The following is a 288,358-nucleotide window of genomic DNA, read 5'->3' as shown; positions in this document are numbered from 1 at the left end:
TCTCTTCCTCTGTCACTGAAGTTCCCTGTTATTACCTCAATTCTGCTGCTCCACAGAGGGGTCTTATTGCAATTTCTACTTGATTTGGGTGGTGTCATGGGACAGGAAATAATTCTTAAGTGACTACTATTCCTGCAATACTAGGGACAGCAAAGCAGACTCTCTGAAGCAGTTTCTGACTACTAGATCACAGCCTGCTTTTGTACAATATCATGTGTAGAATGGAAGTCCTTTTATAAAGCACCACTAATTTGGTTGGGATTGCATAAGCCTATGGCACCACCTAGCTGCAAACACTTGGGTTTTTTTCATTTTTTCACTTCAAAAAACACCTTTTTAATTCAACACTCAGCTTTAATTCAGCTAGCACTGAATTAAGAAGTGGGCTAAGTATTTACTACAAATCTACTTATCGTCTGATCTGTGGTTCCCCAGACCGGTTCCAAGTCTTCTGCATGTGCTGACTTATCTCACTGATCTGTTATAGGATGGCATGTTAGTGCTTAGTTATGTGCACTGACTTGGTGGAAAGAACTCAGCTGCCTAGGGCTCACTTCTAAGTACAAAACTGCTCGTCTGAGCAGAGGTCCTAACTTATATTTCTTCCTTCTCAACCAGAACACATGCTGAAGTTATTTGTCTGGTAAATCACAAAATTGTGTTATCACCCCAAACAGAAAAAAGAATTAGGAATCTAAAACGAACCACAAAAAAGATACTTATTTTGCAGTAGGAATTACAGCTGCACTTTAAAAAAAAAGTTGACAAATAAGTGTAACAAACTGTGCTGTTTTGTGGAAACGAGAAGTATTTCTATCTTTGGATCAGTTTCAACTTGGCAGTTTCAACTTCCCAGTAAGGGGTAAGAAATCATAGAATCATAGAATCATAGAATCATTGAGGTTGGAAAAGACCTCTAAGATCATCGAGTCCAACCGTCAACCCAACACCACCATGCCCACTAAACCATGTCCCTAAGCACCGCATCTACTCGTCTTTTAAATACCTCCAGGGATGGGGACTCCACCACTTCCCTGGGCAGCCTGTTCCAATGTTTCACCACTCTTTCAGTAAAGAAATTTTTCCTTACATCCAATCTAAACCTCCCCTGCCGCAACTTGAGGCCATTTCCTCTCGTCCTATCGCTTGTTACTTCGGAGAAAAGACCAACACCCACCTCGCTACAACCTCCTTTCAGGTAGTTGTAGAGAGCGATGAGGTCTCCCCTCAGCCTCCTTTTCTCCAGGCTGAACAGTCCCAGTTCCCTCAGCCGCTCCTCATAAGACTTGTTCTCCAGACCCCTCACCAGCCTCGTTGCCCTTCTCTGGACATGCTCCAGCACCTCAACGTCCTTCTTGTAGTGAGGGGCCCAAAACTGAACACAGTATTCGAGGTGCGGCCTCACCAGGGCCGAGTACAGGGGCACGATCACTTCCCTACTCCTACTGGCCACACTATTTCTGATACAGGCCAGGATGCCATTGGCCTTCTTGGCCGCCTGGGCACACTGCCGGCTCATGTTCAGCCGGCTGTCGACCAACACCCCCAGGTCCTTCTCTGCTGGGCAGCTTTCCAGCCACTCTTCCCCAAGCCTGTAGCGCTGCATGGGGTTGTTGTGGCCGAAGTGCAGGACCCGGCACTTGTCCTTGTTGAACCTCATACAGTTGGCCTGGGCCCATTGATCCAGCCTGTCCAGGTCCCTCTGCAGAGCCTTCCTACCCTCGAGCAGATCAACACTCCCGCCCAACTTGGTGTCATCTGCAAACTTACTGAGGGTGCACTCAATCCCCTCGTCCAGATCATCAATAAAGATATTAAACAAGACCGGCCCCAGTACTGAGCCCTGGGGAACACCGCTCGTGACCGGCCGCCAACTGGAGGTAACTCCATTCACCACAACTCTCTGGGCCCGGCCATCCAGCCAGTTTTTGACCCAGCGCAGAGTCCACCTGTCTAAGCCGTGAGCCGCCAGCTTCTCTAGGAGAATGCTGTGGGAGACAGTGTCAAAGGCCTTGCTGAAGTCCAGGTAGACCACATCCACAGCCTTTCCCTCATCCACTAGGCGGGTCACCTGGTCATAGAAGGAGATCAGGTTGGTCAAGCAGGACCTGCCTCTCATGAACCCGTGCTGGCTAGGCCGGATCCCCTGGTTGTCCCGCTCATGCCTTGTGAGCGCCCTCAAGATGAGCCGCTCCATAATCTTCCCCGGCACCGAGGTCAGGCTGACAGGCCTGTAGTTCCCCGGATCCTCCTTCCGGCCCTTCTTGTGGATGGACGTCACATTGGCAAGCCTCCAGTCTTCCGGGACCTCCCCCGTTAACCAGGACTGCTGATAAATGATGGAGAGCGGCTTGGCGAGCACCTCCGCCAGCTCCCTCAGCACTCTCGGGTGGATCCCATCCGGCCCCATAGACTTGTGAGTGTCCAGGTGGCATAGCAGGTCATTGACTGCTTCCTCCTGGATTACGGGGGGTTCATCCTGCTCGCCGTCCCCGTCTTCCAGCTCGGGGGGCCGAGTACCCTGAGGATAACTGGTCTGCCTGTTAAAGACTGAGGCAAAGAAGGCATTGAGTACCTCAGCCTTTTCCTCATCCTCAGTGACAATGTTCCCCCTTGCATCCAATAAAGGATGGAGATTCTCCCTGGCTCTCTTCTTGTCATTAATATATTTGTAAAAACTTTTTTTGTTGTCTTTAACGACAGCGGCCAGATTGCGTTCTAGCTGGGCTTTTGCCTTTCTCATTTCTTCTCTGCACGACCTAACAAGATCCCTGTACTCTTCTTGAGTCGCCTGCCCCTTCTTCCACAAGCGGTAAACTCTCCTTTTTTTCCTGAGTCCCAGCAAGAGCTCCCTGTTCAGCCAGGCCGGTCGTCTTCCCCGCCCATTCTTCTTACGGCGTGTTCCCAAATGGTCTCTTCTTTTCTGCAACTTCTCAAAAACATGGCAAATGTGTTTTTGTTGAAAAAGATGGGTGGTTTTTGGTTTTTAAAGCGTAAATGAAAAAGTAAACATGGAAATGAAACAGTTGCCTTAACAGGGGGGGTCAAAAGAAACGTTCTTCCTCTATAAAAAATGGTATTTTGTCTATTTTCTTTAAATGGATATTCATTTCTATGCTAACCTAAACCGATGTGCCTTCCTTTTCTTTTCTGGGACATTGCTTACAGCCATTGAATAAAATCAAATGCCCTGTTATTTAGCCAACTCCACAGAGCAGGCTGGAGACACATCAAGATGTATTAGTATCTTCATTGCTCTTGATATGTTTCCCAGAAATCTTGGCATAAAAGAAGTAGAATTTGACATTTACAAAATGGGTCTTCTATGAACTTGGTGGCCTTGGATACACTTACAGTCAGAAAAGATACTTGATTTGTAATGGAAAGGTCTTCATGACTGAGTGATCAGTATACCATTAATAGTTATATATTTGGTGGAAGAACAGAAAGCTGATGTTTTTCTTTGTCAATGTTCATCTCAGGCAGAGTTCAGAAAAATGCCTTCGAGGAAGATGCAGTACATGCTTTAGAGAACAGAGAATAGTTTGGGGTCTTCTTTTTCTTAGAAATGGCATTTTAGACATATCAGCTTCCTTGTCTCTTTGCAATATGGATGCAAGATTCGCTTATGCTGTTGCACAAAATTACTTGGAGAGACTTATAAACTGTACAGACTTTTCTTTCTGTATCGTTATCAAAGGTCCTGCAGAAAAGTCAAAATGACAGCTTTAGCACAGTTGGACCTGTGCTTTCTCAGCATGCAGCTAGCTCCTTCACATGTGTCTTCTGGTTGGTGCTTCAGAAGTTTTATTTCGGAAGCTGAAGGAAGAAAAATCAGGTGAAAAAGAAATCATAGTACCAGCACCTTAAATCTCATGATCCAGGCCTCGAAGAATGCTACCAGAGACATGAGGAAAGGTGCAAACTTTCTCCCCAAGCAAGTTTTCTATTAGCAATTAACCAGAGAGTTATAAGATTTTTATTAAGCACACTGAAAGGCTGTTTTTGGCAAGGTGAGCTGTTTGAACCAGAGAGGTAACACTACTCTGCATTTTATCATTTCCACTGACTTGGAAACTTAGATGCTGATTTCTGAGTTCCCTTAACAGCACTATGCACAAAGGGTTTTCCAAAGCTTAGTGAAGTTATTGCATCCTTCTCAACGCAAGATTGCATCCTGACAGCTCTGGTGCCCCAAGCCCTGCTGTTGAAGTTTCCCAGAAATGAAGATAAAATATTCAAATAAGTTATGAATTCTTCCTGATCTTCAGGAAGGTTTTGGATGAATTTCAGGACAAAGGCTTGGGACCAAATTCACTGTTCGTAATGGCTCATGCTTCCAGACTAAACAAGTGAGGGTAACTGCTAATAAGCAAACAAGCTATTGAAAAACATTCACAATTATAGAGAAACAGGAAATTATTCCCTGGGTTGTTATTCATCATTTGTAGATTTTTCTGCCCTACCTTCCTTTCTGATGCATATCAAAGAATCTGCATATAGTGCTTTTGCTGCCCTTTACTACCCATTACTCGGTGCAACTGAGCAGGGCACAGACACTTAGAAAGCAACAGGAAATTTTCTTGTTAGCGTTGCGTTCATTCATTCCTTCTGAAATGAGTCTCCTGGTTGTGCCAGCAGGGTTGTTTGTGGACAACATGGTAAGATGAATTGGAAAACAGATCTATGTTAAAAACAACCTTGCACAAAAGTAAGAAAAGTCGATGGAACTCTGGGTTTAATGGACCTTAGTGATATTTCTCATATAAGTCTGAGTAAAATTTTGGATGCATGAACAAAGAACTACAGCCAAGCAAAACTGAAAGGGGAAAGCAAACACTTAAACATTTAGTGAAGGTACCTGAAAAGGTATTTAGGTGTTTCTGGCATTCAGACCTCCCTTTCCACAGACACTCCTTCCCACTATCCAGAACATACACGGCTGCTTCTGCTGTATGGCTGGAGGTCGCTGCATGATTCTGATATGTTTTGTCACCTCACACCAGAGATACAGAATTCACAAAATAGTAATTTTACTTCCAGGGTCTGATTCAGTAAGCCTAATACAATGATGCCTATCTTTTCCCAAATGAAAACTGGGGGACAGGGAAAAATCTGGTAAATGTACACAGCTTACATCCAACCCCATCCAGTGGACAGGTCTTAATATAATTCTATGTTGTGGTTTAACCCGGCAGGCAGCTAAACGCCACACAGCCATTCACTTGCTCCCCTCCCCCGCTGCAGTGGGATGGGGGAGAGAATCAGGGGAAAAAAGTAAACTTCATGGGCTGAGATAAAGACAGTTTAATAGGACAGAAAAGGAAGGGAAAATAATAATAATAATAATGATAAAAGAATATACAAAATAAGTGATGCACAGTGCAATTGCTCACCACTCGTCGACCGATGCCCAGCCAGTTCCCGAGCAGTGGTCGCCGCCCCCCAGCCAGCTCCCCCCAGTTTATGTACTGAGCATGACGTCACATGGTATGGAATGTCCCTTTGGCCAGTTTGGGTCAGCTGTCCTGGCTGTGCCCCCTCCCAGCTTCTCGCTGGCAGGGCGTGAGAAGCTGAGAAGTCCTTGACTAGTGTAAGCACTGCTTAGCAACAACTAAAACATCGGTGTGTTATCAACATTATTCTCATCCTAAATCCAAAACACAGCACTGTACCAGCTACTAGGAAGAAAATTAACTCTATCCCAGCCGAAACCAGGACATTCTACATAAAATAAAACTTCGTTATGTGTGAGTTTCATGCACTGGGCATCTGCTTGGGACTCAGGTGTCATTGGCTACTGAACATAATAATTATATTTATTAAATGTTCATTAGAGTGGTAAATGGCAGTCATATTTCTCTTGTCACACAAGGGGATGACTTAGCTGTAAGACTGAAGAGTCTTTTTTTCCTCTGGCTCAAAAGCTAATTCTTCCATGCAAAGCACAGCATCTTCAACAGATATGGACTGACGGTGCTCCACTCAGGAGTATTCTGAATAGGGCATGGCTGGAGAGGTGGACTCCTGCCTCCTCAGGCAGGAGAAGCAATGTGCCAAAGCACCCTAAAAACCAGTACACCGTTGAAGAAAAGGGTGAGGGGAAATGTGTCATATCCCTCCTTTTCCTTGCAATCTGTGTTGTTAGAAAGTACTTGGCATTTCATTCCTTCCATACTGCTTTACCAGTGTCTGCATTAAATAAATAAATACATAAATAAATAAACAAAAAACACAAAAGAGATACTTGGCCATGAGAGTCCGGAAGAGGTTCTGTGATTTTGAATCCTGGTTAGAGGCAGACACCACCCAGAATGTCAGAGTAAACTCCCCAAGGAAAAGAGTAACAGGACTTAAATATTAGTTTCTTTTAGACATTTCTTGATCCGATGAACAAGAGATTTTTTTTTTTTCTTTTCACAAGTCCCTAAACAAATAACGATTGCTGCTGTTTAGAGTAGGTTTTGGTATGACAGTGGTTATTAGAAAAGAATCCAATAACTGCATATACTGATCCTTAGGGGATTGATTTAAAATCAAAGTCCTTAGTTATTTAGTTTAATAGAACAAACTTTGAGAGATAAAAGAAATTTGCTGCAGCACAGGCATATAAAATACTGAAAAGGAATAGAATTTCTTCCTATTCTAAAAAAGGAGGAAGGAATTTACTCAGGGAATTAAGGTAGCTTTTATCTCCCTTTTGTACCTACTCCTGCAGTACCTCGCATGACACAATCACTTGTTATGAGTTTGGATAGCCCTTATCCAGACCACAGTTGCATCTGGGCTGATAAAACCTATCTGTTATTTACACCCCAGTCAAGGGGAAAAATCTGTAAGGATGAGCTTCGAAGACAAGAATCACTTCCACAAGAATTTTGGGAATGAGAACAGGGTGAGGAAGGAAAGCCTTGACCAGAAAACAAAGTTATGCTTTAGAGATCCAAAAGTTGAAGTAGAAAACTAGTTGGAAAACATCAATGTGTGTCAGAGTTTGCAGAGTTTACAAAAGTAAATGTCAAAATGTTGCTTAGTTGTAGAAATAAAAACTAATAAATGAAAGAAATGGTGGTGCTATGTATTGAGATGGTATGGACTAGAGATACCTGTTATGTGAGCGAACAGTAAATAATATTTTGATCTCTGTTCTACATACACATTCTTATTGAAAGTGCAGTAAGGGCAAGACTATTAATATGAATGAGTGCATAGATATGGAAAGTACACAGTCAACAAGGAAATAACTGGCCCAAGTCTGGTGGCAAGGTTCTTTAAAAAGCTATCCCTTCTAGTCTTAAATGGTTCCATCAGATTTAAGGATAGGATGTTATATTTTCTATTTAAGAAAGGAGTAGCGGTGTGATTCAGACAACAACTGGTCTACTACTTCGACCTCAGCTGGTTAAGTGCTATCTAAAAATGGCAAAGAACATTCTGCTGAAAGAGAAGGCCTAGAAAGAGATGGCTAGTGGAGCTCTTCAGGATCTGTCTTCAGACTTCTCTTGCCAAATATTTTCACTAATGACGTTGGCTCAGAAATCTGGTGCTCTGATGAAATTTGTTGCATACACTTTGCAGCCATTAGAAAACCAGGGGAGGTATTGAATATCAGGCAGGAAAAACTGGATTACCATGGGGCCCTGACTAATAGAAATGAGATGAAATTAAATCACACAAAAACAGAAGGTCATGCATTTACATCATACATTATTGCTCATTCCTTAGTGATGAAATGACAGAAGATCCTATGTTTACTAGTTAGTCATAGCTTGTCTATTGCCACCAACGTGATATGGTCTACAAAAAGACAAATACATCCTGGGATCATATTAGGAAAGAGATTTCCAGTAGCCAATGTATTGAGAAAGGACTAATTTTAATATACAAGGCAGAGTTCGGACTTAAGCTGCTGGAAGGATGTATCTTAGAATGTATCTCTAGCCAGCCACCCAGATGAAGAAAAGGATTTTCTTCTTTTTTAATACCAGAAAGGTGCAAGGAGAATGTTGGGTCATATAGAAAGATGATCAACATATATACCATGTCTAATGGCACTGGGAGTTTATAGCACTGTTCTGTAGCTGAGGGCCTCCAGGAATGACTTTGCCAAAAAGTAACAACATTTATCTGACTCACAGCACCTAAAGAATAGTAAGAACAGATTTAATTGCCCAAGAGCAAAATGAATTACAGCAGAACAAGTGCAGAGAAAGGCTTTCCATGTCCCTGCTCACCCTAACAACACATCTAATAAGAGAAATCTAAAAGAGATGTGCTTCATCTGCTCTGAGAAGGGGTACACATAAATGGAAAGCCGGGGAAAGAGGTATATAATACCGAGGCCAACTTGTGCATAAACTACTGACAATTTTTTTTAGGTCAAAACTTACTCTAAGTTTCATAGCCATCAGAACTCCTTGGCTCTAAACTGGCTTCTCAGCAACAGTAAAGGTGCAAGTTTGTGACATGGCCATCTGCAACAGCAATGGATTCATCTTGATGATCCTCCAAGTCCCTTCCTGTCCTACTAAATTTCTTAGGGAAAATTTCCAGACAGCTTTCCCCCTCCCCTCTTTGTTTTTTCCCTCTGACAAGTACCCCTGTGATTGTTGGAGGACATAGCAATCTGAAAAAGAGACAAAGAGGTGCTAGCAGGCACTGAAACACAATTATAAAACTCCAGTAATCACAATGAGTTGGAGTCACTTGGGAAGATAAGCAGTGAGAGTCTGAAATGCTGGTGGCTCTTGTTTTGGTCTTACCTCTGTGGCAATATATCTGTTCTTAGAATTAACTTCTGCACATCCTCATTCTTCAAACTCTCAGTCTGCATGTGAATTGAATAAAGTCTTTGTAAACTTCCTCAAGACTGAGTTAATATCCTAATCATAAATAAATTAAGAGGAATAGGGCCATATCCTTCCTATTAATCCAAGGACAAACTTCTTTCTTCATTTGAGCTGGAGCAAAATTGGATCAAAGGGCGCAGTACTCTGCAGCCTTGTTCACTCATGCAGTCATTTACCCATGCAAGATGATTGCAAATTATTGTACAAGGCAGAAGTCAATGATGAAACAACTGCTTGGATTATTATTGAGCTCCTAGGGGTGGTGAAGATGTTGAAGAGAAACTGCCACAGCACTGTCACAGAGCCAAGGTGTATCCTAACGCCTTGCTGCTCCAACAGCTAGATGTGCATGAGTCCAGGGTAGGGAACAGAACAGAAATTTAAGGTAAACACTAAAATCAAATATCTCAGTCCCACTTCTCTGCTATGTCCTTGTTTCGTCCTTCTTTTTCTCTCCATTTTCTGCTATGCTGTGTTTAACCAAAGTCTCAGCCTTCCTCATGGGTATCACATGAGTGCTGCGTGTGGAGATGAAGGACTTGCACAACAGCAAGGCTCAGAGTGACAGGCCAGTACTGCCAAATGTTGTTGGATGCCTTTTGGAACAGAAAAATGTCATCAAGATAAAGTTATTTTGTTCTGTCAGAGGAAGAAACAAACTTGTAAACAGCAATGACACAAAACCTCTTGATTCTAATTGCCAAGCTTTAAAAAAAAAAACAAAAACAAACAAGAAAAAAGAAAAAAAGTAAAGGCATTCCACTGGCTAAGATGGAAGGACTTTCCAGCAAACAAAAGCCCATTCAGGTCAGCATCAAATCAGCCTGTTCCACTTTTGTGTTTTATTTTATAATTAATTTTCTTTACACCCACAGCATTTGAAGTTGAAATAACTGGGTCAGGAGACCAGAATTCCAAAGCTGGGATCCTAATGATTACATCACTACCCGTGAGGAAATACAAGACCAATAGAGTGTCCTACAAGCCTTTTTCCCATGAAATAAATAACCCATTCTCATTTCCCTGTAACAGAGTATTTCAGAGGCCCAGTGGTTAGCCAGTCACAAGGTCTGAGCAATTACCACTGCAGTGAGTGAAAAGCTTTAGAAAAGCAGCTAGTACAGAAAATAAAGCCTCTGATCTCTCAAATGTAGTGAGCATAGTTGTCACCAACCTCTGACCTGATGGCTTCTCTGAGGTTAGATTGTGCCACTGTTCAGATAGCTGCCTCTCAAGGGCTTGATTTTCTGTTACCTTACAGGCTATTTGTAATCATTGATGTGAAGGTGAGCGGCAGGAACTAGGAGAGTGGAATTCTCTTCTCCTCTAAAGGTAGCACCTCAGGTCCACTTTTCCATCACCTAAGTGACTAAACGATGCACAACAAAGTAATGATTCTCTGTCCGAAAACTCAAAGAAAGTTTTTCCAAGGCATTGTCACATTTTCACCTTTTTTGGAAACACAGCTTAGAAATTGGCAATATGGAAAACATTGGGAAGAGGAGATGAGAGAAAAGAGTGAATCTGCAAATGGCTACTTTCTGTCTTTCTTTTACAAGATGATAGCCAAAGATGTGAAAGAGGGAAGTATTCAGTGAGATTCGGTTTGCTTAATCACAGTTCTTTATTGTGATTTGCAAGAACTGAACAGAACTATATTGCCTAGGGGATCTGAAATGACAGAGAGAAATATCTGTGGGATGCTAAATCTGGAACTTAACAGTATCTGAAAAAATATAGTCTTTGCTATAAGCATCTACAAAACAAAAATGCCAACAGCCCATAAAGATGCCCTGATGTTTTTATTATTTTGTTTTATTTTGTTTTGTTCCATTTTCTGCCTTGGACTTTCTAACTTGTTAAAGCTCTTTGGATACAAATTAACTTTCTCAGAGTGCTGTTTGTTACAGTTTCACTTACCTTGAGGGGATGCCTAACAGACTGGAAGTTGGCTTGTTTCAGCGAAATAAGCCAAGAAATAAGCAGAAAATAAATCTTATCCTAGGTAGACTAAGAACCCGGCTATAAACACAACCACCTAGTTTTGAAAGGGACAAGACAGGTATACTTTAGAGCCTTGACAGAACTTAATCAATTTCCAAGTCACATCAAACTCTTCCAGCACAAAAAAAGTCTTGAAGGTCTGTGCTCTTCCTTATTGTTTGTTGGGATGTGGAGAAGGTTTTTTGCTGTTATTGATGAAATTTCTTGCTTCAAAGCAAATTAAATGGGAAATACTCACCATGTTTCATAAGATCATATGTCCAGCTGTTTAACTAAATTAATTGCTGTTCCAAATACAGGGACTAACTTCAAGAGAGCAAGACAGCACCTGTATTGGAAAAGAGGCGCCTTTTTTTTTTTTTTTTTTTTTGGTAATGCATAAGGACAAAGCCAATATAAGGCCATTTGGAGTTTATTTCTCTTCCTCCCTTTTGAAGTCCAATACATTTCTCTTGGAGCAGGGAAGGCATAATTCCTTCTCTTAGAGTAGATGAAGACCAAGGACTGGATCTGCACTTTGAGGAAAAAGGGAGATCATGATCTATTTTGTCCAAAATACAGCTGAATTCTCAGGTCATCCCTGAATCATCCCACTGACCTAGTGCCTTACGCCTGGAGTGTCGGTGGTGCTGATACGTAAGGTACCATCACATACCACCAATACAATTAATTTCACTCCATAAAATTAAGCAGGATTTCTTTAACATGGAAAGGAGGAATGGGAGTTACTCATGGGAGGAGAAGGGAAGGCATCGGGAGTCAAGGTCATCTGTGGAAAAGGAAAAACAAGTCTCCTGGTGTTTTCTAACACTTAGGTACCTCCTTTTACCATGTCCTTGAATTCAGTCAAATATGAAAAAATGTAGGCATGCTAACAGATTAACCCCAAACTTACAACTGGAGCTGCCTGGGGCAGAATAAGCCCACAGTTAAGCTGAGACAATGTGCAACTTTATCTAAACTTTCCTTTGGTTATGTCCATGTCAACCTTATTAGATGGGGTTGTTCTGTGTCACTATATTAATTCTTCTCACAGTTCTCAGGAATTAAACATGATAAGCACCCAGTTAGACCAGCAAAGTTGTGGTGGTCAGCCCATAAACAGCCTGTTTACTGGCAACGTTGCATAAGGAGTGGAACTGTGCAATCCTGCTCCAGATAAACAAAAGCGCAGCAGCTGTCCTGCACAGAACTTCTAGATAAAAAAACAGGAGGGCACAAAGTACTACTGTTCCTCAATTGTGTAATGCTGAAAGCGTGATGATGATCATACAAAGGAAGGAAGCCAAGAGAGAAGGGTATAGTCGAACATAAATGATAAGGTCAAGCTCACAGCAAAACTCTTTCCCCTTCTCTCCTCTCCTCTCCTCTCCTCTCCTCTCCTCTCCTCTCCTCTCCTCTCCTCTCCTCTCCTCTCCTCTCCTCTCCTCTCCTCTCCTCTCCTCTCCTCTCCTCTCCTCTCCTCTCCTCTCCTTCCTTCCCTTCTTTTCCTCCTTCCTTTTTTCCCCTTTTCTACTTATATCAACCTCTGTTTTTTATGCATTTCTTAATTCCCTTTCTGTAGTGCGGGTGTGCAAAAGTATGGAAAAGTAAACGTAGACTTAGCTTTAATGTGTTAGATCAGTTGGATTCCTTGGTATTCTACAGCCCATTACTCTAGACACTGCTAGATACTGCTCAAACAGAGAATGCCAAAAACTTAATCACTATGAGTTTAGTAGCATTAAACAAACATTTTTTTCTTTTCTCATTGTTGTGAGCAGAAAAATTGGACAACATCAAAGAAAATACAGCTAAGGAGGAGGGTAATAAGATGAGGGAGGAGAGGGTTTCTCCAGCACACAGAAGGTAAGGAGGGATAGGAGAAGATAGCATCGACACCTATTTTCTAACCAGCCTGGCTGGTTCCATGCCAATGATTTTCAGATCAATTTGATTAGAATGGCTGGTCTTGTTCTGATTTCTTCTGCATCTGTGAGAGACTGTTGTTTTTGTGGCAGCCTTGGCATGGGTGTTTACAAAATCCCTATTTGTAACTCTGTGTGTTTTTTGACATATGCTTTTTACTTCCATGGGAGCAGTATGTCCTAGAGAACTGTGGATGTTATTTTGTGTCAGCTACCAGGAAGAAACACCAGGAAGGCTCTCATGCCTCTTTCTAATGAGGAAAGCAAACTATAAGAGAAGCCTCTGCTGTATCAGCTCCCTAGGATTTCTCAAGTGTAGATAAGAATAATTATGCAGCGGTGTGCTTTGAACTGAAAAATGCTGTGATGCTCATGAGCAACTGTGAGATGTCCTAAGCTAGTCATTCATACCTCACATATGCCCTGAAGTTTAACAGTGAATCTCTATCCTCACGGTAGTTTCTTTAAAGGAGTGCCTATGTTGCTCACTAGTAACAAATGCAGAGAGGGACAATGTTCTGCTTTTGCAAGAAATAGACAAAACAATTACCTTGTCTTTGCAAAGTCTAACAGTTATTTCATGCTCAATTTTCAGGAAGCTGGACATGGAGGCCTTCCCTTGCTTGCCCTAGACTAGGCACTCCCGCAGTCTTTCCTAACTGCAGTCCCAACACAAGCCCTGGCTGTGTTCCAGCCCACGTGAGGACAGGATCAGGTCTTCCACTTTGCCCTGGTTTTTGTTCAGGCATGTAGCCCAAAGTTTCAGAAAGATGTTGAGAAACTCCTAACGGATATCTAGTTTGAACAATGGGGCAATTGTGACTCGGTGTGGCAGATCCATCCAGCTCACATGCTGTGCTCTCTCCTGAGACTTTTAAATTATTATTATTATTTCATTATTAACATATCTTTAAAACTTTGTTCAGTGCTTATTTGAAGCATGAACAGCACTGGAAGTAGTCCAGCACTTTGTATTTTCGTATTGTTCTGAGATAGGCTCACAGAGGATGCTGGTACATGGACTGGACTTGCCCTTCAATTGCCCGTGTGGGTGTAATGCTCTGTGGTCAGCACACAGATTTTTATGAATGGCCCAGTGCAGCGTCTCTTGAGGAAAGCTAGTTAATCTCTGAATGTGCAAGAGTGCTGAATGAGACCTGTAAGGTGTTAAGTGTGAATTCAGCAAAATCTTGAAACAAATAAACAGCTAAATAAGACGTGGCTAATCTAGGCTCCCTGTAAGTCAGAAAGGAAGGCAGCAGCAGGAAGGGCAGGAAACTTCTTTGGAATTTGGACTACAGAATTTGTGCCACACAAGTGAATGTTTGCACAATGTCTGGGACACCACTGAAAGACCAGTGGCAAGAGCTTCTGTGGATCCTAAGATTGCCTTGAGTAACTGTCTTGAGCTTCACTAGAGTGACAGTGGTCTCTGCAGCTAGATGTAGGTAAGTATTATTTTGCCATGGTAGAATGTCACACACAACTTCAATTACAGTGCAAGGGCATGACACTGCACAGCATCTTGGCCTAAATATACAAACCTCAAACCTTTAATTCTTTACTGAGTACTAGTTTTTCAGACAGCTGCTGAGAAAAGCAGCAAAATCAAACTTCCAGCTGCTGTCTCAGATGTGCAAAACCCCTTACTCTTCACGACCTATGACATGACATGACGTGACATGACATGACATGACATGACGTGACGGTATCCCAGTAAAGTTAAAATGGAATCATCTCTTATGCAGATGCTCTTATTCCTTTACATCTATTTTACGGTTTTGTTTAATTCTGGGCAAGTGTTCCTGTCAACCAGCAGCAGCTACTTCTGAGAGTAAGAGATTGCCTTTGGAAGTGTAAAAGCTGATTTTATGCCGGTTTAATGAGATATGCCTGTATTTGTACAGTCTGATAAAACTGGAAAAATATAAGGCTTCAAGTATGCAAAGACATTTCATTTCTTAACTTTCCTGATATGCTCAGTCCTGCCATATTCAATTGGATTACAGATGTAAGTCAAGCTTAACACAGTCTTTAAGTAAAATAAAATAACTGCAGAACCATAGAAACAGACCCTTCACTGTAGCTAAGAACACTTACTGGAGAAAGATATTAGAGATCCTGCAGATTTTTTTAATGCTGATTAAGCAAATGATAATTTTTGTCTCTTTCTGAGGTTGTAACAAATTTTGATCTTTATTCACTTTACATCTAATTAAACTTTTTTTGCAGTTGAAAGGTTCACTTAGTTGAACAATTACTACATTTAATATGGAGCTAAACTGTTTTCTGTATTTCAGCCTTCATTATCACTTGCTGTTCAATTAAATTCAGGAAATCCTTTAATTACAGTTATTCCAGTTCTACAGGGAGAAGTGATGCTTCATAAAGCTATCATAAATATAAACATCAGGGTTGCTTTTGCATCCTTTGAAAACTAATTAAAAAGAGTATTTTGCCTTGTTAACTTCTCTGGTTTTTTGATCTGTGTATATATTACCTTGACATCATACTGATAAGAATGGTTTCAGAATAGATTTGGCCACATCACAGGTCATTCAAATCTGTATTTCTTTTCAAATGTCTTCAGTTTTGGGGAAAAAAAAGAAAAAAAAAAAAAAGCAATGTTGCATTAAGTTTTCCTGTTAGTTTCTATCCAGCCTAAAGACTGAATAAAGTCTAATATCTAAATGCTTAAGACTGAATTTGACAGAAGAAGATGTTTTGCTACAGAAAAAAGGTGAATCTGTACTAGCACCTATAACTGCATATATATATATATGCAGTTATATATATATTATATATATATATTATATAACCTATAATCTATAACTAGCACCTAACCTATGTCTTGAAATAACAGCTGACACAAGCAGTTCTAAGGCCCAATTACTCACACATCAACAAGTACTGCACAGGTCAAACACTAAAGGATTAAGACTGTGCAGAGAATTGTTAATGTTTTTGCAACCATTAGTTGCACAACACTAATTTGGTAATGGAAAATAAAATTATTTAAACTGGAAGAGTTATCACAGAAGCAGCATGGTGTATAAAGGTGTGAGTTTTACTCTTAACAGCTACAGCAATACAACAGCTGCATAGTTCTAAAGTTAAGAGCAATAAAAGTCATTTAGGGAAACACATGTCTCTTGGAAGACTAGCTGACATGATTCGGGGAAGGGGATCCAGGGAAATTTTGGGCACCTGATCCCTCCTTTCATGTGTGAAACCGGTTCAGAACAAGTGCCTCAAGTTCAGCTCAGCAATGGGCGACCACACTCTGCAGACCCACCACCCAGTGGAGGTGGAGAGTGGGCCACCGGATGTTTCACCATAAGGTCCCTTGTCTGACAGTGTCGGGGAAAATATAATAGGCTGGAAAACTGAAATATTGTTTTCTTATGCCCTGTAAGACTAGAATATTTAGTTCCTGTGTCTGTCTTCTGAAAATGTTTTACAGATTTTACTTGAGACTTGGACAGGACTGAGGTTTGTGCTGGTTTTGGCTGGGGTAGAGTTAATTTTCTTCACAGTAGCTAGTATGGGGCTGTGTTTTGGATTTGTGCTGAAAACAGTGTTGATAACACAGGGATGTTTTCGTTACTGCTGAGCAGCGCTTACACAGAGTCAAGGCCTTTTCTGCTTCTCACCACACCCCACCAGCGAGCAGGCTGGGGGTGCACGAGAAGTTGGGAGGGGACACAGCTGGGACAGCTGACCCCAACTGACCAAAGGGATATTCCACACCATATGACGTCATGCTCAGCATATACAGCTGGGGGAAGAAGAAGGAAGGGGGGGACGTTCAGAGTGATGGTGTTTGTCTTCCCAAGTAACCGTTACGCGTGACGGAGCCCTGCTTTCCTGGAGATGGCTGCACACCTGCCTGCCGATGGGAAGTGGTGAATGAATTCCTTGTTTTGCTTTGCTTGCATGCGCGGCTTTTGCTTTCCCTATTAACCTGTCTTTATCTCAGCCCACGAGTTTTCTCACTTTTACCCTTCCGATTCCCTCCCCCATCCCACAGGGGGGGAGTGAGCGAGCGGCTGTGTGGTGCTTAGGTGCTGGCTGGGATTAAACCACAACAGGTTTAAGTCATCGTTTCCACCAAAAAATTTTCCCCAGCTGAGGATAACCGTGTTTCCTGGTCCTCTGCCTGTCCCTGCTGGGACAGGTACCCCGTGTCCGACGTGTTTCCCACGAAGGCAGCCGGCAGGCAGGACCGGCCGGCACACCTCCGGCTCTGCACCTGACTTTTGGAGGGCCGAGGCGAGGGCAGGGGAAGGCGGACAATAAAGGCTGTCAGTGCACGTTTTGCCCTTGCTGCTGAGGGACGCGGGGCTCGCAGGAGCTGTCCGGGGCCCCTGCCCCACGAGGGCGCGGCGGGGGCGAGGGACCTGCGGGCCGCCGGTGGCAGCGGCTCCCCCCGCCCGCGCTCCCTCCCGGCTGAGGGGAGCGGACTACAACTACCGGCGTGCAGCGCCGCACCTGCGGTCGCTCTGATTGGCTGCCTCTCCCCCGCGTGACGGTGCGAGGCTGGCGGCGGCGCCAGAGCCCCCCGCGGTTGGGGGCCGGCGAGCCGCATGGCGGTGGCGGCGTGGGGGCGGCGCAGCGGCGCCGCGCTCCTGCGGGGGACCCTCGGGGCAGCCCCGGGCCGCGCCTGCAGCTCCGGGGCGCCCGTGAGGGCTCCCTCCGCCGCGGCTCAGGTGAGGCGGGGCGCGGAGGGGTCCGGCGGGGGAGGGCTGTGAGGCGAGGCCGGTGCGGCGCCGCGGGGTGAACGGAGGGTTTGGGGCCGAAGGTGGTCGCCGGGGCTGGCGGCCGGTAACGGGCGGGTGCCGCTGCCGGGGGCGCGCCTGGGAGGCGTGCGGCCGCCGGAGGTCGCGTTTGGGATTTTGAGTCCTGGGCTGGTGCCTTGCACTTAAATTAAGACAACGTAGTTTGTGGAGGGGTACTTGTGATAACCCAGGCTTCGCCTGGCGGGGTTCCCGAGGGGAGCCTGGGTTTGAGAGTTCCCCTACCGTAATCGTCTGCAGTGTGGGGGCACCGCAGCTGGAATCTGCTGGGGTGGACGGCGCTGAAACTCTGCCTCGTGCTTTCTAATAGAAATACTTAATTTTGTAACCTGTCCCAGACCGCTAGGTAATTTGTATTATAATGTTATAATATTATATATTTACCCCCGGGGGGGGCAGCCATATGGAATATATAATTGCATGTCCTTACTTTGTTGAAATGTCGCCCTTACTTTGAAAGTAAGTAGGATATTCAGTCTCTTGGGCTGAACAGTTCTGTGTTCCTTCCCAGTCAAAGAAGAGATTACACAACGGCATTTGATCTGCCTAGGTCAAAATCAAGTGGTTTGGCAGCTTTCGGTGGTCACGCGAGCTTTGCAATGAAGCTGTTTGTTCCCTCGCTGGAGTGAAATCAACACAGGTGTTGTCCAGGTCTAGCTCCTCCTAGTTTAACTTTTGGTTCTCCAGATGGATTCGATCTCTTGGTGTCCAAATGCAGGAGAAAAAGCTGCGCAGAAGGGCAAAGGTTCTGTAACTGTCTAGCAGAAATAGGGCATGGCGTGCAGGGTAATCCCAGCTGGGACATGATTTATTGATTTATTTGCAATTGCATGACTGGCTTTAACAAGCAGAAAATAAGCTAAAGCTACTAGTGACAGTCTTCGTGTTGCCAGAATTGAATGCATTCACTACCACTTACGTATTTACAGAAAGTCAAATAGATTTGTGCATTGCTTTATTGAATGCTTACTTGGCTCAGGAATCTAGAAAGGTTATTGAGTTTCTTTTTGTTTTTTCTAAACTACGTACTTTTTTATAAATTCTGATTGGAATTACTTTTAACTACTTTCTATAAATCGAGTAGTTTTAACGTACATTCAGGAATACTTTTGAGAGAGCTTGATTACAACATCCATCTCTGAAAGTCCTACTCCCTTAAGAGACAAAAGCCACAGTGGCTGGAAGAATGGGATGGGTGATTTGTGTGTGTGGCATAGTAACTCTGACAGGTGTTCTGGGGCACTGGCTGATACCCTGCAGGGCTTGAGAAGCAAGCTAATTCAAAAGCAAGGACAGTGTAAACTTAGCAACTATACAGTGATAATATACTCATTGCTCCTTTCTGTTCCCGGTTGCTCCTGGGATTCGTCTGTAGAGAGGAGCAATTAGCGTTACAGCTACAGGGGACAGTGGAATGTGCTTTCAGATGACAGGATGTTCAGACATTGAAAACTATTGTGAATACTGCCTGACTATCTTCTGGGTTTTACTTCTGAAAATGTTCATGGGTTCTGTTTAGTTTCATGAGATTTCAGTTGGGTGCAGGGGGTGCAAAGGGGAGAAGAGAGCACTAGACTCTCTGTATTTCATCCCCTTTTAAAATGGTCCTTCCAGCTGTGGAAGGAAGAATTCTGTAACTCAGCTTCAGGAGACAACTGAAAGGCTGTGTCCAAGGCCATCCGTTTTAAGTATTTAGGTTAGGTTACAAACAGTGGAATCGGTACAGCTGCTGTATTGGTATTGTGTGGTGACCGTATGTTCAACTTATGGCCTTTTTAGCCTGTTCCTACATGCTGTTTTTTGAGACAGAGGGAGAATGTGTGCATGCTATGCACTCTGTATCCTGCATTTGCTATCTGTAATAACACTTTCTATGACTGCTTGGTAAGCGACTCCCTCCAGCAGAAACACTTAATAGCTTTTATTTGTGTTTTGGATGTCCATTAAGTCCTCGTAATGTTCTCTATATGGAATATGTGGTGAAAATACATGAATTTATAGAAGTGAAATGATACTGACCAGATAACCTGACCAGGCAAATCTGAGGCTGTGAAAATTTATGTCAATTTTGAAAGTGAAATCAGATATACCTGGGAAGCTGAACCTAAACTGCTTACAAATAAACCCCAGAACTTGATCAGCTTATTATTGGACTGGTTAGTCCACATGTTTGAGCCAGTTTGTATCTTAGTTTTTAAGATACAGTTGTCAGTCTTGGAGATGTACACAGGATGGAGTCCCTTTTTCTAAGACTAGATAAGGGCAGGTAGCAACAGGCACTCTGAAAGCAGTGTTTTCATGGTGGTTTGGTTGTGTACAAGCATTTCTTGACTAATTCACAGTTAACAAAGGAAAGTCTGATGCCATCCTGTCATCTTATGCATATGACGATACATGTCCAAATTATATTCTTGAATTAAAAAAAAAAAAGTAGGATTACATATTTCTACTACAAAACTGTGTATTTTCCAGTACAATAGAAAAAGTAATTTGTACTTTTTTTTTTTTAATTGTAAGCTGGAAGCTTACATGCAAAAACCTCAGCTGTTTGAAACAAAGGAGGAAGATGAGAGGGCTCTTAAGATAGTGAGGCTTGAGAGCAATAACATTAAGGAAATTAGCAGGTTTTTTTTTTTTTTTTAATCCTGCTCTAGATGTATCATTTCCAGTAAAGGTCTTTGGCATCCTGATAGGAAGTTTCATTTCAGCTTCCTCTATCTGTTTATGTAGATCCTGTAACTCAAACATAACCACCTGAAATTTTCCGTGGCCTCAATGAAGCCTTCACTACTGGGATAAAGGGGAGAGCCCAGCTTGTCTAGAAAGACCTCATATGGCCTTTATTCTTGGCCAGTCATGTCTGAAACTCTCTGTGTCCTGGAGCTCCATTTTGTGGGTAGCTGGTCAAAGTCCCTGAGCAGTACTCTCTCTGCCAGTAACTAGAACTGTAGCATGCTGTTTGGGGTCAACTGTTGGGCAGCAGCTGCTGTGCCCTCAGAAAAATATTTGTCTTGGACTTCTCAGCTCAGACCTCATTCTGGCGCTTGGCCTACTTAGACCCATTTCAGCCTCTGTGGTTGTCCAATTTCCAGGTTGATCAAGGACACGATGTCACCGCTTCCCTACAGACTAAGATATTAAAAGTGAGGCACGAAACAGAAGAGCTTTTGCTGAGCTCTGTCTATGATGCTGGTGCAGCAGCGTTAGAGGCGGCAGCACTGATGCATAGACCCAACAGGATTGCAGGAGCTGAAAGAGCCAGTGGGTGCAGGAGCAGCGCTAACAGTGCCATAAGTACACAGGTTGTGGTGGTCCCCAGGGCCTGTCCAGAAGAAGTGTTTGCAAGCATTGCTGTTTCATAGTGCACAAATATCACTGGGGATAAGGCAAAGGTGGAAGGCTAGAGCAAATATAGTACTCGATCTTCAGCTTGATAAATAGGTAAGAGCTCTGTTCTCTTCCCCCTTGTGTTTAACTGAGCCTTTCCGGTATCTGTTGGTTTGTGGTGTTCCTGGTGGTTATTGATACCTCTGACAGCTTCCAATTGTGCTGCATTGTTAGAAGTGTTCTGGAAATCACAGGTGAATTGGCAGGTCTGGAGGGTTGACAGCTTGTCAAAATATAGCTTCTAGGTGCAGTCATCTAAGCTTTCATTCTCTCAAAACTAGTATAGAACATAGCATTGACAGCCCGGAGACCGAAACTGTTTTTTGATGGGTCAGGTAAAGCACACTGTGTGACAGGGCATACTCCTCTAATGTGCAGAAGTGTCTCCTGTCAACTATGGAGAGAGGGGAGTGGGGACTTTGGGATTATAGCCATCCCTTTTGAGTGAAAAAGGTACGTGGTTGGGCATCGATACGTTAAAATACCGAGAATCGCCCATCTTTACCAACTGCAGGGAACTGAATAACCCTTTCCCTGTAGACTGGGAACTGCAGCAGGCAGCTTTTGCTTTCTCCCTGCTCTGACAGCTCTCACGCAGGCTGCAAGTGACTAGGTCCAACCTCATCCTATTCTTCCCCTTCAGAAAATCCTACTTACACGACTACCTGAGAGAGTGCTTCATCCTTGCCCTGATTTACCAGGAAGGCAGCTGAGTTTCCATCTCTGATATTTGGCCTTCCCTGTGGAATTGATAAAAATATGAGTCAGTGCTGGGTGCAGTGGCAGTTTTGGTAATACAGGATCCACTCCCAGTGGAGCTCAAGCTAATGCTACTGAACTCCTCATGGGTGCCTCCTAATTCCTCCTTGCTGACATCAAACTGGACAGACACTGAACTAACAGCTTAAAAATTCCATCTCCAGTCACTCTTTCCTCCTAGACAAACCCACCTCTGTACTTGACAAGAAGTTGATGGAACGAAGCTCTAGTAGCTCTGGAAAACTTTTTTCTTTTCCTCATCCCAACACCCACTATTGTTCAGCAAGACAGAAAAAGTTAGTTATTTCCAACAGGAACTTTAAAGTATATTGACACCAACTGCCTGCTGAGTGCCTGTTCTTTAAATGCTGCTTCTTAACAGTTCACTTCAGAGTAATTAATGAAGGGTAATACTATTCCTCCAGTAAACCTCTTTAGTTTCCTTGCCTGTAACAGCCATGCAGGTGGATGGCAGACCAGGAACAGAACCGCTGTCTCCTGCATCCCACTCCAGGCTCCTTCCTGAAAATAGGAAATTACTTTAAGCTTATTATTGTATTTGAAAAGAAAGTATACAGTTTTAGCATCCATTAGATACAATCATTAAAGTCTCCCTCTCTTGCCTCCCTTCCGTCAGGGAGGATAACTTTTCACTTCTTTTTCTCCCTGTAATGCACACTCTAAAACAGGGAGACAGGAGGTTCATACTATTCTTTCTGCAAGTGGAGTGGGTAAGGAAGCCTGGTCCTGAAAAAGGTGCAAAAATGAGTTACTGAGAGAGAAACACTAGAGGAGTGCTCCTACAGGAAGGGCTAAAAGAATTTTAATAAGCATGGGAGTGCTTTCCCTCTCAAATGTGAACACCTTTCCAAAATAATAGGAAGGAGAACGTCAGAAATCCAACCAGTCCAGAAAGCAGTGCAGTTTTCAAGAGAAAATACTTGTGGTTTTTTTGTAAGTTGGCAGTATTTAAAATATCTTCAGATTTACTCTGTCTAAGGGTGAGTTTTCTAACTGGGGAAGAAGCAGAAATGAAGTCTGAATATTTAGCTGGGCTCTTTGACTCAACCCTGCTTGTATTCTGAGAAACTCTCACAGTAAGTGCAACAGAGCCAGCATTTCCAACAAAGCAAGCTCCCAACTTGGGACTTTCTGGGGAAAGTAAAGCTGTGTGGAGCTCTCAAACGACCCGCAGGTGCCCAGGCTGGAGCGTTTCCCCTGGGGGATTAAAAACCAGATTACTTGTTCTGCCTGTGCGCACTGGAGAAGAGGGAGATGTAAGAATGTGTGTAAGTGTGAGCAGCGCATGTGGCTGCGGAGGGGTCAGTGACGCCTTTGATGCTGCAGGGAGGGAAGGCCAGGCCTGGGGAGGGCTGGCCTTGTGCCCCTTATTCCTCTGCTGTTGTGGCCATTTCAAAACAGAAACTGAAAGAGATTTCTTTCTTCTGGCTGAAAAGCAAATACGTGGAAACTAGTACAGCTGTTTTATCATGGGTAAACAGATGCTTTCTGCACTTTGAAATCAGCCACTTTGTGTCTCCTTTATCTTCTCTACCCACCCCCCCACCCCCGCCCCCCGCCAGGGACGTTCTTAGAGATCTTCTTATCTAACCACAAAGCTGTTTGGATCAAGAAGTGTAGTGGATCGTTTAAAGACTGGTGGAAAGATTGTGCTGCCAAGAAGGGCTTGCTCCTGCTTATAAGTTTAGCAGCAGCCGTGGTGTTAGCGCAGCTGGAATCAAAATTGCTGCAGCTGCTGACAGCTGAAGTTGGGCCTCTCCCCAGGTAACCTTTGCTGTCTGGCTGATCTGGTCACTGAGGGTGTCGTCTCCACCCACCCCCAGATCTTTCTTACAAATGCTTTCAGAATAAAATGTTTTGAGGAAGCATACCTGGGTGGTTCAACATTTTAGCTGACCATTTCCAGACTTCTTGCTAGGGCTGTTTGGAAATACTGTGCAGGATTAACTCCTGTGGTTACTACTAGTGATGACCAGAGCCAGGGAGATGGTGGCCGCAGCTGTGTGTGTTTCTGCCGAGTCCTTTGGCATCATCCCATATGTACCGATTTTAGTATGTCTGGAGATTTCACAGGTCTGTTTTTCACTAGATGGAAATCATAACTTTTGCTCAGTTAAGCAGCTTGAATACTAGCTAATGTGTCATTTTGTCTGGTTCCTTATTCTACATCTTAAATTTATGTCAAAACTTTATCTAATCCTTTGCCTGCTGCAGCCTATCAAGACTAGCCAGCATGATTTTGACTTGAGGCACAATTCTGCAGCTGATTATTTCCCCCCTCACTTTTTTAACTTTGTGAACACCATGTATCCAGAAACGGTTTTGTATGTGCTCTTTCACTGGAGATGAAGTTCACTGTACATCCAGGAGTCCTTTAGGTTTCTTCCAGTTTTCTCAGCTGGATATTAAGTGTCTGTATGTGGTTAACTAACAAGATCACAGTGAAGGTAGTTCCTTTAATTATTTTGATCCTGTTTTCTCTGTTTTGTTTTGTGATGCTATGCAGCTGGCCTCTGTCAGAGTTATTAAATTGGCCTCCTATAAAATGTTAATTTAACTGTGATATAGTAGATGAAAAGACACCAGACTTGGCAGGGTTTGGATGATGTTGTTTGTGGACGTTTGTATGTAGTGCCTGAACCAAGTATCCACCAGCTGATTGAAGCACGTTGGTAAACTCTTGCTTTTCTGCAGTACTGTGATAAGAGTTGGTTCAGTTACTGTATGTTTCACTTAAGGTATTGAAATATTTTCTAAAAGTAGCAGAGTGGTTTCAGCTCTGCTTTACAGGTGTAGAAAAATATAGATATAACATGGTAATTTGAAAGTCATGGGCTAAAGGCAGTGGGACTCCCTGCAGTTAGACCTTGCTATAACCAACAGTGTTCTGGTGTTGATGGTAGTGATGTTCTAAAGATGCTTGGTATAAGCTTGAACTGTATTTGTTTCCAGTAGCAGCTACTAATTTGGGATATTTCATTTGATACCTAAAGTGATCAGCCCTCATTCTGGAGGGCAAACACTCAGTACTTTCTGAAAACTGTGTTGCTCTAGAATATGTTACGCTGTGCTTTAAAAAAAACCCAAAACTGTAAATAGAAATCACTTTTAATATTCACTTCATGACAGTTAATAAAGACATTTTTAAAAATCTGAATCTTTTTATGCAGGCTTGAACAGGTGGAGTGTTCAGGATCATACATTTCTTTTCCAGTCCTACTGTGTCCTGTATTATTTATCATCTTTTAATGGAGACAAGCTTTTTGGAAGTATTCTGTTGTATGGATTTGGGCAAGAAGACCTTGTTGGAAATGTTCTTGAAACAGACATCATGAAACATAATTGTACACAGCAATAATATGGTTTTGCTATTAACAAGATGTTATGTCTGGCACATGAAAGTTGGTAGGGACACAAGCAGAGATGCAGTGTTTCATCAACTTTTGGTTCTCTTGTGCTGAAGTGCAGGGAGGGACCCTTCCATATGATCTAATTTATCTGAGGGCTGTAGTGACATTGGGTTGTCCTGGATCATTGATTTTGGAAAGAGAAGAAACACACAATTGAAAAAAGTTGCCTCCTATTCTACACAAAAAGCCCGAAGCACCTGTGGCAAAGAGCCTGTGTCTTAAAATGCACAGGGAAAATTTTAGTACAGTTCCATGGAATTAAGTAGGGTGTGAAACGTAATCAATAAATGGCCAGTTTTGAGCATAAAGACAAGTCATGGGTTTTCTTGTGCAGCTGTTCCTGTGGGGAAAAATGGAATAGTAATTATCAGTTGAGTTCAAAGTTAATATTTATACAGCAAGTTGATAGGATAACTATTCAAATATTTGGCACTTGCTTGTTTTCATTACAGGAATTGCAAAGCTCAGGGAGAGGACGCTTTCTACTGGAACATGCTGCTCCCTTCTCTGCTTTTTTGACAGACAGCTTTGGGCGTCAGCACAACTACTTGCGAATTTCTTTGACTGAGAAATGCAACCTCAGGTGTAAGTGTCTGCTTGCTTTCTTGCACAAAGCTCTTATGCACCATATCGTGCAAAGGTCAAGAATTGAGTTAGGGTTCTTATTGCTGTGTTGGCCCTGTGCTGTTTCTTGTCTTCACAAAATAATATGGTGAAGGATAGATAGAGACTGATTTGGGGCTGCACTGCTGGAGGAATGGAGAAGCAGGAGTAAGCCTAGGGATCTGCCAGAGATAGATGGGAGTGACAGGTCTTTCATCAGACTTGGTGTGGTTTGGATGATGGTGCTTGTGGATGTTTGTATGCCGTACCCAAAGTGTGTGAGGAGCATGCCCTAGGCATTCCCACAATTACGTCTGCAAAGTTTGTGGCAATGTCCCAGTGCTTGCCAGTTCAGTTTGGTGTCTCTGTTTGAATGCAGGTTAGATAGAAATAAGATCAGCTTTTCCTTCAAAGTGGATCCATTGTAATTTTGAGACCTATCAAGTGAGTCTTGGGTTTTCTTCTGAAGGAAAACAAGAAATTGTAGGAGATTGTAAGATTTGGTGTATGATCTTATCTGTATTTCAGAAAAGCAGAGTTGTTTGACATCCATTAAAGATGGTTGCACTTGGTGCATTTTGCCCATCAATATTAGATTAACTGCTGCTGGTTATTTTTTTCCCATGTATTTCTGTATTCTTTGTTTCAGGTCAGTATTGTATGCCAGAGGAAGGTGTTCAGCTGACCCCTAAATCGGAGCTACTTACTGCTCAGGAGATAATCACCCTAGCCAGACTGTTTGTGAAAGAAGGTGTAGAGAAGATCCGACTGACAGGAGGAGAGCCACTTATCCGTCCCGATGTGGTTGATATTGTGGGTGAGTTCCCAATAAATACAGTGTGTTTCAAAGTTACTTGCTATATATTGATCCAAGAACTACGTTTATAACTATCTACTAATACAGTCCAGCAACCTGAAGAATAATTATACATTAAACAACGGTGCTTTTTCCCAACATTGTGAAATGCAAGATAGTTCCTTTCAGAAAACTTCCAGTTCTGCTCTCCTGCTTGGATGGAACTTACCTCTCTTGATATTATAACAGCTGAACTTAGCGTTGTCTTCATGTTCAACAACTACTAGAATAGCTTGCAATAATGCAGCCTTGGGGTGAAAAATCAAGAATTGATGTGACCAGGTCCTCACTAGGGAGGAACAGTTGATAACCTGTTTTCTTTGTAAGCACTTTTCTTCTGGATTTTTGGGGGGTTTTGTTTTGTGGTTTTGTTTTGTTGCCTTGATAAACACAGACAAGCAAGTGACATCTGTTAATAAGGAGTGGTGGAAATGCCTGTTTTTACAGTTATTGATGAAGACTATTACTTCAATGGAAGATAAATTACTGGGTAATTTTAGAAGCCTATCTCCTTCAATTGGTGTTGTGTTGACTGACTGCACCTGTTTTTTTTGTTGAGCCCGGTGCTTTTTTCCCTGTCCAAAGTCTTGTATGTTATGGACATTACAATAGCTTTGTGTAGTGGCAATGTAGTGGCAATGTATTAGATTAAGGTTATGTAGGTGGGTGCACTTTGGTGTATTGTAGGCAACTGAACTTGTCTGTTTCTGCACGTATACTTGTTATAAGTACTGTAGATAACAAAAGATTAATATGGAAGATGAAGGTCTTGAAAGTAGAGTAACTGCCTACTGATACACTGAGCTTTAGTGCAGAAAACAGTTGGTTTCGGCTCCTGCTCTGTTTTCATTATTCTGCCTGTGTTCTTGTTCACAGCTGAACTTTGACAGATTCATAGTGATCATTTTAATGGATGACGAGAGTAGTGATCTTAGGGTAAAGGAAATGGATGTTAAGATGATTGTCCTGTTGCATTAGTTCATTCTGTCATGAATTTGTATTAGCCTGGCTGGTTTTTTTCTAAGGTATATTGAAAATTGGCAAATTAAGTCTATAAACACTTTTAGTCTTCTCAGACTTTGGCGTTACTCTATGGTGCACAAGTTTGGGATCAAGATAAAAGTCTCAAAACTAAAGAGATCATGTGTGACAACTATGGGAAAACTCATTGAAGGGAAAACAAGTCTAAAAATGTCTTCTGCAGAATTTGAGTTATAGAATCATAGAATCATTAAGGTTGGAAGAGGCCTCTGAGATCATCGAGTCCAACCACCTACCCAACACCACCATGCCCACTTAAACCATGTCCCTAAGCGCCTCATCTACACGTCTTTTAAATACCTCCAGGGATGGGGACTCAACCACTTCCCTGGGCAGCCTGTTCCAATGTTTAACCACTCTTTCAGTAAAGAAATTTTTCCTCATGTCCAATCTAAACCTCCCCTGGTGCAACTTGAGGCCGTTTCCTCTCGTCCTATCGCTAGTTACTTGGGAGAAGAGACTGACACCCACCTCATTACAACCTCCTTTCAGGTAGTTGTAGAGAGCGATGAGGTCTCCCCTCAGCCTCCTTTTCTCCAGGCTAAACAGCCCCAGTTCCCTCAGCCGCTCCTCATAAGACTTGTTCTCCAGACCCTTCACCAGCCTCGTTGCCCTTCTCTGGACACGCTCCAGCACCTCAACATCCTTCTTGTAGTGAGGGGCCCAAAACTGAACACAGTATTCGAGGTGCGGCCTCACCAGTGCCGAGTACAGGGGCACGATCTCTTCCCTAGTCCTGCTGGCCACACTATTTCTGATACAGGCCAGGGTGCCATTGGCCTTCTTGGCCGCCTGGGCACACTGCTGGCTCATGTTCAGCCGGCTGTCAACCAGCACCCCCAGGTCCTTCTCTGCCAGGCAACTTTCCAGCCACTCTTCCCCAAGCCTGTAGCGCTGCATGGGGTTGTTGTGGCCGAAGTGCAGGACCCAGCACTTGGCCTTATTGAATCTCATACAGTTGGCCTGGGCCCATCGATCCAGCCTGTCCAGGTCCCTCTGCAGAGCCTTCCTACCCTCGAGCAGATCAACACTCCCGCCCAGCTTGGTGTCGTCTGCAAACTTACTGAGGGTGCACTCAATGCCCTCATCCAGATCATCGATAAAGATATTGAACAAGACCGGCCCCAGTACTGAGCCCTGGGGAACACCGCTCGTGACCGGCCGCCAACTGGATTTGACTCCATTCACCACAACTCTCTGGGCCCGGCCGTTCAGCCAGTTTTTGACCCAGCAAAGAGTACACCTGTCTAAGCCGTGAGCTGCCAGTTTCTCTAGGAGAATGCTGTGGGAGACAGTGTCAAAGGCCTTACTGAAGTCCAGGTAGACCACATCCACAGCCATTCCCTCATCCACTAGGCGGGTCACCTGGTCATAGAAGGAGATCAGGTTGGTCAGGCAGGACCTGCCTCTCATGAACCCATGCTGGCTGGGCCTGATCCCCTGGTTGTCCCGCTCATGCCTTGTGAGCGCCCTCAAGATGAACCGCTCCATAATCTTCCCCGGCACCGAGGTCAGGCTGACAGGCCTGTGGTTCCCCGGATCCTCCTTCTGGCCCTTCTTGTAGATGGGCATCACATTGGCAAGCCTCCAGTCGTCCGGGACCTCCCCCGTTAACCAGGACTGCTGATAAATGATGGAGAGCGGCTTGGCGAGCACCTCCGCCAGCTCCCTCAGCACTCTCGGATGGATCCCATCCGGCCCCATAGACTTGTGAGCATCCAGGTGGCGTAGCAGGTCATTGACTGCTTCCTCTTGGATTATGGGAGGTTCATCCTGCTCGCCGTCCCTGTCTTCCAGCTCGGGGGGCCGAGTACCCTGAGGATAACTGGTCTGCCTGTTAAAGACTGAGGCAAAGAAGGCATTGAGTACCTCAGCCTTTTCCTCATCCTCGGTGACAATGTTCCCCCCTGCATCCAATAAAGGATGGAGATTCTCCTTGGCTTTCTTCTTGTCATTAATATATCTGTAAAAACTTTTTTTGTTGTCTTTAACGACAGTGGCCAGATTGCGTTCTAGCTGGGCTTTTGCCTTTCTCATTTCTTCTCTGCACAACCTAACGAGATCCCTGTACTCTTCTTGAGTCGCCTGCCCCTTCTTCCACAAGCGGTAAACTCTCCTTTTTTTCCTGAGTCCCAGCAAAAGCTCCCCGTTCAGCCAGGCCGGTTGTCTTCCCCACCCGTTCTTCTTATGGCGTACAGGGACAGCCTGCTCCTGCGCCTTTAAGACTTCCTTCTTGAAGATCATCCAGCCTTCCTGGACCCCTTTGCCCTTCAGGACTGTCTCCCAAGGGACTCTCTCAACCAGCGTCCTGAACAGGCCAAAGTCTGCCCTCCGGAAGTCCATGGTTGTGGTTTTGCTGCCCCCGCTCCTTACATCACCAAGAAGCGAGAATTCTACCATTTCATGGTTGCTAAGCCCAAGACGGCCTCCGACCACCACATCTCCCACCAGTCCTTCTCTGTTAGTAAGCAGCAGGTCGAGCGAGGCACCTCCCCTGGTAGGCTCACTTACCAGCTGTGTCAGGAAGTTGTCTTCCACACACTCCAGGAACCTCCTAGACTGCTTCCTCTCTGCCGTGTTGTATTTCCAGCAGACGTCCGGGAAGTTGAAGTCCCCCACGAGAACAAGGGCTAGCGATTGAGAGACTTCTGCCAGCCGCTTGTAGAATGCTTCATCCGCCCCTTCATCCTGGTTGGGTGGTCTATAACAGACTCCCAGCAGGATATCTGCCTCGTTGGCCTTCCCCCTCATCCTTACCCATGAACACTCAACCATATCATCATCACAATCGTTGAGCTCTAGACAATCGAAACACTCCCTAACATACAGAGACCTGCTACAGTTCTTTAGATTGTTTCAAATCTTCTTTTAACGCGTGCACATACATAAACTGTACTAAGCAACTAACACTTGCTGAAAGCTAAATCATGTCCTGGGGACTGCTGAAAATGTATGTTTGAGACTTTTCTGAAGCAGCTGATAGTGGAATATAGAATCCATCTCCTTTGGGATACTCAAAGTTTAAATTAGCACCGGATATAAACTGTGTGATAACTGTTTATTATCAATAGTCTGAGAAGTACACATCTCCACTGACAAAATCATTTTCCGTGGGGTGGGGGACAGATGGTTGGATGACTTTTTATAGCAACATACACATTTCAAGAGTGAAGTGGTGCAGGGTAGACTTGTTCATTCATGTATTAGGAGATACACATACCTTTTCTGGACTCAATCAGTAGAAGTGCAATTGAGGAAACGATTGGAGGAGAATATGTAAGAAACTTGTCTATTTAAGAAGATGCTCCTGATCCTAAAGGAAAAAGTAAATGTAAAAGGGTTTACTTGATGGCTTGAGCCTGACATATAAGCTTTTAGCTTCATGCTATTGAATTATAGCATCTGTTCTGTTTCCATTTCTACTTGATAGTTTTATCAGTTGCCTTTGCTTGTGCTGGTTGTTGCTAAAGCAGTGATCAAAGGTCAGCAAACAAACTTAATACAGGTACAAGGTGAGTTACAAAGTTATGAAATCTCTTTAATCCCTTTTGAATTTAGAGGTCAACAAGCCAAGAAACCAGCAACTGCAAATGTTCCACCTCTTAGCTTGCACAAATAAGGCAGAGTGTACTAACTGCATCTTTTTAACTTGTTGGTCTTAGTGTTAAGTCTCCATCTCTAATTTCTCACAGTTGGCTTCTATTTGTTACTCCAATTTGTTATTACAGGTGGTTCCACATATTAGGGTATTTCCAGTGCCTCATCCTGCATCTCATCCTGTCTGATGAGGAAGAAGATGCATTGATAGCAGCTGCTGCCTGTGCTAACTGACCTAATCAGCTGGTGCTACTTTTTTAATTTTTCCATTTAGGCTGCAGCATGGCTTTGGTTTTATTCAATGCCTTTATGCATTTTACATTTCTAGCAATGAAGCCTGTATGGCAGCTAGTCTTTTTTCCTCTGTTGTTAGGAGGTTGCGCATTTTGTGTGTTCTGAGGCTGTAAATAAAAGTAGTGGTGTTCCTATGCTATCCTCTGGGTGCAGTGTGTATCCTATGCTCTCACAAAACCTAGGCTGCTAGCGGTAGCTAGAGTTAAGTAATTTTTGGCAAACTTGGGCGAATGGAACTCATCCTCTAGGAAAAGGTTATTCCTGGTCAGGAATTTTGAGAGGTGAATGCCAGAAAAATCTAGTTTTTAGTAAAGATTGCTCTTTCGTTACAGCCTCAGGTTCCAAATGTCTTTACAGGGCTCCTAATCATGTTGCAAAATGCTGCTGCTGTAAGCTTCGGCATCTTTGGTGTGACTCAGCTTGTCCCATTCCAGAGTTTTGGGCCCAGCTTAGGGTGAATATTTTGAGAATAGCTGGCAAATGAGATAAAGCGGAAGTAAAGCCCTTATCAACATGAACAAACAGAGGTAAATAGGGAGGGAAGAAGGGACTATGAAATATTTGTGCTGTCATCAAAGCTGCCTCAAGAGTAAGGGTTCTTCAAATATTTCTCAACTAATTAGGGTGGAGGCTATGTGAGAAGGGAGGAGGAGGGAAAATAAGAAAAGAAAATTACTTTGCTGTGGCTCTGCTTCTGCAAGTGGTTTATGAGGGTTTTTTCCTATTTGTAACTGGAGGTTTGAAAGCCTGCTCACTGGAGATCTGGTATGCTGAGGATTTCTGCATTTGGCTTATGAGAAGGCAGCTATTTTCTAAATCTTAGTCTCATGATATTAACTGTTTCTTATGTGGTTTTCTTCTGTTAGCCATTTTTTAATGTCTTGTGTAAGTCCTCTTCAGTTGGCTGGGCTACCACTGTGGGTAATGGAAATATTTCAGTTGTCAAGTGCAAGTGTTTTGTCCCTTGGATGTTGTTGCCTTGGATTCTCTGTAATGGTCTAATATGTTGACCTTTTTCTGTTTAGTTAGGAGTATGTGTTATTTCTTTCAGTAGTTTAAAGTCACTACTGCTGGCAGTTACCTCTGTGTTAGAACTGGTTTTTGGTAAAGCATAGCAGGATAAATGTTGCTAGATAAATGCAGGTGTCAGGTGTGAAAGGGATGGCTTGCTGCTTATTATTATTGCAGAACACCAGAATTTAGTTTGCAAAGCTAGATTGATGAAAAGGTAAACAAAATCAGAGGCCTTCTTCCAACAATAAAGTAGCTATTTACTCTAAGAAATGGAGAACAAAATTAGTGTGCATTTTCAGTGTTCTTTATAACCAATTTTGTTTGCAATAAACTACTGTCTTTCATACCTTTTGACATGGATTTGTGCTAAAATGGGTATCTTAAACCAATACAGCTGGAAGAAGACTGAAGCATCCATATTTTCCTCACACCCTCAGTGATATTTTTTTGTTTGTTTCACATATCTTCTTTTGGGTTTTCTGTGTAACTTACAGTTGAATTACTTCTTTTAATCTGTTCTTTTTACTTTTTATTTTCCTAGGGCAACTGTACAAGCTAGAAGGGCTGAAAACCATTGCTGTCACAACCAACGGGATCAACTTAGCCAGACTGCTGCCCCGACTGAAGGAAGCAGGACTGAATGCCATTAACATTAGCCTGGATACTTTGGTCCCAGCTAAATTTGAGTTCATTGTCCGGCGGAAAGGTACAGGCTTGTCTTCTAAGGCAACTGTGTTAATACTTGCAGTTAATGTTGTGAGTTGTTTGGTATGTCTTTCACACTCAGTTATTTTGGGAGGGGGGTGAATCGCTATCCTTCTGAGGCTAGGAGAAGTAGTCTATACTAGCTTATTTGATGGTGACTCTTTTTCCTTCTTTGTACAACCCTTAGCCAGGTAGAGCCCCTTTAATTGGAGCTGGTGGAGTAGAAGATGCTCAACTCACCTCAGTCAATGGGACTGTGGCTACAGCTGCCAGTAACTGTCTGATTACTGGTTAGTCGTGGATATCAAGAGGACTCTCCAAATCTTCTGTTGGTCTCGTGTGCTGCTGTTCTTTAATGCGGTTCAAAAAACAGATGTTCCCGCTATAGCAGCCGGGGACTATGACACCACAAGAACTGAACTTCATGTCACAAATAGCAGCAGTTTCTGGAAGTTATATTTGGGGCATGCTAGCAGCGGTCTTGCTTGTGATTAGTGATGTTCCCTACCTCTACTATGTTTTAATAGGTATAACCATAAACTGTGCCTGAGGTCATTTGAGGAGGGGTGCTAGCTTTGTAACTTCTCTCCGGTTGAGCTAGTAATTCCAAACAAAGCTTCAAAAATGCTTGGATGTGCCCAGTGTTACAGATTCTTGTTTAAATGAATCCTAAAGCTCATTGTGAAGTTCAGCTTCATGACTGGGCTTCTTTCCAACCTAAAACTGATTTGATCTTGTATCATTCTATTTCTGTCCAGTCATGTAACTTTGGCAGTCTGTGAACTTGTAATTCAGACAAAACCTCCAAGTAGCCACTAGATGGTGCAACAATGTAAGATAAATGTAGGGCAAGGGGTGTAGAAATCTGGGATGCTGTGAGAAGTAATTTCAACGTTTGAATCACTCTGTTACCAAATAGAAGTTCTGCTGACAGGTGCAGAAAGGTGTCCTTGTCTACAGTCTCTCTGGGAGCACTTCTTCATGTTTCTACATCATGGTGCAGAAATCTGTTCCCTGTCATAAATCTGACTGGAGCATTATCCTTCCAGCATAGGCTATTGCATTAATCTGGTTGTGTCATGGCACAGTTGGCTCCCAGAGAAGTATCTGGGAGTATTTAATCACAAGCAGATGTTGACTGTGCTCTTTCCTTCTGCTCTCTGCATTTGAATATTACCTGGTTTGTGACATCCACTGGAATCAGGCCCTTCCTTTGCTACTGAAGGGGCAAACCTGATCCTCCAGCTTCCTGAATTATATGGCCACAGCTCTTCATATCTGATTGGAAGCTGTTAGGAATATGCTGCTTATAAAGTAAACTGAAAGTTATTGGGGAATGAGGGTAACTTTTATTTATATAAATGTTCTCTTCCCATCTTCGCCCTTTAGAGAAAAAAAGGTCTTTAACCACAAAGAGCGAAATTGCTCAGCTGAATAGCATAGAGAATGAACAGGGAAGTTTCTATGACTCAATATTTTTAAGGAGGAGTATAAAGTCTCCAAATCATAGATAACTTTTTTTAAGTGGACATCAGGTAAAAATAGTAATGCTGAGTTGTTTTTTTTCCTTTTGTTAAGGGCTGAAATTATGTAAAAATACCTTTTTATTGTTTTTGAGGGGTTTTTATTTAATAGGAGATTTCCAAGTATGGAATGAGCAGAGAATAAAGTGCCTGCCCTACTGTGCTACCCTGTCTCCTGTGTCAGTTCCAGAGGCGACAAGATATAGCTCTGTTAAGGTGAGAGGGATTCCTGGTCTTAGACTCCTTCAGGCTGGTAACTTCTGTGGAAAGTAAAGGTGGCATCTGATTATGGAGCTAACCAGGAACTCAGGAAACTTGGAATCAATTTTTCTGCTCCTCTGGAAACTCATTCTAGGGTTTTAAGAAAAGGCTGAAATTTTCTATCTTTGCTTTTTTTCCCAAATGGCTGGGATAGAGGGAATGGCTGTGAGATGATCAGAGATTTCACTGATGTATGAAAGCACATTAGAGGACCATAATATTTCTACTTCTCCCCATCTACCACATTCTAAGGGATGAACAAATGAAAAGTACTTTCTTGCAGGTAGCCAGTCTAACCTGTTTCACAGCCTGTCCCTTCTTTTTTGTTCAGTACAAGGAAAATGAGATAATATTGTACTGTAATTGAATCATTAAACATTGGCTTGAAGCCTTTGTTCTTGTAAGGATTAAATGTTGGGAGGTGTTGTCCCACATAGGATTGTTCTGGACGTGTCTAAGTTTCTCTGTGCTTTAAAGTTGGTTAAAGTTATGATTTCAGAAGAAATCCAAAAAGATGAAAATACTGAAATCTTTCATTGGATGGAAGAGGAGAAGGGCCGTCATTTTGATATGTCAAACAAAAACTTGGAGAACTTCTGTGCCTTGCCAATATTTCCTGACACAATGACATAGAATCATAGAATAGTTTGGGTTGGAAGGGACCTTTAAAGTTCATCTAGTCCAGCCCCCCTGCCGTGGGCAGGGACACCTTCAACTAGATCAGGTTGCTCAGAGCCCCCTCCAACCTGATCTGACATCTAGTATTCATTTCTGCTCTAGTATTTTGAAATGTTTTAGTTTTATTCTTTTTGTGGTTCCATTACCACACAAGGACTTTGATCTAGAAGGGATATTTCAATAAGTATGGCAATACAAATGAACTCCTAACAGCTTTCCATAAAGAAAAACCAGAAAACAGTTAACATCAAAATATGAAATGCAGTTACAGATTTTTATTTTTTTACTGTAACAAATTTTTATTTTAAATAATCACCCTGCCCCCAAAATCTTCTAGTGAAAACAAGCTCATAGTTATTGATAATCAGAATAGCTTGTTTGTTTGTTTGTTTGTAGAGATTTTTGATAGCTGTTCTAAGCCACACTCTTGTGCTAGCATGGCAGGAGGTAAGAGGCAGAACTGGGGAGGACATTGAGTTAGATGCATTGCAAGCGGTAATCCTGTTCCATACCTCTACAGCGAGCTGAGCCCATGCATGCAAAAACATGTGGAGTTTTTGATCTGCTGTTTGCTGGCAATTGCTTCCTGGCCTTTTTAGTTAAGTTCAGTTCCACCTTTCTGCAATCCTGAAGTCGCACATAAGGTTTTCTGAGCTGTTGCAGAGCTTTTGATCCCGTTCGTGGCTCTGGGATGTGCTTACAGCAGTGTATCATTATCTCTGTTGCCACATTCAGCCTGCGAACTTACTTAATTGGAATGACAGCTACCACTGGTGCTGCAAACTTCCTGGGCGCGTGCAAAACAAGTAGGTGGTGAAGGAGAAGGGTGACAAGTTACAACTTCAAACAGTTGCTTACAGGAGTTAGTTTACTGTCTTCTCCTTGCGCTTCACCTCTCTTTTTGCAGCCAGGACTAGCATTAGGACCTGCTTATAAAACGGTTATCATCTTCTGCTTTCCTGTGTTCATGCTTTATAATACGTTTACCAGCCAGAAAGCAGTTAAGTGAAAGTTTTGTGTGTCTCTTTTTTTGTTTTTCCTTTTTTTCTGATCTTGAACATATCCAATATTAAGTATGCACAGAATGTTATTGAGTTATTGCTTATTTCTGGTAAAGCACCTACACATTAATGAAGGTATGATCTCTTCACTAGAGAATCTGAGTTTCCAGTAGATAAGACTTAGGGAAAGGAGAGTGATGGACCTACACAGAAAAACATACAACTAGGAACAGCACGGGGATTGTCAGCACAAACTTCTGGAAGATATTGCCCTTTTGCTAGCGTGCATAAAGTATTTGCTGTTGAAGACTACAGCTTCGGAAGAAGGAGCTCGAGCTCATACAGTGTTTGGTCTCTCACACCTGAGTTCAGAGTGCAGAACAGGAGGGGAACTTAGTCTAGTACCTGACAGGGCGGGAGAGACGTTCACAAACACAGGGCTAGCAGCTGAGCATGCCCACTCACCAGAAATGCGTACCCAGAGCTCGGTAGCTTGCTGTCTCATTCTTGCTATCACCTTGCTTCTCTGCCAGCTGGTGAGTGTGGCAGGGAAGGAATAATATGTCAGATGTAAAATTGATGTCATGATCACAGAATCATAGAATCATAGAATCATTGAGGTTGGAAAAGACCTCTAAGATCATCGAGTCCAACCGTCGACCCAATACCACCATGCCCACTAAACCATGTCCCTAAGCGCCTCATCTACACGTCTTTTAAATACCTCCAGGGATGGGGACTCAACCACTTCCCTGGGCAGCCTGTTCCAATGTTTCACCACTCTTTAGTAAAGAAATTTTTCCTTACATCCAATCTAAACCTCCCCTGCCGCAACTTGAGGCCATTTCCTCTCGTCCTATCGCTTGTTACTTGGGAGAAGAGACCAACACCCACCTCGCTACAACCTCCTTTCAGGTAGTTGTAGAGAGCGATGAGGTCTCCCCTCAGCCTCCTTTTCTCCAGGCTAAACAGTCCCAGTTCCCTCAGCCGCTCCTCATAAGACTTGTTCTCCAGACCCCTCACCAGCCTCGTTGCCCTTCTCTGGACACGCTCCAGCACCTCGACATCCTTCTTGTAGTGAGGGGCCCAAAACTGAACACAGTATTCGAGCTGGCCACACTCTTTCTGATACAGGCCAGGATGCCATTGGCCTTCTTGGCCGCCTGGGCACACTGCCGGCTCATGTTCAGCCGGCTGTCAACCAACACCCCCAGGTCCTTCTCTGCTGGGCAGCTTTCCAGTCACTCTTCCCCAAGCCTGTAGCGCTGCATGGGGTTGTTGTGGCCGAAGTGCAGGACCCGGCACTTGTCCTTGTTGAACCTCATACAGTTGGCCTGGGCCCATCGATCCAGCCTGTCCAGGTCCCTCTGCAGAGCCTTCCTACCCTCGAGCAGATCAACACTCCCGCCCAGCTTGGTGTCATCTGCAAACTTAGTGAGGGTGCACTCAATCCCCTCATCCAGGTCATCAATAAAGATATTAAACATGATGAAAGGTCTTAACTTTGTTTAAAGTTGACAGAAGGTGTGGTTTGAATGAGATGATTAAGAGGCTTTCCTAAAGGCCTCTGGAATTCCAAAATTGCATTGTTGCTTTATTTTTCTTCCAAATTTAGGAGGTACGTGTAGGGGTGAAGATACTTACCCTAAATTAACTATGTATCTGTGTCTGGCAGCAGCTGACAAGTGTAGGCCACGCTAAATGGTAGGGTGAGGCTGGGCACTTCATTCCTTGAAGTCACTGCAGTTTCTGACATCTTTCATTTGTTTTCAAGGGTCAAAGGCCAACTGAATTGCTTTCCTAAATGCTCTAATCCCCCCCCGCGTTGTGCTCACCAATTTTACATGTTTAAAGTAGTCATAAAAATGAGGATCCTGTAGAATGCTGCCTGTGATCTTCAAACTAATGGATAGTTAGTAGCTTTGGGAAGCCAATTACATCTGTAGCCAGGGATGAACAGGGAATTGAGGGGCTTTTGTTCCTAACCCCACTCCCCTCCATACACACTTTAGAAAGATCCTTTTAAAATTCACTTAGCAATATTGCTGTCTGACTCAGTACAGTGAGATTCTGCCATTTTAGCGGACACATGTGCCATTATTATCAAACAAATGTTAATTTAGTGTTCTTCATTGCATCTGGAGGCAGTTCACAAATGCTTGCAGCTCCCTTTAAGAACATAACACAAGGCAAAGATGAAGTACGGGGAAGTGGAGAATCACATGCTAATGATACATGGATGTCCAAAGATGCAGAAAAGCATACCAGTATTTTTGACTACCCATATACCAGTTAAATTTATCTCAGTGACTTGACCACAGTAACACTGGCAGCCTTTTGGGGTGGGGGTGGGGTGGTGTAGCATTGAAGTCTCTTTACTTGCAGCTCTTCTTACTTGCAGCCGTGTCTACTGAATCAGATTGGTTTTTATTTGTCATCTTTTTGTCTTGTACTTAACCTCCTTTTGCATTCTGTTTTTAAACAAGAAAAATAATTTTTTATTCTTTTCATATCTTAGGCTTTCACAAGGTAATGGAAGGAATCTACAAAGCCGCTGAACTTGGCTACTGTCCTGTTAAGGTAAAGCCAGTGTTTATTTACTCTGGAGCTGTTGTGGTTTACCATAAATGGTGATAAAAGATATAGCTCACCTGATGAGGAATTTATTATTTTTCCCCCCTGTGAATAAATTTTGGTAAGACTGAAGAAAAATTTTAGTAGATTGAAGATCACAGCAAGAGGTCATGGGGGAAATTCACATTATCTCCTCATGCAGCTGAGGGTACTGGTTCACTCTGCCACAAAGCCTATTGATTGCCTGGCTGCAGGCTACAGGGTGGTCCTGCTCTGTACTTGTCTCTTCCTACCCCCTCTATTGATTTGCCTGACCCAGCTGTGAACTTGGCCAAGGGAGTTAACAGGCAGAAAACTACCCTGCAGAAAGACATTAATTTTCTCCTGGTTTATCTCCTTCAGCTGCTTACAGCAGACTCTGATGAGTGCCAGTGTGAGAGAGAGGGAAAGGGAGTCCTCCTTTGGGGGTGCAGCTAGACCAACTTAGCTGTAACATGAAACTTCACCCTAACTCAGCTGTTTGCAGTTCTGCAGCCGTGGTTCCCTTCAGTTTTACTAACGCTTTGGAAGATGTGTAAGTGTTTTAGGCTATAGAGCTATGAAAAACACTTGAAATTAAATAGGTTTTAGGCTTTCCTGAAAGATCTTGAGAATCATGATGCACGATGCTTGGGCATACAAGTCTGCCTTGCTAACAGGGAGTGTTTTAGCAACTGCACAGCTATCTACTGTTCTTCAGATAAAGCAGAGAGGATCTGAGGCTCCAATGTAAATATGGTTTATGAGGAATGTGTAGGAAAACTCAGTTTTAACCTCTTTTTGGAGGAAGGCAGAGCTAGTCATCCTGCAGTCTATGGTTATGGAGTGTGCTGTGAACACTTCCTGGTCTGGGGCATTTGCCTGTCATCTGCCAAAAAGAGTGCTATAGAAGGTACCCTGCCAGTACTTTTACAGAAGCCATACAACGTAGGACTGGGGAGTGGAATTGTCATTTTAGACAGTAAAAACTGCCATACCTTAGGTGGGTAATAAGATGTTGCCTTTGTTACTTAGCTTCTATTAGTTTTCCATTTAGCAAGGCAACTTTAATAACTTTAGTTAGATTGGATGCAAAAACTTTAAGGCAAGTTTGGCAGAAATGATCATCTGTACCATTTCAATCCTGCCAACTTCTCTCATTGTCTTTTCTTTCAAAAAAAAAAAAAAAAAAAAAAAAAAGTTCTTTCTATCTACCTTGCCTCCTGCAAGGTAGAAATGAAAGGTATGAAACCTTGTGTAAGAGGGAAGAAAGTCATACTCTGCTCACTAATTTCAGGTGTCTGCTTTTCCTGCAGGTAAACTGTGTGGTGATGCGAGGCTTCAATGAGGACGAACTGCTGGGCTTTGTGGATTTCACGAAGGATCTGCCCCTTGATGTGCGGTTCATAGAATATATGCCCTTTGACGGTAAGTAAAGCAATCTGCTTTGAGATTCTTCATGGAATGGAATGTGCCTTAGACATAGGTGAATCTGGTTGGTGGTTATTCACCTCGTGGACTTGTCTCTGGAAGTTTTGATGAGCTCTTTTGGAGAATTAGGAATTGCCTTAAGTTTTATGTTGTATCTTTTGCACCTTATCTGTCTTCTCTAGATAAACTGGAGAAGGATTAGTAGCAGGATTAGTTGGGGCTGGGACACCTAAGGGAAAACTGAGATTTGTGGAGAATGTAAAGGTGGTTTTCTGCTAATTAAAAAAATAAAATCCACAATCTAAAGTTATGTTGGTTTTGTTAATTCTAGGCAATAAATGGAACTTCAAGAAGATGGTGAGCTACAAAGAAATGCTTGATACAATTAAACAGCGATGGCCTGAATTGGAGAAACTGCCCTGTGAAGCTTCCAGCACAGCCAAGGTAGGGTTAGACAAAGAATATGTGAAATGTGCCCCCATTCTTTCCCTGCCCTAAATCCCCAAATTCTCCCAAGTTCAGCATTTATATTTAACAAACAAAGTAAAAAATACTCAGTGTAGTAACTCTGGGACTTTGGTCAAGCTGCCTGAATGTGGTTTGACTCTTAATAAACACTGGTCGTAGTCTTTACCTTTAGAAATACAGTGTGTTTACTAGATGCCTCAGTCAGATATAAAGAATGGCAGGCTTGTATCCTGTATTTACAGCTTTTGAAACTTTTGTCAGTCTATGTCTGTCTATGACTGCACATTAACAAGCCTGATGAAACAGTTGTTCAGTGAAATAACAGTATTGCTTTAGAGTCTGCAGTGTCACATGGGGGATTTCTAGCCTACATGAATCTACGGCTCGTGGCTGCCTGAGTAAGAACATGCCTACTGGCATCACCTGTCAGTTGATAACTGCAAGAGCAAACATTTAACAAGTTTGTGAATTTCCAGGAGCAGGGCAGAATAGACTGGAACCTCTGACAAAGCTGACTTCGCTTTTTTCTCTCGTGTGACCTTAGAACTGAAGAAAATCTGTGTTCTGTCTTCTGTCTTTGGGCAAGTCGAGCTTTAAAAATGAGGAGTCTATATTTGACTCTTCTTTTTTTCTCCTTTGCATTTCTTTAGAGTTATAAGGTGCCACATTTCCAGGGACAAATCAGCTTTATCACCTCTATGTCAGAGCATTTCTGTGGATCCTGTAATCGGCTGAGGATAACAGCAGATGGGAACCTAAAGGTTGGTAGTGAAACATGATTCTCTTTGCTTTCATGCAGCGAAAGTAGTGTTGCAATTCTTCCCTTAAAAGTAGCTGGGATGTAAAGTAGGGTAGAAAGACGCATAATTATTACCAGCTAACTCCAGTTTATCTATCCTGTATGTATTCTTGTTCAAGCTTGTTGGGCTGTTAGGGAGATGTTACATCACCTTTTTTCGGTTTCTCTGTTTTGCTAACATGGTTAACTTCAGTTGTAAAACATGGTTGCAAGGCCAGTAAATATAAACATTTATTTTAATCTTTGATTCAAAATCATCTTAAACATGTGACAAGCAGATGATTTCCCATTAAAAAAGGATCCAGGCAGCTGTGAGGACTTGGCTTTTGTGTTCCACAAGGATCCTGTCTTGTTTCACCAAACATCATCTTGCAACTCTTCTCCTTCAAGAGCAGTCTGTACATTTGCTCAACGGCTGTAGAAAAGGGAGGGATAACCGTTTCCTGCCACGTTGAAACTGGCAGTTTCTGGGGGAAAATTAAAGTTTTCAATTAAAAATTGGCACTTACACATTGTCACCTGATATTGACAACAGCTGTGCTGCTGTCTAATGTCAGATGACTGAGGCAGCCTGAAGGCCCAATGGGCTTAGGTTACATAAATGTCCCAGGCTGTCTGTGTTGTGTGTACATGAAGAGAGATAAAGAAAACAATCTCCATAAACATTCTCTCTCTTCAGTAGGATAGGCCTCTTCAAAACTCTTTACTCTGAAGTTAGTACGAAATACTTGTAAAAGCCATTTATTTTATTCTTTCTCATTTCTCCTCTTTTGTCTCCTTGGGTTCGCTGCAGGTGTGCCTTTTTGGGAATTCAGAAGTGTCCTTGAGAGATCAACTACGGTCAGGTGCCTCAGAGGAAGAGTTGGTTCAAATCATTGGAGCAGCAGTGGGCAGAAAAAAGAAACAGCATGCTGGTATGTTTGTTGTACCTGAGAAATAATAGCAGTTATTAGGGAAAACGGTGTCCTGGTACTGCTGTGGGATGCATTGACTTGCCATGAGAAAGAAGGAAGGAGAAGCTTCCTGAATGAAGCTGCATTAACTAAGGAAAGAATTTTCCCATCTGTTAAGAGTATTGTCTGGTAGAAACCTGGTAACATACCAGTCCTGCAGTTACTCCAAAATTTGGATGTCAATTTTGAGTCTTCTAACCTTCCACATGAGCTAGAATCCAGACTGTCTAAAAGTCTTTCAAGACTGACTTTTATCTTTAAAGAGATGCAAATACCACTGCTCACAATAGCAACAGCAAAGTGTAAGCTAAGCAAAAATTGATGGAGTTGTACTGGATCCCTTTTTTCTTAAAATTAATTTGCTGTAAAATAAGTACTAAAGCTGAATTGAGCTGTCGGTCCAACTACTGCATTAACACGTTTCTAGAAGTGACAAACCTCCTTCTGAGTATGCAGAAGTCTGTAGCCACTGTTCTAGTGCTCTGCATAAGGTCATGACACAAGGTCCATGATGATGCAGTCACATCCTCAGGCTGTATTAGTCTTTTCTGAATTTATATTGATATAAACTGTATTTCAGTCACATCTGAATCTAACCATATTTTCATCATCTGGCTGCAGCTGGGAATGCTGACCTCTTGTACATGAACTGGCTTCATGATCATGGAATAGTCCCCTTAACACTAAAAATACACTTTGGCCCTTTTGTTCTCTTGCAGATTCTGCCAGATTACTAACAGTTGGTTTTGCCTTTTTTCCGTGATTTGTAAAACAAATTTAAAGGAAGCTTTTAAATTTGAGTGTAGGCTAACTTGCAGAGTATATTGGTCTGACCCAGATAAAATAGTGCCTTGTAAACATAAGGGAAGGGGTGGATGGATTGGTTCCTCTTCTTTTAGACCATTCATTTCTGATTTGTAAGGGGAGGGTGGGGGAGAAGAGCGTTTTCCCCTTTAGTAAAGGCATTTTCTCATCAGCAGCATTTACCTGACATTGTCTTTCTCCTCCCAATTTGTGTTAATCCCAATATTGCCTTGTGGCCTTCTGTGATTGGACTTCTTTGAACTGGATCACTGTTAACAGCTTATCCATAGAATTAGTACAGTTAAATGCTATTGTTAGGAACAAGATAGTCCCAAACTGTTTGAATTCTGTAGTAGGTAGACAGTCATTCGGATTATGGAAAGCTTTCTGCGAAAGGGTTCTACAGTGTGACAGACCCATAGCAGCTGGATGCTTGGAGACTGTGGCAGCTATGGTTTTAAATAATACCATGCCAGATTCCCCTCTTCCTCCAGCTCCCTTGGTCTTTATTGAGCTTTGGTTTTCCTAGCATGCAGGTTGCACTGTGAAGAGCAGAAAACTAAATATATAAACCAGATGCATGACTGACTGACTTAAAACTTAAAAAGCTAGGATTTTTATGTGTTCCTTATTTTATTTCTAGGCATGTTTAACATTTCCCAGATGAAAAACCGGCCAATGATCCTGATTGGTGGGTGACAAATCAGTACGTAATAAACATACCATGATTTTGTTTGGGTTTTGTCTGTGGGGGAGGAGAGTGGATTGGGCTTTTAAGTCTAACTTGTGTTTGGTTCTGGCTTAGGTTTAAGGCAAAGAAATGGGTTTCTTAAAAGGCAGTTGTGGTTAAAACTATGCTGAAGTGGAAGAGGAGGAAAGGTTTAATGTCCCTATCAAGCCTTACCCAATCTTCTGATTGACAGCACTGTTATTGTTTTCTCTAATTTTGAAAGTTCATTACATTTTCCAATGTATAGAGCCAGTAACCTGACAGAAATGCAAGTTGTCCCACCTCACTACTACTTTACTTCAGAATCTGAAACTTGAGGTTTCATTCTTTTGAAATGTTCTCTTACTGCTGCAAAGTCTCAGAATATAACCATGAAAACTGTAGTATCTGGTATCTGGCCAGCCTTATGGGCAAGAGCCTTTCTTCTTCTTGTTTTGTCTATTGAAGCTGTTTGTGAACTCTCCCTTCTGCTTGAAGCTCTGTCCATGAGTGGTGTGGCACTACTGGGGTTCTCTTACTGATTTTTCACATCTCCTTCAGTGTGGTTTTACCCCTCTTCCATGCCTACGTTTCCCTCTTTTGTAAGAAAGATAGCTATCTTCCCAAATACCTTTTTTCTTCCATAGACTTAAGAAATGTTTGCAAGAGTTAGTATTGTGAGATTAATTGGAAGTTGTTCTGTTGTTTCTTGTCAACAACAGGGGAAAAAATGCAGCAAGGGTGGAAGAGATGAACATTATGTTTCAAATGCAAACTCTGATCCTCCCAGTGATGCTCTGGAGCAGGCTAGCTGCTGTGCAGCTTAAAACACAGCTTTTTAAAACGGGTACCCTTGAGGAGGGTAACATGCATTAATTTGCAGGTCTTTGCTACAGGTGATATAATAACTGGTCTTTTTTTAAACCAAGACACTAGTGCTTGTACTTCTGTTGCCTTTATTAGGAAATAGGATCTACAGAAGTCCTTTAACATAGGTTTTCATTGGGAATATTTTTCACTTGATGCCCCCCCTTTAAAAGGCCATCATTTTCCATGTTGACTTTTGAAGTGAATGGATTCCGTGGTGCAAGATTGTCTCTCTCAGCTTGCTTTTGCTCTTTTGTATTTGGCCACTGCTGCACTGTGTTCCAGGAAAAGGGGAAAGAGGATCCTTTGTTTAAAGTCTGTATTGACTTGCTGCATGAGGAAAAATTTTCTGTTTGTTTGGGGTTTTTTTTAAGATTAAAAATACTATATTAAACTCTTGACAGCTCACTGGGACCTACATAGTTTTTCAAGATGCCTTTGAAAGAATCTCCACACTCCAAAGTTAGCATTCATAGCAATTCATAACAATGTTACAATGTCTACAGATCAGATCCATCTAATTTCCTTTTGAAAAGTGCTTTAACATTGTCTGACATATAGTAAAAGAGGCAGCCTGTCCAGGTCCTCCCACAGCTGCTCCATGTCCCTTCCAGACTAAGTGCTGGTAGTCACTGCATCAGTGAAGAGACTGGAGATGAGTGGAGAGTATCCCACTGTGACACATGGGGAATCATTAGGAGATTTCCTAATTGTGTTTTGAATTACTTACTTACAAACTTCAAATAATGCTGGTGTGCAAGCAGTCAGTGGGGGTGGGTGTGTATGGAATTAATTTAATGAAACTTACTTAATGAATGTTGTGGAAATCACTAATAGGTTTTGCTAGTCCCAGTAAGCCAAACCTGGCTTCTTCCCTGCCCTGCTGTTGTCTGATCCTTTGCTATATGGTTTGTATTCTATTTTCCTTAATCAAAATATTCCTTTTGGCAGGTTGTTCTCCTCATGGGTTCACTTCTTCAGTTATGGGAATTTCCTCCTCCATTTAAGCATCTCCTGCCTTCTTTTCCCCCCACCCTGAGATTGTGCTAGTTGGAAGCTAGCACAATTAAATTTCAGGTGCAGTAATAGAATATAAGGAGATGCAGTTTGTCAGATGGTTTCAGTTGTGTTATATATAGTGCTGTAGAAAACCATTATCTATTTTTTTTTTGCAGGTATATGAGCAATTGGGGTGAAGATAGAGATGACTAGGTACAGCTTGAAGAAAATTTAGGTTGTTAGGAAAAGCAAAGATGCTTTGCATGCATTTACTGTCTGTTGCTGTCTTTTTACTTATCACTCTACTTGAGCAAACACTACTTCTCTTCCTTGCTCCCACCCATGTGTGTTTACCCTGTGGAAGTAAGTACTTGTCTGCCTTTGCAGTCTAGCTTCTCCTGAAGACAAGACATCTTGCCAGGGGTTTAGCTTCAGCTTTAAAGCTAATCAAGGAATCCAGAAGAAGTACTTTGAGTTCCTGAATTTTAAAAGGAATATTCAGGTTAGTCCCCACTGTATAAAGAGAGAGGGGAAAGAAAGGAGGAATAAGCACAATTTTCTGTGCTCTTCTAATGCAGAGCAATGTTGCACTCAAAACATTTATGTCCATTTAATCCCATTCCTCTGAGGGTAAACGCATTACCACTAAACTTGCAGGAATCTTAATTTTAGTGGATAGGCCATAAGCTGTAGATCAAAAAGGGCCTTTGCCTAAACTTAGATTATTGCAGTGACTAAAAAAAATAAAATCATGAAATCTATGGTTGATTTAAACTTCAGTAATGGGCACTTTCAGACCAATGTTTGGAGGGTACTCTGAATGAAAAAGGTGCTAAGTTCATCAGTCTTGTTATAGCAGAGGTTGAGACCAATGAGGAAGAGATTGGTTGGTTTGTTTTTAAAAGAAGTGGGCGGGGGGGCACAACCAATGCTTTGTCCACACTGTGTCTGTTATTGTCACGTGGACGGTCCAAGGTGATACCTGTAGGTCTGGGCAGCAGAGATAGCTCAGCAAAGTGCAGAGGGGCCAGGATGTTGCTTTGATTCACCTGTGGGCAGTCTGAAAACTCATGAGTGAGGGTGTCCCTGAATACCAGAGCTACCAAAGGAGGTTACTGAGCAAAACCCAATTCCAAGTTTCTCAAAGCAGAGCAAAGAGAACAGGAGCACCAGAAAAAGAGAAACATGCTTATCAATGAGGCTATTAAACTAGGGCTGAGCCACTTACCTCTATACTGCTTTCTCTTTAGTTACTTACAAAACAAATCACTTCTTTTACGTGAAAAAGACTCCTCCTGTCTTGACACTTGGCATTTAGCCCTGTGCAAATGCCAAAACCGAGGGATTAAATGGTGAAAAGGGGCAGGAGGGCTTACTACCTCTCTGCCAGCTGGGAGCTCTGCCAGCTGGGAGCTCTGCCAGCTCGACTTGGAACATACTTCTGAGTAGATTTAAAATCTATCTGTCAATGAGGGGAGCGTGGTTTTTCCAGTGCTTAAACTTCAGCTGTCATTAATGTGGTAAGAGCTGGCAGTAACAAGTGAGGTTCCCATCACAGAGCCACCCTCTGAGCTTGTAGGCAGTGCAGTTGCAGATGTGGTGCTTCTGGTCCCTGCTGTCCTCAAGTGCTGGCATGACCCTTCCCTGCAGAAGGAGATGAAAGCAGGAAGTGCAGCTGCCTGTGCTGGGAGGAAAGGTGTTTGGAAAGGCAGAGTTGAGAATCTGAGTGCAAGAATTTCCTATTAACCCTGCCAGGCTTTCAAAAGAAGACTGGTGCTGGGACAATCTCAAATGGATGTGGAGATGCTGCGACTTGCTTTTTGTCAGAACTGATGTTCCTATAAGCTTTCTCAGCTGCTGTTTCTCAATAAGTGTTGATACTTTTTGAAAGCAAGTTGTCTCTTCTTGTCAGGGACCTTGAAATCAGTGTTTTGAGTCTCGGGGTTTGTAGTAACAAACCAACAAATGCAGGGAACTGATGAGAGAGAAGAGAAAGAGCTTGAGGAGAAAAGTGGATGTTCACAGGCTTATTGAGGTTTTTGCAATACATAAAGTCCCAAGCAGTGCTCTGACAGGGTTTTCAGCTACTGCAGACTTAGCTTAGCTTTCCGGTTAGTAAGATGTATTCTCATGTACCTTTCTTTTTTTCCCCAGAGCCTGTATTGATGTCATTCCCACTGCGCCAAGATGCCCTACAGAATCCCCCAAATTCAAAACAGTGGGGCCACACATCTAGCTGTTGGCTGACTTTGAGAGCAAGTTTACCCAAACAAATGGGAAAAGCATTAATGAAAAATAAGCTTACAGGACTTTTCCTGCCAGGATCTCGCCCAGATCAACAGTGGCACATAACGACAGGACTTCTACAAACCCAGCTCAGAGGCTGCTGTGTCTTCCAGAAGAACCCAAGCTCCACGTTTGACACAAAGTGCCTTGAGGCTTCTCCTGTTGGCCAAGTTTCTGTGGACTGTCAGTCCAAAGAGGCAAGTCAAGGATCCGAATTCTGTACCAGGGATTCAGAATCTTGCACTGAGGTACCTCATGTGTCTGACAACTTGACTCACACGGATGAGGAAGGACGGGCCACAATGGTAGATGTTGGAGGGAAGCCAGATTCAAGAAGAAGTGCTGTTGCTGGTGCTGTGGTCCACCTGGGTGAGAAGGCATTTGGGATGGTGAAGCAGAACCAGGTGAAGAAAGGGGATGTGCTCGCAGTAGCCCAGATTGCAGGAATTCAGGGAGCCAAGCTGACCAGCCAGTTGATCCCGTTGTGTCACAACATCCCCCTCAACCATGTTGAGGTGTCTCTGAGCCTGGATGAGGCCAGAAACGCAGTGGTGATTCGCAGCTCCTGTGAGACCTGGGGGAAGACAGGTGTGGAGATGGAAGCTCTAACAGCTGCCAGCCTGGCTGCCCTGACTGTGTATGACATGTGCAAAGCAGTTACTCATGACATTGTGATCGAAGAGGTGAAGTTGCTTAGTAAGACAGGTGGCCAGAGGGGAGACTTCTCAAGGGTCTAGATCATATCCAGACACCTCCAGCCCTCTCCAGGTGACCACTGCTCATGTTCAGCCTCTTACAGAACTCCTTTTGCTCAGCTGGTAGGCTTGGATACCTCAGCAGGTGTACCATACAGCAACCCTATGACTCCAGTTTTACCTTACCCTGTCAGCTTACTGCTAGGTGAACAGTGGAGCCAGTTATCCCTGTTGATAACCACGTGTGTTTTTTAGAGGACAGACTTCTCCACTCTGCCAATACCTTCATTTCAGTGTCCTCACCAAGAGCTTGAGCAAAGATTCCTAGTTATAACACAGAGGTGGGGTTTTTGGTTTTTTTTTTTCCCCTTGCTGTGAAATATTCGCAGCTGCTGTCATCACACCATGCAACTGTGAGCTCTGGAAATTAAGCAAGTGCTGAAAGTGCTGTTATTTGGCAACTATTTTTAAGTCAAGGATTAAGATTTCAGAATTGTGTCTGTCTCCCTTAGTTGAATTTAGAAGGTGACAGTGAGAAGAACATGGCTTGGGAACCTTACCATACAGCAGAAATTATAACTGTGGAACAGCCAGTGTCAGAGGGGCAGCTCCCATCCCTTTGCGTTGCTACTGCTTCCCTTGCCTGCAAGTGGGAAATAGCCACATACCAGTTTCAAAAGAAAAAAAAAAGATGGCAGCTGCCCAGCTCTCTGCCTTGAGCGCACTGTAAAACATGATGTAGAAACAGAGGATTTCGGGGCTTGGAAGAATTATTTTGCTGATCTGAAAGATACTTTTTACAATGTCAGAAGCATGCTCCAGCATTTTGACCTTAGCACTCAATACTTTGAGGCCTTGTGTCTGCATGCTTAAGGGCTTAATTATGCCATGCATGGAAGTAGGTGTCAACTCTTCCTGACTTTAGAAGTAGATGTCACACCAAGCCTCAGAAGACTCCACGTTTTTTAATCCTACAGTGCAACTCCTAGTAAGCAGCAGCCTGCATAGTCCTGACAGATAAAACAAACTTTAAGACTAGTAGCCACTTGGAAGAGTAAGGTAGTTACTGTTGCCTCAGCCAGAGTGTTTTCCTGCGTGTTTCTCTAATTTGCTTTCATGAAGTCTTCTGGCCTCAGAGCACTGAAGTGTCCCCATAAACGTACCAGTGGCCACTGTCATGTAGCATTAAATAGCTTTGATAATGGACGATCCTAGATAAGAAATTACTCAATGTTGTTTTGTTAATACTGATGGATCCTTTTCAAATGTTAATTTAAATGCTTTAAACAGGGTATTTTCAACTTTGGTTTGCTTGTGCTCTAGTGCTTATGGCTAATGTGAAGTCACGTATGATTCAGGGTGCTCCCTCTCCACATGCACAGAGAGTTGAAGACAGTTCTAATAACATCAAAGAGGCTACTGAAAAGTGTCTTAAACTTAATAAGGTTAAATTACCGTGAGCATCAGTAAAGCACACACCACACTGTCACACACATCCTGCTCACTTAAAAGTAAGCACGGGTCTAAGATGAGGAGGCAATAGGTTTTACTACAACTGTCTTTGCTTATCCTTTACATATCTCATACACTAGTTACCACAGAAGGTACTTTTTCCATTGAAGGTGAATTAATTTGCTGCTTTATTCATTGTCACTGTGAGGTAAGGCACATACAGTGACCCACATAGCAGCTACAGCTGAAAGGGGAAGGAGTCTGGAAAGCTTGGTGCCCAAGCTCCATAAACATTTGTACACCTACATTCAGTGTTATAGTCCTGAATCTGTCTGTAAGTTAATAGTAGGGGCACTCCTGTTCCTTCCCAGGAGTGTACCTAGCACTGCCACACTAAGCACCAATCCCAGCCAACCCTGCAAATACAAGAGACCTTGTTCATGGGTGGAGCTGCTGTGCCAATAACACAAATGTTTCCCCAGCTCAGCATGGAAACAAATTGCCAGGAAAAGGAAGCACATGTGTAAACTGCTAAGATAACTGATTTACACAAGCACTTAATTCCCCCCACCATGCACAACACACCCTGCCCTCCCTGCCTTCACCCAGTCTCTAAATAGTTTTGAAAACTAAAGAGGAAACTAGACATACTCAGTAGTAATAAAATGATGCTTTGGGGCATATGATTCTTTGGCTTCTGAGAAGTTTGCTGTCATGCTGTAAAGCTCCCACAAAGGATTCAAGACCATACAAGGGACTACAGAGCACATGCATGACTGCCACGCACATCTTACTACTTACGCACATTTCACTACTTTCTTGGGTTGAAGAGTGGCTGGAAGCTTTGGGCAAACAGGCTTTGGTGCCATTTTACGCACATGTTACATTATCAAGTCTTGAAACTATGCACATTTATAGATAGATAATGAACCAAGCATGAGTCAACAGGACATTTTGCAAGAGAAATGAGCTGATGGCACTCTATGTTTCAGCAGTGCTGGGTGGGCAATGGTGTAATACATGTTGATGAACTGACTACTTTTTGGAGGCTTGCTTTTTTTGTCCACTACATTTTTAATAAATACCAGTTGTAATGGAGTATGTTTCACATTACTTTGAATACCCGTTTTATTCATTCAAAGGAATATCTATGTTTTAATCCACGAGCTTCTATGAATAGTTAACTCAGGACAAGCAACAAGACAGCCTTTATAAGTTACAATGATTAGTCAGCAATTAGCAAGGGATCAGTCACAATAAATTATAACTATAAGGAATCTGTAATTTCTTTTTTTTGTTGAGTGAAACTCACCTCTATCTGGCTGTTCTGAATCTGAGCAATCCTGTAGGTTTAGCATCATAATTTATCATCTCTCATCATTATCCCAGCTTCTCCCACATGCCTATTCTGAGTCAGTGGGTGTGTGTAACAGCGCTGCTTTGTGTTGCAGAGTAACATAAGGAACTGGTGCCTCCAGAGCTCTCCCTCTTAGTCTGAGTGACTATGCACTGAAACTGAGGTCCGGGGAAGTACCTGTATGGAAGTCCCTCCCTCCTGAATCATGAATAAGTCTAAGGGAAATTCCCCTCCTGATCCATCTGAGCTTCCAGGAAAGCTCTCACCTCTTCTGCTATCGAGAAGGCCTGTTCCTACCTGAGGAAGTTTAGTTGGTTGAGCTGTTCACTGTAATCAGCCCCACGGGAAGCCAAGGCCCCAGTGCAGGGGCAGAGCAGCAGGTGCTCTGCAAGAGGGCAGAGACAGCACCTGTGCTGCCAGAGGGTCTCTCTCTCTCTCTCCAGGTACAGCCTCCAAATGCTGCTGATCCTGGGACAATAACACAAAGCTTTACATCCTTTTTCCTGATTTGGAACTAGGTTTTTGAAGATTCAACCAAAAGAAACAGTATAAAGCACTGAGCCCACCACCTCCTTCTTCTGAAGGGTTCCGTAAGAGCACAAGCCGCACCTCTAACACTGCGTGCCAAACACAACATGAATGCAAATATTGCAGATCATGGCAGCCCTCACAACGTATGTGCAGTATAGCTTTTGCCTGCTGGAAGCTCTCACTTGTCCCAGCTAATGTCCCATTTGTGTGTTATTGTCTGTTCACTGCTAATCCAGCCTGCGTCTTTTGTGGCAGCTTGGCCTGTCCTTCCTTCATGGCCACATCCTGAGGCTAGTTACCCCACCCTCAGACTGCCCTGGAAAAAATTGGATGCAACATATAAAGGAGAAGCCAGCAGAAGCTAGTCACTAAGTATTCTTAAAGAGATTAAATCTATGTCAAAGAGAGCAGTGCTTTCAGAAAGTGCTGGGGGAAGAAGAGTGGGGAATAGAAGGAAAATGCAGCTTGAAATACCTTAGGAAGGGACCTCTTCTTCCTAATGGGAACCACTCAAAAACCAGACTCTAAAAGCAGCGACAGCTGAGTACTAAAAAGGGGAATGAATTTTTTAGCTATTCTAAGCCACTGGTGACCTGCGGTAATTCTCCTTAAGTCGCTGATGTTACTCAGCTTTACGTGGGATTTGACTGAACAGAATCTGGCCCTTCATCCCAACCCTTCCTTGGCCCTTCACTAGTTTACAGCTCCTTCTGGCTGGCTCAGCAGCAGTTATGCAGGCATGTAACAGCTTAAAAATGGCTGTAACATTGTGTGTGCTTTGGCCAGGACACAGGACTGCTAATTAGTTAAATGGAAACACAGTTCACTTCCCTCCACTTACTAGAGCCTTGCTCCAAGAGAAGCTTAGCATTTCAGGGAACCTAAAAACAGTTGGAGGAGTTGCTGGTTGCAGCGGGCTGACTAGGCTTTCACTTTTTTGAGATTTCAGGCTAAAGCCTCAACTTAGGTCTCAAAAACCGGTGGAACTGAGGAGCACTGCAAAGCTGTGATGATGGCAGGCAAACCTCTGACATGTCTGGCACGCTCCCTGGAAAGGCACAGGGTGGAGTGGCCAAATCCTTTTTCATAGGCTGGGCCTGAAGGGCTTTGGGTGAGCTCAGTGCACCCTGTCATAAAAGCAGATTCTCATTTTGGTCACAACAAGCTTATACAGTTGTAGCTGAGACACAAATCCAGCTATCTCTACTTTCCTCTGTCCCTCCACACTGCCAGTGCCATGTTTAGAAAGCTTTCAGTTTAGCATCTCTATTTTTGTACTTATCCTGTTTGCTCCTTTGGGGAGCGAAGGGTACTCAAAATAACAGTGGTGAAGTGCAGCTGAGTGCAAGTTTACCCGAAGGGCCCGATGCCCCCAGACACTGCTGAGCCTTGCTCTGAGCAGGGATGCACAACAAACGGCATTGCTCAGCTTCACATTCACAGCCGGACTGCCAATGGCATGGCCATGGCCATCAGGCAAGCTGCTTGGTGTCCATGGCTCCCCAAGGTGCCATCCACACAACACTTGCTCCATGGAGCAAAGCTTAACACTTCATTATTGCTTAAGGGTTGCTTCCAGAACCCCAAATTAGCAACAGTATTACAGAGACAATTGCTTCGTCAACAGAGAACATAGAGCTTATTCTCAAGTTCTGGAGAACTTGCTCAAAACCAGAAATTCTCAGTACTACTAAGCTGTTCCTCCAGGGGTTTAGTCTTTAAATAAATGCAACAGAAACACTCTCTTCTATACCCATGACGCTTCCAGGGTGCACAGCTGAAAGGACACAAGGCCAGCAAAAGCAAAGTTTCTAGTTCCAATGTCAAGGGCAGCTTGGCTGCAGTGTGACAGGAGTGACAGGAGGTGGGGGAGGAAGAGGAGGAGACAGAAGAAGGGTCGGGCAACTCTAAAGTTGTGTTAATATTATGCTTGGAAAATAACACATGCCATCAGATATACAGCAGCTCCATTAGTAGTGCCCTGGGCCAGTTACCAGCTGGTGCACATTGTGGCAAAGCTCCATCAACATCAGCAGAGCTGTGCAGTGTCTTACCAGGCAGAGACCTGGCAGGTAGCATTTGTTCCTGCGAGCCTGGGAGAGAGGGGTTTCAGCTGCGCAACTCTGAACTGCCATTACTGTCACTTTCCAAGGCCTTAACGAACTCCCATGTCACTAACTGGGTCATGTCGGCACTCGAGCCTCCGCATGTGCAGAGTTCCAGGAAGACTGGGATTGCTGCTGTCTCGAGGCAGCGTGTGGAGCTGCATCCTCCCTCCCATCCCACCACCTCCCCAGTTGCCACCCACAGTCTCCACATCTCAGAGAGCTGCGCTTCCCCACCCTGGGCCTGATGCTGAATGGAAATGTTTTAGCTCTGCGTGGCTCATTTGGCTTCTGCACATCAACTCCTGGGGCCATCTTCAGCCCAGATCCAAGAAATGAGCAGAGCTGAGGGAAGGGAATAATTTCTGCTGCCCCTGAAGCCTCATCCCTCCTATTGCAGCTGGCAGCTTGAAAGGCTCCATCCTGCCAAGACTGAATCTTAATTGGGATCAGTGGAAAAGACAAGCTGCTGCCAGGGCCGCCCTGATCCCGGGCTTATAGAGAACACAGGGAGAGCTTGCCCAGCCCCACAGGAGAGGGCCTTCACTAGGGTTTACAAAAAATAAAATAAAATTCCCTCCAGACCTGGAGTATCAGTGAAGCAGCAGGCTGAGGCCAAGGAGAAGAGGAGGCGGCTTATCCAGGTAGTTTGCAGAGGAGGAGCAGGCAGGACCATACCATGTGGAAAATCCTTCCGCCCTCGCAGCCCCCAGGAAGGGAAGTCACCAGCAAGGCCGAGGGGCAGCTGGCAATCCCCAGGCCCTGCAGTGAATTCAAACACTACAACCAGCCCTTGAACAAACACGCAAAACTATCACAGTCTTGCCCAGATATAGGAAAAAGGACAGGATAAGCTTATGAGAGAAAGGCTGGAACAAAACCTCCTCAAGCATCCTGTCTGCATGTGACACAAGGATGCTACGTGATGCTTTTTCCAAGCCACAGGCACCGATTTCAAGCCCACTCACTACAAAGACCATTGCCAGAGCTCACTCATACCTCCGTGATTAGGCACAGTCTAGCCACCCCTTTGGCTTTGAGGCGGCACCCAGAAACACTACTGCCAACTCCTAATGCACCCGAGATGGGTGTTCTTTAACTGATTTCCTTATAAGCACAGTGTCCTGTCATCTCAGTCACTGTCTTGTCCCAGCGGCAGCAGAAACGTGCAGCAGGAGCCGAGCTAAGCGAGTAGCCAGCAGTCTGGGTGATTTTGACACCATTTGTTCCATCTTGCAGATTGAGGTGCATCTCTGAAGTCCCTACATCAGAGGAAGGCCACCATGGTAAGGTCTTTTTCAGACTGGGAGCTTTAGAAGACCTCACCTTGCTGACTCGGGGGGACAGGGTTACCAGCAGCTTATGCAACAGATGCCATGCAGGCGTCTCAGAGCTGCTGGACCTGAGCAGCAAAAACGGGCTCTTACTCCAGTGAAATGGCTTTAACGGGATTTTCCAGCCAGCAAACATGCTTTGATGGACACACCCAAGACATTCAGCCATAAGCAGCACAACTGCGTGCAGAGGCTCTTGGCCAGCCAGACTGGGAGGGGTATTTAAACACAAGTTTCTTGCATTCATCTTTATAGCCTGCTATTTCCCTCCCGGCTCGCTGAGGATGCCTCAGAGCACATCCCTCTGGGATGTCCCAGATGCAGCAAAGACATCGCCAATAACACTTAGCCCATCGCCGGTAAACCATAGCCTTCGCAATCCTACGCCAGAGAACTCTAGCTGAACCCCAGCAGCTGGAGGGGTTTTCATTTCCACTTCTCCAAGGCTGGTATTTCAAGGTGTTTTTATTTCTTTTTAATCAATTCACATGGCCAGCTCTGGAGGGGGCTGAAGGAGGGGAGGGAGGCAGTGCAGCCACTGTATCTGTACAAAGTAGTTCCACATGCAAGAGAAACGGGGCTCGACTCGCTCAGTGCGTGTTTTGCAGTGCGGTTACGGGCCGTCATTCCACCTCCACAAAGCTGTTATTTATTTACTTAAAGACTTGCATTCCGTGGAAAAAGATGCCCTAAGATAGCACTGTTTCTAAAATTAAACCCAGCTGGCTGGAGTGGGGAGCGAGTGAGCACTCCTGTGCTCCCACCAGCAGCAGGAACAGGGCTCCCCGTGTCCCAGACTCCCCCACCGTCACCAAGCTGCAGGAGAGCCTGGAAAAATGCCTCCTGTGTCCTCAGCCAAGAGAGAGGCAGCTCTCTGGGAAGCCAGGCTCAGACCAAGCACCCTACCCAAAAACAGGAGCACCACCACTTCCTATGACATGGGATGAGGGTTTAATAGCAGTCATTGCACTTCCTTCCCCGGCAGCCCTGGGAAAGCCCTCGCCCTGCTGCAGGAGAGTAGGCATCCCACCAGGCATCTGACACAGGTTTGAGTGTGGCCAGGAGAAGTCCTTTAACATAGTTTGTGGGGACAGGCTGCATTCCTGAGCCTCATCTCCTGTCTAACCTAGCCAAGATTTTCTTCCAGTTCATGTGTCACTAGGTAGCTTCCTCCTTACAGTGAAGCTCATTTAGCCCTCGCTGTTGTAACCTAAGTTAAGAAACCTGTTTTCACAAAAACCATTTATAGAAGGGAAGGGGAAAACCCAAGTGCTCCTCCAACCTCACATGGCACCAGCAAGAATTTCCCACCCAGACGTGCTCTTGGCACCTGTTCCCCTGCCCAACACACGTGCGCAGGGGCTGCCTCTACATCAGCAAGTCACTCAGCTCAGAAATGAGTGCATCAGCTCATCAGAGCAGCTGGTGCCGGAGCTGCTGTTCAGGGGTTTTACACTGACCTAGATTTAGCATCATCCCTCAGACAAAGTGTCTCCACACACCCGTGGCTGAAGCTCTCCAAAGGACCAGTTGGACACTGGTGGATCCCCCACTGCCCATCGGGGCTGGGAGCGCCTTGAATGCACTTGGGAAGCAAAGCTCCCAGGAATGGCAGAGGTGGCACCACGAGGGCCACAGGAGGCGTGGTGGGGTTTCAGCCCCAAACCTCACTGCTCTGCACCAGGAGGCTCATGCAGGTGCGGAACAAGGAAAGACAGCAAAGAAGTGTGAACCAGACCCAGAACCAGCAGTGGAAGAAGTGGGGACAGCTGGGCAACACGAAAACAGTGAAAACGCTAGCGAGGTCGCAGGCGCCTGTGCAGCTGCTGCCCCCAAGTGCACGTGCCAGCTTCCCCACGGCCTGAAGACCATGCCCTGTCCTGAGCACAGGCAGGAGCTGCTGCTCTCCCAGCTGTGAACAAAGAGACAGTCCCTGGCATCCCATGAAGCTTGTTGCAACCAAGGCAGGAAGAAGAGGACAGTCCCACCACTACAGGCCTGGACTGTGATCCAGGAGGACCTGACCACAGGGATGTGACCAGACCAACATGTCATGCTTGGTAAGTCACTCAAATTATTGTTTGCAGATGGGGACACTAAACCAGCCTTCCCGTTGTTCTGTGCATTCGGCAGCGAGCGCTTGGAGACAGATTTGCAAGCCTGACGTGCATCTGGAGAAGGTAACATTTGCCGCCAGATTGACGAGGTTGCTTTTAGCAGATGTGGCTTTTGTCCCTCAGTTTCTCCCAACTGTTAGATGAAGATTTTACTTCCCTGCCTCCCAAGTCACCTGCGTTGGTGACATCCCAGATCCTGTTCCAACAACTGTGAGAGGTGCAGATGTTCAGGGGTGGCAAAGCTCATTGTAGAGCTGAGGGAAAGCATGGGCAGGAGCAAGAAAGGAAGAGAGCTGGCCAGCACTCCTGCAAGAAGCTCTCAGGAAAGAGCCTGTCCCTCATCAGAGCACAGCTATTTCTGTGATTATGTCCATTTGCCCATAATTATACTGGTTCTGCTCTGCACAGCACTAAGTCAGCTCTACTGATCCCTGTCCAAACTACCACTGCCTTCCTGTTTGGATTAGGGTGCCAGCATGGGTTAAAAATTAGAGAGTAAGATTGCCTCAATATCTGATTTATCCCCTTCCTCCTCCCATCCCGCTTTGGGATGTGCTGGTCAGCATCCCCCTGGGAGAGGATTAATCAGGAACAGAGAACTGGCAGCTGCCTGACAAGGACAAGATCGCGGCTATGAGACAAGCTGCAATTTGGAGTCTCTTTCTTTGACCCTGGTGCAAGTCCAAGGCATGCTTGCTGATGCATCCCAGCACTGACACCCCAGGAGTTGGCACAAGATCAGCATCCCCGAGGCCACAGCTAGCTCTGGTCCCGATGTCGTATTGCCTCAGTGCTGGAGCTGCTTCTGCAGTGAAAGGCTGCCCGTCCTCACTGGCTCCAGAAGCAGTTTCAGCTCTCCAGCTACAGAGAGAGTCTTCTCTCCGCTTAGGGACAAGCGTTGATTTCAGGGACTAGAGCAAGGGAAGATGTTACCGCCATTCTAAAAGGGCAACACTACACATTTAACATTCGCTCCCTGGATGAACAACAGCTACGCCACCAGCAGATCACACGAGGAGAACAACGGGAAGGCCATCTGATCCACCTGCTGACTCCTGCCCGGTTACAGCAGCACCTGTGTGCAAAGCCAGGCTGAGGGCAGAGCAAGAGGGTTTGTACCAGGGATGTTCCTCTGCGAGGGGCTTCACCTGGAGCCTGAGGTCCCCAAGTTCCAGCAGCTGTTACTGCCATGGAGAAAGGGCAGCAGATCATCCCAAGGCAGGCAAGCAAAGGATCATGGCAGCAGAAAGGACTTGTGAGGCCACAAGAGGGCGGTGAACAGGGCTCAGATGTTGAAGCAAACCAGGAGCAGAAGCAAGGGGTAGTTTACAGCAGAACGGGGCATGGCTCTGAAGAGTTATTTTCCTGTTTGGGGGCACAAAAGGAAGGAAAACCCTGTAGTGGACAACGCTGGGAAAAACCTACCTTTGGGGGTTAACCAGCTCTTCTACAAAGAAAGAGCGGATCCAGACTTGCCTGGGGACACAAACATAAGTCTGTGTAGCCTGAGGAAATTCTTGCCCTGTTATAACACCTTACTGTGAACCCAAGGGTGGGCAAGCACTAGGCTGATTCCTACTTCTCCCCCTGGAAGCACCTCATGACTCTGCAGGGGCTAAGAGGACAGTTCCCACCACACCCAAAGGCCGTTGCACACAAACAGCAGCCAGCAAAGCACGGCCTGCATCAGGCCTGCTCACAGTCACCAGGAACATGCAGTAGCAAAGAGATGCTTTAGAGCACCATTTCTTATCTCTTGAATCCAGTGACCACTTAACCTTCTTGGGGGGGGAGGAGGAGAGAATCCATCTTTGTTCTTTTACAGTATTGCCACCACAATGCCATAACCAAATGAAAAATAACTTAAGCTTTAAGTAGATGGACATTAATTTTCCTCCTATTTTGTTTGCTTCCTTGTGTGGGTGATGGAGTGCACAAAAGCTTTTTATCTTTTTTTGTTTCCTCAGCCACTGTCCACAGACCACCTTCTGATACCTTTACAGACCACTAGCTTTCCAGGAACCACAAATTGCAAAACGCTGGTGGAGTATGTTAATTAGAGCATGAGCTGTGGGTTCACCACAGGCAAGTACTCAGGTAGTCTTTCCTACGGCATCCAAGCCAATTCTTACAATACTTTTCATATTTTAGAGGATGATAAAACACAAGCTTTGCCCCTGCAGACTCACTGGCAAGGCAGAGCCTATACTTACAGACAAGTAGTAAGGATCCCTAATTCCCAGGTCGCTCAGGCATAAGACCCTATTATCTCAAGAAATCTGACAATCACTGTCCCTCCCCAGTCTTTTAAAACCTCCGCAAGGAACATGGAGAGAAGGGAGCCCTCCTCTCTGCAGGGACAGGCAGCAACATCACATAGTTCACAACACATTTGCCTCCCTGTCCGCACCATGAGGAGGGATGTCCAGGGCTGACGTGCACCCTGCTCTCCAGATCCCTACAGCCTCTGCATGACTTCTCGTGCTTTCCCTGGTTAGCAGCTGCCTCAGTAGTTGGTGGAACTGCTCTGAATAGCCGTTTCCATTTTATCTTCACGAAGGGAGAGGACTGTAAAGGTCTTGCTGTAACACAACAGACCGAACCACTATTGGTCATAGACATTTCAGCCAGACAAAAGCCTTTTTCCACATCTTGCACTGTGCAATAATTTATTAAGTCCTTTTCCCCATTCCCCCTTCCTTCCCCTCCCCCCGCATTTTCTGGTTGTTTTTTTTTAGCTAATATAATTAGAGACATGTTCTCCTTTCATGAGCCCTGCAAGGAATTGGCTCAACAGCACTGTTCCCCACATCTAAAACAAGGTGGGCAAAGAACACTTCCTGGGTTCCCACATTAAATTAATCACAGCATTTCAGACCCCTCTGGACCCCCAGGGTTCAATGCTGTCATGGTAGGAAAGATGCAGCAGCTCTCCAAAGGCAAGCCTCCAGCTCAGTGCAAACCCTCCAACTCACACAAAGATTCTCCAAGACCAAGTAGGAAGAAATGCTGGCTTGGAGGAAGAGAGACAGCAGCACAATTCATTGCTCATTTTAAATTCCCCCATTTAAAAAGAAAGAAAAAAGAAAAAAAAGAAGGGAGTCTACAGATACTAGTAGCTACCTGACATGGTATCTCTAGGAAGAGACTGGTATGTGGGGCATACAGATGAGGGCATATGCCAGCAAATGATTCATATTTACCCAAGCATCTTCTAAGTTCCAGCCCTGCAGAGACATACGGCAGCCCTCGTCAAGAGAGCTGGCAACAGCTCACCTGAAGGAGGAACTGCAGAGGCTGGGGATGAGACCAGACATTAAGGTGCTCCATTCCCCTGGGCAGGCCAGGTGCTAGGGGATGTCTGGCACCCCTTTCCTTGCTCCAAGTGACCACACACAGTGGGAAACCCCAGGAACCTTCCCATCCCACAAATGGTTTCCTTAGCCCATGCACTGGGAGCTGCCTGCCGCTCCCACTCCCACTCCCACCTGCGGCCCAGAGATCCCCATCTCACTCCTAGCCAGCATCCAGCCTAGCAGCAGAGGCAGTAAATGAGCTGGAACTCCTCAATACATTCATGACATTTTTCATGCTTTGATCACGGCTGGAAAGGTTTTTTTTAGCCAGATGACTCCTCCTCATTAATTAAGCATAGGAAGGAAGAAGGGAGCTCAGCTTTGGAAGAGGGTGAGTACTTGTCCCTAAAAAGCAAAAGTTAACCCTTTGGAAGAATCCTAGTTGCGTTTCCTTTCAAAGACACTTTTTAAATAAAAAAAAAAAAAAGGCAGCAGAAACATACCTTGCCAGGAAACAAACAAAAAGATTAAAACCAGGTACCCCAGACTGACATCCTACCCCAGTTTATTTCTCCTCTGCTTCATTTCCTCTCCAAGGCACATATGAGCAAGGCATTTTGCTTTCTTAATACATCTTTACATCACTATCTTATATGAAAATTCAGTCTGCCAGGCTGGTGCTTGTACAGAACAGCAGATCTCCAAAAATGGATAAAAAGCAACATTTTAGCAGAGTTACATGGCTCCACAAGCAGCATCACCCTGATCTTCCCTAAGCAATCTGTGCTGAGACTGGGTGGGGGGGGGAGGGGGGGGAGAGTTAGGGAGGTGACTGGAGGGGAAAGAAAGAAAAAAGGAAAAAAAAAAAAGGAAAAAAAGGACCTTATTTCCTGGTGAGAGTCTGACCAAACTAGGGATAAACAGCAAGAAGCCCATTAGCTACAGAAACATGAAACAAACAAACAAAACCCAGCACAACATTGAAAAACAAAGTTTTGGGCTTTTGGGCAGGGGGGGAGTCTTTAATTATTTTGTTTCCTAGTAGTAGAAATCTGTTCCCAAAGGGCCAAGCAGATTTCTCCCAGAAAGCTCCATGTTTGCTATGGCAGAGTTAGAAGTCATCTTTGTTTAAACAGAAGCCAAAAGGTTAAAGAAAGGGAAAACCAATGAATAATAGATCCTCAGCCCTTCCCAGCAAGAGCGAAGAGCTCCACTTACCCTCCCTCCTCACTCCCAGTCATTCAGGGCAGCTAAACCCCAACACCAGTTTTGCTCAGAAAAAGCCATGAGGCACTTACCTTGCTTCTGTGCAGCTATGACAAGGACAGGGAAGTCCGTGACCACGGGGAAAATGTCAAATGGGAAGACAGAAGGAGGCTTCTGTGCAGGACCCATCTTGCAGGGCAGAACATCAGCCCCTCGCTGCGTACTCCAACCCCAGTCAAAATATTAAAGAAAATCTTCTTGTTAGAATTCAGGCAGGATACCTGTCTGGTTGTTCAAAGCAGACAGAATTCAAATGCTGCTAGGTTTCACCTCTAACAAGAGGAAAAGCAATGGTTTGGCCTCCTCTACTAAAACCCAGCTGCTGGAGAAGAGAAGGCAGGGAGGTCCCTGCATTTTCATCCTGCCTCTGCCACTCGTATGCTGCATGGATTTCAGAAACATCCCTTTGCCTCTACCCTTGCATCTGTAAAGCAAGAACCTCATAGCCAGACTTTTAGCCAAGTGTGAACCAAATAGATCAAAACAGAGAAACTGAGAGCCCTTTTAACAAATATAAACCAAGAGCCTTCCAACACAGCACTCAGACTCCCATCGGCTGCCTGCTGGTCCTCAGCTTGTGCAAGCAATTATCCCCTGATTGCTTTTGCTCATTGCCATGGCCCTTCCCACCTGAGAGCCAGAACCAACACCTGGAACTTTGTTTGGGGTCCCTGGGAACCCATGTACTGCAGGAATGTGCTGCACAGCCAGCAAGGCTCCCACTCGAAGCTAGGCATGAGCTTCTCAGGATCTCACGGTTAAAACATCACCCTTTGATGGACTGAAGATAAACATGAAAAGTTGTGGCTTAAGAATGAATTTTGTCAGCAGGCTATTTCTGTTAACAGAGACAGAGAGATCCATGTGTAAGTGAAACAGCTGCACACATTGCACCTAAGATGAAAACAAGGTTCTGCTCCTGAGCTCCAAGGAATTCCTCGGCATGTCCCTTGATTCACCCACAAATTAGCCCTTGTGCGCCTCCTGCTCGCCCTGCTGTTCTGTGTCTAACTTCTCTCCCCTCTCACATCCCTGAAGGCTTCACTCCTTATGTTGGCTTTCCTGGCTTCTTTTCAGCTGGCCTTATTTAACTCCTTCCTTTGAAGCAATCCTCTCCCACCCCCTCCTCCTCCAAGTCACGCTCTTGCTGTCAGGGTGTTGCTCAGTTCAGTAAGAGAGCTTATGGCCAGCCCTGCACTCCCTTCCTCTCTTGGACTAGTTATGTCCACATGTGGATTATAAACTCTTAGATAGCAAGACTGTCTTCCTTTTTTTTTTTTTTAAGTGAACTCCTCTGTCCCCTATGTCGTTCTGAAAGAGTGCTGTATTTTAAGAGGACCCTTGGATATGGTAAACTGGTGGTTCCATGGTTAGGCTCTTTACTATTGCAATGTGTGAGGAGGACATGCTTGTGTTCCACTATGTTGCTTGTTCCCCCAGAACAACCTATGAAGTTTCTCACCAGCTCTGCAGTGACTGTGTCACCTAAAGAGCTGCATGCTCTTGACCAAAGAGAAAGACCCAGAGCTTAGCAAAAAAAGTGCAACCAGACTCCAACTCACCTTTAGGACTTTCCAGCAAAATGCACAGAAAATGCAACTACAAAGAAATGTACTGAGACGCAGTGGGGGCAATATATCTTTAATTTTTTTTGCTTTTGGTTTTTAGTATTACAGTATATTCTTATAAAAAGATACAGATAAAAAGGACACTACAGGATTTGTACATTTAATTCACTTATAGTCTTAAACTGACTAAGAAATGAGGATACGCCAAGGCATTACAGCAGCACACAACCTCCCACTTCAGTAAGCAGCACTGTACTTTCTAGCCTGGCGGGCAGGGGCACCTCCCAAAGTGACCTGTGAGTTTCAAGCTGAGCAGGCTTGCAGGGGAGGACAATGGCTGAAGATGCTTTGGAGAGGAGGTGTTGAGCACAGAGTGGCTCAGGTACCTGACATCTCCTTACAATTCTCCTAAAAATGGCAAAGGTTTTTAAAGAGCCTGTTTAAGGGCAAGTGTGAAGGGGGGAAATGGCTTGTCATAGAGGCTTTTCTAGATCACTTGGATGAGCGATCCTAGTGGTGGACAGCTGAAAGGACCAAGCCCCTTCATGAGCTCTGTGGAACATCTTGTAAACAGCCAAAACTGCCTAAAGGGGAGTTTAGGTCCAGATGCTGCTTTGAATTACACTGGTGTAAACCCAGAGCAGCTTGTACTGGTCACACTGGATCTATTCTACATTATCACCAGAAACAGAAGACTCTGGTTTGGAAGATCTGGTTGGTGACAGCCAACATGGCTTCACAAAGGGCAAATTGTGCCTGACAAATTTGATGGCCTTCTACGATGGGGTTACAGCATTGGTGGAAAAGGGAAGAGCAACTGACGTCATCTACCTGGACTTGTGCAAAGCATTTGGCACTGTCCCACATGACATCCTTGTCTCTAAATTGGAGAGACATGGATTTGATGGATGGACCACTCAGTGGATAAGGAATTGGCTGGATAGTTGCACTCAAAGAGTTGTGGTCAACAGCTCGATGTCCAAGTGGAGACCTGTGACGAGTTGTGTTCCTCAGGGGTCGGTATTGGGACTGGCACTGTTCAACATCTTTGTCCGTGATGTGGACAGTGGGATTGAGTGCACCCTCAGCAAGTTTGCCGACAACACCAAGCTGTGTGGTGCGGTCAACACGCTGGAGGGAAGGGATGCCATCCAGAGGGACCTTGACAGGCTTGAGAGGTGAGCCTGTGCGAACCTCATGAAGTTCAACAAGGCCAAGCGCAAGGTCCTGCACATGGGTTGAGGCAATCTCAAGCACAAATACAGGCTGGGCAGAGAATGGATTGAGAGCAGCCCTGCGGAGAAGGACTTGGGGGTGTTGGTTGATGAGAAGCTCAACATGACCTGGCAATGTGCGCTTGAGGCCCAGAAAGCCAACTGTATCCTGGGCTGCATCAGAAGAAGTGCGGCCAGCAGGTTGAGGGAGGTGATTCTCCCCCTCTACTCCACTCTCATGAGACCCCACCTGGAGTACTGCGTTCAGCTCTGGGGCCCCCAACATAAGAAGGACATGGACCTGTTGGAGCGAGTTCAGAGGATGCCCATGAAGATGATCAGAGGGCTGGAGCACCTCTCCGATGAAGACAGGCTGGGAGAGTCGGGGCTGTTCAGCCTGGAGAAGAGAAGGCTCCAGGAAGACCTTATAGCAGCCTTCCAGTACCTGAAGGGGGCCTACAAGAAAGCTGTAGAGGGACTTTTTACAAGGGCATGGCTTTAAACTGAAAGAGGGTAGATTTAGATTAGATGTAAGGAAGAAATTCTTCACTGTGAGGGTGGTGAGGCACTGGAACAGGTTGCCCAGAGAAGTTGTGGATGCCCCATCCCTGGAAGCATTCAAGGCCAGGTTGGATGGGGCTTTGAGAAACCTGGTCTGGTGGAAGGTGTTCGTGACCACGGCAGGGGGGTTGGAACTAGATGATCTTTAAGGTCCCTTCCAACCCAACCCATTCTAAGATTCCATGATTCTATGATCTATTAAGCATCCAGACTCTCTCATGAAACGAGGTGCCAAAACACCATGCTAGACTAATGGCATCCTTCTCAGCAGGCACAGTGAGCAAAATCTGGCCAACTTCAGGGCATTCTGGTCATCAAAACTACTGCTTAGATGTAGTAGATTGCTTTTATATAGATACATAGATAAATAAATTCTATATTTTCAGTTGGCCAAATTGTGTTACCCAGGTTGGCCTCTTCAACCTTTGATAACAGAAGCTAAGGTGGCCAATGGAGGCTACCTGTTTGGATGTTAGGCAACCAGAAATCTCCTATGTCGAGTACAGAAGCCAAGGAGCCATGGCCAAACACCTGGTGATTGCTAGAGACTCCACAGGTAGAAAACCAACCAGTAGAAAGATTTTGTTTACCCTGGATGATCTGGGGAGGTGGGATGGAGGAGGAGAGAGCGGAATTAGAGGAAATCCTTCTTCCTTGGCCTTGAAGATAGGAAGGAATACTAGCTCTGAGGAAGGAGAACTGTCCCAGTTTGTCCCACCAGCACGTTAACTCTGGTGAGAAGTTACAAGGTGTGAACCACTTTTGCCCATCTATCCCAGCTTCTCTGGCATTATAGCCAGAATTTGCGTGGAAGGGTGAAGTTTGAGAGAGCAACTGTGTAGCTTAACTCTTCTCAATCTTCCCACCGTGATTCATGATGAGAAATAAACAGGTTTCAAAGTGTTCTAAAATAATCAACCTGCATCAGTTTACCACATGCTTTAAAACGCATGCTTTCCCAGGACCAGAGTGATTATGACAAAAGCAAAAGGAAAGTTTTTTTATCCCTCCCTTCCCACACCAAGACTGCTCACACGCATCCCCTTGCCTAGCTCAGCTTGCTGCACAATAGCCAAGCCAGCTGTCTAGCCGGTGTAATGCCCTGGCACGGTCTCAATAGTCTTTGCTGTAATGCAGTGTATACATACAAACATAGCGAACTAAAATAAGGCAAAATAAATAGAGGTGTCAGATTTACAGGTTCCCCTTAGAGATTCCTAAAACCTTTTTTTTAAAAATCATTTAACCCCCAAACAAACAAACAAACAAAAAACTCAAAACAACCAACCCAGAAACAAAACTGCATATATCATGTACATCATCAACTGTACAACTGATCTCCTTTCCCCTCACGGAAACTCCTGACACAAACTTCTCCCATGCAACCCAGCTCAGTGTGAGCTTTCCTAAAGAAGAGGAAAGATTCAGCCAGTGGGGCTGACCATTACAGAAACACCTGCCCCACAGTCTCCCACCAGGGCCCCTCGCGATTCCTTTCCCTTCCTCAGACATTGTGAACACATTACAGAAATGCTTCTGAAGGATGCCCATGTTGTCTCCCTAGTGGGGAGTCTCTTACCCCTGAATGCTAGTCCTACTTCTGCTCTCATAGGGAACCGGTGCCCGGATGATAGCTGTGCTGCAGGGCATGGAAGGGCCTTGCTGCTCTGAAGTCACTTTACCTTGTAGCATTTCCAGAGACTTATGACCAGCTGAGAAGAGTGACCCAGACCAAAGGGAGTGGGAGAGGAAGGGAGTTCTTCAGTCTTTTCTGGGGTCATCCTAATGCAACCTGCTTAAGAACAATGCAGAGACACAGAAGTAAGTGAGTGAGCACTAGACCTCTAGGGACAAGGACTGGAGGGTTAGAAAGTACCTCCTCTTCTAGGTGTGAAGAACATCATCGTGAAGTTAGCAATGACTACATTTCTGCAGGAAGCAGAACAAGCCCTCGATTATACCCCTCTTTCTCACATCTCCTCCTCCTCCACTTATTTCCAAAGACAGAATGATTTCACTTAACATGCAGGTCTAGGCACAGGTGCAAGGACAACAGCAGACCCTGGCTCTTCTCCAGCTCTCAGTGCGATAAAGAGGGTATGCCACAATGTTATACACCTCATGACTGCTTGCTATACCTGGCTCAGGCTTTGCTAGCACTAGAGGACAAGGAATAAGATTTTCCTTTCTCCTTTAGCACTCAGCAACTCTACCACAACTGCTGATGAAGAACAGAGATGCGCTCACAGTACCCAAGAGATGACAAACAAGGACAAACCTGGCTTCAGCAAGAATCTGATGCCAGGCCCTAGAGCAGAGCCAACTTTTTTCCTTATCTTCTGTGTGGCCAGCCTCATCTCATACAGTAGACCTATTAATGGGCCTCTCTGCTTGTCACCACATATGAAATCACTGCTTGCCTCAGTGTGTAACTGAGCTTTTCCAAAACCTTCTTTATGAACATTCACCATGGAGTCAAGAGCCAGGGGGGACTGTCCAGCATGCTGAATGAAGCCTTCAGCCACCATCACAGATTCAAAACAGGAGTTTAGGCCACTGGAGTGCTGAGAAAGTTGAGCTGCAGTGAATCAGGGGCACGACTCGGAGCTTTCTGTCAGTCCCAGTAAGTATCCCACAGCTGATTTATAGGAGTTGCACAATCTCTTATTATTTCTGTATGAGTCAAGGAGGTGGCAAAACTACAGCAGATTTCTTTGACTCTGTCAGTGTGGCTGGAGTGCCACGTATGATCATATAGGATCTCTTTAAATCGGTGTTGAACTGTGTACACAAATGGACAGAGGGCTTATCACTTTCCCTGCTTTTGCTACATTTGTGGCCTGGCAAAGTGACTTCAGTTTCAAAAAGCACAGCACAAACCTGCTTTGACAAATATCGGGGCGGGGGGAATGCTGTATTTCTGTTCAAGGGTTTTGCCCTGAGGTGTTTCTTCTCTGACAGCACTGCCATGCTGACAGTCTGCCTTATCAAACAAGTACTTGGGGAGGAAGCAAGCAGCCGTAAATTGGACAGAGCCATGAGTCACATCATCTTGCACCAGGGCTAACCTTGGCACTACACCTGAATTTCTGGGAGAGTCCTAAACCCAGGGAGAACAAGGAGGGGAAAAAACCTGCAATGTTCTAATCCCTAAAAGCATCATCTTTGGAATTCAGGGATTATCCAAATCTAAACTCAACTGTATACCAATTTGGCACATATTACCACCTCTCATACGGCTTACATGGCATAGGTTATATGGCATGCTTTAAAACAAGACAAACAAAAAGGGCTGGGATATAGCATGTCTACTTCAGGGAGCAGCAAGGAGCTTGTTAATATAATTTACAAGAGACATTTCTAAAAATCCATTTTGTAATTTAAAATAAAAATGCTTAAAAAAGTGAGAGTTTTTCTTAAACTTTCAAAAACCTTTATGAAATACAGTCTTTGTTCTACAAGGTGCTTGTGTCCACTGCAATGGGCATTGCTGTTAATAGCTAATCCCAGAAGGGGAGTGGGATAGTAAGGGAGGAGAATGCACCCAGCTCTTGTAAGATACCAGCTCTTTACGATGAGTATTATACAGAGGCGCGGCAGTCTGGAATGTCGTAAATAGGGAAATACTGGGGTGGGAGACTCAAAATTCAGTAAACAATGAAACATTAGAGTTTAACAATTCTGACTTTTTTGCTTCTTTCCATAGTTTACATAATTATTTTACTCTCAAAGTGTTCAGAAAACCACCACAGTTTGCTTCTCCAATATTGGTAGTGTGTAATACTGATCAGGCAGCGTGCATGGCAGAGGAAGTTCTGTTCTGCAGGCTCGGTGCAGAGCCTGAGGTTAAGTGACATTCAGAGAAAAATCAAACCAAATTATTAAAGTGACAAATAGAGCTTTTTTCACTTCCCTGGGATTCCTTGACATTTTGTGCTGTTGACTATTGATGCATAGTTTGTAGATGGCGTGTCCCTCTTCTCAAATATTCTCTCTTTTCTTCCTGTCTAGGAGGAAGAATCCATCACCATTTCTTTATTTTCTTCTTCTCCAGGGAAGATAATAAAAAAGGAAGATTAAAAAAAAAAAAAAAAGCCCATGACAGCCCACATAATCCAATCCCTTTCCTAGAGCCATGAAGACACACAGAATTCAGAATTCAGGCCTCTTCTTGGGGTTCTTTGCTTTTTCGCTGTGCGCTTCATACATGTAGCTTAAACACAAGTCTGTGTTTTTTCTTATGAATTAACCCATCTCCAAAGCCTGCTCAGCTTACACAATTCTGTGTCCTGGAAAAATTCTCAGTTTTCATTATGGGACCCTCTGTTGGTTCATCCCAAGTAATCCCTTCAAAATGAAAAAGGCTGTGGGCTCCACGGCTCTCCTTCAACACCATTCATATCTTACTGAGTTACGTGATTCCCCTAGGTAGGAGTGGGGTGTGTGCAGTGAAGATCAGCCTGTTAGACAGAAAGACCAGTTCACGCCAACAGCAATCACAGCTAGCATCAAGTGGAAAAGAAATCTCATTTCTTGCAGCCAGTGACCTCATTTGTTTTTTGCTACTTGTGACCTGTGGATGATACTAGGGAGCTCCCGATTTCCATTGGGCTGCACTAAGAAATCTTGCACAAACAGGTAAGAAATGTTCTGCTGTTTCCCTCCCACCCTCCAGCAATGACAACAGGCTCCACAGTCATCTACTTGTAATCCCAACCTGGCAGTGGCTTAGTTTTCTAAAGAAAAGCCAGAGCTTCTTTCCTAGAAGATGCATTTCATAGCTTCGAGGCTCAACCATCAACAAATTCCAGAAAACTGCTTCTAGAAAAGCAGAATCCAAAAGACTTTTGCAAAGCATTTTATGTTGATCCTGATTTTTGAATTTCAATTTGTTCCAGAACCTGATGCTTCCGGCTGAGCATCACTTGATTTGGACAGTGTAGGCCACACAAAAATACTATACAGAACGTGAGATCAAAAGCATTTTTCAGGTGCTAACCAATGGCTTATAAAATCCAATTCTGGAAGGGAATTGGAAACCTCGAGAATCACATCTTGACAAGCTCCTGAAGGCCAGTCTAGATCTTGAAGAAGCAACAGGTGTTTACAGAGCTGCTCTGAAATTAGTCTTGCTTATTATCAGCAAGATGGAGATAGTGACTAGTTTTTGCTTTGGCACACAGACAATTATCTTTCTCCAGCTGTGAGGCAGTCTGCAAGGCCCAAGTACTTTCTGTTATCACCATGAGGACTTTGATGACACAATAAACTCCCAGAAGCAAATCTGTCGGCTCTGCATGGCCCAGTCACAGGCCCTGCTGGCTCCACAGAGGCACTTTTATAATGGTTCAAATTAGGAGCACTGAAGACGGATGAGAGGAAAGCTGATCATGGAAAGGTAACGTCTCTAGCCACAGACCAAAGAAATCCTTTGGGGCAGCTGTCAGCCAGGCGCCATCGCACACATTCATCTTCCTTGTTTTGCACTTTTTCATCACCTTCTTTTGGTTGATTATTTTTCTTCCTCTTGTAATTAATAATTTAGCTTTGTCACCACCCGCTCCCGGCTTGTCTCTAAGCCTTGGTTCCCCGAACGCTTGCGGTTACGCTTGAGCTTGGATAAGTCTTTGTCAAAGACTTCACCCGACCTTAATGCTGACACCAGGTCATCAAACTCCCCGCTCTCTTCAGAGATGCTTCCAGCTTTCGCTTTCTTTTGTCGCCTCTCTTTTTCCCTCTGCTCTTTTAGCTGTGGAGAAACACACAGAGCTTTAGGATTAGCTAACTGAGATGCCAGATCACTAGGTACACTGCCAAGAAGCAGCTAAGATGCATCAGTACAGTTTCAGGGAAAAAAGAGATCAGGAGCTCATCCACAAGGCCATTACCTGTGCCAAGAGCAACAGGTGACCGTGCTGGGCTTCCCTTCTTCTGCACAGGCAAGCAGAGAGCAGGAGAGATGAGGAATGAGTAGCATAGTATGTTTGCCTCACAAAGCACTACCACCCTGGAGCAAAGAGGACACATGGGATCTGTCTATGCTGCTGCTGTTTTGCACTAATTTTACAGTAGAATAGTGCCAGCAAAGTAGCTGTGCCAAATGACAGTCTACAAGTGATGCTGGCATAAGTAATTACCTAGCTTCTGGGACCAGGCTTGCAGTGACCTTACTGTGGCAGCACCTACTATGCTGACAGTACCTAACCTTGTGAGTTTAAAGTTAGTTTGGATGTGTCTATACAAACCACTGTCACTACTATTGTCACAAACAGCTTTGCGCTTGGGGCATAGCAAGCTAAATTGACAGGCAGAAAGGCTGTGGTCCTGCAGAAGGAGGAAAAGAAGAAAGGAAAAAACCCAGAAAGCCACAAGCTAAACATACTGGAGAATGAAAATTGTGAGAGATATCAAAACATCAACAGAAACTCTATCCACCAAACAGCTCATGTTTGCATGGTGCAGCGTGTTGCAGTAATGGGAAGAGGAAGGCATATTGCCTTGACTCTCGAAGGAGAAACTGGTTATAAACACAAAGAGCAATGAAACAGAACTGCTGATTTTACAAATCATTGGATAGGTCCACCTGTCAACATGATGCCCTCGCTCTCCCTAGGGTAGTTCCAGGGAGCTCAGTTATCCCCCCGCACCGCTCAGCTCCAAGATTAGTGGAAATGGCAAGGGAGGGATGCAGCTGTCAAGAAGCAGGTCGCTTGCTCTGCACGCTAGCCCCACGTTGCAGGAAGGCTCCATAAGCAAACTGCAACCTCTCTCATGGTATATTAGGCCTACGAAACCATCCTAGTCCTTTAACAGCGGGCTCCTGCACTTTCCAGGCTGGCTGAGAGGAAACTTGAGCCTAAGTCCCGACGTTTTATCCCTGTGTCCAACAGTAAAGCTGCTGGCATCCTGGCGTTTTACCTCTCTTCTCTTCTGAAAGGCACAAACCAGTGCTTTTGGCACTGCAAACATTTAAAGCAGCAACTCCCCACAGCGAGGCCTGGGGCCATGGCGGCAGCCAGGGTTAAAGTGCCGGCAGGGGGGAAGGAGGCAGGGGACTGCTGAGCCGTTCTCAGGCCTCAGGAAAGGCTGAGGTTAGAGGGGGAGGCTGGTTCACATGAACCCCTGGGGACACACATGTCTGTCTCCCAGCAGCAAAATCAACGATGCACAAAAGCTCTCTCGCCACGTCAAGGCCAGACGCGCCCCAGTAATCGAGGCATTAAGGCTGGCTAGAGAGAAATACTGCCAGTGCGGGCTGCAGCAGGTGCCAGGACATTCACTGTGTCACTGTACGCTGTCAGGCGACAGGCATGCAGCAGATGATGATGGAGTCTGAGTGGAAGCTGACCAGCTGGCAGGACTGAGGGAGATCTGGCTCCCAGAGCTTTTGCACAGAGCCTGCAGCCCAAACGCAGGATAGTCTGGCACTGGGCAGGGGCAGCACCATCCTGCAAAGTGCCAGGGCAGAACAGGCAGGGCTAGATTTGGTATCTGAATCCAAAAGATGGTAATTTAGGAGCCAAACAGTATGCCTTTGAGAGCTGACAGGACAGCCATCAGGAAAAATGTCATCCTTTGTGAAGAGAAAGATGCCAAAGAGAGGGCAGGGAGAAGGACACAAAACAGTGACAGTTCATGAGCATCAGAATAGGCACTCTCAACCTTTCTTTCTTGAGACATGAAAAGGTAATGGAAGGAAACACCGTCCTGTGCCCAGGTCCTCACCATGGCCTCCATGCGTGCCCTGCGCTCCTCTTCTTCCTTTTTCTTCCTCATATTCTCCAGATCTTGCTTGGCCTCTGCAAATGACTGTAAGAAAGTGTCGAAGATGCCAAAAAATTCATCTGGCTGCATCTTGCCCTCGCTCTCTCCAAAATGCTTCAGTGCCTTGGCATACTGTCAAGGGGGCAGAAAACACAAGAGCAATAATTAGGCAGGCAGTTTGGTGAAGACAGCAAGGAAAGCTTATGAGTAACTACACATGTAATTCAATACCCTCTGACCATTCATGTGGCAAGAGCAGAAACTACCCCCCAGCAACAGAAGTGCCTCTCCTTAAGGCAGGTGCCTCTGTCCCTGAAGAATCTGCTCTCCTGGATATGCTTTGGGCAACACAGGCCAATGGTGCTGGAGAGCACTAGCTGTCCATTTATAAAAAAAAAAAAAAAAAAATGTTCAGTGCCTAAGGGTGATGGAGTAATTTCAGAGGATGACCATCTGGCCACTTCTCAGCTGCAGCTGTGGGACAGCAGGGGCACGGAAGACAGTGAGCTAGCTGGGGAAACAAGTAGTTTTAGTCCATCCTAACTACCAAACAAGTAGTTTTAAGCCCATCCTTTCCCCTTCCAGCTTCCCCTCAAATCCACTTTTGAAATGGCTGGAGTTAGTTTTTCAAAAACGTTACAGTCTGTCCTCTCAGGAGCCTTTTGCCATGTCATCCATCACTCTGGAGTCCTCTGAGTCAGGGTGTTGCCTGGGAGAGAGGCAACTATGGACAGACATGGCATGAGAGAGGGGCAAGGAAAGCAGCCAGGGCTCCCGGGCAGACTTAAAAGAGAGTGAATACATCACAAGTAGCTTTTATTTTAAAAGGCAAATGTTGAGGCTGCAGGACACATGTGGAGGCAGCCAATTGGCAGGACTTCAGTCACAGGGCAGTCCTGATTGGGATATGGTAAATTCACAGCAACCCCTGGCTCTTGGACATCAGTCCTACAGTAGTTATACTCTCCTCTTTGCTCTCTCATACTCACAAACATGTCTCTGTACTCACCAAAATGCACTCAAATGCATTCACATATAGTCTGTCAACAGCGTGTACGCACATGTCCACTAAGCCCTATGTAAGTGTACACATCCAAAAGCTGTATCATTGTCCAACCACCTTCATGAGTGAAACCTCTGTATTGCAACAGGCAGCACCAGCAGCACATTCCTGATGGCACTAGTGCCCTGATGCACAGCTCCCCTAGCATTCCCTGCTTGCACTTTAACACGCCACCACTGAGCAGCAGAGCATCCTTACAGACCTCAACATTTAGCAAATCAAACCCAGACTCTCCCAGGCTATGGACTGCCTTCAAACTCTCTTGTGCATGTATTCAGCTCATGCGAACACAGCCCAGCTTCCCTTTCCTTAGGTGGGTGCTCTTGCAGAATGGAAAACACAGTAAGAACAGTTCAGGCTCCAATCCCAAGGACAAAATGAGTTTGGAAGCAGGTCTTATAAACCCCTCTGGCCCTGTACCAGGTAAAGCATAAACAATGTCTCCCAGTCAACTGCAGGGGGAAGAAACCTCTAAGGAAAGCAACTTCCTTCTGGCACAGCCTGAGAGATTCAGCATCTCCCCTCCTCTGCTTTCCCTGCCAGGCCCACAAAACAGTTTGAAGCAATAGCTTCTTTTTTCTTTAAAAAGGCTGTGTTCTCAGCCAGAAACAAACAAAGAAACCCAAAGTCTCTGAAAAAAAAAAAAGTGTTGGAAGAAATGCAAGTTGCTTTGAGCTACCAAACATGGCAGGAGTTGAAGGAAGCACTACAGCAGAAAGTCATGGAGGGACTTCAGAGTATGAAAACAGCAACAGATTACTTCTCTGTTTTAACTCCTTTTCTCTGAAACCTCTGAAGACACATACACACATGTACACACACCTTCTCTCTCTCCCCACCCCTCTCTGTATATATGTATTTTCTCTGTATATAAAGTATGCATAGTCTCCTTGAATATTAGGAAAGTGCAGCAGTCTCACAGCAATCCACACTGACCAGCACCAGCTCTTCAGCAGACAGAATACAGGCTGTCAATACCGCGGAGGGAGATAATGCATCTCCATGTGATACATTTTCTTGGCTTGCCTGCTCCGGCATGACAATCAGCCAGGGAAGTGGGAGCGCCAGAGAAAGACTTCAGCACAAGCATTGCCACCTCTGCTTGAACCCATAGAGCGCCTAAAGCTCACTGCTCACAGGAGATGTGCTACCTGGAATCTCTTCCCACTTAACTTGTGGTTAACTCCTGTGAAAATTGAAAATAAGGCACAAATTAAGAGCAGTGACTAGAGCTGCCAGCTAGAAGGAAGGCTTGTCCACCTCCTGTGAAGCCTGAAGCCCAAGGGCAGCCCACAGGAGATGGCTGTTGTACCTAGTGATGCACCACCTCTGTCCCCTGCGGTCCTCCTGTGCACAGCAAAGGCGAGTGAAGGGGTACACAGGAACCTAGCTGGTTTGAGCCCATGAATGCCTGTAGAGGTTTCCTAGTCTTTTAGGGAGGCTGGGGGTTGAAAAGGAGAGGGTCCTTGCCTGGGGCTCTTGGATCCTACATATATGGAAGTCTCCATTAGAGGGTGGTGTTGTCTGCAAATGTTCTGCACATGGCCTGTCATCCAACTACCAGCACCAGCTAGTTCTTGTCACACTGGCAGAGGGGCTTTTGCCACCACCTCCCCACTGCCACTCAGAGAAGGAACAGTGTTGCTGTGCTGGAAAGACCCAGCAGCCTGGGAGCCTTCCAGAGACACTCATGAGTATACGGTGTTGTGGTCTCTAAGCAGCAGCAAGGCGGACAAATCCTGAGAACAGCCCAGCTTTGGTGCCCTGTAAGATGGCTTAGCAGGTCACAATCACTTACTGTAAAACAGTGAAAGATGAAAAGCAAAAATCTGTGAGCTAGATGTACCAAAATAACTACAAAAGAGAAATCTGCAGTTCACTGAGGTAAACATTTTCCTTCTTTCTCTACCCACTCTGGAAAAAAGCTGACTGAGCAGAGGAAGGCAAGTCAGGAGATCCAGCCTCCGCTGCCAACTCTGCCCATGATGTGGCTTGGGAACTCATGCTCCCTTTCTGAGCCTTCCTTTCTCCATTCGTTACAGAACAGAAAGTGTTGCCCCACTAATCTGATATAGGAAATGGCAAAAAATCAGTTGTTCACATCTGTGGGGCACTACATCAGTTCAATGCACTATTGTAAAGAGAGCCGCGCCGTCTTTTCACTGTTTAAACTGCAACAGACCCCTCTGTTTTTATTACTTCTTCTATTTCCCCGTAGCTCTGGTTCTGCGATCACGTGTGCTTTTTCAATGCACCGGTGCTGGGACAAGGGGCAGTGAGCTGCTGGAGGCAGCCTCCCCAGCCCTGGTACAAAGCTCAGGCTCCTACCTGCCCACAGTGGCTAAAATCACACTGCCTGCCTCGCTCAGGGCGTAAGAGGCAGCATGGCGCAGACCGAGGTGCTCTGGACCCCAGCCCTCTCTTCTGCTCTCCACCGCAGGATTTGTGTCACCCTGTACAAATCACTCGACTGCTCCATGGGCAGATTCCCATGCCCTCTCATGCACAATTGTGAAATCTGTAGCTAAGTCCTCATGCACACAAAACGCTTCCCAGAATTTTGTGACGTGCTATAATATCGCGGAACGAGGGCTGAAACTTGCTTATTACTGAAGTCATTTGGGGACAGATGACATGGGCAAAAGCAAGATGGAAAACTGTTTCAGCAGGTTTTCCACTGTAATACAGGATGGTATCTCTTTTTTTTTCATTAAAAAAATCATTTCCACACCATAAGGGCCCCCAAGCTCCACGATATAACAGGTCCACAAGCTCAGTGCCAGCTCTGCTTCCTCTGCCAAACTTTCCACTGAATTCATCTTCTTGCCAAAGCAAATCATTTAGACAGTTGTTTATTTTGAAAAGCCATTTTAGCAAGGAGAGGGAAAGCGGGACAGCAGCACACACACTCTCTGCTGTGCCTGCCAACGAAATGTTAAACAGTGGCAGAAGAGCTCTGGAAACAGCAGGAACAGGGCTCTATGAGGAGGAAGAAAACCAGCCATGATAAAAATTTCCTGCTGTCTGTGCTGTCTGCTATTGCAAGGAGCCAATGCACGAATTAATTATACCATGTCGCCATGCAACATGAACTGTCTTCCCCAGAGAAGTAATCTTGAGTTTGTTGTTATGAAGACTCCAATCCTGTACCGAGGCAGTTCAAATAAATGTCTGTTCTCTTTATGGGACAGATTCAGATCAGTTAATGGAAAGAGCCCAGCCAATTTCAGGCAGGGCTGGGCCCAGCTCTCCTTGCGCCTAAACGCTCTTAAAGGATTCTCCCAGGAGTTTGACAGTGACTCTGGCAGTCCCAAAATTGAGATACAGGTGCTATAAACATTTCTGATATGTTAGTTGCCAACCTGCCCTGAAGCATCTGCAGTTCTAAGTTACTGTACAACAGCTACGTAATTTATTTACCAAACGGCTGTTTCTGACAGCAGGCTGCGGTGCCTGCTCACGCCCTTTGTAACACACCTCGTTTTGACTTCCTCAGTCTCTGTCCTGATCCATTCCTTACTCATTAGCCCCAGTGGCTGACAGAAAATACTGGTCCCCCAAAATGAATGACTGGCACTCAGACTACAGTATTTCTGTGCGCTTCATAGTATTCTGCCATTAATGACTATTTTCTTAAATAGATTTTGGCTTTCACTGCCTTGCTGTTCTTCAAAACAGTTACTATATGTGCTAAGCTTATTAAATGCACGTGCAGAGTCTGAACTCCTGTATCCATGATAGTAAGCACCCTGCTTGAGAGGAGCTGTCATGAGAAAGACTGGGGATGGACGCTTTTCCTACCTGCCTCATCAGCCTTGCCCAGGCAGTGGCCTCCATTGTGCCTCTATAGAGAGGCTTAAGTTAGGCAATACCTGACTAAGCAGACTTTGTTCTTCTCAGAAGATCCAAAATGTTTTAAAAACAGGTTTGTTATAAATCAAGCACAAAGTAGAACAGTTACGGAGCAGCGTAGCAGTCTAAGTTCATACCTGTCAACATGTAAGCATATTGTAAAGCTTCATATAGGGCAAATGTCACCTTTTTCAAGTAGGAAAATAAAATTCATACCATGGGAGGTCACTGTTCCTTTGCCTGGGCATTTTCATTGCTTCCCCACAGGAAACACAGGGAAAAAAAATCACAAGCAAAATTCAACCCCATTCTGTTCTTTCTGATGAAAAAAATCAATTTTTCATCTGTTCAAACACGTAAAAACTGGTGAACGATTCCAGGGCAGGATTTCACTTTCTTCCGCCCCCACCTTCCAGTTTATGGGAAATGGCAGAAAATATTATCCCTTGATCTAATCTATATATTCCCTTATAAAGTGGTATTGAAAGTGAGAAAAACACAAAAAGAACAAGAACCAGCTGTGCTAGGGAGCCTGTTTAAGAGTCAGTCTAAGTTTTCAATCAGTTCTTAACCAAGCCATCTGTTTACTGCATGAAGATAAGTACAGTTACAAGGCTTCCTCTGCAAACATGAATGCCTGCATCTGACAGCCTGGCCCTTTAAATTTAAAATATCACTTCCTCCCTATGGCCACTAACTGCAAACGGTCCTGTTTAAGCAAAAAGGCCAAAAAAAGTACTGCATGGGATTGTGAAAAATATCCTCCACAGAGAGGGTCAGTGCCACACCTTGGTAATGGATTGTTTCCATAACTTAAAGGAGTAAAGAAATTACTTTTGCTAATACTAAAGACATTTAAAAAAAATAAAAAAAATTCCCAGGTTTGAAAAGATAATTTGTATTGTTTCAAATCCCAGCTGAGGAAACATGGCTCTGATTAACTCACGGCAATCAATTAGCCACATCTATATTTAGAAGGATATCCAACTCCAGCTGTTAAACTAGGGCTTCATTATTATTAATAAATCTGTGAACCAGACCAATTCTTCCTGGGCTCATTAGGACATTTTTAAAAGTCCTCCCTCTCCCACTACCTTTTTTTTCAATTTGCTTTGCTTTGAGAAATCAAAAACCGAACAGGATAATCAGATGTCTTGGTCCCTCTCTTCCTTTAATTGGCTAGTTATAGTAGGTTTCCATGGTAAGAAAAAAGCTTGTGATTCAACAAACACAGAGAGCCCATTGAGGTTGGAAGATGTTATAGGCTTTGCAAAGCACATCTGGTTTGTTGAAAATTTCCAGCTTTCTTTTTCCTTTTTTTTTTTTTTCTTTTTTAAGAAAAAAGAGGAAAAAGAGGAAGAAGAGAAGGGAAAAATAATATGAGGCAAACATGAGAAATAGCTCAGCATTGGTAAGGACAGACAGTTCCCTTTTAGGAGTCCAAAAGCAGCTTTTTGCCAGTGGAAGAACCAAAGCCATAGGTTGAGCAGAAGTTGGAATGGCATGTGTTCAAACATAGTAAGGGTGTGCGAGGAGAAGGTAGGGAAACGTTTCCTAAGTGTGTTATAGTCATTAAAATAAAACATCTCTTTATGTCCAGTGCTTTATGTTGGCTATGTCTAAAAAAGCATGCAACAACTTCCAGACATATTGGTCCGTCTGTAGGGAGATTCTCTGGTTATTCTTAAAGCAAAAGAGCGGCATTTTTCCTGCAAGTGCCTGATCAAGAAAAGTTGCATTGCTGTGCTGGAAATGTACCACTTGCTGGTTTTTAACCCCTGACTGACTTTGTAAAGAATCTGCATCGGGCTTTTGTCCTAGCATGCCAAAAGAAAGTACCACCACCGTCTATAACATCAAACCAAAAGCGGGCAGTCTAAGGCAAGGAGAGAGTGAATTCGCTTCCAGAAATACGCACCTATCTATATCGAAGTTGAAAAATTTACCGAGTCATAAAACAGAAGCCCCCAAACCATAGAAAATTGAGCTTTTCTCAGTACATTTAGTGGAGGCATGGAATGTAAAATATTGTTTTTGTGATTATAAAGCCAGTATGGTGTGAACGTTTTTATGTTGGAAGCAGTTTGAATCTCCCCAAGCAACATGACAACAATGAAAAAATTAGGCATGTTATTCTCCACAAAATTTCCTTACAACATTAACAAGTGTTAGGCTGCCCAGCTTTGCCTTCAGAGTGCTGTAATAACCACTGCCCCACCGGCATTTGCCAGGGCAGCTAGCTCTAGCTGACAGCCAGTAGCTCCTGGTGTTTGCAGCTGCAAGTCAGTATTACCAACATTATCTCCACAGCATGGAAATGCTTTTGAATTACAGAATGACATTACTGCAGCGCGACTGGATGAGTGAGGATTCTTACTGTTCAGATCCTCAGTCTGTATTTTACCTGTCCTTCAAAATCTAAGGCCTACCAATCCAATGGCACAGGTTTCATTAATAATGCAATAGGTCCCTTAACGCTACAAGGACTGACACCAGTGGTGGAAACAATTTGATCCAAAAGAAATAACGCATTTGCTTCGTAAAGCCAAGCACTTTTAACATGCCAGCCAACAAGGGCAGATTTGCCATTACGTATCGTTTACTTTAGAACTTGCTCTTCTCTAAACATTTTCATATGCTTGTGATCTTTTCATATAAATTCTTCCTCGTTCAGCTGAGAGACAGAGGGATTAGTGCCAGACTCCAATCATCAGCAAAGAACAAGCACCTCCTTAGCTGTACAAATCTGGTAATGAAGATGCAGATGGTGAAAGGACAAAATGATCACAGCAGCACCTGAAAAGTAACACACACATGGTGCTGGCTGTGTAAGAAGGATCCAAGAACGTCAGACAAACCATGCATGTTTGGGATTTCTATCCTTGCAATGAAATACAAGCGGTAACAGAGAAGCGTAAGTGGAAAAGATCAGGTATTCAGGGTTACCAAACTACGCAGAGCTGCATTTTTAAAGGAAAGAAATGAAGCACAAATGTCCCTAGCTGATGAGCAGAGGGGGATGAAGTCAGAAGCAGAAGGTAAAATATATGAGGTCACTATCACTAATCACCAAAGGACCTCTTTTTGAGAGATTGCTCAAAAGGCAGTCCCTTCAACACCACAGCACGGTATGGTATCCTGGTACAGACATTGCCATCGCAATTCTACGCCACACGTGGATAATGTTAAGGAAGATTAGCAAGAAGTGGGCAAGAGCATTGAACCTTCTTTTAATTCTAAAGTATATTCTAAATGGCTACAGATCAGATTAGGAAAAAGTAAGAAACTTCAGCCTAAACCACTTTCAGTGCCTATTATATTTTTCACTACAGTCCCAGCATCTGAAATTGCTGCTTCTGTTTTGATTCAGGCTTTTGACTGAGCCAGTGAAACCCCAAACACTTCAAAAGGTATTCTCACCTTGTCTCTAGCCTCGTTGAGAAGGTCTTCTAACTCCGAGAAGCTGAAACTGGCCACAGTGATGAAGTCGCTCATGACGGGAACGAACCTGTCCCCTGATTCCCGCATGCGTCTCTTCTGATAATCCAGTTCCTGAAAGAGAAGAAGTAAGAGATATAAACAGGCAAGCACAAAAGATTCCTCGCTGACAAGGAAGGGAGCGGGGAAGCCCAACTATTTCACTCAGTGCAGAGCATGCTCTGCTCCCACTCCTCATGCATTCATCCAGAGCTGTAACTCAGAAACCACTTTCTCACTAAGTCAAAGGTTTTGCCTCTTCAGCATGAGAGGGAAGGTTAAGGTGGGATGAAGGAAGGTCTTAGTTACGGTTCCCTTTATCCTCAAACAACAACCACTCCCAAGAAAGCCATCAACATGTTGAATTTCTAAAGCAGCTTTATCATTTAAGCATCAAGTACATGAAATTTTGCATTTTTTTTCCTATGCAAAATGACAAATAATAGAGAACTTGGATTGTGTAGCAAGTGAATTTGAAATTTTTAATAGTGAGTTTCCTTCCAACTTCTCTTCCCATGGTGACTCAAAAGGCTGTATGCTTGGGGAAATGTGTACGTGTGAATAATCTATATAGTTTCTAGCTCTGGATCTCCCCTTTAGTTCTCTGAAAAGCACTAGGTGGGCAGGAAAAAGACATCAGAATTGGTTCTCCCACTGAAGAACAAGCAGAAAGATGTCAGGTGCAACATTTGCTAGCACCCTGCTAACCAATAAGCGTTAGCTTGGATGTTATAAAAGTCACAGAGTTATAAATTGGGGCTATTGCGATAAGGTTTGGGGGGGGGGGGGGGGAAGGCAACACATAAACCCATAGGAAACTAAGCTCTATTTGTCTACTACCTACAGAAAGACAAAAAAATATTGTAAGATTCTTTCTTTCTGGCTCAAGTTTTTTAGTTTTAAGCCAAGATTACACATGCTATCTCTTCCTTCCTCTATTCACCATGCTTGTGGCACAGAAAGAGCTACAGAGCTCCTCAAAATGACTAAGTTATAGTAAGACTGGCAGTCTCCCATGCCTGTGCTTGGCTTGTGTGCTGTTGACAGTCTCACGGGGACAATGAAATCGTAATCTGGACCTCATCTTTATTCTCAGCTGAATAATCAGTGGGAATGATAAAGCCTTACTTTCTCTGTAGGAAAAGCAGCATGAAACATCAGGTCAAGTTACAATCTGACCCTCCGTTCCCTTCAGAAAAAAATATTTTTGTGCTGGCTGCAACTCCAGCTACGTGCATGTTTGGTGCTCTCTGTTACTGGTCATCAAAATACCGGTTCACAGAGCCAATTGGGTAGGTTTATAAGCATCTACACTGAGAAACTCCTTGGGATTTGCTCCACAGTGCTGCTGAATGCAAAGAATGACTTTGGCCATCAACAATCTAAAATCAGATGTGATATATCTTCTGGTTTGATGTGAGTTGGAAAGAGAATGTAACCACTACAAGGAAAGACCACAAGGCAGAAAAGGGGCAGGAAAAGCAATGAGCAGGTGGCCAGAGAAAATCCACATTAAGGAAGTGCTACTTCCCTTGCTTTATATTACATCCTCTTCTCCACTGGTTTTCCTAACATCACAAGGGACGGTCCCGGGAGCACTACTCAGTTACATCGCTTTGCAATGAATTGTCTCTATGTTACAATCACTTTGAATCGGACCTTACAAGTGCAGGAAATGTCACTTCACATGCTTCTAAGAATTACGCATATTTTTTTCAGCCACTCTTTCCCATTCTAATTTTTAAGCTGATTTTAGCTGGAAGTTGCTCTACTCCCTCCTCCCTGCCCTCCCCAAGCAGGTGTGTGTAACAGTTCTGTCATCTTACTCACTGTTGAAAGCTATGGCATTCAGGACTGTTACTGGAGAGCAATGTTTTTTAAAGTAAAATTAATATTAGGTGGTCTGCCCTTCAATTTCAGATTCAGTCCTTCCCTGCAGAATAATTCTTCCAAAATAGAAAAACCCACACAAGTAACTAGCATGACTATGTAATCAGCCCAAGAGTGGTGCCAGAGAATAAGAAACTCCTCTGTCTCTTCTAGAAATGGTCTATACCAGTCATAACAGCACAATAGCAGAAGCTAGCACTGCCCCTTGTGGGCTGGGCTGCTGGTTCTCTAGAGAGATGAAATGACTCAGCCGTGACAGTGGTTTCTCAAGCGGTGGTTATTATCTTCTTGCTGTGTGAGAGAAGGGCTCTGCTGACAGAATTCACTTCCTGATTTGGAGAAGACCGAGAACTGTCCTTCTGGGAGCATCCTACACAAAGGCAACAGCTGCATGCATGTCTTGAAAATGAACGTGTCTTATCTGTACAAAGAAGCTGCAAGTCCAGGAAGGCAAAGTGTTAGTAGTACCTTTAAGAACATCTGACTGTGAAACTATTTTTAGCTTTCTATTCCTAAGGGGCCTTGAAGAAACTTCTCAGTCACTAGAGCCAAGGCTGTGGTGAGAACACACTGGAATGGAATCAAGAATCACACCTTCCCCTCCTCCCCCTTCCACCTGACAGTGATCTTCTATTGTTGCTATAGTGCTGCTTTTTACACGCCAGAAAACCACGAATTGAGCAAGCAGACTGGGAGGTGATGGCAGCCCCAGATGAAAAATACCATGGCAGGGAGAAGACTGAGGAGGGAAGCTGGTGATTGAATGAGAAGGAGAGGTTGCCCATGGAACCCATGTGTGGGAAAGAGAAGAAAAATTGGCTGTAGAGGCAAAAGGGCAAAAAACCCGATCACAGAAAGCAAAACAGAAGGAGGTACTCACATTTCAATGGGGGGAACTGTCTGTCCCAGCCAAAACTGGGCCTCTCTTCATGTCATGAACTCCATGTCAGCCTTCCCTGACAGGTGCTTTTAACTGCCAAACACTGCACTCCACGTATGCACCAGTATCTTTTCTCACTGCTGCATTCTCCCTTACCCCAACAATCCAGAAATAAGGTTTGGAAAGTTTGTTTTTTCACGGGAGGATCACTGGCTAATTACATGATGAACTGCTGGAGACAGACAGACAGACTGGGGGCCGCTGACAGGACAAAGATCCCTTCTTCTACTCCCAGAGCCAAACCAAACTCAGGCCAGGTGAAATGAAAATGAAGTCATCACTGTCTCATAGTGGATGAGAAGGACTGGAGGGTCCTGTGTGAGTTCATTGTAGATAGGTAATCCTTGCACAGAAACTACCCAAGGCAATTCCCAACAACTGGTCCCTTTGCCAGCAGTCCCAGTGCAGAATGCTCCCCATCTGGAATGCTCCGCTAGCATTAAACTGACATGAGTTGAAAAAGACAGGTGAAACATCCTGAACACAGAGGGACACTGAGAAGTGTGGCTAGTAAAACCCTGTTCGAAAGGGCAAAGAACAGCTAAACACGGAAGGGACCTTCTTGAGTTCCGAAGACCTCTGCCTTGTCTCTCAGCACTACCCTTGCCTTAGTATATCCAAGAGGCAAGAGATGCCAGCACCAACCGGAACATAGGATTTTGTTCCTCTACTTGCAGAAAGAGACAATGATGTTCTTAGGGTCAGAGTATGTTTATCTGTGCAGATGATGGGTGTCATGGTTTAACCTGGCAGGCAGCTAAACACACAACCGTTCGCTTACTCCAAAACACAGCCCCATACTAGCTACTATGAAGAAAATTAACTCTATCCCAGCCAAAACCAGCACAATGGGAGACGTTAAGGGACAGAGACAATAGAGTGAATTTAGCCTTTAATCTTTACTTTTTCAACTGCTGTGCAAACACTAAGTTGCTGTTCCTCACATCAGCCCTTGTGAGAGGTAGATATTTGTAGCTGCCATTTCACAGAGAGGAGGCAAATCCATGGGGTTGTTCAAAGCCACACACATATGTCAATGGCAAAAGCAAGAGGCAAATATGAGAGTTTCTACCTCCTGCCACCGAACACGGTGACCCAGTGTGTGCTCTCCTGCCTCAGGAAGGCTGGAGTCTTTCCCCAGGAACAAACCCAACATGTTAACTAAAGGAGGCTTCCAGGTAGGGGAAGGTGACTCCAGGTGACTCCAGAGGTGGAGTTGTGACTCCAGGGAGCGTTTAGGCCCATTCCTCATCTTTAACTCTTGTAATTCAGTACACACAACTGCATCAATGCACCATTTGTACTGTTCTCTGTGGAGATGGAAGGCTCTGTACTACCTAAGTACAAATTGAACACTGGCAACCTAAGTCCAGCTTAAAAGGCTTTCATTAATAGCAGGAAAAAACACCATTGTTGCTTTGCTTGCCAGCTCAGCTCCCTCATCTTTAACCAGTCTATCTTTTCCTTTGCCTTCCCAAGGAGTGCTTAGGATAGGTTAGGGTTGCATATAAGTGCACTACCTGTTCACTACTACTCCAAGAGCCATGTGAAACACTTGCTCAGCAGCCAGACATCCCTCAGTAAGAAAGAGAAAGAATTTTATTTCTTCTTTTCAGTCCATGCCATTTGTCAAACTGTCCTTTTACTTTCCAGGCTGAGATCAAACAAGCTTTTCATTAGGCTTAAGTCTGCTAAGATCATCAGCAGGAGCTCCACATGAGAAGATTTTATTTGTTTTTTCTTGGTTAATGCATTCTGGAATGGAACGGAAAGGAATGGAAAAAGAAAGCCCACTTTCTCTTATCATAAAATATATAGTGCCCCTGATTCTGAGTGAGATATTTTAAGTATGGCACTTTGGAAACCTTGAGATACTTACAGCTTCAACAGCTTTCAATCCGGTCTTTATGTTGTTGACTTCCTTCTCCAGCTCTACCAGGCTGCACAGGAGACAGACACAGAGCAGATAAAACAAAAAGAGCAGTGTTACACAGGAATACAGGAACTGTGTAGCAGAACAGACCATTGGCCCATCAAGTCTGGTATCCGGCCTCTGGCACCAGCCACGCCAGATGATTAGAAATGAGGGGAAGGGGGTCTGCTAATGCTCTGTGCTGCTTTTTGTATGAGATGTAAGATGAGGCAGACCCCGCTCGCCTGTGGTCACATTGAAGATTGGGATTTTCCTGTGAAGAAGAGGGGGGTTGCCCTCAGAACATCTGCCCCGTGAGCTGAGCCTGACCCTCCAGCAAGGAGCGTATGCCACATGGCCAGCTTGCAGTAATCTGCTGACACATAAGCAAGGATCTCAGCTTTAGCACACACATTACTGGGGTCTCAGATTATCTCTACATATGATTCTTGAACCACTTAACTACTAAATCCCATTAGCAGTACATTTACATGTGATTTTTGTCTTCCTCACAGTTCAAACATTGTTTTTTCCATCTGCATTTCTACCATATGGTAGTCCTTGCAAGCTTACATTGAAACTGAGCATATAACCCTACTGATAATGTTAACACATGCTTCCCTAGACACGTTATACTGGATTTCTGCTCATCATATACAAACAAGAGTTTTTTTCTAAGACTTGTATGAAAAAAAAATGACTTTTAATTTCCAGGTAACTAGTTAGGACCTATTTGTGAGTCAGCAGGCATCTCCTCCAAGTATTTGGTGAGTAGTAGTTTACATCTCAAAAACACCACTAAAGCCTTAATAAATGCCTTTAAGTGTGAACCTACATTTATTTTTCAGTTGTCTTTCATTAGCTCGAGTAGTTCCCTATACAAAGAATCATGGCTGGGCAAATAATATGCAAAGGGATTTTTGAGCAGTGCTTTGGAAAGAAAAAAATGCTGGTATTTTGGGGGGATGGCTTGTGTATTAATTTTCCACAAACACCTCCAGAAATGGAAAAAAAAATCATTGAAATTTGTGCAGAAAGCGTGATGCTTTCCACATTTCTGTGCGAGGCTGATGTGTGCAAAAGTTTGAACAATCTTCCTGAAAAGGGCTTACTATAGCCTCTGTATCTGATTGACTCTGCCTTAGAAACAAACCTTCAATTATCCAGAAAAAATAGCACGCAACTTAGATGAACAACCATAGAATATGGTGAGTGAATTACAAACAACCACCAGTCTAGTTACAATGTGTGATTCAGAAATACAGTAGATGTAGGCATATCTGAGTAAAGCTGTCAATTTAGTTATCTACAAATGTTTTTGGACCAAAATTATCTGTTGATGTACATCTGAATAACATCAAGGATGTGAGCAAAGGCATTTCAGCTGTAAGGCTGGCCATGAGTTTAGAAGACAGCAATGAAAAAACTGATGATCATTAAGTTAACAGAAATCACTGGGAACTCCAGCTCTGGGAACAAGCAATAGCACTGGACTTACTTGACTTTTGCTGCTTCTGGAAGATGCTGCAACTCAGACTGAATATCTAGGATATCTGGATAATTCTTTTCAAAGATCATAATTAAGTAGTGCAACAGTGTAATGTTCCTGGGAAAAAAAAAACAGAAAGGGAGAAATGAGAAGGAAGATGGTGGTGAGAAGGAAAAGGATGCTGGGAGGATTGTGACAAATCAGTGAAAAATATTTGGGTAGGAAATGTGCTTGAATGAACAAAACTAACAATATATCAGCAGTTAGCAGCTCTGTTATTGAAAGAAAAGTATCACAGACTGAAATGAATTAGCCTTTTATGAACCATCTTTCCTAAAACCTCAAGCAATATATTGTGCCTTGATTTATTCTGGAAGCACCAGCATGCTTCCATCCATCTGTGTAGATGGTGTAACAGAAAAGAAAATTGTGTAACACAGTATACTATTTGTCCCCAGATACTTCAGTGAATAAAAAACTAATAGTACGAAAGTGACATTAACTCGTAAGGGAGAAGTGAGTTGTTCTCAGAGGCAATGTGTAAAAAACCTAAGAGTTAACTAAGAAGAGGAAAAGGTTCTTGAAGATTGAAGAAGCTGCAAAGAAAACTGCTACAGTAATGAAACAGCTATACTTACGAGTAGTGGTCAGGCTCACTACTACAAAAGCAATGGCAGGTCAAATAGGAGTGGATAGAAATGAGATGTATCAGAGATGCAGGAGAACGTTTAAGAAAATTTGTAAAGTAAATGATGAATTTTGCATGTAGAGAGAACAGCCAGCCATAACAGCTACTTGAGGTGGGTGTTATGTCGTTAACTGACAGGCAAGAGAGCAGATGGCCACTGCTTCACACAGACTACAGCCTGGGAGCTGGGAACTGGTGAGAGAACAGAATCTGCACAGGACATTTAATATATGGAAAACCAAGCCAAGCTACATTAAGGCAAAAAAACGTTCAACATTAGCTACACAAGTGTTAGCCTTGGAATACAGAAAGGACATCATGGTAGTCAAAACAGAACTCTGTTAGTTCAAACTCTGTTAGGTAGGGATGAATTTCCTATGGCTTCTTACTGCCATTATTCATTCTGTCACAGCCTGAAGTCATTTCACCACAACTATGGTCTCAGCAGGTCTCACGAGTCAAGGAAGGTGCGAGTTAGTAAGAGCCGGTATAGGAGATCTCCAAGGAAAACCTTAGTGCTGCTGGAGCCCAGAAGTGGTATTCTCTCCCCAGTCACAGCTGATTAATTTCCAGAACCAGTATGGGGATGAGGGACAAAACATGGGATAACACTATAAAGACCTGCAGCCCATGTGCATAAATAGTAAGCTCCACCTTCCCAAAACCAGCTATTTTCCTTAGCTGCTCCAGATACAACCAGGCTCAGTCTCTCTGAGCTATGCCGTGTGGTTCCATTACTGGTGTAGGTAGAGAGCCAGTTTATGACAGCCCTGCGTCAGAAACATATGCCATGTTTCACAGGAGATACAAAACTGTGGTCAGAGTTTTTTGTTTTCTTTTTTGCAAAACCATGGCCATAAAACTTTGGTATAAAGGGCAAATTCCATAGAAATCCTCCTCCCCCCCAAACGTATTTCAGTTATTTGTGAAATACTACATTTTGTCATCTTTGCATAGTGTTGCAGAAACACAATCCAGCAACAGATGTGCATTACCCAAAGAAACAGCAGAATTTGAGTGCTGTGTTAATAGCTGGTCTTAACTGCTACAGGATCTTTTAGAGTGAAAAGCACTACTTAAAAGCCAAATAGGACATTATTTTAAATGGTCTACAGAGCTAAAAACAAACAAAAACCACTTTCATTACTGTGCTGCTGATAAGAGATGCAGCAGCACAGTAACTAATTCATTTACGGCCTTCTAGCCTACCTGTCTATGCTGGATTTGGTGTCTGCAATTTTGTTCAGGCTGGAGACTTTGAAGCCATATGCACTTCCCCTTTGGCCCTTGTTCATATAATTCCCAAAGGCCAGAACTACCTCCAGGAGCTGCCTCAAACGCTTGCTTCGGATGAGTTCTTTGGATGCCAGAAGAATGGCTTGAAAAGAGAAAAAAAATGAAGAGGTTATTGCACAGTGTGTGGTTTTAACATGCGTGGGCCCATAATTTGAAGTACCCTAAAATGCCCATCTGACTATTGCCCAGCAAATGCTGCAACACAGTCTGTGTGTGCGCTGTCCTTCCCACACCCATGCACCCAGAGCCAGGACAACTGGAAGGAAGATGCACTACATCTAGCCTGCAGGATGCTCTTCTGAACCCAGGAGCAAGGCTATTCTCCTGGACCTCACATTCTAAAAACATAGCCAGCAAGAACAGGAGGAAGGCTTGAGCTCATCTGAAAATGCAGAGTAGAATACACTCACCTCTTCTCTGCGATAAGCAGAAGCCATACACCCCCGCTCCTTGTAAGTTACACATTCCCAGAATTCCACCATCCTGAGGCATCTATTCTAACTGCCCCATGGAGAGGGAAGGTGCAAGGACTTGGGGGTGAGAAGGGAAGGCTGACCTGCACAGAAAGGCCATGAAAGGTTTTGGCAACTCAGCACAGCCTGGTAGCACACTGTCACATCTGTCAGGTCATATTTACAGTGTAACAATCATGAAACTGACTTTATTAAGTCAATGGGTGTAAGAAGAGTGTCAGACAGAATTCATTTCTTAGCACATGACATGCTTTGGACCTACTGACTCTACAACCATAGCACGCATGTAACAGAACCTCCTTTGAAGACAAGCCTCTCTTGACCTTCCCTGCCCCTCTACCCAACTCTTAGAAAAAGCTTTAACCATACCTTCCACTTTTGGTTTTGCTTCTGCCAGCCTCTCTGGAAACTTCTTCTTAAAGAATAATGCTTGCAGCCGCTGCTGATAGTGGTCAATCCTGCATGAAGGGTAGAGGAAAGCCAACACTGAACTGGAACTGTATTTTGAAGCCCAGGGCCAGTATGCTGCCTACATAACCTAATGGTTGGATATTGAGTCTCACAAGGCCTGCGCATGGGATTATGGACATAGTTCAAACATCTAACACTACATAATCAACCTTATTATGAATATGGAGGAACTCAAGGCATGTTTTGATCACAACTGAAAAGGAGCTGGAAGAATTCCCATTACTCTTAAAATAATGAGAGTCACGGGAGATGCCAGCTGCATCTCAATTAACAAAACAAAATGTTAATCCTGATTGGGGATGTAGCAAAGTTGGAACAAGAAAGAAGGTCAGAGGATGAGGAGATGGGATAGCTGAATGGAAAAAGAGATCTGTATGAAATCCCGACCCCTGGCTACACTACATCTGATAGTTGGATCTGAATTCCTTTTTGTGTGAACAAGCTTAGGCAGAGAAGGCAGATTTCTGCTTGTCATCAGGGGACTGGTCCTTAAATGACAGCACGGAGAGTGCTTATCGTCAATAAAAAGTTTGTGTAATGAACTGAAATATTTGTAACATTTGTGGGCTTCTGGCAAATGCAGGGTATAATGCTGGCCCACAATCTCTTGCACATTCCCCCTCAGTGCCAGATGATCCATTTTCAATAACAATTACAGCTGCTTCCAAGAAGCCCTCCGTGCACTTTTCCCATAATGTAGCAAACAGACCTGCTCATTTCAAAGAGGAAACGGTCCGCCCGGGCCATGCGCTCAATTTCGTGTTTATGCTCCTCCAACAGGTCGGTATCGCTCTTTTCAGGAACAAACTTCAGCAACTAGAGTGACAGACACAAACCAAACACCGAGATGAGAAATCTCGGGAAGAGGAGAGAGGGACGGAGAGGCAAAACAAACCCTGATGGAGAGAGAGAGGGCCCTCAGATTTCTCTGCTACCATGGGGAAGCATTACGTTCACCCAGCCGTGTGACCGTAACTACAAAAAAGTGCAGCTGTGACTACAAAACTGACCTTTTTTAAACCTTTGCTTGCTGTTCTGTTTTTATCCCTCACTGACCCCATTAGATTAATTTTCAATTCCAAGGGGGAACTTCCCATTTCTAAATCTAAAGGCCAAGTGCTACTGCAGCTTACTCAAGGGGAAGTACAGAGAGAACTTTGATTCCCACAGCATTACTTGGAGTTTAGATTGATTCAAATGAGCAGGATGTGTCCCACTCAGCGTGAAGTACCCATCGTGCCTATTCTAGACTACACACAAAGGCTCATCTATCTCCCTCTTGGGTCCGCCCCACTCTGCTGAAACAATAAACAATAACCAAGTGACTGGATATGTGTCTGACACTGGCTGCTATTCAGATGCTGACCTTAAAGCTCATACTTTGACAGATTTTTGACATATCTGGTGGTAGTTGTGCTTTAGTATGGTTATAAATATTGCCATGCACACAGCCTCAGCACACACCCACAAAAACTGCTCACAAGGCATATCAAGCACTTTGCTTTTTACCACTTTTTAATATTTTATCCCACTCCCCAAAAATGCGATATTCAAAGGTGTGGAGCATCCGAAGCTTACAGTGACTTCTAGAGCTGTTGTGAGCATTCAGATAACATGACAAGTAGGCTATAAATTTCCAAAATGGAAAAGCTTTTTGTACACAATTAAATACTGTGACTGCACACAAAGAAGGAATCACATTTGTCAGGCAGTTCAGAATTATAACATTTTGTGCACTCCTAAGGAACTTTATCATATGCATCTTTAGTAAAAGCATCATCTTTCACCCTCTATAAATGGGGGAAATTGGGCAATGGTGGTTTAGTTGTTTTGGGGTGGTTTTTTCCCCCCACAACCTACACAGTAAACCAACTGCAGGGGACAGAAGTCCCTGACTCCCTTTTTAACCATTTGAGTTAGAATGCAAGATCTCTTCTAGTCCCAGCTCTAACCATTGACCTACGTGGCCTGGGTCATGGTGTTTCCCAATGGAAAAGCTGCAGACAGAGAAGGGAGAGGAGAAGGAAGGGAGAGGAGAAGGAAGGGAGAGGAGAAGGAAGGGAGAGGAGAAGGAAGGGAGAGGAGAAGGAAGGGAGAGGAGAAGGAAGGGAGAGGAGAAGGAAGGGAGAGGAGAAGGAAGGGAGAGGAGAAGGAAGGGAGAGGAGAAGGAAGGGAGAGGAGAAGGAAGGGAGAGGAGAAGGGAGAGGGAGAGAACAACGAAATATAATCAGCAGTATAAAGAGGAGATGGGAAAAATTATGGGAAAGTCACAGGTGAGAAAAGACGACATGAAAGGAAACCTCATACCAACTGTAATCATGCATATTTTGCATCAAGAAGAGAAAACTGTTATGAAATCAACCTGATACAAATAGAGTTACATGAGGGAGGTATATTTGACAACATTGGGAAAAACACTTTTCTCATGCTCCCATGTGCAGCTCCACTGACATGATAGGGCCAAGTTCAGATCTGCAGACATAGCAGCAGAGCCAGTACATATATCCACCTACTTTAGGTGAAAAAAAGGCAGTGAAGGACTTCAGAATAAGATATATCTGACTGTAATCTTTCTCACCTGCTCAAGCATATCTTTTGCTAGGTCTTCTTGTTCATCCATCTTCAGGATTGCTTGTCTGATTTCTTCATTTGACAGCTTCAGCCTTTCAACAGGATCAACATTGTACCATTAGTGCAAAGCTTAAGTGACTCTGACAGTTCAGAAAGTAGGAAGCCTGAAAAGCTGCACTAAAAAGGCACAAAAGAACCATGGGAAGCTCCACTATGAAGCTGCTATTCTAGAGTATTCAGTAAGATGAATGAATCAGTTCCAAAGGCAGAGATTTTCTAGATCATATATTTTTATCCTCTTCAGCTAATCAAACACACATCAAAAATTAGATGGTGATTAAGAACAATCAGGACCTCATAGATCACAAGTGCTTCCAACTTCCCCCATATCACATACCTCACTCATCAAGTTCTTTTGCTATACTAAACTCCCTCAAATCCATGTGACTCGTGCCTGTGAGCCCACATTACACTCCTGCTTGTGCATATTAAAGGATCTCCCAGAGTAACAAGCAATAGGACTGATCTTTCCCTTACAGATCTGAGAAAAGGGTTTCTTGTAAGGCTGGTTGTGCTAGGTAAGTTCACTCTGTCAGCAGTCACAGCTGAAGAAGGAATTGACAGCATCTACATATCTATGTTTCATATCCAATACGAAACAAGCACTGAAAACAAGATCTTATTAATAGTATCTGAGGTATTAAAATTACACTCTCCTTCCCACCTACTCCTGTCCATCTGTGTGCAATGAGTAAGGGTCATCAGTCACAACAAAACACAGAATCAGTAAAAAAAACCCTCAAGGTCTCCACTTGAAATCCAGGGCAGACCAGAAGCAGTCAAAATTTGTGATTATTGAGAGGCTGTTTGATAGATTACATGAAATGAACTTGATGGTTCTCAGTGCAGATGTCAATGAACAAATGTGCAATTGACAAATTCTACCCCACCACCCCCAACCCATGACACCCTCATCAGTCATTTCAGGAGAGCAGAGGAGGACCAAATGAACCATAAAGGAAAGGCTATCCACAAGAAAAATCTCGATTTTGGGACTGAAACAGGAAAGCGTGAAAAGAAATACTTGAGGAGTGAAGTCTGCAGTCTCCATGGACCTTCTACAATCAGTATAATTAATTAACAGCAGAAAGAGAAAATGCAAATATAAATAAGAGACAGGCTGATGCATGAGGCAGAATGTTTTTGTCTTCAGTGCTAAGAAATTCCATGTTGAAATTTCACATTGCTATTGCCATTTGGATAGAATCATATTTTTGGAACTATGTAAAAGCAAAAGAAAGAGCTTTATTTTTACAGACAGGAAATATTACTAAATCTAAGAAACTTAAAACATTTTAATATTGCCCAATATAACCAACAGCTGGAAGCTAAAATACGAATCAGCAGACATTCAAAAGCTTACACCTCTTAACTAATTGCTCTCACTCTCTTCCTAGCTTGTCATTGTGTCTGCTTTTGACAAGGAGGGCAAACTGATACCAGCCAAGTAAGATAAGGCTACTGAATTTCCAGAAAAGCTACATAATTGGGCCATGCTCAGATGAGATAGAAGGATTAGAAGTTTTACAATGAAAAGGCTGGAAACTTTTTACTTTAGGTCATCAGTTTGACTTGGGATCAAAAGAACAAACCTCAGTACACGGGTTTCTGCATAAAGCTCTACAGTCTCAGTCAGAAAACTGAAGGGTTTCTTTTGGCTTTAATAATCATGAATTGAAAAGTCCATGGTTGTGTGACTCTGAACTGATCAAACCCGGTGACCACAGGAGGGCTGAGCAGCATATTGGTGGGTGTGGGCCTGGCTCCTAGCAGACACATATACACTTGCCCAGAGAATTTGGTGCCTGCAGTTTTTGAAGTGCTACATTTTGTTGGTTATTTTTCCTTTAGAGAGCACCTTTACATTTTCCAGAATCTGGAGTCCACAGATTAGCTGTGTCTTGTGACACAGGTACACAGTCTGTCAGAGGGGATGCAATAAGCCAACCCATGAACACCAGGGTGTGGGGTTTCTTGTTGCTACTTTCACTGAAGATAAAAAGAATGAGGGCAAGTTCATGTTTTTTCCATGCAAATAACTTGAATAATTACTACAGTGACCACCAACAATTACACAGTGCAAGTCCCTCTGTGTGTGTTAGGGGATGCAGTAAACAGGATGGAATTGACAGGTTTGAGGTACATCAACACAACAGAAGGTGTAGCGCATATTATTGCTGATCTTGCTGTTCTGTCCAGGAGCCCGAGGACTTCAGACTCCAAGCTCCTCTGTTTGCTGCCATTCATCAGCACTAAATACACTTGAAAACATCTTCTGTTCAAAAATAATTGAGAGCCCCAAGGACAGACAGTTATACAAACACTTTGATTTCTTGGATGATTCTGTGCCCTGCCATCAGCAGAAAAACATCTGGTTTGAATGGTTTAGCCCACAGTAGAGAGAAGCAGAACGCTTGCCAGCCCCCTGCTGAGAAGCAGTTTAACTTAGTCACTTAGAGGCCTGTAAGGAGGTCACAGTGCCTGCAGGTGTGCATCCTAGATTATTACCAATCCAATTACAAGTACAGAAGGATTTACAGCAAAACAATCTTACTCTTCCAAAGTGGGCTTGTTCCTCTTCTGGGGCAGGATGTATTTCAAGAGCTGTAAGCATCAACAGCACAAACCAGGGATCTTCCCAATTAAAAACTGGCTGCATAACTGGCCAAAGAATTGTTAATCAAGCGATTCTTGTATTTTCAAAACTCATGCCCAGCCATGCAGTAGATCTTAAAGATGGCCAGCAGTAACGTGAAACAGATGTGCTGCTTTTAAACAGAAACAGGTGAACTGATTAAAGAGGAACCTAAAGCAGATGCGTAAAATCTTTCCATTTAGAGCTGAATAGAGGCATACCTCAGAGCCTAAAACTCATATGGGACAGACAGCAAATTAAAGTGGAATTATGGCCCAAAAATTTACACTACAGAAATTACATTTCAGTATCTATTGGACAGTCTGCAATGACTTTCTTACAAGCTTTGCAGATCCAGGCACTTTTCCTCCAGCTGCTGGAGACAACCCAATTTGGAACAGCATACAATTCAAGCTGTATTCTCTCTGCCTGATGCTTCACCAAATCACAGATCCTGGCATCAGAACTCAGGAAGTGAATGTGACCAGAAGAAAACACAGTGCCCCTTTCCTCAGCTGCAGCACATTCATTCATAGCGCAGATATTGACTGTTTTTGTTCAACAGCAGCCTGACACTCGTCTGATGAGGAAGGAAAAGGATCTTTACCGAGAATACTCCCTCCTTCTTCCCTCACCCGTGCATCTGGTGGCAGCATATGGAAGTCCAACTGCTTGAGTCATCTTCAAGCAATGTTAAAGCTCAACAAGTACCAAATAACTTCTGATATGGTACTTAGCCTGCCTCCCTCTATCCCCTCCGGCTTCATAAATAATCTCTATTGACTCTGTAGAGTAATTCATCACTAATCTCCCCAGGACACCTCGGCTGATTTAACACCAGCTTCACTTGCAGACATCAAGTGGTTTATTGTTTCGTCCTCTTGGAGAAAGCCGGCAGCCTGACTCTGAACATGCCTGGGAGACATGTTGCAGTTTTACATCAACTTCCCTTACAGACATCCAGCACTCGCTCATTTTTCCTCCTTAAATATACCCATTGATTTAACTCACAGTAACCTCCCCCCTTCATTCCTCCCTCCCATGGATCAAAGCAGAATACTTGTCGCTCATTAACTATCTCCCCCTCAGAGGAAAAAGTGAGTTACTTCATGGCTTGTCCTTGGATCTTGCTTAGCTTTGGAGGAAGAAGCATGCATGCCTACTACCAGAGAACCCGGAGTTTCATTGCAGCTACATTAAACTCCTGTACCACAGGGATCACATTCCCACTCTTCCTTTTACCTTGGAGAAGGGGACTGATTATCATGTATTGAGGCCATTTTCTACCTCAAACTGAACTGAACCACAGTGCTTCCCAAAGATGCTACTACAGCAGTAGTAGCTGTGACAGTGAGAGGAACTGACTGATACTCAGCTGCATCCTAAGGCCAGTTTGTATAGCTCACCCAAATCTTAGCTTTTACTGACTGCGGACTTCTCCATCTCCACAACTCGTTTCACGCAGGCTACTAGTCAATTCGCTCCCAAACGTTGTGACTGGGACATAAGCCTTCTCTAACATGCTGAGCTCTCCTAAGGCTCTGTACAACTGCCAAGCTGCAGGCTGTTAAATAGCTACATTTTGGGAATACTCGTTGTCACTACCCCATAACGGCAGGAAAAGAAGATGTCTCCCTGCTTTCAGAAGCAGCGTTCAGGAGTCAGGCTGGTCTAACTGTACATTCACCCAGAAGACAGAAGGATGCAGCCACTCTTTTCACATCCTCTTATCTCAGCTGCCAACTCATCTTGTCAGTGAAAAAGACAGTGCCTTAACCTTTTGGGGACAACAGTTGGGACATTTTATGACATCTTACACCATTATATCAACATGTTGGGAAAAAAGACACCAGTGCCTTTTCAGCACTTCACTGCGAAAGCATTCAGCCAAGTGCATAAAGAAACAGGCTTTTTTTTCTTTTACTCCTTCAGCAAAAGCTCATGAGTGACCAAGCTACTTTGCATCCAAATACTCTCAGTTTCCTACCAAGAAGGATCTGGGGATGGCCATCTTTCTGAGCCAAGCAGAGCAAAGCAGGGCCAAACTTGGGAATCCCCAAATTACAGTGACATATTGATGAGGCAGTGGTTCATCTTTTATCTACCTACCTATTGGTTCCTAGTTGTGATCTAAGACAGGATGGCACCAACTGACGTGTTCTGTTTAACTTTTGGGTTTATCATACTCAGAATAGCAGGCAAAGCCATTTTTTGTGGACCTTACCTTAAAAACAGAAAATCTCTCCAGGAACCCGGGAGGCACTGTTTATTGCCTAGTGTTTTTCAAGACAACACACTGAGGAACCAAACTGCTGAATCCAATGAACTGTTTCTGTATCAAGGTATGATCTGTACCCCAAAATATCATACTGCTTGGAATCTACCTTGAAATAAGGGTGAACACTGTATCGTCACATGGCAGAAAGGCACATGGGGACTGGGGGCACAGCAGAGGCAGTACACAGAGACTGACATTGGCTGAACAGCTTGTCCTCTTAATGTCTGATCTGAAAGGGTTTAGAAGCACTGAGGAGGCACAGCTATGTGAAAGAAATACTCAGTCTCTTTAGTATTCTGGTTGGAAATGCTGCAAATGTCCCTTTTCTTCTCCCTTATTGATAGAGGTTTGAATTGACAATCATGAAAGCCACAAACATTTGGTAAAGCTGCCTGCTAGTATCTACCTACTGTCATATTCACATTTAAAACTATTTTTGTGTAGTCAGATTCTGCCTTCTGCTACTACTGGTTTTATGACATTTTGCTAGCACTCCTACTGTTTCCAGCCTCTTGAGAGGGTTACTGCTGACTAGCTGGGCCACAGGAATAACAAACACATCTCAGAAGGACACTGACATAATGATTTTTCTGGAATTCATGCAAAACAACTTGCACAAAAAAGTTCCATAAGTATACATTCAGCCTTCTTCTGAGCAACGTGTCTCATAGAACTGGATCTCTGCAGAGCATTTCACAGAGCAAGACAGTAAGAGAGACATCTTAGGCATATTCTGCAAGGACCATTTAATGTTCTGCAAGAACATTTAAAGATATTGTACAACAAAAACACTACAGCAACGAAAATACTACCCATTACTTAAATAATGGAGGCAGGGAGAAGCCATATTGGTGAGAGAGGTCAGAGAAATTTCCAGCTGCGAGGTGAAAGCAGGGAAACAGGGATCTGGGATGATTCTTCCAGACCACACAAGTCTGACAGTAAATCTCCAGCCTGGTGGAAACTGAAGACATCAGGAAATTCATGAGGGATAGAAGATTTCCAGCGTGACAGAAATAACTGTATGTTGGAAACACCATTAAGAAAGCCAGAATTTAAGCTGGTGAGTGCCTGGACTCACCACAGACAGATGGTTCCGTGTCCTGGTTCAATTATGGCCTACTGGAAATACTGTGAGATAAACTGATCTTGTGCCTATTCAAACCTTTACAGTTGGCCTATGGGACAGAGCTTCGTTCTGGATCCATCAGACTGCACTAAACGAGGGCAATTACATCCTTCCACTGCAGGAAAACTGAAAGATGCTGCTATCAAATAGTTGAAATAGAGCTTTTTTTGTGAAAATAGAGATGAGAATGGGGAGGAAGGCTTACGAATCTGTTAACTGTCATCAACAATCAGCTAGCAATTCAATTTTCATCTCTTTTCAGTCCACCATTCTCCAGTCTCTCCGTGAAAGAAAGGAAGAGACATCTATTTCTCACTCTAGCTAGGTTTTGGCTTGTTGGACCATATGAAATATGAGCTCTGCCTGACCCCTTCTAACACAGTGTTAGTAAAACAAAAACATTTGAGTAGTGGAGGGAAAGAAAACCCAACCCATGCAGCTATTTTACTTTAAAGGACACGACAGTTTAGTGTAAACAAAGGGGGAATAAACTACAGGGATATATGCACAGTAAGAGTCAATTGGAAACAGCTGTTGGCAGATACTGTGGCAACCTGAAAGCTGGGGCTGCAGCTCAGGGTTGCACAAACTCTCTTTGTTTGTCACCAATTTTAAATCCCCTCTCATTGCACACGTGTGCACACCCACATGCACACGTGTAAGGTGTGCTGCAGGAGCAGCAAGGCCATGGCAGCAGCCAGGGATGATTTGGCTGGGAGTGTCTCTCCTTCAGGGTCTAACCTAAAGGAGGAAGAAGTGGGGTAATGAAAAAAACTGCAAAGGGGCTGTAAAACCCTTTCAATTATTGTCTGCAGTCAATCCTCCCAATTGCTGTCTTTAATAATAGAACCATATAAGCACAAAGAGCAGAAAAAGGCATGAATGTAGAGGTGCCATTTTAGTTCCCAAAGATATTTGCTTTTCTAGTTGCCTTTAAAAGGGAAGTTTGGGGAGGAATAGCAATCCTGGGCCAAGCTGTAAGATATTTCTGATATCCTGGGTGTAACACTACCTGTTACAAACGTTAAACGATCTAAGCCAGTGATAGCCCTGGTGACTGGCATTTCCTATAGCACAGCACAGCGAAGTTAACAGGGCACAATGCAAACTGGCAGGCTCCTTAGGGATGGTGAGCTCAGTCTTCAAATCTCTATCATCCATGTTAGGCCTGCTAACAATAAGATCAGGATATTTCCTAGTGGAGAAGTTGGCAGTCACAATACGCAGCTTTTCACCTCTGGTTTGAGTCCAGACTAGCAACTTGAGGTGGACTGGCTTCATGGCACACCTGGAGCGAACACACGCTGTGTACCCTGCAGTGTAAGGTTCATGCTTCAGTGCCACTTTGATGGAGGCAGCAGAAGGGAAGACAAGCCACAGAGACTGTCCTTTCTCCCTCTCACCATTTAGAGAGGATCCCTCTCAGGTAAGAATGGGACAGACTTGCATGGCAGAAAAGGTGAACGGTGAAAAACATATACCGCTGTCATCCACACTGCTTTTGTTTTGGGGATAGAAAGTGTTTACAAATAAACATCTAGTGTCATACCAAGTCATGGACCACCTTCCTGGATCCTCCTCAGCCCAGCCACCTGCACACATTATGTTACCACTTCTAGGAAATGCTCCCTATGCTTACATGAGTTAGTCTGAACCCCAGACACATTTTAGTAGGTCTGTCAAACAGCATGAAAATCCTGTTGCCCCTATGCCTCTCCATCCCTCTGCCCCAGCCTGCAGTCAGCTGCCAACACCAGCAAAGACATGCGCTGGCGACTGCTGCAGAGAGAGAAATGTAAGCCTTCCCTCACTGCTGGTTTGGAGGGGGGTGGGGGGGCGGTCCTGCTGACATGCAGGCTAATGCCACATAAGTAGCATAATGAGAACCTCCGTGGGTTTCACTAAGCAATGGAAAGAACTCACTCCAGTCCTGGTGGTCTGGCTGCAACTTTGCTTTTAACTGTTAGTTTGCTAGAGCAGACAAGCAATCACATGCATACAAACCCACATGTTCTGCTGATCAGTGAAACAGTTTTATTGCTCAGTGCTGTCACAGCTTTCCCAGGATCTGGCTTCAGCCCTGCTGTCCTTCCTTTGGCAGGAAAGGCAACTTTCTCAGGTGGATCAGTGTCTGCACAAATTTGATGTTCAGTGACAGACATCCAGCCCAGTACTCATGTTGGTAGAAAGGCATGAAAAGGATATAGAGGGACCTGATGTCACAGCATTTGAAGGCATTAGAGTCATTGCAGGAGCATGCAAAGGCAACTCCCAGCTTCCAAAACCTAATTTACAAATACAAGACCTAATTCTTGAATATCTCTTTTTACATTTACCACTCTTCTCACCAAGAGTCAAAAGTGACAAAGAAAAACACCACTCTCAGCTCTGCTGTATTCCAGGGAGATGCTCAGAGCAACATTTAGAAAAAAACATACAGAACAGAGACAAATGACATACACAGGGCATGGGGGACACATCACTTACAGTGAAGTGCAAGCACTGCCAATGAGCTGCTTTCATCTGCCTATGAGTACTGATAGTTTTCTGGTGATGAGTCTTCAGATACATCTTGGTGTCTATGTCTATCTATTTAATGCACAAAATGTGTGTGTGCATATGTTTATTAAGTGAGCTAACACTTCAGAGAGACATGTGCTTTTATGATACCGCAAGAGGTTTCTCTGAAGCTCTGTAGGTATTAGACAACAGGTCTAGGTGAGAAAAGAAACATGCCCGCTTGTTTAATTCCATCCCCTCTTGCCTCTACATTGACCACAGGATATCCTGTGAGCTAAGGCTTAGCACACTTACTTGGAAAGGAGAATGACACAATTCTGGGCCCTCCGGCCGTCAATCACAGAGAGCTCTTTCACCTTTCGTGTGGAGAGGTAAAGGTCTTCTGTTGAACCCATCTCTTTCTGCATATAATTCAAAAGGGGGGGGAAACAATCAGTATCATGTTTCTCACCCAAGACTGATAGACTTAGCTGAGTGTAATGAACAAAACCCATCCCAACATGGGAAAATCCACCCACATGGTGAGAAAAGGAGACAGGAAGGGCAGAAAACATGTAGGTAGATCCTGTATTACTAGACAAACAGAAGTCATTCATTACCACTTATAAGATCATCTTTGATTCTAAATACTGGACCTGATTCTGACCTATTGGACTCACTCTACCAACAGTTATGTTGTTATTATTATTATGTCATTGTGCAAAACCGGCATGACAGGGAAATTTGGCACATTATGGTAACGTCCACTGGTGTCACAGCATATCCTTCAGCAGATGCCTCCTGCAGGGGTTACACAGCATTCTTGAAAGGCTGCAGCCCAGTCAGGAAAAATCAGAGAATCATCTCTTAAGGCTGCCATTGGACCAGACCAATCCATATGATATGAGAGATGCAAACAGTAGGGCAAGATGACATTTATCTTACTAAATATATCTTACTAAACTGTCAACATCTGCATCTGAACTAGCCTCTCTTTTTAAAATTAATTAATACCTTTAATCGTACAGAAACCACCCTTTTTCAAAGTTCTCTGTATATCCCCATTGCCAAGTTCATCACCTGGAAAAAAACTGGAAAATCCCCATCCAAAATGTTTGTCACAGCACACAGAGAGAAACTATTTGCAAACCCAGTCTGACCATCCAGAAGTCTCTGTCTCCTTGTTCTGCCTACACACCAGAGCCATGGGATTTGTTTTACTTCCAGAGATTGGCTTTCTGCAGTTACTTTGAGTATCTTTTAACACCGTTCCTTACAGGGAAGTAGAGGTAATGATAAAAGGTGTTAATCCTGGATAATAGCTCTCTAGTTACCAACAGAGAAGAGGGAAAATAAAAAATAAGAACAGGACAGTTTTTATTTTCCCAGCTAACTGCTGCTGGAACCTCTTCAAAAATGCCTTTCCATGATATCCATATTGTCATGCCTTGATATTTTGGGACTTACCAGTATAATCTAGCTTTGAATGCATCCATCAAATTAGCAACATGGCTTCTTTCTTTGGACATAACAGCAAGTATGCTAAGTCAGATCAAAAGGTCCATCTACCCCAATATCCTGTCCCTGAGAGTGGTCAACAGCAGGTACCCAGGGAAAGGTGTAAGATCATGGCAAGCATATAGTGGTGCTTCCCAGAATTCACTCCCAGGACTCAAGGTTCTGCAGCTCAGGGCTTACTTATTTCAGTATGACTAATCCACTCCAAGAGATTTTGACACCCAAATATTTGAGAGTTAAATGTAAATCATAGATTCATACTGCTAGTTGTCATTTGAGTTCTTGGTACAATCAGCTACAACAAGCCTGTCTTGCTCCTGGATATACAAAGGATTCCTACAACCACGTCCAAATGTGCTGCAGTGAGCCACCACCAATACTAAGTGGCATTTATAAGCAGGTACAATGCACCAGCTGAAGACACGCACGCAATAATTCTGCTGGATGTGCCCAAAGTGTCAAGCTTGGCAGAAAAAAATTGCAATGTTACTTGATACATCAAATAGTGTTTCCAAAAAAAAGGAAAAATTGGGTATTGGGCAAGTTTATTATTTCTGAGAGAATAACAATACCAAAAAGCAGGGCACCCCCAGTATAATCTGGCATGTAGAGATGTCAAAGTTTTCCTGAGTTTCCTCAGTTTGTGGGGAGGAAGACAGGGGAATGGGGAGATAGGCAGCTGTTGAAGGTAAGAAAGGTACTTGTTGCTCTGTGCTCTTGGTATAAAAGCTTCATTGTCCCTCACTAGCTAATGCTTGCAGACAAGCACACCTGGTTAGTGTTAACCAGCACCCATCCCAAGGAAGAAAACAAATTGTTTCAGGGTTTGGCTGTGTGTGTGGGGTGGGGGTTTAGACAGCTTCCCCTAAAGCCATGCAGCAGGGATTGGTATAATAGTCTCCATTCCATTTCCAATTCCCCAACCCGCAAGGTTCAACACAGATGAGTAACTTGAACTATTCAGATGTGGCCCACTCCTTGGTCATAAGGAGTGGGCTAGTCTCATCTGAAAATACGTTCTCTTCAATTCATATTGAGGAGAGAGATATTTATAGATACTTGGAGTTGTGTATAAGCAAAAGCAGATGAAGCCTCAAGTTTTACAGAAGCCAGATTGCAAGCTTAGCTGAAGGAATCAGCTAAGGACTATCTGCATTTTCTTAGACACAGAAAAAGAGGAGCAAGGGTGCAGTAGTGACCAGCTTTTGTGAGATAGGCCAAGCACACAAAGCAAGAATAGTTGGGGCTGTTGCCAACCTAACAGACAAGATACCTAAGTTTTATCCCATCATTCTGTACCAACTTCCCATCTGGAATAACATTATGTTATATATTTCGAAGAGGATTTCAGATTTGAGATTTTAATTGCCAATTCAAAAACCAACTAAAATTTCAGTGCTGGGATGACTAGATACGTGGAATGTGTTCATCATATTGCTGCCCTGTTTCAAATACAGTTTGATTATGGTTAGCTGCAGAAATTGTGGTCTGGTACCACAGAAGCACCCTAGGTTCCAGTAATTATCAATACTTTAGGGAACTATTTCTACCATATTGACTTGTTTCATGGTGTGCGCTGCCACTGTGAAAGCCAGTAAATGGCCCAGAGCCATGTACTAGCCTCACCCAGTGGTAGAGGTCCTGACCAGACTTTCCAAATACAATTCCCTGAGCACTCAGGGTAAGGACTACTTTCTTCTGAAGCCACCAGAGATGCTTGTGATGACACCTGAACAACCCTCTTCCGAGAGCATTGCTCTTCCCAAAAGTGTTGCCAAGAATTTTGCTTAAGATGATGAATAAATTGAGAGGTAGCCAGTTTGAAGACATGTGGGCAGTCTGATATCTCTACTTCGTCTAAACACCATTTCAGTCTTTCGCTGAACTTTCTAAGGGTTTCAGCAGTCTGAAATGAAGCAGGCTTTCCTCCAGTCTAACCCTTCAGCTCCTCAGCTGGCACAAATCCTTCTGCCCAACCAAAGTGCCTTCCGGTTCTACAGAAAGAAAGATTTTCTTTATCAGAAAGTCTGTGGCTAGTGAATACATCTGGAGACTTCAGTACTGTCCAAAGCAGATGGACCACAGATGGGAACAGTGGGAGTGAAGGCTCCCTAGGAGCCCCTTTTGTTCTCCACTAGAGAGACTATTAGTTTGGTTAAGGAAGAATTCACATTCACATTCTGCTTTGTCCCTGGTCTTTTTCCTCAGGATCATCAAAAAGGGGACTACAGACACCAGCAGAAACCACAGTGAGGTTATAGCTAAGTGAAAGAACAGGAACTACTTCCTATCACAGAGCTAATACAACTAAAGGAATTTTTTGTACCACCTTCCCCACCCAGAAAGCAGAGGTGCAAGGGCATATGAAAGAGTAGCATGAGATGAGTCATGACCCCATAACGGCATGGTGGAGGACTTCACCTTCCCACACACTGCAAGAGGATCAGGAGGCAGACAATGACACTTACCTGCTTACAGGAGAAGGGGTTAGTTAGCAGGTCCTATGCAGGCAGCAGCCGCAAATAACGAAGAAGGAAACATGCCAAAAATTAGTCACAGAGAAAGATATCAGGTTTAACAAGGCAGCTGAATTTAGACACACACTGTTTTCTAAGAGAATAAAATGCTTAGCAAGTAATACTGGCCCAGACAGTTCAAAGGTATTTCAGCATTTCTTTGCATATTTTAAATCAGCAGATGTTGGGAAACTAAGAGTTCTAGGTCTTTTCTGAAAAGAATAAATTCAGTCTCCAAAGCATAAATCTCTTAGGTCTTGAAACATTAACTAGGATAATGCTTAAATACCTTTACAAGTCTAGTCTGGAGCCTTACTGAAAGAACCGCCAAGGTTAAAACTTGAGGGTCAGTTCTCCTCTCCTGATGCACAGGCACAGTTTGCCATTATTAGTAACAACTTGTTTCAATGGAACGTTATACTGTTTAATAACCTACAGCCAAGTATTTTGAAAGCACTCTGTAACCACCAAAGAAGCCTTACAGCACTACTGGGTGACAGACACCAACTATTTCACAACATATTCCATACTCCAGGAAAACACCAGATATACTGAATCAAAAGGTCAATATTACACAGTAAGATTGGAGCAAGGTCAGAAAACAAGTGTAAGAATTCTTGGTCCAGCATTCTGTACACTGGACAATTCTGCTTTCCCTCATAGCCACCAAAAATTATACATTGGTCTTGAGAGAGGAGAAGAGACCCTTTGTCATTAAAAAAATGAAGAAGAAAGAAAAGCTGTTTAATGTAAATGAAACTGGAAAAAATACGAAGATCACATTAATAACAGCAAAGAAAGAAATGTCTTTATCTGTACTCATTCAACATTTCAGATGCACAACAGCAGGGCTTTGCGTTGACATTTTTCTTTACAGGCATTTGTATGAAGTTTAAAAGTCACAAACCCAGGGTAAATACATACTTGGCCAGAGTGGAGTATTTCCAAAAATAAAAGAGGAGAAAAGACTAAGTGTGAATCAACTGGAAAAGTTCTCATAAGATTTCGATTCAAAAGCAACTTTGGTTGCCTGGTCTTTAAAAAAAAAAGAAAAAGAAAATTGAGGAGGACTTGTTGATGGGAATCCAGTTCACACTGGAGTGAGTATGGATGAAAAAGAAAGCATCACATAAAGTAATAACAATGGAATATTTAAGGAAAAAAAAAAAAAAACAACAAAACCCTCAGCAAAAGCTGGAAGGACAGCAATGCACCTTACTACACAAAAATACGAGTAGCTTACATAAGTGATACTCTAGTGTCTGGAGCCACTGTCATAAAGTGTGTTTAATGAGGATGGAAGAGAACTGTTCTGAGACCCATGGAGGTCACTCTGAGATGATGGCTCCATTCCAGTGGGCAGGGGTAAGGGTCAGGTTAATTTACGGTTGCATAGGCCAGGCTGCTTTTCAGTGATTGGTAACACAGCCATAAATATTATGATTCTAACTGAGAGTTGGCAGAACAGGACAGCTTTGGCTTTGGATTTTGGGGCTCAAAGGAACCAAGGCTTTGCAAGGTCATTTCTAGTGAGGAAGCTGCAATGTTTGCACCCGAAACATTGGAATGGCACCTTGATGCTGCAATGGCTACTCATGTGCACAGATGACAGTCTGGCTACTTGCAAGACAACTGGGAGCCCACCACCACTGGTGAGCTGTTGGCACAGGGTCTAAATCCAGTCTTGTAACAGCACTGAAGTTTCATGTGCCTTTCTTCCCCTCTATGAACTAAGTTCTTGTTTCAGGGAATGGGATTCACAGAAAGAGAGAGGGACCCACTGAAACAGCAAGAGCTATTTGCAGGAGCAGAATGAGAAATGAAATTTCATCATGCAACAGGTAACATCACATTCTTCACAGTTCAAGTTGGGATGCTTATCTAGGTGGCTGTAAGCTAGTAAATCAGAAGAGTTATTCGTTATGTTTATTGGATTAGATAGAAAAATGAGAGAGAGAGAAGGGAACAGATGGAAAAGTCCAAAGACAAGGGTTTGTTTGTTAATTTTAAGGTACTGAATAAGTTAATCATAATGACAATGAAGTAATCATCATCACTATAAGGCTTAATCATAAAGGCTGCTTATGGCAATCACATCTGTGTCTTTTCCTAAAACTCCAGAGCAATGATCCAATTCTGCAGAGTACAGAAGATTGAATTTCTCCAAACATATTCCAAAAGCAAAGGAAAGCTGGGGGAGTTCAGGGAGTGCAAGTACAATCCCTCTCTTGCTAAATCTCATTCAGCGGAGATAGACAGATTGAAGGTGATTTGCTTTCCAAGAAAAAGAGGAGGGAGAAAAAGACATTCTAATAAATGGCTGCTTTTAAAGCATGCTGTTTGTGTTATAATCTGTAATTCAGACGGTTTCTGTCACCTAGCCAGTTGGGTCAGTTGGCTGTTTAAGAAAAAATAGGCAAAGCGAAAGACAGCTAATTCAGTCACCTCGCTTTGTACTCAGGCAACTGCAGACTTTTTCTCTGTATGAATGGGAGAAATAGAAAGATGGATACTGAGCATGAATGTAAAGCTCAGGAGCTTTTGGCAGCCAGTGGCTGCTGAGATCAAATAGAGCATTACCTGTTGGGAGCTGTTGTCTCTGAGAGCTGCCCATTAGTATGAAGTATGTTGATAACAGAAGGTTATACTCTGCCTTATATGTCCTCCCCACTTCTTTTGGTCTTGTGATTTTTTGAACAGTGACAGAGCAGCAAACGATGCAGCCTGACTGCAGGTGGGCAAGGGCCCAGATCACTGTCATGTGTTCTTTTCTTCTCTAGAAGTTCAAGGAAGACAAGGTGTGGAAGAGTTCACCCCTACCTGGTGTCTCTGATACGCGGAGAACATCTTTTCAAAATCTTCTAGATCCAGCACTTTGAATGCCTTTAAATCATCAATCTCATTCCAGATTGTGCCATGGATCCTCTCCTGAAAGAAAAGGTCATATTTTAATGAGATAGCAAAAGCTTTTAGCTAAGAACATCCAATCCCATTTGGACAGATCAAATTCTCCTGCTCACTGGCCATATTCCTATGTACTACTACTGTCATTTTAGAGGGCACGCTTTGTTTCAAGAGTCAAAGGAGAAAAAAATGGTGATGTGTTTTTTGGGATTTTTTAAACATACTGAGTATTTTGTATTTTTCATCACAGCAAGCCTCTGATGAAAGGGCACATTCCAAGACTAGCAGACCACATCTCAAGCAATATCCATGATCCCACAGTACGTTTCCTTTCATGAGTGGCCATCTGCCTAACACAATGATTGTGGTCATGCTGAAAGAAGTGTTACCATCATGAGGAAAAACCTTAGGAAGGGCACTGATGCATGACAAACCCCAGACACATCTTCCCTTCTGCAGATTTTGCCAGGTTCTGTTGTAAAGCCCAAAGGGTGTGTGGTTTTCATTCTGCCTGCCTGTGAAAGTAGTTTAAGATTTTATTTTATTTTACTTTTAAGGCTCTGAGTCTTTGAAGTCTAATTGTTTCCTATTACATGATCTCCCCTGTCTACATGAGTTCTTTGTTGGCTCTGATAGACACAAACTATACCCAGATCTCTGAAAGAGCATCATCTACACTAACTGGAAATGTTCACAACCCATGTGATACATTATCCTGAATGCCAGGGAATCCTAGCTGTCTGGCAGATGATTAGCATGGAGGGAGACACTGTTGGAGGAACTCCAACTTTGCTGCCCACAAACCCTGGACCAAATAAGCTCTTGTAGTACATGAATTAGCTAATCAGCAGTCATCCTAAAGTAGGAGAAGGCCTTGGGGTCTCCTGCTGACTTTCTCAGGGCAGATGTCCTTGCTGGCAAAGAGGACACAAAGATTGAACTACCTCCTCCTTCCTACCGACTGTTAAGGTGCATGTTGTGTGGGACAAGCTTTGGGCAATTACCCATTCAGAAAAGGAAAACTTGCTCTTCACACTTGACAACACTGTCTTTCAGTTCATTTAGTTAATGAAGTGTACATTTATTGTACTTTATTAACTGGAAAAATAAGGAAGGTGTTGATTAAAAGAAAAAGGAAATAGACAGAAGGGATTGTAAAGAGACTTAAGCAAAACCCAGGAGATGGAGAGCCAGCAGAACACTGATGCAGAGAAAGCCAGGAACAGCAAGCAACAGCAGTGAAACCCTCACACAGGCTCCAGCTCTGAAGTACCCGACTTTTACCTACACAGCAAAGTGCGTTAACACTTCATTATCAGAACTAATTAGGAACAGGCTCTACTTCCCATTCACAGTCATCAAAGGAATGAGGGAAATGTGCTAAGCCACAAGGCTCAAGGAGCAAGGAAAAACACCTGATGGGAGGATGAAATGGGGGGGAAATAAAAGTGTGAAGTGTTCTGGAGGAAATTCCTGGCAGGGCAGACACTGTGGAGGAAAACCAACACCCTCCCTCCAGAGGCAGCCTGTGAGTGCCTGAGGGCAAGGAGGGGTGTCTGCAGTGCTGCAGTGCTATTTACAGTGAGAGCACATACTAGATGGAGCAGCACACATCCCTGAACAGGCTCACCAATATCACTGTATCATTCCCACACCCAATGGCATGCACAAACAGAACTTTGACCCAAGCAACCCAATTTTAGTGCTTAAAAACCAAACAGGCTAATCCAGTCAAAGAAAAAATGAGGCAGGCAGAGGTATAAACAGCCTTTGTTACACAAAACACTTGCAGTGGGGCTGTCCCTTCTATTTCTACCCTAAGCTCTGTCCTTGAAAACTTTCATGTTGCTGCCAGATAATTTCCTACACTGAGCTCTTGCTACTCCGTTATGGATTAACTGGCTGATAGTTCCTTGTCATCAGCCAGAGAGACTGAGCGTTTTAAGAGAAACAAACTTGCATAATGTGGTTGCTATGATAAATGATTCCCTCAGCACGATAAAAAATATTTATAGTCCCTAAATAACAATTTAAAAATAAAGTAAATTCTTCATTTCTTCTTTCCCTTTTTTCTCTGTCCTTAAAAAAATAGAAAAAAAAAAAGAAAAGAAAAAAAAAAAGACAGGTCATTTCATCTGTAACATGTTTTTCTCCCCATATCTATTTATTTACTTATTCATCCATTCACTCATTTATTGATTCTACAAGTCTTCCAAGATCTGTGGTTCCTCTGCTTTGCAAAGTCTTGGCCCCCTTTGAGAAGCAAATCCTATGAACTACATTTCCCAGAGTCCTCTAGCAAAATGGTAGTACATACTAGGTAAGGAAACACCTTATTATCAGAACAAGTATTGACAAGGCATTTGCTCCATGAAGCTGAGTTTTTGGTATGTTGCATTTAAGAATTTGCTCGCTGTAGCTGCTGCAGTTATGTCATTCCACCTTTGTAATGAAGCCAAATTTGCTGAGAGACCTACCAAGATTAGAGAATGAAAGTGTTTCATGGAGCTACAAATCACATCAAGCTGTCCTCTGCTACATCTAACAGATTATTTTATGTACCCTGAAGGATAAATAGTGATACTCTGCAAGCCACCAAAGTCCATCATGCCTCAATAACCTCACAGCATGAGTGAAAATTTGCAGTATTTTGGGAAAGCCTTTCATTTGTCCTGCAGGTCCAGAGAAACCATAGAAACTATGAGTGTCCTGTGAATACTGGAGCAGGCAATCCTGCTTATTAGTAGGTTAATATTTGTAAAATATTAACCATCAAAAAGCAAAGCAACTTATAATGGAATTATGAATTAAAATTTTGAGTCTGAAAAAGGGATATGAACAGAGTGCATTTTTCAGATTTCTCTCTTGATATCAGATCCTTTCCTCAGCGTAAGAAAAATCCACTTTGAGCAAAAATTGTATTTCTGGCATGTTTGTTAATTGAGACAGATGTTTTATCTCACTGTAGGACTAGGCACCACCAAAGCTATTATGAGTAGCTTCACACTGAGATTTTGTAGAAATCTTTCCATTAATTTTGAATCTCTGGCAGCAGTCCTGCATCATTGTTTGCCATGATCCTCAGGCTGCTTTTAGGAAGAAAGTTCCAGAAATGAGAATCATCAATAACATTACAGAAACATTTTTTAAAAAAATTAGTATCAAAATGAACATTTTCTGTTTATGGGATTGTTTTTTTGGTTTTTGGTGGTGTTTTTTTTTTTTTTAAATCCTATGTGGTATGTAGAACAAATACCTTTCTTCTGAGACAATTTCACCCAGGTCTATTTAGGGCTGGCTAAAGAAAGCCCTTTTCAGATCATTGACTAGAGTCATTACCAGCCTGACTCTTAATGGGAAGCTGCTTCTCCAGCCATGAGATAACAAGCAGCGCAGTTGAAGCAACCTTCAAGCAAACTTGATTTACTCCGATAACTTCAAATCAATATTTTTATATTTATTAAAGAGGTATTTATATTAATCCATACTTCCAGTGTGCTTGAAACCAGTCCATCATTTGGATTAACCATAAACGTCTGGTCCCTGTTTGACCTTGGGTGTTGTGTAAAATTCAGAGTGGGAGAGCAAACTCCATTTGCTGTCCAGAAACAAAGAAAGGAATCTTTCCAGAACATTACAGTGGTTACATTGCAATATCTTTTTCTTAAAAAAGAAGAGATCCTTGGCACCAGCACTACTGTACTGCTGTATGAATGGAATTCACAGACGATGCTACGGCGCTGTATGAAAGGACCTGCGGTGTGGAAGGGCTTAACCAGAACTCAGCCCATCCATGCATCTAAATGGCTTTGCCACCGGTCATCAGCTCACATCAAAGCTACTACAAAATCATTAATTCTCAAAGGAAATTAGTGGGGTTTTGGAGTTTCCTTGTTAGAAGCACGAATACTTTCCAGTCAAACCTTTTTTCGTGGTGCTCATGGGAACTGTGGACAATCTGTTATTGTCAACTGCTAAGAGTTTGAATATATTTGATCATTTTCCTAACACCCAACAGCTCAGTCCTTTCCTTCCAAAGACAATATCAGCATTGGGAAAAAAGGTGTCTGTCATATGAATTGCTCTAGAGAACAGCCTTGATTCCGCTACTGAGAAAGTGTATCGCAGACAAATCCCTCTTGGCCAGCCCCGTCCACACTCCCCTCGGGCTCTGTTGGCTTTCTCTCACTCCCTTGAGGCAGGCTGCATGGACAGAAAGGGGTTCGCTTTCATGTGGGCTGCCTCAGTCCTGGCATCATCTTCACACGTAAGAAAGCTTAGGAGAGAGACTGTACTAACTGCTTTGAGAAGGATGGTCTAAACAGTATGCAGAGATACCCAAGAGCTGAATAACATATTTGACCTGGCTGCAGCCCCAAGTTTGTGTACAGCTCTGTCTCCAACACTGTGTCACCTCACCTTGCTGTGTGGCATGGTGCAGACATGCCCGTGCTCTTCGCTAACTAGACTGGTCTTTTAAAAAAGAAAAACATATACATGGTGTCAGATGTATTTTTCCTCAAAATGTTTTTGTGGGGAAAACTTGTATTCATGTGAACTGGAAGTTAAACACTACCACGAACCACAATAATACTATGCACGCTTCCAGGCCTCAGTTTTCCATGCTCAAAAACTCGAGATACGCTGCTCCCAGCCAGTGTGCTTATTGTGAGTCTTCATTCATTCATGTATGGCTACTTTGACAGTTCAGAAGAACACTACAAAAGTGCCACAATGGTAACAAAAGGCAAGATGAGGCCATCCAACCTACCTGTGACTATGCATTCAGAGGATTCATATCCATGTGAACAGAGAGAAAGTGCCTGGTACTGAAGCAGGGAATCTAGGATAACTGATGAAGATGGCCAAAACGTATTGCTTCCTCCAGCAGTCAGTGGAATTAAATAATTCCATAACAAAGTGCACCCCAAATAATAAGGCAAGCCACCTGTGTCTGCACCACAATCTCTGCAGTTTTGCAGAGACCTTACTAGGTCAAAACACTAACACAGCCAAACACCCCAAAATGAACCCCCCACCCTCTTCTGCCCCTTTTCCCAACCATTCCCAACTATTCTGCCTTCCTCAAAATAGCATCTTTTACCCACCTCACCACCCAGGTCTTCAATTTTATTAGCACAGCTGCCTTCACTCCTAACCAGAGGGCAGGATAAGCCTACAGTTACTGTACACTAAGCAGAAACACCTGTGACTCTCTCTTTTTCATATACGTTCATATATATACATATATTAGTTATTATTTCTTTTCTTCAGAGCACTAAGTCCCATGTTCTGCAAAGGAAAATAAATCCCCATCCTTACATTCTCTCCCACACCCCCCACGTGGCCTTGACAGACAAGCACAGACGGTGCAGCAAATATTTCACTTCACTTTATTTTAAAGAAAAGGAGAGAGGAGGAGAGAGAATTCTTGTGGCATTCCAGAGGTCCCTGGACACTCATTCCAAATGCCGGAGTTGGGCCCTGGGTGAGTTTCAGTCTAAAAGAGAACCTGGGTTTCTAGGCAGCCATCCAAACTCAACACAGACACTTTTTTTCTTTCTAAATCAGTTAAAAAAAAATTAAGACCTAAAGAGAAGGGGGGGGGGGGAGGGGGGGGAAGGGAGAAGGAAGAGAGAGAAGTGGAGGGGAAGGAGAGGCAACCAAGGTAGCAGAAAATGAGTGCAACAGGAAGAATCCAAGTCCTCTTTATTGCCAATTTGGAGTTTTATCGCCAAGAGACAGAGTTGTAAACATGCAAGGAGAAGGGCAGCTTCCCTCATGGCCATGAACAAATGGTGAGGAGAATCAGGCCACCTTTCTCTCCTTGGTGATGGCTCCTGCCAGGGTAGAGAAGGCTGGTTTTGGAGCTGGTTCTTACCATGCTTTGCCCACATCGGCTCTGGCCATCCTTTTCCCTGACGCACAAGTGAGGGCAGCTCTGGCACACCAGTCCTGGAGATGTCCAGCTAACATCTTCAGTCCCACTACAGCTTTGCCTAACTGATAGCATGCCCAGGTCTACTGCAGCTCAATCTAATCAGCACCTTGGTCATCACAGGAGAACTGGGGAGACTCCCTCAAGACAGTTACTGACTCCTACTGACCTCAGCCCAAGGAAAGCCACAATATCACTGGCTTCTGTCACCTTGCACTTCTTGGCATTAATCAACACTGAGTTATACTTAGAAAGTAAATTAATTGTTGAGAGTACTGCAATTTCTTACCTCACTCAGCTTAGCCCAGTTGAAGGATTTCAGTGGGTGTGAAGGCTGAGGGATAGATTTCTTCTTCAGGTTGGTGCCACAGCTGCTGAAGGTGGTTGTTGAAGGGGGTGGCATCCCCATGCTGAAGAAAGGTGGTGCTCCTGGTGGGGGAGGAGGTCCTCCTGGTGGAGGTGGTGGAGCAGGAGGAGGAGGACAGCTGGAGAAAGGCAGAGGAGGTGGCAGCGGGGGCAAATTCTCAGACATGTGAGAAGAGGACAAAGCTAATGGGCCACCTGGAGGGGGTGGGGGTGGGGGCGGGAAGGAAATGCTGCCCCCTTGCTGGAAAATAAAAAACACACAGAAAAAGAAAGCAAACAGTTTAAAAGGCACAATAACTCCATATTGCCAGCTGATGTGATTTTATTATGAGTCTCAAAATATTTGATGTTTTCCTTAAAGCCTCCTGCACTCAAAGCCATGCAATAAAGGGAGGAATCTCAGCTTTCATTTAAGAGAAAGTTTCAAGCCCTTGAAGTTGTGGAGAAGAGCTTGAAAAAAGGAACCATAAATGGCTCAGAAAAACAGAAAGCTAGTAAAAGAAGCCAAAATGTATTATTTTCTCCTTATGTATGAAAAAAGAGAAAAGTTCAATCTTATGAACTTTTGAACTCCTGGGTTTTAAACCTTAGGGTTTGAAATACTGAATACCTGTCATTAGGCCCCACTAATGCAAAGTGAGAGAGGGGAGGAGGGAATGAATCTGCTTTCTGTAGTGTCTAACTTCTCAGGGCCATGTCCTGGCGAGTTGAGGCTCAGGCACACTGCCGGGACAGAAGGAGCACCAAGCAGGAGGGAGCCGCTGCAAATGTCACTTCTGCAGAACTCCAAGGCAGTACAGACGCTCTTGAAGCATGACAGGAATCCTGTTTCTTCACTAAATTTACTTTCATATCTGGGAGATTTCTCTCTATTCCACTGAAATAACAACCCCACTTCAGAAGTCAAAATTATGGCTGGAGGAAGACATGTGTGACGCAGCAGCTCCTGCAAGGAAAGTGGCTGAGGAGAAGGAATGGAGCAGCCCATGCATTACCCATTCTATACCACCAGCTCAGGGATTTCGGTCTCAACTAAAAGCTGAGAAACTTCTAAGTATTCATCTTTCTAGCTGTCTAGACAGACTCTCCCTGTTCTGACCATAGAAAGTGTTTCTCTCATAACGTGCTTTTGTTCATCATTCACTAGTTAGCAGGCTTTAAACAAGGATGGGAAGAGTCCCAGTCTCATACCGAGAACTCATTAAGTTGAGCCACCAGGTCGTTCATCTGGTCCCGGGTCTGGCGCAGCTCCAGGGATTCCTTCTGCAGCTTGTCCTTCATTTTGTTCAGTGTCTTCATCATTTCATCTTTCTCCTGGGTCTTTGTCTCACATTCCCGCTCCTTCTTCTCTAGCCTGCTCATCAGCTCAGCATGATCTAGGGGGAACAGGCAAGTGGGACTGATGAAATAAAGCTCCTGAACAGTCCCCAAAGGGACGCAGGTTATGCTGAAATAAAGCTGACAAATCTGTCAGTTCAACTGGGGACATATGAGAGTAGGAAAAAGAAAACAGAGTCTGACTGTCTTGACAGTGATCTTCAGTGATCAGGACAGCAATGCCCAAGTTTCACTTAGACTGTAAAATCACTTCATGTAAGGACTGAGGGAAGCCCCATCCTATGAAACAGATAAACTGATCACCATGAGACAAAATGTACTGGAGGGAACAAAGCAGAATATGTCCATGAAAGGAAAAGTTGTCCCCAGCTCTGCTGCCCGCTGCTCTGTGACTGAATCGGGATCAATCTTGCCCCCTCTTTTGCCTCCCCAAGCATAGAGGACGCACTCACCTTTCCGAAACTTCTCTGCCTGGTCCCTCCACTGTTTGACTTCATTTTCATTCACCAGCCTGAAAGATTAAATCAGGTCATTTAAACTTGTTCTGAGCTACCCAGGCTGAAAGGCAAGTGGTCATTATGTGTAGTGATCAGCAAAAGGCAACCTGGTGAATTTACATGTTTATACAGGATCATACCAGGGGTCAGTCTGGTTCCAGATCCTGATCCCTACTGTAGCCAACAGCTAATATAGATGTGATGGCTTCTTGCTCAAAGTTCTGAAAAGGGATAGAGGAATGGCTGGGGAAAAAATCCAGATATGTTCCTATCTTAGGTAATGCCCTCAAAGTGCCAAGCCTACTTATTTTGAAAGAGAGAATTCATCACTAAAATAATCATAGCTGCTGTGGGTTACAAATCACCCCACCCTTAATACGAGACCAGATTGCCATCTTTTTTTCTACTTTCTGTGGTTATATTTTTTCTTTCTTACAGATGATGCTTATCTATTGGGTAATATATCAGTAACAAGGCAATGCTCATATCTCATATTGGCACAGCTATTTCCTATTACTGACAGAAAATATGCAGGGCATGCTGGGGATTGATTAGATATGCAGAATGAGGAGTAGCTATGAAAGTAGAAAGGGAAGATCAGGCACGAGGTCTACAATGAAGTCTGATATCCAGACAGACAGAAAGAGATAAACACCAATGTATTCTTCCATGATGAGACATCAGTTTTGATTTTGGCTCATGCCTGCAACAGGAGGGACTGTAAGATTTTTAGTGCAGGAGAATTTGGTTTCATATGAGGCTTATGCTCTATAAAATGCTCTTTTCAGTGGATAATTCAGAAGGGTAATGGGCCATGAATTACCTGCAGAGGCAGATGGATGGGATGAAGAATCCAAAAGTTTGGCTAAAAAAGGACTGAGAACAGGGAAGTTGAGATGAGAGCCAGCTCATGTAGCTAGACTTCTCAAATGATGCGTCCTATGGGAAAAAATAATGGTAGTGCCCTCAGCCAAGTCTGTGGGTGAGAGCATGCAGACATTTTATGAAGAGGTAAAAGGTTTTGTGTGCTAGGTGGGGGCTGCTTTCCACTATTTGAAATCTTTCTAAACTATGTGCTCATTAGCGAGGAATGAGATCTAAGTAGAAATGACCACATTTTTTTTTTAATATCAGTGAAAGCTTTCATCAACATTCTGAATTAAAAAAGGCACATGAGGAGGCCTTGTTATAACATCATGGGTATTTTTTCTGCTCTTCTAACCAGCTTAATATTTAATAGAAATTAGAAGCCAAAGGCAAGGACTTTGCTAGAAAATACTATCTGGTTATGATGTCATTAGAAAAAAAACTATTTAGAAGACTGACAATGAGAAGCTGTAAGTTAAAATAAGAAACTCCTCAGATATGAGATTTTATTTCCTAAGCACCTGCATACTTATCATATACTTATACCTGCCTAACGGAAATAAACTATAATAACACAGCTTACATTTTAATGATATTTTTGACATTGAAGTTTTCCAATGGAGCTATATCTGGATCATCTCCTCGTTCATCCTGAAGAACAATTTGTTGGAGTATTCTGTCCAACAGCTGCCACTGCTGGAAGTTTCCTCCATTCCTCTTATCTGTATGGAAAAAGACCAACCCATGAGAACTTCCATTTCCATGCCAAAGTGCACAGACCTGCCAACAGACCAGCATTCCTTCCTTTCCACCTTCCATCTCAATCCTGTGTGTAGTAAATTATAGAACACAAAGCCTAACACCGAACTGTTGCTAGCAGATTATTTACAAACACCTGGCATATTGGAACAGCACATAACAGGCATGGGCAACTCTGTGCCGGATTTGCATATTCAGGCTGTGCAACCCTTTTGACAGATTAGCTCTAACTTGCACTTTAAACGCCTACAGAAGTGATTCCTTTGTGATAGCTGTTACTCAGTATCTTCTGGGGCTTGATGTTGGGGGGTTTTTTTTGGTACCTAGGTAACATCGTGACCAGGCACTGTAAAAACAATGAGATGTTCTATCTGCATGCTCAGTTATCTGCAGGTCAGTGAAACTCAACTGGCATGAAAAATTCATACAAACATGATCAAAAAGTGTGGAGAGAAAGAATAGAAATCGAACCAAAGGGACTGATACCATGGATATCAAACAGAAGAGCCAGAGCAACATAAAGTTCACCTCAGCTCCCTGAGTTACAGAACCTAGACCTTTAGATTCTTTAAAACTGCTCCAGTACAATCCTGTCCTGGCCTAGCAGGGTTTAGCCCTTCTGCCGCCAAAAATCCAGGTCAATGCCCAAAGCTCAAGTACTGTCTTAAGGAGTAATATCAAGGAGACGACTGGGACAAACAACTGCTTGAATTTGTGCATGGCAGTACTTGAATCTAATGAGTGCCTGAAAACATACCACATTACTTTCTGAAAAAACACACCACAGTACATCTCCCTCATGTTCCCTTTTCAGTTTGACTGCTCAAGTATGGCTGCAAGTAATGAAGACCAGCACCTGATACCTAATAGGATCAAGGCAGGCAGTTCTTCAGTGATCTTGCTGTGCCTTTGCTCAGCTGCTACACTCTGGAAGCATAACTGAATTATTTTATTACAGTTAACAAGAAGATTCCTATCACTTCTCTTGAAAACAACCGTCAATGTTATTTTTCAGTTTGAGTTCAGGAGCTCTCCACTGATGCATTGCCATGAGATAGCAGCCTGAAGACTTACTGGGGAATTTCCCAGTGACAGAACAGCTTTCAGTACTGTATTGTTTCACCAGAAAAATTCCTCACTGCATTTTGTTAATATTCAAAATGGTATCTATTTCTGGGAATTCCCTGATCTAGAGCACAAGGGCTCTTTCTTTTTTAAAACTTCTAATTTAAAATCATTAAAAGCTCTGTCAGTGACTAACTGGAATGTCTCAGCTACTTAATTTTATTTGCAAGTGCAGAGAGGTCAAACTGCTGCTTTAAGTATTGCAATAAAAATCTGCTGGATAGAGTCAGTGTAAGATACCAAGTACCTTAGCCACTGCCAAATTCTGAATGGAAGACAAGGGCAGTGTGTGTCCTGGTATCTGTGACCCTGTACCTACACCAAGCTTCACCCGGTTCTTCAATACCCGTTGCTCTGGAAAACTGCGATGTACTCACATGGCATCTGCAAGCAGTGCTGGAGGACGGATAACAAATAGGGATAGGCGTCTGTGTGCTTCAGTCTCTTCTTGATCAACTCAAACATCTGCGAGGCACTTTTTGTATCAATGTGGATCTGAAGTGAGAGAAGGTAGTGAAAGAACAAGTGAGAGAAAAACCATGCACAGTGAAAGCCTGACTAACTGTGAAAGATCTGATCAACACAGAGGCAGGCAAATTTCCAGCAGCTGGGAACTCTGCAGTCTCCTGCAATGTCCTGCTGCAAGTTCTAGTGAGGAGCAGGCACAAGGTCTTTGAGACCAGCATTGCCATCCCCACTCCGGTATGGAAAAGATCCCCAAAGTAAAGGGCTAGAAAGGTGGGAGGCATGCAAAGCCACCAACAACTGTTCTGGAGCAAGCAAAACATTTGAGTCTTAAAAAGTGGTGGCACAAATAGTAGAAGCTAAACTAAGCAGGAAAGGGCTTGTTGTTCTGTATCAGTGTGTGGCAAGAGCTGGCCATGAAGAAGGAGGAAACTATAACTATTCTGGACCCTACAGCCTCCTACTGTTGCCAGAGGTTGTGGAAACTGTCCTTGTTTTATGCTCATCTTTAAAATCCACCCAATATAAAATACTGATCCTCTCCCAGAGGCTCTGAGGTGACAGTCTTCAGGAGAGTTTCCTGTAATCTTGGGAAAAATATCAAAGAGCCCAAGCTTCACCCATGGTCATGTAAAGGGAATGTCTGAAACTAGAATGCATCTGGATCATCAGGACTGAGAACATGAGAGCAGGGTTGAGAACCTCCTCCACTCCTGAACCTTCAGCCAAACAAAAGAAAGAAGACTTTGTCAAAGACACTTGGCAGAAGCCCTGCCTGTGATCACTGTTTTCATTGTTCACACATCACAGATCCCCTACTTGCTAAATGAGAAACAGTGAAAACAAGAGCACCAGCCACTCTCAGCACCCAAGTCAATCATTGTTTTCAGGGAACACAAAGGGAAGTTGCACCAAGCATCCAAACTGGATGTTCAGCTTTGGCAAGTTCAGGTACTCCAGAGAAAAACTTACCAGGTCAAACCGCTTGGCAAGTTCCAGGTCATCTTCATTTCTGACCATCTCAAAGAAATCTAAGTGCCTAAGAGAAAACAGAAAAACAAACCAAACAAAACCTGCCAATGTTCACGGCATAATTCAGACTTAAACTAAGTGTGTCACTACAGGAGCAGCAACACCTCATTTCCAGCTAGAACACTTGGAAATTGGCAAGCCTTTCTTACATGAAGTGCTGGGATAGGTATGCAAGGCAACTCATGGGGGTCAGTGACAGGCCAAAAGGAATGGCTGGCTGAGGTATACCTGCTCTTCAATCCTTGTGCTAAGTCACTGTGTTGAGGGAAGGCTGCTAAAAATAAACATAAAATAGGAAAGGGATATTCTATTTGTGATTAATGCAATGCCTGCAGTGATAACACATTTCTAAAAAGTCCATGCCATACTTGTTAACCAGATATTAGACCATTAACAAGTAGTTTCTTTTACGTGGTGGAGCAGAGATGCATTCAGTGGATTAGTTAAACAGCAGAGCTCACAGCTGTCTTTACATTTGCCTACTGATGAGCACAGCAGCATGCCTCTGTTGGGATCTGGGGGACCTGGTGAGAGACACATTTGACCATGGCATCTGGACTTCTCTTGCATGGAGACCAAAGCACAGCAGATGATGTGGAGAAAGGCTGTGGCACATCCCCCTGTACAGACCTGGCATATAGTCTAGGTAATCCAGGCATCTGGGATCCTCTCAAATCTCTGCGATAATTCTCATCACTGTAACTTGTAAGATCCAAAAGCGCCCCTAAGCCCCTCCTAAACACTCCTGGTCACTGACCGAGGAACGGGGCAGTCCTATTGCCTATAGAACAGATTCTCTTCTTGGTTATAATGTTGTAGATCAAAAGTAACATTACTGGTTCCAGCTCTGCAGCAAACTGTAGACACATACAACTGCATGCAGTCTTTCCCTGTGACATTAATACACAGATATATGCCTCCACCTGCTCAAAGGTGTGAGGCCACTCTTTATGACAGGCAGCTGGTGCTAACCTGGTGCTTATGCAGAATCTCAGGCATATTATATTTGCCCCCAGGGATAGCTCTATCACCCTATAGCAGCTCCTGACAGTGGATGTTCGAGAAAACAGTGCCTTGAAAGCTGCAGGCATAGGCCTGATCCATAGGTTTTTCACCATGTGCTTTGGCAAATTTGACACTTCTATCTAGGAAATCCCAGATATCAGATACCCACAAATCAGCCCTGCTCTGTAGGAAGGGACTTGGAGTAGCAGAGAGTAAGGGACAGCAGCATGTCAGCAGGTCATTGCCTCTCCACAAAGCTTAATGTGGTCACAGGAGAAGGTAGACTCCCATGGCTGCCTGCTCTTACACCTTAAAATGCTTCATTTTGTTAAGCAAATGGATTTTACCAGGCTCCTCATTGGTTCATCAGTCTTCTAGCTTCTTGAAGTGTCTCAGTCAAATTTTTCATATTGTTTACTCCAACCTTATTTCAGCATGTGGCTTTGTGAAGGGTTTAATTTAAGGTCATTAGTAGCTTCAATTACTGTGGTAAAATATGGAATTGCTAGTGGAGAAAGCACTTATTATCCCTATAACTTTTTACACAGTAATTTGAAGGTGCCATTCAGTGTTACATTTTGTGCAGTAGCAGGGCTGTTTGAAGATGCTCCTCATTATTCTCTCTTGCCCCCTTGGCATCTTTACCCCTTCGCCCACTGCAGGTCCCCCTTCTCTCATAGTTGTGCCAGTGCCACTGTTTGGGAGGTTGTGGTACAAGCTAGATCACAAAAAAGATTGAGCTTAAAGAAAAACCTTGGAAACTCAGAACCTATGCTTTGACCACACATACTCAGTCTCAATGAAGTCAATGACTACTGGCTTCCCTCCCTCCTACCAGGACAGGCTTTTGCTCCAGTTTTGCTACGAGAGAAAAAGAATTAGAACATTGTTTTTTGTCATTCTGATTGCCATCCCCAGCTTAGAAGAAAAGTAATTCAGAAACTCCTTGCCACAGCTGCTGCCAACTTAGTATGTATGTTTACTACTTCATCTGCTGATTTCAATTTTAAGGACAGATCTCCTTTTTGTCTTTAAAGGGAGTCTGTTTTAGAGAGAGACAGAGACAGCTTTGTGCTTAAATCTGAAACCCAAATGGAGAAGAGTTTCTAAGAACTCTTTCGGTTGATCAATAACTGTTCTCAGAAAACATCTTACCTGTCCAGTGTGGCATTCTCATGTCCTCTTAGCTTGTCAATGACGGGTTGAATTCCCAGCATTAGAAACTCATATCGTAGGTGTAATCGGAACTCCAAATTGTCCTTAAAAAGTGAGGGAAAACTGTTATTAGGTTCCAAAAGCTTTTAATCACATTAAAAAAAAAAATACTTAAAACCTCAATTCTTCCCTTTTTAATATCCTCTATCCTGACACCAAATTCACAGGATTATTAATTCCAGTAAAGTAAAAAAAAAAAATTAATGCCTTTGCCTCTGTTTCATTTAAAAATGCAGTCCTCATTTACCTACAATGAGTTCTGCATACCCAGTCAGAAGGACAGCACACTCCACGTTGTTCCACAAAGAACAAAAATTATTAGTGTTTGTCCTGCTAGTCCATTAGAGGTCTGCCTCCTGCTTACAGATGAACAGTACTGCAGTCTTCCTCCTAGTTTTTATGTTTCTTTGTCATAAAATAGCCATATGCTCTGGCAAACTTGACACCTATTCAGTGGGATGTTACAGGACTGCCACACAACAGATATGGGGCCCTGGAACTTGAGGGCAAGGCAAGCGAGGATGTAGACGAAGGTCCATCCGGGGGGTCGCCTAGGGTGAGGCAGTCAGCCCCACGCATTACGACTGCCGCTGCTAAGAAAAAAAGGAGGGTAATTGTCATAGGTGATTCCCTTCTGAGGGGAACAGAGGGCCCGATATGCCGACCGGACCCGTCCCACAGGGAAGTCTGCTGCCTCCCTGGGGCCCGGGTCAGAGACATCACTAGGAAGCTCCCTGGTTTGGTACGGCCTTCTGATTACTACCCGCTGCTGGTTATACAGGCTGGCAGTGATGAGGTTGCGGAGAGAAGTCCTGCAGTGATCAAAAGGGACTTCAGGGCACTGGGGCGACTGGTTCAAGGATCGGGAGCACAGGTAGTGTTTTCCTCTATCCCTGCAGTGGCAGGGAAGGATACCGAAAGGAGCAGGAAAACACACCTGATCAACGCGTGGCTCAGGGGCTGGTGCCGTCGGAGGAATTTTGGCTTTTTTGATCATGGGGAGGTTTACATGGCACCGGGCCTGCTGGTGACAGACGGAGTTCAGCTGTCTCACAGGGGAAAAAGGATCATGGCTCATGAATTGGCAGGGCTCATTGAGAGGGCTTTAAACTAGGTTCGAAGGGGGAAGGGGATAAAACCAGGCTCGCTAGAGGTGAGCCGAGGGGTGGCGTGCCGATGCCGGGGGCGAAATCGATAGCCCAGCTCAAGTGCATCTACACCAATGCACGCAGCATGGGCGGCAAGCAGGAGGAGCTGGAAGCCATTGTGCAGCGGGAGAGATATGACTTAGTCGCCCTCACAGAAATATGGTGGGGTGACTCTCACGACTGGAGTGCTGCAATGGATGGCTACAGACTCTTCAGAAGGGACAGGCAAGGAAGGAGAGGCGGTGGGGTGGCCCTGTATGTTAGGGAGTGTTTTGATTGTATAGAGCTCAACGATTGTGATGATGATATGGTTGAGTGTTCATGGGTAAGGATGAGGGGGAAGGCCAACGAGGCAGATATCCTGCTGGGAGTCTGTTATAGACCACCCAACCAGGATGAAGGGGCGGATGAAGCGTTCTACAAGCGGCTGGCAGAAGTCTCTCAATCGCTAGCCCTTGTTCTCGTGGGGGACTTCAACTTCCCGGACGTCTGCTGGAAATACAACACGGCAGAGAGGAAGCAGTCTAGGAGGTTCCTGGAGTGTGTGGAAGACAACTTCCTGACACAGCTGGTAACTGAGCCTACCAGGGGAGGTGCCTCGCTCGACCTGCTGTTTACAAACAGAGAAGGACTGGTGGGAGATGTGGTGGTCGGAGGCCGTCTTGGGCTTAGCGACCATGAAATGGTAGAATTCTCGATTCTCGGTGAAGTAAGGAGCGGGGGCAGCAAAACCGCAACTATGGACTTCCGGAGGGCGGACTTTGGCCTGTTCAGGATGCTGGTTGAGAGAGTCCCGTGGGACATGGTCCTGAAGGGCAAAGGGGTCCAGGAAGGCTGGACGATCTTCAAGAAGGAAGTCTTAAAGGCGCAGGAGCAGGCTGTCCCTGTACGCCGTAAGAAGAATGGGCGGGGAAGACGACCGGCCTGGCTGAACGGGGAGCTCTTGCTGGGACTCAGGAAAAAAAGGAGAGTTTACCGCTTGTGGAAGAAGGGGCAGGCGACTCAAGAAGAGTACAGGGATCTCGTTAGGTCGTGCAGAGAAGAAATGAGAAAGGCAAAAGCCCAGCTAGAACGCAATCTGGCCGCTGTCGTTAAAGACAACAAAAAAACCTTTTACAAATATATTAATGACAAGAAGAGAGCCAAGGAGAATCTCCATCCTTTATTGGATGCAGGGGGGAACATTGTCACTGAGGATGAGGAAAAGGCTGAGGTACTCAATGCCTTCTTTGCCTCAGTCTTTAACAGGCAGACCAGTTATCCTCAGGGTACTCGGCCCCCCGAGCTGGAAGACAGGGACGGCGAGCAGGATGAACCCCCCGTAATCCAGGAGGAAGCAGTCAATGACCTGCTACGCCACCTGGACGCTCACAAGTCTATGGGGCCGGATGGGATCCACCCGAGAGTGCTGAGGGAGCTGGCGGAGGTGCTCGCCAAGCCGCTCTCCATCATTTATCAGCACTCCTGGTTAACGGGGGAGGTCCCGGATGACTGGAGGCTTGCCAATGTGACGCCCATCCACAAGAAGGGCCGGAAGGAGGATCCGGGGAACTACAGGCCTGTCAGCCTGACCTCGGTGCCGGGGAAGATTATGGAGCGGTTCATCTTGAGGGCGCTCACAAGGCATGAGCGGGACAACCAGGGGATCCGGCCCAGCCAGCACGGGTTCATGAGAGGCAGGTCCTGCCTGACCAACCTGATCTCCTTCTATGACCAGGTGACCCACCTAGTGGATGAGGGAAAGGCTGTGGATGTGGTCTACCTGGACTTCAGTAAGGCCTTTGACACTGTCTCCCACAGCATTCTCCTAGAGAAGCTGGCGGCTCACAGCTTAGACAGGTGGACTCTGCGCTGGGTCAAAAACTGGCTGAACGGCCGGGCCCAGAGAGTTGTGGTGAATGGAGTCAAATCTGGTTGGCGGCCGGTCACGAGCGGTGTTCCCCAGGGCTCAGTTTTGGGGCCGGTCTTGTTCAATATCTTTATTGATGATCTGGATGAGGGGATTGAGTGCACCCTCAGTAAGTTTGCAGACGACACCAAGTTGGGCGGGAGTGTTGATCTGCTCGAGGGTAGGAAGGCTCTGCAGAGGGACCTGGACAGGCTGGATCGATGGGCCCAGGCCAACTGTATGAGGTTCAACAAGGCCAAGTGCCGGGTCCTGCACTTCGGCCACAACAAACCCATGCAGCGCTACAGGCTTGGGGAAGAGTGGCTGGAAAGCTGCCTGTCGGAAAAGGACCTGGGGGTGTTGGTCGACAGCCGGCTGAACATGAGCCGGCAGTGTGCCCAGGCGGCCAAGAAGGCCAATGGCATCCTGGCCTGTATCAGAAATAGTGTGGCCAGCAGGAGTAGGGAAGTGATCGTGCCCCTGTACTCGGCCCTGGTGAGGCCGCACCTCGAATACTGTGTTCAGTTTTGGGCCCCTCACTACAAGAAGGACGTTGAGGTGCTGGAGCGTGTGCAGAGAAGGGCAACGAGGCTGGTGAGGGGTCTGGAGAACAAGTCTTATGAGGAGCGGCTGAGGGAACTGGGGTTGTTTAGCCTGGAGAAAAGGAGGCTGAGGGGAGACCTCATCGCTCTCTACAACTACGTGAAAGGAGGTTGTAGCGAGGTGGGTGTTGGTCTTTTCTCCGAAGTAACAAGCGATAGGACGAGAGGAAATGGCCTCAAGTTGCGGCAGGGGAGGTTTAGATTGGATGTAAGGAAAAATTTCTTTACTGAAAGAGTGGTTAAACATTGGAACAGGCTGCCCAGGGAAGTGGTGGAGTCCCCATCCCTGGAGGTTTTTAAAAGACGTGTAGATGAGGCGCTTAGGGACATGGTTTAGTGGGCATGGTGGTGTTGGGTTGACGGTTGGACTCGATGATCTTAGAGGTCTTTTCCAACCTCAATGATTCTATGATTCTATATAGAGAAAATACATTGCCAGGCAGAGCTCTTATGAGCTTGTTGTCTGTTGTGGTTTAACCAAAAAAAGAAAAGCCAATGTAACAAAAGTTACACTTTTAATGAAACAAAATCAGTTTAAACTATCCTCCAGACTCAAAAGAAAGTCTTGTTAATGAAAGAAAAACAACAAACTGTCTTTTCTGAAATGTCTCCCTTTGACATTTTTAAATTAAAACATTTTGAGTTTGGCTTTGAGTCAAAACAACTTAACATTTCAAAACATTTCTGAAGGTAAACTAAAATTTTTTCTAAAAGGCTGAAATCAAGAGGTAAATGCTTTGCCGTTCTTTAAAAGAAAACAAAACCCAAAGCAATCATTTCAGTGCAAGTAGTCTATGTTATATTAGAAGAGGCTGGGAATGAAATAACATGGAAGACATTATAAGACTGATAGTAACAATTAAGCATTATTTTCCACAAACTATAACCACTCAATAACACAAGATATGTGGCTTAATCTACTAGCCATTTCCAAGGTAAATTAATTCAAGCATATCACTTTAGAAGGAATTTCCAGGGCAGTGACTCACCTCACCAGCACCAGCATTCAGAACAGCATTGATAAAGGACATGATGGCTGTTTTGAGATTTACTTCATCTCGGTATCGCCCCATGCTTCGGTCTAGCTCGTTCAACAATGTCTGAAACAGAACAGCAGTCTGGGTTAGAGGATATAATCTAATTTCTTGCACCATTTTGCATACTGTTCATGGGATAGACACACAGTCGTCTTTTGATTTGCTACATATTTGCTTAAAGAAATAATTTTTTTCAGACAAGGTTGTTAGCAATTGTGGGCATGCCACAATAAAGAAATGAAGAATAGTGATAGGAATAAAATGCCCACCTGATCCTAATGAAAAAAAAAATAGCTTTTTTTTAAACAAGTTATTATTCGAGAAAAAGCAGATGCCCTTTATAGTTCCTGCCAACACGATCTAGGAAAGCAGCAGAATTATGTCTTTCCTAGTCAGTTAACTCTGTATGGCGAATATGACAGGGAGTTTATACATGCAGAAAAATAGCATCAGATTCATACATCCTTTCTACTCACATCACTCAAGTAATTTTCATTATTTTCTTGGGTCTCAGCAGGATAGATTGTACTTATGTATACAGGGGGAGAGAGTTCTAAAGAGCAGCTGTCTTTTGAGGAATAAAACCTATATGTGGACCTTGGAAGATTTCTCCTTGTTCCTTCACTTACAACCATTTGACATGAAGCAGACAATTACCTACCTCTTGGTAAGCTCCTATCAGGGATTTGCAAATAACAGGAATGTCCCCTGTGCATACAGCTCCAAAGCTCCAAGGTGAATTACACAGCTCCACGGGAAGTGCAGTTAAGCTCCTGTTTCCTTGTTACAGAATCATAGAATGGTTTGGGTTGGAAGTGACCTTTAAAGGTCATCTAGTCCAACCCCCCTGCCGTGGGCAGGGGCATCTTCAATTAGATCAGGTTGCTCAAAGCCCCGTCCAGCCTGACCTTGAACACTTCCAATGATGGGGCATCTACAACTTCTCTGGGCAACCTGTTCCAGTGTCTCACCACCCTCATTGTAAAAAAATCTCTTCTTTTTATCCAACCTAAATCTAGCCTCTTTTAGTTTAAAACCATTACCCCTTGTCCTGCCACTACAGGCCCTGGTAAAAAGTCTTTCTCCGTCTTTCTTATAAGCTCCCTTTATATATTGAAAGGCTGCTATGAGGTCTCTCTGGAGACTGTATGTCTCCCTATTAACCAAATAGCAGGGATATTTAGCATTCAGGGGGTATTTAGCACAGAAATGCTTTTGATCTAATCTCTACATACTTATAGATATTTCACCACAATCTTGTGAACATCAGGAGACAAAGGAGAAAAAAGACTAGACAAAAAATGTTGGTAGCCTGTGCCTTACACAGTCTATTTAGGATTAATTCCACTTGAGTATTTACCAAAGAAGTTATATGTAGAAACTGATTAGCCATGAAAGCAACTCTACTTTTAGCTTTGTGTTGATGACCATGAATCTTCTTTTCAGGATCTTCTCTGATCAGTTCATAATTCCAAGAATGATTTTCCTTATTGGAAGTGTAACAAATTCCACTTGAGATCTGCCAGTTCAATTGTATGTGTCTCACTCCAACGTTAATGATAAACACCCCACACTCATACATTTGTTTTGCTGATGCACTAGAAAAGACAGAATTCTTTTTACTCTTCCCAAGAAGTTTTGGCCATAAAGGGAGAAGGAAGACAAAAATAACTTTTTAGTGTTCAGCTCAGCAGATCCATCTAAATAATATTTTGAAGCTATGATGCTGAGTAAGGAAGTTCATTTTCCTTTAGTCAGTCTTCTGTCCCTGGCTACTGAAAGTGTTCATTCACAGCAAAATCTTTCCTGTGCTAGTCATCAGTTTCATAGGTCTATCTTGTTTCTTGTAGAAAACGGACATCACCACGGAGATATGCCTCGAGAAACAGGGGGAATATCCTCCTGTGCATTCCCCAGGGGAAAGAATACCCCCCTTTGCTTCCTGCAAACCCTTTGCTTGTTTTTGTGTAAAAATCTTTTGATCTATCATACACTGCTACTGACACATGTTCTTATATCTGAGCATAGTATGTTCACTATCAAGCAAGCTTGATTTCATAAACTCCTTTTTCTTGCATCTTCTAAATTGCCCAGCTGGCACTCACAAATGTCCCTACTCCTGGCATTTGAACTTCCATCACATCCATGATTTCCCAGTAGTTATATTATGGCCAAATACCAACCCTTCCCCCATTTTGTTAGAAATGGGAATGAGTCTTACAGAAAAATATATGAAATGCGCTACTGAGTCAGACTGATGGTCAGTCCAGTCCATCATCCTATCTCTGACAATAGGACACTATTTGACAGGTCTTTAAATTCACCAACAAACACAACTCTTCAACTTGACAAATAAGCAGAAGTGAAATAAATGAGAGAATTTAGTTCTGTTACTGACAGATTTGACACTGAAATCCAAAACACATGTGTCTTCTTGGAATAATTTAAGTAGCCATTACTATAGAAGCATCAAAACCAAGGATGGTTTTGCTGCTTTTCTTCAGAGGCCTCATTCCTACCACATATTCTTACAGACTTTTACGAACATGCTAGACTCTGTGCAACAACGTATCAGATGCAGCATCCAGACAGGTTGAAGGATGTTAACAAAAGTTTTCTATCCCCCATTTCAGAAGGCTGGACTAGGACCAGAATGCAGTGGGGGCCAAGCCAAATTCAGGGCAAGAAAAACAAAAACTCTGGGTTGCGCTAAGCTAACTGAAGAGCAGTGCATCTTCATGTGATTGTTCAGCTCTTGAAGGAAACTCTATAAGTTCATGCAATTCCTAAAGATCAGAGTCTACACCCACACACTGTGGCCGAACTCCAATATCTCCAACCCTTTGCAAATGGCTGCGGTTCAAGTCTTCACTTGAACATTTCCTGTGAAAAAGATTTCACCACACCTCTTGGCAGCCAGCTCTGTGGCCCAATTGATCTTATGGTTGTAAAGGTTTTTCCTACTATTTAAGCAAAACTTTCCTCACTTAATCCCATTATTCCTCATCACTGACATCCAGTAGGGTTTCATTCAATCTGCAGCAAACCTCAAAAGGCTTTGGATGAGCCCTGAGGGGAAGGAGCAAATCAAGTGGGAATACAGGATTTTAATTTGTTCCTTGTTAGCTCCTCTACTACAATTCCAAATTGATCAGATTTCTCCCTACAGATTATGGTCCGTACTGACGGTGTTTAACACAAACCAGGCAAGGGGGCTCTGGAAGGAATGCTCCCAATCTCCACCTTTTCAGCTGACAATATCAAGCTTCCTTTATTCCTTCACCTCAAGCTTCAAATTTTCTAGCAGCTTTAAGGAAGAAAACAAGAGTGTTCTGCCCAAAGCAGCCCAGTTAATATTTTCATTGGCAAGTGAAATCAGCTTCTTTCAGACAGTATCTAACACCTAGGTTCTCTCAAGACTAAAAGGAAAATTCTTTCTCCCCACAGGGGTCCCCAGCTGGGTGGGTGTTTCAGACAGCAAACTAGGCTGGAAGGGCACTGGAACATCCTGATGTACTTTTCTGGGCCGGTACAGCATTATGACTTTGCAACATTAGTTTGATTCAAAATATGGCATGTTAAAAAGTACAACATGTTACAACATCATAACACAATGCATTCACTCCACAGAAGAAATGAGGGGAAGCAGCAAGCATAACAATAATCAGAAAGGCAACAGCTTAGGGAAGAGTAAGATTGTGTCCCTTTCACAAAGGAAACCAGTCATAAATAGGATAATGCAGACATAAATGACACTGAAATCAGAGACTCTTCTTTCTCAGTTTTCATAGCATTTTAGAAACCTCCATCTTCACAAGAAAAGCACCTAAGAAATTCAAGATAAAGCAACGTTTTCACGGTCACACAGTGAGCCAGTGACAGAATTACACTAGTACCGATTTTGAATACATCAGATGGAAAAGAATCCCAGCAGAGACACCAAGGGCTTATCTTCCTAATTCTACATTTCTGCTTTAAGGGTTTATTGTCTGGCTTTCCAATGTTTTCTTTCACCTCTCTTCTTTAAGGGGCAAAGTAGAATTTGTAGGCAAAGAAGCATATTTCAAACAAAAATTGGATGAAGACGACCGAGATTTTCCGGATTGCATCAGGAAGGAGATTGAAGGCATGCCTTTATATTATTGTGGTATTTGAGTAAAGATGGAATACTACTCTGAAGAGGACAGTTTTCAAAGAGTATCTTAAGAGGAACTGCAGACTGCCTGTTGGACATTAAAGGGAGTTATTCCAGGCAGAAGGGCAGCGTGAAAGAAGGGTCAAAGTAACCTTTGTTTTAATAAACAGGCAAAAGGATCAGCCCAGGCAAGAAGCTGCGGCAAATGTGAGAAAATAGGATTAGCCGCAATATAAATTCAGACACAAACATAAAGTACAGAATCTTGTTGCAAGTGCCAAGACAAAGATAGTCCTGATAGACCTGTTAACACACTGAACAGCGGAGATATAGGGTGAAGTTGTAGTGCTAAAAGGCATTCGATAGAAGACTGAAGTCTCAACAAAGAAGAGTAAGTTCTGGAGAATCTTCCATAGCTTTAAAGTGACTCTTCTCTGAAGTTAAGGACTAGATTGATAATTGCACTCAGTAGAAGAAATGCTGGCAATTTAGAAAGAAGCAATATCTTACATCAGATTTTCCACACAGAGCAAAATATGACATTTTGTTAAGTTAAGGAGATAGCCCTTTATATTCATAAAAGTTCTATCTATATTTTCTATTAACTTCAATTAAAAAAAAGAACACATCAAAAAGCAAGGACATCCTTTCCAAAACATTTCAGCACAGCTTGATTAGTGGTCTTCAGTTGGTATGACCTAGTGGAATTTAGTTAAATTAATTGGGATTACAAGTGTTTATATCACTCAGGAATCTCACTGTAATTTGGATTTTTACTTTAGATACACTAGGATAAAACTGTAAGTTTCCTATTCAAATAGTAGGAGTTATAGCAGGAACAAGCCAATGCAAGTTTAGTAAGAACCGTATCTTAAGTCACAGCTTTTCTTCTCAACTAATTCACCAGTTGCTGGGTCCTCTGACTACTTTTGGCTAGCTGTGCCAGGTAGCAAGAGTTGGGCTTAGAACACTGACCAGCAATAACTTCTGACATTCAACGAAACATGCCATGTTTTATGTTACCGTGTTAAATATATGATCTCTACATCACTCCACCACACTTGAGCATGTGCAAATCGGAAATAATCAGTGTTCCAATCTAAAGTTGTCAGCAGCAAGTTATGCATGAGCTCAAGTTTTAGATGGTTGCCAGTAAATAATTCTGAAACTCTCTTCCTCCTTCTTGCAAAGAGGAGTGGAAGTAGAACCATGTACCCCAAATTTTTATTCACCATGATATTCCTCTGCAAGAAGGGGGAAAAAAAGAAAACAATTTGTGCTGGGGAAAAATAGATCTGGAACAGTGTTTCTTACATTTACCTCCTGATTCCTCAAAGTACATAGTGCTGGCCACCACAGATGATATGGGGAGAATGGGACACTTAGATTTACTGCAATCTGCAAGAAGGGAAAATAAATCCAAACATATAGTATACAAACAAAGTGCCAGCTTTCATAGATGAGAGGGATAAATTGACAGCGAGGTGGCTGAAAGGGATAAAGAATATTATCAACCACTGTTGTCAGGAAGGCAACTTAAGGAAGAGCAACAATTGCGCTGATGTCAGAGGTCAGCGTTACCTGTAAATTATTTATTGAACATTCCAATAAAAGTGAGCTCAGTACAGTTTCCACAAAGCCCTACACTTTTTACTTCACAAGAACCAAGTTTGATTTCCAAAACTGAGACTCTGAAATTATTCTCCTCTTAGGTATTGTGTCTCTAATTTGGCCATTGTCTTACGGAGCTAGATCAAGAGAAAGACTGAGCAGTGCCTTTACAGTTCCCAGCTTTCCTTTTTCCACCCCCATTAGAATCAGTCTGCAATAACGAACCACACAGCCAAAGGAATAAATTCCTACTCTGCACATTCAAAGTATGTTTCTCCTGTTCCTACAGTTTAGTTCATTTTTTATTACTTTTCACAGAAAGAATTCTCATTTCTTGGTTCTGCCAAATCCCCAGTTGTGGGGTATCATTTTCAACATAACAGTGATTAAGTGTGGCCAGTCAAAGTCAACCTAAAGCTGCAAGCTCTAAACTGTTCAGACACTTCAATACACTGAGTGATGCTGCTAGTTACTCAGGCTACAGAAAACACATCCCCAAAAAAGTTCTGTTTGAAACCTGAAGGATCTTTTCAGATATTTGCAAAGTCTGGGTTACAAAGATTACACTCAAGACTAGGACAAAAAAAAAAAAAGGCTTTCATTGACTTTCATTGTACACCACACCTTTGAAGTTTACAGTAAAGATGTAAGATAAGTGTTGTCAGCTCATCCTTTTCTTAAAATGGCCTCTCATAGCCAAGTTATAGTGGATGCTTCTCTTAATAATGAGCTGCAAGACTGTTCTGAGACACAGGTGTGGGACGGCAAGAGGCAAAGAGATATAACACTCTCTTAACTGACAAGTCCTAGAGTATCAGAGAACCTTCCACTAAAACGTAAGGAAGACCATGACCACATTTGTTTCATCAGCATTTAAAAAATCACCAGTCTCTCTGTAAGAAGAAAATGACTGAAGATGGATGAGGAATGTTTTTGGATGAACCCTTACCTCCTCAAAATTAAACTTAAGCTATTGTTGTGTGTAGTGGAAAATCCCATTCCAGCATCTAGACACAAGTGTTAGAAATTGCAAACAAGAATGCATCCTTTTGCTAAATCGGTCTGGGGTTTGGGGTGGGGGGGTGGGGGGGGTCATTTTGTTTAAGAAAAAAGAGAGAGTATCCATTTATCTTTCATTTTTTCTCCAATGGGAAAGCATTTTGACAAAAGCAAGCATTTATGCAAAGTACTCTTTCATGAATGTGAGAGTTGGTAAGCATCCGCAAATCATTACACCAGATTCCTCAAAAGCTCACAACAAGACCTGTGCTACCACACTCTGTCCAGCAATGACTTACCTCAGTTATTTGGTAAATTTTAAACCAATTAAAAAAAAAAAAGAAAAAAAAAAGAGGGCGAGGACCCAAAGAGGAGACATTGAGTAAACTCAGCATCTATCTCCCATATGGGCTTATTAAGCAGTCATTTGGTCAAGCGAGGATAAGTCAACACAGGACCACAAGTGTTGTCAGGGCTGTGAGTTACCACTGCTTTTTGCTGAGGATCTAAGGTTACCCCCACCTGTCTCCAAGGTATACAAGAATGTCAGATTAATTTAGGAAGGATTCTCCATTTCAGCTAATTACTAGAGAGCAGGCTAGATGGGGTAGTGCACATAGAAGGGTGGACCTGCCAACACCACATATAGGTGAATAGAATAGAATAGAATAGACTAGACTATTTCAGTTGGAAGGGACCTACAACGATCATCTAGTCCAACTGCCTGACCAATTCAGGGCTGACCAAAACTTAACGCATGTTGTTAAGGGCATTGTCCAAATGCCTCTTAAACACCGACAGGCTTGGGGCATCGGCCACCTCTCTAGGAAGCCTGTTCCAGTGTTTGACCACCCTCTCGGTAAAGAAATGCTTCCTTATGTCCAGTCTAAACCTCCCCTGGCGCAGCTTTGAACCATTCCCACGCGTCCTATCACTGGGTACCAGGGAGAAGAGCTCAGCACCTCCCTCTCCAATTCCCTCCTCGGGAAGCTGCAGAGAGCAATGAGGTTGCCCCTCAGCCTCCTTTTCTCCAAACTCGACAGGCCCAAAGTCCTTAGCCGCTCCTCATGGGACATTCCTTCCAGCCCTTTCACTAGCTTTGTTGCCCTCCTCTGGATGCGTTCAAGGACCTTCACATCCTTCTTAAATTATGGGGCCCAGAACTGCACACAATATTCAAGATGAGGCTGCACCAACGCTGAATACAGTAGGATAATCACCTTTTTTGACTGGCTGATTACACTGTGTTTGATACACGCCAGGGTGTGGTTTGCCCTCTTGGCTGCCAGGATCTTGGCTGCCAGGACCAAGCCAAGATCTCCTGCATCCCAGACTCAGGTCTGAGTCACAGTCAGTGAATCCCATAGTGCATTCAGTCCTAACAACAAACATTGGCAGCTACTGTTCATGATCACAGACTGTTTCCCCATTCACTTTTACAGTCATAGCTCATTGTAGCCCAAAATCCACTGATGCATTAGCTGAGGAGGAGGCAGGAGATAATGGTTAACAGAAACCAGGATCCAGGGCTTGTTGGCCCAACACCACCCTTATCATTTCACCTAAGAATGAATAGTAAATGGGTGAGGTTACCCCAAAGTTTAGGAGCTACAGCTTCATACACAGCAACAGATTCTGTTATATCTTTTTGTAAAGGTGCTCAGTTCACTACGAAGAGGAACGTTATGATAGCAGCCAGCAGTATCCACAATAAAAGCCTGTCGATCTACTGACCTACCTCAAGGTCTCTGAGATTGAGTTTCCCTTCTGTGTTCTGAATGGGAGATACCTGAGCCAACAATTGCTAAGTGGTGACAATTCACAACGTGATTGCTAAGCGGCAACTGAAGTGCCTCCACTGTCCATTATTTAATCCACAACTCTTTTATTACTAAATTAAGGGCTTTAAAATCAGGACAGAGGCTCCTGGAATTCTATGGCTTTGATTTCTAGGGCAGAACAAATTATTACCACCCTAGAAATGCCATCAGGTTAGAGTATGAACAGATTAACGGCTTTCATTTAACATAGTAAACCCTCATTTTAAGGTAAAATACAGGAGATTTTAAGTTAGCATTAATGCTAACTTTTCAAGCAATCAGGTCTTAAAAAAAAAAAAAAAGGTGACAATCTATTTGAGGAAAAGCCCTTCCTAAAACAAAATGAGAAATATTGCCTTTTTACTACCTAGCAAGTTAGCAATACACGCACTGTAAAAATCACTCCCTGCAGACATTCGTCATACTGGGTATTTCTGGCAAAGTATCCTCCTTGTACCTGGAATCTTGTTCTTTCTGCAGCATAGACTTGATAGTGAAGCATGGCTTGCAGGACTTTCTTGTGACCATCTGGTACCAAGCAGACAGCCCCTAGGATCTCCAGCACAGCAATCTTGGTCTTAATGTTCTCAGTCCGTAAGCTCTGGGAGATGATGTTGATACTCTCTGGATGAGCCAGGACATGAGCCCGTCCTTGGGAGTTGTTCATCAGTGCCTTGATACACCCTATAACGGATGTGTGTATACGGCTCTCTGAGGTCTCATAGTCCATGCTCTTCAGGAAGTTCAGCAAACAGCTCAGGCCATCCAGCTCAATAAACCTGGTCACAAACCTGGAAAAAAAAAAAAACAAAACAGGTAGGAAAAATAAGGAAAGCAGACCAAAGGCAATTTATTCAAAAGATACCGTATTATTCAACCCTACATCCGTAAAAGCTGGCTAGTTTTTAGCCTAAAGTTCACAGAATAATTCCCAGGTATTTAGGAAAAACAAAACAAAACAAACAAAAAGGAGAGAAAACAGACTAGCTAATAATGGTGTCTCACATAGTTTCAGGGTAATTATATTCTATCACCTTATGACCCTACTCTTTGGTTGCTGTGTTCTTTGTTGCAGTTACCACCAAACACCTGCTGTGGTTCACCCCAATAGTTGTTGCATTTTCAAGGCTGAATGGATTCTTTCAAACTGCTACATCTTACATACATGCTGATACACACAAGATACATTTTCATACAGACTCATCACCACACTTTTAATTATGAGTTCAGATTATCTTGAAAACCATTTTTGACTGAGGTCAAAATTTTAGCAATTACTTACAGGCTTCCACCTCCAGGAGCGGGTACACTGACAGGCAAACTCATTACCCACTGTGTCTGTCAGCTGTACTGACTTCACACTCTGATCCTGTGTATAGGATCCATACGTATAGGAAGATATAAAGTTAAAGTTTAAAAGGTACATGTTCTTCAGTAAAAGGCAAAGCTCCTATAATGGCCTTGGCTGGTTTTTTTTTTTTTTTTGTTTGATTATTTGTTTTTATTTTGAGGGGGTATGTTAAGGATGAAACAGGTCCACTGTCAACCTGCAGTGGCAAAATGTACAGTAAAAACATCATAAATAGAGGAAATACAGAATTAATCAGTTACCAAATGACACACTGAAGACTGAACCTATAGTAGGACAGGTTTATTTTGACTATTGACATCACTAGAGTTCTGTTTCTACTGTATTCTACCATAAAATTTGCTTTTCTTCAGGTTAAGATTATGGAAACTGAAGATGAAAACAATACGGGAGAAAGTCCTTGGAAAAGTTTAAGGTTTTGTTGAAAACCAGGGTTAAAAAATCCACATGGGTCAAATTGGACCATGCAGACAGTCTCCTGCAGACAGACAAATCAATAGAAATGAATGGGATTATATAAGTCAGCTCAAAGCAATATTCTAGCAATGTTTCATTTAGAGTTCCCAGGCTTAAAAATGGGGATTCAAAGATATGAAAAGGGCTGCAAATAATTTCTCTACATCGCTTTGTTTACCTCCTGCCTCCTCTAACAGGTTGTTCAGGTAGGTGCACTTTTTTAGAATGTCTGAATGCAAAACCATGTGAATTACATTTCAATTTTCAGTCTACCAAAATGTACACCAACAATAATATGTCCGTGACAACACTCTAAACAGCATAATGTAGAAAGACACCTCAAACAAATGAAAAGGTTGTTAACAATTACCACCTGTGTAACAAATTAAGAATACCAAAAGTCTGTGTCATTTTGCTTTTATCCAGCCCCTGTTCCTCCCTGTTGGATACTTCCTAATGCTCTGTCTTTCTCTTTTCTGTCCTTAAGTGAGATGCTATTCCTAATATGCATCAGTAATGGAAGCACCATACTGAAAGACTGAATTTCACTGGTCTCTGTTCATGTCTCTGCACCAGCAAGACAAACCTGAGCCATACTTATACATCTCCTGGATAATATGGACTTGACATATGTATGGTCTTCTGGTGGTTCCACCCCACACCACACAGAAATTTTCAGGGCCTACCTGAAAGTTATGCTTACTATGCTGATAGATTTGCCAACTTTCAGCTTATTTGGGCCAGCAGTTTGACCAGAAACATGGCAAAGCCTCATGCTTTCAACAAAGTTTCGGTCTGAGGCTTGGGTTTTGTTCAAAATTGAATTTCAAAGTGAATATCAGAGTAAGGGCAAGCACACACAGGAACACGTGTGCACCAAAAATGAAAACAAGGTTTAGTTGAACCCTGCTAAGACAATCTGCCAAGTTTCACACAGGTCTGATTGTACATTCTTTGGATGCATCATCTTGTCTACCCTAACAAATAGTAGGAGCAAAAGCCCCTCTGCCTCCAGGCCAGAGAGTGGGATCAACATTGTGCACCAGGAATTTCGTAAGTCACTCAAAGCAGTTTGTTATTTAAACTAATTATAGAAAGATTAAAACTCGGTTCAGTTTTTGTAATGCATTTAGCTGCTAGCATGCCAAAGACGACTGAAATAAGTGCATTCATGGCTAAAAGAATTGCTGCTAAGGATGTATTTGGAACCAAAATAAGCACAAACTCAACTTGTTACCAAACAATGTGATGCCAATGACTTCTGAGCACTTCTCTAACCCTGCCAAAGAGCAGAGTTGCTCTTTGCCTCTGCTATGGAGGGACTAGTTTAAATTCTCCTGCTCCTCCTCACCTCCAAAGTTCAGTTCTATGAATCCATCCTATACCTTAGCTACTCCCTCCATCTTTTAGGGGAGAGGAAAAAAAAAAGGCAAAAAAAAGCTGATGTTTTGCTGTTCTTTTCAGTTCCAGGGCTGAGAGAAGACTTAAGATGGATACCTTTCTGAAGATACTGAATTCTACTGACAAAAGAAAACATTCTGAAGAAGCAGCTGAACAAAGGGTCCCTTAAACATACTTTCAGATGGAACACCTGGTCTTATGACAAGACATACAAGACAATACAACCTTCATCTATTTAGCCTGCTCTGATGACCATATGAAAAAAATAGTAAATGCACAAAAGTCACATTGTCCCAATTAAGTACAATCCCTTACTAAATTCACTGGCAGAGCAATTTTTCTGGGACTGTTTGGATGAGGTCATTCCAAAAAGGAGGCATGCACAGGAAAGTGGTGTGTGTCACAGACCTTGATTAGTGACATAATTTAAAACAATGTCGGGATTTTCCTGTACTCTTGCTAGTCCAGAGAGCAAACAGTAAGCTGCATTACTCAATAGGAAGCAAAACCAAGTACCTTCCCATTTCAGCTGACATCAGAAGCAGGAATCAAATGATGATTTTCACCTTCCCTTTCCAAAACACTTAGTTCACTGTTCTCTGGAAAAGCCAGAAATCATGCAAGAGGAAGATAAAGAAATGGCAATAGTTTCTGAGCCAACAGACACTCTCAGTATGAGAATTTGCTCGGTGTGAGCATGTATGTGGGGAGGTACGTATGTAAACATCTGTACAGGAGAGAAAAAGAGGTGGGAGTTTAGCTGACAGGCTGAGAGCCATAATCCTCACACTATTTGGTGTTTGTGCATCTGTATGTCTGTAAGCAGGGACGTGTGTGTGTATGGCAAACCCAACTCATACAAATAAAGTACCTTCTTCCTCACAATATACACCTATGTAACTAACTGCCATCCTATACGTCCTGTATGCTGCAAAATAAGGTCTTGTTCTAGACTGAAAGGTGTAAAGTGAAGCATATTTGCCAATGCATTCCGGCTAACACATTCAAAAACTCAAGTGTAAATAAAGCAGGGTGTGCTTTAATAGGTGCTAAACCAGCAAATTAAAGCCTAACCTCACCTCAGACTCTCACTTGACCAGTTTAGCTCACTTTAAAAGGCAGGGCGCCTCTTAGCCTTTCAAGTTTTAGAGAGTGCTGATCAGAACGAGTTAGCTAGCTCTAATAACAAACCTTTCATCCAAATACAGATGCAGCGCAGCCTAAGAGGTAATGACCCACTGATGGATTCCAAGTGTAGCGGGGGACAGCCTCCCTGTGAGGCTTGATCCAGCTCAGGAAAGACAGAAAGATCATATGCTGTGGGTGTGCAGAGAGCAGGATGTTCCCACCCTGTTAACAGCCAAGGCTACACTTCCCTGCAGCGTCAGTTTTTGAAGCAGGGGGCACACGTGATCCTGACAACTACTGAACTGCTGAAAAATTCAGCATAATGGGTTTTGCTTGCTGGATGCATAAATGATCATCTCTAGTCGGCACTTGAATGCAACATGGCTAAATCAAACAAAAATAAAAGGAGGTAAATCTGAGTTAAACAAGAGGAGAAAAGCAGACAGTAAAGGGAGTTAGTGATGATTCAGACTAAAGGAAGTATTTTCCTGGGGTTCCAAAAAGTGATTTTTTTTTTCCAGTCCCTTGTAAGTTTTTACTTTTGCTGCACTTCTGAACCTCCATTTTTGGGCACTAAAATACCAAAAGAAAAGCTCTTCTCTCACTGCTTCTGTCCAACAGTTTGTCATCACACTTGTTTATAGTCATAAGTTCTTACAAACCCAAAAGAAAATGTGTTTCCTTACAAGATACAGATGTGGGTTTTTTGTTCTCTAAGGCTGGGGTTGTTCCTGCGTGCTGGGACATAACCTGGCTTTATTATTTCAGGGCAGCTCCTAAATACCAGAACAAAATGCACTTGCTCAAAGGGGGCCAACTAGCTGCCCAGGGATCCTTCTATCACCTTTTCTCCAAAGAGGAGAGGAACTTGAGTTTGGGTAGGTCTGCTTCAGTTTTTGTTGCTGTTAGAACTGGTGGGTTGGAATAGAGGCGCAGATTAGTACCATTACTATGCATTTTCTACTAGAAGAGACACGGTTCTACAGTAAAATAAAACACAGAGCCAAACACATGCATTTTTCTTCTTTTGATTCCTCTAGATCAGAGAATTCAAGCTGAGGAGTCTATTGGTAAGCTGTCAGAGCCCCTGTGTACCCTACCCTACCATCACAAATGGATTCCAGATAGTTCATCCTGTGTGAATTTAGGTCTCTATTTTCTTCAGAGGCCTGATGAACAGAAGTGGCAAGGAAAATAGGATTTAATGTCCAAATTCAACTAGAAAGACTAGTATTTTGAAGGCTTGGGTATCGTACTGCTTATGAGAGGGATTTGATGGAGCTGAGGGCCTCTCTACTGCAACCTTTCCATCAAGAAGAAATTGGCTTGTTGATCAGGCATTGGCATACAGCCCATTTGGCAGCTAACGAATTGAGTCGCTGGAAATTAGTTGAGACATAGGACTTAAGTCAAAATTTGGCTTGGCTTAACTATTTAAAAAAAAAAAAAAAAAAGCCCCATAACCATCGCCAGCGATTTAGAAGAGAACACTTTATAGGGCAGCTCATAGATGCTTGTACTGAAGCTTGTTAGGGTTATTATAAACAGACGAAGCAACACGCTGTTGTCAAGGGGATCCAGCAGAAGCAATATAGGTCTGAGAAGGAAAACCTTGCAAGGCTGTGAGCAAAAGACATTTCTCTTTCTTCTTCTCTATTGCCTTGCTCTCAACAAGGAGGCCGGGCTGTCCTATTCAAAACGACGGGGCAGAACAACCAATGGTGGCCACCAAAGTGTTTCAGCTGGACATAGCAGAGAGGCCTTGCTGCTGTGGCTATGCTCAATGAAAGCTCTCTCTTTCACAGAGGAAGCATCAAACCAGCTCCACATTAATGTAATAGGGTTGCTACATCAAGTCTCAACAGCACAGGACTTTGGTTTAAAATCCTCGTGAGAGTTGGGAGTTTGGCAGTTGTCTTAGCTTCCATTTTAACATTAAGTCCAGCTGCATTTTACTTTGTTCTCTGCTTTAGGACAGTGATAGACAGGATTAAACAGTCACTTAGCCCTTGGGCTAGATCTCAATATAGGCCACTGTTTCTCCACTTCCATGTTAAAAGCACTCACCCTACCCACATGCTAAAGTTACCAAAGCCTGATGAATCTTTATGCCTCCGAGGAGCATCGGAATCCAGCTTTGTGCTATCTTACAGCCCATCACAACAGAAGGTAAAACACTGAGGTTTAAGCTGATGCGCTCTACCTCATAGTTGCCATGAGGTGAGAAGCTGCATGCAGTCAACTTTTTAAACATAATGAAGGGGAGAAGCACAATCAGCACTCAGCTCTGCAAGAAGTCCCAGAAATATCTTCACTTCAAGTCAACGTAATTGCAATGCAAATTCTTTGAGACAATTTTTTAGGTTGTTTTTATTTATTTAATTTGTTTGGTTAGGTTTCCCCCCAAAAAAACCCTGTTTGATTAGGCATTATTGAAGCTCTCTGAAACTATGATTTCAGCATAGTGTGGATGCAAACACATTTGGCCTATTTTGGGCCCAATACAAAGACATTCAGAAACTTTTTGACCGAGTGTTTCCTGAGATCATCAACCATAGTTATTGCTTCTGCACAATGCTCTTCAAAACGTTAAATGAAAAAAGTTTCTGTGCTAGTTAGTTTGCTATTGTTCAGAGTTTTGATCCCAGAAAAACAAAGATGACCTTACCTTCAAAGGCACAGTACACAATAAAGTCTCAACATTTCTCTATGCCACAGTTACACATAGAACAGGAAGAATGCCAAACCAGGTGATGTCAGATGGATTAGCTGCTTTGTACCAAACAGTTCACATTACTAAAGATAAGGGGAAGCCTGAATTCAAAGTTCAGAGTAGAGGCTGAGATTTTGCCCAACGTGAATCAAATTACATGGGACGTTCAGGGGACTACGAAGTCTAGAATCTGATCTTCATAGTCATTACCTGTGTTTGCACATATCTGCCACAGGTTTTTCACAGTAGACTTTGTCTTTTATTGTCCTGAAGCTACATGGTTCAGCATTAGTGTGCCCTCCCCAACTGGGCAGGTTCAGACCAGGGGACTGTAGGGCTCTGTGTGGATTGTCTGAAATATCAGAGGCTTGTGTGAGGTGAGACAATGAGGTTTCTGTTCTTGCCACTCTTTCCTGTGTCACATCTGACCAAAGGGAGGCAGTGAGTTGTAATGAAAGACGAACAACATTACCTCATGGGCTGAGTCCGCAGAGCTGTCTTCAAGTCTTCAACTATTTTATTTTTCATTTCTGTTTCTTCTTCATCGAAAGCATATAGAGTCTGCATCTGTTCAGAAAAGAAGATGACAATCAGGAAAGCTCGGGCTGCCTGGAAGCTAAGAGACAGGCCAGGAATTATGAAAAACAACTATCCCATCAACCCATGCAGAGGTGCCTGCTGACCTCTCACCAGGAAAGCAGTGCCTCAGCTACAAAACTGAATCCAGATGAGGCTGCTCATGTGGACTGGCAGCAGCATACCGCTTTGCCACACTGGCTAAACTGGGGTTCTCAGATTACCCCCCAAAAATCATACTTGCCAGTATGCCCTCAGAAAACTGTACCTAATTTGGAACAGTGATCTGCTGTGGAGATCTATGGATATGTGAGGCAAAGTTTGTAGGGAGAGGTAATACCTTTTATTAGACTGACATGGCTGGAGGGATTTGGGGGGGGGGGGGGGAAGAAGACAAAACCCCCAGACTTATGTGTCAGGTTTCAAAGCATAAAAGCTTTTTCTTCAAGGGACTAAACAGCAAGTACCCTGAATTGCAGTTTGTGTACATACAAGTTTGACTTTTCTTCCCCACGCCAAGTATATCACCTGTTTTAAGACTGATTTTCCCTATACACTTTGCCCTTGCTAATTAGGAACATTTACTGGAAAAAGCTGAAGCATCATAAAATCCCTGTCCCTGTTTTTTAACAAGTAAACTGAAGCACACGGAGACTAGATTTTCCCCTGGTATGCAGCTTGAGATAACTAGAACTTGCAGTCATGCAGTCAACTGGAACTGAAGATGCTGTGGGTTACTGTAAATTATGATGAGAGATGATGAGTGGAATACACGCAAAAATACACGCAGGAATACATGCAAAAAATAAGGTTCTCAAAGTTAGAAAATGCCATTAAAAAAAGTGGTACATCAGGAAATCAGGGCTCCGGCCCTCAGCACCGCTGCAACCTTGTGATGTGAAGCAAGACTCTGCGGTGCCCATCACATATACCATTCAGGCTCACAACTTCAATGCGTGACTTCTTAAAAAGTCAAGACTCAATGCTGGAAATTCTTAGCCTATAGCTATGTCTTCTTAGTCGCTTTAATTGTAAAATAGAGAGGATAAATGTGTCTCTTATTGTGGCAGGACCTCTGGGGGATATCACCCAGTGGTATCTGGAAAGCAGCTCTGAACCCCTTCTCAAATGAATAACCCGATTAAACTAGTATCATCTATCAGGGATCTGATATTATACCTCTCTGTGGTGGAATCTGAGTAGCTACAATTGTGGCCCATTACAGCAAAATATTTAAGTCTTTATTTTGCTATTTAGCAAGCACCAAAGAAAACCTTCCTCTGACTGGAACTTCCCTTAACCCTTCCCCCCACCCCCAACACCTCACTTCCCTTGGAAGTGCTCCCATGTTGCTTGCTTTTGCAAACCATGTGGTGCCAACACATGTCAGATCCTGAGGGTGGTCATTTGGCTACATGCCGTTGCTGTCTTATGCTGAACAGCTGGCATAGGGAGATGTGTTTAACTCTAGGGGTCCTCTCTCTGATCCACGCTAAAGTCAAATTCACTCAGTAACAGAGCAAGCTATTTCCTGCCCTAATGGAATGACAGAGCGCTACTGATGGAAAATGAGCTAATGATGTTTTATCTTTTGCCAGCATCCCCCGACAGCCAGAAACATAAATTGAAATGCTTAAGCCAAGCCATATATGATCCCCCTCTTTGAAAAATAAACAGAAATCCTGAACAGGCATTATGGAATCTCAATGGCAGAGTCCTGGGGTGTGATTTGGGGCTTGATTTGTATTTTCTTGGGTGACAGCCCATCTGGTCATCTTTCCTTTGGCCCATAAATGCTCTTTTGAAAGGCTCTCGTTCCTCCAACGGCTTAATTTCTCCTCTGAGCCATTGTGGGGGGAAAGCAAATGGATGGCAGGAAGGTGCTCAACAGTATTTCGTTCAGAGTGAAAAAGGCCCATTTCCAAATGAAACAAATACAAATAATCCTGCCTTTACAACAGAGGGGATTATAGAAAACCCCTTTTCTAAGGCTGCAGGCAGCCAAGAGCCCTTCATTTCTCACTCCTGTGCATGGCCAGGAACTCAAATCCTCATGCCCTCTCTAAAGACAGACTGGTCACGCATTTGCATTATGAAATAGCTTTCTCGGCAAGAGTTATAGAAAACATAACTGTCCCTGGGAGACAGAGGGGAGGGAACTGTCATTATTTGAGGCTGGATTTCATTAATGTGGCTGACTGATTAATTGTTTTCCTGAACTACAAACTGCACTCGAAGACCAACGTCTGCTGTGCTGAGGATGCAGCTAGTTACTATCAGTTAACCAAACATACTAGGAAAAGGAAGCAAGATAGTGCCAGGTCCTTATCTGGTCCCTAAAAAGTGGTGCACATAAGGCTCTTTTTTACAAGCACATTTTGCATATTTAAAGTTTTCCAGATTAAGTGCATCACCCAGGAAAGTATAGCATCTAGTTACTTGATTTGCCAATTCAAAAAAATTCACAAATTTGTGAAAATAATCATTCACATGGAATTTTATGTGTAAAACTTCAGGTAGTCCAAGAAATTACTTTTGAAAATTTGGCCGCATTTAAAGTGAAATATTTTAGTTTTATTAAAAGCACAGATTAATTCCCACACCTTATCCTAATGGCTAATCATTCCCCTAAACTGCTGGGAAGGAAAATACAGTACCATAATGACAGTATGTGTGAGAAAGAGAGAGAAAAAAAAAGAAAAAAGAAAAAAAAGGCATGAACTAGCATCAGCAATACACTGTATGATGGACCTAGTTTTACTTAACAGTCTCACACAAATGAAATCAAAAAAGAAAGAAGCAAATAGAATAGAGAAAAAGCAACCTGGATGTTCTGATTTCTCATTATAGTCCAAGCTCTTTCTTTAGATCTTGTCTAAAATCATAACTAACAAAGTGTTATCATTATTGAAATCACAGTTCATAAACAAATACAAGTAAAATTAAAATCAAAATTTGATAAAAAAAAATTGTATTGCATGCCTCCTATGACATACCTGGGCAATACTACTTTAAAACATTTCTTCAAAGAAAACAAGTCAGTTGAAATTCAAGGTGCACCACATCTCTAACTACATTAAGGCTGAACTAAGAGAATAAACTATGAATCATAAACTACGAATAGATGTAATTTAAAAAACCTGAACTTTTAAGCAAATAAGCTTAAAGTAACATAGATGTCACCTAACCTAGATGGAGGAGAGAGTTATCATCCACCTGCTAAATTCTGCTGAAAGATATATATTTTTAATGTCCTGTGAAGCTGCTCTGCCCTGAACAAATGCTTTCTGAGTCAAGGAAAAGGGCCTAGTTACAGCTGTATTTATTAATCTTGACCCCTGTCTCATACTCTTGACCGAGCCATCTCTCCAGAAAAGCTGGATCTGCAACTACTGTTCACCTGAAAGTCTCTCTGTTGAAACGCATACACAGCCAAGCTCATAAAAGCAACGCAGTGCTGTCAGAAGTTTTCCTCCCCAGTAAAGTGAGGGCTATGTTTATTTGTGCTGCCAAGCAGACAGTATCATGGGGTGAGGAGGGCAGGAGGAGCACAGGGAGGTTTCTTTGCAAGTGATATTAACACGGCAGCTGCTGCATTTTTAAGAAAAGAAGTTTTGTGTGTTGATGAATCAGCAGAAGATGACAATGACCTTGACAACGGAAATGGTCTCTAATGGTGGGCATGCAACCTGTCCACCATTGCCAGTATCATTTATAGCATGTAGACATCAGAGGACTGGGCAAATTACACATCATTAGCAGCCGTCCCTTTCTCTTAAGGATTGGTCTAGAAGACTCTCTACCAATGACCTACTTGGCCCCTTCCTTTCAGTCAGGCTACCCGAAGGATGGGACAGTCCCTCCACAGGAATTGCACGCTACAGACTAGTAAAGAGATCCAGTTTTACTGTCACATGCTCTTGTGAGAATCGGGTTTAAAAACTATTAAAATCTGAAAAGTCACAGCAACAGAAACAATTGTGGGAACAGCACTGTGCCTAAAATTCATGGCTTTTTGAACCGGATCAGGAATCTGTGACCTAAAGTGCTTCCTAACATAGTGGTCTAAGGTTACAAGTAGGGAATGTCAAACATGTCAGGAATCACCACATTGCTCTCAAGCATAATCTATGAGGGGCAGATACGATGGGTAACACTGCAGCGGGTCTTCTGAGAAAGTGATCCTTGAGCACAGGGGCCTTGGCCTGCTGAAATCCACAGGAAGATACTTAATGATAGCAGCAGGATAAAGATGCCATTTTCATTTTATCAGTGGGTAGGGAGAACTTTTTTGCCAAGCTAATATATAAAAAAGAACTTCATAATTAAACAAAAGGATATAGAAAAAGATGTGAAAGCTGCATGTAAAAAGATTCTTATGCAGTTAATTCACAGGAGATGCAAAGATTAAATTTTATTAAAAAAACAGGACTTAAGGCATTTTAAACTAACACTTCTATGATTATTGCTACCATTTCAACTCTAATACTTCTTGCAGTATTTCTAATTAAAATATTGCAATACCTGATAGTGCCCAAGAGACGCAAACTGAAATGGACTAGACAGTGGCAGGAAGCAACAGGAAACATGTTTTTCTTTCACCACTTCTGAGCCAACTCCACTTGGATGCAGTTTGAAAAAAAAAAAATTAAAAAAACCCCACCACTAAATTTAGGACTGAAATTATAAGGGACCCAAAATAACCGTTTGGAAGTTAAGAATCTCAGAGGTCTAAATAATAATGAATAGAACATGTCTTTTAAAGCATGTTGGAGCTGGTTCTCAGCTGCATTACTCCAGTTTTCCGCTGATACAATTCCTGTGAAATCAAGTCAACTAAGTTTCACCTGCCTAAAAGTGAAGCAACTAAGTGGTAAATCAGAAGCAGGGTTTTTAACCCCAGTGTGTCGTCTTAACACTTCAAGCGTAAGAGTAAATCATGAGGCTTGAAGCCAAATAAAAAGTTATCAATCATTCAGTGCTGAGGCATGCAAACAACATTACTGGGGCTGGCGTTTATTGGTGCTCTTAAAACATGTTTAAAATTAGAAACATAGGCCAGAATATAGTCTCATTCCATGGAACTGCTCCAGATTTACAATAGTGGCGTGTACATATTCACTCCAGGTTTACATCAAGATCATTTAAAGACTAATCCAAAAGTCACTGAAATCAATGGAAAAACTTTCAGTAGATTCAAGAGGCCTTGGATCAAATCCTACCAGAAGTATTTGGCTCAGTGACATTGCAAGGTTTCATACTTATTTTTTTTTTCCTTAATGGCCCTTGTAGAGCAAATTTGTTCAGTCAGGAAATCAAAGCACAGTACCATGCCAGTCACAAAAGCTCAATCTCTTTTCTCAAAACAAGTCCATATTCTTTCTACTCCATTACTCCGCCGCAAGAAAATCTGGCATGAAGGAAGGTGATCGTTTTGGTTATTCATGACTCACAGTAGAAAGCAGCTTTTCTTTTATCCTCTTACAGTGAGTTACAATAACTTGCAAATCTTGATTTTTTTACTGAGCAAGACATATTTCGCCATGAGAAATGCATCAGTATTGACACATTTAGCATCCATTAAGGCATTACTTTTATGAAATTATTTTATAGCTCATAATCACCATACAAAAGGTGCAGAGAAGCCTTTAGAAATCAAACATAAAAGCAAAAGTAAACAAACAAGGTGTGCTACCTAAGATGCTAGGAACAGAATTTATCATCGCTTCTGTACAACTGCCAAAAAAAGCTGAGTAGATGTTGCACATGAATAACTGGAGGCAAAATTTGACTATAAAATCAGTAAAAGGACCAAATTTCAAAATATACGATCTACCATATCAAAGGAGATCAGTGGACACTATATGCAGGTGTTCTGCTTCTGCTGGTGACCACCTCTACTGGATGCTTCAGAGGAAGAGACATATTATACGGCTATTAAACAAGGACAATTAAAGAAAGTTTTCCTCAAATATCTTGTTGGCTGGTATCTAATGTCTAAGGTGTTACAGCCTTATGTTCCTCTATTTTTCTGCTCTTATACAAGTGGATAACATCGTACATAAACAGCTACCTTTTCTTTAGTTCTTCTACTAAAATAATAACCCTAGTGTTATTTTGTAGATTAGTTAGAAATCAACTTGAAACCACACAACAAATCAAAACTTTACCTAGTTTTCAAATAGTTGCTTTTCTGATTCATGAAATAGTCTCTTGTTCTTCTATTCTGAAGGGATAAATAGGGGCCTTGGTTCCCTTTTGTCCATGATTTCATATAATCTTCACTTACAGGCTGCACTTAAGGCTCCTCTTTGAAGAACCAAATTATTTCACCTCTACTTGGCCCAAATGACACACAGGTCTCCAAAAATGCTAACTGCAGTTAAAAGTTTAGTTTTGGAAAAAGATGCTTTCAGTTGTCACTGTTTCAGACTGGCTAGCCCTGCCAAGACACAAGTACGAGCGTGTGCATATGCTGAAAGCTAGCTTTACATTAACATTCCTCAAAACTTCCAAAATAGGGGTCATAGCTGAACTACCTTTGTAGTTACAACAACACTCAAGAGCATGACAATCTCTTCAAGATCATTATGGTCTACTACAGTTTAAAGCCAGCTGAATTGTACAGGAATTCAAAAAAGGCACACAGCCATTTTTGTCCCTTCTTTTCAGGACCAGTGCCAATGAGCAGAGATCTAAGGATCAGGGCCATACTTTGGGATAGGCTTCACAGCTGGCGTGTAAATAATTTTAAATCATCAGTCTCATTATTCCAGCTCTGAATTTTCATTCCAGAATCTAATTTGATTGCCTTCAGTGCTCAGTATTGTAGAAAAAAAACCTGGAAATGCTTATGGTGCTTTCTAATCTGTTCTTCTGCTAGGGCAGGGCTCTTTAATACATATACTCGTCTTTTTTCAGAGGTCCTATTTTAAATCAGTCATGCACTTGGGCTAACATTCTCCTCCTTTGGAGACTTCTTCCTAAAGAAACACATCTCTATGGTAGGAAATCTTCCCTGCTTTGCAGGAGAGGTAACTTACGGCTGCCATGGAATTGATGCGGTCGATGTAGTAATCTGGCCAGCTGGTAGCAAGCTTATTAGGATCTTCTTGTTCCTGAAACAGAAAGTTAAACAAGGTTACACAAGAAGCCTTTACAGGATGAAATGCCACTGCAGAACCACCTGGGATTCTTCACTGCATTGTTCTTTATTGTGATATCTCCCCCCATATTCTTGTATAATGCACATAGATGTATGGCATTTATTACAAACATTTCTGAAAGTGTAATGTTAGCACTGTCACCATGGTGTGTCAGATAAAAAGAATCTCCTTCAGCTAAGGTTATTAAACACAGAATAATAAAGTTTGATGGAGACACAGTTATCTTTGGCATCTAAACAGCAAACCTCAGTCCCATAAACATACTAGGTTTCCAAGTAGAAGGATAGCCCATTTACAGATAACAGGTTTACATTTTGTAGCTTTATATTGACAGATCTTATAAATCATTTTGCCTTTCTACTGCTACAGCAATGGTGGGATTCACCCACGAAGGGGTTTAACATCTGCTATGGAGGAAAAAAAAAAATCAAGTCAAGGAACCTGAAAAGAAGCCAAAAGACTGTCTCATTTTGATGTGATAAACCAAAAAGAGGTTTAGACTGGACATTAGGAAACGTTTCTTTACTGAGAGGGTGGGCAAACACTGGAACAGGCTTCCGAGAGAGGTGGCCGATGCCCCAAGCCTGTCAGTGCTTAAGAGGCATTTGGACAATGCCCTTAACAACATGCTTTAACTTTTGGTCAGCCCTGAACTGGTCAGGCAATTGGACTAGATGATTGTTGTAGGTCCCTTCCAACTGAAATAGTCTATTCTAGCCTATCCTATTCTATTCTATTCTAAAAAGTTAAGCACAACCTCAGAACATCCGAAGGAACAGAACAGCATCCCCTCAATTACAGTAGAAGCAGTGTTAATCTTTCTACCCCTACTTCCCAAATAATCCACCTGAAATCATCTTCACTAGACTAACTTCAACCAAGCTCAACTTCTAAAAGGAGACCTACCCCTACTCAGGAACCAATTCTTTCTTGTTCCTTGGCTGCTCAATGGAAATGAGATTTCATTCTAATGGGTCTATTTATTTCTAGATAGGTGTAACAGTCACTGGCAAAATGAGGATTGGTGTCTAGGATCCTAATCTCCCATTATAAACTACAAGTAACTCATATTAAGACTCCTAGCATATGATAAGAGATTGAACCACTTGACTCATCCTAAGGATGTCCAAAGATGTATGAAGACTGTGTGGATCTCACCAATGTTGTCTGTGTATGAATGCTTACTCATACTAGAAAAGTTACTCTGGAAGATACACAGAAAAATATTAAATGTGTAGGTCTATCAGAGTACCTCAGCTATTCCAGAACTGTTTGATTTAGAGATGAGAAATAGCTCTACATGCTCCCTGCTGAGCCACATTCAGAAAATACCTTGCTACCTGACAAGTTCCTGCCAGGCTACTTACCAAACATGGCAACAATTCTGCACAAATCAAAATCTTCATATTTAGAATTAAAAACAAAATCACAACTGAGACTTGGATCTTTCCTTCCCCTCTCTTCTTTCCACTGGTCTTTCAACATGTAAGCTAAGGGAGTATCTCCATTCACGATAACAACAAAACAGCTTTGTTCCCATCTAGCAAAGGACTGCAGTACAGACACATCCTAGACAGATCACAACTCTTTATTTGGCCCTTGCATCCAACTGAACAATTAAGAAGAGCAGAAGATTTAAATAAAGTATCATATAGTAGCCTACCACTGTATGAAAAGTATGGGAGGCTGGCAAAGTGGCAAGAGATGCCAATTACATCCACAGTTGCTATGCACCCACCACCTCACGATAATAAATGGTGCAACTGAGAACAAGCTGACCTTTCTCAAATTAAGTGAGAAGTTCTGCTGCTTTTCCTTACTTCCTTTTCCTGGCCACAATCAGCAGCAATCTGATGGACCCAAACCCATGCCAAACGGCACATTACAGAAATATGCAACTCCCTACCAACAGCCAGTTAGAACTGCCACACCACATGTTATTGGTGGACTGCCTTTCGCTGCCCCTTTTCTGTGTAGAATACGCAGCGGCAATCATAACCCTGACAATGGTTTCACACTCGGCAGACCTTAACCTCCCATGCAAAAGTCAAAATATGACCTTGCTGATGGAAAAATAAATTAAAACATACAATAGATAAATACAGCATTATTTTTATACGGTAATCTTGTCATCCCCAAAGAGAACAATAGAGATGGGGAGCGAATCCAGAGGTAGTGAAGTAAGGTCATTCTGCAGGGAACTGGGTTGAGCCACCCGTCTGAAGTGCAAGGTGTGCTTATATGCCCTCCTGAAATTTTTCTCTGCATAGAATTATGAAAGTGCAAGTGACAGCTATAATTGCAGAGTACAAGTGACAAGAACATTGTCAGAACAGGGAATACGTATGTTCCCTATACTTCTCCTGCCTCCTTTCTGGACTCCAAGTAAAGAAACAAACACACGTAAATTAAGGACTGCCTGGATCCATCCTTTATATCCCAAAATAAGATACAATACTTTTTCTCCTTAAAATTCTTTGGGGGGGGGGGGGGGGGGGGAAGTATAAATGCTGGAATGCCACAACTAACCTTTCTAGATGTCTAGTCTAGACATGCAGGCTGAAAAGCATCAGGATAGATACACTAAAAAAATCAGAATTCTGAATAATTTCCTACCTGAACCCAAACCATTAGAAATTTCACAGTCAGAACCAGGGACAAGAAGACTCTAATCCCCTAAAGTATATCTGTACATGTGGTTAGCTTGGCTAATGAGATGAGGTGCTTGGTGTATCCTGCTTTTGACCATTCTCTGTCCACTACAAATTGGGCTGAACTTGAGCCTATAAGTCTTATGTTTTTGTTTTGTTTTTAATTAGAATTGGGAGAAAATTGGTTTCAGTGTAACACAGCAAGTATAAGGTTTTTTCCTGAACTAAAGCCCAGACTGAAGCCATACACTGCTGAGGTTAAAAAAGTTTTAGCAGATACTCCACTATGCAATCCCCACTTTCTGAAGTTCTTTCGGCCCAGAAGCATATTAAGCAGAAAAGTCCATCTAATTTCAGTCATCCTCCACACTCCCTGTGCAGATCAGAATTTTATGGCTGTCAATGTGTGTTTTACTTCACTAGAATAAACGTGATTATGTACTTAAAACCCGGCACTCTATTTCCATTATGAAGCCCCAGAAATCTACTTATACTTGGGATGAACACAGAGATTTTTATCCAGGCCCATGAAATCATTAGGTGGCACAGTGTTATTTATAGCAATCACCTGGGCAACATTTTCAAAAGAGAGACAAGTTCACACCTGTAGCATCAGAGCCATTGGAAAAAAAACATTTTATTGCCCAAATTATGCAAGCTCTGCCCATGGTAAGAAACTGCTGTACCATGTTTCCGCTCAGAGAGGGGAAGATGAGTCAAAAATGGAAAGCAATTAAGGATGGGGGGGTGTGGGTGGGTGTGTATATGGGGGGGGGGGGGCAACAAGAGGGTGCTGGAGTTTTTTGTTTGTTTTGTTTTTAGTGTCTTCAGGGTTTTGACTCTCAACTAAAACCCCAGAGAAAACTGCAAGGCAACTTGATGATAATGGCAAAACCTTTCCCTTGCTGCAGGAGACACAGAGAAGGAAAAAAAGAAGCCAAACCAAAAAATGAGAGGCCCTAATATACAAAGCCACATAGGTATCAAAAGCTGAAAACAATAACCCATCTGTATAAGGGAAAACATTAGCTGAAGGAATCTATTAAAGCAAAGCCTTCTTTTAGCTCCTTGAATAGTGTAAACATTACATTAAAAAACAGACGTCAGCTTGTGGACTTTATAAGGGGCCATATCATTCTTCACTGGAGTAACAACTATGTAACTGCTGTGAAAACAGGATCTTGATACTATACAAGCCTGCAATATAGCCAAGGTATTATATAGGCTTTGACACTAATTTGGACGGGCTCCATGCCTTGGTGGAAAGTGGAACTTATGACTTCATCCCAAATAGGGGAGTTTTGCAAATATTTGGACCATCTGAACCAATCAAAATGAAACAAAATAAAACAAAGTATTGTGTGCACAGCTCAGCTGACCCTGAAAGCCTTTTTGCAAATCCTGGGAGACCTGGTCCATTGGGCAAGCTGTCCTCTAGAGAGCAGAGACCTTTAGTCGCTGCCATGTCAGTGGGACAGCATTTGCGATACAAAGACTGCCATCATAACTGACATAATCAAGTATTATAGACCACTGCCTTTGTGGCGAGACTTTCTTCAAAGAAGTGCCAAACACTAGTGTTACAGAAATCATGTGGAAATGCCAGATATTCATGGCTGAGCGGATCATGAAAATGAAAGATGCTGTTTATATGGTGGGTGCTTCTTTCAAGACTGAAACCATCTTGAAAGAAATAGCACAGAAAGCCTGAACAGTAACTGCCTGCATTGAAGCTCTTTTGTGGTGAGCACTGGGTTTCAGTTTCCAGTGATGACACATTAGTATTTTACTCTGCACCAAATGCACCCCAAACAATGTTGAGCAGTTCTCTAGAGCATGTCCTGAAAATCTGAGCATGTCAAAGCGTTAATAAATACATCCACAAAATTAGCAACTTTACAAGGCTTCTTTCATGCAGATGGAGACTGGGAGACATATATGGTGACATGACAATTAAAACTCATCCAGGAAATCACTGGCAGAGTTAGGAACAGACACTGATCTGACACCGAATCCAACACTCTCTTATTTCCACCATCATTTATATCAGGTTGTTTTTATGCAATGTAGACAAATCCTAACTCCCTGGGACCAGCAAGTGCTTGGCATCCCTGGGTGTCCAACCGCTACACGGACTTTGCCACTACCTGCACACACACCCCGTGATAAATTGCCAGGGCTGATGACTCATGAAGCCTTCTAACGTGTAAACGAAAATAACACTTCCTCCTTGAACAGACGCATCAAGAAATACACCTTGTTATGGATGTCATACGACAAGCATGGGTACTATTGGGATGACATCTATTCATTGGCAACATGACTTCCTTCCTTCTCAAGCCCGTCTCTTCAGAACTGCAGACTGTACTGCTTTGCACTGTTCAGAACAAGATGGGAACAAGCCACATACCTGATGCTGCAAAATGTGGGTTTAAAATCTTTCTTGGGCAAGGAACCATAATACCATTCATTGAGCTCCTCTCTATATCAGTAAAAACAGCGTGCAAACACAGATGAAGACTATGAGACGAGGCTACTGTAATATAAATTCCTGTTCCAGCTTGTTCACTGCATTGTGTCCGGACACTCCATGCTCAAGTTTATACTTGGGTCACAAAGAATTGCATTTGCTTGCAAAAGCCACATTAAGGTTAATGTGGTTCCTCCTCGCAACAGCTTGCATGCATCATTCTATTACTTCACAGAGCTGAAAGACAGGTTATTTTACCTGGTGTGAAGGGCCAGCATCATCACATAGAGTTCAGAAAATATAAATCATGGAGTTCAAATCATTACAAGAAACTAATACCTTTTAAGAAAAAGTGAAATATCTTATTTGTCATACTAAGTAAGTCCCCTGTAGCTATTTTTTTTCATATTTCCCATTAAAAGGCAATGGGAATTGGGATCCTGATTACAAATAAGCGGGGATTTTTTCAGTTGGTTTTTTTGGGTTTTGGTTTTTTTTTTTTAATGCCAGTTCACTGAAACTTTAACTTTTAAAATTACTTAAACCAATTGAGATGAAAGCTTTGCTGGATAAAGATTCTCTGCTTCTGGATGAAGCCCTCCCACACTCTTCACAACAGCTTAGCTGGTAAAACATTCATCTGAGATATGCAGGATTCAGACTCATATCCATGTTCTGTTTCAAAGTGAGGTGCATGACCCTTGCTCTCCACATGAATATTCTGGCCACTATAAACAAGGTAGGTTTTTTGTTTGCTTGGAGGGTGGAAGATGGTTATCACTTGTGCTTCACTTCCCACAAGTGCTACTCTTCTCCCTTCAGATGCTTTTAAAAAAGACAACTTATTGCAACATCTGCTATTAATGCTGAATACAATACAATCTTGTAACACCTTGCACTCTACACTATCAAAGGTCCTTAAAGAAATTCACATATTAGGTTTTTCAGTCTCTCTTTCAGTGATGTCAGCAGAAACAGGGAAAATGGGATGCAATTACACAGCTCCCAGTTACACAGGAAATCTGTAGCACAGCCAAGAATCAATCCACACTGAAGTTGTACTGCACTCTCATCCAAATGATCGTTCTCCCTTTTTTCCATGACCGACTTACTGACTTTTCTTCACTTTAAGGAGAAGTTCAGCTTTCAAAGAAACATTTACCTGTTCATTAACACACTGTCCATCCTATTGGCTATGTCACAGTTCAGAGCAGCCAAAGTTGCATAAATAAAGAGAACTTTCATTAAAAGACACAAAAACTGTTTGATCTGCTGTGGGATGAAATACTAATTCAGAAGTGGAGCTAAAATACATCTAAGCTTTTCAGACAGTTTATGCCTCCAAAAAGCCAACCATGTCCCAAGAGATGCTAATTTTGAAACACGACAGACCATAGGACTGAGCCATTCACTAGACAAATGTGTTCACTGTTCCATTTCTCAGACCATGACTAGCATTTACACAAATATTCTCAGGGTTTGGGGGAGGGAGCTATATCCAAGTCTTTTAAGCACAATTTATCCAGAGTGAGAAAAACAAACATTACTTCTCTCCCTGGAATTAAGCTATTGATGTGCAGATAATAATCCTTCTGCCACAAAAGCAGTCTACTGGATAACTTATTAAAAGGGAATATTCATTAATTACCAGCTGGAGCATGCAACTGAGGAGTTCTATTTGCCTCTTATAAAGGTCAGGTATAGACATACATGCTTCCAGTTCACTGGATTATGACACAGGAATATTTTACCTAACTGATCACAGGGTTTTTTTTTTTTTCCTTTTTTTTTCTTTTTTTTTTTTTTTTTTTTTCCTTTTTTTTGCTTCATTTAGCCTGATCTCTGTCCTGCTGCCAGTAACCTGACGAACCTAATAATGACCTCTGGTGCTGGTTACTAACCAGGCTTTCAAAGGAAGAACCAAAGGCTTCATATTATTATTTATATCACAACATGCATTATACTGCCAAACTGTAGAACTCACTGCCACAAAATATAATAAAGTCTAAAAGCATAAAAGTGAAAAAGGGATACATTTATGAAGGATGAGGATTTCTTCTTAGAAATCTTTTCATAATACTGAGAGAAGCCTCAATGCTGCTGAAATCCACCAGCCTTTAGAAATTAAAAAGGACCCTACCACAGGCTGAAAAACTTTCCAATAAAGTTAAATATATGCTTTGTTTTGAACTGCTTATTCCATCCATCACCTTTTTTGCTTCCCAAGCACCCATAGATCTAGCAACTCTAGAAACTGTACATCATATACACACAATGTGTCATTTCCAACCTCATCTAACATTCAAAACAACTTCAAATAAATTACTTCTAATTGGTGTCAGTCTAATGGAAATGAAGGCCATCCTTTTATTTCTTATCTTCCAGAAAACATGCCAGAGCCATTGCATACACACACACACACAGATACATAGTGTCTCACTGAAAAGGGACTGGAATGTGATACCTGGCAGGTAGAAAGGTTGTTGGTGCAGTGTTATGAGCTGAAGATAAGAATTATTTTTTTCTGAAACCTCAGAAGTCTCAACCACTGATTTTAATGAACTGTATAATTGTAGTGTTTAAACCAATATTAAGTTTTACAATAACCATGTCTGGCACAAGACTTACTATAGATTACTGCTGGCGAGAATCCCATTTTAAGAAACTTTAAATTATAACAGGGTTGCATAGTACACTTTTAGTTTTAAGAACCTTTCTTCTCTTTCCTCTTCTGTTGGCTTTTTATCATTCTCTCCAATACAGACAGATGTAAACTTGCTGCCAGCACTGACTGCATCAGCCTCCCCTTATCATTTACAGATCGTACAAGCGTGCTTGTCCCTCTTGAAACATATTTAGCCCTGCTGTAGGATGGGGATCCCACCCTCACCAGGCATTGATTTATGGGTATAGTGCAGTGACCAAGAAGACAACTTGTCCCTATATTTACAGAACTACTACTTCGGTGTTCCCCAGGGCTCAGTACTGGGGCCGGTCTTGTTTAATATCTTTATCAATGATCTGGATGAGGGGATCAAGTGCACCCTCAGTAAGTTTGCAGATGACACCAAGTTGGGCGGGAGTGTTGATCTGCTCGAGGGTAGGAAGGCTCTGCAGAGTGACCTGGACAGGCTGGATCGATGGGCCCAGGCCAACTGTATGAGGTTCAACAAGGCCAAGTGCCGGGTCCTGCACTTCGGCCACAACAACCCCATGCAGCGCTACGGGCTTGGGGAAGAGTGGCTGGAAAGCTGCCTGGCGGAAAAGGACCTGGGGGTGCTGGTCGACAGCCGGCTGAACATGAGCCGGCAGTGTGCCCAGGCGGCCAAGAAGGCCAATGGCATCCTGGCCTGTATCAGAAACAGTGTGGCCAGCAGGAGTAGGGAAGTGATCGTGCCCCTGTACTCGGCACTGGTGAGGCCGCACCTCGAATACTGTGTTCAGTTTTGGGGCCCTCACTACAAGAAGGACATCGAGGTGCTGGAGCGTGTCCAGAGAAGGGCAACAAAGCTGGTGAGGGGTCTGGAGAACAAGTCTTATGAGGAGCGGCTGAGGGAACTGGGGTTGTTTAGCCTGGAGAAAAGGAGGCTGAGGGGAGACCTCATCGCTCTCTACAACTACCTGAAAGGAGGTTGTAGCGAGGTGGGTGTCGGTCTCTTCTCCCAAGTAACTAGCGATAGGACGAGAGGAAATGGCCTCAAGTTGCGCCAGGGGAGGTTTAGATTGGATGTGAGGAAAAATGTCTTTACTGAAAGAGTGGTTAACCATTGGAAGAGGCTGCCCAGGGAAGTGGTTGAGTCCCCATCCCTGGAGGTATTTAAAAGACGTGTAGATGCGGTGCTTAGGGACATGGTTTAGTGGGCATGGTGGTGTTGGGTCGACGGTTGGACTCGATGATCATGGAGGTCTTTTCCAACCTCAATGATTCTATGATTCTATGATTCTACTTAAATGTACACCTGAGGCCACACTGAATTATCCAGCACCTTCAGCCCTCAGGAGAAAGCTTACTTGCTGAATTGAAGTCTACTGGTATTATGCATTGTTTCTCCGATGAATGTTTTACCTTTGTCATGGAACTTGGTCTCTTGTTGGACATGTTCTCCTGACTCTGTTGCTGCCTAAAGATCATTCTGTCCTATTAGCTGAAGTCCATACTCATGTTTGAAACCTCTTATATGCTCTACTTTTCACAAGCCCCAAGTCAATCAACTGATATTTTGCAGTTGATAAGTGTATAATCTAAACAATTGCCAAATCACTGCCAAATAAGACAATTCATGAATCCCCTGCACTTCCAATAAAGACATTCTCAGGAGTCTACCTTCCCTCAGCCCATTCTGTGTACTTCTTTTGGAGGTGAAGGGAAATGTCCACTATGGAGGATCTACTGGTCAGGTCAGTTCACAATCATTCTACTCAGGGGGTCTTCAGGAGAAGAAAAAACATTTCTCATGGACACAGCCTGCTCTCACAGTGTGGCTGTGGACCTAGATTGTACTCCTGAACCACAGCTCTGTCCCCACAAACCTGTGGCAAGCTTGAGGTCAGGGTCAAGGTTCTGCTGTGATTCCTGTGGCAGGTGAAGCCAACAATCTGTCACCATCCCAACAAATCCTAAGCAGCAGCAGCAGGACATACTCTATTGTTTCATTAACAACCAAGCTCTGCATTGTCCCTACTCCTTTTTACTCTGTGTTTTGTAAAAGTATTGTTTGTACATTTCCATTCTGGCATTAACCCTGTTCAGCTTGCAGTCAACATGCTGTGGATACAGAAAGGGACTTTTTCCTCACCCATCCAGCTTACCGTGTTCCCTTTCCAACAGCACTGTTTTCAGCTGTATCCCTACCCAGCTAGTGTTTATGTCATTTGGACCGTCTCCTTCCTCACTTCCTTTCCTCCTCCTCCTGGCATTCTTTAGGCAATGTGAAAAGCCACAAAAGAGCCCAGCCTGCGTAACTGAGCCTCCTGTTTGCCACATGCCCACACTGAAAGTTTATCTTTTTGTCCTACTCTGTTTATCTCCAGCAAGCAACCACTTACCGTCTTTTCTAAATAAAATGAAGTCACCTACCATTCATGGCAATCACCCTGCATGTTGCTTGATGATGGGAATGAAATGTCACTAACCGTGCTCAAAGACACAAGGAACTACCTAAGACACACCTACCTAGAGCCAGCACAGCTACCTAGGACAAGTCCCTCTGGGAGCACACACAGAATTTGTTAATGCCAAACTCTAAAAGGTTTCTCTTCACTGTCCCAATGCTGTGGACAATGTGGACAACAGGTCCACTGTCTGTTTTTCCAGTGACACCGCTGCTTGCTCCAGTTCACTTCTGCCCCTTTACTAAGAGGGATGACAGTTAGATGGTGAAAGCAGCCACGTATTTTCTATTTGTCTCCCTCCTTTAACCCCAATCACTATTGAAAAAACAGTAAAGTTAGGAGCTATTGGACACGTGAACAAAGGGGTAAATCCACACTGAGACACCCACGGCTTTTAAGCTGCTAACCCAATATTTGAGTGTATCATTCGGTTGCTTTGTCTATCTCTCCCCTTTCCATAAACTCAGGTAAAACTGTTTCCTTTCTCCCAGCCTTCATTTCTCTTGCCTATTACATCTGCAAAATGTTTGGGATGCCAGGTACCTTTCAACAGATGACTGAAAATCATGGAAGACAATATGATTTTCACCTAGATTCTGGTGTGTAGCTGAAACTGTCACATCTGACTGAATGAAAATGAAACAATTCTCCAGAATAGCAGAAGGAAATTTCTTGCTTTCTCTTCATGGCTGTCACTAGATCCTGGCAACAATTCTTCAGTGTGCCTGTTTCTAAATTTTTCACTAAAAAGATAGGGAATTCAGCAACTCTTCCTGCTCAATATTCACTGGCTTTTGAAAGGCTGGTGAGCATTCAGTGAAATTCAGGATACAGAGAAGAGCGAGCCCTGGTCTGTGCCAAATCTGCTTCTCACGTACCAGAGAAATATGCTAGTTATTTACATATTCTTTGCTCTTGCTTATCCACCTGAGACTAATCTGAACGGTGAGAACTGCATTGTACACAGTATATATTATTATTATTGCATACCATCAGCAGAACTGACTCATACTTGGATTGTGGACACTCAGAATTTTTGCAAGAGGACAGACAAGGACAGAACATAATCCAGTGGCAGCAACTAAATCACACAATCAGCATTTACACGTACTTCCCATACAGCAGAATTGGATTGCTCACCATTATTTTTGTTCTTAAGTACAGCAAATTACACCATCTTAGTAGGATGACAGCTGGGTAAATGTTTTCTTTTTTTTTTTTCCTCTCCCCACCCCCTTCTTTTTTTTCCACAGTAGGGTCAAATCCACTCCCACTGAGCTCTCCCAGACTCCCACAAAATGCAAGCCAAATGCAAAACACAGCATTAGGCATGATGATGACAATTTTCCAACTATCACTGTATAAACTCAGGACTATTTTAGGCCTCATTTTTGAGAGGTGTTGAGTGCTAACTTCAACTGGAGCACTAGTAGCACACCTGAAAAATGCAGAACTACAAGATGGACGTCCAAAGTCTACATACTTAGAATATCTATAGCAAATACCATGGCAAGTTTACGGAGTTTATGTCTTCAGCAGTCTGAACAAAAGAGCTGGGAGGGCATTTTCTAAGTGACAGCTAACCTTTCTTGTTGGAGAAAGAGAGAGGGAGAGGGAGGAAGAAACTAAAAATATTCCATGCTGTTCCCATGGGGGGGGCAGGGAAGAGAAGACTTTTTGATTATACATAAATAAATATATAATTTCAGGGCCCTGACCCAAAATAACCTCTTATACCAGGATAAATAAATGAGTCTGTAACTGTTAGCATTGCAGCATGGAAAACATAAACCAAGTAAAACGAACGATTTGGAAAAACTCCTTATCTCCTCTTATGTCTGCTACAATGTGGCCTTCTAGGTATCACGATTCCAAGCTGTAATAACGGTATATCAGCTGAATTGTGCAAGCGTTTTTGCCTCCTTGACACCAAATTCATCCTTTAAACCACTACAAGAGTGACTCCAAGAAAAAACAACTGTATTTTTAAGAGGAGTCTCTTACATCATTAAGCCTACTATACAGTTTCTCAAAGTAACCACTTGCTATAGAAGGGAAAACCAAGGAAGAAAACATCAAGACACAATTACTGGAACTTAATGATAAACCATATAAAGTGGCCAATATTTCTTCTCAGGTATGCTGACCTACACAAGGAATAATGGGGTCAACATCAACAAATTTACACTTATGTGAGTTGAGAAAAAAGCCTAAATTCATTATATGGAACTGTAAAAGAATGAGATAGTGTCTTATATGAAACTCAAGTTTTATTCTTCCAGCAAGAACACATCCTCTGCATTAAATGATGTAGAAGGAAATGTATATCATTTTAGGCTTTATTTTACACTGTATTAACCATGTTGCCCAAATTTGGGAGCTACTACTTCAGCCTGCAATACACATTAACAGGTGCCATTAATCAAACAGCTCTTTCCCACTGAAAACACCCAAGTACACCACTAATCAGGAAACGTGTTCATTTGCTGCATTACAATCATAGAAACATAGAACATTTAGGTCGGAAAAGACCTTTAAGATCATCAAGTCTAACCATAAACCTACCACTGCCAAGTCCACCACTAAACCATGTCCCTAAGCACCACATCCACATATCTTTTAAATACCTCCAGGGATGGGGACTCAACCACTTCCCTGGGCAGCCTGTTCCAATGTTTCACCACTCTTTCAATGAAGAAATTTTTCCTAATATCCAAACTGAACCTTCCCTGGCGCAACTTGAGGCCATTTTCTCTTGTCCTATCACTTGTTACTTGGGAACAGAGACCAACACCCACCTCGCTACAACCTCCTTTCACGTAGTTGTAGAGAGCGATGAGGTCTCCCCTCAGCCTCCTTTTCTCCAGGCTGAACAGTCCCAGTTCCCTCAGCCGCTCCTCATAAGGCTTGCGCTCTAGACCCTTCACCAGCTTCTCTGGACACGCTCCAGCACCTCAACATCCCTCTTGCAGTGAGGGGCCCAAAACTGAACACAGTATTCGAGGTGCAGCCTCACCAGGGCCGAGTACAGGGGCACAATCACTTCCCTACTCCTGCTGGCCACACTAGTTCTGATACAGGCCAGGATGCCATTGGCCTTCTTGGCCGCCTGGGCACACTGCCGGCTCATGTTCAGCCGGCTGTCGACCAACACCCCCAGGTCCTTTTCCGCCAGGCAGCTTTCCAGCCACTCTTCCCCAAGCCTGTAGTGCTGCATGGGGTTGTTGTGACCCAAGTGCAGGACCCAGCACTTGGCCTTGTTGAACCTCATACAATTGGTCTGGGCCCATCGATCCAGCCTGTCCAGGTCCCTCTGCAGAGCCTTCCTACCCTCGAGCAGATCAACGCTCCCGCCCAACTTGGTGTCATCTGCAAACTTACTGAGGGTGCACTCGATCCCCTCATCCAGATCGTTGATAAAGATATTGAACAGAACTGGCCCCAATACTGAGCCCTGGGGAACACCACTTGTGACCAGTCGCCAACTGGATTTAGCTCCATTCACCACAACTCTTTGAGCCCGGCCGTCCAGCCAGTTTTTTACCCAGCGAAGAGTACGCCTGTCCAAGCCATGAGCAGCCAGTTTCTCCAGGAGAATGCTGTGGGAAACGGTGTCAAAGGCTTTACTAAAGTCTAGGTAGACCACATCCACAGCCTTTACCTCATCCACTAAGTGGGTCACCTTGTTATAGAAGGAGAACAGGTTAGTCAAGCAGGACCTGCCTTTCATAAACCCATGCTGACTGGGCCTGATCACCTGCTTGTCCTGTATGTGCCGCATGATGGCACTCAAGATGATCTGCTCCATAACCTTCCCTGGCACCGAGGTCAGACTGACAGGCCTGTGGTTCCCCGGATCCTCCTTCCGGCCCTTCTTGTAGATGGGCATCACGTTTGCTAACTTCCAGTCAACTGGGACCTCCCCAATTAGCCAGGACCGCTGATAAAGGATTGAAAGTGGCTTGGTGAGCACTTCTGCCAGCTCCCTCAGTACCCTTGGGTGGATCCCATCTGGCCCCATACTTGTGTGTGTATAAGTGGTGTAGCAGGTCGCTAACCATTTCCCCTTGGATTATGGGGGCTTCATTCTGCTCCCTGTCCCTGTCTTCCAGCTCAGGGGGCTAGGTACTTGGGGAACAACCGGTCTTGCTGTTAAAGACTGAGGCAAAGGTGGCATGAAGAACTTCAGCCTTTTCCTTGTCCTTTGTCAGTATGTTTCCCCTGCATCCAATAAAGGATGGAGATTCTCCTTAGCCCTCAAGTGACACTCTTGCTGCATTTTGTTGTTTCCCATTATGTCCTGTGCTTGTCATATGCCAGAGTTTCTGAATTTACTGCTCTAAAGCCTGCTTGCATTTATAACAGAGTAATTTTTGAAGCCATGTGCCTGTCTTCCATACCTAGACTAAAGATACTGGAATGACCCGATGTCAGCATCAAGCTAACAAATCATCCCAAACATCTGAGCATGAAGTCATTCTGTTAACAGAAAAAGGAACAGATGGTGGTGGGAAAAAAGGAAGTTAACTCCACAACTGCTGGCATTTTCCAAACATCCAGCTGAAGGAATGCCGTGGTTTGCAAAGGGCAACATCCTCCCACTGTGACTTACCAGTGTTATGAGATTTCCACTGAGCCATAGGCTAACTGAAAGCAAGTCTATTTTCAGATAATTCATTTGAGAAATTCCACATTTCAGACTGTTTCACTAGCAGTCTCCTGAGCTAAGGAAGTCATGCAGTCACTCAATCCAAAAGCAACCATGGATCCCAGGCACTGGGAGGGAATCAAATAACATCTTCTGCTATAGCCTATTTCAGGGAGTTGATCTCATAGCAATAATACAGGAGACAGTAGGTTGCACAGAGCCTTACTGTTGCCCTCTTTCTTTATAGGGCCATACAGCTGCTTTCCTAGTTTGATTTATGGTCAGTTCAGAGAATCACAGAACAATTTAGGACAGAAGGGGCCTTGGGCAGAAGGGACCTGCTCAAAGCAGAGCTAATTTCAAAGTTAGGTCAGGTTGTTCAGGTCATTGTCAAGGTTTGAATACTGAGTTAAATTAAAATGTTGACTGAAGAGCTGAACTCCTGCCACAAACTTCTGAAGCACTGGTAGGAAAAGAAACAATTTTCTGATACACCAAAGACTTCAGAAAAAGTCTAATTCTCCAGCTCCGATGTACAGGGTGGGCTTTGCCCTGTGGTCATCAGATAAACTCATTCTTTAGCCAGCAATACACTTGCACTAAGCACTCCAAGTCCCACACAGCTTCTTCAGCCTCCTACTGTCTACCAACTGCTTTTGCTTTTAGGCTATCACATGTGCTGTGAGGGTTACTGTGCGTTTTTCAGACTTCCCAGGGGAAGAGAGAGTAGAAGCACACACACACCCACACACACTCCCTCTAAACACTTCATGAAAAGCTGGGAGAACAACTCTCACGAAGTCACATCCAAGCCTCATCAAACTGGGATTCCTTACAAATGGCTTCTCAAATATTGCAGCAAATCATCTTGTGTGTTCATGTCTGCTGCTCCCAGATACAGCGTGTGGAATAACAACTCTAAAGAAAGGAACTTATAAGGGACACATTAAATGCTCCTTACAGCTATAAATCCATAACCAAAACAGTTTAATATTCCAAATCAATAACAGACTGTAAGAGTATTTCAAAGAGGAAAAAATACTGCAAAAAGATAGAACTGAAAACAATACAACTTCAAACCACCCACTTCATTTATTATGAGACAACCACGTGCTTGGCACTCTTCATACAGAAAGGATGAACCCCGAAGGGCTTTCATAGCTCGGATCAGACAATACAAAACCAAAAACCCACACTCAGACAACACAATGGTGTGATCTTCATCTGGTATATTGTATCACTAAATGAGACCAGATGAAGATCTATTTTCTCTCTTCGTTAGGGAATATCTATCTTCCTCTGAACATCTCCATGTATATATCTCCTACTTTAAAGTAGGAACCTGAAGAAGTGAACACTTTCCTACGGCCAGAATCACAGAACTCCTATCTAGATCCAACAGATGTAATGCAGCCTTCTGCTCTTAGAGCCTCCATATGAAGCCTTAAATGCACAGAAAAGACCTCGGGGTTTTGGAAGAAAAGCCTTGCCAGTTCACTTCAGTTGAGAAATAACTGCCTCACTATCTTAACCAAGCTGAAACTACACTTTACAGTGCAAAAACACAGAACAGAGCAACCCAAGAACAAACAGTAGGTGCAGGAACTTTCACTCACTTCAGAAAGTTTTCCCCAAAGGTAAGGAGGACTCCAGGTTTTGTATTTGCATCCATCTTCTGCTTCATCCCTGGTAGGCTAAGGTAATTATAACAAAAGCTGCAAAAGCAGCTTAGATTCCTCCAGCAGATTTCATGGTTTTTTTTTTTATATACACACACACACATATATATACGAATTTATATTATACACATGAATTAATTTTTATATTTATAGTTTTAACAGGAGGATGAATCCAAGGTATAGGGTGAATTGCACTATCTGGAACTGTAGCTGGATTTCAGGCAGGGTTTATAGCAGTAATACAGCCTGGGTTTGGATTGGAAATTTTGCTTAGAGCTCTGCAGGAGTCTGAAGGCAGGCGTGGGCATGGGGGTGGAGGACAGAAGTATCTTATTCTATATCCAGCTGCACGATATCAACCTATACTTTTTATGGTGACATTTTGCTGACAATGCAAACCTCAAGGGCAAAGCTCAAAGAGAAACTCTCGAAGAAAGAAAAAAACCAAACCTGACATGTAGACATTATCTTCATTAACGTTAGACGGCCAGCATGGGACCAAAGTGGGAGTTTGTGAAATTGAGCTGCAAATGGTATAAAAAGCCTGCACTAAAACTACTAAAAGTTAAAGTCTGACTAAGGCTAGGATTCCCCAGGGCATTCTGAAGCCTAATGTAGGGCTGGATGCAGCCCTCACGTTATGAAAAGGGAACTGAACAGGTGATGCAGCAGTATTTGCTGCTTCTTTGTGGGAGAGGTGTAAGCCTTCTCTAGAAGGGCATCTGGGGCACCCTGCACCTGGACTGCAGCTTCGCTGGTTTCAGCACTGATCTGCAACCTCAGTCCAAAGGACTTGGACTCCTTAGTGACTGTGCAATGCACAAAAGTGCCTTCCACTCCATCCTTCCTGCTCCTTGCAGTGAGCTCTCCCAAGTTTGGAGACTTCACCACAAAATCCATTCCTACAAGAATACCTTAGAAGACAGATAGGTGCAGCAAGGAAAAAGAATGAACAGTGCTTAAACTGAAAATATATTCAGATTTTTAAGACTGTATCTTAAAAAAGGAAAAAAAAGGAGAAAGGAGAAAGGAAAAAGGAATGTTGTATGCAGCCAAGACGTGTATGTAGTGCAGGGAAAAGGTGTGAGAGGATGGCATGGCCAGAACATTGCCACAAAGTTTCCTAACTTTGCTACTCTTTCTTTCAGGTAGAGAGAAATGCATTTTTATATAAACATAATAATGACAAGTTATTTGAAATTACACAACAATTTAGATCACAGACTTTTAGAACCAAGGAGTTTCCTGACTCCTATTCTCATATTCAGTTTACGAGTTTTTTTATTCATCAGGTAGATGAAAAATATAATTGACACATATTAAAAAAATAATTGCAGGCGATGGAATCATAAGGAAATTCTCTTTTCTGCATATTGGCTGTTACAGCGTATGGTTCAGATAAATTTTCCTCAGAATTTTTAAAGCCTATTTTGCTATTGTGGGAAAGCCTTTTTCTAGATCTGTTTCCCATAATAGAAAAAGTATAATCAATTTAAGGATTATAAGCATGTACTCTTTTTTTAGATGCCATAAATGCCTCTTTCTGGAAAGTTGCAGTGTGCTGATTATTGCTTCACTACTTGAGTTTGAATAATCTCACTTGAGTAGGCAAAGCACAATCAGCTCAAAGCAGCTATTCCAGGGTACAACTAAAATCACAAGAGTACAAAATAACCCCAAAATATCTAGGAGAGCTCAACATAGTTATTAGGATTGAGCTTTTGTTGGCTTTGTTTGTTTGTTTGTTTGGAGAGAAGCTGTATGATAGAGCTAGTCCAGTTTGACTGTACTTTGGAAAGAGATTTGCTACCAATTTTTCCCCCAAGGAAACACAGAATTAAAAAAACCCAACTTGTTTAACTCTGCAAAATGTGTGTGCTTCCTACTAAAATCTGCTCAACTGAAGGCTTACGAATTAGTCTCTGGAGGCAGGAAAGGCCATAAAAAGAAAACAACTTGACTTGCTTTCCAACAGTAATAAGTCTTAGAGCTCGTAGGATTGTACAGAAGGCAATAAGCTATTACCTGCAGAATGAGGCCTCATTCTTAGAAATGCAAACTGCATCCAAAGCAATGTGTGCCGAAGCAGTGCAATGCCTGCATTTTCTACTCTTTTTAGGATCCCAGTATGAGCTCATTTACAGATGAAATAATGGAGCTGACAACTTCTTCTTTCCATATCATTATTTGATCAGTATTTAATGAGATTATGTACTTTAGTACCAGCTCCTGGTAAAACAGCACTGAAAAACAGCAGTTTTCTAAACCTTGACATCAGAAATTTTACCATTTACAAATAAATACATCTGAAAGCATGGTCTAGTGCTTGATCTAATTCCTGCAAAAAATATAACTAGTAGGAAATCTAGAGATAATTTTACAGGAAGGAATTACAGAAGTGGATTATATGTTTTATGTAAGTCTAAATTTCAGCTGATGGTGAGACATGAAGGTTATCCTCAACAAAACCAGAATAAAGTACCTGAACTGGGGGAGGATGTCATCATTTGCATTCTGTCTACATACGGCTTTACTTATAACTCAGCATGGTATCAGGGGAAGCTCATACTACAGAGAAAGAGGCAATCTAAAACATGTAGTACTGTTGTTTTGGGTAGAGGGTCAGGGTGCCATCAGTGGTGACTGATTAATAATTCTTCTGATGCAAATTAAGACAACTGCATCTCTCATTGTCCGCTCTGTACTGATTAACGGCAAGGTAGAGGACAGGTGAGACTGAGAACACTAACATTTTCCAACAGAGCAGCCTTCATTCCTTGCAAATAGCTACTCCACAAATGAGAGTGAAGCATTCAGTATAGCTGCTAGCTGAAGCTACTCCTTTAGATCGAATCTTTGGCGATTTGTTTTTATGGGGAGTGGGTTCTGGAAATAATGTGCCGTTTTTCCAAATCTGCTATTACTTCAGAAATTCCAGTTTGTGCCGGAGCAAAAAATGGATACTGCAGGACAATGGTGATTTTTGAGTTGGGGAGTACAGCGGCTGCGTGGAGTACACGTAGTGTAGCCTCCCAATTTTTACTGGGGCTGGGGTCGATACTTGAACCGAAGGACCACACGCTGCCATCTGGCAGAGAGACCTTCCACCAGCGGCAGATCTTTGGTAAGCGACCAATATCGTGCATAACCTTGTAGTATGGTAACTTTGATTTGTGCCGTGGTAACTTTGAATCATTGTTCAAATGATTGTGCCGTACGGTAATAGAGTGAACCTCACCATCAAACTTTGTTAAGTCGCACTTCTACAACATCATATTAAAACCACTTTTGCTAATACCTTTGACAGTGGTTCTTTAAGCGATCTAAATCACCCATTTGAGACAGTTTTTAGTACTAATGGTTTCAGATACAAACCCAGAATGGCCAAAAGTGACCACAGGAAGCATGGCTGTATAATACTAGGTGAACACTCCTCTGTAGGTATCAGCCACAATAATGAAATTTCAATCCAGAACTGAATCTCCTTTGAGTACTGCGGAATGTTGACTGGCGAGCTGTGCCCCTGGCGTATAACTTTAAATGCACAGACATACATGTCTTCCCCCATTTCTTCACAAAGGCTTGGTATCAGAGACGGATGGAATGAGTTTTTTGATACAATAGTGACTTTCTGCTACCACATTGGGAACAAGTACCATAGAAGATTATATCCAAAGTCTAACTGCCAAGATAAATGGACAATGACCGATCTTCATTTTTGCAGGTGACATTGGTTTACTTAAGACAGTCCACTAATCTCGCCACCTTTGGAGCAAATCAGGAAGCTCTAACCTTCTAGACTAGAAAAGCCATCTGAGATTAATGATTGTGAACAGTCGACTCAACCTGCACTTCTTGACCTTCTAGTTCATAGTGTTTTCACTTGCCATGTTACAAAGCATAGAGCCCTCGCTTCCCAGGAAACTCAAAGAACCCAACATCAGCAAGACAGAGCTCTCTGGGGGCTTGTCCTGGATGGCTGACAGCGTTCTGACAAGTGAGGAATTTGGCCCTTTGTGGCTAAAATTAGATTACAAATTCTTCAGGGAAAAGACAGCTTTCCTCTAAAGGGAAGCCTGCAACAAGCTTCTCTGTCACTGTAAAACAATGATGATAGGTGGATTAGGTAGTAGGCTAGAGAGAGAGAGATATGTCATCACGGATCATCTGACTGCCTGTGAGGGAAACAATGAATAACATTGGACAGTTAAGGTTTCAAGTAATTGAAAGTATCTACAATGTAATGAATAGACATCTGGCAACAGTATCCTGTTCCAGTTAGCACATCATTTTGGATAGCTGGAGTTCATCTAACTGAGGTTGCACTATAAATGCATTATAAAGATTTTCCAGTATGCAGCTCCTTTAACTCTGGAGGTCTTCAAGATTCTTATATCAAATCCACTGCTTTAAAAAAAAATTAAAAAAAAACCCCAAACCCAAAAAAACCCCAAAAAACCCCCACGTGTAACATAGTGAATCCAACAAACATATTAAATACATTAAAGCCTGAATCTTCCTGCCAAGGCTGACTGGTCCAGGAGGTGGAATGTGTGGTTCTCTAAGATGGCTACAAATAGATCCTCTCCCACCAGAGCTGAAAAAGCCAGCTGAGTCGGCCAGCAAAAATGTAAAGCAGATATTAATCACAGCAGCCTGCACCTTCCCTCCACTTGCAAGCTCTGTGTACCAGCAGGGAGAAGAATGGAGAGAGCACCAAAGACAACCGAGCCTAGACAGCTCTTACGCACTTCCTGAACTATTGCTAGCTCAGAGGCACTGTAACTAATTTGTTGCTATTAACTTCCCTGTGTGATGCATTTCAACGAAAAGCAACACACATGCAAAGCACCCATCTGATTGGTTTGACTGAGATTTTCTTTAATTACAAGGTAAGAAAGCTAATTTTTTTTTTCCCCCTGAGGAAAGGCAGGAGGCAAACACAACCTCAGAAGGACCACCATCAGGGTTTCAATCTGCCATCTTCGGTATTGAAATCTAAATCTCCTCTTTCAGCTTCTGTTATACGGACTTACATATAAAGACTGATGCTCTCATAGCATGACTTGCACATTTGGGAAATAAAACTAACCAACAACTCACCACACCTTTTTTCCTTAACATTTATTGTTAATGAATACATGCTATGGGGGCTATCTTTGTTTCTGATTGTCTGTTTCCTTCCTAGAGCAGCAAAACTTTTCCACCACACCACTCCTACAGGAATTCCTCTTTTACAAGTTTCACAACAGCGATACAACTTGTCAATTCACTTGGCCATCATTCTGCCAGTGACAAAATACCCGGTGTGATACACCAGCCTCTGATTTACTGCCCCTCTCACCGGTTTGTCAGAAATTTGAAGACTTTGAATGGAGAAGCGTTACATAGAAATTGATAGCAGCAGATCTTCTTCATTTTCCGGTACAATATGGAACATTTCCTACAAGCTCTGGAAGACCTTGAACTACCAAGTTTTAAGACGTCACTATTATTAGATACTTTACAGATATTTGAGGACATCCTGAAAGATTTCAGTAATACATTTTCTATTCTAAGCAACCTACAAAAGTTTTTAAAAATTCCTTAAAACATTTCCATCACAGCCTTTTTTCCAGCTCAAAGAAAAAAAAAACAAACCCAAAACCAAACATGTAAAAGATCCAAAATGGGACAATGTATGATTTTAACTTGTTAACATTCTCTTCAGAAATCACACGTGCAGACACTACTTATAAGAAAGTTGTGCCATATTCATGCTGATAAAAAAACCTTACAACACTTAATTGTGTTCCTGAGTAAACAGTAGATAAACACATAGTTCAAATCTAGCTGTGTATCAGTAATTATGTACATGCAGACAGAATTTATTGGTGAGTTACTTCAATCACGACAACAGTAATACCTTCTTTTTGCTGCAGTAAATCTGCCATTTCTTCTCTGGAGGGAGTGCAAACATAGCCTCTCTGTTCTTGTCTGTGAGATCCAATTCATCCTGGAGATTGCGAAAAAGAAAAACAGAAAAAAAAACAGTCAACAGCTGCACTGGTAGCTTCTAATAGGTTGAGAGGAATCCGGACCAGGTATGTTGACTAGCCTTCAATCAAAAGGCAGAGGACTTAGTGGCTCCCAAAGACTCCAAAGATTATTGGTTTCATAATTTTTACCTTGCTATGGCGAGTTCTCCCTGTCAGAGCAGAACCTATGAAGAGAGGCAACCTGAACAACTCCCATGTCAAACTTCCATTACTAATGATTAGTCAAGGATGGGAAAGATCACATGAAAGGCATGAAGTGAAAAACTCAAAGTGCTGGCTTATGTGACACAGACACTCCTTATGACTCTTAGAGAAAGGCTAAAGATTCCACACACCTTTTTCCTGGCCTGCAGTACCAGTTTGGTCTTCCATAGGAATACAGTGAAATCTCTGTATCTTTTAAACAAAGGTCACGAGACAGTTGTCTAGTGGCAGTAATGCCAACAGCAACCTACAGGTTGAAATGTTTGTCCAGATGTTTGTCCTCTGAACCACACAGTCCCCAGCAAAAGACAACCAGCACTTCAGACATAAAGGACGTATCTCCGCACAGTGTCACATCAGGTTGAACAGACCAGCAAATTCAGTCTCTGTTAAGAAAAGTGAGTTCAGTGGAACACACCCTTTTACAGCCTAGCCAAAATTACATTTGTAAAATGAAGGATAATGCTGTGATCTGGAACTGACTCCCAACTCTGTCACAAGCTCCCTCTGGATATACCTCCGAATTCCCAAGCTTCGGTTTCTCTTCTGTAAAAGGTGGATAACAATAGACTCTCTTCCTATACAACACGTCTCTAAAATCATCAAAGCAGAGACTGCTACTTGCTCTGTGTTTATTCAGCACTGACCAGAACAGGGTTCCAATCACAGCTGCCAGTTTCAGGTGCTAATGGGAATTAAACAAATACGAATGGTCTTCATAGCAAGCAGCCTGCATGAGCAGGGACAGACGAAGATGTCTAAATGAGAGTTTCAGCAATATGAAGACAAGTTTCCAATAATGTTTCAATGAATCAGTTTTGGCAGGGTTTTCTTTTTCCTATCTATCTGAAAGTGTTTGGAGAAGGAAGTATCCAGGGGTCCAACATCAAGATGACATTGCAGCACTAAGAACGCTGCACATGCAGATTCTGGCACCCACACTAACCTAGCCCAAGCAGAGACAATACCTCTTTAACTCAGCCCAACAATGGCTCATTTGGAAAACGTTCAGGGCTGGGAAACTTGTGAAAACAGTGAGCTAAATTGCACACTGAGCCTGGTAGCGGCTGCTGACAGATTTAAAAGCCCACAGAGATTTCAGCTGCAAAAAGGTACAAAAGAAATGCAAACAGTAACAAGGCGAGGTCAGTGCCAGCAGCCCAAGGTAGAAGAAGCTGGAGGGTTTTTTTAAACAAGAAAAAGTTTAAAGGCAAAAAAAAAAAAGCCCCAAAAAATTTTAGCTGTGCAAAAAGAGTGTAAACCATGTGGAAATGTTTAGGGTGAGTTTCCAAACAAGGGGGCAGCCAAGCGAGGCAAGGAGTTTTATCCTTGCTACACACAATTAGAAAGCTGAGGCCAGGATCACATTCTTGGGGGGAGAGGGAGAGTGAAACGACATGTAAGGTCTTAAGACAAGCGAAGGAATGCTGTTGGAGGTCAAGCATGTGGGAGGGAAAGGAGGGGCAGACAGGGAATCAGAAATGCCAGGTTTGGAAGAACCACCAAAGAGGCCAGAATACACATCTGAAATGAGCTGGCTGGGCTCAGCTAAATTCTTAGAAAAATTATGATTGTTTTATTGAACTGTTTAATGATCTTAGCTTTTCCTTTTTTTTTTTTTCCTTTTTTTCTTTTTCTTTTCTTAATAAAGAGCAACCAACTTGGTTTTCTAATCCATACTGCTTTTTCTGGAGTCTGGTGGCAGATCAGACAAGCAGCAAAAGCTTTTCCCAGAAGCTGTGCACAGAACTGAATGATGATCTCAACCAATATAGTTCAAGACAACCATTTCATCAAAAGAATGCTCCTATTGACTAAAATCTCCCAGAGGGCAGAATGCTGACACTTAGCAGCTTCTAGACACTGCCCTGGACACTGGCAGTATCAGGGACATAAAGAGCACTCTGCCTTCAATGGGGCAATAAGAACATGCAACTTCCAGTCATGTAATTTTGCATCCTGATAGCATGACATTCTTTTCAGGACAGAAGTCTAGAAAGGTAGTTTGAAAGGATGGAAGATCCAGTGGGAACAAAGTACATCCACACCCTACTTTGTTGTGACTCAGGAGGGTAGATTAAGCCAGAAGAACATTAGAAGTCATCACATTAGCTCAGGTAACATAGTAACAAGGAAACTGCTCAGGGTTCCAGGCATAATATTATCACCAGAGGCAGACCCAAACACACCTGACTGGAAAATAACACACGGGGACAGATTACCCTTCCTTTTGAAACAGCTAGTGTTTGTCTTCATTATGAGGCAAAATGCTGGGTTCTAACCCCCAAGTCAGCAAGCATGAATATTCAGCAGGGAAAGAGACATCTTCTCCAGAAGGCAGAGCAGCAGTCAAGCTCTTCAACACCCTTTCCTGAAGTTAGTCTTCAGCAAGTGTGCTCCTTCACTGAGAGGAAGAAAGGAGTGGGAAGAACTGAAGAGGTCTACATGCTCCCCTCTACCTATATAATTAATCAAATCCCACCCTATAAAGAACCAAGAAATCCCTCCAAAATACAAGAGACATGAACCCTTCTTCTGGAACCCTCCAAATCATCTTACCTCTCCCATCCCCTTTCCATAGAAGAAGATCAGAAGACCACTGTGACTGCACAGGAAACCCCTGGATCTAGCTAAGAAAGAAGATCCTGGATCATGCAGGCCATTTTCCTATTCTGACTCAGGATCCTAACAGATGGCACGTCAGGAAACTTGCTGCCTTGGAGGGAAACAGGAGGAATAACAGAAAGAATAAATTTCAGAAGGGTAATTCGGTCCATGAATAGGTCATTCTGAGCCAATGACAGAAGCAGATCTGTCTCAGACCCTAGAGTTAGCTCAGTGACAGCAAGCAGCTATTGAAGGAGAAAGGAGTTGCAAAGGTTGGCAGGAAAGGGGAAGAACTACAAACTTTGAATGCAGTCATCAAGACTGAGGCTGGAGCCAGGCTAAGGAAGCCGACGTGACCGAACACCCAGGGAGCAAATGTAAAGGGCAAGAAAAAAGGGTCGGTCAGAACAAAGCGGGGAAAACGCCCTCCTCCATCACCTGTGCCAGTTTCCCCAACAGAAATGCAGTAACTCCTCTTCTATGCCTTGGATGGGCGGCTCAGTTCCAGCAATTCATGCCAGCATGACCCTGCACAATGGAGCTCAGCCTCCTGGCTCTTAAAAATACTTGAAGTTGCAAGCGTTCTCATGAAACACAGATTAAAAAGACATTTGCCAGGCTGGCCTGAGGGAGATGTAAAGTACCTCCAGTTAATAATCCTTACATTTTTCTCCTTTATCTATTTCCTATTTCATTTTATTTACTGAGAGGGGGATACATTCAGTTAATTTCACTTTCATGTGGGCATTTTTTTTTTACTTACACAGATTGAATTTCAATGATAAAATATTTAAAGTGTACTAGAGCTGGATTTGAGGTTCAAATATTTCCAGTCCAGTTCTCAGGCCAAAGGGAAGATGGCCTCCATTCAAAATGGCTACAACCCAAGGAAATAAGAGACAGAGAGAAAGAAAGGGAACAAGGAGGAGGAATGGGTAGGAAACATAAACCCAGTATTTTGTGGGATTTAAAACCACATTATGTCCCTTGTTTTTGGGAACATTCATCAAAGTGTGAAAGCTGGATTTGATGCTGGGTAGCCATCAGCTCGATAATGAAATCACTCAAAGCCCCAGAAAAGTTGAACAGAAAAGTATTTCTAACCTGGACTGGGCAGCACTTTTCTTAGTGACGTGAAATGAAATTAATACAGAGAAAAAGTAATATTTTGGGAATGTAGAAGAGTGTTCAGCTGGAGAGAGAACCACTAAAGGAGAACCTTTAATGCCCACCAGCATCTCTGTACTGAAACGTGTATTGCATTTCCACTATTCAGTCATCTGTGGAAAGGTGGGACAGAGTCACAGGATAGCTGCTCCTTCACCAGTCTACTTCACCTGGCCTTGCAAGAAGACTTATACAGTCCATAGGAATTTTGGAATTTAAATGGGGAAAACTTGAAATAGTTTGAAAGGCAAACTTAGTAACATACTCAAAGACACAATGTGACTTCCCATTTTTAACGTATCGATGCTGAAGTCACAGCAGGGGTAGGATGGAAACCTCAAGGCTATAAGTACACAGACTATCACAGCTTCAGGGCTCCAGCACCTCTTGGCTTCAAGTCAGAATGCTGGAGATCAAAAGCCCCAAACTTGGTTCTCCAGGGATATTTGGACGCTCATGGGAGATTTCCTCAGTTCCAGTTTCTCATTCTACTTGTCCCAGTTCCACGGGCTGCTGGACTTCCTGGTCACCAGGGAGCTTCCCACTGACTTAAGGTCAGACAGCTGCTTCATTTTATAAAAGACAAAAAAAAAAAAAACAACCAACCAACCAACCTTCAGAGGCTGGTGGGGTTGTTTTTTGGGTTGGGTTGTGGTTTTTTTGGTTGTTGTTTTTTTGGTTTTGTTTTGTCCTCATAAAAGTTTAATGAATTGTGCATAACATTTCCAACATGATGAAGCACAGAATTCTGACATGATATGTTTTGCTTACTGCAGGCAATAACTTGATTAATATGGGCATAACATATTTTCCCAGGAGGGAGAGGAGATTTTGCTTATTTTCTTATGTTTAGTTGGGTACCTGTCTTGTTTCATCAATTTCTTATAATTTCAGCTACAAGATAGTTGAGTTACACTTTTAATTTTTGTCTGTAGGTCACAGTCTCTCTTACTTATAGTGCTCTTAAAAACACATCCTTTCTATGAGCATCCATCCTAGGCCTGTGTTTCACATTTAATGGCTTTTTTTTATGACTGAGAAGTTAATGACATCTAAAAGCATATTCTCATTTTTTAAATGTTTATTTCTGCCTACAAACATATTCAGGCAATTATTAAAGAATTATTAAAGAATGAAATCCTTTTACCATCCCCAGAGTGAATAGCTTTGGCAGGAAACCGATCTTTATTTTACACTACAGAATCCCACACTAAGACATAATACATTGGCAAATAGGCTTCATCGCTTCTGTTCAGAGATGCCTAATTTGACTGTCTGATTACAGCTCTTTTGCACTGTTTGGTTCTTTAGCAGCAGATGGGTACTCAAGCAAAACGACAGCCAGGTCTTGGCATCAATAGGCACCATGAGAACCAAATCTTCAGATGGCACAAACTGGCAAAGCTCCCCAGAAAGGTTAAACTTTACTCTTTTGTTAAACTCAAAATGGAAACTTAAGAACGTCCAGAACAGACGAGACCGGCAGTTATCTCACCTGTGACCAGCACCAAAAGCTTCAGAGGGCGATGCAAAAGCCCCACAAGTACAAAGCCACAGAGCAAACTCTGTAGAAGGCCAAACACTTCCCAACTCCCTGCCTCAAAAAAATGGCTGATTCTGTGATGCAGGTGAGTTAATGTCCCTTTCAAGATGGGGATGGCATTGGTATTCGCAAATGGTTTTTTGCGCAGCTCCAAAGTTTTCCTTTTGCTCGGTCACACCAGTGTTATCCTTAATGGTTCTTTGTGAGTCATCCAATAGGGAACAAAACTGAGAAAGTAGGAATTATATGAGGATGCCTTTACACACTCTAGAAAACCTCCATGATTTGAAGACTTTTTATTTGAATAACTTGCCTGCATACTCACCTCAAAAATTTAGGTTCCAAGGGTATGTTCATTTTTACATTATGACCTTGCACTGTATGAATTTTAGTTAAATGAACCACTCTTATCTTGCTTCCTGTTCACATCCCCATTCCTTCTTTTTTCCTTTCTCTTGCACACACCTACCTTTTCTTTTTTCCCCCCTCTCTAATCTTTTTCTCATTCCCCTTGACCTTTTTTTCCTGCCATGCACAAACACACTCTCCCTTATCCACCTCATCAATTATTCTCTCAGTCTCTTAACAGCATCAAACCCACCCAAGTTACAGAATGAAGTATAATACACTGTTGCCAGTATAATAAGTTCCCTGTACAGTATGATTGCCAGTATAAATTCCTTGTACAGTATGATACCTGTTGCCTCAGGTTCCCCAAGGTCATTTATATAGATGTCTGTCGCTATGTCCCCAAAAGGGCCATATTCCAGTTCCACTGATGCTCCCAAGTGGCATAGCACAGCTGACAGCCTTATGCCCTGAATGAATTTATTTAAATCTTGTACAAAGTAAACAGCGATTATGACACACCATGGGATCCCATCCAGCATCCACTGGCAGGCCCCAGAGAAGGTTCATGTTCATGTGCAATCACTTTGAGGGAATAGCTGATGGTGGGTTAATCAATGCTGAAGTACAACTCAAGCTGACATGAGATAAATGGCACTGACATGTCTGGGACTGCAGAGGAAGGGGAAGCAGTGGAAAGAGATCAGGGAGGAGGTTGTCAGCAGCACGCTACAAGTCTTTGCAATAGAGAATCCAATCCAGCATAACTATTACAGCTTTAACAAGCGAACTGAGCAGGACCATATTGCTAACACGCGACTTGTATTGCCTGAAAGCTACACTTTACATTAACAGCAGTCCCAGGAACCTTTATTTTTCAGTTCATGCTGCCTATGCCAGGTTCTGTTGGCAAATAACAAACAGATTAGTCTGGTGGCTCACATTCAAGCTGTGCCTCTGCCCACCAGGGAGGGAGGTCGGGGAGGAGTGGAGACACTCTCATCACAGGTCCAGAGGCAGCTGTCCAAAAAGCTGCTTCAGAGATAACTGCAGTGAGTGAATAGAGAAAATCAATCTTCTTCAGATCTCAGTCTCTTTGCAAAGAGTTTATGAATCCTTCAAGTAGAAGAGAGAAACCTTCCCTATTTAATCACTGTGTCCACCTCCAGGGGACAGTATAGGATTGTTCCCCTACAGTTTTCCTTCCATTGCTTTGTTCAATCCAGCTCACCAGGCTGACATGTAAGAGGCAGCCTGCTTGGAAGAGTGCACATTTCCAATACTAAGGAGGGCGATAAGGCATTCTGAAAGACTGCCTGTCTGAACTGTCAGAGAACGAGGTTCATTCGACACCACAAACTGCCTACACTCATGTACAAACTGAAGCAATGAGCAGTGCAAAAAAAGTACCACTCAGCAAAGCTCCCTAAAAAAGAGAAACATTTCACAGGCTTTACCTAGTATGCAACTGCAAACACTGGAGTGTGATTGAGGCAGGCATTGAGAGAAGTGAAACAGAGCATCCTTCCCTAGACAACAACCAGTTCCCATCCCTACCTTCTCAGGGCTGTGCCTGGCACAACTGCATGGCTATACCCACAGCAGAACTTGATGGCAGATGCTCTTTCAACAGGCAACAGCACTACCACCCACACAGCTAGCACATCTCCAGATGCAGCACATTGGTTAAAAGTTCCCGCTTGGGCACCTGATATATGTCCTGAGTCCACTGATAACCCATGAAGAAAAAGCAAAACAACCCCCAAAACAAACCCTTCCTTCCCCTCAAGCTCTTCCATCTCATCCTAACCCTTAAAAATAAAAGCAGCCTTTGTAAGGCACACAGAAACAACACACCATGTAAGGCTGGGGAGTAACATTTTGATCAGTTTCCCAATTGATAATAATTAGGTGGATCACTGCAAAATATCATGGGGTTTCTATGCATTTGCATACACATAGTATGTGTATGTACAGATATGTATGCCGCTCACACCTTACATACACAAGAACTATATACATAAGACATCGCATAACATCTGTCCATACCTACTATGTTTTATCGTTACATTTATGCATGATGAAACCACTGTGCACGCATGAGTTGCTCACACAGCCTGCTAGCATAGGAAGCAACGTTTACATTTCAGCTACTGCCACAGATCTGACTGTAAAGCAGAAAAGCAGACAAACAAAAGGCTGCGATTCCCATTGTACTCTTTTTCCTTCTTGCTTTTTCAAAAAGTTGCGGCTTTAAAACCCCTTCAATACTAGGGGCCCAAATCTCTTGATTCTCAGTCATAACAGTACAAGACAGAAAGCATCTGATGTTTAAGTATTGGAAGATGTGTTTCTTTTCTACCCTGCCAACACAGAAGTTACTCATTCTTAAGGCTCAGCAGCAGAGTAAGAATTTCATCCATCAAGGGCACTGCTTTTTGGCAGAGAAATTTATCTTGCAGAAAGTCAATTAACATCCCCCTCCAAAACACCCCACCCCCACTGTACTGCTTCCTTTTTTCCTCCTTAATCATTGGTTAATTGATTATTTGCTTCCTGGAGAAGAGTTAAATCCTGTCTCTCTCCTAATCCTCAAAGTTCTCTGTGACTTGACAGCATACAAGTACATATAACCAGCAAGGTTTATTGTGGCAGTCCCCTTTCACAGGCCACTAGAAGCATCTGCTGTTCATTTTTCTGCCCTTCACAGGCAAACCACATGCATGAGACAACAATCTGCTGGGCCAAATAGAAAGAGAAAGAATGAGGAAAACCAGTACCTGTTTATGCAACAATACACACAGATGTTTAGAGAGAGAGATCATGACTTAGATATGCATTCTCCTATATGCAGGGCTACAATATGGGTAGAGCAAGAGGGACGTTCCATGGATATGGGTGGGCCTATGAGGACAATAATGCAAACAAGTTGACTATCTTCACTGCTTTTTCTGTTAAGATAGGCTGCATGTCCATGTCAGTGAATTGGAATGAGCCCAGTGAGAGGGATAGGGATGAAAACTGAATAGTCAGGGTTATGGCTAATCTAAATCCCTGCTGCTGCAATTTAAGACTATTACTTCCGGCCCTATCAACCACAGACACGGTGAGCAGATTTTTTCCTTCCTTTTGATAACAGTTTTCAAGCCTATTAAAGGCTGTTGTAATGTCCCTCTCCTCAGTCGTCTTTCTTGAGGCTAAACAAGTGCAGCTCTTTCAGTCTTTCTTAGAGGTCATGTCGTCTGGACCTCTCATTCCTCTCCTAATTGACTTCCGGGCTCCCCCCGGTCAAAGTACATCTTTCTTGTAGTGCACTGTTCAAAAGGGGGGACAATGCTCCAGCTGAGACCTTACCAATGCTGAGTGCAAAGATTGCTTCATGCATCTTCCAGACTGCATTCCTGGTTATATATTCCATGAAGACAATGACTTTTTTTTTTTAATAAAAAAACCTCAAAACCTGCATGACTTATGTTCACTCGTGATCCACTATAATCCCTACACTTCCCTGAAGAAGTGTACCCACCTGGCTGCTTCGCATCCCGAATTACCAGACTTGCTCCTAAAAGGAGCATGTTTTAACCGTCCCCATTGAATCCCATCCTTTTCCACACAATTTCTCCATCTTCTTTTAAGCTTGTCTTTTAACATATCCATGAGGAATGGATATGTTACAGCCTAGTGACATTTGGAAAGTTAATAGGTATGCTCTGTATTCCACTACCCAGACAATTAAATGAAAACACCAAACAGAACGGAAGCTGTTAAACTTCTGCTTGATACATCATTTCACTGGGACAGGTTGCAAGTCCTCTAGGGCAAGTACCACATTTACCTCCACATTCCGATTATACACAGTATATCAAATACCTCTCTCAAACAGAACTTCTAGTATCACCGTATATGACACTAAATAACAATAAAATCTGCTGTTTCAGCACAGTTCTCATTCCCCGCCCCTCATTTCCTTTCCTTCTCCTCCCCTCATTTCCCCACCCCTTCCCCCTCCCTGTGACAGGGTTTGTTTATCATGCCAAGGTCCTTGAGATGAGACCCTGTATGGGAAGGTAGGTGTGGGAAAGGTTATTAGGAAACTGCCGTCTAAACTGCTACCTTTCCGGCTTCCCCACCCTCTCCCTCCCTACAAAGTCTCCTCTGTTCTCTTTTAATACTAATGAGTTCAGAGGAGGTTCCTAGGCTGGAGCAATTCACAGCTTGGACTGTGCCAAAGTACACAGGCACACACCTCTCTGATCGCTTCCTGCCCAAACACAGTCCTGCTGGCTCAACCCTCAAAACGCAGGCTGGGAATTGCTGCTGCGGCCCTGTGCCAAAGGCAGGCTGGATTTCTAGGGGCGTCGGTGCCACCTACTCCTCTCCTCCCAGCTTTATCCTCTTGTGTGCATCCTATTTGCCGTATGCCCCTATGGAGGAAAACACCGGTAAGTCAGAGCTTGGCTGACCTTTAAATCTCTGATAAAATATTACGTAAAAGGCCAGGAGGAACTGAGAAGTCGGTTAAGAATTTAATGAGCAAAATTAACTTCTTATCAAGCTTTGCTTTTGCAGCTCAGACACACATGCTCAAACTTATATGCAGGGTAAACTCAAAGGAACTCCAATAAATCAACATAATTTCTGGCATGAGTTCAGGTTTACACAGATAGAAGTGAAACCAGAAGCTGGCTTTAGTTCTTCTCTTGCTCTCTGAATAATTACTCCAGATTTAGCAGTGCAAACCAGACAGAGTCCCTAACTCCATTAAACTGAGTGGACTTACTCTGGATTTACACCAGTGCAAAATATTAATCGAATTACCTGCCTTAAATTGTAACAGAGACTAAACCTCTCGGCTAGACAGCCTATAACACTTGTTCCACAGTCTACAGCACAGACTTCAGACATAGAATAGACTGAGCAGTCTATCAGTCCCCTTTTCGCTGTTAATTTCTACTTCAGTAAATGGAGATGAGCTGTATCTACTACTAATCAGTCCAGACCAGCTATAAGAACACCCACATATGAGGCTTCTGTTATCTCCTCTGGGGTGAGGTGGAGGGCAATTCCACAATACTCTTCACTCACATAAACCGAGTATTTCCATAGTCAAACACTGAATTGGAGGCACAACAGTGTATTTGGTTATTCACTCACACCCTGTCCTGTCTCATTGCTCAAGTATTCTGATAATCAGAACAGCAACTACTGCACTGACATCACTGGGCTTAAGAAAACACCAGCCAAGATGTTTTTCCTCTGAATATTTTTAAGAAAGAAATGACCAGAAACTTTCACAAAATACAGCAAAAGGAATAAGAGAAGGATAAGCATTTGCCTTGCAGAACGAACTCATCTCCTAACAACAAATTGTAATTGCATTTATTATCTGGTTAAGCATTTGTAATCCAAAAGTTCTCTTGCATCATTAATGTAGAAGCCAACAACTTTACACCGACCGACAAACTCATCCAGCTGTTGCTCTCTGTGCAAGATGTAATGCTGAAACACAGCCACTAAAGCAATCCCAATGGATTTTCCATGACTTAGGGATCTCTCTGGACACCTTCCAAACTGGGAAACTGCAATCTGCTTTCCCTTTGTAATTTCCTTTGGAGAAGTTATTCGTCAAACCTCCACCTAGTAAACCATTGCATAACATTGTTGTGTGTGCTGCTAAATTCTTTTCAGAAGGTGTTTGTCTTATTAGTCTGGGCAGCCTTTCCCTTTGTGTGGCCAACAAACGATGGGAAACTACAAAATTAAAAGATGCCCTTAAGTGTTTTTAATACAGAAGTGCATAGAATATACAGATGTTGACTAGGGCCCTTTTGCATACAGCACTGGGTCCACATGTGAAAGAAAGGAGAGCCTGCTCAGGAAGGCTGTAGTCTTGTATCAGATTCTCCCTAAAAAAAGAACAAGTAGGTAAGAGCAGGGCAATGTCTATGACAGGAGGCAGTAGTAGAGATTTGCTCCCGAGATCTTAAAATACAATACATTTTGCCACTGGGAGACTCCTGTACTACTTATGACCTACACGTGCTGCATCTTTTCAGCACCTTTTCAATCTGGCTACAATTCTGTACTAAAACTGGTTTAAGAAGCTTTACTATTCCCTGTTTCACACCAGGGAAACAAACTCACAAATGCATGAAATGAGTTGTATAAGCTTGCAGAGGTACCTAGGAAAAAGATGTAATGCTCTTGAAATGTTTTCCTCCCAGCAAGCACACAGACTTTTTCATTTACAGAAAATGAGGTACCTAGCATTAAAAGCTCTGGGTCACTGGTGTTCCAGTGCCAGGTGGAAGGCATCTGTCTGTACTTCCTCTGAACAAAACATGCCAAAGAGAGAGCAGCTGTGGAGGCAGCCCGGCGCGATGAGTGACAGAAAAAGCACCTTCTGATGCTTGCCTTCCATGTGCTGCTCCCACCCGGTGCTGAAGGGGTGAGCAGAAGGGCCACTCATCTCCTGTATTTAGTGACACCAAAGAAAAGCTCCCCTTTACCCAGTGCGGAGGAAGGTGCCAGGAAACTGCTGACCTGAAAACCTCGTACCCTAAAAAGGTGCTACTCCATCCATCCAGCCTCACCTGTGGTACCTTGTGCTGCCCACTTTGGAGTCTTGCAGACCAGGCACATGACAAGTAAAGGCCATTTCCCTCCGACACTGGAAGAGCCATCCCAGATTACCTTAACAGTTTCCCTGAATGATAAACAACCTTGAACACTGTTTGAAGACACAATCCACCTGGACACAGAGGCATGACATAATTATAAACCCTTTTCCCCCTCTCTCCTTCAGGCTATATGATACACTATCTGAGCAACGATTATATCTGATATAAATTGCTACTAGATGAGCAAATACAGTCAATGTGAGTCAACACATTCAACAGATGATCCTTCATGATTGCTATCTACTTCTCCATTCAATTATCTTATTTTGTTAACAGTTCCTCCTAAACCCCAGCTACACTCTACCTCAGTAGGGATAACTCCTATCCTGCAAAACACTTGCATCCCATATTCTTTCACTACCTTTCCTCCTCGCTGGAAAATTTCACTGCTTCTCCAGCTTCAGGTGGTTACTTTTACATTGCTATTTTATTATAAATTTTATAAGGTCTTCATCATCACAGGGACCTGGCTCCCCCTTTCTTGCTCAAATCAGGCTAAATGACAAATCATACCTCCTACAACGTCTCAGATCTGGCCTTTCTTCTATGAGCTGCAGAAGAAACAGACATCTGTCATTCAACCTCACTTCATCAATGTGCAAGCTCTCTCTCCAAAAGCATAGCCAAAAGATCATCTTGGCCTAGCATTCATCCCATGTCGCCTCCAACTTTGCACCCTGTCTTTGCTCTCCCTTCAGCACCACAACTACTTCATTTGTTGTGTCTTTTTCTTCAATGCTTTGGAAAACTTTGTCCCTCCTTATCGCAATCTCCTGTCCAGTTACAATCTGACCATCATGCTTTTTGCATGATGTAGTACTTTCCTCTGCCATTTCTCCCAGATGCATCTCCAGGTGGCATCTTCTCATCCCAAATTACCTTTCTGACCCGATTCATAACAGTATCCCACCTCTCCTCAGCAGACCAAATCTAGATTAAAATATCCTCCCTAGAAGGTGAGGGATAAGGTCTTAATAGATTTGTAAGTCATCTAATACAGCTCTGAACAACATAAGACACTAATAAAGAGAAGTAAAGAAAAGACAGAAACTGCGGAAGGGCATTTCAAAGCAGTGGAGCAATAGAACATCCCTGTACTGCTGCTGCTGGCTCTCTTTCTACTGGAGAAGGCAGAGCCTATTACTCTAAGTCAGCAGGCATCAAAGTGGCAGGAACTATATGAGAATGCTGGTTCAATTCTAGAAGGAAGGTAGGAAATTGTCTGCTCTGTATCCATCCAAGTGGAGCTGGAAAAGCCCCAGAAAGTTGAAATAAAGATAAATTAATATGATCCTCCCAGCTAGCAACTATGACTCCTACTATCAATATAATTTCAATGTTTTATCACTTCAGCAGCCTCCAGACTCAATCCAGAAAGTTCCTGACTCTTTGTTATAGCCATAATGCAACACAAAAACCATTTAAATATTAATGATGTCTTACTAAGGAAAAGGGCCACAGTAGAGCTTTACGTTATTTTTTTCTTTTTATGTAATGCTGCCTAACATTTGCAGCTATGCCAAAACAAGACAGTGTTATGAAATCAGCTGATAAGGTATTAGAAACACGTGGACACAAGATTTCTGAACAGTAAGCACATCCACCCTATCCATGGCTTAGGGAATAGGATATCATGACAGCTTCCAAGCATTCAGTAGAGGGAAGACACAAGATTGACATCTTAACAGATCCTGCCACTAGAGAATGGATGTGCTCTTTCCCCTCTTTTTGCATCCCAAGCTACATATCTGCTGTGCTTCCAAAATCTGGTACTTCTCCTCTTATGCCCTAGATGGACTACATGCATTTCCTCAGTCAGGGAACATCAGGATTAGCCTGTTAAACACATGTAGTCCAGTAAGTAGGTCTTTCTCAGGTGTTTCGTGTCTACTGTAAGTAAGTCATACTCAGAACACACTCAAACATTACCTTCAGGTATTCCAACCATGACCACAACATTCCCCACCTTTCAGAAAGGTGGCCAGTATGCTCTGCTTGGGATATTCAGAAGCCAACAATCGCTACACAGACACAGAAAATACTACACAGGCCAAATTTCAGGCAATGTAGAATGATATAACTCCACTACTGTCTTCAGTGGAACTGAACTGCTTTACATCAGATAACTATCCATCCATAAGTTTACAGTAAAGCAACAAGATATACAAAACAGTGTATCCCTGCACAAAAGCCTTATAACTACACAGGTACTTTGGTAACACCCCAGCTTCTTCACACTCAAAATCTAGCACATAAGCCCAGAACTGGAATTACATTTGTTTACACAACACTATTGATTCTCAGACACGGAGTGTGAGACCTGGCTCCCATCTCATGCTCCTCTCACAGCATCTGGGTCTCACACATTTGCAGCATAGCAACTGCAGCTTCTTACACAGCTGGTCAGGGAGCTGCCAACCAGCTGCTGGAAGGGAGCCTAGAGAGAGAAAGCGCCAGTGCTGCACTCAGTGCCACAAGCCTGTCCCTATCACAGGACTCCGTATGTAGGTGAGTGTCTGAAGGGGAGAGCTGTCTCTGCCATGAAGCCTAAAATGTAATACCTCTTATGTGTTTGGACTTGAGTAACTATAGAAAGCTGCTTGTAGCAATATGTGCATTAAAATCAAGGACTTGTACACATGTATTGCACATGGGACACATGTAAAGCAGACAGGACATTATGAAAAATCTCTCTTTGAAGAGCAGAAAGAAAAAGAAAAAAGGTATCCTGGATATGGACAGTTAAAAAGAAAAAAAGGTATCCTGGGCATGTACGATCTTGGACTGAAGAACTGTGCTGGACATAAAGGAACATCTGTGCATAACTAGACAGACTATGATACCATGAAGAGATTTTACCCCCCAAGCCTCAGTCCCCTAATTGCTTCAGAAATCTTAAACCACCCAGTACTTTTGCCATTATAATAGAAGGCAAGTGCATCTGAGTGCACGAAAAATGTTAATCTGACAACTATAAACTAACCCAAGAGAAAGGAAAGTTTTTGCGGCCTGACCCCCATCAGCGAGGAAAGCAATCTGCTGCCTCAAAGCTTTGCTTTTTTCTGCCTTCAGAGACAGCGTCTTCTACTCAGATGGTGATGCTAAGACTTCTTCCTGGATATGAGCCTCTGGTCATGAAAAATCCAGCTTAGTCTCACCATCAGTATTTTCTTACAGCCTCCACTGGCGCATTCTCATTAAGTGCAAGAAAGGAAGCAATAATTGAGGTGGGGAGTTCTCCACTGAGCCAAGGCCAGCAAAACCTCCTAGTTTGCTGGAGTCAGAGCTCATCATATGCAAATAAAAATGAAGGGCCTCTCCAGATCTTGATTGCATTTGGCACTACTCAACCTTCCTGACTAGGTACAATCATTCATTACAGAAAAGCAAAGAGGGGATGGGCACAGGGAATAAAAGAACTTCCTCTTATGGGCAAAACAGCATAAAGGCACTTCTAAATTACGGTTGCGGACAAATTTGCATTGATCAACAACTCAAAGCCACGGGCCTGTCAGAGGTGTAGTCTGAAACTATGATTTACATGCAGGGCAAGTGACACAGAAATTAAATCCCTGTATTCAAAAGAATCCAGCAAGAGGACAGAATTACTCAAAAGACTGATAATTTGAAACTGGAATACTCAAATCTTGGTAACATGCCTGAATTTAAATGTGATTAAATACTATTATCAATACACACGACACATGTTTGGGGTTTGAAATGAGGACCTAAAATGCATGTCTTTCTAAGCCACAAGCTTTCAGTGAGAAACTAAGGACTAAATAAGCTTCAGACATGGAGGATACTTTTCTGGGAAGGTGGTGCTCCGCACTGGGAGCCAAGAGACAAAAAGGGCAACTCTGCATATCTGTTCCCCAGAAGTATGACAAGGGAGCTGGGAGAGAAATGGAGAACTTTGTTCTCCAGACTTGTCAACAAACACAGAGAAACACAGCTGATGCCCTCTTGTGCCTACATACATAGACTAATGTTTAAGGCAGTCTATATTCACATGAAAGCCCACAACGGAGGCATTTCTTGTACTTTTTACCCCATAAATACTCTTGCAGGTTGCAGAGCCAAAGAGGGGCCTCACAAACACTGCCACAGCTAGGACTTGGCAAGCTGAAGTGGGGCTGGTGATATATGGGAGTACTTATTCAATGTGGTGAAGCCTAGTTTTCATCTGAGGTTTATGTAGTATCCATTACATTAAATGGCCTGCAAGGGAGAACTAAGCATGAAGAAAACTTGCTACTTCCAAGTCAGCTGCAGTGGGAACCGCTACTACAGTTATTTGGGTTTGGATCTCATCTCCCTGTGGTTCTTGATGAAGGTGTGTTATCCAGTGCGTGCCAAATTGATGCCTTGCTCAGAAATTGTTTTGCTTCCTCTGACGAAATAAATAAATGAATTCTCAGATACTTCCAAGCTGTACCTTAATCTCTTTCAACACAAAACTCCTTTTTTCTTTCTTTTCTCCTCAACTTTCTCTCCTCTGGGAAGAGAGACTATAATCACTGAATTTTATTCTCTGTGAAGGCAGAGAAGGAACAGATGGGGAGAGCTGTCACAGAGTAAGCAAAGAGCAGAGTTTTCCCAAACCACCTATTATTGATCACTTCATCCAATGCTACTAGAAATGTGTCCCCGGTGACTCCACTGTTCCTTTGTCTTTGTCCTGTGAGGACTAGCAAAGATACCAGTCATGTGGATGGCTCATGTGCTCAGAGTATGCTAACCAACTCCCTTCACATTCTTCAGCATTCTGGCACTAAAGTGCTTGCAATTACTAGCCTGGAGGGTTGAGAAATCAAGAAAGCACAGCAAAGTACGTGACAGCAGCAAATGTCACATTAATTCCATAGTTCTGTTTCAGGACAAGATGAAGACACTGATTTACTTCGGAAGGGATTAGCTAAATGGGCAGAAAAACCAAGTGAAACCCGTGTGGTGGGAGAGGACAGAGAAAAAAGGCAAGCGCAAAAGGTACAGTAAAGGAACAGGCATCTTGCTCCAAATATCCTCCTTCCTCAGGTGGCACAAAGAATTAAAAGTTCTGGTCACAGTTACAGAAATTATCAGAGTATTGAGAGGTTACCAAGTTGCTACCTCTGCTGCTTGGACTCTCCTGCCACATCTCCTCCTCCTATTTTTCACCTTCATGGGAGTTCCTCTGTACAACTCTTATTCCAAGGAGACTGGAGGAGAAGGAACTAACATGATCCTCATTTTCTCTCTTCTCTTTACTGTCATAGTCACTGCCATTCCTTCCAGCTTGATTCCTGGGCTAGCTCATCTTTAATTCAGAAATTGAGCCAACTGTGATGCTGTGGAAGCCATTACTAAATATTACGGGATCAGAGGTGACAAGGTGAAAGACTAACAGTTGAATTTAGGGTTGTCAGGAAGGGACATAGTTCCATGTTCTTGTGGCGTTACAGAGCACTGCAGACAGAAACCAAGGTTAAAGGTTTCAATCATGGTTCCCAGCATGGACTGAACACACTGAAGGTGCTTGATCCTGAGGGAAGGACAGAGCCCTTGGATTCAGCACTTTGTTCCATCTTCATTTCATTGCACTCAGGCAATACTACAAGGGAAAATACATTTGTGATTTCCAGTGGCCTCATTGTTCAGGAACATATAGCAGTTCCGTGTGCATCTTCTCTACAACAAAAGCTGGGGTTTCACAGCAGGGTCAGAAAACTAGATCTCTTCAGAGAGAGAGGGAGAGACAGAAGAGTGTATGTTGCCTCACCCAAGCAGCAACTTACGTCTTTGAGCAACTAAAGAATGACGGGACCTCATATGGAGCTGTCATTTCAATGGACGAGAAGCATAAAAGCAGGCCAAAAGAGATGCTGGATAATTCTGAAGTTTTCAAATACAGAGAGTTCATAAGTATTTATGCAGCTCCTCAACCGTAAACAATGTAACTTAATAGGTACTTTTGGTGGCATAAGGTCTAAAGTTTTGTTCTGGAAAAGCCTGGGAGGATGGTGAATCTATAAAGTCAACAAAATCCCTTATTTAGGGACTTTAAGGAAAAAGAAGAAAAAAAAATCAAACCAAAACTAAAAAAGAAACAGGTTCAAATGCAACGTAAGAGAAACAAACCATGACAGGAGAATCCAGTCAATGTCCCACCTGAGCTAAATACCAGAATGCTTCAAAGGCAGCCAAGACTAAGAGGGGATAACAGTAGGCATTTCTCAAGTCTTTCCCAGTGTAAGAATCTAATGTGGTGCAGGTAACTCAGACAAGGATATTATCATTCAAGCTTGGAGGCTGTAATAATATGACCAACTTTGAAAACGGCAACTCAAAAGACAACTCCACTTCTTCCCCATGGACCTTCCATCCTAAAATAGACAATCTTGAACTCCACCTTCTCAAACACCATAACTATCTCAACAGAGCCACTAACAAAAGAAACAAAAAGAGAAACAACAAAAGCACAAGCTCTTTACACTGCTCTTTCTCCTGTGCTAGCATTCTTTACATTTTTCTGTTTTCCCAGAATTGCCAGCATTTAAGTTACCCTTCTTGGCAGGTTCTGAGTTCACATCTGGGATCAGGTTGCTGGTGTAAGAGAGATCTAGATGGCAAAATCTTTAGTGTCAAGCAGCACACCACCCTTAACCAACAAGAAGAGTCCCGGACTCTAATATTGAGCAAAAGGAATCAGAATACACTGTGAAAAGAACACACCGCTGCTAACAAATATGAACAAGGACATGGAGAAGCTGTTTCATGAAAAAAATTATTTCCCCTTGCCTTGCAATAGTTCTTCCAGATTCTTCTGCAGTTCCTGTTCAGTCAATAAATCTGCACAAGGAAAAACACATGTGCTTAGCAGAGCCATTTTTGCCAGCAGGCACAAAACCAGCTTGGCACCAGCCAATAGACCACCAACTGCAGCAGCATTTTACTACATGGTAGTATACACAGTGCTAGCCGAGAAGAGAGACTGAGGAAAAAAGCAGAAGTGACACTGGCTAGATCAGCCTTGATGGTCAGGTAGGGCCAGTTTCACGATTTATGAGGTACAGGACCACTCCACACATCCTACTCTCTAGAGCTTCTTGTCCTTGCCTGTTCATTGAAGGAGAGACGCTAAAGCCCGTTGTTCTGCTCTCTTTCTGTTGGGTGCATAAAAGTGGCCCTTTGAGGGGCAAAGCTTGTGGTCACAAGTATTTTTGTTTGCTTTGTGTCTTGTGCAGCTAGACGTCTGATGAGGACTTACCTGTACTGTTACCACTGCATTAGTCCCAAAGCAATCACTGCCAGCAGACCGCCTGAAAGCTAGCACATCATCTCCTGTCTTAGCCCAAACGAAATCAGACCAAATCACCCTAAACCATAGCCTTCATTCAGACCTACTCTCTGCACATGTTCCAAATGAAATAAATCAAGATTGAATTTGGCCCATATCAGGAGTAACCCTTTCTGTTTAAATTTTCTAATCGAGGAGACAAGGTGTAAACACAGCATCCAGCTTCAAGTAACACAAAAGCCTGGGATCCGTCCTAGAACTGTTTTTATGGCTGAGCAGCATCGAGAGCAGACATTTCAGCTGAAATCAGCATCAACTTGTCATTTGACAACCACTGCCTTGGTCAGAGTCCAGTTAGGCAGCTGGAACCAACTCGGTTGGTTGGTTCGGGTGCATGTCCCAAACAGAGCAGCCCATACATGTGTATTTGCCTCAGCCTGGAGTCTACATGAGCAAGTTTGCAAGCTCTGGAAGGGTCTTGTGACTCCATCACAAAGACAGACCCCAACACATTCCTAATCCCTCCTCTTGCAAAGTGAACATCTCCAAATTCACTTTTCATGTTATTAATTTAAGGTCCACAAGAACAAGAGAAGACTGGCTTCTGGCCCTCAAAATGTCAATTTTCCTCAGAAAGGCAGGTAGAAACATACTGAATATTTACTGGACTGGAAAATTCATCACAAGGGAGGCTTTTCCAGCACAGCTAGGCTTAGCTCTTCTTGTCATTAACTCGTATGTGGGAAAATGCCCCAGATTTTAACTGCAACAAGGGGAAAAATAAGGCTTTTAAAAATTCATTCGAGCACACCAATGTTTCATTATACCCTTTGTAGAGCAGATGGCGAGATGAGGCTATATCCCCTGGGCCTGCTTCAGGGAGCTAACACAAATGCTCTCGTCACTACAGATCTCAGATGATGTTGGTGTCATCATTTCACTTGGGGATTTGGGTCAAAAGGCTTTACACTCCAATCTGTTTTTTATATAGTACAAGTGCACCCAGACTAGACCCTAACGGATAAGCAGCGGGGAAGCTAGTACACAGCACAGAGCCTTCTCAGGCACTTCCAGGTCACTGATTTATACTGGTGCATTTACAGACTGAATCTTTCTAATCCAATTAAAATCTCATCCGAGCTGTCAATACAGATGTAGCCTGTTTTATTTTAGTGTCTTGTAGAACATGCATTAATCCGGACCTGTGGACAAACTAGCCCTTCTAGGCAAATTCTGCATTCTGCCAGCCTACTTTCTAGCCCAGGTTCTCCTGCTCATAAAGCCCTTACTGCTTCTCATGCTACCTGCCTACCCATGAACTCCTATGGACATGCATCACCATCGTATCCGAGTGCTTTATAAAATCGTGCGATATACACCATTAACCTTCTGAAAAATAGCACTTTTCTCGCCCAGCTCACTTCTCATGTAATGATGGCAAGGGCACTATCATTAAATATAAGAACATGAATATGATCTATTTTCATTTCAATGGCTTCATTTGTTTGAAATGTATATGCCAGTTACAAGCTGTCAGCACATTTAATGTTATAGCATAGACCAACAACTCACAAACTTCTGGGGCCAAAAACTTTTACAGATGGTCATGTATACTTGTCATTAAATTTTGCACCGAAAACATTATAAATTATACTGTTTAATAGACTTCCATAAGGCAGCTGTGAGCTGTTTTGCCACAAGCACATGGAACACCGGTATTTGCCAGGCATGAAACAAAAAGCTAAAAGCACCTTTAATACTACCACAAACTCTCAAACTCCTCGTAGAAATTGATACCCTTCTCCATAAGCAAAAGCCCAGCAGCAACTAAAACAGGTCTTTCACTATGACCCGAAGATAAAGTTCAACTTTTAGCAAGCCAAGTTCAGGAGCAAAGCACATCTGTTGGTGACGTCTTCAGGAAGGCTGGCTTGAATGCTTCAACGGATCTTGGTACTGGGGAGAAGTGAACTTTGATACAGCAGTTAAAGCTTCGCATGTGAAAACCAATACTTAAGCAGCATCCAGAAATAAATTGACAGCAGAGCAGATTACACACTCTTACTCATGAGAGATACCTGTCACCAAGCAGAATTCTCTACAGTCAGTCAGCTGCACTTTCTGAGAGTAATTCAAGTAGTCTCACATAAAAGGCAAGCTGACTTAAATATAGACCAGGATTTTGTGAGATATCTCCGCAAGAGGAGATTCCTCCTCTGCTACTTAGTCAGAAGCAAGTAGACTCTCTTTTGCTACACACCCTATTCTTCCTGAAACAGCTGCAAATTCTATTGACTCCTTCCCACTCCCCTGTCTAGAATACTGTAAACGCTAAAAAATTGTCATGGGTGCTAGGGAAGGTGAAAACAGTTAATGGAAAATAAATCCATACCAATTTACTATGTACACAGAAAGCAACTTTGGCTGAGAAGTCCTTCAGCTGAAAATTGTTAGAGGATTGGAAAGTATCCTGGAAAAGACCACCCTATGGCCACATCTTATATTCTTCCCTAGGCATCTGCTTTGGACCCCATCTTGAAATAGGAGCCTGGGCTAGGTTGTCAGACCACTGATCTGACAAACTATAGCTGTCCTTATGTTTGGTATGACATGCTATAGTTGCCCATATGCTAACCTCCACTTGCATATCCAAATTATACGGTTATTTTCATTGCTACAGCACTTTGAAGCCGTGATAACAGCCAAGAACTTACTGGGCTAATGTTGTAAGTGTCACGTAGAAAGACTACTAGCAAATTCCTCTAATTCTGAGATCCAATATTTTCCTGTTCTATTCCTCATCTCAGTAGCACCACTCAGGCTTATATACACTTACAGATACCTCACTTTATATAACTTCCGATCTCAGAGTGGTAATGAGATAGCTAATCAACTGCATCAAATGGGCATCACCTTTACGATGCAGATTGCAAAACATCACAGCCCTATGACCTCTGCCTGTGTTTTGCATGCGGGCTGAACAAGAGGGCAAAGACAGCAAAGTCATTTGATGCCAGGCATGAATAGCAAGTGCCTGCTACTGGAATCCACAACATTTACCACAAAAGCAAACGACAAAGTTCATCTGACATAACTGCTTCCCTTCCTGTTTATGTCTGTTGCGGCAACAGCACCATTTCATGGTTCAAAGGCAGCTGGCTGATGAAACGTAATTAGCATGGTCATCTGATTCTTATACCTCACCAGCAGTATGTTACTGATCAACAGAACAGTATAGTCCTTATTTTATAGACCCGCAAACTCTAACATTTTCCACTGTACTATATTACACAGCAGATTTTATCCCAAAGTTGTTAACAAGAAATTGACTGTCAGGGATTCGTTCTCTAGAGAACTTACGAGGTTCCTTCTAATGTGTCCAATCCTACACCTGGAGAATTGCATAGTGCTGTGAGAATAAATAAGCATATTTAAGCATTTTGTTGTACTTATATACCCAGCGCCACTGTCATCCATCTTGTCATTTGCTGCTTTTCTCCCACCAAGGAATTGTTCATAAAAGAAAGAAAAAAAGAAGTTTCAACAGAAGTTTTTTTTCCTATCCCTAATAGGTCCCTTAAGTCCCTTTACTCCTCCTTTGAAGGGAGGAGTTCATCCACCCCCTAAAATATATCAATCTGCCAGCAGAAACTTACCACAAGTTCGGAGAATCTGGCATTGAGCTCTTCTGCTGGTGGGATTGGGACAGAAAACTCAAGGAACTGGAGGGGGTTATTGTCCTTGAGGTTGATTTCGGGGAGGTCGCTACCCCCAAAACAACAAAGAAACCCCAATGCATGACGATTCCTCTTCCGGGGGGCCATGATCATGGTGTATGATGCTATCTTCTGATCATGTTCTGCAGGAAGAAAAAACCAAACAAACAAACAACAGGCATTAAATGATAAACAAGACTGTTGGATCTGTGCAGCTTACAATGGTTACAATGGTTATCACTGGTGTAACAGCTGGAAGAGGACAGAAGGATCTGAGACACAAAAGAGCAAAATAAACACACAAGCTAGACAAAGTAGCTAAGCTTTAATATGGTAGTAACTTGTTCTTGTATGGCAGTGTAGAATCACTTCTCCCAAAGTGTCTGAAAAGGTTTTTCAAACCCAGTGTGGGATTTCCCAGCAGGTAGATTTATCAATAACGATCAGTAGCCAAGGTTGAATGCTACCATTGAATGCCAGTATTGGCCTTTCTCTCACTACTATAGTAAAAGAACCAAAGAAGCAAAAAGCATATACTGGAGAATTTACCCAGAATAAATGGCAGAATCCTCCAAAGGTATCCCACTTGGTCAAAATAAAACACACAATGAAACAATGAAGCAGAAATCAATTTTCCACCACTCTGGAGCCAGACCACCAAACACTCACTTACCCCTTAATGGCCAGGACTATTGCAGTAGGACCATTTTGTCTATCCCATTTTCAAACACACATAACTAATTTGGGCTGCTTTATGTATCCAGGGGAGAAACTGCACGGTGCTAGTGTGTGCTCTCAGATTTACATTTGAGCAGCCAGATCCCATCTTGACAGGACCCAGGCTTGAGGGGCTTTGGTATCAGGAGTGTAAAGGGAGGCAAAAGGACGCCTGAAGGAGGAGCTGGGAAGTGACTGATTTCACCACACAACACCGTTTGTGAGCAGCCCATCCAAACAGGAAGCCTCCTGCCAGCAGTTTGAAAGGAGGGATCTGTGCAGGCCACAGAGAGCTGCATATTTTGCCCTTTTAAGGGACTTGTTGTTTGACAGCTCAGGGGCTTATTTGTGTTATGTTTTTTAAGGACTTCACTTTTTCACTTGATCTGCAGAATAAGCCATATCCTTAGAGAGTAAATAATTAAAGCCTGTTGTGAAGCCCAGCTCCCTGGGCACGGGGCAGGGGAGCAGGGAGGGAGGTGGCAGGTGAACCGAACCGCAGGATGCTGGATGCTGTATCAGCAGCAACACAGCTGAGCTTTGTCATCAGAGCAGCTGCTGCCCTAACCTGCCCCACAATGCTTTGGTCTGTTTGCTTGCCAGAACAAGGCTGCTTTGAGCTCTCATAGAGACTAAGTAGCTGTGCTAGAAAAAACACCTTTAGGACAGCAGTTGCATAGTGGGACTTAACATACTGTACACAGTCAGAAACTCTCCAGGGACTTTTTGTGTAGACATTGGCATGCTCGCTTAAGAAAAAAACTAAGCAACAAACAACAAAAAAAAACAACTCCAAACCTTCACCCTTGTGGCATTATGTGCTTGGCAGGAATCACCTGCCCTGCTGTGTGCTGGGATTAATTTATCTAGCATGTTCTCTTATGCACTGGAGGGGCATCAGCTGCAACTCTCATGCAGCTGAAAGGAAAGTGAGCTGGTACCAAGCACTGTCTTCTGGCATGCCCACTTTCCTTTGCTCTCCATGCCAACTCTACAAGGGGTGGTATGTCTCAGCAGGACTCACTAGGGCAGGGTGATGCTGGCTTCAAAAGCACATTCATAAGAACACTGGATTCTCACTAGGAGATGACAAAGGTCAGCTTAACCCTGGAACCGGTCTCTGACAATGGTTCAGTCAGCAAAATCAGAATGCCCTCAAATCTAGCACAATGATGTACATAACAACTTCTGTTTCCTGTCAGTGGTGGAGACTTAAGAGATTCAGTTCTTAAAAAATTTCACAAGAGAGCCTCAGAAGAAGTTGAACTTGTCTACCACAGACCATCTTCTCAGGGACTATGAGTGCAATGTCCTTTATGGTAATCTGGTCATGGATGAGGTTAGAACCCATTAGTTTGACAAAACTTTGTTTTGGAAGGAACTCAAATCAATGAAACAAACCTGATTTACATACAATATAACTACATTTTCATCAATTCAGTTGTAAGCAAGTTCTGGCCTGCTGTCTAGAGGCTTCCTTACCAACCTTCAAAGGACCAGCATTCTCTGGGGCATGGATAATGAATCCTCCTTGGAAAAACTGGCTGAGACATTGAAGTGATAGAACCATAACATCTTCCTTTATGAGCTCAGGTCAAGACTTTGGCAAGCACCCCTCCAAAAGAGGTACCTTACCAGGAAATAAGTACTACGTGAATAGATATAAAGGCTAACATTTTCTACAGGGTAAGTACTGCCCTGGTCAGGGCACCACAGGTTGTCCTGTACTGACATTTCGTCACTCAGCTTTCATCTAGAGCAGATTCACCCAAGAGGTGAGCAGTCAGTCTCCAGGTCTTCTTCATCCATAACGCTAAAAAATACACAAGCTAGTGCTTGTTCCTGTGGTGGTTTTACAAAATCAGCATCTATTGGGATCCATACTGGAGAAACTCGGCAAAGCTGCTCAGCTTTTACTACTCTGCAAAAGCACACAGAGCTCACATGAACAGTAACCTTGTATTGCCTCACTTTCACAAAGCATCATTTCATTGCACAACTCATACTCTTAACACTGGCATTTTCTAGATCCATCTACAAGTAGCATGCAGGAAATTCACGCTGACACAGAGGAGTAAAATGGCACTTTTGTATTGCTACGACACCGTAACTGTAGATAGGCGAGGTGTCTAGATGCTTTTAAAATAAGAACAATTGAGGACTGCTAGAGAGGAATCCTGCACAGGTATTTTAGAATTGAATCACTGAATGAATGAATGATATTTCTAAGTGGGAGCACTGCCTTTCTAAAGATTAAGCCTGCCAGTCACAGGATGCTGAGGGGCATTTACTTAAGTTGCACTGTTTATGCTATTTAAGAACTAATTACAGCTCCTTGATTTTTGTTGGTGGACATAGTTTTAAACAAAAGAAACATTTTCTAACAGCCTCCAAATTAATAATTTTTTCCTTTTCTTTCTCTCTCTTTTGCCTTTTCTTTGTCAAGAACCAAATCTGGGGAAAATGCGCTTCCAAAGGACAGGGCAGGGGAAGGGGGGAGGCAACAAAGGAAATGAAGAAAAGAACATCTTCCATTTTTCTGAGTGGTAATTGATAACAAAGCTGTCATAAAAATTTATCAAAATAACAAAAGGTGGGTTTTTTAATTCTAATAAAAGCTCTATTGCCTTTCAATTTCCTGGAAGTAAAGCGATTGTAAAAATGAAACGTGCGATTATCTATTTCTATATATACCTCCGGTGAGAATCAATGGGAAATCTCTCTCTGGAGAGAATCCCACTATTACACATAACTCCCTCCCACAGCTCTTCTCAGTTGTACTGTTTTACCCTTTTGCACAACACAAACAAGTCGCCATCATTTCAACAGCTAACCACACACCCGCTCCTCATAGCGATCCTCCTCCTGCTTCCCAGCCCCATCTGTGGTTCGGCTCAGGTCAGGAGTCACAGTCTGGAACTTTGCCCAAGGTCTAACTATAACAACGTCCTCTTCCTCTGACAGGGTGTACGTGTTCATTTCTAAACCATTTGGCCCGGTGACCAAACATAATTAAGCTAATGCAATTTTTCCAAGTCTTATCAGAAGATTTAGCCACATAGGATGGGATCCATGCTGACCACACACGAGGATCCTTTTTCAGTTGCAGGTTCTAAATTCAGTCTCGCTCTTTTCTTCATTCTCACCTCAGAAATTATAATTTTCATGCAAACATATCCTAAGTAAGCAAAGTTCCACAAACAGTAAGACACCTGAAACGACTGCTATGCCAGCAGCTCTCCTGTGCAAGCGAGCCAGTTATCTTTACCTCACGGTCCTGTCCTTCAACACAGTGAACAGCCAGAGCACAACTATAACTAAAATACAGAAAATTACTTTTGTATCATCACCTTTGGAAAAACAAAAGAGAGAGAACTCTGTGGGTTAACTAAACACATGCAGTCCTGCAAGCTCAGTTTGCAACATAAGGAAGCATTAATGGAAAACACTGGTGCGCTCACTTCCAGAGCTGAATCTCCACTCATCATCAGACACACAATGTCAGTGGATGTAGCCACAGCTCTCACCTGAGTGGGAAGCATGGGACTAAATGTATGATGCAGCATCACTGTCCACACTGGTTTATGCTAACAGGAGAAGAAACGAAGTAAATCACTTCCATTTCCCTGTACATCTGTATCTTTCTCTATGGCAGAATAAAAAATACAAATGTGATGTATTATCACAGAAGTAGAAAGAAACCTGAATTTGGACTGGGTTGGAACACAAGCAAACTCACTCCCCACCCCCAAATCCAAGTCAAATCTCTCTGTTATTCAACTATTAAATAATAAACCACCAGAACTTCATGGTTTTATAATAGCTTCATTGTCACTTACTGATGATGAAATGGAGAAAATAAGCACCATGCTCAAAATTGTCAAAATATATATATCGGGTAAAGCTAAAGAGCTCCGTACTGATCCTATGCTCAGTTCCCTGGACCACATTGCTTCTCTAGTACACAGATGGTGAAACTATGAGCTTCACGGCATGTTCCAATTACCATGGGAATTTTCCATGTATGTCACATAACGTGACAGATGTCAGATGCAATATAAGGCAATTGCAGCATGGGGGATGGGGAAAGGGGGCAGGCAAGCAATCCATTTGTTGCATCTGCAGTAGTAACCCAACTCCTTTGGTTTGGATTTGTCACCATACTAAGGAGTTTCCTGGTCTCCAGGGCACAAAAAGCAACAACTATTTAAAATCCACAAAGTTAAAACCTTTCTTTCAGGAAGGAGGGTAGTCCTTCCTGAAGAGCACACCTGCCTACCATGTTGGACAGGAAGGCATCAGACCCAAAACAGATCAACAGATCACAGGAAAGAAAATCCTGGAAAACAAGCGGGGCCTCGTGCAGCAACAGCCGCTCAGTCCTGGCAAGCCATGGCCCATACTTAACGGTTCCATCAGAGGAGAGAGCTCAGCTCAAAACGCACTGTGCATTTTGAAGCCAGTTCATGGATTTTCCCTCCCACAACACGTCAAAACAAGGGTGCAGCTCTCAAGGTGGTATAAGGACTTTGCAAGCCAGTCCAGGCACTCAGCTCCGGTCTGTTTTACACATCATCCCATCAAAACTGAGACAGTTGAGAGTTTCAAAGCATTCCACAGACCTAAAGATTGTCTCCTGCTATATATGTAGTATTACATATTATTAATACTTTATTTAATTTTTTTTTTTTTTTTTCATTTATTTGCCTAGGAAATATGTCCTGAGAGAAGAGAAAAGGCAAGGGCTATTTGAAGACTGTCAGGTGTACCTATATCCATGAACCTACTTAATGCAACGTGTGTCAAAAATCTGTTTATTTTTAATATTTCAAGGATGCTCGGGATGTGCTGGATGACTAATGACCACTAATGTTAGTCTGTTAATGCCCACAAATCCAATACCTCTCACCTGATACCAGCTTATCAGCACAAAAAAAGCTGAAGAACTGTAAGAGGCCTTTCCTTTCTGAAAGATTAATTTGCAACACTTTCTCTGTCTTCCCCTGGGAAGGGGGGGGGGGGAGGAGGGGAACAAAACAAAACCCAAACAAAACCAAAAACCAAACAACCAAAGAAAACAGAAAAAAAGATACCAGCAGGTTCCTCATGTTCCTCCCAATCCATTTATCTATCCAAATTGTATTAATAGAAAAACAAGTTAAAAAGAACAGTCAAATCAAGACTCAAAATACAAAGTGGAGAGAGGAACAAAGCAGTTAAAGTTAGTATCATAAATCCAGCTAGTAATCATTTATTTCTTTACACTTTTTTCCACCTTTTAATCAAGTACAGATTAGTAATTTTCTATACCTAAGCTGACGAAACAATCCATTCATTCTTTTACCTGCTAAGAAGTTATTTTATTTTCACAAATGTATTCGTTCACTATAACTCTGACTCCACACAAAAATTTGCAGGGTCAAAACTAATCTGTCCTCCTAGACACCAAAAGCTGAGTCTTAATTATAATTTTGCATCTCATTTAGATGCAAGTAAATCTACACATCTTTAACATTTCTGAATGATGATGTGACCACCACAGCTTAAACTGCAAACAAAACAAGTAAAATTCACAACTTAATTGTTTATCGAGAATACATATGTCCTTCATCTCCTCAGTGTCTAAGCATACAAGATATTTGGCTAAGAGGGGAGGCAGAGTTGTCCTACTAAACAGCAACTTTGGAGGCAGGAACACATTTTGCTTAGTGCTTATTGTACCACAGGTTCCCATCCTAATTTATCAATTCCACACTTAGGCAAGCTTGTCAACAATTCAAACCACCGTGGTGGTGGATCCAACGGGATTGCATACCCCCTAAATATAAGCAACCTTTCTGGTTTGAGTGCAGTAATCTGGAGTCCCGTCTTTCTTTCCTTGCCCCCTCCCTGTTATTACTTCCAAGTTTTCTAGTGTTGCAGCACTGCAGTTTCAGTAACATCAGTATGCTCCACTTCCTTCTCAATCAGAAAGTCTGGACTGGTACCAAGATTAAATTTTCTTGTCTTCCCCACCATGAACCACATTTGTTCTATTCATATACCTCACTAAAGATTACCCCATTCCCTTCTATTAAAAAAAAAAAAAAAAAAAAAAAGAAAAAAGCTTCTCCTTCAGGCAGGAAAGAACAACACTTTCCAGTTCTATCAACTTTGGTTTTATTCTTTTTTTTTTTTTCTCCCCACTGTTCCATTACAATATCCTCGCTATATTTCATGACAACTCTTAAACTTGGAATGGCTTCTAGTAGCCAATTCCTATGCCCCAAACTGCAAAACTCCTCTCTTTTTTTTAAGCAGATATTAAAGAGAAAAAAAACCAAACTTCTGAAGAGACACCTACTGCATGAGCATGACACAAGCTGTAAAGCTTGCACCACACTGTGTATGTTTTATTATCGTTGTATTATACTCCACCAGTATGTTTTATTTTTGTTGTATTGTACTCAGTTGCCCCAGTTTTGGCACTGAGGTTGTAGGTTCTCCAGTATAGGGTCTTAGTTACCTACTTAAATCAGTTATTGTACAGTGCCAAGTAGACTTATGGTACTATACAAATAGTAATAAAAACAGTAGGTCAGCAAAAAGTAATCACCCAGCTGGAATCTGGCCAGGATGTGACGGTTCACACCCCAATAATGATGCTGCTGTAGAGGCAGCATTTAGCACTGTCCATAAACCCAGTGTGAATAAATTTATGCTTTATGAAATAATGGATTTTATGCTATTATTTCCCCTATCACAGCATGAGCTTCACTAGACGGGTTGGTTTGTCATGTCATTGTTCTTCTTCAAATTGCTGTGATTGCAAGAGCCTGTGGGAAATATGCCACATAAAAGCAAACATGGGGACAGAATCCCACAAACCCCACAGATGGCACCCCAGGACCCAGTCATAACTGAGAATAAGACCATCCAGCAGTAAGTCTTTTCAAACACTCTTACAATCCCCAGATTTTACTCCTGAAAGAAATCAGGTGCTAAAAATGTTATTTTTAGGACTTGCCAAGAATATACTGTAATCTCAGGGCCATGAATTCAGAACAAGACTACAATCCAGGTCATGCCTGTGCTACCCAACAAAGCGGGTCTGAACTGCCTTTTCTGCAAGCTGCAGATCTAGACAGCAGAGCCCAGGTTAGACTCTTAACTTTCTTTACTTTCTTTTGGTGGTGGGTATAACACTGTGATGCAATTTCACAGGAGAGAGTGCCTTGGAAGCTGGAGTGTCAGATGAAGTCTTTATTCAATATAAAAATTCATAGACTGAAGATGAAATAGATCATGATGACATCAGTCAAGCAGACATACACAGACAGCCAGAATCAGCACATTGCTCCTGCAGTTCCAATGCAGAAGACTATTTTCCTCTACAGGAAGATGAAGTCCCGTATCTTTTACGGGTCTTATGGTATGAAATGCCTTTAATGTCATTGATTTGAAACTGGCCCTAATCAGTAACGTCTGTCAGTTCTAGCCAATAGACCAGCTCCCAAGGATGAGACATCCACACCCCAGAGCCAAGTCTCTGATCACCTCAAGAAAGAAGCCAAGGATAGAGGATCTGGAGAACAAGCTGTCCTACTCAGCCCTCTACACCAAAAGACCAGGAATACTGGTAGGGCAGATTAGTACTAAAGCTTGGTCTAGGGACTTGAAATCTCTGCAATATTTCTAATGGGAAGAGTGGGGTTTAGTTACAAAGGACGTCAATCCAGAGTTTTCCAGTAGCACTAAGAACTGCCACCTTCAGAAGAATGAACACCTAAAACCCCCATTACTAAGAGCGTCCCTGTCTTGCTTGAGTCATTGTAATTTTTCCATTCTGTCATTGCCCAATTATTTCCAGACATGATGTAACTATTTTGCCAGGGGATTTGGGAGTCAAAATGTTGCTGCTGCTGTCATTGTCATCCTGGGTGCCTGAATTTTCCAGACAAAATAAGCAGCTGAGGGCATTAGAGTGCCTCTGCTGAGAGAGAAATAATCTGTAAGAACTGCCAGTGTGCTCCAAGAAAAACAAACAAATGGTAAAGGTCCAATTACATCTTCTCAAACTGCAGCTCATTTCCATGTGAAATGCTGTTTTCTTATTCAGACAATTAGTAGAAGAATGTTTCATCTGTGGTCCGATGTCATCACAACACACAAAAATTGATTTCCATTCTAACACTGGGTTCAGGGCCACTACAGGACATTAAAGCTCAACTTGACTGGAAATATGCCTTGGTTATAACCACTGGAAACTAGCCACAGATGTAGGTGTACAAGTGCTGTCTTCACTATTGACAGGCAAATCAATTACCTGCACTGATAAAATTTTCCTGAAGTTCTCTCACTGGAAAAAGCAACTCAGTCTTTATAGCAAATGGGTATAACTGGGAAAAAAAAAAACAACACATACAACATTTGGACTTTTACATGTTTTTCGTGGATGGCAGTGAATGTCTTCAAAACTCGTGTTCATCAATGCCACCTGGGAAAGCCAGGTTCCAGGCTGCAGAGCTGCCACTTTCCTACTTAGTGCCCCAGACAAAGTACAGTATATTTCTACATGTCACTGCAAACCTGTAAATAATAAAGATGGTAGTTCTCAGTTCAGTTCCACATACTGAAGGGCCACTGATGGGGACGATAGTTAAAAGGCTTCTTTAGCGATACACTAATTGGAAGAAACAATCAGTAGATGCATCACAAAAGGGAACAGGTCTTGGGATTTTGATGCTTTCTCCATCTTAGAGATGGTTTCCTTAGGTCAAGGCACAGACAGGGTCAAAGTGTCATTGATTTTATATACCTATTTTTTAAGCTACTCAGATTCCAGAGTTGTCAATTTGGCACCAAAAATAAATTCACTCTAGAAAATAAAGTTAAGAAAAGGTCATATACAGCATTTTATTGCAGCATTTTTATTTTTGTTCAACATTCTGACAAGGGATACTCTGGGTTCAATGCCCTGAAACCTCAACATTACGCAAGTAGGTTTGAACTCCAAGCCAGCAGCTTGGTGAAATTGTTGAACTTTTAACCTAACGTGTCTTCATGAAGAATGGATATTTGGAAAGAGTTCTGCTCAAGGATTTTGGGTTGTTTTCTGTGTGTATTTTTAAGTGGCATCCAGAGAAAATATATTTTCTGGCTGCTGTAGTATTTACAGGAGGAGACTTTACACCAACACTGAAAGCTGGTTTCAGAGCCTTGACTTACTGCTTTAGGTTTTGGAGCTGTTAAGTGTTTCATGACATTAGGGTGAACAAGGCCTCATCTATATTTAGGTCAAATTCCACAGAGCTGATGCTCTGAGTGACACAGGTAGTGATCAATTATGAGGGTCTGAAGAGAAAACGCTACCTAAAACCAGCCACCTTCCTTGCATGGTCAGTGGGTGCTTTGGGCCAACAGCAGTATGTTGCAAACAGTGCAGTAAAAGGAGGGACAGGGAGAACCCCCCTAAAATATGTGACGGTCTTCTCTACAAAGTGATGCATATCCATGTGGTCTAGAGCATATGGTACACGAGGGTGTGGTGCCTGTGCCAATCACTACCAACTCTACTATTGCCTTCTCTGGGCTGTTGATAGCAAGTTTTAGTCTCCTGGATTCTCATGGGTCGACGATTGGACTCGATGATCTTAGAGGTCTTTTCCAACCTCAATGATTCTATGATTCTATGGCAAGAGGTCATGTCCACATCAAGGCCCTTTACTGTTCACAATTAAGAAAAGTTTAAGTACTGAAGTATATCTAGGGAAGATTTCCTAGAACTGTAACTGACCAACATCCTGTTCTTCCCCAAGGATAGGTCATTTGCTTAAATGTATGCTCAGATACCCAAAGAAAACTGCAGAGAAGCTGCATACAGTGGATGTTTGGGTAGCCGTCTCCGGACTTCTAACTATCTACAAGAAGTCAATAGCCTGCCTGAAGATACAGCAAGTTCTGTCAGCTTCTGAGCCCAAGCTACTTGCATCTTGTTGACAAAGATTTAAGCACACTCCACAGAAAACCAGATTGCAGTATAAAATTCCCTCAGCTCCCCACCACAGCTGCACACTACAGGAGAAAAAAAAAAAAAACACACACACAAACCAACCCTGCTTCTAAACAGCCACTTGATCTGGGTACGCAATCCTTAGACATGATTCAAAAAGAAGGCCCATTGTATACAAATAGAACTTAAGTCTACCCTCTATTAGAGAAGGAACATCATCTTTATCCCCTGAGGGCTGCAAACATTATTATTATATCCAGTGATGTATGTCTTTGCAGAACATGTACCAATATCACTGCTTGTTGTCTCTAGTTCTGTACAGCACTAATTTATTTGATAGATTGTACAAGGTTTTATCCAAATCATCACCTGCTGCGGTTTGTTTTGTCTAATCCTTTGGAAGCATATTTAAAACTTACTTAAATCATTACTTTTTCTTGCATCTTATATCTTAAATTTATGGATGCAATACATACAAATAAAGACATTAAGCAGTCATACATTGACTCCTACAACAAGTTCAGCTCTTAGCTTTGCTGCCCTGGTCAGGCAGGGACATTTATAAGATGAATACATATGCAAGAATATCTCCCACCGAAAGAAAGACTGAAATTGCTGTAGAGAAGACACAGCCAACCAGTACCAAAATATTTCCAGTAACAAGAAGTAGAAGCAGCATTTGACCCTCCCCCAGAAACCCATTTGAACAAGGAAGCACTCACACAACACTTTGCACGTAACTCCCAGCAAAATAAGTGGGAACTGTAAATGTCAGAAGCTCTGAAACATCAAGACCAACTATGTATTTGGACTGGATGGCAAATCCAAGCAGAAATACATTATATGTAACCCGACAATTTGCATGCAAGCTGCCAGCCTATCACTAATTTTTAACTATTAGCTGTTGGACCAGTAAGTACAAGATGAAATGGCACCGACGCTACTGAATCCCCACGTTTTACTCCCCCGCCCCAGTCATTCATATTACAAGCAAAGGGTCCACCACACTACAGTGGTGCCTGGCAATGCTTAAAACAGAGAAAGTTGTACAGACAAGTGGCTCCATCTCCAAATCTCTGAAAAGAAGATGAACTAGCAGATGTATAATGCAAATACCAAGACCGCACCACTGAGAGACTCTTCAGGGTGACCTCTTCCCTTGTGCTTGTTCTGTCCATACCCTAACATCAGTCAAACACAGCCTGTAAGAAGCACGGCTACTGCCCAGGAAATGTTCTTTGTGCTGGGTTTACAGTGTTATCAGCTATTAATCACAAAGAGGTCCACTGGGACAACCCCAGAATTAAACAAATTAAGCAACGCAAGTCTAGAGAGGGGAGTTGGTGTGGGAAGTAGTTTTAAGGAACTTTATTTTGTTTCCAAGAAAAAAAGCGGTTCCTTAGACAGAAGCAAGTCCACAAGGTCTTAGAATATCCTGTTCATGCTGAGATTTCAAACACAGGCAAAAATTTTCCACATTTTTAAGAGGTCATGCACGATAAGAAAACAATTCATCTCCTACAGGGCCTACTAATAGCAGCACTAACTCTCCTTAATTCCCAGAGCACCTTTCATATCCATATCAATATTGCAGGACACATTTCCACCATCTACTAGAATACTCCAACAGTAAGAGTTTCTCTCCATTTAAATTGCAATAGTATGACCACACGGCAAACTGTTCTCAGTCATCAAATCCCAGCATGATGACCACCAAGTCTCCCATTTCCCAGAAAGCTGCTCATAGTAGAAGTGCCCTCCAAGGAAGTGATTTTCACAGCACCTCAGAAACCTCCGTGCAAAAGAGGATGAAAAGTAACAATGCAATTAAAAAAAACCAACCCACAAACACAAAACTTTAGCACTGGGGCTGGATCCACCTTGAGAAGCAGTTTTGTCTCGTTCATTTAACAGACAGAAGCCAACACCGACAATATCTTGGAAATGAGATCTCTCTGCCCCTTCTAACCACCACTCCGGACCAAAGAAAGCATTTCTCTAAGATGGAAGGAGTGTCTCTAAGGACCAAAATTTGAGCTTGAGTTACTAAATAACTGAACAGAGGGAAACCACTTATCACGGGAAATGGAGCAAAGGGCAAGAGGAAAGATCGGTTTTCTAGCTGGAAGGATGCTGTGCTTTGTGGGAGTACTATAGCAAGTCTCATGCTGTGGAAAGACCTTGGTGTGGAGGTAATGCCAGTGGGTCAACCAGCCAATAGTTCAGTAAAGAAAATAAATTTATGCCTTTGTATTCAGTTCTTCAGATATTTACGCTGAGGTGACTCCAGAGGAAATCTCTTTCTTATCAGATACTAAGTGTCTTATATTCTCTAAAGCAAATTATTTCAGACCTTTGCCAGGGAATCCCCCAAAAATCATATTTATGTAGGCGAAGTCAGCAGGAAAAGAAAAAAAAAAAAGGAGAAAAAAAAAAGAGAAGCATTTTATCCTTCTCTTCAGAAAGATATTGGAAGGTATACTCAAAATTCTGTTTGTCTTATCAAGGCAGTAATTTCAGGGTGAACATACTATTGGAATTAAGTTAGAGACTTTACAAGAGCCTTTCATTCCTCAGATGAGTCAACAACATACATTCCCTATATAGTTTCCTCTCCATGGGTATAACAGAATCCTATTAACTCCAATGGAAACACGTAACCTCGTAGAACGAGAGACCGACTCTTCCAAACAGAGCTCAGACTCAGTTCATTTCTAGTGAATGTCCCTCACTGGAATTGTGCCAGGTGGGCACCTCAGAATTTTTTTTTAGTCCCCAAAATATTTCATTTTCTCCAAAGGCCTTTTGAGCTGATTTTAGCAAAGTCAAAGTAGAGCATCCAAATCATCATTTCCTGACTCCTGGGGAATGTATTCCAAGTCATACAAAAATGTCAGCAGGGGCCAGTACAAACGCCTCTTTTTAACTTCATTCACTCATGCAATTTCTATCATTAAAAAAGGGAAAGAAAATCCGATGGTGCTAGAGGCAGAATTGATAGAGAAACTTCTTTTAATAATTGAGATTTAAAATGAATGGTTAGACTGAAGATAAAACACCTTTTCATTTGGGTTGTAAAACTGTTTTCTTTACTCCACTTCAAGAAGTGGGCAACGCAGTGAGGCAGAGAGCTAAATCTAAATTGGAGGTAATACCTCACACTGGAACAAGAAAGCATACATGTACTTGGTTAGTGTTGCACGGACCTCTTGCCAGGCTGGATGTACTCAAAAAAAGTTTAGTTTTTAACCTTAATCCTAACTCTGTGAAAGCATCTGACTACAGATTCAGAAAAGCAACATATGCTGTATGTCAGCAGTAGTTTTATGCTTCAGCTACACTTCCATGCTTCCCCTTAAACCTTCCTTGCCCAGGAATACTCTTCCATGCTGCTTATAACAGCTCAACCAGCTTGCCCCAAATTAGAAAGAAAGTGAGGGCAGAGTCGTCATTGCTTCTGACACCACTAAGCAGAAGCTGCTCTCAAGCTATGCAGAAAGTCAGTTTCCCTTTCTCTCTGGGACCTGAGCAGAGCCGCTGCACCTTTACCAGCCAGTGCCAGAGTGCAGAGCTGTGCACCGTAGATTGCACTGCAACAACCTTCAGCTCTCTCCATCCTGAGCCCCCACCACCACCGCCAGCAACGACCTAGATGTAGTTTGCCCATTGTTCCTCCTCACCCATAGATTTCCAATGTGTCACAGAGCAGCAGTAGACAAGCAGCACTCACTCACGAGAGGATAACTAACACAAGACATACAGGGGACGTACTTCAGATGCAGACTTTTTCCCCCACTGATTAAAGAATTTGTTGGGATATGCCAGTGTTCTGCACGTCTCTTAGTTGGTTTCAAATGAACATTTTATGTTTTTTTCTTACTCCTATTTGCAGATTCTCTTCACCAGCTATAGCTTTTCCTATTTGCAGATTCTATTCACCAGCTATAGCTTTGGAGCCCATCAAACAAAATGCTTCTCACCTGCTTACCGCTTCCAAGACAGCCCCATGGAAATAAGCTAATGCCAGCACACTGACATTCAGGAGCTGCTCAACAACCACATAAGGTGTTCAGCATCAGCCATCCACAAATAACACACCTGCATTCACAACCCAAGGCACTGTCAGAGAGTTGGTGAATAGTAAAACAATGTCTTCCTGTTCTGCTGGTCAGTTAAGCTCCCACAAGTAACTTGTGAATAAACATGTTAAAAATGGATAACAGGCTTGGCTGGTAGAATATATACTTTAAGCTCAACTATTGAAATACGAGTCAAAATTCTAAGCTTCTTTCACTGCTTTGGTTGTATATCCCCGGTTTTCAGTGCAAGGTGTTTCTACGCAGTAAATGTTTCCAGGCTCACAAAACAAAACACACACCCCCCAATGCAGTTCTAAAAGAGAAAAACAGACAACTTTCATGCAAGTCTTCCTTCCTTCCCTATCTGAAAACAATGAAACAGCCTCAGTCCAGATTTCTGCCCCCTCTTTCAAACTCCACTGACTGTCACTGTAGCAAATACTCCACCTTAGTTCAAGCTCTCTGTCCCCTCTAGATAAAGCAAAAGTAAAAGGATTTGCAAGCATTTCAGAAATAATCTGCTAGAAGGAATTCCCTTCTACCGGCTTTATTAGAACATTGAGAGAACAGGTTTTTGCAACGCGTCTTCCTATCTTCTTCCAGCCAAGGAAGTACTTCACTAAGGAGATTTAAAGATAGAGGGCCTAAAACAAAGCTTTGCTATGGTCCACATATATCTCTCTATATATATATCTCTCTCATTTCCTTGTCCTCATTCCCACCACTAGACAACCCAAAAGCCCACAATGTTTTGATAAACACACCAAAAGTAGCTGGGGACTTAAGTATGAAAACATGTACAGCAAGTTTATTTTATGCTGGTTTGTTTTATGGCTCTCCTCCAGCATTTTGGATGCACAGCCCCACTAGGGTCACAGTGCTAAAATTTTCCTTAAACAAGTCCCACTCGAAGGTCCAGGCCTCTTTTTCTCTCTGCATACCACCTGCATCCCAACACTCCTGAAAGAAAATGGAATTTATCCAGTGCAGAAAAGAATAATGATGTGTATGTACATTCCTCTGCACGGAGTCTTCTCCTAGCTTGGCCATGCTATGCCACACCTTCCTTTATCAATGCAGTTTCCCAAGCACTATGTGGGGAGGGGGTCCGTACAAAGCTGCAAAGGTGACTAACCGCTTTGGCTCATCAGATCCAAAAGTTGGCGGAGATGCAACTTGAGAATTTTGAAACAAGCTCAGCAGAATAGCTAGAGCATCTTGGTCCCCTCAAAGCCCGAGTGAGATGAGATAAAGGTCAGGTTTCCCTCAAGTATTACCCCACAATGGCTTTACACACAAAGAGCCCCATCTCACAAGGCTCCAATACCCCATTATATGCTTCAATCTGTATTTTTCCATTAAGATGATGTTAGAATCCCAAACCACACATTTTATTCTGTCCATCTCTGAAAGGCAGAAAAAGTTACAAGTCCACATTATTTTACCAGGCAGAAGAGGCTAATCTATATGAAATATACGGAAGAAAAGGAAAAAAGAAATGGTTGAAGGGAAGACAAAAAATTAAAACATTGCCTTCAGCCTCACTGAAGAAAATTTATGTCTTTCTCAAGGAACGATGCTTCTTTCATGCACTTATAAAGAGAGTTTTCTTTCTTTGCAAACACTGCAGTGTAAATCTGGGAACTGTTTGGTTTTAGTTTAACAAGAAAGATCTGACAGGTTTTCTTTAAGAGGCAGACTGAACAATTCTCGGAGCAGGTAGCAGTGAGGTGAGCCATGACGCACATTTCATTCAGAAGTTGATAAACGAGTTTTGAGCAACTGGTAGAGGAAGAGAAAAAGAGAGAAAGAAAAGGAAAGTGTGAAATGACGCGTCAAAATATCCCCTTTAAGAAAAAGGTATAGTTTTGGTCTGCAAGGGGGATTAAAGAGGACATTTAGAAGCAATGTGTACTACCAAGAATCTTTTCCAAGGAAGGCCCAACTTCCTGGCCCCACAAGCCACATGCCAAAAACTTTCACACGGTCAAGAGCCAAAAGACACACACCTTGTGGAGCTGAGGAAAGGGAAAGCACTAGGAAGTGGTTCACAGGCTGGATGTGACAATAAATCCTTATGACTCCTGGTGCTGCTTTTGAGATAAGGCTCAGCCAGACAGGTAGCCGGATCTTAAGAAAATGCTGCAATATTGATCTCAACAGTTGAGGTTCGAAGTGGCCTCTCGAGACTGTCTAGTCTAACCCCCCTGCTCAAGCAGGGTCAGCTAGAGCAGGTTGCCCAGGACCATGTCCATTTGGGTTTTGAGTATTTCCAAGGATGGAGTCATAACTTCTCTGGGCAACCTGTGCCAGTGTTCAGCCACCTTCACAGTGAAGGAGCTTCTTGTGTTCAGACGGTATTCCCTGTGCTTCAATTTATTAGCTCGTTGCCTCTTGTCGGGTCACTGGGCACCACTGAAGAGACTGCACCTTTCTTCAGCAAAGAGTCAAATTTCTCAAAAGTCCTCTTACCAGCAAAGCCCCTGCTCTATTTAAGTGTTTAGGGGACTTACTTCTGCGTACAGATCTAGATTGGTTGCACGACAAGACACTATTGCAGAAATTCCCTCTTGAGCCAACGTCGGCTAATGACAGACAAGAACAAGCTGCAGAAAAAAGATCCATGCATTGAAGAGGTATGTTACAAATAAAAACACCAGTACATTTTCCCTTAAATCAAACTCATTATAGGCTCTCACACCACAAAAATTCACAGACAGGGTGTCAATCAGCCAAAAAAAGACTCCTCATATTTGTAGAAGGTGAGTCTTCACAGATTGTTACTCCACTGCATTAGGCATCTGCCTCATCCTTTCACAAAACCAAATGTTAATGGCAACACAATTTTGTCATTAACATCAAAAGTTGTGATTCCCCAGACAATTTAATATCAATAGAAGCAGCCTTCAAGAAAAGCTCTTGACTGGTAATGCTTATTAAACTTTGTTAATGACAAAACTGTCATTAACATTAAAAGCTGGGGTTCTCCAGAGGATGTAAGAAATAGAGGCAGGCTTAAAGAAAAGCTCTTGACTGGTAACGCTTATCAAACTACTGTTTCCCAGTTCTAGTACCATCCACAGCATAGACACTGTCCCTGCATTAACACAGGCAGTGACAGTGACAAACACAACGGACTTGTACATCCACTGGTTCCCATACCAGGTAAGGTAAGACCATTGCTATTGCACTGGCTTGCTCCAAGACATTCCCTAGACATGCTAGTCTACAGCCTCATTACGTCACTGCTTGGGAATAAGTCTTCGTAACTGGAGATGACCCAAACTAAAAAAAACCCTTGGGTTTGGATTTGAATTCTCCAGCAGTTTAGGGCTTTGCAGAATTGTTCCCTTTGCACGCCTCAGCCGCTTGCACTGCAGTCAGTGGATGTTTGACCACTGATTTCTGTGGGAACAGGATGGGATTTTAGCCACAGCAGGACTGCTAACCACTACCATCTAGTATTTGCCCTTCAGAAGCTTTTCAGGGCAAATGCTTAGAAAGTAGTTGGATTCAGTTTTTGTAAGCAAAACCCCAGAAAAACCCTTTCCCAGAGGTCAAGCCATGTTCCCTGAGGCCTGGGTGCAAGCTTTCTGGCAGGACTTCTCCGAGCCTGTTGTGTGGAAGATAAGGAATTTGAATGATTTCCTGCTCAGCAGCATGTAGCTCCCCAAACATCTGACAGTTTATGTACTAGGGACTGTCTCCACAGAAACCTGGCTAGAGAGACCGAGGCTGAAAATGACAGCTTTCCAGTAGCAAGCAGCTCATCTCTACTCCCTCACACTCTCCATCCTGTACTACTTTCTAACTTTATTCTCTCGCCTGTGGCCCTCCCAAAGCACATCATGTACTGCACACCTCCTCCCAACCAAGTCTGAAGGAAAGGGTATTAACTCCCACACCAATGCACCAGTGCTGCAGATAAAGCCACTCCCCATGGGATCCTGAAATCAAACACACTTTCCCGTTCACCAAAACATCATGTGCCAAGTGAGTGTACACTTGGCCCTGTCTTGCCACCCTCCCGCACTGCATACATTATCTATCAGATAAGCCTCCAATAGAGCCCTCGGGTGATGTCTTTTTCATAACAATTTCAAAATCAGAAGGGCTTCCCCTCAAGACAGCTTGATTTTTATCTCTAAAGATGTAAAAGACAGGGAAAAAACAAAAGCAACCCTTACATTTCAGGTTATCCTAAAATAGGGCTGCGTGCACCCCTATGCCAGAAAAACGATGTAGCCCCCAAGGATGACGAGCTGGGCGTTCTCCTTCTTCAGGCAATCCTTTTCCACGCAGCTACTTGGTCTCTTCAGGACACTCTCCTGCTAAACTACACCCAGGACATGCTGTGAGTAAGATTCCTTCCAGCAAAATTGCCCAACCTCCCTTGGGGCCAGGCCTATCACATGCAGCAGCTGAGCTTATCCAGCCATGTCCAAGTTGCAGCCTCATGGAATCAGTCCCTGAAGAGCAAGGATTTGGTAAAACACAGTTCTAAAGGCTTACCTGAAACGATGCCTGCAAAGACAGTTAGCCTGGCCTCTCCAAGTTGTATGTGACCCTTCAGGGCATTCATTCAAAACAGGGATTAATTGAAGAGAACATCTCAATTAGTTGATGCTTTTTCTGTTCAACTGCATGCCATAAAAGGAACAATTTACTATTTAGAGGAAATGCAGGAAATCCTTTCTCTAAATGCACTGATCTTATCAGTCTGCTCTGCAGCCTAGCCGCCTTCACCACTGTTGCGTACAAGAAGAGGATTATACATATAATCTGCAAACTTCACTTGCCATGTGTGTACAAGACACACTTGAATTTCAATAATTAGAATTTAATTTTAAAGAGAGTTTGGCCCTTGCCATTAAGAGCAGATTTTCACAAAGCTATACAGCTTCCATTTCAGTGCAAACCAGGAGGCAAATTTCCAGAAAGAGTGCAGCTTATTGAACAGAGCTGATCAAAAGGAGAAGGAACTCTCTTGAAAAAGAAAAAAATAATTTGGAAAAGCAGCAAGCTATTTTAGTGTTGGAAATTCTATAGATGCCTTTTGAGATGATTTAAAAAAAAAAAAGAAAAGAAAAAACAAAGACATTTCCCCTTTCACCAATATCTTTTCCCCTTCTACTGAGCCCAAAAGAAATAAATAGAACAAAGAAAGAATTTAGAAAAATCTATCACCGTTGATTGCATAGCATTCAGCAACATAAGAAAAAAAAGGAAGAAGGAAAGAGTTACAAATAAATACATGTTTCTGGTGTGATTTATCACAAATTTTGAAATATCCAGCTCTCATGAGAATGTGGAAATATTTGGGAAACACTATTTTTTCTTCAAAATTTGGCAATTCTGAGAACAGACCTTTTCATGGGAAAATCTTAATGGGAAAACTTGCATGAGACATACTGAGCTCTTTCGAAAGTCTAACCAGCAATGTCAGTAAGGGAGACAAACGCTTACCAAGATCTAGTCTGTCTTCTCAGAATAGTCACTCAAACAGCCAAGTGATTATCCTCTCCAACTTCAACACCTGTAGGCTATTACCAGCTGCGGTCCTTCAGCAACAGCAATCATTTAACTGCTAGTTTGGTCAGGAATATGGAGTTCTACTTTACCCCTGAGCTGCCTCATCTACTCTGAACAGGTAGTATAGCACAACAGTAGGAGACAGAATAAACAAGACCCACTGGGCTAGTTGCCTTGTGCCGTAACATACAGTGGGAAAAGTAACAGCAGATCTCCACCTGACTTGCTGGACAAGTGTGTGAAGCATGGACAGCAACTCAGCAGTCAAAGATCCCTTCTTTTGCTGAGCAATTTTGAATGGTACAATGCTTGGGGAAAAAAATACTTTAAAGGATCATAAGTACAAATACATATGAATGCCCTATATCAATCATTGTCAAAGGGACAGCAGAGCAGGAATGTCCAGCTCTGTCCACAACCTGATACGCTCCCTTTTAGATCTGCTCAAACCTTCTCACTTTTCAATTCCCATTTCAAAAAACAAGCAAAACAAAAAAGAAACATTCCACAATTTTAAGGCACACGTGGAAGGTACTGCAGATTGGAACATAGCAAGCTAAGTGGCACTGTGCAGTGATAAGAAGAGAAAAGCAACGCAGGAGGATATTTCCACGTGTTCGCTGCACAACAAGTGAATACAGGCTGGAAGCATGAAGGATGTGAAAGAAGGCAGTGTAAAACTCTGGCCTCAGGTTTATTTGGCTTCCACTGGCCTCAGTGAGACTTACACTCACAAATCTGATAGACAATCTTATGAACTATAAAGCTGAAAGGGTTGTACCAATCAGCTAGTCTGACCTCATGCATAGCACAGGCCACAGAATTGCCATAAATTAATTCCTGCCTGAAGGAGAATATAACTTTTCAATAGGCATCTCATTTGATTTAAAGATTTCCAGCAGTAGAAAAATGTACCACAACCCTCAGTAAACCGTCTCTCACTTTAGAAATTCGTGCTGCATCTGCCAAGTTACAATTCCCAGACCCTGGGCCCTGACTTACTTTTCCTAGATTGAAGAACACTATCGCCAAATATTCTCTGTATAGCTAATTATAAATGGTGATCAACAAGTCACCTTTTAAGCACCTCTATAAATAATTACAGGATAAGCTTTTGAGTCTCATCCATCAATACCCAGGATTAATCAATGTTAAATTCAGCAACTTTCCATTTACTACCTCTGCAGCAGTCTGTCACATGTACAATGGTCACTTGAAAAACAGCTAGTTCTTGGATCGAAGGAGTTCTTCAAGTTTAAAACAGCAGAAGTTATGTCTCATGGCAACCTGGCAAGACACAAGGATATCACAATACAGGTATGAAGAGAATGCTGGTCTGCTTACAATCATACAGCAAGTAAGCGGCAGAGCCCAGAGTAATGCCAGTTAATTCTGATTTTAAATCCTGGTCCTTTTTCACAATGCCATCTTCCTGCACGACACAAGACAGAAGCTATTCTAAAAACAAACTGAAAAACACACATCCTGGAATCTCTCCAGATTTAGAGCAAGGTTTTTGAGCTATTTGCAAGCAACTGAAAGTAATATAGAAAAAATCTTGGGATCTGCATAATAGTATCCTTCCTGATTATTCCAAGACATAGAAAACATACCAAGCAAATGAAACTCTTAAGTCTGCACCCACAGCAGGCCCACTCACAGATTCTTGTTCTTTTGCAACTTCAGAGGTGCTTGGTAAGACCAGTTTCAGCAGCCTACTGAGGCTTTACTATCAATTTGATTTCTAAGAACTAAATAGTCAACAAATTATCTTAGTTCCAATTTTAAGTCTCTCCTGCAAATTCCAGTTTGCTAATGTAAACACGATAAAAAAAAAAACAACTTTAAAAACAAAATATTTGGAAGTCAGTTTCCCTTCTTTACTAGCTGCCAAGAGCAGAGTTCAGGGCTCTGTGCTTCTCGAGTTGATGAAATCATTAACACCTACAGCAGCGTCAGGAATGTAACTCTGCCCTCAGGACTTGGTAAGTAATAAGAAACCGGTGTCAGTTTCACCTTTAAAAACCAGTTCCAAGTAATAAATTTCCAATTTCAGATCCGGATGGAAACCCAGCCCAAGCAGCATAGCAGAGGCACAATTCAGAGCACTTTGTTCAAAAGGCATCAACACTGGCAACCGTGCCAGCAAGATGCTCACAAAAAAAGTCAGAAAATGCCTACCATAAAATAATGCCTTGCTGCAAAATGCATCCAGCAGAGCATGTGGAGAGTTACTACAAAAAACAGCACGCGCCACTCACAGCACAGAAAACTTGATTCATTTTCTCTTTAGCCAGTCCTTTTCTTGCTACAGACGCCAGACCAAGACTTAGGGAGACCTTGTGTGGCAACATCAGGCAGCAGTCAGCCAGTCTGGAAGCTAGAGAGCCAGTGTGAATTACAGGGTCTGTATGCATTTAGCAACTTCAATAAAGGACCCCCTTTATATTCATTACAACACAGTTCTGTCTTTGCTACTACAAGGGGTACTACAGAGGAGGCATTAGCAGCTGCTCCTTGGAAGACTCAAGATCTTCTAGTAGGATAAAAGTGGGGTGCAACCCTCTTTCCAGCAATGTGAGTCTCAAGTGCCCCACAGCACGTGGAGATAGCTTTGTCGTGGCTCATCTCCCATTTCCCCGAACACAGCACAGCAGGCACCATCCTACGCAAGTTGTACATGCCCCTTTCCATTTCAGGGGAGAGGGAGCCATGACTGGAAGTTCAATACTGTTCTCATGCCATTCATTTATTTAGGCCTGCCTAAGAAATACAGCTGGCTTTCTAGTGCATCAAACCACTTAAACCAACACTTCCCTGACGGTGCTACCTCCCATCCACGCCCTCTGGGCTTTAGGGCTGGAGCAAGAGATGCTACATGGCCCCCTCTCTGCTACCTTCATGTTCCTCAGCTGAATTCACTCTTGTGTTATAAGGTACAGGGGAAAATAAATACCACAGTGATAAGCTGCCATTTATTCTGTATACATTTCAAGCTCAAGGCAAACTCTCTCTACATCTTTCATCCCGTTAGGATGGAACGCTCAGAGCATCCTAACATGCCAAATGTCCTGCAAGTTGCTGTCTATATTGATGTACTTCTTCTGACACTAGTGCTATGTTTTTTTCCTCCCTGTAAACATACGTCAGATACCCTTCCTGAAAACACCCGCTGTGACGCGTGGTCCAGTGCACTGCTGGTACCATATGCCAATCCCCCTGTAAAATTCACTTCCTTGTGTCCTACCAATAGCCCAAGAGTCCAGGATTTTCAGTCATTTCCTGTCCCTTGGATTAGCATCCAACGATGTCCTGTTTACATTTCAGGGCTGTGGTGGAAATAAACACCATAATGTCAGGACATTCCATCAGCAGGATTCCAGTGCAACCATGCTGAGCTGCGAGCAGGATGCTGAACCAACTGTGGTCTGACTTTTTATTTTATCTTCTTTCCTCTTCCTTATACTTCCGTTACCTAACCAAACTACCAGAGGGCGCCTTCTAGTGAGTCAGTCCACGCAAGTAGTGAACACACTGGAAGGGTCTTTACAATCGCAAAATTACTAAATCAAGGGAATTAGCAAGTAAGCAAATAAACACAACAAGCAAGGAAGGGGTACTGGATCACAAAAAGGATTTTATTTCTTTAGTAAACAGAATTTCAAAGCAACATAATCATCCCTGCATCCGGCAGATGACAAAATTGAGACATGGACAAGGCAAAGCCATTTCCTGGTTAGATGGTTGTAAGGACTAAATTGGTCCTTACCAAAATTCTGCTGTCAACTACGGTAGCAGTAAAACTAAAGGTAAGTCAAAATTTAATTAATTTCAATTATTCTTTATTATATTTCACCTACTTAAATAGCAATACTTGAATAATCAGAGGAGACATCACAAATGCCTCTGCTATTAAATCTCAGCCAAGAAAGACTTCTTTTTATTTAAGTAGGTTATAAGATTTCCAGACTAGAAAACAGCCTGTTAGCAAATAGGCTGTCCTGTGGTGTGATTAGAAACTCTCTATTTCTTACCCCAGCAATGTATGAACAAATGCTGTCTTCTCCATTCCAATCAGAATAATATTATGAAGAAGGATCTTTCGAGACGCACAAACTGGATGGCTACCAAGGACAAGCTGAATGCTCTGAAAGTGACATTTTCTGTGATGCACTGGATCTCTCAGAATCAGAGAAAACAAAGGGAAAGATATACCAAGCTTGTATACTCTATTTGTCCCACTGTAAAATCACTGTGCTGGACAATATTTTGTTGAGTGGTCAGTTCAATCTAGATTTCAACTGTTGCCATTTTATGCACAGTAGAGCTACTGTACTGTTAGCGATCCTTGAGGGAATATAACTGGAAACCAGAAGACTATGCCATTGGAATGAATGCTTGCTGTTTGGGATTGAATTAGCATGGAAATGGCTTCCTAGCACTCCCGTAAGATTCTCATCTCCAAGTTACAACCCAGGCTAGAGCTGTCTTTAAGACAGTTTTGTATAATGCTTTAGTCCCACAGGTATCTCATTTACTAAGAGTGATAGCCCTGAAGACTGTCTGGAAACTCCAGCAAGCGTGATGAGAGCTGCAATCTACCCCCCAAATAAAGCAAGGGAGGTAAGACCTGTGCCCCAGGCTTGCAATGGTCTCCTTCCCTACTTCTAGGTGTCAGTTATTAGCCACTGTTCATCAAGTGGACTGGACCTGCCAGATGCCTTGATATGACAAGGACAGCATTGGGAATCTGCCTCAGGTGCCACAATGCCATGCAGAACATTTTCTGTTCCGTGAAATTTGTTCCAGAAGAAATGTATGGAAACCTAAGCCTCACCACATTTAGACCATGATGCAAGACTCACCCCTTTGTCCAAAGCATAGCGTGAACTGTAGACTCAGAACCCCCTGGAGCTTTTCCATGAGCTGTATTTTTCTTTCTCCCTGTCCCTGAAGTTTACAAGCATATTGTTGGAGGCAGGTAGGGAGTACTGGTACTTTTGCTCCCCCTATTTGGGAAGCCATTGATTTAAACCATGTGCACACAGTGAAGTCTCAACAAGGACATTATAAATGCATGTAACGATGTGACGGCTGCTGGCAATCAATGGAAAAAAAAGGGGGAGGAGGAGTTTACGGGGTCTTGGGCCAGCTCCTAATGGACAAGCTTCCACATCACAAAACCAAATTCTGCAGCTGCCACTAATCACATCAGTCAGCCGACTCCCCAGAACAGCCAAGCAGAGAATGGACAGACACTGACCAAGCCGCTCTCTCCCAACGTGCTTCCGCAGGACTCTGGAGTGCACTGGCAAGACAGGGTGTGAGCAAATTTGATGTATATTGCCCACACTTTGCCTGCCACTTTAGCCATTTTAACAAATAGTACACTAACTTTAAAAATAATCAGTGTGCCCAAGTTAAAAATAAAGTGCAAGTTGGCTTCCATGAGAAAGCAACTGCGCCAATGCCATTTATAGTAATTCGACATGTCACTGAATAGCATCATTTTTATAAATACACTGAAAGCCGGACATGAAATAACTGGTTAACAGCTCCCTAATCACAAGGGCTTCCTCTGCTACACATTTTTCCTATTTATCCAATGGCTTCTGTTTTATATCTAGTTTGCTAATGGAAAGAGGGGAAGGGGAGGGGGGGAAATTGGCCTAAACTGATCCAGCAGATGCACAGAGCTGGGGCCTCAAACACTGGCTTCTTTTCTGCAGCCACCAAAGGGCGGTGGGGGAGAGACATTTCAGCAAAATTCTTTCTCTGCAGCAACTACCGCAGAAACACATTTCCCTCTGTTTGGAGCCACTCAAAATAACTGCAGCTCAAATGCCAGAAGAATATTTTGTGCTTCCTGCATTCATAAGGAGAAAGAGATGGGAAAGTACTGAAGAAAGTTCCTAGTATGGTGGTCTCAAAACAGCAGTAGAAGGCTTCAAAAAAAAAAAAGTGCACTCTCATAAAGAAAGCAAAACAAAACTAGCCCCAAAATATTTGTCCTTTAATGATCCCAAAATGTTTTACAACCATGCATAGGAAATACATTATTTTATAAGACTGCTCCTCTTCTAGGCCATACAGACCATTCAGATTTTTAGAACAACTCTCTATACCCAATTTCTCACAACTGCCAGGAATCCCTTTGCAAGTGTGACTGTGTGCAGCACAAGCAGCTATCATCATTTCTGCATATACTAAAATAAGTAAACAAAGCTTCCTCAGGTATATTGACTTCTGTCTGCACTGCTTAGAAGGTAGGATGCCGAAGCGCATTGGAGACTGTGCACTTCCATGGTGGACATCCTACCTTGTGTCACCAAATGGAAGGGGGCAGAGGATGGGAGGAGGCTTCACACTGTCACAAGACCATGAGGCCAGGAAAAAGGTGAGGGATTCACTATCTACCTAAAACTGCATCCATCTTCACTCTGTCCACTTTAATTTTAAGCTGCTCAATAAATACTCAATGTCTTTAATTTTAAGCTGCTCAATAAATACTCAATGTTTTTAATCTACAAAGGTGGAGGAGGAGGGCACTGTACATGCAAGCAGAGTGTGGTTGGGAGAGCTGTCCAAACTCAAGTTGGTAGCAGAGGCAAGAAGCAAACACCTGCCTTGTGTTGTTTGTCCACGAGGCCCTTTGCTCCAGTGAATTGTTTCACTGTCTCCCCTATTTCTGTACTGCAGTATTAGCCCCAGAAATAGGCATGTAAACCTCCTATGCTAGCCAAGCTGCAAGCATCTTCACATCAAAACTACGTCTATGTTACTGTGTCCTCGTAGTCCACCATCAGCATCTAAAGGGACGCAGTTTTCTGTGTTGTGATGACTTATACTCATTTTCCAGCCAATTTGTCAAAAATTTGTCTATCCAGAGGGGAAGGAAAGAGACTGGTGACAAACATGGGAGGGCTAGTGGCACTGAAACAATCTTACCTCTGCACTCACTGTAGTGTGGGCAGGTTCTAGCCTCTAAACTATATTTCTAACTGCTTAGGGTACCCGGTGCCTAAAGCACCTCCAGGCCTGGGTCAAAGGCATTTCTCTTTGTGAATAGTATGAGTGGATTAGGGAAAAACTTAGGACTGTATTAGAGGAAGCTGGGCTCTGAAGATCAATTCAGACTTAAGCAAAAAACAAACAAACAAAAAAACCAAAGAGTTTATTCACCTGGTAGCTTTGGCCCACTTTATAAAGCAGACCATTTATGGTTAAGCTTTATATTTCCCCCATAAGGAAACCTGACATAATAGGAGACAACCAAACTAGCTGCAGATTCAGGAATGACTGACTGCAGTGCAGGGCCTTTGCCACCAGTAGAGTAGGCAAAGGAGAAAGAAAAGCAAGAAGCAATTTTCACTGGAACCACGGACACATGCGAGGCAGGCACACCATGAGATCTGTTCCTTCCTTTCTTCCCTTTCCGTCTCTCTATCTCCTTTCACCACTTGCAGTCAAGGCATAGTGTTCACAGAAACAGCCCAGCAGTGTTTTCTATAATAAATAATGCAGTACTTCAAAGAGTAGTTCCTCTCCTCTTGCTGAAGAGTGAGGGGAAAATGCTACCCAAAGCGGTTAGTATTGCTGGTTCAAATGCAGATGCCTTACCTTGTGCTACATAAAGTCAGAGAAGATGATGGCCCAGCAGCAAATGCCTTGATGTGCTGAGTGGGATTACAAACTAGGGCCTGCACTTTGTATGAAAAAGCAGCAAGCAGACTGCCAAGACCCCTCTTTAAATACATTTCAAAGTGGGTTATTGTGAGGAGTGTGAGCGCTATGATCTCAGCTGCCAACAAGTACTTCTGCGGGAAGCAGTTTGCAAGCAGGAACTCATTCTCCCAACAATCCAGGCTTTGACCCATATTCATGCTGTGCAGTTAATCTAAGCGGAATTAGTGCTGGTGAAAGGGGCCATATGGACAGTCCTTGAGACAGAAATCTTATTTACCCACAGAAATTCCCCTGTGGCCAGCAGCATTGTAAGATACATCTTACATGCATGTGCCAAAGCCACGTGCACTTCTCTCCAGCTCCCTAAACAACTAATCCTGGACTATCCAACCCCAACTCTCTGTAAGATTGCAGGGAAAGATTTTGCGATTCCTAGATTCATGCAAAGTAAATAGGAGAGTGACTCAAAAGCATTTTTATATAACATACAGAACACCTATCAGTGTTTTCTGATTAGTGCCATGTTTGTTTGGGTCTGAACAGAGGACATCCAAGAACACATCTATTGGTATTCTGGTCCAAATTACAAAATAAACACATTGTGTTATAACCAAAATGTGTTTTGCCATACTTACTGGATACTATTTTCCTCCCTCTCTTCTCAGGCTAGAGCTCCTTTAGCTCTACCCCAGAATTGCTTAATAATGACAGACCAAAACTTCCAGTTAAGATCTCCTTTTGTTATTATGCGGATGAAAGCCATGAGAGAAACATAAAGCCAGCAAGGCAGAAGTTAAGCCTGGACTTAGATCCTACTTTTCCTGGAAAGTGAGGCTTATAACATAATTCCCCTGTGTCTTCACAAGGCACATGGATTGTGTCTACACAAACTTTGGAGGACTCCATGCATATTCCACACATGCAAGATAGCAGCATATCACACAGCTGTCAAAGAAGCATCCCTTGTTAACATTCTTCAGCTTGTTTTATGAACTGAGATTTTGCAGAGGAGAAAAGCAAATAGAATAAGCTGTCCAAAACCAGCACTACATGGTGGTACATGAGTAGAGACACAGGCAAAGATAGGTGTACCAGAGGTCCATGCAACGACTGAGTAAACCAGAACATTTTTTCCTCTCAGTTAGATTCTATGTGCTGGACCCTTTCATTTCTGAAAATGCAATGGCAGATGGTGATAAGAAAACTGCAGTTGGATTCACTGTCATTCAGCAAGAGTTAGCAGAAACAACATCTGGCTCCCTTACTTGTATTTCTCTAAGTTTTCAAATGGAAATATTCCTTATTTAATTACTTTCTAGCCACCCTACACAAGGCATGCCACACGCACTCCTCTGGTGGATTCTTCTACAGGAGTGCAGGTTGAAGTATTACAGCAGTTCATTGCCTTTTGGTATCATATGCTTTCATGCTAACCACTGAAATTCTGGATTGACCACCACTGACAGGTACTGAGACAATTCAAAAGCCCATTGCTGCAGACGTCCTAAAACTACCAGGCAAGCACAGAGCAAGTACGTAATGTCACCAGCAGAACAGGTACAGCTTCAAAGACAAGCAGAAAGCCTCACTGCTTTCCTGTATCCTGTCATCCCTGACCACCATCTTTGCCTGATGAGAGGACATTAGTCTTTCAAAAGAGCATGAGGACAGAGCAGAGGCAACATTATATCTTGAGTCTATCCCTGGATGAAGTTATGCTTATGTTTGCATGCCATTACCCTGTTGCACATTCCAGAGCGAGACTACTCAGGCTTCATTTGTCCCTGGCCTCTGCAGTCAGAGGGCTGTATGTTTGAGGAGATAGGGTAGGGATTCATTTGTGGCATGTCTGCCTTCAGCCCTGGGAAATGAGACTGGCACAATATTCACTTCCACCTTCCTACTGAACTTAGGGGTAAATTGCAATTCAGTACTGAATGAAAAACATTTTCCCCAGGAAACTGGAAGCCAGCAAGTGTTTACCTTGGAGCTAAACCCTCTGTTCCACCAAAGCAGTGTGTTGGAACAGCTATGCACCAGGACAGTCGTCTTAGATAGAAAGTGTTTGAGGAACTCACAATAATGCCTTGTCCAGCCTGAAATCCCACTTGGACAAGGCTCATGAAACACTAGTCCTTTCCCACTCCAAGCGGTAAAACAGTGTTAACATCTCTTGCATAAAAGATGACCCCAGTCCTGCTTTTGCTTCTTAAACTAGTACTGTTCCCACAAATTCTCCTGTATCAGATCCTCAGCTTGTTTATACTGAAAGTTCCTTGGAGCAGTGGCAGCTTCTCCTTTTGCTCCGCGTTGGAGCTTAGCTACAAAGAATAATAGTCAAATCTGCATTGGCAACATCTTCTATGGCCAGGCATCAAGCCCAGAGAAAGCGTCAGAAATTCTCTGACCTTAAATATATTCTCCTATGCTTGCTCTGCGTTCTCAGTTACAGCCACCGTTCACCTCAGAGGGATGAGTTTGCCTTTGAACCCATTGATTATGATCACGTAGTCATAGCAACGCCTTCCCAAAACACTGCTGATACTGGACCACTCAGAATGGTATCACAGTGAACAAGTGGATAATGGGATGAACAAATTTGATTCATAAAAAGTACTGGGCACCAAGTTCACCAAACCAGACTAGCACTGCTACTTATTGGTTACAATATCTGCACACACAAGGGTTTATGCCACGAGGTCCTCCATTCCCAGATTCTAAACACTGTAATACAGATGGCAGAGAACAGCCAGGCACAGGAAAATGGCTGTACTTCCTCCTTCTGGATTAGACCCCCTTGCAAAAGCCCATTATCCCTCCTCAAGTCTAGTCTAAAGGCCCCTTGCAAGTGTTGTTCTGATTAATGTTCAGGAGATTATTTGTTTCATACATTAACTCAGCTCTAAGCTTCATGCTTTATGGACAAATGCACAGCCCACATTCCCCAGCACCCGATAGAAAGATTCCTGGAAAACAAAGGTCAGAATGGACCGTTACGATCATCAAATCGGACCTCTTGCAAAGCACAAACTGCAGAATCTCACCTAATAACTTCTTATCCACTATCTCTCATATAGGTGGAAACAGAGCTGTCACTGCATGGTATAATTTTTTTTTTTTTTTTCTGACTCGCATCTACAAAAGGCCAGGAGATGTCTCTTAATAGCCAAAGACACTTCATCAAATCATGTTTGATAACCACTCAAATTCTGGATCAAGCTTTCCACCTGACCCTCCTTACCCAAGGATCGATAAATGCTTTACCATCATCAGTGAATTTAGTCTCAGGTCATGGTGTAAAGGAGCTCTCTTTCCCCTATTTCAGAGATAAAGAAACAGAATTAGAAATCAGAAAACTACAACTGTACAGAGCAGGATTTGTAGAGCTACAAACAGAACCTAAGTCTCCCTACTTTCAAGATCAGCCTCATTTTTGGAACAGCAGTTTCTTTTAAATTAACAAGTAATGCAGAAAACTAGTCTTTTTTTTCATTGTTTCATTGTTTTTCATAGGAGGGTCCAGAAGGGACAATAATAATCACATCCTGTGACCTCCACTATACTGAACAGCAGCAATGAAAGTTTGCTCCCCCCAGGTGCCTTCTCACGTCCTTCCCCATAAACCCAGAATTTGTCCATCACTGAAACAGGTTATAGAATATGTAATATGTATAATGGTGTGGTAGGACTGCTCAGATATAGAGAAAGTAGCATGTCTTTTAGCATGGGGCACTACAGCTTCTAAATGTGAAAGGAGAAACAAGATCCAAGCAGTCAAGTAGGCTTGTTTGGGTTTTTTCTTTCAGAGGCAGGGGACTGGGATTGAAGCAGTGAGCTGAAAAAAACCCAAAAAACAAAAAAACAAACCAACCACAAAAAAAAAAAACCACCAAACAAAACAAACAACCCACCAGACTACAAGAAATTTCATTGTACTTGAGTGCTTCTAAAATGTCTCCTGCCTTTGTGTAAATGTAACACAACCTTGAATCTGCAGGATACAGGCTTCACCACAAGACTTCTTTCTACAGCTTAGCAAACATCCCCTGGTAGATCTAGTTCACTGGTAGATTACCAAATTGCAGTTCATCAGGTCTAGATAACTGTGACTCTCGAATGTTGCACAGAAAACATTTAGGAATCCTGCTCAAATATAATTTTCCTCCCAGCCTAGTAAGTATTTGTAACTAAGGCAACCAGAAAACATCTACACTACCACAAAGTTAAGAGATAGCTACAAGTTTGATGCCTCTGGCCAAATTCTTTGCTCAGTCATAGAAGAACAAACATGTCTGCCTTCAGCAGGATTTTCTTAGTATTTCAAAGGTGCCCTTGGCCTCCAATGGGATGCAAGATGTAAAACGAGCCAAGAACTTGACTTAAAATTGCCTACAGTCATTAAGACCCAACTACCAGGTACAATTCCCACTAATTTTTATGATGCCATTATTTTGTTCCCATCAACACCACTTCAACCCAGCGGTTTTCCTTTTGACCTGTTCAGGCAATTTTTCTCATTTTCCAGGCTGATCATAATCCCTATTCAATGTTCTGAGAAAGATACAGTCTCTTCCTCTACTTCGCTTTTGAACAAATCTAAGCACTCTGGTACTAGTCTTCTGAATCCCATTAAGTTTCACTTAGTAATGATGTAGTTTCTTCTCTTGGAAACAGCAAGTAGGCTTCTCCACTGTGCCTGGTACAAGCTGTTTGTGATCTCCACCACAGACAAGTATTTCCAGGGCCAAAGAAATCCTGTATGCACTACGGGTATACAGTGGAAAAGAAGAATGTCTAGAGACGTGAGGTAAACACTAACTAGCATAAAAGCCTACGAAAAACTGTATCTGTAACCTTCAGGATGCAAGCTAATCTCTGACAGGAGTCAGGAAGAACATGTCCTCTCCACCACCTTTCTTAACTTGGGGGGCGGGGGGGGGAAGTAAAAAAGGGACATATTTTCCTTAGACTGGAACTATGTTGAATGGCTCCAGGACACAGGACAAGAAACACTATCTCTACCAATAAGTATGAAATATGGGAATCTTAAACTGTGTGATTTGTATAGGAGAAGAGGATGTAACACCGTGAAGTTCAGTTCATCCTTTCCTCAGCATTTTCCTTGCCAAAGTCATTAGTCTTCAAGACGTAAGTTGATCAGAAGTTGAGAGCAGGGACAGTTACCCTTGTAACTGGCAAGTTACTTGTGCAAGGAATGCAGGGGAGTATGCGTTGGCTTCCATTAGAGATGAGATTCCAGCTGAAATGATTATTTGGTCCCTCTTGGCACAGCTGTTAACAGTTGTTAAACTGCTACATTTTGCTACTGTAACAGGACTTTCTAACCTTGCTGTTTCTGTATCAATTTAATATTGATTTCTGTTGAAGTTGCTGCCAACGCAAGGTCCTGAAATACGGGGCCCCACTCGCAGTCAGAAGGAAAAGAAGGTACAGTGGAACCAGGGAGGGGTTAAAGAAAACACAGAGAAGAACATTGTACTTGGCCGTACAAGTAACTTGTGAATATGTCTTGAGAAATATCCTGGATTATCAACTGTAATAAAATCTCTCAATGAGGAAAACAGGGATGTCCTAGAGAGCTATGAGTTCTGTTTTTCTGTGTTCACTTCATGCACAGTTTGAAAAGTTTCCCTTTACAAAACTGGGGGGGGGAAGCAGCCACAGAAAGCTCATTTTTCCAGGTAGCTAGAGATAGATTTAAGCACTGCTCCTGTAAGGAGAAAGACAGCAAAATACCATTTGGGACACGGATGGGAGAGCAAGGATACAGAAATAAAGAAGGGTTTTGTTTAGTTCTTATTCACAGTGAAGTTTAAGTGGGAGACTGAGAGCCCAACTGTTAATTTAAGGGCAGCAGTTCCTCCGTGGAGTATGTATTTGAAGAAAGGAGAATGAAGTGGGGCTGAAATAATGATGAAAAAACAAAATCGTCCCCAAATTACACATGCTTAAGGTGGGAGTCTGGTTGTCAGGCAAGAAGACTTTAGAAGCAGCAGTAAAGATCTCAGACTTTTTCCTCTCAAAGTTGGTATGGCACGATCCTCTCTATATCATCTGCTATGGAGTAGTCCTTTTGCCTATCTTTAAGCAACAGTTGGTAGCATCTGTAAGACACAGGCCAGAAACAGCCTTCTGCGCTATTATAGTGCTAATTACTTCCCCTGAGTTTGAGGAAGACTGTCTAAGTTGCCACATAAGCTCCTCATTTCCTATTGAAACATAATGGCTTAGCACATGAACATTTCTCTCCCTCAAGCACCTGGATTTGTTTGAGTAGGAAGACGTAACTAGCCAAGTTAGTCCTTTATCTAAAGCAATAGAAGCCTATAATTTTCATGTTGATAACCTAAGATCTCTGCATGCCAGAAACACAGGACGAGTGCCTGCATGCACTTGGATAGAAGAGTATTTGGTGGTGGTTTGTTGTGCGGGTTTTTTTATATTTGCTTTAGACTCATCTTGATACTGCTGAAAACTCCTTCGGTCTCCAACTCCCTACCTGTTGAGGTCAGGCTGGTATGTTTGCTATTAATTTTTTTAACAATAGACAAGACTGAAAAACTAGTCTTTCTAAACAGGGGAGACACCTCAAAAAAATCTAGTAGTCTGTTGCAAATGCTGGTTAAGGGGCTAAGCTCTGCTTTATCTCAGGCATGCTTTTAGGATGCCTCAACTACGTGCAGGGACAAAACGCAATAAAACAGTTTTAAGAAAGGAAAAAGAGCAAGTAACAAACCTTATCTTCCCATCTTCATCATAAAAATGCAAAGCTACCCATATGGCCCACTGCAAAAGAATGCATTTCCTGGAGGCACTGTGCTGTATCACTAACACACACATACAAGATGTACTGTACAGATATCAACTGGAGGTCACAAAATCCCACTGCTGACCAGCAAAAAAAAAAAAAACCCTCATATTTCACAGTCAGGAGATTCTCACACAGTCACATTTCACAACACAACAGCTGAGTAAGGATTTTTAAAAACAGCAAAAACATCAAAGTATGTTTAAGGTCCAGGATACATGATTTCTGCTCAAAATAAAGTGTCTGTTCCCACTGTTTAGAAGAAGAGAGAGCTGGATGTGGTTGTGGGTTTGTACAATGACGTGCATGCACAGCATCGTGCTAGGAAGCTTGTGGATCTGTGATGAAGAGCATGAGCATGTGTTCATGTATCCCAGGACAAAAGCGTGTGATTGCATGCCTATTCACGTACTCAGGCGCACACATGTTGATCAGGCAAGATGAAGGCAGAAACACAAGTTTGCACACATGCAATTCTTACCTCTTCTCTGTATACAAAACACAGATTTAGAGCCTGAGTGCAGTAACTTGGCAGTCAGAAGAGAGTGATGTTTCTCATGTAGAAAATACCACCCAAGCTGCAAAAGCCATTTTTCTTACTGCTCTTCCATTCCATGTGCAAGTTGGCACCTCATGCCGACAATGAAGTCATAGTATATTCCAGGAACAGCTCTAGCTTTTTTTCTTCTTTTTTTTTTTTTTTTTTTTTTTTTTTTTAAAAGAAGGAAAAGTGTCAAGTTTACCAAAATTGGCTTAAACCATGAAGACTGAGACCCTGAAAGATATATAGAAGCTTTAATCGCAGGACAACCATTCTCCAAGAGAGATCTTGGGAATCTGTGTTCCTATTAACACCAGCAGAGTCAAAACCACAGTGAGGTCATTTGATGACTGTGGAAGACGACAGAGGCTTCTGCAGGCTTTTATCCAGTTTGCCTGCACTGTATTAATAATCTGGGACTTCTGACATTCATAATGCAATCTAGTCGTTTCTGATAAAAACAGGGGAGGTTTGTGTACATTTCACTGTATATGACAGCATCAACTGAGGCTTTGAAGCGATGCTGTGGATCTTGGATGGCTTCTCTATGCTTTTAAGCCACTGGCTGCTTCAGTTGGAACCCAAACAGTGCTTTTGTGTGATGTGTCTTCCTTCACAGATATTAATTATTTTCTAGAGCATTCTAGACCATCTAATGAAACAAAGGATTGGAAACGTGAACAGCTACTCTGCCTGCCCAATGCTGCTACCAATCTAAGATTTTCAATGACCCTAAAACCACAGGTTTAGGTCTTCTCCAGTTTCCCAAAGCTGTGCCACAGGATCCGTATCCTGTCCCTCCAACTTCTAACCCACCAACACAATGACAGGAGCCTCAGGCATTAAAGCAGAGTTCAGCAGGCACCACCAGAATTCCAGGCAGAGAATTAAAAGCTGGTTTTTGCTTTGTAGTGACAAGAAATTATTCCAGCTAACAAATGTTCTGCAGCGGGAAGAGACAATTACTTTGTCACCCCTATCAACTCTGAACAGGCAAGAAACTCCCAGCAGAAATCAAACGTTACGGAACCCTACCACTGACAAATATTGATACATCTTAAGCCCTGGGCTGGCAACCCTGACATTAGACTGGCATGCCCTGAGGAAGCTGGGAAGAAAGGGTTCTCTGAAGCTACAACTCCTCATTGTCAAACCAGCTAAAGGATGATAGTTATTCATCAGTCAACACTGTTTCCAGCCACACAGTTTTGGTGGGTTGTTTTTTTGGTGGGTTTTTTGGGGCTTAGACTGAAAGCAAAAAGAAACACTATGCATTGCTTCAAACACTGAGAAACAAAATGCACCAAATAGTACCTATGCCAATCTTGCAGATCTGCTATTGGAAACTCCTGCTTCATTACCAGGGTTAAAGTGCCACCAAAACGTTCAGATAAAAGTGCAAACTGATGACAGATATTCTTTCCTAAATACATTTAGCCACATGTACAGAGAGGAAAAGAACACATTATCAAGAGATTGAGAGTAACTCCAAATATAAGAACAGCTTTATCAGATTCTCCAACTTGATGCATTGGTCTCAATCACACAAGCAGCACTTTCATTTGCTTTGTCCTCTAAGCAAAGCTCAGTTCAAGAGCACAACTCCCTTTTATTCTGAAGCCTGTGGACTGCAAGGAATCCAGACAATTTTTCAAGCTCAGATGCCACAGGAGAAGGGGAATGATCCCTGGGTCATGCTATTTTTAATGCCTGTATCCCTGCCATGTCATCACTTCCATGCCACATCTACAGAGGATGGCAGCTTTGGAACAGCTTTCGTGGAGAAGATATGCAAGCCATATAAAAAAAGCATAATTAGTATGTTCTTAGCGTGAAAAGCATGAAGTTGCAGCCTTTTCTTAAGACCTTTGCATTTAGAGGCACAACATAAAGGTGAAGGTCACAATTTTCACTGTTACTGGTGAGTACTGCAAGAATCATGGACAAACAATGTAACAAAACATCCAAGAATTTAAAGTCCTGTATAAAGACACCAGGTTTCAGGATCAAGGGAACGTTTGCAGAACAGCCTGTTCCAAAAGTACCCTTCGCTGTTTAGGGAAAAGAGATGTGCACTGCTGAAACTGTTCCACTTTCACTCAGTTCAGATATATGCTGTTCATGATCTTTGCTATCATGGAGGAGAGAGGGAAGGAGGAGGGAGAAGAGAAGGGGAAAAAAATGCAGCTCCCGACCATCCAGGAGTTTAGTAAAGGTTTAAGGAAGTTTTTGTCTTTTGAAGGATTTCTTAGCACTGGGAGATGGAGAAAAAAGGAAAAAAAAAAAAAAAGAGGAAAAAAGTCTGCACAGGAATAAAGACATTCAGAAGAAGAAAAGAACATGTCTAGAGATGCATTTGTAATCCTTAAAGTTTACCAGAATCAGACATTAAATACAAATGAAAGACCTGTTCATCCTGATATAAGAAAGAAATTTTTTACAGTGAGAACAATCAATCACTGGAGCAACCTCCCCCAGGGATGTGGTAGAGTCCCCATCACTGGAGGTTTTCAAGATGCAATTGGACAGGGTGCTAGATAATCTCATCTGGACTCCCTTTCCCATAAAAGGTTGGATCAGATGATTTTTCAAGGTCCCTTCCAACCTGGGCTCTGTCATGAGTCTATGGCGGCTCAACTGAGGATTTGGTTAAACCAATCAAGGTTTAACATCCAGCTGAGTGCATCCTAGATACTACTTCCTGAAGAACCACCTATATGGACCAAGATTGCCAAAAAGATATGCAGTTGATTTTTTACCATTGTTAGGATTTCAATGTGACATTTGTCCAGTAGTAACACCAAAGTTACTACACAGTGACCATAGGACTGGTTGGGCATTTACATCTGTACTCATGTCCACGCTCTTTCAGCTTTATCGCTATTGGTTTTGGATTCTCTACTTGCAGGACAATAGTATCTGTATTATTATGATTTTTAATTGTACAGCTGGAGCCAAACAAGCAGACTGGTTATTTCATCTTTTGCTTTCCAACTGCCAGTCCTTAAGTCTAGACCACTGAAGTTTATGCAGAACCCCCCCCTTTGTTCTGCTGACCTCTAGTGACTTACTTCTAACCCGCCTCCATGCGTTTCCTACTATGTCAACAGAGAAGCCGAGACAGATGGAGTCATTAGATGAAGGGGTCAGTGTTAGTGCATGCTAACTAGGCTAATGCAAAGGACTTATGCCACAGTTGACCATAGCCCTTCATATCTCTGAAGCTTCAAGGTACAAAGATGTGTGCACAGACATGGGTACACAGAGGAACAGGAAGAACAAGAGACTCTTCATGCACAGTAAAAGCAAGGAAATATGAAGACAGACATATGAAATATGTCCCCCAAAAAGGACAGTGAGGTATTTTTAAACCCACTTGCTATATGACAAATTATGGTTATTTCTAGCGTTAATGAAAGGTCTGACTGTGGCTTATGAAGCCACACCCTTCTAACTTTAATTTAGGTTTCTTGGGTAAAACAGCACTGAGGGATCACAGCAGAGCCTTTTGTAGAAGCTATCTAAGACTGCTTAGAAGTCAGGTTACTTACACAGGTGGCTAATGTTCTCAAGTTCAAGACACCACAGTGTTACTGCCACTGATTTCTAAGCTCCCCAGACTAAAGTTAGCTCAGGTCTGTCTGTGTGCATCATGCATTTTCTGTCCTAAACAGTGGTGCAAAAATACTACACTGGTAAGTTGCTGTTGCTTTCCTTAACTTCATTTCACCATCAGCTAACATGCATACTAATGGTTAGAGATGGAAGAAAAGGAGACTGTAAGGTATTCCGTACTGTACCCGTCATGGCACAGAATCAACTTGTGTTGCCTCTGTACGGTGGCAGTTATATCATTTCACAGACAAGTGCCATGTCACCAAATTAATTGGTTGTTTGTAAACTATTTCAGGATGAAAAGTTAATGGCCAAGAGTAAGATTACTGTGTATGTTATAGCAATGTTTACTAGAGCAAGTGCCTGTTTAAGTCATCAGGCTTCGTAAATTCATCCACTCAAGTGATGCTCTCAGAAGCTCTTTGTTATTCAAATTCATTCTCGGTGGTACATCAAAGCAGTGATATTTCTCAGCTATTGTATCGCAGACTGCCTTAGAATTAAGAGCTCACATTAAGAAAGACTATCTCAAAAAGTGACATGTGAAGGGGTATTTTCTTCCTGTGAAGAATGAACCTTCTACATGGAAGGTTGAGATAGGAGGCCCGAATGCACAAACAGATAAGCATAAGCTGGGAAAAATGTCAAATGGGGAAGAAAAGGAAGAAAGGTGATAATGGAAGACTAACCAGAGCCAAAAATTCTGGGACGACAAATATTTCAAGAGGGCCCAATCAGAATGTTAAATGTGGAAAAGCAAAAATCAGTAGCTATTCAAGTTCAGATGAAAGACAACCCCTGGAAAAGAACAGACAGCTGAAAGTAGAGAATGAGACCAAAGACAAAGACAAACCATAAGGTAATGACAGGCAGAGTCAGTCAGGACCAGATAAATATGGAACGCAAGCAAGCATGAGATTAATATGAATTTTAAGGCTGTAAAATTCAGACAAGCACAGTTATCTGAGAAGGCTGTGGTACTTCTCAGAGGTAGAGCTCTCAAAGACCCTTCTCCCACTACTTAGCAGGGAATCTGACGCCTGTGAAACTTCAGCAGAGGGTAGCTCAAGACAAAAATGCCATAGAGGCAAGACAATGTCTGTGACATGACAAGGGAAAAATCCAGTTCAAGATTTTTGGAAGCAACAGAGAAGGTGAGGACACTTTAAATGAAACTTAAGTCCATGGAAATGGGAACATATGAAGCCAATAGAGAAGTAAAAGGTCTGCCCTGGTCACTTCGACGTAATCTGTGCACCAATTCCATCAACCAGAGAGATGAAAAATAAAGAAGTGAAGGAGGAAAAAGTAACATTGAGACACTGGAGTTTATGGAAGCTTTTCTGGATTTTTTTTTTTTTAAAAGATATCAAAAACAAAGGAGTATATTTTAAGTACCCTAAAAGTTTCATTTTGGACAACTCAGCCACTTAGGTTCTAGCTAAGGTGGGCAGGGAAAGGTAGGGGAAACACATTCCTGTACAGCATGATTTGAAGAGGTTAGGCAATTGTACATGAACTGTAAGGAGGGAGAGCTCGTGTATCTGTGTGTGTGTGTGCGCGCGCGCGCACACGTGCACGTGTGTATCCATCCAAGATAAAAGTGAGGATGAGTGAGAGTTTTCCATGGAACAATCTGAATCTTCTAACCTAAACACACAATCTTACCGTCTCATAAAGGAACGTAAGAGATGGATTTCATCCCTTTTAATTAGGAAGGGAGCTTTCAAACTTATTGACCATTTCTATTGCTGTATTATGTATCTTTCATCTTAGGGACTCTGCCTAATTCAATGGATTGAGTCCACCAGTTTAAGCCTACCCACTCTTGCAGGGAGAGAAAGAGGAGAGAGAGAAACAAATGTTAACAGACTGTCAAATTTTGGAAAATACCACATGCATCTGTGACACATAGGGCCAAGACGACTGACTGATAAAAATCTAGCCCCAAAAAAGATGATTACATAGAAATCAATCTCACTGACTGAGAAAGAATAGATTTCAGCGAAGCCAAAATAAGGGTGCTGGCACCAACTCTGATGAGGTCTGGATCCCACCCAGAATAGTTAGGTGATTCACCAAAATTAGGCAGCGAGTCAGTCTTCAGAATCACACACTGCTCTTCCATACCACACAGACAAGCACAGAGGATACACTTAATGAACCAGAAATCCAAGTCACCCATCCTCTGCTCTAACTGGTAAACTATATTCCCTCCTACCTTATCCCAAAGCCAAGAATACAGTCAGCAAGTCAGGATCCCCAAGTCCCTCTGCTATTCTCTTGAAGAAGGACTAGAGTGTGCAGTAATGCATAGTTTCTTCTGCAAGTTGCTTTGGAAAGGTAAGACTGGAGTACCATCTGTTACTCATCATGATCTCTGTCTGCATAAGAGAACGTGTTCATAATTAAATTATAATTATGTTTGAAGTTAAAACAAAAGGGAATGAAGAAGAGCTGCTTTTGGGCTGTTCAAAGGAACTGGGATAAGACAGATCTTTTTTTTTCAGGTTGGGCCCAGAGATGCCACTAAGAGATATTTATTCATTTGTAAGAAAGGGTAAAGTACCATCAATTTTCACTTCTCTGGTTACAGAACACACCCAGAACCCGACTATGTTCAGACAGGTTGGGCAGGGTATAGTTCATGTTGATAAAGAAAAGACCCAGTAAACATTTCCCAGAAAGTGGCACTGCAGCCTGCCTCAGGAAAGCTGAACTCCATTTAAAACCACTTAAAAAGGAAACTCTCTACAAATTAAGACTTGGTAATGAGTTAAAAAAAAAGATCAGAGGCAGAACTACATGCTGATTATGAGAGAACTTAATTAAGGAAATTGTACCCATCTGCACAATGTTGAAATGGCAACATGTTCATTTCCAGAATTACCAATATTCTTACTTCACAAGAAAAATCAGAATAGTGCCCAGATAAAGCCAATTTCATAACCTAACAGTGCTGTCTATGTATAGTCCAGATCTTTGTTTTATGTATTAAGCACATACAGCAAGTTCAACGTTTGTCATCGAAATATTTTCAAGCAAAAGCAAGGTCTGAATGTCAGACTCACATAATTGATCAAGAAGATAATAATGGTGAAACAGCTAAACTTCAATCTTGCATAACAAATAGTCAGAACAAAGTCAGTGGCAAAGCTCTAAAGCATATCAGTAGAACCAGATTTTCGCCAGCTTTGTTTAACTGCCAACTCTTTCCTTAGCCACCATGAATAGATCCAGTCCATTTCCCATCTTAACTGTGAAATTCAATTGTGTTTCAGAGGCATAATCTTTATATAGCACACATTAAATAAAGTCCTGTATGAGATCCACCAAGAGATTTTTCCTACCTCCACACCTGATAACAGCTGTGGCCATTCTGACTCCAGACTTGGCATTGACTGCTGTCAATAAGTCAAGGGCAATCCTGCCTTTTACATTACAAATATTAAATGCCTTTGGTGGTGTTACCAGGAAGCACGTCAGAAGTGACCAAGCAGTCAGCTGTGCACAAAGCTCCCATGAATATATCTCAAATACACAATGGGAAAAGATAACAAGAAGGGCATGGACAAAAACATTTTAGCAAAGGTCCTTATTCAGAATAGAAAGATATCCCATTGAACAGAAGGACAAAGATCACCTGGAAACGAAATCTCAGGTTGCTAATATCAGAGAGCCACCCCCTCCCCCCCCAAAAAAAAAACCCAAAAAAACCCAAGCCAGTCTAAAAACAGTGCTACTAAAAACATCATTGTAACGGAAAGCCTCTTTAACAATGAAACTTTTATAATACTCTCTTTTGACTATTTAACTAGCCTTTCAATTTAAAGCACTACGTCTTGATTTGGTAAATGAAGATGCTGTTCTTTTAAAACAAAACATCTGGATCTTGTTCAGGCTACATCAAGGCTATGTATCAAGAGCTAGATGGTAAAAAAAAAAACCCAACCAAAAACCAACAACAACAAAAAAACCCCACAACAAAAACCTTTCATTATATGGGGACCTCTTTAATTAAAAAGTATTTGTTTTCTGCTCAGACCTGACTACCTTTCTTCGTCATATCATTGTTTAAACCACCTATTGCATTACTTCTGAAAAGAGACACCCCTTTCCCCAGCATTAGTGCTGCCATATGCCTCGGAGCTTTCAGGTACGTCTTTTCTTCCTGGCAGTGTTGCCCCATTGGAAAAGGATAATTTTGGTCATTTGCCTTGGCCTTCTGAATGAATGGCAACTGTGAGCTGCGGATAAGCAACTGAGCTGCACTTGCAAGCAAGCCTTACATTACCACAGTATGTTCAGTGTATCACAAAAGTATATATTTACTAAGAAAGTAAAGAAAACACAGGAGGAATGCTCAGCATCAGGCTCTCAAAGTTTGAGCCTATTAAATGTATTCAAGATCACATTTGCCGGCGGGGGGGAGGGTGTTGGGGCAGAAGGTAACAGCAAAGAATTTTGTCGTTCCTGCAAGCTGAATCCAGCCATTTGTTTCCTTCTATGGACATTATATTGCCTTTTAAAAGCACATTTATTTCTGGCTCTGCCTGTCCTGTATGAACCCTCTCCCCAGGATTCTGGAAGGAGAAAGTACAACTAATCCTGACCAAGGAACTCTAACAAGAATCATCAGCAGGACTCAGAGAGCAACCTTTGCTTGTCATGACCCTTTTCTTCAGTTTCTGTGCAGTAAGTGAGGAGCCAAAAAGAGAGAACAGTGAGGGACTGTTTACTGATGTTTGACTAGAGTCTCCAGGAAGACACAGTTGGGTGGGCGGCTGAACTTCAGCCTCCTGAGTCCTCATGAGCACTGACCAAGCACCAACAGCATAGGGACCCTCCTCTTTTTTAGTGTCCTGAGAACTCCTTCAGCACCCTTCAGCACCTATTGCCTCACACAGGGCTCAGAAAGTCCTCACTGTGCTTTCTGGACTGAACCATGGGAGCTGCATGAAACTTGCGTTACCTCCATGAGAGAAGGAGTGCCTGGGTAACACGGGGAGCCCGGTCAGGCATCCTCTCCCGATTCTGTCACACATTTCCAATGAGAGAACAGAAGTATAGGTATAGTACAATTAATGTCACTTCTTCATCTTGGGAGACCATCACAAAATACAATCAGAGCATAAGGATATACTCCGAGTCAAAAAATGGAAAGATTTTCAATCAGCCTATTTTCTTACGTAAGTAGGGCGGATCATTACCATTCATATTTTATAAAGGAACAAAGAACCAATGAGTGACAACAAGGGCTTGTTGTAAAACCGAAGAGTATGCTGGGGTCTGAAAAATCTACTAGGTGTAGGGCACCTCCAGCTAGCTCTACTCAGTCTATGCTGGCACTGACTAGAGACATACTTTACCTGTAAGCTTAGACTCTTCCTGCTGGAGATCATTAGGATGGAAGAGAAAAGAAAGAGACTGGTTCTGCTTCTTCAAACAAAGGCAATTTAAAATGTATTTACTTATGGTCATCAGATCATCAGTACCTCATGCAATGAATGATTTAGACTGTTGAAATAGATCTGTTGGAGGAGAGAAATGACAGTTACTTTGAATTACTGATCAGTGAACAAGTCCCAAATATTCTTTTGTACCAGTCCCAGGCACCTTCATTCCAGGAGGATTCCAGAGCTATCTTACTTGGTAAACTCCCAGCACAGAGGGAATACAAGCAGTGCACGATGCAGCAAGCTGCCATATCTGTGTGTGCATACCTCTTAATGGCAGAAGCAGCGGAGACAATAAAACAAGGTATAGAGGAAAAACTGCTTGGGTAGAGTTATCCTAGCTACAGTCCTGCTGAATTTTTAAAACATATTGCAACAACTTTTTTCCTGGAATGTAGCTGCTCTACTTAGAACTGGGTGAGAAATGTTTTTTTCCCTGCCTTTGCATCACGGGGGGGGGGGGGGGGGGAAGAAAAAAGTTTTAATTTCTTTGTTAACCAAAAATAACTCAACATACACAGAAAAATACAGACACCAACTTCAGAAGAGCTCAGAACCACCGTATTCACCTTACGCTGGCAGATCCAAAGAGAAGTCCCACTATTCTCACACCATCTGCTCTACCTACCTACTACCTACCATCTGCTCTAATCCAATAGCCAGATCTTTTGTTTTGGCTCTCCCTTCTCTCCAGCTTTTGTCCTCCTGCCCCAAAATTCCACCCTAAACCTCAGACAGTTTGACTGAGACTGGAACTTCCCTACAAAAAGTCCTGATTTTGATACACTGTTAAATAAAAAGCTGTCTTATAAGAGACATCCAACCTTAATCATATCATTTTAAGGTCAGTAGCATGCTGATAAGTATAGTATAAAGTACAGTAGCATGCTGAATGGACCATGCATTTTTTTCTACTGAGTTTAAGGGCGTTTGAGGAATCTTGTAAATGATGCCATTGAGCACTGCCCAGAGAGGGAAGCTGCATGAGAACATATCAAGGTCACAGCAAACCTTACTCAGCTCTCTCTCCCCTCCATGCCCGCCCTCAACGGCAGCTTAGCGTGGGATCCTGACAGCAGGAGGTTCCCACTACAGGCCTTTGGCTTCATCTCTCCATCAGCCCGCGGACTCTCAGCTCTTCTCAGGGACTCTCCACATGCTCCAAAGAAGAAAGATCCCAGGCATTCGTCTGGGGCTCTGGGAGCTGCTTGCCTCATTCCTTCTGAAGAAACAGCTGGAAAGCTGCCCTCAAAAACTTATTTGCGAGCTGCATTCCCTCCAGAAGTTTTATCAGTTGGCTCCTTTCAAGCAGGTTTTTACAGAGGGATGGCAGAGCTGGACTGGGTGAAAGAACTGGATCAACGCCTTTGCGTATCCCAGGCACCAGATCCTCAGACCCAAATCATTCTTCGCAAAGTCCCCAGTGAAAGCTTTTTACAGATGCAAAAACATGCAGGCCACTTTCTCCTTCTCCCCGTCTCACCTTCCCAGCCCCAGACTTCCAGAAAGTTACACATATTCTCTGCCTATCTAGCAAAATGCGAACAGCCACCTTTTCCTGCTTCTGTCTGTCTGAGAACTGCCTGGAAAGACTAGAAAGCTCTCAAGACCAAACCAAGGCACAATGACACTGATAATGAAGAACATTGCAAAGAGAAGCACAATTTTAATCATCTTCCCTTCTTAGGGAAAATCAGAAGGTGGGAAAGTCAAGAATCCCCTCAGATCACAGGAGGATTGTAAGAAAGGGGAAGAACTATTAAAGTTAAAGACCAGTGTTGGCACAAAACCAAATGGGCATGAACTGGCTACAAACAAATTTAGTTTGGAAATTAGAAGCAGATTTCTAAACATCAGAGGAGTGAGGTTCTTGAATGGCTTCCCAATAGGAAACAACAGGAGCAAAAGCCGTTTAGTTTTGAGACAGAGATTGATAAATTTACGAAGGGAATCCTGCAACATAATTTCCTGCAATTACAGAAAAGCTGTACTCCGTGACTCAGGAGGTCTCTTTCAGCCTTGCACACCTCATCCTCTGCTGAGACAAGACAGGATAAATAAATAAACAAATAAATAAAATCCAGAGACGAGGTGCAATAGAACCAGAATATTAGCAGGGCAGCTAGCATAAGGGTGAGTCTGATTTCTTTATTAAGCAAATTTATGGGGGGTTTTTTGAGCAGAATTTATCCACCTGTAGGGACTTCAGTATTTTCAGGTAAAAATTTAGATCATAAGTGAAGACTGAATCAGTAATAAAGTTCTATATATCTATGATGGCCTGAAAAGAACAGTATGGAGATGAACCCTCCCACCTATCATGCAATCATTAGACTAGACTGTGAGAAGTTATCTTCACAGACCTGCATCCAGGGGTTAAAGCTGTCAAAGGAACTGTAAAAAAGGGGTAGGTAAGTGGGAAAATTAAAAAAGCAAATCATTCAGGAAGAATCCAAGTTAAAGAAGTTTATAGCTGTGAAATGTGTGGATGGGTATAGAAACAATCACCTGTCTCTTTCAGACTTGACTGAAATTTTATTGGAAAGAAGTCTCTGAAACCATTAAAAAGAGTCAGCAGGGAGAAATCTTTTCACATTCTATGTCTATATTGAGAAACCCAGGATAATACCACCCTATTCTACACACAGAAGAAAAAGCAAAACACATGAAGCTGAAAAAGCATGAAAAATACGGTACTGTAACATAAGAAGTCATCTGTGAACTCTCCCGTAGCACATCAAACATGAGGTATTCATTCATTCCCGCAAATGGAGTCAGTGTTGATCTATAAGCTGCAGCTCTGTATTACACATTTCAGTTTCATGCATTTAAGCCAGACAAACATTCCCAGGGGATTGAAAGAACCCACTACAGTGCGTTGTGGTTCTATTTCGGATCATATCACAGCATAACAAATCACAGTTTCAGACACTGGGATAAGGGGCTCAATAAACCAAGTAGCATGATAACTTCATGTATATCCCTTCCACACACGCAGCCATGTATAGAATCAAATCCACCTAAGGCCCTTCAAACTGTACAACTACAAAGCAATGATCACTCTCATACCTACATGTATCCATATACCATTATTCATCCAAATGCATATTCTTAAATACACATCGGTTTCTACATACTGTTGTATAGCAGTAGCTATCTAACCCTGTCCACACACACCAAGACTGTTTACCAGATCTGATCTCTCGCATTTGAGGAAGCGGAAGAGAACATAAGTTTTTTAATGCAGAAAGTTCTTTTAGTGCTGCTGGTTTGTTCCGGTGGTTTTTCAGCTGTGCTCCATACAAAGCGGTCCTCAGACCTATTTGGTAACCCACCAGTCCCCTGTGACTGCTGTCCTGCAAGAAATTCTGAGTGCTGAGAATGATACACTGGTCTCCTGTTGGTCTAGCACATTTTTAGAGTCAAAGTGGTTTGTAAATCAAGTAAAGTTTTAGAAGGAAAGAAAACCCCAACAACTTAAAGGTTGGATTGGAAAACCAGCCATATTGCAAGTACCCCGTACTGGAACTCCAGTCCTGCTGATTTTTGCTCTGGTTCCCAAAGAAATAATGTTAAAACATGCAAGGGCATTAAAAAAAAGTTTCTCTTCATAAAGTATCTTACAGCACCTTGCGCAGATTAGCAACTCTTTCCGCAATATGGAAAGACTCCTGTCAACCACCGAGCAAAGATGAGAGACAAGACTTTCAAGAGAGTTCAAGTATTGCTGAGGTACAAGATGCTATATTTTCCTCAAGAATTTTGCACATTAGATGCTTGACTATTAATGTCATTTGATTCTCAGGCTGAGAAACCGAAAACGTAACTGTGAGCTATTTTGACTGTCTGGGCCTTGGGACATGAAGGAAGTCAAAGTAGCAAGCATGAGCATAGGTCTCCAAACCCCGACAGTCACACTTTCTTATTCTCTCTATTGTGTTCAAAGTCAAAGCTCTGCGGTAGTTGCCTTCTTTCCAGCTAACTAAGGTGTCTTGACAAGATAAATGAAACAGGGAAAAATAACTGGGCTGGAGTACATTTTCATTTTTCCATTTTAATTTCACCTACAAGTCAGCCACCTTAAGCATGACACTGGCTTGTTGGCAAAAGCACAATATTATTGACTAAAACACCTAACGTCACTAGAACTCATTATTTGTTCTTGGGTATTTTCTTAAGTGAAAAAAAAAGGTTGTTCAATATAAATAAATCCCTGAAGGGCTTCCAACCCAAACGCTGTACAGTATTAGACGATGAAAGAACTGTTAGCGAAGTGAACAAGAAACAGGAAGTTGGAATTACCTGGCCAAGTTTCACTATAACCTGAGTAATGTGTAATTAAAAAATAACCAGCACAGAGTGAAAAACAGCTTCCAGTACAAATATATACTTTCATGACCAAGTGCTCTATAGACAGAAATCAAAGATGTTTTTTCTAGAGAATATGATTAAAAGTCAGGTATTGTTTAAACCTCAGGAAAAAGGGAAGACATACATACAAACATGAAAATACAAAGTTTGCATAATGTTTAAAAACAGTATCTCTTTTTTTAAATACAACATCCTGCCAAAAAGTTTAGTCTGTGCTAAAGTTTTTACACATCCTTGTAGGTACTACCACAACCTCTGTGCCACTGCCATACATGCTCCGTCTGTCCCACCTTCCAGTCTGAAAGGAAGTGTCCGCAGTTCACAGTCTTTGACTTCTAGATGAGCTTAATCCAAAAGCCCACATGCAGCTTTCCAAAGGGCCTCCAAATCAGGGAAAAAATGCAGAGCCTAAAAACACAGGACTTGTGTAATGCAAGTAGAGTACTGAAAAACCACATCTGGCAATTGAACGATTCAGAGGGCTGGTAATGGCATACAGTGTGTCCTTCCACCAGGTCACTAGGCTGAATCCATTCTGGATAATGAACAAAAACCATTCCCATTTGATGGCTCCTCATGTGAAATGAATCGATCAAGGCCATCCTGATGAGTGAGCGAGTTTGCCACAGTATTATTTGTCACTTGAAACAAAAAGATCACAAGGACTTCTGTTGGCATAACCTAAACAGGTTACAGAAGAAGCCATCCCAAATCTAACTAGTCAGCCCCTTGTTCGCAATCTGACAATGCTGGCCAAAAAAAATGAAGTTGAACAGAAAGATGCTGAACTTCAGTTTTGATCCTCTGACTGGACCAAAACGCACAGCTAGAGAGCAGCATTGGGGAAGCTGACTCAGCCGTGGTCCAAGGCATCACTTGTTCTGTGGCTGAACAAAGGGACTGCGGTCTTCCAGGGATGTCAGTTTAACAGCTCTCACCCAAAGGAAATTAATTTTGCCTTCTTAAAATGAAAACAAAAGAAATCCAACTCACCGGTGAAGCTGTCCAAGATTTTTGAAAGATAATAATCCTTCAGTTTACTGGGCTCTGTGCTTAACAGATAGATGTGGGTGCCAAGCGGTAGTTCAGCCACAGCTGCCAGTGCACCTTTCTATTCAAGTAAACCCAGCTTCCTGCCTTTTAGCACACACAAATTTGGCACATTTAATCAAGTTACTGTTCATTTTACTAAAGTATAAAACTGCCAGAAAAATGTTTTGTTTGCCTACCAGAAGATAAAATTGAGCCTTTAGGATGTTTTTTTTCAAAAAAACCAACAAAAAATTACCATTTTGATGCAAACATTGAAACTTTTACTTTATTTTGGGTCTGTTTCAGCTGTAGTAAGACGTATTTTCAAAAAAAAAAAAAAAAAACAAAACACGAAGAAAAACAAAACAAAACAAAATCCTCCGTCCATCCCCTGCATCATTGAGTCCTGTACCTGGAAGCATATGATAATGCCCAGCCTGCTGTCAAAGGCACAAGCTGTCAACACGAGAGTGAAGCACTACTGTAGGCATGCACATACATGAGCATGCACACACATAGTGTTTATAAAACTGCCGCTGTAAGGGATTTGGGGTTTATTTTTTTAATTAACTGAAAATGATAACACAAGAGCTTTTTATCTGGCATGAGCTTGGGTTTCATCAGCTGCTGGAAAAGATTCTCTTGGAGAAATGAAATTACAGTGTTTCTCCATGTACTTTCCGTGGATTTCAAAATAAACACATCTATATGATCATGCCAGTTAATAGACAGATGTAGGTAGTTACAGGCCTCGATACATCTAGAAAGAGGCTGCAGAGCTAGACACACAATCTGGCTAACACATCATATTGGCTAAATGACAGAACACCCAGCTAAAAAAACCGTGAAGTACAAGTGACAAGAACTGGGAAGGGCAGTTGCAAAGGCTGCCCTTAGCCTACCTGCTGCACCTGGATATTGCGTTATACACCACATGGCATAAAAGACAGTTCATTATTTGATGCTCGTTCCGCTCATCCACATTTCTCACCATGTCAAGTTTCTCAAATAGAGCAATGCATGAGAGCAGGAAACTAAAAATGATGCAGACAAAGACTTCAGAACCGCTTTTGCTCTATGCTCCACTTCAAAAGTCAGCAGTTGCACTGTGAATCAGTTACCCCCCACCCCTCCCCAAAAAGGACAATTTGACAAGATGGTAAGCAACAGCCCTGCATATAAAACTTATCCTTTCCAATGAAGGCACTGAGAAGTGCAGCCCACACTAAATAACAGCACTGCCAGTTGCCACTTTGTCTTTTCTTCTCATATGGAACCTTTACAATCCATGGTCTCTTGAACTTATCCGATTATAAAAAAGGAAGGGGGGATCTCAGCAGGGCCTTTTTTGGTCCCTAGGAATCTAGAAATTCCTACGTCTTTTCCCCATTTCATGCTCCAAAACACATCAACTTGGTACATACTTTTGCTAAGTGCTCAGAAGATTATTTCACAGGTTTCAGGGTGTAGCAAAGAGAACAAAAGGGATTTCGCCATTGCTTTGATTTACTGGCTGGCAAGGTCAGTGCAGTATTTAAATGTGATTATTTAATGATATATTAGGTCACTACCATGTTTTTGTAAGTATAATTAAACTGGTAGAGTGCCTAGAAGTTCTTTAAAGACTTCTTGTTCGTTATTTTTTACATTTAAGAAATAATACTCTCAAAAATGGATTGAGATTAAAAGAGCGATTGAAGTTTTCCAAGGATTCTGATGAATCTGGTTAAGAATAAAAGAACTTTGGAACTACAGATAAGAAAAAGGAACAGCGCAGTCATCAACTGTCTCAGACACAAGATAACAGCTGTACATTTGTGAAGATGGAAATAAATTAATTCCTTCGAAGAGGCTCATGCACATGAGCATTGGCAGATCTGACATAGTCTGTCTGGAAGAGTTGGGACTAGCTGCATACGGGTATCTACTCCACTGAAATTATTCTTTGGGGAACACATTCCTGCAATAATTCCTTTCCACCTCCACTTTCAGAGCCATTAAATCTTATTTACTTTCCTCCACCTTCTCTGCAAGTCAACATTTTTGATGTTGCACAGGACAAGGACTTGAGAGGTCTCCACTTACACTGATAGACATATCCCTTGTATGATGGAAAATGTGGCATTCCAAATGATTGCAAAAGTAGAGACAGGCAAATAAATCAGACATAAAACCACCTCTATCACTGTTCAGTGTAAAAAATTGTCTATGAAATGTGTTATCAAAGAACAAGGCAGGTTACTATGCTATCAGCACAGCGAGTCTTTGATATGAAACTGAGGTTTTAAGTTGGGATCCTGCTTCTGTTATATAAAGCAAAAAGAGGCTTTACCTACAACAGAGAATAAGGCCAGGTTCATCTCAGCTATGTGAGCATCACAAGCCTTCATAACCTGTGGTAACATCCTGCACTACATGAAGCCAGAAACATTCTCAGAGAAAGGATTTTGCAGTAGGCTTCATTAAGTAGACTATGATAAGGTGCTCACAGATGAATTAACAACAAGAACCTGAAGCTCTGCAAAACAATGACCAATAATATTAGAAACCAAACTGTCAGTAATTTATTGAGTAACCATGAGTCTTGCTCTGGCTAGACTCACTCAGCAGAGTTACTGTCAGTGTAAGTAAGTAGTAGACAAGCACTCCAATGGCAGGCACAGAATTTATAGCACCACCACCATCGTAACTATCTACTGAAAAGAGCAGTCTCCAGTGAAAAATGCTATTCAAGAAAGCTCCGTTTCTTTAATTTGGCATAAATATAGGTGGAGGATTTCTTCACATTTTAAATATCACACACATATGTCATATTAAGCTAATGTTTTGGAGACTGCAGGAGTTAGCTGTATGACCTCAGCATCAGCCACGGACAGACTTACAGTGTGGACTCTCAGATACAAAGTAACTCAAAGAAAAACACTCAGGAGCAAAATAAAACACATAATAAAGTGAATTTCCAAACAACACAGTAAAAATAGGATCAGGCACATCAAACTGTCTCTTCCTTTTGTGAAGCAAAGATTTTAATTTGAAAAATAAGCAAGTAGGAGAACTGAACTGAAATCAAATAACTATCATATTAAACATGTCATGCAGACAAATGAAATAGATGAGGAGATGCAACTGATAAGAGCTTAGCTGAACGTCAGTGACAGTGGACGAGACACGCTTTCAGTGAATAAATTAGCCTCCTACCAAGACAAGCATCTGCTAGGTCCAAATGTGTCTCAGGATGTCTGATAGCTCTATCATTCTCAATGAACTTGCTCCACTGCCCAGGGGTCCAGCATGTCCTGCACAATACACGGGGGACAGCTGAGTAATCCCATCAAGTAGTCTACTTGAAAGAAAGTGAAAAAGATTCCTCAGTAAGTTACTGAAGCAGCAGTCCGGCATCTGACTGGTGCCTGCTAGTTCAGAGATGAAGAGGGAAATCTTTCCTCTGATCCAGTAAATCATTTCAAAGGGCCATTCACACCTGGATGTCTAATGAACCACAAGGAGTATAAAGAAATGGCTATTTTTTCCCTGAAAAACTACTAATATCCCAAGGATGCACTGCCTCACCCTAACTGTTTAACTGTCTCTTGCAGGTAAGAAAGTTGCCTTCTGCTCACACACTCCATTGATTCAGCAGAGATAATAGCAGTCTAAACTTTTCAATGAGGTATAATAATTGAGAGTCTGAATGACTGCGTTCCATATGGTCATTCAGTTCTTTTAATCTGCTTTGCCCAGCATGTCTCACATTAAGGACTCAAAACCTGCAAATCTTTCCACTCCACTGCAAGTGATTCGTAAGTAACAGGAATAAAGCCAGACAGAAACATCTTGTTGTTCAAGGCACAACCAAAGCCCCAGGTCACAACAGAAACATCAAGCTCTAATAGATGTTGTATCAGACGGGAACTCGACAGCTCTGATCCTTCTCTACTCACAATAGAACTGCACTAGTTAAAATAATATCTTCATTCCTTTTAAAGCCTTTGATTCAAGGAAACCCAAATTCCTACTCCGCAAAGCAGCAGAATATTATTATACACACCAGGGTACGCATAAGCAAGTATACACACATGGAGGTAAGGACAGTCTATTACTGTATTCTCTAACTCTTTGTTAAATACGGGTAGAATATGGCACAATTTTCAGCCTCTTGGACCAGTAGTGGTATTGGGCTTTCTATGAAGAAAGCTGTATGCCTACCTGAACGTGTCCCTCCCCCTTTCCCCAAACTGCTTGACAATATGCGGTTCAGTCATTAGGGTTTACGGGTCTTATTATTCAGCTTATAGATCTCCAACCTCTGCTACGCATCTGTGCTGGATACAAAGGATACATTCCCGTATCAGATGCCTAACTGCAGCCTGCAACTTGATCAACACTGACTGAGAGTTCTTCCTCATGACCCACACCATTACTGAAGTAACGTTTCTGTCAAGAGATTCCACGCTTTCCCTCCCCTTCTTTATCCAGGCTGACCCCACAACACATTCCAGAAAAGATAACAGGATCATAACCAGGCTGTAATTTCTAGAGCTGATCAACAGAATTTATATTTTTCTTTATAATTCAGATCATCGCTTTAAAAAAACAAACAAAAAACCTCCCACCTCCCTAATTAAGCGAATAAAAATTAAAAACATTGACTGCTCTAACTGTATACTATATACTGTAGCTTTCTGCATGTGTGAACAATTTCTGGTTTAATTGTTTAAAACATCTTATCTCTACTCGATTTTTCACTTGAATTTTTACCAACTCCCTGTTTCAGGGAAGGTTATGCCAGATGCAGCAACACCGCCCTCTGTCCGATGCAGAGAAAATGGCATTTAATGCCTCTGCTCTTCCAGAGCTGCCAATGTATTTAGTTAAATTTAAACAAACATATACAACATTTGCTCGGCAATACCTTGGCATCCAGATTTCCACAGATAGCACAGTTTTAAAAAGATTCTTATTCCTGCTGCACACATCCTAGTGCGTTTTAAAACTGTTTAACACGAGATTTGTTTTTACTCTGGAAAAGTAAATGACAAGTCACTTCAAACTTCTTGAAAGTTTGGGTTTGTTTGTTTTTTTTCAAATCTCCCTCTTTAATCATCTCCGCAAGAAAAGCCAATTACAACTCTTACCAGCTTTCTTTCCCCCCACATACAAAAGCACTTGCTGGTTTCCCCTTCCCCACTCCTGCAGCAAAGCGTCAAGGTGGAAAGATTTGAAAATAGGAACACAAACAGTGACAAGTCCTCAAAGTTTCGTTACACTTTTATTTTGCCTCCATGTTTTCCCAGCTGCTCTGCTTAGAAGACAATAAAAAAGCGGCCTGGAAAAAACATTACAAATTAAGAGACTGGAAAACTGCAGCCCAGGGAGGAGGATGTGACTTTAGTTTGACTTACCAATTTTATCCAGCTGTATATTTTCCTACTTGCTTTTTACAGCAACTGAGCTCAGTGCTCAGGAACGTCCACCCCGTGTCAGGGAGCCAGGCAGAGCGCTGATCCCCACGCTGGATGCTGCTGAGCGAGTGGAGCTGGGGTGGCGGTGGCAGAGGCGGCTGCTGCTGCTGCTGCGGCGGCGGCTGCTGCTGCTGCGGCTGCTGGGTGCGCTCGCTCGGACCCAGATCAGGAACTGCTTCCCATTCCCCAGCCCCGCTCCAGCGCTGCAGCCTCCGGGAGGCAGGGCCGGCCCCTGCTACTGTGCTGCACTTTCTTAAAGGGACAAGCTCCGGCCTGGCAGGAGCGCCCGCGAACCGGGAGCTACCGGGGCTGCCCGGGGTGGCGCCTGGAGCCGGAGCGGCGGGAGGGGTGGGCTCGCCGCCTCCAACCCAGGCGATAACCATCGCAATACGAGACGGTTTGCTACGTGCCTTGGGAACGAGAGCAACGCTCTTCTACGCAGCTTTTCATTCGCGGCTTTCAGGTGTTGCGTTTCTTTATTTTTGCGTCCTTCACACCCTCCGCGGCGCAGGTGGGAATTATTACACGGCGAAGGGGGAGGCAACAGCGGCGGAGGCCCGCGTTTCTCCGGACCGTGGGCGCAGGGTCCCGTCTGCGGCAGGGAGCCCGGTGGGGTGCAATGCGTCCACCTCAGCCCCGTGCTCTGTGCCGTACACTGCGGCACACCATCCCCAGCCCGCGGCCTGTGGCAGCATTAGGATTAGGGATATCCCCTGGCAACTCGGGTCATTTTGACTTTAAGAGATTTTATTCCCTCTAAGGGAGAGGATATGACTTAACTAAATAAAAAGCCCTCATTTCCCAGTTTTTCCTCTTCAGTCATTCTCCAGATAGCTTTAATCCCGTGTAAACCACTGTTTCTAGCATGTTTTCTGTTTTCTGACTTCACTTTCAACTATATCTGATATTAATAGCTAGATTAATATGGGGGAGTTGTCTGCCTCGTGTGTGTTGCTGTCTGCAGTGGAAGCAACTGCATTCTCTGTTAAACAGTAACGCTGAAATTCAGAGACAGGAACACCATCTGCAAAATCTCTCTCTCTCTTTTTTTTAACTCATGGAAATATATGGTTTGCTCTCTGTACATGTAAGTCATTTGTTTTCATTACAATAACTGAACTCTCATGATGACAACACCAATCAACACATATCACAAGACAAAGTCATGTATATACAAATATGTATATATTTAACGGCACACCCAGAGAAAGCAAGTTACAGGGGAAAAATATCACCTTCAAACTGGCAGGCCAAACCAAACAAGATGAGACCAAGTCACCACTGTCCTGTCCTCTCTGCCTTCACATACACCAAGGCACAATAAGCACAGAATGGGTACACACTGCTAGCAAGTCAATGTGATGTCTTTTTGTTTCTTTGGTCCTATGGTAAAAGGACATGGGTACAAACCAAAAGGTGATTCCAGCCCTTTTAATGCTAATGGTCCTTCACAAACAGGCTCAGTCGGTATCCGCTAACTACTGGCATGTATACCTTCTACCCTGCAAGCAAAGTAGCCATTTAGCCACATTACTAAATTATAATCTTCAGCATTATTAGCCTTGTATTAAACCACGGGGACCCATCAGTGTTCCTCTAGCATGAGCTGTACTATGCGCCTGCCTTTCTCAGCATAAAGCCTGGGAAAGTTTTATATGATTTACACATGCAAACTACATGTGATGCATGGCAGAAGAGATAATTCCATCAGTCCTCCCCTCTGTTCACACGTTTCCATTGGTCTGTTAATCCTCACTTTCCGCTCACACCTCTGCCTATTACTTTTTTCATCTCATCCTCCAAGTCCCTGCCCCTTTACTCCCTGTTTCCCCCTTCTGCATGCCAGGTACTTCTGCAGCTGATATCCACCTTGCAAGCTCCACCTAACTGTCTTGGTCCCCCCTTCTCCCCTCTATCCTCCCAGTTTCTCATTGGAAGAGGAAAGAAGAGCTGAAAGGAGAGGTGGTGACGATTAACTGATTCCTTCTCTTGCTTCCCTCTCCTTCCTCCAGCCAAGGTTCTGGAACCAGAGACCTGTATCCAGCCCTAGAAACTAACCTGCAGCAGCAGGCCAAGGGACAAGGGTTAGGTAGGCTTGCATTACCAACACTATCTCCCTTCTCACCTTAGCACACTGTACCATTTATTATGATACAGTGTAACCAAAATAAATGGCCCTTGTCTGTTCATTAGTTAAAAGTTAACAAAACACTCATCTTCAAGACAAAGCTGGTCATCCATCTGATGCCTCTGCTAAGGTTATTCTGATATATTCAAAACAAGCAGAGTGTCTGCAAGACAACAGGGTAAGGTGCTGCAGCGGAAGGGGATTTGAATGGCAAAGACACCAATGATGGAGAGAAACCAGGGCTTGGGGGGAGCTAAAGTGATGCTCCATTGCTCCGCACACACAAAACAAGAACATGCAAAACACAAGAAAGTGCCCAGCAGGAAACAGCTTGTGCCGCGGGACCAGAATGATCTAACCACCATAAATGTTAAGATAAAAAAAGAATATCTGCTGTTCCTTACATATGTTGCTTCTTACACTCCTCATAATCCCATGTGAAAGCTGCCCCCCCCTCTCACCGCAGCATCTGGATGTTCCATTGACAGAGCATTGTCTAATGGTTACAGCACAACTCCTGGTTTCTATTACTGGCTGTAGGAGAAATGTGTGATATATTAAATAAAATAAAGGACATAGAATTCAAATTCTGCTGCATGCTTCGACATTTAGTCAGCAGTAAATGAATCTAGATAAATCACTGATTCTTTCTGTGACTCTGTTTCCTCAATAACAAAAAAGTACATTAAACTCTGGTGTTATATAATTCAATACTTGTATTAGTAACAGCCTGGGATGAAAGATGCCAGAGAAGCCAGCTTTTTATTATTAAATACTGAGCTGCAGATACTTCAGTGAAAACTGAAAAGTGTTGCAGTTTGTAAAAAATATTTGATTTTGCAGAGCAATGCCCTCGCACAAGAGGCAACACTTAATAGAAGCTATTTTGGTGTCTTAGCTTATAGGGGACAGCAAAACCAGAAGTCATCCCAAAGTTACCAAGAAAGAAAAAAGGTATGTTTCTCTTTCTGAGCAGTGTATCACATGAGGTCTACATCCCAAGACAGCACAAACACATTTACAAAGTCAGCTCCTTCTGAATTTAGGAATAAGACCATTAAAGCAATCACCTGCCTAGTTCTATAAGCATTTTTAGTTTCTGATGACCAAGGGCAAAACCAAAAAGCTATAGTATTATCTATGTATAAGGGCCCTTAATAGTAACAAGTAAAAAGACAAGGGGAAAGGGACATACAAAAACAAATAGATTATTTGCTGCTCAAAAAAAGATTCCTTATAGAAGGCAGAAGCAAAAGCTTCTGTGAGATGTTGCTCCACCTCTGGAGATATAAACTGTTTGTTAGATCCCTTGTCAGAACAAAAGGACATGGGTTGATTAATCTAACAACAAAAGTGCCCATTGTGAGAGGAGACCCAGTGCCCGGCTGCCTGCTCCATCTGACAATGAGATTAAACACCATGGCTCTGTGAGCTCGGCTGCATGCCTTGCCTGACACCACCACCCAGTGCAACTATAGGGTCAAAGACTTCTGCTCAGTCACCACAGGCTACAGAACTAGCAAGACTTTCATACCTGCCCTATAGAGATTGTTTCTGCATGTCTCCCAGTCTCCGAAATACCACACAATGTTTTGAGCATCTTGAGTGTGACATGCAGAGCAGTATTACTACTATACACTGACATTGGATGTAGCATGGTGATGGAACCACCACGATCCTTACTTATCAAAGAGCCACAAGAAATTCTGCCCCCTGTCGCTGCGGGGCTGAAATGAGGCATATATAGTCAATACAATACAGACATGCACATATGTTCTTTCAGTTAATGTAATTCTTCTAAAATTCTTCTAAAATTATTTTTGTCTTTGTGCTGAAACCACACCATCGGATCGAAGGGCTGGATTCCACTCCCACTGACTTCCTGATGAATAAGGATGGAACTATGCCCCAATTCAGGGATATATAAATTTCAGATTAAAGCTTTTCAATCCTAACCCACATCTTTAATGTGTTAATACAGCAGTTTGAGAACTTGCTTTGAACTTCAAAAAAGCAGGGACCTGGACAATGCTCATCTGAAATAATGTTCATTATTAATCACAAATTAAAACTATTAATGCCACAAGACTGTTTTCCACTTGATGAATCATAATGCGTGTACATACCTATGTGTGCATGTATGCATTTGCACATGTTCATGCATGCAGATGTTTGAGTGAAATTGCGACAGAACTTACTGCTATTAAGGTTAGCTTGCATCTGTGTTGGTGTACTTCTTTTTCTGCAGCATTCCCGACACCATGGAAAAATATGTTTTAGTTAGCTGCCACTACAAACCCAGTACAAACATTTATTTTTGGTGGGTGTATCTTCTCAGTTGAAAAAAAAAATTGGTTAAAAGTAAATAAACTGGTTCCTAGAACATAAGCCTTATCAGATCTGTAAGAGTTGTGCAGTCAATGGAAGTTATGGCCTCCAACATGAAGATAATGTTCCTTGACAATGCCTTAAATCAATGTACTAGCTATCAAACTACTTCTACCAATTGTTCTTAAATAAAAAGATTTGATTTCCATATTAAAAAATGGCCCACACCACAGAATTTAGGTGAACTACAACTACATTCAAATCTGTATCCATCATAGTAAGATGTTGGTTTGGACCTTTCTGGAGATGGCACATTTCAATCTCACCCTTTTCCCTGTGTTTTTCCTGTTCACAGCTCCTTCTCTTTCATGGGCTTCTCAAGCCCATTATAACCCTCTCTCCTGTACTGGTTAAGATATAGTGAGTGGTCTGCACAAGTTGTTCGCTGTCACGGGAACATGTAAGCCTGAAAGAAAAGCCATCAGTATTTGCTGCAACTCAGATAACAGAGATGGAAAGAGGAAAAAGACATTTGATCTTCAGAAAGGAGAAAAGGTTTATAAGCTCTTAGAAAGCAGAAGTCAGAGATTACTGCAACTGAAGGAAAAAAAGTAAAAAAATGTGGAAAATTTACAGGAATTGTCTCATTTCTCCCTTTAGTTTTGCTTGGTATTTCTCAAACATTTTGAAAGTGCAACTCCGTTTTCAGATAACAGCCCAACTCAAACTCAGATCCCTGAAGGCAAGGGAGACAGAATCAGCCAGAATTAGATTAAATTTCCTGCCACCAAAACATTGATCATCTGCCAGCAATTAAAGGTAGTTAGCAGTCCCTGACTATTGTAAACAGTTGTAGCCAGCAACTTCACCCTGACTTCATTTGCCTGCCTTGAAGAAACTTGGGTTGTGTTCACACCTAACACCTTATGACCCTATTGAATCTATTCATTATACTTTCTCAGGGATAACAGATCAGAGTATTAGAAAAAAACAGTTCAGCTGAACTTCAGATCCTTTCAGTTTCTTTCTGCTTTTCAGTTAGCAAAATAGAGGGCACTGATTTGTAAAATAGAATCTTCCTCTGCTTTCCCCACCATTTTTGAAGCTTCCTTCTGTTCGGTATATATCTTCTCATCTTCCAGAGAAATAATTTTTTTTAAAAAAAATCTATATTCTAGCAAATGGTCACCTTACAGAAAGGTGCAGTATGCAGACAGGTGATCCGTTATCACAAATGTTAGCAACCACATGTGGTTGGCTAGATCTACTAAATATCTGAACTAAGGACGGCTGGAATGAGCTTGTCCCTAGGCAGCTGTTCCAATAAAAGTCTGTATTCCTCAACATTTTTCATCTGAAGGATTTTTTTGCCTTTTTGAAAAAAATCCAAAGACCACCTTGGACTGCACTGCAACATAGGCTTTCACTAATAGTAATTTTAAAATTAGTTTGGGGTCTGAAGGGTCTGGGGTTTATTTCCTTTTATTCCTCTGATTTACGTGCATGGATTTGTTTAGCTGCATGGCAGGGAGGGGCACATGGGCTTTTTTAAGGTTTGGAAGTGTTTAGGGAATGGCTGATGTTGTATTGACCATCATTTAATTAGCAATAATCTAGATCAACACGTCTTGTTCCAGCCAAGAATAGGGCATTAATACAGTCAGAAATAAAGTCAGTCTCTAGCTATGAACACACAGACCTCAGTGACTTCCAGGAAAATCAAAGCAATGTTAATACAAAGAAACAGGAAGAAGGAAAGGGAAAGGCAAAGGGAAAGGGAAAGGCTATTTCCACTTCTTATTCTGATACAGGGTCTAGGCCAGATCTTTTACTCTGGTTGACTTCTGGTTAGCACAAAACCAGAGTGATGAAGTAATGGCAGTTTTTAAACTACCCTTGCAACTCCGTGGTCTATAAGCTGATCAAGGTACGTTAAGACTCTGATGCCAACTTAGAACAGCCTTGGGGTTTTGTAAATTATACTTGGCTACTCATGGATCCTGAAACAGCTGCTTAGCAGGCAGGGAACTCCAGCTAAATATCATCTTCTTTACAGTACTGATGACAGAGCTATCACACTGCTCCTATTCTAACTAGGAAACTGACTTCCTTCAAAAGTGACTTCAAGGTTGCCAGTTCTGCATGCTTCTGAGTGCTTTGTAGCATCTCAGTGGAAAAAAGTAGCTGGAGCAATAAGTCCTGGCTCCATCTGTGGTGCTGGGCAGGGGACAACATTTGCTTACTATGTATTCTTTGCAGAAGAGCTAGAAGGATTAGTTACGGTTGGTGCAGCTTGCTAAACTCTGATTATTCATGTCCTCTGAAGTTTACATGCAAACTAATTAGCAGCACTGATCCCTTAGTAAGAAGCTGAAATCAATTAGGAAGGCAGCTGTCCTTATTATAGCAATTAATTGCAAATGACATTTGGTCTCAGTACTTGATGGCCAAGCTCTTTATTCTGGCTTTTGGGGCTTTGATGTTTTGTTGTGTGTTGTTTTTTTTTTTTTTCCCCTCCATTACACCACTGTTAACCCACCCTGATTTTTCCTGGACGTAATTTCCATCACACAGAATCTGTCCTATTTTGTGAGACACACTTTCCTGGAGAATACTTGGCTTTCTTTACAGGAATTCCTGTATGCTTAAGAGTCCTGGAAATGGGACAAAGTTCCTACGGAAAGGTGACTCCTTACTTCTAGGCAAAGGATGCTGAATTGCTCTCTTGGAAATCTGCTTGACTGTGAGGGTGAGGACAGGGGAAAAGAAAGGTGTAAGCCATCTTTGTTGTACTTGGCAAGACAGTTCAGTTCACTGGGAATGCAGAGCACCCATGCTTCAGTGGGGTGCTAAGTAGTACATGTGCGATTACCAGAAAGATTGAGTTGCTCTGGAGACAAAAGAAAATTCATTGCTCTCTCTGTGAAGCAGTTGACCGGGATATGAAGAGGGGCACACCCAGATTCTGCAAGGTTTAATTCCATCGTGGTAGTCTGAGCCAGAAGGAGACTTGGTGTATGCCAAGAGAGCAGCACATATTTAACTAGGTAGTGGCCCTGATTCTATGCAAGATGTTCATGCACAGAGACTGGGCTCCTAAGATCCTTGTTTGCTCCTGAACCACTGCACATGCCAGAGAAGAAACTGTTCACCTTGAGGGGTCTAGCTAATCAAGAATGAATTAGTCAGTTTTCCAGAAGACTTCAAAGATGTAAAATGGTAATGTTTTAAAATTATGGGGAGTAAATGTGTTCCTCTTGAATACATATTCATACACAGCTAGAGAACTGGAGCTGTGAGCAAAACATCATAGTATGTTTCACGTAACAGAATCTGAAGCTTAGCATTTGTATTTTTGTATCTGTGAGGTTCTAACAGCTGTGGGAACTATTTAGGAAACTGACAGAGGGGCAGGATCATGCCTATGGAGACAACTACAGGGAACTTACGGCGCAATTCAGCAGAAGTATGACTGAGTTTGAGCCCTGACAACTGATTCACCACTGCCCTGCTGCTTGGTGTACTCATTTACATCAGTGTGAAGCATGAATCGTCTTAACTCAGCCGCACTTTACACTCACATTGCACTCATGTAAATACTGCTGCAGAGCGCGCAGCAGTAGGGAATTGGGTCACATGACTTCACAGCATTTCGGATCCCGTAAAGTGGGAATACCATGTGAAGAAAAGGTTTCACACTATTTTGTCTCTGTAAGTGATTGCTGCAAGCGCTACGAGAGAAATAGAAAGGACACTGAAGACGATGAGGCATTAGGTGTAATTAGGCTTCATGCACAAATTCAATGCACAAACTCTTCTTAATAGACTAAAGCCCTGAAGGATTCTAAATTGCACCAAGGAGGAAGATGCTGAAACTAAGTTTTCTTCTAATTGGTAGCCATTCTGGAAGAATGAAGGACAGAATAAAGAAAGAAAGAGGAAAAATAGAGCATAAAATCAAGAACATTACTAAACTATCATTTCCAATAAGCGTATTTACTAACTTACAAGAAATGCCTCCAGTTTAGACTATAATTATAATCAAAACCAAGTCAATATGCTGACCCTCAGACTGAGTAACAGCGTGACTAACACTTGTAGCACAGCCTGGATACAAGTTCTGTTCTATTGAAACGGTGATGGGGTAGAGAGAACAGATGGGGTAGGAGGTTACCATTTTTATGCCATTAGGATACATGTTGCTTCTAAACATACCTGGTTTGTCTGTAATTGGGGATTGTGAGGCCCTGTTTGCTGTAACCTTGCTCTAAAGTTGAAAACCACCTTGCAATAGGTGGAAGATTCCTCTTGCCTGGTGAATGCATGTAACATAACATAACACAAGTTTAAGAGAACAAAAGTGATACCTAAAATCCTGTTCCCTGGTATTCTGTTCCTCTCTCATTCCCCACATGCAAATCCAAACTAACCTGGATGATCTGTGTAGTTTCTGGTTTGCTCTTCTCTCTCTCTGTGTAGGTCTCTGTTCAGTTCAGGTCCTCACCGTGTAGGAAGAGCCCACCTTCAGATGAGTTAGTACAGCTATTTTGACTGTAGAGATGGTATTCTGGAGAAACAATTGCAAATAAATAGTTCCTTTTAGCTTTCTATCAATATAAAAGGCATCTCCAATGTTTTGTCACTTTCAAAAGAAATTGAAAAGAAATATGTACAGAGGTTCCTGTATGGTCTCTGTTAACTTCAGTACAGGGCTGGTCTTCCAGTGTTTTGATTAAATTACTTTTTCTTAAACCAGAATGATTTGAAGCACGTGCTTGACACTAAGCAAGAGAAGATGCAGGTAGTAGATACTATTTGGGCATGTAAAGGCAAGAAAACACTTAAAAGCTTCTTTGTTGAAGAACTCAACAGCGCTCTTAATACACTCTAGAATCAAATCCAATATGACTGTCTCACATGTACCATTATATCTTCAACACTGATTCCATCTGCATTGTAGACAAATTGTTGATTGGTTGCTCTACACATTAACTTTGAGTATAGGGTTCATAAGTGATCACTGATAGAGAAAAAGAAACAAATTTCTCCGCACAGAGTGTGACTAACATCTACAAAGATGGTTTTCAGCTGATACAGAACTATTGGCTTTGGCTTCTTTGTATCAGATGCTCTAGACAGATGACTTCCAGGATTTAGGAGGAAATTTGTTATGAATTATTTACTTTTATAATTCAGCTTATTTTCTTGTTGTTGGGATTTTTTCATTATTTTTTATTAAAGCCAAATGATTGTGCTCCAGGACATTCCACAAATGCTGCTGTACTGTCGTTTTAGGAAATACCATTAAAGCAACCTTTTCCTTGTTTGCTTCCCATGGCATTTAACTAAGCTGTTTTAAGAGAAACGTCATTCAAATTGTCAGTTCCTCCATGGGTGCCTTAAGGTTACTCACAGAAACTGTAGTCTTTTGGGGATAACAGAAACACAGGGCCTTGTTTTCCCTTCATTAACCCCATTTTCCACTGAAGTAACAATATGAACTTTAACACAGGTCTATCAATACCGGGCAAATTCAGGCCTCTTTTTTTTTTTCTTTTCCCTTCTCTGTAAGGATTTGATACTAGTGAAAGATACCACATTAGAAACATTAGAGAGTGAAGTCCTCTACCCAACCTCAAATTATATATAGCACAGGAAGCAACTCTAGCACTCCCCCCAAAACCTTTCACCACAATTCTTGATTTTTGTCCTGGCATAACTTATTTTAAGAGGATGTGGGACAGCACATCCCAAATAGTACTTGGCCCAAAATAGTAAGTGCCAGCTGTGATCAGAGTTCTTGAGCTGTTTTGACTCAGTCATGAGAAAAAAACAGATCAAGGTATCCACAGAGCACAGAACAGTTGAGGTGGGAAGAGACCTCTGGCAATCACTTGCTCCAAACCCACTGCTCAAAGGAGGGTCAACTAGAGAAGGTTGCCTGGGGCCCCATCCGGTCAGGTTTTGAGTATCTCTATGCAAGGAGCTTCCACTGCTACTGTGAGCAACCTGTTCCAGTATTTGATCACTACAAAAAGTTTTTTCTCATGTTTAAATGAAATTTCTTGTATTTCAGTTTGTGCCCATAAACTCTTATCCTGCCACTGGGCACCACTGAGAAGCATCCGGCTCCGTCTTCTTTACTCCCTGCACCATCAGGTATTTATACATATTGATAAGATCCCCTCAAGCCTTCTCTTCTCCAGAATAAACAGTCCCAGGTCTCTCAGTCTCTCCTCATATGTCAGATGTACCAGCCCTTTAATAATTTTTGTGGCCCTTTGTTGCGCTCTCTCCAATATGTCCATCTCTCTCTTGCACTGGGGAACACCAGAACTGGGCACAGCACTCCAGATGTGTCCCACCAATGCTGAGCAGAAAGGAAGGATCACCTCTCTTGACTTGCTAGCAATGCTTTTCCTAGTACAGTCCAGAGGCTGTTGACCTTCTTTGCCACAAGGGTACATTTCAGACTCATGGCCAACTTGTTGCCTACCAGGACTCCAGGTATTTTTTCGCAAAGCTGCTTTCCAGCTGGTTGGCCCCAGCCTGCACTGGTGCATGAGGTAATTCCTCCCCAGGAACAGGACTTGGCATTTCCCTTTTTTGAATTTTATGAGATTCCTATTGAGGTGCCTCGAAACACCAGTATGACCATCTGGTCTATGAATCTTTCTTCCCAGTTTTATGTTGTCTGCAAACTTGCTGAGGGTGCACTTGGTTCCATCATCCAGGCCATTAATGAAGATGTTAAACAGTTTTGGATCCTGGTACTGACCCTGGGATACACCATTTGTGTGGCCCACAGCTGATCTGTTTGCTGCTGACCACAACCTTTTGAGCCCAGCAGCTCAGCCAGCTACTAAGCCATGCCACTGTTCACTTATCTAGCCCACACTTCATCAGTTAGTCAATGAGGACATTACATGAAAGTGTCAAAAGCCTTACTAAAGTCAAGATAAACAGTATCTACTGCTCTCCCCATATCTACCAAGCCAATCGTCTTATCATAGAAGGCTATTAGGATGGTCAGGCATGATTTCTCCTTATAGATCTGTGCTGACTATTCCCAGTCACCTTCTTGTCCTTCATATGTTTGGAAATGGTTTCTAGGATTGTTTTCTCCATCACTTTCCCAGGGTGAGATGAGGCTGTCCACCCTGTAGTGCTCCAGATCCTCTTTCTTGTCCCTCTTGAAGATAAAAGTGACAGTTGCTTTCTTCCAGTCTTCAGGAACCTTCCCCAGTGGCCATGACTTTTCAAAACTAATCAAGAGTGGCTTCACAATGACATTAGCCAGCTCCCTCAGCATTCCTGGGTGTATCCCATCAGGTTCCAGGGACTTACTTGTTTATTTGTCCAGTTTATTTAAATATTCTGTAACTCAATCCTCATCCATCAGGGGTAAGTCTTCCTTGCTCCATACTTTGCCGCTGGTCTCAGAGGCCTGGGATTTCTGAAGGTGAGTACTTCCAGTAAAGACCACAGTGAAGAAGACTTGAGTATCTCATCCTTTTCTGTGTCCTTTGTCACCAGGTCCCCTAGACCATTCAGCAGTGGATCTACTTTTTCCCTCATCTTTCTTTTGCAGCTGATCTCCCTTTAGACACCCTTTTTGTTGCCCTTCATGTCCCTTAGCAGATTCAACTCCACGTAGGCCTTGGTTTTCCTTATCCCATCCCCACACATTCAGATAGTGTCTCTATATTCCTCCCACATCACCTGACCCTACTTCCACCTCTTGTAAACTTCCTTTTTATGTCTGACTTTAGTCAGGAGCTGCTTGCTTATCTACACAGGCCTCCTGACACCTTTGTTTCATTTCCTGCTCATCAGGATGAACTGTTCTTGAGCTTGGAGGAGGTGATCCTTGAAAATCAATTGGCTCTCTTGGACATCTCTTCTCTCCAGGGCCGTGTATTGTGGGGATTCTTTCAAGCAAGTCCCTGGACAGGCTACAGTCTGGTCTCCTGAAGTCCAAGGTTGTGATCCTGTCTCGCTCCCTCCTCTCAGGATCCTGAACTCTACCATCCCATGGTCACTGCAGCCAAAGCTACCCTTGACTTTCACATCCCCAACACATTCTTCCTTGTTTGTAAATACCAGGTCGAGTAGAGCGACTCCTCTCTTCAGCTCATCCATTATCTGTGTTAGGAAGTTGTCATCACTCCAGAAACCTCCTGGATTTCTTGTGCCCTGCTGTGTTGCCCTTCCAGCAGATACTGAGGTGATCATGAGGCTCTTCCAGTTGCCTGAAGAAGGTCTCCTTTACTCGTTCTTCTGATCAGGCGATCTATAACAGACATCCACCAAAGCATTGCTCTTGTTGTATTGCCTACCAATGCTGACTCACAAGCTCTCAACTGGCTTATTGTCCGTCCCTACAATGAGGTAGTGTCAAGCAGATGCTATCATACACTGGAGAACCGTTTCACAGCAACATCAGGCTCCTCCTCTGCTGCAGTTTGTCCTTCCTATGCTTTCCAGGGAACACTCACAAATTCAAAGATACCCCATTCTGGGAGGCCTCATGCCCATTCAAAGCAACACCACAGTTCAATCAATCATTTTCCCTGCAAACAGCAGTTCCTTCCCAGTTTGCTGGTGTTGATATTTCTTTCCCAGCCTCCAGTCTTGCTGCCTGGAACTTCACCAGACTGACACATTAGGCCACATTTTAAGACTTGGACCTTTTCCTTCCTAGAAAGAAGTTTCAAGTAAACCTTTCCATCTCGTTAATGTAGAGAAACCCTCACATGGTCCTGGTTACCCTAGGGCTCTCTGCTAAAGGTTATCTCCATTCATTCCCTGTGTTACCGCTTCATGATTCAGTCTGTCCTTATATTCCCTAAAGAGCTATCCTCAGTCATGCAATTCACATGGCATTACATCTTCTCATCCCTGAGTCTAAACGTAAGGTAGCTTACCCTACGACACTTGCAACTGTAACAATTTTTCATTCTGATCAACTGAAACCGGATTTGAACAGGTGACCAAATCTTTGTTTAGCCACATGTAATAACTATAAGCTTACTTATCAAGCAGGCCTGCTTATTTCCACAGCACTACTTTTGGTATGGAGCACTGGCTTTTTGATTCTGCATTCATGTCTGCATCTGTCAGTGCCACAGCATCTCACTATGCAATGAAGTGATGCTCACACATTTTTCAAAAACCTGTGCACATTTTAGCCATGTCAATGTGTGGTCACATAACTAAACCCTGTCCTGAATAGTGACGGTATTTCCACAATAGCTGATGTCCTCTAAAAGAAGGAAAAGCAAGGCAAAAATTAATAAATACATGAATCAACAAAGTATAGTGGCAGAAATAAAAACCTTTGATGATACCAAGTACGCATGCAGCTTTTTTACTGGAATGAGCTGAGTCACTCACTCATGGCTCAACCAGTTCTGAATAATGTGGTCATCTGAAGCAAACAGAAATAGAATCTTTATAGCACCTTACAGCTGTGTTCATTCATTCATTCACTCACTTTCTTTGTCTCACAGGTCTATAAAACCCATTCCTCATTTTAACGGAGAGAATCAAAATACTCTGTTTACATTTTCAGCCAGTGGTACAGCCACTGGTATTTCTACTAATTAATCTGGATAGCTGGAAAAATACACCAATTTCCTTTTTTCTTGAGCCATAATGAGACATTTCATTTGAGACTGAAACTCTGTACGAGGAGGCTGATTTAATGCAAGGGAGAGGGAGCCTGATGTCAAGTTTCTCCATCCACTTCTCCCCTTAACTCTTTGATGTTGCTGAAAAAATTGCATGGGGATAATTTTTCAAAAGGGCAGGAAGCGTTTGCCTTGGGAAGTGTGTTACTATTTGTCTGTCCTCAGCTGAATTGTGTAGTGAATTTGAGAAGTTATGATTCTAGAAATGACATTAAAAGGGAAAACTGTGCAGTAAAATGGAGTAGTGAAACTAATGGTACTGCATTGCACAATGCCTTTTATCAACAGCACATGCACTCATGTTGACTGTAGTCCTCAAAAGTAAGGAAACCTAGTGCCTGGCCTTTTCACATTGCAGCCTAGTTCTTTCTCTTGCCTAATTTCCCAGTGAGTCAAATGGGACCAATAATGAATGCTTTTTGTTGCCTTCAGGTAGGCCTTGTTGTGTAGACAGGAATACACACAACCTGCTGTGTACATAATAGTACTCTTGTACTACATTTTCTGTGTTTCTCTGACTTGGCTTTCCTTTCTTATTAAAACATTTGCACCAGCTTCTGTCTGTTCTTGAAGTCAGAATCCCCTGTTGCTTCCAGCATTGTAAGTGCCACAGCACCCCGTCTTCCTGATGGCAGAGGGAGAAGGTACTGATACTGTTCAGCTCAGTTCAGGTTAGGCTATTGCACACACAAGGTACAGCAAGGTTTGAAATAACACCTCAGATCTGATCAGAGAGGTCATTCCCAGAAATGTCCAAATCTCACACATACCAGGAGTTCTGGAGACCTGGTATCCGAGTCTTGCATAAAAGCAGCACATGATAGAAGAAACAGTGACAGTGGATAACCTTTTGAAGCTTCCAACCTTAACAATGCCCAAAAGTTTGCAAGATAAACCTATTTCACAGCACTTATCTTTTGGGATTAGGAAAAAGGAAAACGGTTCAGAAAAAGCTATTGCTATGGACTTGATCTTCTGTCCTTATTAAACCTAGTTTTTCATTTAAGGACTGCCTCTTTGAGTAGTCTTCACTAACTTTGACATTTTTCCACATACAAGACCAGTCATAAGAATATAAAAACCTTAAATTAAGAATTTTGGTTTTTGCAACATCCATATCACTAAGCTGGTTCTCCATTTTCTTCTGCTTCAGTGCCAGTAGAACCTCATCACTATTCCCTTCCCATTTGCTACAGCAAAGAATTTGTCTTTAGGTGCCAAATCTACTCCCCAAAGCTGTTCCAGGAATACAAGTAATATTCCAGAAAGCTTCCTCTTTCAGCTTTTGCTATTGGTATGGTTTCTGGAAAGCAGATGTGCTGTAGACCTAGATACTCTCTATTCCACCACTTATGTGCAAGTGATGGGTTTGGGTTTTTTTTTCTGGTAGGAGAGCCAATGCAATGAAACTCCTTACAATTCTACCCCATATGTTTGATACCTTACACAGCCTTCTATCTAGCCTGTCCTTCAAGTTGTGTCTGATAAATGAAAGCTCAAAGCTGGAGAAAAGGTATGAAGAGCATTCCCATTACTTCTGCAACTCTTCAAAGGAGCAAGTTACAGTCCTAACCCCAATTTACTAGGAGAGTGGGAAAACCCCGGTACCAAACCCCCATCTTCTAACACAACATGTAACAGAACTAGGATGTAACATCTGACAAGAAGCAACAGGCATGCTTCTGTGTAGTCCTCGTTCATCTCAAAGAAAGTTCCTGCCTCAGCTGACACTAGGGCAGTGAAGCCCTGGGGCTTTAAGAGGCATTGCCTGGCACATTATCCATATGCAGTCCTAAGTGGTTTTCTCAAAAGAGCTGGTGGAGATGGAGCAGGGAAATGAGAGAGGTTCAATGCCAAATTTCCTCACTTGATGCAAATATCAACCCCCTTGAGTAATAATTTGACATTCCTCAGCAAAGACATACTCTGCTTTTGAAATATTTACCTTTCCTTTATTTTTTATAACCTTAAGAAAATTTGGGAGGAATGTGAACTGTTTTGTTTTTTGTCTTCCTATGACGGCAGAGATGTATTTATAGCCAGGAACTGCCGGAGAGTTCTCACGTGGCTGCTGAAAATTAAAACAGCATGTAGGGTTTTGTTTTGTTTTGCTTTTATGCCTTTGCCACTACAATCTCTCCCCGCGTTCCCTAAACCCTTGTTATTGTAACCAGAGCCACATTTTGCATTGCTACAATTGCAGGGTTATGTAAATTCCAAAGGCTTTAAAGGAAAGGGCCTGCAGATTCTGCTCCGGGCCATAGGGAAGTTGACACAAACAGTTATGCCCAACATCTAGGGAGAGGCAAAGGCATTCATAAATTGTCAACAGACAGGAAACCTAAGTCTCAACCTCAGCATCAACCTGAAGTTTTCTAAACCTTTTAGAACTTACTGGTTTCATTTAAATTGATTGTCCTCTCATTTTCAGTGTTGTGCTTTGCTATGGCCAGGAAAATTTCCTTCAGCCACTTCTGGAAATCTTCATATGTCCTCTCTCACTTTCCACTGGTGTGTACTGGTTTACCCAGGAGAGCCAACAACAAAAAGCTCTACAGGTACAAACTTTTTCAGACTCAAGGAACTGTATTTTTACAGCGATCATAAAACCGTACATGTTGAAAAGCATTACTTGACTCATGAAGACTTTTATATTAAAAAAGAAAATTACACCAAAAGAGAACAACCATACTCACGAAAGACAGGAAGAGAACAAAGAGTATGCATCTGATCCCTTGCAAGAAGTCTTTACAGCAAGTAGGAGTGGGAAGAAATGCGATACATGTTGCACATCTGTGTGCTTCTGAGTAACCAAGTTGTAATGCTGACACTAGCTGTGCATTTCTGTGTGGGCATGGGCAAGCCAATTCATGTTTCTGACTCTGTACTCTCTAAAAGAGGGATAATAAAACCTGACTCCGAGTCAATGTTAGAAGGCTCTGCATAAGCTCATCTTAGTCCCCAGTGTTTAGACAACTCAGCTAAATGAGAAAAAAGTTTAGCCCACTTCTCCAGCCTTGCTTCTATTTCAGCTCTAAATCACCATTAGTCAAATCATGCTTAGACCTCAGACAAAAACCTAGATTACATTATTCCTGAAGTATGTGGAGCTTTTGCACAGCATGGTGCACCGTGATCACTGGAGTGTGCTAATGAGGGCTCGGGGAAATTACTGTTTTTGTGAAAAGGTGCAGCCAGAACTCCCTAGCCAATTCAGCCGACACTATAAAGAAGGATGAGGCTGTGGCGCCGCTCCAACATGCTGTCTCTATAGCTGTTGAGTTTTCCAGGCAACCTTAAATTTACTGCAGTGGATATGAAAAAGCAGGGCTTGCTGTATTGTTCACCCACCTCTTTGGTGCAAAGCCAATCATGGTAAGTCCTCAGGAAAGAAAACCAAGAATCACTGCCTCGCAGTCACTCTACTACCAGGTAGGTCAGTGCCAAGCCAACATAGGAAGGGACATTCCAAGCAATTCCCAAGCCGTGATATTTTAAAAACAATCACTGCAATGGAAGAGATGACTTCAGTAGTGGACAATAGTTCCTACTCAGCTGGTAGTTACTGTCGCTGCACAGGTGGCAATAACTGTTATTATTATGAAAGTGTAGCTGTTAAAATCTTATTAAGGAAGACAAGACCCATTTCTGGAGGTGCAGCTACACAGGATCCCTGCACAGATCAGAAGTTTCTACCATTTTGTCATGTGTGTTTATTTACTTGGAGCCAGGAACTTCTCTGTGGAGCTCTGATCCTGACACTCACTGTGACCTTGGGCAAGTGACTGAATGTCTTTGCACTCACAACTCCTTTTGAAGTCACCTGGTGATGTGGATGCTCAACAATTCTGAAAAAACAAGCCCTACAGGTCAAAGCCAATGTCCGTTAGAGCTGAGGTGTTTTGGGTCACATCATAAATTGTATAAATTTTGAATGCAAAAACTGAAGCATCCACAGCTAACAAATATTTTTGTAAATGTGGTCCTGTAATTGGCCAAGTGTAACACAACTCTCAGACACAGAAGGGTGGAGTCCAAGGGACCATCTATATTAACATTTTTGGAAGAGGACAGTTTATTAAGGGTCTGTGTGGAGTCAGAAACAAGCAGCCAGACGACAGAGAAACCAGAAATCAAAGACAGCTATATTAGACTGTGTCCCATTCTTAGTGCACCTAATGATAAGCATCTGAGAACTATACATTTTACTGAACCAGGTAAAGTACTGACCAAAATTGTTACTTTATTCTGTAAATTATGTTTCCTAATAGCCTAAACTCTTGAATCCTTTCCTCAAAGGTGACTAGTTTAGCACTCAAAAGCACTGTGGAACACAGGCAAGAAACTCTGATATCCTGTAATATCAAATTCCTCAGATTTCAGTCTTGAACCCAAATCAAAATTGATACCTGCGTCTAAATGATCAGCACTGCTTCATATAGACTTTGGTATCTTATCCAACTATTAAGCAAGGTGGAGGTTGCTTAGCTTTTGGAACCTGTGAAGTCTGCAGCCTGTAATTATTGGCCAAACCAGCAGCATAGCTCCCATCTACAACTCATTTGTTTCCCTGAGTTAACAAAACCCTTCCTTACCTTCCATGCTTGCATATCCAATAGATACTACTTGGCTCAGCACAATTAACAAAGCAGGCAGGACAAGGGGCCACTTAGTCAGCTCTGACGCATTTTACAGCAGAGGACCTTCAATAGTTGACACAGTTCAAGCAAGGCAAAAAAATCATAAAATACTAATAAACATAACCACACAGACTTTTCGATAAATCACACAGGCCCGATGAAATACAAGTATAACAAAATCCTCCTACTGATACCAAATGGCAATAAGAAAATGAAAGGCCTGTGTTGGCCCAGTGGTTCAATGTGGTGAAGTCTAGTTAGGCCCATATTAGATTCTCAGGACTATCATATTCCTCTGCTGGGTAAAGAAGGGAGGGCGAAAAGAAAGAACAACTGTAACCATATGGATAGAAGGTACATAGTAAGAAAAAAAAGCAAACCAAACCAAACAAAAAACCACCCAGAAACAGAACAGAACAGAACAGAACAGAATAGAATAGAATAGAATAGAATAGTTCAGTTGGAAGGGACCCACAATGATCACCTAGTCCAACTGCCTGAATGTTTTAATGCTCTCTAATGATGCAACTCAGGTGAGCTGCAAAAGGCAGACTTGTGTTGTCCTCTCTCCCTGCTGCAATCAGCTACACCCAAAAATATCTGGAGGGATAATGACATCTGACACAGCCACGGTAAAAATGACCCAAACAAAGAAATGGCAACTCTGAGGGTGTGAGAAAGTCTGCAAACAAATCACTGGGTGTGTCAGATATACAGACGCTAATATAATGCAGTGATTACTATGTCTCTGCTCAGTGAATATGTAAAAGTGAGCTTGGTGTTTTAAGAACCATGCACAATGACCGCTGAACAAACTCAAGTCTGGGTGCATTTGCCTAGGAGCAGTACAATATTCGCTGTGACCCTAAAGCTTCATGGGACACTCAGAACATAACTGAAGTCCAGAGATACTAAACAAAGCCAGCATGGCAGCTTATTCTACATGTAGACTTTTTAGACTGCTTCTAAGTAAGTATCACAGAACTGGGAGAACTGCTTTTGTGACACCCATGAGTGAATTTCTCAGGGAGTTTCACTGTGGCTACAGGGCCCATTATTCCCCACCCTGTTAGCATCACAAGATGTAGTGTGTATGATTCACATCAAATGGAAAAATCTGGCCCTAGAAACAAGCCTCCAAAATGCTGGTGAGAACTTCAGCTTTAAAAGTCCAAAAGCCACAAATACAGGAACCGAGAGAGCTCAGGGACTTAGGGTCACACAGTTTAAACAGGAAACCTAGAAAATAAAGCTTATACATCTATGCAGCCTGGGCTGTTCCATTACAAGCAAACAAACAAACAGATAGATAGATAGATAGATAGCACACTGGAAAGCACATACCCCAAGTCACACAAACAGTTAATGGCAGTTAATGGCAGTGGTCTGCCAGCAGAAGCAAGCCCAAGATTAACAATGGGAGACTTTCTAATGGAAGTCAAAGAGTATTTCCCATTTCTCTGGAGGCGTTGCCCCCCAGTCTGGCACCAAACTGCCCAGCTTCCTCTAGCTTCTTTGTGAATTAAGTTTATTCCTGAAAGAGCTAAACAATCTCAAGACACCATGACTAATGAGTGCTCAAAGGAAAAATGAAGGTTGCCTATCTCTCCCCATCACTGTGTAACCACTTAGTGTTGAGTACCCAGAATTGAACACAGTGTTCCTAGTGTTGTTTCATCATAGCTCAGAGACATATTTCCTCAGCAGGCTATTTGGATCAAAGACTTAAGGCAACATCCCTGAAAGAAAAGACAAGGCAAAACACAGAGGGGACTTTTTCGCCATCTGCTTCCATTTTAATTTGCTGCACTCCACATGTCACCAGAGCCTGTAGGGTGGTCAGTTGGATTCTGTGTCATGTGCCTTCATGGGAGCATAGGACTACAAGGTCATCACGTCTTGTTTCCTACAATCACAGACAACTGCATAATAGACATGTAGTCCAGCAGACTCCACAGCACATTTATTCCAATACTGTCACACATTAACATAGGACTTTTCAAGTGACCAGTGGGAAGCAGAATTACATAAGTTTTCCAGTCTGAAGTGAGGCAGCCATTTTCACTCTTAGTTTAAAGCAGCTGACAATGACAAATTAGGTATTTCATTGTACAGAGGTATAATATCATCTCCCTGACCTCTGATATCTGATTCTAGAGATCATAATTTAGTCTAGTCTTATTTGAATATTCATGCTCTGTGGATAAAAATACATACAGCTACAGATAATATGTTTATATCTGTCAAAGTGAGAAAAAATGAAATATTAATATGTATGTAATCTGAATTGTATGTTGATATATCTTGCAAAAATCGAGGCTGGTAATTGAAAAATTGACTCTCAAGACTGATGAAGTGGCATTCTTAAACTGCTTTTTATTAAAAGTACAGTGATACCATATGAAAATATTAATATATTATGTTAGGTCAACTCTAGCTTGTATTTAGAGTAAGTATTTTCTTAGATAAGGCTCCCATTTCCCAGTAGCTTAGCTACACTAACAGATGTGTAAATCAGAAAGAGTATGGGCCTCTGGAGATGTCCCAATAGATGTGAACATACTAAACATCACCACTGTAAGTAAGCAGAGGACGAGGCAGTGAGGAGTTGCTTGCTAAATTTTGCCTCTGTTTAAACATAAAATGCATCATGAAGGGCACAGTAGGACATTTAAAGCTTAACACATGTCCTCCAGCAGGTACATGAAGCTATTCTAGATAAGCCCAGACACAGCTGGAAAACAATTCATGGGTCCCCCAAGGAAAATTTCACCTAGTCAGAAAATGCATCTGTTTTTCTCCCTATAACTTAGTAATGGTGAGTGCCAAAGACTTCGTAACATTCATACAGACTGCCTGAATCCTGCTGATGATGAAAGGCTAAGGTCAAGCTTTGTACTGCTGTCATTGGCAACACATTTCAGGGCCTCTACAACAGAGCCAGAGGGATTCACTCATTGGGATGCCTGACCCACAGGGCAGTAAAAGTATGAAACAAGCAATGAGGGCAAGTTCATATCTCAGTAGGGCACAGTTGGAAGACAGTTCATATTGGCAGTGCCCTAGCATGGTTATTACTCTATCCCTGCATAACAGTGCAGGAGGATGCTGACAGATCAGAGCACAGGCAAGAACAAAACCAACTGTCTCTCTGTGCATTCAGCTGTTAGAAACATAGTTTAATTGGTTCCCGCTGTATACACGGCTGCAAAAGTAGCAAAGGACTGAAGTCCCCTCGTGTTTGGTCAAGATCTTGCTTTCTTTCATCTGTTGTGCAGATGCTGATGGGGTCACCTGCCTGGAGGGGGTCAGGATTCTGCCAAATGGATTTAAGCAGGGTACTCACAGTCCAGGCATCCCAGCTTAATGGTCAGTGACTCAGTGAGAAAACCAAGACTGTCTGCACTAGTGGATGGCCCCATTCCTGACAACGTTTGTAAGGAAGATACCCTGGCAAACCTTCTCTACAGATGTATGCTGTTTAATCTAACAAATAAATCCATTCCACCTAGTTAGGGCAGATCTCTTACAATCATTATCAGCAGTACCTAAGTTTCATACTCTCAGTATAGGCAAAAACCTAAATGAAGGGTGGAGAGTAGGAAGAAGAACAGGGGATTATAGCTAGAGGCTCTGGGAAGCCACAGCACAGATATGGGGGAGGGAGAAAGAAAGGGGAGGAGTACCCACTCTGCAGCAGGGTGATATACTTGCATTCTGGGAGAAGTATGATGTTGGTGAATATATGGCTTGTCTACCAGGCAGGAAGCTAAATGCAACATAATGATAAAGATGTTGTTATAATATTTTAGTTTAATTGCTATGGCTTTGTTAAACTAACACTTCAGAGGACATAAAGATAGCTAAAAAAAAGGGTCTTTAACTTACCTGCAGTGAGAGCATTTATATGGTAGTACAGACTCCCACCAGGTTGCAGACATCTGAGAAAGCTGTGCCTCAGTTTCCCAAAATGCTGAATCCATTAATATTTGTAAAGTGCTTGGAAATTTTCCAAAGGAAAGTGCTGAATGCAAAGAATAAATTGCTAACTTTATCTAACTATATATATGTGACCTATCCTCACATATTTGTATAGTGTATGATTGCAGACAAGAAAATATTCTCATCATTTAACTCAGTACTGGTTAAATAGGAACAGTCCATTGAGATTGCTCCAGCTCCATCAGAAACAATCATCTGGCTAATGAGCATACAATACCCGCAGCATTCAGGGTTTGATCTTAAACCAGTGGAAAGTACAGAACTTACTGCGTTGTAGGCTGATGATTTATTGACTACATGTTTTCAGAGGGACTGGACTGTTGTAACATTCTTGGGGAAAAAAACAGCTTTATGTTAGAGGGAAATCATGTTACACCTCTACAAGAGTCCAGGAAACTTCTATGCACAGATCAGCAGAGGCAAGGATGCTTATACAGCTCCACAGTAGTTTCATTCCTTCTTGAAAAGGTTGCTCCCTTCAACCTGACAAGGAAATGAGCAGAACTGGCAGGCTGATGCAGAGCAACATGGAATTCCCACGTATTTCTGTCACAGCCTTCTGGAGATTTGAAAGAAAACAGATGACAGTACAGGGCCAAGAGCGTGCAAAGAGATTAATGATTTTTCAAGACCAGCCTGAAACACCTAAAAATAGCCTAATTTTTTTTTTTAAAGCACTGAGCTTTCCTGGAAAATGGAAGAACCCAAAATACTTGTTATTTATGAAAATATCAGCAATAATCATACTATTGATGAGTAAGCCTGTTCGAAATGTTCAGATTTAGAGAAATATTTAAATGCAAAAGAAAATGCAAAGCATTTCTAAAAATAACTGGAGGGGGGTTAGCAAATGAAATCCTTTCTGAAAAAAATGGTCACTGTTTGTAATCCACTTTTGAACTGGGGAACAAGGAGACATGCTGGTCACTTTTTTCACTGACAAGAAGACACAGTGCTAAAAATGAAGGTATAGTTTCTTCATGTGCATTCTTGACACTTAAAGGACTCTAAAATGTGAGTAAGTTTGTGGAGGTTTGTGATGTACTTGGTTAAGTTCCTCAGCCCACATCTTACAGATATGACTGTTTCTCCCTCGTGGAATAGCTGAAACATCAGAGGATCTTCACAGTGTTTTCTCTCTCGAAGACCACAGAAATATAAAAATGAGTATATAGAGTCAGATCAGAAGTCTATCTAAACCAGTACTCTATCTCCAAGCAATGGTCAGCTGCAGATGGTTAAGGAAAGCATCTAAAAATACCATACATAGTCTGATCCTACCCCTGCTCAATCCTTTTAGTTGTTTAGGACTTGGAGATGGGAGTACAGCCAGATTATCATGTTTAATAGCTACCAGTGGACCCATCCTCCAAGATTTTTCATCTCTTCCCACAGCTTTGTCTTGGGAGAAAGGAATCCTGCCACATGATATTAAACCCTTGAAATGTATCCTTGCATGACTTTTTCACAATGAAATCCAACCTGGATTGTGCTCCTTGGCAGAAATGTTCCTTCTCCCTTTTGCACGCACATGTGTGTATGTTTGTGTATTTAATTTATGAAAATGTCCTGGGGACACATCTTCAGATCAGATCTTAAAAAGTTAAATTGGACCTGACCACTTTCTTCAAGGATGAACAGGGCACTGTGTAAATTTCCGTCTCTTAAGACATCATGGCTCATTAATTCAATCGTTTAAGCTGCTAAAAACATTGCCCCTCCACACAGCAAACAAAATACAAAGCCCCCCAAATCAGGCTTGTTCACTGCCTTGAATAATAAAAGCCGTAACAGTAAAAATGAGTCCTTGTTCATGCCTCCTTAAAAAAAGTAATATACCAAGAAGACAGAATAGAGTTGTTGGGTCTCACAAATCAGCTTTGTCCCTAGTTCAAAGAAGAGCTGGGCTGGCACATGCATTGCCTGGATTTAAGTCATCTTGGGACACAGTGAAGAGAAAAATACTCTTCAACAAAAACAAATGCGAACTTCAAAGCTCACGAGCAGAAATATCAACTACAGTGATTATTGCTTTGAAGCCAGCAAAACTGGGAAGTGAGCAAGCACTTGTTATTCAGGGAGGGAGCCTATTCTTCTCTTGCTGCCAAGTTTTTCTCAGTTCCTCAAGGTTACTTCTATTTCCATTTTCATGCAGTCTAAACACATCCTTCTGATCTCCAGCTCCCACTCCTTGAATTCCAGCAAGCCTTCTGATCTCGTCCCTTTCTTATCTACTTCCTTCTTTACACCTTAAGTCTCTCTAATTCCTAACTCCAGAGAAACCTTATCACTGGTATAAGCCTGTCATATTCTCAGAGTAACTCTTCTACTAAATCCAAAAAACATGAGCTTCTCCTGGTCAGATTTGTTACTCCACGTTGTCCAAAGTCTAGAAAACTCCTACTACTAGAAGACATTATCTGACACCATAGAGATCACCAGAGAAGCCAAAATCTCAAGTGTTGAAATACCATGTGGAAAATTGAAAATATAAATCTAACATGGAACATGAACTTTGGGCGACTTACACACCAGACACAAAGCCTAAGGGAGGGAAAAGCCTGTTTGACCATCATCAGGTACAGATTTAACACACAGCACTAAGTAAGCTTGAGGCTGCACTACCAGTAGTGCTGCTCAGCATGTGATGTGTTCATGGGCATGTGGCTATGTGGTTCTCAGCAAATCAAAGATGGGTACATCCTTGTCTACATCCCAAAGACGGGACATGTCAAGGAAAAGCAGAACATGAGTACAGGACTGACATACCAAAGCTCATGGGAGCTTCTGGCAACATGGGACACATTCCTCTGTGACTTCTACTGCTGTAAAACAGCAGTAGCTCCACTGACCTTCAAAGAGTTACACTGCTGTAAAAAGTATGTGAGAAGAATCAAATCTATCTGTAGATTTGCCCAAGTCAGTCAGCCAGCATTTCAAAAGCAGCTTATAATTTTGGCTGTCTCAATTTTCGAGTGTCTTGGTGCCTTAACAAGACACTAAAAATAAAGAGCCAAAATTACAGGTTACTTTGCACAACTTGGGCCTCAGTTTCTCTGGACCAAATTCTGATGCTACTTGAGCTTACTTGTAATTGAAGCCTGGAATAAGTTTCTTGAACAATACAGAGCTACAAAAAACTTTCACTAGTACAGATGAGAGCAGACTTGCACTGTCTGTGCCTCAGGTCACTCTTTACCAGTCTGAAGACACTGGGCCAAATCCTCAGCTGGAATACATTTGTCATAGCTACACTGGAGCCCCCATACCTATTTTCACTGGCTGAGAATCCAACACAATAAATCCCATTTGACTAATTTACGTAGCATTATGAAATTTAATACCTATACAGAGCTTGGAAGATAACAAGTCCTCAGCCTGATAACGACTCAGAGTAGTGCCAAACAGAAGTAACTTCATTGTTAAGTGGAATTGCAGAAAGATGAGAAATGCATCAGATCTACTGCATGTTAGTATATATATAAAGTCCTACTACTACCAGTTTTCTGCAAATGCCTCAGTTCAAAGTGTGTTATTAGGGAACAGAACTGGTAAAATGGAAAAGCCATAAGAGATGCCACTGCCAATCATCAACACAACAAAAAGTACAGGAAAATACACGTAAACACTTTCATCCAATGGAAATCAGAGCAGTCAGCTTTCTTTTAATTTAGGAACACGCTGTGCTTGCCTGGGGGCTGCAGGGGCAGGGAAGAGAGAGAGGGTCAGATCTCCATAGGATTGACCCAGGTTTGAAAATTCACAGCAATTAAAGTGCTGAGAGCCAAACCTCCCACGCATCCTTCCCCTAAGTGTCAGGAAATGGTGTCCCCTGATTGCTCAATCGCTAGGTCAGATGGCTGGCCTGGAGGGACTAGATCGGTTTCTGGGATTCCACTGGACCTTGGGGGAATTTTATGTCAACTAAGGCAGATGGAGCGAAACCAAGCTATCTGGGAGATGCTTTCAAGATGCTGTTCAACTCTTGCCGTGCCTCCCTGCCAATAAAATAGTCAGTGCACGCCACGTCTGGACTTGATAAGAAAAATTTTTGCGACTGATTTCAAGATGAACAGAATGATCTCCATTACACATAAGGAGCACAACTAAAATAAACAGCAGCAATAGCAGCAAAGTGATACAGTGTGGTAAGGCCACTAGGATATCTAGAGAATTTGCTTACTCAGCTCTGTGAAGCCATGAGACTGCACTTCGTAACACATAATATAGACTTTTATAACCTCAGGGTTGCACTGTGATTGTCACAAGCTCCGACAGGGAATTGCTTTCTGTTTCACAAAGCAAAACTGAAAAGATGTCTTCCCTGTCCATATTGTGTTTGTTTCTCTTGCTTCCAGGGTCAGTGTCCACCAGTAGAAGAACTAGCAATTTCCTGGCTGGTATAACCTCATCGAAACTCAAGGATGCTGAGTGATGACCCATGCATTCTCATGAGACACTAGATTTATCTCCTGCCAGATCAGTATCTCCTTCCCCATTCCTCCTCCCACCCTTCCACTCAGTGTGCAACTTTCCCCCTGAACCAAGACTAACAGCCCACAAGGAACTTCCAGACTTGCAAACCCCTGCAGGTAGTGTCGCTCACTAGTGGGATGCTGAGCTGGAGGACAAAGAGAGGAATCGCGAGACAGAAAGGAAGCAGTCAGCTTAATACACCCCAAATCTGGAATTATCTCCCCCTTAGTTCCCCTTCTCACCCTCTCAGCTTTCAGCAGTTCTGTATATATTAGTTCTGTATTGCCCAATGCACTTCAGACAGACTAACTGCTGAACCAGGTAAAAGTGTCTGTGGCTCCCAGACACTTGTCTTGGCTGTGACAGCTCTCAAGCTTTTATTGGGGCATACAGGTTTCTAACAAGTTACTACATTTCTTAAGGATTTTTTTTCTTTCACATTGCCAGCCAATGTGACTAGGCTGTTGCTAAGAAAATAAAGCAGCTTCTTGGAAAAGGAGCTGCTAGGCTACTGGAAACAAAATCTAATAAGAAATAAATGGAGGACAGGAAAAGGATTCTGACATGTCATGGCAAAGCAGCCCAGATCCCAAACCGATTCCTTCCAGGTCTGGAGACTTCACTTCCAAAGTACATGCCTCCAGGATCTGGCTCTGAGAACACATGCTCCCTCACACATGCAGTCAGTACAGTTGCTTTTTCTCCAGCTCAGCCTAGCTTGCTTTACATGGCATGGCATGGCAACCCTTAGTGGGGATTAGACCTTGAACATCTGCCCAGTAAAGGCTACCCCCCTTACATTAGCCAGCACAGTGGTTACATCAACCTGCAGTTGCTTTCAGCACAGCTAACCAGACTTGCTCAATTTCATTTTGCAGGGGAGATCCCTGCAAAACTCTCTCCTCCCAATCCTCACCTTTCCTCCTTTTCTTCCTTCTCCCTGCCCCAGCAACCTACTCTGCCACCCTCAAGAGGAAAAGTATTTGCAGACTTATTCCATCACCAAAACAACTCAGCCCAGGGAGCGCTGACTCGCAACAGCCTTTCTTGTGACTGCTTGTTGGCTGAAGCCAATTACTAACAACACAGTGCATTATATTGTGCAATTCACATAGCTCCTGCTTCTCAGCCCAGCTTTGTGTTTGTATTCAAGGGCGTCATCTCTCCTTCCAGCAACTGCACAAACCAACCACCCTCTCACTGGCAAAGAGCTTTCTAAAGTTACAAGTGCTAGCTAAGTATGTCAGCTTCACACAGAAGGCCTCAAACTCTTCCACCCACCTGGGGAAATAGCTGTTTCTGTCATGGGTCTCATTACAGAAGATGCCAATGAAGAGGACAGCTGCCTCCACAGCTGTCCCCAGAACTGCTCCCGTCTCTACTCAGGGAATGAAGAAGGGACATCCAGGTGTGAAGTGGGGGAGGTAAAATTAATTACATGAATGAAGCACTGAATTTTAATTGTAAATAAATACAGGTGAGCGCCCCACTGAAAACACCACCTTCTTATGGAGTAAGCTTGGGAATCTCTGGACTGCTGAGGTAAAAAAAAAAAAAAAATTTTTAAGAATCACTAGCTTTCCTTGGGACCTGCACCATGTGTCTGTAGCAGTACCTCTGCAGGTTTTTCACAGGGAGATTCTCTTTGTAGTAGCTGCCTCCTTCACGTATGACCCTGTTACAGCTAGTTTTTGGATGTGAGAGATGCCTCTTTCCTCTGTAGAAGCAGCGGGTTCTTTGGAGAGCCCTTAGTATAAAGTTAGTACGGGCTCAAGGTGCTAAATTCATCAGATTTAGCGAGTGACACCCCACACTCGTGCTAGGATCTGTTATTGTCAGTAGCCTGGCAAACAGAGTGGGACAGGACTTCATTGGCAGGGAGCCAGGAAATTGCCTGTCATCCTCATAAGGAAAGAGGAACTGCTTGCTGCATAATATGACAAGGGATTAAAGAGTTAAAAAAGAAATCCTGCACTGTGGAGTTGCCTAAGGAAGTTGGGTTTTGCCTAGGGCTTATTTGGGATTTTGCTATCCTGCTACCAGAACATGAAGGAGCTGAATTTCAGTTAATTTTGTAGTCTTCCAAAGATACGTCCTTCCCTCCCTCTCTCTCTCCTTCGACCTCCCTCATCCCCTGTCACTCCCATGCACATACAGAAGAGTACAAAAGCCTGCACTGTCAGCCCCTCTGCATACCTTTGGGAGAAGCAATTAAGCTAAACCTGAATCCCGTGTGCTGCCAAGCTGGCTTCAGGATATTTCAGAGGAGAAAAAAAAGAAAAGAAAGACAAGCGGTACTTGCAGGGATTTGTTCTTGAAAACAAGAAAAAACAGGAGAAGATTTGCTTCAGCAGCTGCACTTACACTGTAGTGCCTGTGTCTCTGCGCAGTTCCTCCCTGTTCTGCAGTCCTGTAATCCACATAGAGAAATGCCTGTGCTGCTCCTCTCGCTGGCTGTGCTGTTGTAGTGAGACTGGAACTGCTGCTGTTTTCACTTTCAGACCAGCCTCTCTCTCCAAATCCTCTGACGTCAGACAGCCTCTAAGAGATATTTATGGAATGAACGATATAAAAGTTTCTCTAGGTAGAGCTCAGATTGCAGTTTTTTGGGATTTGTAATTTTTACCATTTTGGATAGAAAACCCCTCCAAGGGGGGTCAGGGAGGAAACGGTGGGGAACTACAGATGTGGTTGTATAAGTCCCTGGCAAAAGACAATCCCTGTACTTTTCTGCCCATGATATATTATATCCACACCCAGGATGTAACTATCTGTCATGAAAGTCCCCATTTGGAAAGCGGTATTTTCCAGCCTCTCAGCTGTGCCTAAACAGTGTTCAAATCAAGCCTGGCAAAGAAGTCTCCCACACACACACGCACTCCCAGCCCACAGCCCTCTGCTGTGTCCAGGCTTTGACTGGATTTAACTAAAACAGGAGTGAAACAGCTCTTCCAAGCATCTTGTCCACATCCTCTTTCAGTTTTGCACTAAACCCTTCCAGCTGGAATGTGTTCCCAGGCATGTGGGTCAGCTTCCCACCTAACTTCAAAATACCTTCTAGAAGTGTCTCATCTCAGATGAATACCAGCTCAGAAAATTCATTTGATCTTTGATCTCTATTATGCTCTGCCTATTTGCATCTCTATTTCTATTATTTCTTTGGTACTGTACAGTACGACACATTTCACCTGCTGTGAAAGCCACTTACAGTGTTACGAAGAAGAGAAGAGATGCTAGTGCAAAAACTGATGCAGAAGTATTAGCATTAACGTTAAGCAGTACTTGAAGAGTGAAATGCTTTCATGGTATAATCCTGCTGAGGCAAGCAATGATAAATTTGGACTGATAAGACTTCTTTGTTTTGCATTTAGGAGCTGAGCTTGGCTATAAGCCTGTAAGTATCAGTAGTCCCATCTAAGAGAGGAGGAAACTGAGGTCTGAAGGTGAAGTGATATATGTTGAAAGTCCTTGAATGAGCCTTGCCTGATTACAGGCAGACCTTTTTAAGAAATTCAAAACTTATTCAACATTTGCTGGAGGAGTCTACAAATGTGCTGCTATTATAAGCAACTGTTATTTTTTTTTATACCCCATCATTTCCATTTGTAAACAGTTATAAGAAGTATGTGTCTTGGTACCACTTTTGGAGATGTGAGTGCTATTTCAAAATGTAAAGCCAAGGTTCTTTTCTGTGCAACTTACTGGCAGAGCAAATTTACCATTTGGGGCTGTGTGGATTAGTTTTTTCATATACATATGCTTTCTCTTTTCTGCTCTACCATCATCACTTTTGGGCATGAGCCAGGGCTCTTTGAAATCAATAAAAATCATCTGATCAACTTCAAAAGGCTTAAAATCAAGTTTGCTCTGATAATTTTCTAATGGCAGGTAGCCCCATACATTGCCGTATCATCACTATGACCAAAAGCCTTGAGATAAATTCCAGAAGAAAATGGTGTCTCTTTGAAAAGATTTCCACCTTTATACTTAAAAGATGGGTCTAAGAATCTGGCAGATGCAGGAACAAGAAAATATTCCCAGCCCCAAAGCAGTATTCTGTCAAGCAAAGGAAGTAAAATGTTTTCATATATAATGAAAAATAATAAAAAGAACCCAGTTTTGACAATGCAATCCAAGCATTGAACAAGTGGTGGTGTTGTCCCCTCTGGCTATCAGATTTGCCACTTGTCTACTTAAGATCAACAAGGATAATTCAGGGCATGAGTCCCCATCCTGCCATGCTGCATACTAGAAGATCAACCCTGGAGTTACGTTGCTACCTGTTGGCAGCTTGCCCCATAGATATCCACAGGGAACTCTAAAGGGCAGAGTGATTCAGGACTTCTCTGTAGGATACCAGAGCTGGTCCTTATGGGTAGTTCCACCTCCCAGCAGCCTTCATTGACTCAGCTCCTGTGGTTAATAAACTCTTTAAAGCACGGTAAAGGCTCCTGGTGTTTGCTGAAGATGAGATAGCTATCCATGACTCCTGCTTTCTCTGTTTAATTTATAGGATTATATTACATCTTCTCCCTAGAGAGAGGAAAAGGAGGAACGTGGAAATCCTGACTATCACACAGAAGTAAAGCATTAATAACTACAGCCTGTCTTACAGTGTGACCCAAGCACAAACGGGATTTCTTTATTTCAAAAGACTGCAGCAAGATTGAAATGCCAAGAGACTGAAATGCTCTGTTTACCCATACATGATATGGACAACGACAGTGAAAGCTGCTATTAACCTGTGTCCAGTAGTGCATTTCATTTCTGTCCTGAAGGGATATGCCTCTTAACATGTAGTTGTTAAGGTAGAAACATCCATCCCGTCAGAAGTGCTACAACATTCCAGTTACTGCAGATTAAGACAGTATCTCTATGAACCTGTTGCATTTCTTTATGGAAGTGAAAGGAAGACTAGCCAGTTGTATTGTTGTATATTCATAACCTCTGCACTGAATCACGTAAGACTCACTTCCACAAGATGCAACAGGAGCCCTTTTTAGAACACAACACCACGATATGAAGAGCACAAAGATCCCATCTGTGGGCAATCTATATTCCTGTTTCCTACACAGGAAAACCCTCTCCATTGGACTGGGAGTGTGCATGGGGCACAATTTGCTCCATTTTAAACATAATTTATTTAAAACAGTACTTCTACCAAAAGATACTAGAGGCAGGCACTTTTGGAGGGTGAAAATCAACTTTGTGCACTGGACCAACACAAGCATAGGCATTACTCAGCCCTAAAAAAGAGAGAACAGAGACCCTCTGCATCACTAGTGCATGACTGACAAAACAAGAGAGCATGTGTTCCTCAGATCCAAACCAGTCTTAATACATGTTCACATAGCAGTCCAGTTGTCGTTACTCCCTTAGTGATACATAACAAAATAATAAACCAAAGGAAATGAAACCGTATTAAAATACTATTCTTGCTGCCATAGTGGAACAGACCATTCAGCTCTCTAGTCTAGTACACTGCCTCAAGCAGTGGTTAGATACCTGCTGATTCAGAGCATGAAGAATGGAAAACACACTACATCCAGCCAGTTGTGGGCTGGAATATTACATAAGAAACGGGGGGTAAAGAGGGAGGAGAAATTCTTTCTTGAACACCACAGTTGATCACTTTACACCCTGAAGCATGAGGTTGTTCCAGTTGCTGGGTTTTTTCCCTTGCACTAGTATGGCTATGAATGTTATTTCTGCATATATTTCAGTTTTGGGAACCTGCCAGGTTTTTTTCCAATCCACTGAAGTCAGGAAATGCAAAGTTATGGCATATGTTCAAAAGAATAGCACACACCAAAGCATGCAGAGAGCTCTATCTTTGTCCTCAGATGCACACAGCCTTGGCCATAGTTTTTAAATCCACCCGGTGATTTTCCTTTCATTTTGCATGACAGAATTCTATTCTCTGTGTGCTTTTGGCCTCCAGATTTAATTCTCCACTGCACTGACTGGAGTGAAACCACTTACAGATCTCGTAGATGTCTTAATTTCCAAGGCCTGAAGCAGTACCATGGCTTACCAGGTGCAAGTGAACAGTTTAAGTGATGGGTAGGGAAGCTGGTGATGTGTTGCAGATACACATGTGCCAGCAAGAAGGATCATTCTAAGACACTGCCACAGCTATCCTTGTCCCATGCAAGGGATTGTACCCTGCATATCAGGAAAGGGGGAAGGAAGCACTTTCTGGCACCGTAACACAGTGTTACGGTGTCTCTTTAGCCACACAGGATCATGCAGAGGATGGTAAGTGTCTGAGTATCATAATCAATGCATGGCACTGGATAAACCTGTATTTACAGTTAGGCAATGAAGTGACAGCATTTTAGACTCAGTTTCCTCCAGTATCAAAGCTAACAAAATATGAGAATCATGGGAGAATGAGGCTCACACAACTGAAGGAGTGCTTCCAATTAAAAGTAGTGCAGTGTTAGAGTAAGACTTACAAAGCCAGCATCTCTGCAGCACACTGCGACTGAACTTGGAGACTGAGGGACAGACTGAACTCCTCAAACTAAATTTAGCAACAGTCTTAGCCTTGATGGACCGTACTCATACATGGGGGTGGACAGAAGGCAGCATGGGCTGAGAACACCCTGCCTCCACCGCTGCCAGAAGAGGAGACAGGAAAGAGTGAGCTCTGTCCCACACAGGGAGTTGTGGCTAGGCTCTGACTCCTTTGCAGCAGTCAGCTAGACCAAAGAGAATTGAGTAGGCCGGACTATTTGGACAGTTGTAAACTAAAATTGTTCTGCAGATATATAATATCACAATTAAACAACATTTTTGTTATATATCACAGCCCAAGTAGCTATTCCCAGAGCTAACTTAGATTCATTTTGTTTTCCACCAAAAACTATATCGCAAGTTCAGGTTAACCAGGGTCCTTTGAGAGCGTTGTGGGACAACAGTTTCTTGGCTTCTTTCACACACATACTGGATTGACGACTGTTAAAGAACAGATACTTCAAAGAAGCCAGAGATACAACTTGGGGGAAAAAAACGTACGCACACAGTAGACAACCATGCAGACAGAAATGCCACCAATGATATACCATATTACAGCAATCATCATGTGTTACAAAACATCAGGGGAGCCTGGGTTGGAAGGAGAGTTAAATTATGGGGACTGTATCAAATGTAAGTGTCTTGACTGGCATAATTTTTTTCTTTTCTTTCCTAGACATTCCCACTTTTTGCAAAGAATTTATTTTTAAAAGACTCCAGGAAGCCAAGAGAGCCTATTAGACTAGCAATTATCCTGAGTCACTTCCTACAATGGTTTAAAACAACTTTTCAGAAAATCTCTTCTGTGGGCGTGGATGCAAGTACATCAGTGGCCCACAGAGTTGAACCAGTAAACCTGAAAGAAGTAATGATCTACAGCTAACTACATTACATTTTTAATAACATTGAAAGAATGCCAAGGTTGGAAA

At 42.7% G+C, this 288,358-nt stretch overlaps 2 protein-coding genes across 6 annotated transcripts; one reads left to right on the top strand and one right to left on the bottom strand.

Moving 5' to 3' along the window:
* Positions 1-17,369: 17,369 nt before the first annotated feature.
* MOCS1 (molybdenum cofactor synthesis 1) lies at positions 17,370-51,859 on the top strand. Its single transcript, XM_076334384.1, is given in 12 exon segments — positions 17,370-17,469; positions 25,586-25,718; positions 26,386-26,553; positions 33,080-33,244; positions 39,225-39,286; positions 40,615-40,726; positions 41,061-41,173; positions 41,848-41,958; positions 42,790-42,910; positions 44,397-44,444; positions 48,483-49,344; positions 49,346-51,859. Coding segments are annotated over 10 exon segments (1,842 nt in total). The 5' UTR covers positions 17,370-17,469; positions 25,586-25,718; positions 26,386-26,396; the 3' UTR covers positions 49,437-51,859.
* A 12,533-nt stretch (positions 51,860-64,392) lies between these two features.
* Positions 64,393-283,375, bottom strand: DAAM2 (dishevelled associated activator of morphogenesis 2). 5 transcript variants are annotated; one of them, XM_076334380.1, is made up of 28 exons: positions 283,275-283,375; positions 262,531-262,667; positions 219,832-219,939; positions 198,274-198,476; positions 174,657-174,746; positions 152,069-152,143; positions 144,922-145,016; positions 137,840-138,173; positions 128,770-128,880; positions 124,083-124,186; positions 121,863-121,929; positions 120,803-120,920; positions 119,125-119,263; positions 117,630-117,688; positions 117,031-117,215; positions 115,763-116,080; positions 109,452-109,559; positions 106,584-106,616; positions 102,913-103,019; positions 94,004-94,088; positions 92,135-92,241; positions 91,324-91,412; positions 90,395-90,563; positions 88,507-88,614; positions 86,976-87,036; positions 82,210-82,341; positions 73,836-74,006; positions 64,393-71,859 (listed from the first exon to the last, which is right to left on the bottom strand). In XM_076334380.1, the coding sequence occupies exons 4-28, from the start codon at positions 198,445-198,447 to the stop codon at positions 71,644-71,646; spliced, it is 3,255 nt and encodes a 1,084-aa protein (XP_076190495.1). In that variant the 5' UTR covers positions 198,448-198,476; positions 219,832-219,939; positions 262,531-262,667; positions 283,275-283,375; the 3' UTR covers positions 64,393-71,643. The 5 variants fall into 5 exon arrangements, with proteins under 5 accessions (XP_076190495.1, XP_076190493.1, XP_076190497.1 ...); XM_076334378.1 differs by lacking the exon at positions 219,832-219,939; XM_076334382.1 differs by lacking the exons at positions 262,531-262,667; positions 283,275-283,375 and adding an exon at positions 253,585-253,778.
* Positions 283,376-288,358: the final 4,983 nt, after the last annotated feature.

Source organism: Aptenodytes patagonicus, chromosome 3, assembly GCF_965638725.1.
Source record: "Aptenodytes patagonicus chromosome 3, bAptPat1.pri.cur, whole genome shotgun sequence".
In the NCBI taxonomy this organism is placed as follows: Eukaryota; Metazoa; Chordata; class Aves; order Sphenisciformes; family Spheniscidae; genus Aptenodytes; species Aptenodytes patagonicus.
Note: the sequence above shows the minus strand (reverse complement) of the source record. Positions and strands in the feature narration are given on the sequence as shown.

What these genes read in the sequence shown, in the direction of transcription:
- DAAM2 (XM_076334380.1), bottom strand. Translation starts at nt 198,447, where the DNA reads ATGATCATGGCCCCCCGGAAGAGGAATCGTCATGCATTGGGGTTTCTT. An exon ending in CCAGATTCTCCGAACTTGTG is followed by an intron (nt 174,747 to 198,273) that starts GTAAGTTTCTGC and finishes CGCAATCTCCAG; the next exon opens with GATGAATTGGATCTCACAGA. An exon ending in CAAAAGATATGCTTGAGCAG is followed by an intron (nt 92,242 to 94,003) that starts GTGAGAAAGATT and finishes CTGTCACTCTAG; the next exon opens with TTGCTGAAGTTTGTTCCTGA.